Consider the following 214,748-nt stretch of genomic DNA (forward strand, 5'->3'; position numbering starts at 1 on the left):
TCTAAAGGTACACATATATGACACTTTAAACATTAACAACCTAACTGATACAGTAAATCTTGGTAAAAAGTGAGAGACATTAAACAAAAATATCCAGGACTACCTATATATCAAAATTCTGAAAGTAATAAAGGTGAACTTATCCAAAGGGGAAAAAAAAGAAAAAAAAGAAAAAAAAGAAAAAAAAATCCATGCAGGGGAACAAAGAATTGGCCCAGCTTCCTTTTACAACCGGGAGTGTCCGGGAAATAATAAAGATGAAACAAAGCTCCTAGTTTGGGTCCAGCCTTGTCACTCAGGTTCCTCATAAACCAAGGTACTGTTGGTGGATAAAGGGGGACCAAAGGATAGGCACCCTTTGTGGAGAAAATACGAGAACCCTCTGTTGACAAAGGGAGGAGGAAGGAAATACAAGGTCTGTTCTTGCGTGCTGGAAGTCATAAAGTCATTCAGAGCTAGTCAGAGAGCTGAGGGTGGCCTTGCCTTACACAGAGCGCTGCCTGACCCCACCAGGAAGGAGGAGGGCAGCATGCATGTCACCAGCTGGTGTTGCCCTGTAGCCAGCTTAGTGAGCAGTGACCAGGCATACTCAGAACTGGGAACACCACAGACTCCTGCGGGGGTAGGGGGGAACCATCACAGCCTTCTGTGGGGTTCGGGGGAGCGCTTTTTACCACAGGACGATTCTCTCTGGTCAGACCAGAGATTCCCTCATGCCAGCACAGGTCCGAGAAGTCTGACAGATGTTGGTTGGGAAAGCTGGGGACCCAGGTCGTCTCCTCGTGTTTTGGAGAAGGGCAGTTGGAGGCACTCTTGGGCAGCTATGTGGAGGACATACAGATCAGGAGAAAAGGAGGAGCCGGGTGTTCAGTGTGCTGTCTATACGGCATCTAAGTTCACTCCTTACAGCTACAGCCCTACAACCCAAGCAGCCACATAAAATTTACATTTGAATAAGTTCCACACTCTAACCTTTTAAACCAAGGAAATCGAAGTAAAATCAAATGTCATTTTGGTGGGATACATGTATGTCATCTTTGATGACCAGAAAGAAGTCTGATGCAGGGAGAATTCTGAACAAAGCAGTACTTTCAAAGGTTGGGTTCTTTTACTTTGGAAAATAAAAGTTTATTCATTTATTTAGTGTGCGGGGGTACAGGTATGTCCCCAAGTGCACACAGCCATAGTTCACATGTGGCCAGAGGACAACGTTCAGGACACAATTCCCGTCTTCCATGTGGGCCTTCAGGTTGTCGTGTGTGATGCGTCTTTTACCCTCCGAGCCATCTTCCTGGACCTCACACGTTACAGTCTAACGTAACGGGATGAAAATGAAGCAGAACTCAGCACGTGGCTTTGAATGTGGCTGTGATTTCAGTCTGGAGACAATGCAGCCAACAAATGTTTCCACTGACAGATACCTTTATCCACCAGGCAAGGCTGGGGGCTGTTCTGACCCTACCCCCACCCCAGGGCACTGACACCGAACTTCTCAATATAATCCATCAGTACTGAGAGCCATGCCAAGCGGAAGGCAAGAATTCCCGACCACGGTATGCAAATTGATTCTGACATTTAATTTTTCCTTTTAAGCCTATTTGGGGAATTTTTAAAAACAGAGCTGCACTGAGCAAGATTATTGAGTAAAACTTACCATGGTGTAACCTTTCCTTTGCCCTTTCTCTCCAGTCCTCCAGGGCTACCCAGGTGCTCGAGGGCTCTCCACCTTTCAGCTGTAATAGCCTGCTTATAAGGAGGATTAATGATCACAGCTTTCTTCATATGGATTTAAGTCGAGGACGTTTTTCTCTGAGGCTGTATGTTCGTGTCTTTATTCTGTCTTGTGCTATTATTAAAGAGGAAGAAGTGTATTTGGCATATGTTGGGCACCCCCAAATATTTATCTGGATAAATTTTTGTTGTTGTGGATGAAATAGGAACCCCACTCATTTAATGCCAAAGGCAAAGTCGTGTCTAGACTCCATTAGAGGGATGGCTCTTTCGTTCGCTAGCTCCAAGTAAACAGAGAGCAAAGGAAGGCGAAGGAACGCAGCATGAAATTAGCAGAAAAACTTCAGGGCGCCTTTGCCTGCCTGTACAAAAGCATGCAGGGAGGTTTGGCAAGCTGGCCGGAAGGTGGGCGGCATCTCATCCTCCACCCCTTACAGCCCCAGCTGGCACCAAGGAGTGCCAGGCCTGCTGGCAGAAGCATTTGAAAAGGCCAGCTTGGGGTGGGAGGGGCAAGTCTTTCCCACTTTCACTTCCAGAAACCCTATCAAGATATCTTGTCATACCTTAAAACACAAATTAGAAACCACAAATTATTCCCAAACCATGCTCCCTTGACATTCGTTATGTTGATCTTCTTGCTGATAAATGTTTAAAAAAGGAGTGAGGGGTTGATCCATTTGATGCACCTAGTCACTTATAAGGTGCTTCTTTATTTACGGTTTCAGGTGCCTCTTTTGATCAAGAGAGTGTAAGTCATTTCTCTAGCTAGTTACATCTTGTTTATAAAAGACCCTGACGATTCCTTTGGAAACCTGTGACCCGCCGCCTCTCCGCCCTCATCCACTGAGGAGAGACTTAGTCATCACTCGGTGTTGCAATGGGTGTGACTCACAGAGAAATAGAGAAGACTTCACACATGCAGGCCTCAGAGCTCCGGCAGAAGCCCAGGCACCTTGAGAGGATCAGCTTGCTCAGGGCGGCACTTCCTTCTCCTGGGCACGGCAGGAAGGTGGCAATCAGCTGAGTGAGCCTCCAGCAGCTTCTGCACCCCCAGTCATCTCCGGCGAGGTAACTGGTGACTGTTTGGTCATTTGTCTCTTCGCTTAACCATCTCAACCTGAACTGGCTTTAATGTTCCCCACTTTTACAGGATGAAACAAGTCGTCTTTCAGTTGTGGTCAACTGTTTTGTTTGTTGGCTTGTTTGTTTGCTTTAATTAGTGTGAGATTGATGGGTACAGAGTCCATCACCTAAAGAAATGATCTCAGTGTGACCCAGGAGCCTGACTGAAATTCTTCCAGGACTCGGGACTCTGTGACTATTCTGTAGCATCCTGTAGTCGCAACTACATACTCTGTCTGTCTCTCTCCCTCTCTCCCTTCCTTCTTATTGGACACCTTCTGTGACTCTTGGGAACCCTGAGATATTGAAGAGGGCAGAGATCCAAGAGTTGTGTGAGCATCTTAACAGAGGGCCTCAGGGGTGGCACAATTTCTTGCCAACCACGGCCTGCTATGTTTCTCTCCCTGCTTTCCCATGGACTGTCAGTGTTATTGGTTCCCATGAGCACATGTAGACGAACACCAAACTGGAAGAGAAAAAATATTGGGAATGAAGAAAGGATGTTTCTAAGGTGCTTGCAAACTGTAATCCTGGGGGTGGGGGGGACCTCTGCTCAGACAGCCGCTCCACATTTTGTGATAAAATGACTTAGTATTTCAAATGCTCCCTCCCCGCCACGCACAATTAATTTTTGGCAGGTGGGGCCAATAACTCTGCAAAGCCCCATGATACTCTCCGCCCAGAGCTGGGGTTGGCCTTTGCTTATTTTCCTGTCACTTGGCACATATTAGACACTCTGAAATATGCTTGGCCAGATGGGGATGACATGAGAAAGGAAAGCTCCTTCGTGGCCGTTGTACTGCAAACTTTCACATGTGAAAACGGTGCCCAATCTTTAGAATAAATCTCAGGGTTTAACTACAAGGAATATTTGTTGCTTCCTACATTTCAAGAGGTGAGACCCTAATCACAGATGTCACTTTCTCAAGAGACAGAATTTTAAGCCACTAACATTGTCACAGTTAGTAGCGCTAGCTGTGCCTGAAGGAAGTACCCTGAGGATTTGGAAGGGCTCGCTGTGTTGATCCACACATCCGCTCTCTTCTCAACTCTCATTGAAATTTTGTGACCAGAAATTATAATAACATACAGTGTACAATCCCTTCCAGCTAGCAGTTACTATCTTGTGGTCATAACTTAAAAAAAAACTATAGATTCATCAATGATTCGTAATGCTCTATTCCTGTAAGGAGGCACACAGACAAAAGAGTCAATGCAGGAGGGCCTGGGGTGACCAGTATTCATTAGCAAAGGTGCATAGGAAATTGCTTTAATTTAAGATGTTTTCCCAAGACCTGAGTCTGTACATCTGGGGAGGCAGGACAGCCTCTGTGTGAAGCTGCTGAGGACGCATGCGTGGCCTGCTCCCACCACACACTGGGTGTGGAGCTGCACCCTCCACCCTCCCACAGGGTTTCTAGTGGAGGAAGCTTTGCTTTCTCCCATTACGGGATGGAGCTCGCCAGTCCAGGATGCCGAGCACCACCTCATCTTGGCTGTGTCATCCTCGTGGTCAGTATGGTTTTCACCAGATTCCCAACAGAACAAGTGCATGTAGGGGCCATTGGCTTTATTTTTAAATTCGTTTCAGATTTTCAGGTGCCTGACTTTTATCCTCTTCCTGTATCATCAGTCTCTTGAGTTCCTTTTCCTTGGAGAAAAGCACATTAGATGTCCCTGGGGTTAAAGAAGAAGAATTTTTACTTCACTAAAAATGGCACAGAATAGAAATGAGTCCTGAGTAATGAGCCATGTATGCAATATCTAAATATGAGAAGCATGCGTGTTCCACGGTAGTCATTATTAAGCACGCCGCATAAGAAAACTCATAAAATCCTTCAGACAGCCATCTAGATCGATGCTTTCTATTTGATGCATTTTGGCACAGTAGCTCAGCTGCTGGTCCAGAGACTGCAACAAAATTAACATAAATGAAGATTTAATAAACTCCCAGTGCTTTCTGAAAGAAAATCTTCTGTGGAATTATGTGGGCATAAAATGAACTGGTCTGGGAGACACCCTCTAGAAAGAGTTTTCCTGTCTAAGCAGGACTTCGAACGCTAGTGTCGTTTTTTTCATCTTGCCACCCACTTCCTATCAGCAGAGGAAGGCAACTATTAGAAGTCAAATCAAAGGAGTTTATTTTAAGAATAAACTTACTTACTTCTTACTGAGAAACCCAGGAAGAGAAGCCAGAAAGCAGAAGTGGGAACCGCCGTGGAGCAGAGCGCTTCCTGACAGCTGCTGCCACGTGGTTCCTACGTTAACGCTCTACACGGCCAATGAAGACGGTAATCAATCTCCTCCCATGGCTCCCTCTGAATCTCTGCTGTATGACAGAGACTTTCTGACAGACATTTTCATTCTTCCTAGCGACTGACAATGTGTTCGTTCCCCGTCCCCACAGCTCTTCCCTCTCCTCTTACACAGTTTAAGATCCCAAGGAGAAAGGTATCTTTTAGCAAACATTCTAATTTGTGATATTCAGCCTAACTCCAAAATAGCATGAGGGTTAAATGAAATACATATGTTGAGATTTATGAGCTACGATCCTTAACCTTTTCATGTCTGAATTGGAAATGGGGACATTGCACGATCGCGCACAATCGCCCTGTCATTCTCTTCCTTTGTCCGGAGGTCACCAGTCTCAGAAGTCAGTCTAAGCACTATCAGCCAGGAGGCAGAGCGGATCACTTCCGTCTCTTCCTTCTGTTCTTCCTCTTGCTCCTCTGCCTAAGGTCATGCAGTGCACACAGCACAGAGGTGGGAAAGAGGGTACACAGTCTAGATGCCAGAGCCCAGCGGGAATGAATGCAGCCCAGGAGGGACCAGAGGGGTCTGTCCCAGCATCACCCCAGAATCGTGGCTTGCGCCTTGAACCAATTAGCCTGCATATCTGAATTCACCTCTTTTCTATAGAGATTTCTTTATTTAGCTTGAGGTTTTCTGAGCAGGCTCTCATTTATGTTGCCCAGTCTGGCCTCTCCCTCCTATCTTTACCCTCCAAATGCTGAGATTATAAACATGAGGTACCACATCTAGGACAAAAGGAAGTTTAAGATAAATATTTATAGGTATAGGCAACTGCCTAGAACAGGATATCTTAAACTTTCACCAATGTTGGCCCCTTTGTATCCAAGAAATATACATCTATATAATCTGAGATATATAGATCTGTAAAATGGGCATACAAATACATACTGACAGATCATAAAGAAATTTACTTTGAAACAATTCTCTTGGGTACACATAATTTTACCAATTATTGAAAATGAAAACAAATTTACATACTAATATAGACATGCTTGGTTGTTTAAAAAATAAAAAAATTAAGTCTTAACTAAATATTTGATACTTCAGGACTTAGCATCTTCAATGTTTTTCAGAGTTGACTAATATTTTGATTTTTGATTGTGAATGCAGAGACTGTCATTGGCATAAATATGTAGTGCAATAGTAGAAACTTGTTTAAGGCCATTTTAGAATTCTTGAAAATTCTGTCCTAATCCCAAGCCCAAATTCATTTAATATTTTTTTAATGAAATCAAGTCAGCAACTCAAACTCTTAAAAGGATTTTCTTATTTTATTTTTATGTATACAAATGTGTTCCTGAGTGTACACATGAATACCTGGTACTTTTGGAAGCCAAAAGAAGGTGCCAGATCATCTGGAAGCTGTGTAACACTATGTAGGTGCTGAGGCCAAACCTTCATCCTCTACGAGAGCAGCAAGTGCTCCTATTCACTGAGCCACGTCTCTGTCCCTCCAAATAGCAATTTTCATAGCCAAATAGTCTACTACAATACAATCCAAAGACATATAAATGAGATGTTTACACGAGGAAAATTGACTGTAAAAAAAAATATTAAGTTCGTACTTTAAAGAACAAAAAAAAAAAACCTACATAGACTGAAAATTCTGCACATCTTTACATTCAATCGTCTTGAATCCGAGCCGAGGTGTTTTAGGCAGCATTGGCTGGCATTACACACACCAGACAAAGTGTATGAGCTGTGTGTTTAGGTCCACCGCTGCAGTAAAGACATTCAGTGCAGCAGGGACAAGCGCTGCCCGAACAACCTTGGATCCATTGTGCTTGGTTTTGAAATACTTTTTAGCCATTGTACATTCAAAACCTTTTTATTGTTGTTAATTTTTTTTATCCCACATTTAGTTACATGGCCTACATCGGTTCTCTACCCACGGTTCAAAAAACCGCGGCATTCAGTCACCCATGGCTGTTCCTCACACTTGCTCCTGACTTTATGAGCCAGAAATCTGAGGACCATGGACTTCCTAGGAGCGTTTGTCAAACTGTATCTAGAGGATCAGTTTGCTGCCCAGAGCAAGCTGTCAGGGCCCCAACCTGAAAGGCGCAGTCAGAATCCAGGCCTTCCGAATGTGAGTGCTAGTGTGGTCACTTCTACATCTACACATAGTATTCTATATAATTTGCTTTTTGGTGCCTTCTATCCTTGTATTAAGAAAAGTAGATATTTTTTAAATCGCAAAGTTAGTGCTTGCCAAAGCAGGAGATGAGCAATTTTGTAAGCAACTAAACCTCTCTGTTGAAGTCACAAAATTATAAACACTCATCACGGAAACCTCAGTGGCCGGATTTCTAGAGAAGCCGTCCTGGGTCCAGTGACACTCAGAACCTCTATGTCAGCAGTTCTCAAGTATGAGCAACTTTGTCCCCTAAGGGACATCTCTTTATCACAAGTGTTACTGACAGTTAGTGGGTAGAAGCCAAGGATGTTGCTAAACATGCTAAAATATGCTAGCCAGACTTTACATTGTTAATTATGGAGTCCAAAATCTATAAAAAAGGACAGCAATTGGAGAGCCCGAGCAACAGACAGAGAGGCCCTTACAGGCAGGAAAGGTGGCTGGTTCTTCCCGTGTAACAGACTTTAAACTAGGTTAGTTCACCAGGTACTCTTGGACAAAAGTAGCCTATCTCTGCTCTACCCCCGGGAAAGACCCAGGGAGGATAAGTGAGTTGCTCCAAGTCCTCCGAGGTCTGAACTCCTGAACACTGCTCTAATGCTAGGGGCCAGGGGACCTGCACTCTTAGCAAACAGTTTGGCACCGGGGAACAGCAGAGAAATGAGCAGAGGGGCCGAGGCGGTCCTGTCAGCTGTGGTTACTCATTTACTTCTCGGGTGAACTGATTGGCTGACTGTCAGTCCCTCTCTCTACACAGGTCATGGTCCTGAAAGCCCTGACCTGGGACTCTTGTTCACAGATAGTTTCTTGGCTAAAGCGCTACTCGGGGTCAAAGATACGTACTGGGTTGTTACTGACCTGGTCCAATGACCTAGAAGAATGCAAAATGCAGAGACGAAAGAAGAACTAACATTTTTAGACAATAGTAACGACAGGCTGCACAAATCAACGTCTCTCGAGCAGTGTTAGGTGTCCCGAGGATTCAGGTTACTGACTGGAACACCAGCCTCCGTGATGACCATCGGCCTAGAGGGCGCACAATGACGGTCCGTTTTCATAGCGCGCATCCTTAATGACTAAAAAGCTCCCCTCTGCTTCTTGTCACCAAGGGAAACTGTGTTTGTTTAGGGAGGAGGTTAAGTGGGAGGTGGAGAGGATGAGGCCGAGAAAGACTGACTTAGGTTTGAGCTTTTCTTTTCCCCCAGCAACAGTGAAAACAGGCTTTCCAAAGGACAGAAGGCAGGCGACCTAGTATCCCAGGTCTCTCCAAAGTCCTGGCATTTTGATTTGTACCTAGAACCCCAAAGCAGTTCAATGAAGCCTTTAGGGGAGAGGGGCTTCATCTTTCTTTACCAGACTTTGACTGTTTTGTTTCAAAGTGCTGTCGTTCATGGTCATTCCTATAGGGGAGCTTGCCGCCAGGGTTCACTCACCCGTGGGCATCCAAATCTGGCTTCTCTAATCTCTTGTTGTTGGCATAGGAGCTGCACCCCTGTCTGTACACTTCACATCACCTAGAGACTGTTTGCAGTACCTAGTGTGAACGCTGTGTAAATAGTTACACTGTTGTTCAGGGGAGGAGACTAATGCAAAAGTCTATGTGTTCAGCAGAGATCCAGCCTATAAAACGACTCAGATCTGCCGTTGGTTGTGTCGTGGGTGTAATTTCACACTTACAGAAAAGCTAAAAGGGGATGGTACAATCTAGAGTCTCTAAACATTAGCATTTTACCATGTTTTTATTCTCACTGTCATATATACATATGAGGTTTTGTTCATTTATACTTACTATTCTCTGAACTGTGTGGGTTTTTATTGTGTTTTGTTGGTTCATTTTGTTTTTGAGACAAGGTCTTCCTATATAGCTCTGGCTGGCTTGGACCTCACCATGTCTATTAGGCTGGTCTTAAACTCATAGAAGACCATTCTGTGTTCACCCAGGCTGAACTTTTTGAAAGCAAGTTGAAGACATCCTGCCCTGTAATTTTTGGATAGTATTTTGATAATATAAATTATCAAAAAAGCGGGACATTTTCTACAATGTAATTTTCGAAGTAACATTTATCAACTTTACAGATTCTTTTTTCAAGTGTTCCTAGCTGGTGTAGTAAGGCCCTTTCTGAGAAAGGGAGAATGCTCACCAGTCTGCTGTCCCATGTGGCCTTTAACTGTCTTGTCTCTTTGGCAGCATTAGTCCCTTTCCCCCTTCGTGACTGGTGTTCTGAAAAGCATGGGGCACACATTCTTCAGAAAGATGCTTTTCCATGTATGATTTGCTGAACTGTGCAGAGAGCTCTGCTTCTCCTTTCTAGTGTCAACCAGGGGCAATGATGTTGGTTTGCTCCATGACAAAGAATATCCACTTATATCACTTTGCTAATGTGATCTCTCAGATTTCTTCGTTGTGAAATTGCTGCTGTTCTTTTTTACTTAGTAATTGTCTTTAGGGGACATCCTTTTAGATTTTATACTGTCATTCTAACAACCATTGAGAAGTCTTGCCTACAACAATTATTACTCTGTCAATAGCTAGTATTGACTTTCTAACTGCATCCTTTCTTTGACACTTCTCAGTTGGCATGACATCCTTGTCCTTATACAGTTGGTTATTGATGTTCATTAAAATGGTTAAGTTCATGTTATAGTCAATGACTTATGATCCATTATGACCATCATTTGCTTTGATGCCCAATTGTGTCACACTTAGCGAGTAAAGACCCTCCCAGTTGGCTCTTCTGTGTTCTTTGATATGTGCCCAAAACACTCTCTCTCTCTCTCTCTCTCTCTCTCTCTCTCTCTCTCTCTCTCTCTCTCTCCCTCTCCCTCTCCCTCTCCCTCTCCCTCTCCCTCTCCCTCTCTCTCTGGTGTAAGATACCCCAGGATCATTTTATAGTTTCCTAGACTAATTTAATCCTCATATCAGCCTTTCCAAAGATTATAATAGTGAGAATATAGGAACCCCAAGGTGCTTTCATTGATCTCCAAATCCTTCATCCTTCCTAATTGAAGCCTCTTGTGTCTGGCCACTCATTATCACAGTAATAGCCCCTACCTTCTGGTGCAGGAGAATTATCTGTATTCTGTCAATCATATTTTAATAAAACGCTGATTGGCCAGGCAGGCAGTATAGGTGGGAAAACCAGACAGGAAGTAGAGGTGATGCAATGAGAACAGGAGAATTCTGGGAAGCAGAGAGGTTCCTCTGCCTCTCCTGCGCAGATCACTGAAGAGGCAGCATGTAACTTGCCCAGCTGAGAAAGGTACGGAGCCATGTGCTAAAGTAGATAAGGATAATGGGGTAATATGTGTCATAAGAGCTAATAAGTAGCCTGACCTAATGAGCCAATCAGTTTATAATCTTACGGAGTCCTGTGTGTGATTTTTCTTTGTTGCTTGCCGGCTGTTGGGGTACTGGGAGGGACAGAAACCCCAACAAGCCAGCCCTCATACTACATATGGCGCCAACGTGTGGACAACTGTATCCACATAAAGCCTGAGACAGCTTGGGAAGTAATTCTAGAACAAAATAACAGCATTATTCATGGTTTCTTGGTAGCAGCAATTTCTCGGGTCTGCTCTGCTTGCTAGAGGCAAGCAAATGCTCTCATCTAAGAGAGGCTTCCTGACTCAGCTTTAGCTGCAAAACCTTGCAGCTCTTTTAAGAGGTCCTGCCACGAAGCACTTAAACGGTGTTGATGAAAAGCTGAATGCATGCTTTTTGGTTTTCAGCCGTAGCAGGAAAAAAGCTGCGCTGTTTTAAAATGCCGGCTTTCTGGGCTGTCCTGCCAGGACAAACTCGGACTCTTGCAGGCAGGCAGTCCGACTGAGTGTGGTCTGTGAGCAGAATGATGCAGCTTGCTTGCTAGCAAGGACCTTGAAACACGACAAGTTGTGGCAGTGAACACAGCTGTGGCTGGTATCTCAGCTATGAGTCTGGAAAGCTAAGGAATGAGCTGGATCTAGCTGTCAAAGCCACGGCTTCCCATATTGCTTTGTAAATTAAAGGCTCATGTGGTCAGAAAAAGAGAGATAAACAGTAAAGAGAGATTCAAAGAGGAAGAAAACCTCTAAATGGTTTACAGTGTGTATATGCAGGCTAAAAGTTAAAGTTCTTAAAGTTAAAAGGAAAGAAAGAGAGTAGTTGGGTGTGGTGGTACACACCTTTAATCCCAATGCCTGGGAGGCAGAGGCATATTGACCTCTGTGACTTCAAGGGGTAGAGGTAGATTGACCTCTGTGACCTCAAGGTGTGGTAGTACACGCCTTTAATCCCAATGCCTGGGAGGCAGAGACAGATCTCTGTGAGTTCAAGGTGTGGTAGCATACACCTTTAATCCCAGCACTGGGGAGGCAGAGACAGGAGGATCTCTGAGTTCAAAGACAGCCTGGTCTACAGTGTTATTCCAGGACAAAGATATACAAAGATCCTGTCTCAAAAAGTAAAAGTAAAAATAAAAGAAATAGAGGTTAAAATAAAGCCACATAAAGATGGAAAATGCACAGAGAATCTTCATACTGTATGCTTTTATGCTCTCTTTAAATTGTTTGATTGCTGAGGAAGGAGCAACAACTGCTAAAAGACTTTTGTTTATAAATGCTGCTGAACTAACCCAAGATAGGAATTTTGAAAATACCTTGGCTTCAAAACTGAAGTCAAAAGGTATGCTACTTTGGAGAAGAGATTTTGCTTTTGTTTCCACAGAAAACGAGAGACTCTGGATTTATTCAGAGTTAAGAATAATCACCTTTGACCAAGGGAGGCCACCTGAAAAATCTCCGATAGGAACAGATGGCCCAGATGTCTAAATTCTACATCCAAAACAGATTCAAGACTGTCTCCTGAGATGATCGAGACTCACAGGATACTCCAGTCAGGACTTGAATTATAACTCTAAATTTTCTTTAGGTCCCCATAAGATCATCAGCGCCCCCAACCAGCAGGAAGTAGCCTGAAATACTACGCCCACATTCCCAACAAATGGACTATGGGTATTTTTCTTTGTTTAAAAAAAAAAAGAGGGAAATGGTGCAGGAGAATTATCTGTATTCTGTCAATCATATTTTAATAAAACGCTGATTGGCCAGGCAGGCAGTATAGGTGGGAAAACCAGACAGGAAGTAGAGGTGATGCAATGAGAACAGGAGAATTCTGGGAAGCAGAGAGGTTCCTCTGCCTCTCCTGCGCAGATCACTGAAGAGGCAGCATGTAACTTGCCCAGCTGAGAAAGGTACGGAGCCATGTGCTAAAGTAGATAAGGATAATGGGGTAATATGTGTCATAAGAGCTAATAAGTAGCCTGACCTAATGAGCCAATCAGTTTATAATCTTACGGAGTCCTGTGTGTGATTTTTCTTTGTTGCTTGCCGGCTGTTGGGGTACTGGGAGGGACAGAAACCCCAACAAGCCAGCCCTCATACTACAACCTTCCTCATGGCCTCCGGGGCTCATGGTCCCCCCTGGGAACTCACCAGTCATTATATGTGAACAGAGGAGGGCACGAGGGGAGACAATGAAAGGTGCCGCACACCACGCCCCCATGTCTGCACTCTGTGCACTAGAACCCAGTTCGTGAGCTTCGGGCAAGGGAACTGGAGGTTGAAATACACACGCAGAGACAAACCGACATACGCAGAGACAGAACAACACACGGACCTCCAAACGCTAGTTCAGAAAGCCCCCTTTATTAACACCATGTAGGCTTAAATACACTGCAGTCAATGGCCAACAGGTGATAATCCATCCTCTGATCCTCTAAACTAGGCACAGTTTCTAGTAACTTTAATTAGAAGGTTCTAGGAGGGAAAAGCAGCTGAAGTCCCAACAGAAAGGAACACTACTTCGTGTGTCAGAGGTTGTTCTGGCCCAAGGACGTTTAGCCTAGCGTCTTAGCACCCATGCCGAGGTGCCTGTGTTGACTCTATCAGCTCAGCTTGGACACCGCTCAACCCCAGCTACCAGAGAATCCAGGGTTTCCTGTTCTCTCAAATGGGAAGGCATGGTGCTCCAGGCTGCAATAGCTTTTGCAAACACCTTGGATCTGTGAGCCTGTTTTATCTTCTATAAGTGAGCCAAATAATATGTTTTCCACGAGACTGGAGAGAAAACCAGCTGAGACTGTGTGCAACTCTCCAGCGGAGAGGCCTTTGCCAAGGTGGGGGCCAGTCTCACTTTTTACTCCTCTCTATCTGCCCCTGGCAAAGTCGACAGCAGAAGTCACATCCTCTATTAGAGGGACATTAAAACTCACAATTGTTTTGCTTTCTTCAAATAATTTCTCTGGCAATTTGATTTACAGTGAAATTAGACATTTCACTATTCAGTGACTATCAAGGGCAGGCTTAAACAAAACACTATAACTAATTGGATTTACGAATATGAAATGTCATTAAAATCTCTAAATATGTCATTTCATGAGTGCTTTCTGCTTCTCCCCATAATTATACATTTTAAATTATTATGTATTTGAGAAGCAAAAGCCCTGCTGCATGGACATTGGTATGCAACAAATCAGTTCCTACACAAAGGGGAAACTAAACCAGATTATGAAGTAATTTAAAAACCTGTTTTTAAACATCTGTAACTGTACCATGAGACAGCTACATCCCCATGGTTTCTGTATTTTGATATTTCTCATTGGTTTAATATCAGTCAGTAGATTTTTTTTATTTCTTTCTTTATAAGTCTTTTAGGGGGAAAAAAATGAAACCAGCTCATTTTTTTTCCTTAAGAAGTAAAGAAGATACACTGAATTAATTTTTATCTTAAATATGCTATTGCTTATACAGTGGTAGAAATTAAGTACATGTATTTGAAATCCTATCTATGCATTTTTTATAGACACATTTATTTATCAAAATACTGAGTCACATGTAATGACCATTACTTTAAAGGGGACATTAAAGAGAAAAAGAAAAGAAGAAATTTCTTAATATCCAAAAGAAGGCCTAATTCTGGAAGTGTCCACACAGTCTGCACTTCAGTCCGTGTCTATTGGTTTTCTTCTGTGAAATATTCCAGGCCCATGTGAGCCTAAGGAGAGAGAATCAAGGACAGAGACAGCCAGTTTGGGGCTGGAGAGATGGCTCAGCAGTTAAGAGCCTATACTGATCTGGCAGAGGGCCCAGGCTCTGTTTTCAGCACCCACATTAGGCTGCTGGCAACCACCTGTTACAACAGCTTCAGGGGATTCCATTATCTCTTCTGGCCTCTTCAGGCAACTGCACTCAGTGCACGTATCAGACAGACAGACAGACAGACAGACACACACACACACACACACACACACACGTGCGCGCGTGCGTGTGCACATGTACATAATTTAAAACAAAAATCTAGACGAATAAAACTAAACATACTGTGTTGACCTGGCAGGGAACTTTCCAGGCCTGCAGGCTATGGGGAAAGAGAGGGCTCTTTCCCAAGGTGATGTTCTCTCTGGCCGGCTGCCCTACCCTGACTTAGGAACTAACACAGTGTTCCTATGTGGAGAGGGAGCTGACCTTTTGCCCTGTTTCCCCTTGCCAGAAGTTAGAAGGGCAGGGTGTCCATGACTTCAGACCTGAAGCAGCCAGACTCTGACTCTTGCTAGCTTCCTTCTACTGGGTGGAGTCCCACTCCACAGGTCCATGGTAAGCATAGCGTACTGAGGGGAAGCAGAGGTACAAGTCCCTGCAGAAGGGTACAGGAAACCCATCTCTTGCTTGCACAGCAAAACTGATATTCCTGTTGGCTCTGTGCTATATAGTTTGGTCAGTTTCACAGGAAAAAAAGCTGTTTCATTTTGTCCTGTTTATACATGCCTTTATTTTTCTACAAGAACTTAGTGTTAAAGAGAGAATTTAAAGATTTGAGATACCAGGCCTTCATCTCCCACCCTGCTCTTACTTGCTGGAATCCCACGCTTCGGTCTCCCCTGGTAGAGTAGCAATATTCTCTGAGCCAGATGGGAGGCGGACTCGAACTTACTCACAACAGGAAAATAGAAACCACACCGGGAATGTTTTCTTAGTGACAGTTGCACTAATGCTCTCCTCTCCAGGATTCTGAAATTATCTGGGAGTCTGGCAGGACAAGAAGACCGAGCTAAAGTACAATGCTTCTCACTCTGTGGGTCACGACCCTTTTTCGGGGGCTTAAGTGGCCTTGTCACAGGGGTCACCTAAAGCCACCGGGAACACGGATCTTTACATTATGATTCATAACAGTAGCAAAATTACAGTTATGAAGTAACAGTGAAAGTAATCGTCGGGGGCCACCACAGTGTGAGGAGCTGTATTAAAGAGCCTCAGCCTGAGGAAGGCCAAGAACTGCTCCTTCAGGGGCCGTTGATCCTGGTTTGCTCTCCAGTGTCACTGAGTGATGAGAGCTAAGGTTTTACTGTGAGACTCTGTCTCTCAGACGGATGAGTTCACGTGGGAGATTAATGTCCCTCCTCTGTGCAACTCTGCTGGTTGCTTCTGCCCCGTGACTGTGCCGGCTTTGCTTCCACTCCATTCCTTTCCGTCTGGATTTTTCTAAATTCTGCCTGGTTGGCTTTGGCACGATCTTTAAAAAGCCGTATGTGACGCAAACGACTTGTCTTTTTCAGCAAGCCACCGGATAATCTTTGTAGTATCTATTTGTCTATTCAAGTTCTCGGAAATAGCTCACGTTCATCGACATGCGAGTATTCTGATTTGCATTTTTCTTTCTAATTTTGAACATCCAGGACGCCATCCTTTATTGCTCATGAGAGAAGGGTCCCGTCGCATATAGGAGAAAGAAAATGTTGATGCTGTTTTGGGTGTTGGCCCTCCTTGCCCTCTGCGCTTTTCTGTGGAATTGCAAAGGACAACTGAAGATAGCAGACATCGCTGACAAGTACATTTTCATCACTGGTTGTGACACAGGCTTTGGGAACTTAGCAGCCAGGACTTTTGATAAAAAGGGGTTCCGTGTCATTGCTGCCTGCCTGACTGAGTCAGGAGCGACTGCTTTGAAGGCAAAAACCTCAGATAGACTTCACACGGTGCTCCTGGATGTCACCAACCCTGAGAATGTCAAGAAGACCGCCCAGTGGGTGAAGAGCCATGTAGGGGAAAAAGGTAAGAGAAGAAATCTGTGGGATGGGGTGGTTGGGAGATGGGGAAGTAACTAAAGCTAAACAAAATGAGTCCGTGTCTTAAATGGCTTTTCAAGAAAATGTCCATGAAGGCCCTGCAGCAATTTCTTCGTCTCCACAGAGCTCCTAAGTAATCCCCTTGTGTGTGAGATGTGTCCCCAACAGACTGCCTAGATAGAGTCCCAGCAGGTGAATCTAGAACAGAAGTGAACGCCCTAACTGTTCCTGACCTTCTCCAGCAACATCTCAGCAAAGGGTGTTGAGGCTCAAGTCTTTAGGAGAATATGGAATCAGCCTCCAGATCACCACTTGGATTACCTGGGACCCACACCTCCACAGATGGGTTCCGGGGTGCAGACATCTTTAGTGGTTGGGAGAACAGGACCTAGGGCTGTGAGGACAAGGGTCTTAAGGAGTTCAGCTGACCCAATCAGCTGTAGACACTCCCTCTGCTTCAGATTCCGTTAGAAAACTGCACTCTGAGCTGGGAGAGTTTTGTCAGCTTTCAATAATAAAATATTCTCATAGATGAAGATATCAGGGCTCATAATAGAGAAAAGCAAATGTGTGTGCTTCAATAACCTCTTTAGCTCTAAGCCTCTGAACCTTAAATGCAATGATTTAGCAAAGCCTCCAGACAAGTTCCGGTGCCTGAATTCCAACACCTTTAGCAATACTGCATATTTCCAATCAAGAAACAGTCAAGTGGATGACTTATTTTTCTAGCAAATTTCAGCATAAAGTGGGTTCATATCACTTCTCTATCCACACAGAATATTTTATAAATATGCACTGACTGCACCATCTTGCTAGGCAGGGAAACAGACTAATTTTCTCTACGTCTGAGATGAGAAATCAGAAAGTCTGCCTCAAAAAGCATAAACAATATGACACTTGGAACCAGAAATAGAATAGTGAGACTGAATTCCAGTAGCTAAGCATGAACAATTTCAACTTAGTCTCTCACTCTGTCAGCTACCACTTCCCCGAAACACAAAAACATTTCAAAGCAGGAATGACTCCGAAAAGCAAATAACACCATTGTGTAAAGAAAGAACCGTATTTCCATCAGAGATGCCCATACAAACGACATCTTCCCACGGTGTCTCCTTCCCTCCCTCTCTGCTTCAGGTCTGTGGGGTCTGATTAATAACGCTGGTGTCCTGGGCGTGCTGGCTCCCACTGACTGGTTGACGGTGAACGACTATAGAGAACCCATTGAAGTTAACCTGTTCGGACTCATCGACGTGACGCTGAATATGCTTCCGCTGCTCAAAAAGGCGCGCGGGCGCGTTATCAACGTCTCCAGCGTCGGAGGCCGGCTTGCGTTTGGTGGCGGGGGCTACACTCCATCCAAATACGCGGTGGAAGGTTTCAATGACAGCTTGAGGTAAGGTGAATTAAATGATTTATACGATAATTGCTGCTAACGTATACCGGATATTTAGTATATATGAGGTATCCTTTTTTAACACTTTAAATATTTCCTCTTGTCCAGGGTTACACAGCTGGTAAGTGGTAGAACTGAGATTTGAACCCCGGTCTGCATTGACTCTCACTGCTTTCACTTCGTGTATTAGTGCATGATGCCCCCAGTGGGGTGCATTTACAGTCAACAGGTCAGTTTGTCTAGTAGAGAATTGTTTTTGGGTTGCTCGCTCCATTGTTATTTCTGGAAGGTGCTAACGGGACAGTACCAGCTTCCTTATGTCTTTGGCAGAAAAGCATTAGTTCTCAAAGGCTTCCCAATACACTCTACTTGGGTTCTGCAGCTGTATCCTGGGGGAGAGGCAGGGAGGGCATGCTTGATTCGTCTTACCTGAAACCAGAATTCGCGACTATCAGTTCAAAGTCCGTAAGCGCTTTTTCAGTCAAGGGTCTTAAAAGCAATGACCGCACTTTGAAATTGTGTTAAGAGAGCTCATTTACTGAAAGAACAATTTTCAGACATGTGGGAGATGTGGAGAGAAATCCCAAAGGATAGGAATGAGGGCTAAGACCAAAGAGCATTACTATCCAAGGACTAAGGGATGAAGAGACACGGAAGCCTCTAGAACCTGGAGACACAGAGACTGACCGCTCCAGCTAAAGATGAAATAACCAGTGTCCACACCACGTGAGGAATTATTAGTCCCACATCTTGTACTGGCACTCCTGATTTTGATAGTCTATGTGCATCAGATACTGGGGTACACTAATGCAGGTGAGCCTTCTAGGATATAGTACAAGCAAAAGAGACTGGAGAAGCAGATGGAAGTCGGTTGAGTCATGCTGAAACAAGCAAGAGAAAAGACAAAATTGCTTTTGGCTCGTCTTTAATTCCCCCATTTGCTTATTCAATTGGTATTTACTGAGGGCATATGTTAGAGTTACGCTGCATACCTCAGATCTAGGAGTAGCTGAGTAAGAAAGAGGATAGATGACCCCACTGAGGTTAATAGAGGCCGATAGTTCCATTCTTCCCCATGATCTAGTTGCCAAGTCAGGGTCTCCTAAGAAACAAACACAATACCATTTATTCAGAAAATTAATGTGGCGTAGTATAGCCTGGAGAACGTGTTAAAGATGCTTAAGGGTGGGTATGGGATGTGACCAGGGAGTTTTTCTACAGCGTTACCAGGTGTGGTCGTCGGCTCGGAGATCATCACACTTCGAGTAACACTGTCTGTCATGGCAACCTCGCTCAGCCTCATTGCATTCTACAAAATGCAGTATCATAATAAAATGCTAGTATTTAAAAAGATACTTCGACTAGAGTGTTTGTAGATTCTGTTGTGCAGCTATACAGTGTCTGAAAGTAACCAACAGGAAGTGTCTATGTCGTTATGAACCACAGAATTGGTATTTAACACGGAATGGCACATGCAGACTGATCCAGGGTGTCTGCATACATAGAGAAGGGCTGACGGACAACAAAGAGAGGCCTGGGACTCTGAAGCTGTATTTGCTCAGCAAGCGTGTTGGTTTCATGTTGTCATAGCAACATGTAGGTCTCTTTTTCTTAGCAGAGTGGCCTGTCTCCTGTCCGCATCATTTTCACAAGCACATAGGAAAGAGTCTTCTCAAACACCTCCTTGGAGCTGCCATCTCCCAGATTTCTCTTGCTTGTTTCAGCATTGCAGATGAATAAAATATAAATAGGTTGAAAAATAACCTTTAAGAATTTAATGTAATATACCTTTTAAAACCACTCAGGATTGAACTGATTTCTATCGTCAGTAAAATATATTTCAAATTGTGCAATAGTTTTGATGCTAAAATGCACAATCTGGAAAGAATTGAATTACATTTTAAGATTACAACTAGAGCTTACAAAAATGCCTTATGGTGAGGGATGGAGATGCAGCTGAGTGGCAGAGCTCTCACCTAACAATACAAGGTTCTGGGTTCAAGCGTCAGCATGGGTAAGATGTCTATAAAATGAGTAATTGCCTCTTTATACATTCCTAGTGGAAATATGCATTAAAATTAAGAAACAATTATTCATGCACTACATTGTTTGGCTGACAGGAAGGAGGCACCAACAGCATCTCTAAACTGTGACTCAGTAAATATGTAGACTTGAGGCTGTCTATAGTGTTGTGAAGGGACAGCTTGCTCAGCAGCCAGGGATCAAGGCAGCATGCCAGTCATCGTGATACTAGATCCTTCAGCATTTTCAGTCATGTTGCAGTCCACATTCCAAAACCCCAGGGAAACCTGTCCCTCCAAGCCAGTCCCTGGTTCATTTCCCCATCAGATACTTTGAGCATGGAGAAGAGATCATCCCAACCCAAATGCTTATCAGTTTAACCAGAACTGGATTAGTGTGGGGTTATTCAGAGGATTGTCCACCCACGTCCATTTCCTGTTCCGTCATTCAGTGTCACCTGACCGCCTTGAACTCCAGTTTCTTCAACTTCGAAGTGACAGGGTAGAAGAAGATGTTTGTTGCCAACACAGTCCTTGTTAATTCTGTACAAAGATTTATGAGAAATTAGTTAACAGGTAGTAAACATTCTCCCAACAAATTTGAATGAAACAGCAAGAACAACAAATGCCTAGGATGTGACTACACAATGCTTGCCTAGCCTGGGTGAAGCCCCTAGACTGGATCACAGCTCAATGAAAACATGTTTTTATAATCACTAATATTTTATATAACAATTATATTTTACATAGTAATTATGATCATTAATATTGGGAACACTACTTCACATAGCCTAAAATTAAGTGGCAGATGTGTGTGCAGGTCATTGTAGAAATTGTTAGAAACTCTATCTCAATCATGGGCCAAAATTTATTAAGATGGTTTTAGGAAATTCAAGTCAGATATTCAAAAATCAGTTATTGAAATCAAACTTCCTATCGTAATACAATAGGAAGATATACTAACATGACAATTACATGCTGAGTAATGACAATAGCAAATACCAAAAATTTTGGTTTTCAGTAATAAAAACATCATATTTCTTTAAGAACAGAAAACCTTGTTTGTACATAAAAACATCAGCATTGATAGCATACTGTACTCTCAAATCCTCTCTGAGGTGTTTCAAGCAGCTTGCATCGATTTTGCCTGGGATAACGGCCGGGGCAGAGCAAAGATCACAGGTTCTTGTTCAGAAATCAAAGGCACAGCGAGATTGATTGTCCCATGTAACGTGGGCACGCACTGCAAGGAACACCTCAGATTCATGACTCAAAGAATTTTGAACCCATTTTTCATTATGAAGCATTCAACAGTCTGTTACTGTTGCCAAATTCTTTACAACCCCGGCACTCAGTTACAGGATGCCATTTGGGTCCTGACCCATGGTTTGAGAAACTGAGCTGCTAGGTGAGGCGCAGGGAGTTTATTCACCTTCCTCCAGATCATGTATCAGTGCGTCCAGTGATAGACAGGAATGCCAAGTTCTTGCTTTGGAATGGGGTTTCCAAAAAAACATTTTTTTAATTAAAAAAGTTCTCTGATTGTTCTCACAGGCGGGACATGAAAGCTTTCGGTGTGCATGTCTCATGCATTGAACCAGGACTGTTCAAAACGGAGCTGGCAGATCCCAAGAAGACAACTGAAAAAAAGCTAGCCATTTGGGAACAGCTGTCTCCAGACATCAAACAGCAATATGGAGAAGACTACATCGAAAAAAGTGAGTTTGGGGGTGAATTCGGTGTCTTCTGGGATTCAGTGTCCTGGCCATCATGAAGAGTCATAGACACAATGATGGAAATATTTAATATGGGTTTTAAGCCACCTCTTGCTCATTTGAGTGATTATAAATGATTACTGAGAAACTAACATATGCCAGGCTTTTGCAAGGCATTTCTGAATTATGCCATTTATGCCTCAAAAGAAGTATTGGAGTAGTGAACAAAGGTTTTACAAGGTAAAGATTCCTTTCCAGGGGATTCAGTATCAGCTCAGTTCAGATATGAAGCCAGGCCATCTGGCTCTCAGAGTCTCATTTCTTTACCTATTTTATCTTGTTACTAAACACAAACCACTCATTCAGCATTGTTCAAGATTCTGTGGCAGTGACAATGATAGATAAGACTCAGACTATGGTCCTTACAGTCCCCTAGAGCAGACTGCAAAGAGTAACCAAGGAAACACTAGACTATACGGCAACAAGAAAACAGACTTTCTTTAGGGAGATCCAGAGAGTCAAAAGTGAAGCGGATGAGGCAGTCTCTAGTTGCCCTGGAATATGAGCTAAGAAAGGGCCCCAGCTGATGGAGAAGCCTTAGCAGGACAGGACAGGTTTGAATAAGGCTTTGGAATCCAGGAAAGAGTTACTCGGGTGGAGGAAGCTCTCGGGGGTCAGGTGCATATGAAAGGGGAAGAGGAAGAAGAGGTAAAGTGAGACAAAAGACTGAGTCACGGGGAGAGAATCATAATCGAGATTACACAATGATGATTTATGCTGTGAACATTTACAAAGCACTCGTCATTGCTCGAAGTGCCCCACACGCCCTCTTTCATTCATTCACAACGGCAGGCTCTATGGAGTAGATGCTACTATGTCCTTCATTGTATAGGAATGACATGCAAATGTCATAGACATAGAAATGGCATGCCTGAAACTGCACAGCTGAATGTGAACCCAGCGTAATTGTGCCGTGCATTCTTGGGCACCCGAATTAATACAAAGAAAGCAATAGAGTGAAGACTTCAGCCAAAGTTCCTCTTAGGCCCTTCCTCCCACCCTAGTTTCCTGAACCTGCAATGTTTGCTTGTTCTTCCTCAAACATTGAGCTCTTGCCTTCAGTGGAACAAGGCCCTGCCTTTCCTCCATGTCACACCATGCCTCCAAAATGTGACTCTGCCTCACCACTGGCCATGTAACACAATCAACTATAGTGAGGTTCAAGATCAGTTGAATGGAAACCCAAGACTAAAATCAGAAACACATACGGAAGTTTTCAAGATGCTAGGCATTCCCAGCCATCACCATCTCAACGTAATACACTCACACACACAAGAAAAAGCCTCCTGAGGATTCCAACTAAAATGCCTGATTGACAAACTTGCCCAAGAATGTCTCTCTGTAAGCTTAAAGCCATCACCATTAGAAGCTGTATTTCTTACATTCTGACTCTAAAGGTTTTATGTAGGTCAAAGGTAAGAGGTTGAATTTAATCCTGATAGACTTAATACTTCAGAGACAAAATCCTTTGTTTAAAAGAGTTTTCCATGTTAGCGTGACAGTGATAATTAGCTATGACTATATCACAAAATTCCTTCCAAAAATTTTCTGGCATATAACAGTTGTACGTATTTATGAGGCATAATGTGATGTGGATATCAATGTTAAAAACAGATCAAAGAGGTTGGTATATTGATTTTTTGAAACATTTATCATTTCTTTGAGTTGAAAACATTCACAATTTTCTTTACTAAGAAATATAAAAAAGCACTGAGCTCAATTTTATATTAATTTGTCATATTAATTATTTCTGAGTCAGAATTTAGAGGTGAGCCAGACTTATAGTTCCAACGCAGACCAGAAATTTAAGGTCAGCTTTCTTTACTTCCCAAGCTGATCAGCAAGGTAAACTAGTCATTAACACTTACTTCCTTCTTTGAACAACTTGTGACCACTTAACAAATGCCACTGTCACTTACTAGGTTCTTTGAACGATGGAGGGCCTGAGACCTAACATGGTAGGTTTTCTCCCTAAGAAGACATGGTCCGGGCATGCTTGAAAACACATGATTATCAAATGGTAGTTCAACTTTGAAGTTTTTTGTTTTGTTTTGCTTTGCTTTGTTTTTGAGAAAGCCCATACCGTGTTCCATAATTGCTGTTCTAGCTTACATTCTCAGCGACCACACACACAGGATCTCCTTCCTCCACACCCAGGTCAAACTTCTCTTTTGTCTCACTGCCACTCTGATGGTCCAATACGATGTCTTGCTGTGGGCTGAATTTGAGCACTAGAGCAATTCGTGTGCTGTGAACAACACATTCACACACACACACACACACACACATACACACATACACACACACACACACATACACACACACACATACACACACATACACACACACATACACACATACACACACACACATACACACACACACATACACACACACATACACACACACATACACACACACATACACACACACACATACACACACACATACACACACACATACACACACACACATACACACACACATACACACACACACATACACACACACATACACACACACACATACACACACACATACACACACACACATACACACACACATACACACACACATACACACACACACACACACACACACACACACACACACACACACCCTCACTGGCCCTGTTTATGGCCTCTTGAGAAATGTCCAATTGGATTCTTTCTGTGTTTTGAAAACCAGATTGGTTTTTTTTTTTCTATTGAGTTGTTGGAGGTCTCTTTGTATTTCTTCTTGGATATCCACCCTTTATCACTCTATGGTTTGCAAAGACTTTTTCCTGTTCCATGAGTTGTCTCTTTGTTCTTTTAGCTGCTTCCTTTGATGCACCAGAGATGGTTAGTCTGATACAGTCCTGTCCATTCGCCTTGGATTTTGTGGTCTGTGCTATAGGATCGTCTTCAAAACTTATTGCTTAGTCCATTTTCTAAAAGCTTTTTCTCTGTGCTTTATAGTTTTGGGTTCTACTTTAAAGTCCTTGATCATCCTGAATTGACTTTTACATTTGATATGAGATAAGGTTCCAATTTCATTCCCTTGCCTGTGAGAAGTTGTTTGTCCAATACTTTTTTTTTTTTAAATTATGAATCGAGGGCTTCAAATCATCCCCAATCCCTTGTAAATGTATTTGCCTTGGTGGGATCTTAGGTCATGACTCAAACACCTCATTTGCCCGACGGCTGGGATAATTTTCCCTTCTGATTCAGGACAACACTGTGGAAATGTTCAGTGGTGTGGGTACCCTCTCTGTCTTCCTATGCACCCTCATACACAAGAATGTGTACAGAATCATATATAACACAGTACTCTCCAGAAAGGATTAGGATTCAAAATTATGGCTTCCTAGGGACAAGGCACTCATGGACTCTGTACAGTATCCTTCCCTACTGCCTCTAAAGAAGCAGTCTTCAAGGTCCTCAGATCATCAGCATTACCTGAAAACTAGTAGAAAACGCAAATGCTAAGACTTCAGGTGTACTGGCTTAGGGATTCTGTATGTAGAAACCAGAAAGCTGGATTTTAAAAAGCCCTCTAGGAGATTCTATTGCCCACTCAAGTTTGAGATGAGACCAGCTGGCCTAAAAGAAGACCTTGCAGCATCCTTTTCTGGAGAATGGAAACTCATTCCAGTGAGCCTCAATTATCAATGGCAAATTCACAATAAAAGTCCCTGTCCTGTGTCTTCCTGTTTGCACCCTAGCCTCCCACTATGCTTCTCCTTTTCTGCCCAAGAGTAAGCATATTGTTATCTCTTCTTCCAGGTCTACACAAGCTGAAAAGCAATACGTCCTCTGTGAACTTGGACCTCTCTCTAGTGGTAGAGTGCATGGACCACGCTCTAACGAGTACCTTCCCCAAGACTCGCTATACCGCTGGAAAAGATGCCAAGACATTTTGGATACCTCTATCTCACATGCCATCAGTTTTACAAGACTTTTTATTGCTGAAACAGAAAGTAGAGCTGGCAAATCCCAAAGCGGTGTGACTCAATCGACCACAACTGCCTGCCCCAAGCTTTGAGGCCGGCTGAATTCAAAGACTAATCATTCCAATCTCGGTCTTCACCAAACCCAACTTGGACTCATTTAGAGCACGTTTCTGTCTATAAAAGAGGGAGTTCCAGGGTCCCTTAAGTCTCCTTTGAAAATAAGGACAGAGAAGGCTTATCACGTAGTCACTCTTGCCTGATACTGAAGCCTTGCCTGATTGGTAGGATGAAAGGGAACCGAAAAGACTTCTATCCAAAATATGTGTGCTGCTACCTGCCCCTTGCTGGCTCAGTAATCCCGAATGTTAAGCACCGTGTTTTATCAAAATGTTCAGAGATAAGAAGCCTTTCCTAAGTGAACCTGATGGCTCTGGTATCTCCCTGAGGAGGAGCCGCAGGCTGGAACTCACTAAGTTCTGATAAGCTTTGAGAGGAACAAGGAAGTGGTCAAGGTGCTGTTGTACAGAGCAGTCACTGGTACGAACTGAGAGGCCCTGAGAAACACAGGGAAGAAATGCAAACCGAAAGACAGAAAGAGACAGGGAAGGAAAGAAAAGGCAGGGAGACTCCAACCCAAGCTCCACACTCCAGAGGGACACAGAAGATGCACTACCACGGCTGCTGGGACGTCATCCCGTCTGGTCCCTGTCCCAGAGGCCCTTCACATCTGGCTTCACTGTTTCAGTCAACTCCATCACCGCTGGCCGCGGCCACTTCGTGTTTCCATGGTCAGGTTCTTGGCTCCATTTTGCAGCTTCAGACTCTGTGGCTTGCTGCCCTCCGACTGTCCAGATGTCCCAAGGCTGCCAAGATTGGCAGAATCCGAAGGAAGCTCCTTTGCTGACCTTCCCACCGTATTAGTCCGATTGTTCTATCTTCTGATTCTGTATTTGTTTTGCCTTTTTCTGAGACAGGTTTTTTTTTTATTCCTTTAAGTAGCTACAATTTGCTGTTTCTTCCAATCAAAAACTAAGTAACATGCAGCCTACTATTAAGACCAAGCCTGTCAACTGTGTTACCCATGTTAATGTGCCAGCTGCATTTTGTTACACCTTTGTAGCTCACTCATCAGCTTCCCCTCAGAGAAGATTCAGTGGACCACAGTGGTTACACTTCACCTCTTGGGTCATAGATACTGTAAAGGAGCCTGTGGCCATAATAAGATGTCTGAGCCCGGGGTCACCAAATAAGCTGAGTGTTCAGAACAAGTCACTAATTTCTGCAGCTGAAAGCAGGGCATGTCTAAACCATCCAGACTAAAAAGAATCTCCTCCATTTAATTCACTTTTTTTTTTGAGACAGGGTTTCTCTGTAGCTTTGAAGCCTGTCCTGGAACTAGCTCTTGTAGACCAGGCTGGCTTTTTAAAAAATTTATTTATTAATATCTTCAAAAACCCTGAAACATCTGTGGGGAGCTCAGCCTAGTATATAATAAGGAAAATCCCCAGGAAGTTTCTAAGAAAAATGCTCAAATGTTATCCTTCTGCACAGTATCAGTCCTAATAGTTCTTGGTAGAATAAAATATCTAGACTCATTTACTGATGTGGAGGAAGTAGCCACACATCCCCAAAATGAAAAAAAAAACCCTCTGGTATCTACAAGTGATTTATATCAATTTTAATATAAGTGATCACCTCCTGAATTCTTGCATGCCAAAAAAGACAATTATGCTTTGTTTCGTTTTTAACTTATTTATTTTTATTTACGTGCATTGTCATTTTTCTATGGGTGTTGGGTTCCCTGGAGTCAGAGTTACAGACAGTGGTCAGTTGCCATGTGGGGGCTGGGAATTGAATCCAGGTCCTCTGGAAGAGCAGCTGGTGCTCTTAACCACTGAGCCATCTCTCCAGTCTGACAATTCTGATAGTTTTTCATTAACTCTGTGGTGATTTTTGCCTTTCTTTTAGTTGCTGGGACTCAAATACTCAGGATCTCACGCAAGAACCCATGCTATACCACTGAGCTACACCACACCCCAGCCTGTGATTTATTTTTAAAAAGGAAAATGTTTATAGTTTCCGTCATAGTTTATGAAGCATTGTGCCAGCCAGAGCACTGTCTCCATCTGTCTAACAATTTCCAAGCTCTCTTGTTGGGCAACCTGCCAGAGAAAGATCCAGATTCACAGCCCTCCTTGATGCCTAGAAACAGGATATAACCTGAAATAGGTCAGGTCAAGACAACCCAACCCAGCTGTCTGTCATTTTCTGTAGTCAGTACCTGCCCTAACATGACCCACTTCACATCCGATAGAGAAACTGGAAACAGAAAGGACTCACTATGGATCTGTAGCCTACATGGTAGACAACAGTCATTGTGTCATCCATAGGCAAAAGATTACTCTTCATCCATAGGCAAAAGTTTACTCTCAGCCTTTGGTCTTGGCTTCCTCCTCCATGGCAGCTATAACTTGAGTATATATGAGCCAAAATGGCGGAATCTGGGTTACGAAACAGATAATGCAAGAAAGAGCCTTCCCATTAGTAGAATAATAGGAAACTTATCCATCTGGTGAATGAGTGGATGGTCTGTGTCTGCCAGAGTCTTAGTACGGCCGTTCTGTGTTCCAGGAATTGTTTCCTCTAAACCTCGCCACGTCTCAGTCAGCTGTGTGCTTTAGAGATGGAGAAATCAAATCACAGCCAAGTGGGTAATTTTTTGTACGTTAGAGCGCTGGTCATCTTGGGCCAGAACTCACCTAGGCAGTCTTATTCCAAAGGTCATGTGGTGTGGTATATGATAAAGAATCCAAGACTTGCAGAGTCTTCCTAAACAATGATTCTGATTGTACAAAAACAAAACCATCATTAGGTAGGCCAACATCAATCTTGCCTACTCATTAATGGTCATAGGTAAAAGTGGTATATAATCCTGAGAAACACAAAGATACACTCATTTCTGTTTTTATAAATTCTACTTTTATCTCTTCTACAATAAAATAATGTGGATATTTATACACAATGTCTCAGATCTCAGCTTTTAAACTATATTTCTGAATTTTTTGCTGTTTCTCTTTTGAACCCTTCTTTTTCCTCTGTTATTGTTGATTCTGTTCACTTGTGCCCTGCTCGGGGAATTCATTTGTGATTCCTTTTCATTAATCTCAATAATGGTCTCCGGCCACCTCTCCTCACCTCCTCAAAGGTCTTTTAGCTCTCAAAATAAGACAAAAAGAAAAACACTAAGATTAGCATATTAGCAAAAAAATAGAAACAGAAATACAAAGTTTATTGTTGCTGTTTTGTTTGGGTTTTGCTTTTGCCTTGAATAAAAATCTTGGCCAACTGTCCTGTGGCCAGGGATAACCTAGAAACTCTAAGGCTATGTCCAGGATGAGTTCGGAAGCCCCAGCACTACCACCCTGCAATCTAAGAACATGCTGGTCTGTTTCTGAACTTTATACCTTGACAAGAAGAGATCAAGTAACCAGTGTCTGTCCCAGGAGCGCTTTCTGGAGAGCATCCAACCTCGGTGTTGCACACTGGAGCCCCAACACTGCTGAAGAAGGTTACCGCTTGCTGATGCCTTGCCAACCAGCTCCAGTAACTATAACACTTTTTATTATTTTTGAGTCGAGTCTTTTGGGGGAGAGGGAAGAAAGGGCACCCACTCCTCCTTCCATCATTGACATAAGGGTTCTCATCCATTGAACTTTCCAGACCAAACCAAACTCCAGACCGGAGTGCCATCCATGTATTTTCTATGAAGTCTTTATACATTTTAATGCTCTCTTTTACAAATAAGAAACCTAATATCCAAAGTCTTCCATCTATAACCATCTGAGATTTCTAAATGCTCCATCCTTAAAGTGCTGTCTAAGAAAAAAGACAGGGGAGGGGGCAGAGAAGGAAAGAAAAGATATATATCACACCATGAATTTTAAACTCACAGTGCTTTCTTTGAATTCTTTTTGGCACACTAGAGCCACCATAGATTCTCAATTTGCTGACTCTGAGTACTGAAAATTATATAAGATAAGCCACTTGGCTAGAGACTCCAAATAGTTTCTCCATCCCTTGGAATTCTCCTTTTTTTTTTCATTTTGTGTGTGCCTGTATGCGTGTGTGTGTGTGTGTGTGTATGTGTGTGTGTGTGTGTGTGTGTGTGTGTGAAGAGGGGATTGAGTGTATCACAACACACATGTGGAGACCAGAAGACAACTTGTGGGAGTCAGTTTTTGCCTTTAACTACGTGAGTCCAAGAGTTCCACAGTGTGAAACTCAAGGAATGAGGCTTACCAGCCATCGCCACTACCCGCAGAGTCATCGGGCAGGCCCCAGGCCCTGGGACTCTAAGAGGATGGCATAGAAAAGCAAGCAAATGCTTCTCTTATTTTCTGCTCTCCAACCCCTACTGCAAACCTCCGGGAAAGAGCTTCTCTTCAAGCACCAATACAAACTGACATTCTCATGTTTCACAACAAAATAAGGAACAGTTTTCTGCTCAGATCCCTAACTGCCAAGCTCTCAATCCCTCCCCCTTCTCCCTCCAGGCACCTCTTTCGCCTCCAAACTGGGAAGGTCTGAGAGAGGTGTTCCACCCACAGCCTCCCTAGAGACCCAGAAACGGGTGTGTAGACACAGGAAGGAACAGGTGGAGACAGGACCTGGGTAAGAATACTTATGTGAGTTCAAACCGAGGAGGAACATGACAAAGGCCCAGGTTTGTCTGTGCTTCCAAGATTCAATTATAGGGCTTGGAGCTGCACTGCAGACACACTAAGGTACTTCGTACAAGAGGCAGCTCAAGATGAGTCAACAGAGTGATCTTACCATATAGTGTAACTATCCCTCTACTTCCGAAAGGAAGAAACATAAACAATGCCCTGATCTTGGGCTAGCTTTGCTTACAATTCCATCTTTATATAATTATTGTATGTGCTACTATTTGTAGAATAGCATTTTTATACAAGTATGTATTATACATTGAGCATAACCCCCTGTACCCTCTGCTCTGTCTTTCTTGTCCCCGCCCTGCCCACTCCTGTTGGTCCCCATTGTTTCCCTAGACAGTTTCAAGACCACTTTTCTGTCATTTATGCAGATATGATTTTAGGTACTTGTATAAAATTCAGGACTCAAATGAGGAAAACAATGAGATTTGTCTTTTTGAAACTGACTTAATTAGGTAAGTATAATTATCCTGCTTGCATTAACTTTTTTGAGAATAACATTCTTCTTCATGGCCGAAAAGCAATTCCTTTGTACAGTATTTTCTTTATCCACTCATCTCCATTGCCGGACATCTAGGTCGGTTCTGTAACGTAGCTACTGTGACTGGTGACCCAGGAAACAGTAGTATGCATGAATCTCTATGACATGTAGGCTTGAAGTTCTTTGTTAAAACACCCAGCAGTCACATAGTAGGGTCACATGGCAAATCTGTTTTCAATTTTTTAATCAAGATGACTGGCTACATCCCCACCAGCAGTGTCCATGACATGATTGCTTTGGTCCATGTTCTTGCCAACATTTGTTGTGTCCTTAATGACTGCCTGGCCTAGAATTCAAATAAACAATATACAGAAGGGGGCTGGTGATGGCTGTGGCTACTCTCACCTGCTCAGGGCACTATTGGGAGCCCCACTCATAAGTAACTGTATGTATTCTATGCAGGAGAGCAAGGGTAGCTGAAGTCTGGATTCGCAGCCGAGGAGATGAAGCAGCTGGGACAGCTACCTTGGGAGGAAAAACCAGGGGTGACAGAACAGCCCACTTGAAGGAGGACAGACACTAGAGCAAGGGCCATGCGTGGAAGTTCCATGGGGGTCAAGTACAAATCCTCTTGTATAAATCTGACAGAGGTCAGCTACTGTGGGTGGGCCAAAGGTTACCCTGAGCGACCACTCGGTGGCACAAGGATGCCGAAGAAGGAACTCAAGAAACGTGGGGTGGCGCTTGCTGTCTCAATTGAAATTACTGATTCTTAACCCCTCTGATGCCACAACTGAGGAAGGGGCTTTCCTCAGATGGCACATACCTGTACATAATGAGCCAGAATTTCTGTATTCTAAAGCTTGAGGAAACAACCGTCCAAATGTCTCTTATCCCATCTGTGACTAGATATGAAATTGTATTCCTCCAAGCCCTGAAAGCTTGCGTTAGTCCTCAGCAGGAGAAAAACAGGTAGTGTTTGTTAAAAGGGGAGAGAACATAAGCCTAGACAAGGCTAAGCTAATTTCTGACCTTGTTTAGAGGAAGCCTCACAGTACAAGAGAAGGACGCTGGATGTATTCTTGGAGCAGCTCACAACCTGAGGGGCATAGTAGTTTAGCTGTGTGTGCCTGTCCACGGTGGCTCCCTCTTTTATCCACAGGTTCTGCAGCAATGGGTTCAATCACCCATAGGCTGAGAATCACTTCTGGGAAACACACCTGTATTATATATGCACAGACTCTTCCTTCTTATTGCTAGTGGAATTATCCATCCATGAACCACAGGGAAGTTATACCTCTACGGGAATCCAAATAATTTTAGGCAGTCATTTAGAAAATGCCATGTTGCCCTGAAGGGCTATCTAGTTCCCAAAGTGATTCACTGAGAGACAGGCCCGTGATATAAGCAGTCATGGCTTCAAAATGTTAGACACTGGAGCTAGGGAGATGACTGATCGCGTGAATTTGACCACCAAGCCTGATCGCAGGAGTCTGTCACCAGAACTCACCGGTAGAAGGGGAGAACTGATTCTTAAGAGCTGTTCTCTGACCTGTGGACCTCCCTCCAAAAAACATAGGTGTTGGACATTTACTGACATTCACCTTGTATTTTGTCTTTAAACCTGTTGTTTCTGTCTTGTATACTGATTGGCAGAGATTAACTCACATGACTATTGGTTAAAAGTCCTAACAACAAAGTTGTTCTATTTGATTCTAAAGGCTCAACTTTTTAGCCTTTAGCCAACATCTTTAGCCAGATGTTGTAGCACACACACCTTTAGTCCTGGAACTCAGGAAGCAGAGGCTGGTGGATCTCTGAGTTGGAGGGCAGCCTGGTCTACAGAATGAGTTATAGGACAGCTAGGGCTACGGCGGAGTTTGGGGAAGCTCAACTTTTTATTCTTGATAGTTCTTGTTAACAAACCACTTCCCTGCTGTGACGAAATGGAGCCATCATGATGATTATTGCCTGGAAATGATGGGTGGAAGCTATCTAAACCCCTTGTATCTCAGAAGCTGACAGAGTCTTTGCAGAGATAGCCAAGTGAAAATGAAGGCTTAGAGCTGATCTTGGCAGTGCACAGCTTTAATCTCAGCAATGGGGAGGCAGAGGAAGACAGATCTCTGTGAGTATCTGGCCAAACTGGCCTACAGAGTGAGTCCCAGGACAACCAAGGCCATGTGGAGACCCTATCAAAACAAAACAAAAATCAAGGCTTAGAGTGGACTTTAATCCAATAGGATTGGTGTACTCAGAAGAAAGAGACATTTAGACATAAAGCGTAAAGATAGACATGCTTGGAGGGAGGAGGAGGACAATAAGCCAACAGACACAGGGTAAGGTGGTTATTACAGCACATGGAGAGAGGCCTGAGCAGGCCTTTCCACATAGCCTTTAAGGAGCCAACCTGACCACCATCTTGATTTCTGACTTTTAGTCTCCAGAAGTACGAAAGTAAATTTCTGTTGTTTAAGTCACTAGTGCAGTAAAAGCATCCTTGTCGCCTCACCTCTGAGCACCTTTCTCAAAAGTGTCTCTTCAAATCCTTGTGAGGGTCTGGAGAGACGGCACGGTGGTTAAAGCACACGCTACCCCCCTCAGTTCTTGCGCATACTGGGCCGCTCACAACCACCTATAACTCCAGTTCCCGGAAATCCAATGCCCTTTTCTAGCCCCCATGGGTGCCTACACATATGTGCACATACATGTACATACAACATAAACATAATAAAAACATTTTTTATTCTTCATGAGGAATCTGTGTGGGAGCCCTTCTCATCGAATCTTGAAGAAAGACTTGTGGGTGAAACCCCCTTAGCAAGAAACCAGCGCTGCCATTCCCATTTGCTTGAACACTATCTGACGAGTAGAGGCAAGGAAAACAGCTTGCTCAGTCTTAAAAACTGAGCAGCAGCATTTGTCAAATCTTAGCATACTGCCAAGGAACGCCAGGCTTTCTTCTTGCTGTAGGCACATTGTAAAACAAACTTAGGTTCGTGGCAGAACACATCTCAATCTGCTACTTGACCTGGCTGGCCAAAGACAAGAACAAGAGGTGCATTGCGACTTTTGTTCTTCTCAGTTTTGTACGTTTGACAGGAAGGGCCCGCAGAATGGTGAAAAGAAATGTCAAGGTGTGTGGGCTAAAACATTCCCAGTTTTCTGAATCTCTCCTGCAAAGTCCTGACTGTGAGACTGAGGATGGGGAAGGAGGATTAGAGGCTTGAGGACGGGCCTCAGAGGATGCTATGGCAGGGCTGCAGAGCCACAAGGCCCGTGAATCTCTCACTCACCTCGTAATTTCAAAGGAAAGAGAATAATGCACAGGCAAAGTGGGGACTGGAAACACGTTCTTTGCCAGATTCAGGACAGAGTCGGACTTGGGCAGAAAGAGATGTGTTTCTTATATCTGGGTGATGACAGAAGGGCTCTATTGCATAGTAAGAGAAGTGACCTCAAAGAGTGACAAGAACAGAGAAGTAAGCCCAGTGCCTCCTCCCGAAACACTTGAAGAGACAAGATGATGGTAGTGGCGATAGTGATGATGGCTGATACACAGTGTTGAACAACTGCTATGTAACAAAGCACTGTGCAGTATAATTGCTAATTATTAATTAAGTTGTGCTAATTGCATGCATAGTTGTCTAATTTCATCATTGTACAACAGCCTTGCAAAATTCCTACGAAGAAAAGCAGAGCCTGGGTGGTTTCCCAATTTGCCCTACATCCTAAAACCCGGGCGGCAGCTGGGACTACTGGTCTCTACTGTCAGCATTCTCCTAGCAGCAGTGCTAGTATTTCTTACAGGATTAAATGTTTTCATTGGTTAGGAGAGCATTTCCTAAATATTAACCTGGTAGCACAAACACTGAAAGCAACAATTAATAAATGGGACTTTCTGAAACTGAGAAGTCTCTGTAAAGCAAAGGACACAGTCAACAAGACAAATGACAACCTACAGAATGGGAAAAGATCTTCACCAACCCCACATCAGACAGAGGTCTGATCTCCAAAATATTCAAAGAACTCAAGAAACTTGACATCAACAGAACAAATAATTCAATTTAAAAAAAAATGGGGTACAGACCTAAACAGAGAACTCTCAACAGACCAATCTCAAATGACTGAAAGACACTTAAGGAAATGCTCAACATCCTTAGCAATCAGAGAAATGCAAATCAAAACAACTCTGAAATTCCATCTTACACCTATTGGAATGACCAAGATCAAAAACACTGGTGATAGCTTATGCTGGAGAAGATATGAGGTAAAGGGAACACTTCTGCATTGCTGGTGGGAGTGCAAACTTGTACAGTTGCTTTGGAAAACAGTATCGAGAGTTCTCTGGAAATTAGGAAACAACCTACCTCAAGACTCAGCAATACCACTTTTGGGTATATACCCAAAGGATGTTCAATCATACCACAAGGACATGTGCTCAACTATGTACATAGCAGCATTGTTTGTCATAGCCAGAACCTGGAAACAACCCAAATGCCCCTCAACTGAAGAATGGATAAAGAATGGTATATTTACACAATGGAGTACTACACAGTGATAAAAAAATATTATGATACTTTGAAATTTGCATGCAAATTGATGGATCTAGACAAAAACATATTGAGTGAGGTAATAACCCAGACCCAGAACGATGAATATAATATGTACTCACTTATAAATGGCTTCTAGACACAAAGCAAAGAAGATACCGAACTTTAGTCCACAACCCCAGACAACCTACACATCAAAGAGAACCCTAAGAGAGATGGACAAAGGGAACAGAAAAAGATAAGATCTCCTGAGTAAACTGGGAGCACGGGGGCTCATGGTAGAGGGTAAAAGGAGGGGAAGGGAAAGGAGCAGAGAAAAATATATAGCTCAATAAAAACAATAAAATGAGATGAGACAATTCATCTTCTACCATTGAAGTCAACCCATGTAGGGTTTGAACTCTAAATACTATCGTCATCAAAGACAATGGCCACATTCATCTCGTTGAAGGTTCTCATACAGTCTTCATTGGCTTTCTGTCTGATTGCCACTGTAGTCCTGTGAACCATGTCGCTTTCCCGGATAATGATACAGCAAAATTGTCCCCTTGACTTTGCTAACTTCATGTAATGAAAGTGGACACCACAGGAAACACTGTGGGCAGAGTAGCGGTTTTGAGTTCTGTTTTGTTTACTTTTTCTTTTCTTTTTATTTTTATACAAAGTTTTATTCCGTAGCCTAAGCCAGCCTCAAATTTCTAACAAGGCTTCTATCTTAGCCTCCTGATTGCTGGGGTCATAAATGTGCACCATCATGTCCAGCTGATGGACTTGAGCTTGAATTTCCTCACCGCCCCTCACCTGAACATTGTGACAAAGGCCCCATGATTTTTTTAAAAGAGGGAACAAACTAGGGAGACCCCATTTCTTCTTTAGGCAACAAAGTAGCCGAGTGACCGCAAGAGCACCTTCATGAAAATGGGCAAGTCCGATCTGGTAGCTCACACATACAATCTCAAGATTTGGGAAGCTGAAACAGGAGGGTAGCTGTAAGTGCAAGGTTGTAGTGCGTTCCAGAGCAGCTTGGGCTGCAGAGTGAAGCCCTGTCCCCCAAAATAGGGATGAGGGATAGAGAGATGGCCAGTGGGCAAGAGAGTTTGTTCCTTCTACAGAGAATACAGGATCAATTCCCAGCACCCTCCTCAGGCAGCTGACTGTTGCCCATAACTCCAGCTCCGGGGGGATGTGAAGCCTCTGACCTCCACAGACACAGGCCCACATGTGCACATGCTCCCCTACACACACACACACACACACACACACACACACACACACACACACACACAATTTAAAATAAAATAAATCTTTAAAACAGTTAGAGGGTGAAAGGAAGGAAAGACAAGCAGGAAAGCAAAAACGGCGGCAGACCCTGACTCAGGACTTTGGGTTGCAGCCGTCTCCATAGAAACCCAGATGAGGAGCAAGCAGAGATGACTCCTTTGCAGAACCAAGTAAGATCCCTGCAGCTCAGCCCCAGCTGGCTGAAGCCGCAGCTGCATATCTATTTCAGCAGGAAGTGAAGTAAGATTATCTGTACTTCTGAAAAATGTCCAGGAAACTTGCACAAGCAGCCGTATGAACCCAAAGTAAGTCAAAGTGTGCACAGGTGATAGAGAAAAGAGACCTTCATTAGATACTTTTTATGCCGATATGAGTGGTACACACGACCCGATACCCTCTCAATAATTTTATGAATTAAGTGACACCTTGAGGCCTCATTTTACTGGTAAGAAAACTAGATCTGGAGAAGACTGAGCGTTGTGCCGCAGGACACAAATAATTAATTAATAAAAATCATTTAAGCTTCAAAGTATGGTGGTGCATTTCTATCATCCTAGCATTTGGAGGGGTGAGGCAGGAGGATCCTAAGTTCAAAACCACGTGGGCTATGTACTAAGATGCTGTCCCAGACAGTAAAATCAAAAATTAATTAGAACAGAAAGCAACTGAAAGAAGTCTTTACTATATTTAGTGGATAGAAATAGCTTATTCATAAACACGATCCGCAGAGGGCATTTCACACTTGGAAGAGGAAAAGCAAGAGCCATAGGCGATCGCAACTGAGCAGAATGTTTCACGCGTCTCTCGTTCTCAAATACACTTACTCCAGTCACCGTTTTGAACACTGCCCTCAGAAAGATTAAATGTCTCTGCCTAGGAAACACAGTGTGTGCTGAACTCTGGTTTCTGATCGCAAATCTAACTTCATTTTGCTGTTGGGCCTGGTTGGTCTCCTGACAACCCATAAGGAAGTCCTGACTCTTGACTCTAGGGCATTGTGGTCTGAGTGCAAGACTGTAGTTCCCAAGACCCTGGCCAAGCCACTTGTGCCCCAGACCCTCCTTTGTCCCACAACTTCTCCCAAGTGCCTTTTCTCCCATGTCTTGATCAGACAGCACTATCAAGTGAACACTACAGGCAGTGCCTGATACTCATTTAAAAAAAGATTCCCAGCCAGAGCCCTTCAGCTTCTGCCTGAGCTTAAATGCTGGGAAGTAGCAGCTCCCTCCTCTTCCCCTACAAGAATCACCCATAAACACACGTGTCTGTGTGTGTGTGTGTGTGTGTGTGTGTCTGTGTGTGTCTGTGTGTGTGTGTGCGTGTCATGTTGTTCTGTTGTTTTGTTTTTATCAAGACAGGGTTTTTCGGTAGCTTTGGAACCTGTGCTGGAACTCACTCTGTAGAACAGGCTGGCCTCAAACTCACAGAGATCCACTGGCCTCTGCCTCCCAAGTGTTGGGATTAAAGGCGTGCGCCCCCACCGTCCGGCTAAGAAATTATAATTTTTAAATAAGGAGATTGACCTTTTCAGGGAAGGAACTTCAGGCTAACACTGGAGTCCTAGACTTCCCTCTGCCAGCCTGTGGCCTGCAGTTACCTGCTGATTGAAAGGGATGTGTGATTGCTTGTTAGCCTTGGTCTTCCTTCTCTTGGCCTTCCTCTCTGGCAGGTCGGTTAAGCCGCCCTGGTGCTCTCTCTGAGCCAGGGACACAAAGCTGCCATCTTCCGACAATTCTCCTGAACCAAGCGAAGGAGTCGGTTTCAGGGTTACCTCCTGTTCTCTTTTGTGCAATATTTTTCTCTCTGTTTTGCTAGTGGAGACAAATGAGACCAATGACTCTGAGAGAGGGAAGGAGGGAGGGAGAAGAGGGAGACTGAGAAAAGGACTGTGATAGCCTAGACAGACTACATTCCTTGGGGGTCAGAAGTTCTAGGTTTGGATAACCCCCCACACCTCTCCCTTCACCCCACGAGTCACTAATCATCTTCCTTCCTTTCTCTCCCCCCCCCAACATGTCTTTCTTTTTTTTTTCTGTCTTTCTTTTTCCTCCAGCCCTTTGACAATAACTCCCAGCATTCTCTCTGGAGGCAGGGAGAGGGGAGGGAGGCAATAGAGCGATGCTTTTAAACCTGTAGCAAACAAAGGGGAACAAGGAGCTCCCTAGAAACAGTTGTATTTTATGTAATCTGTTGGACAAGCCAGGAAGGTTACCTTCTGATAGAGTGGGCAGACCACTGTCCTATTGCCAGTGACAAGGTTGTGACCCCCAGCTGTCTGCCTCAGTCCCTCAACTCCTCCCCTGGTGACCAGGCCAGTTATTTAAGGGTAATCTGGGAATTTTTATGGCTCTCTGGGCCTGGCTTAACTGATCACTGTTCCCTGAGAGGTGAGAAGAGACCTCCCACCAGTATGGTAAATCTCTAATGTGCTTCTTGCTGTGATCTGGGTATGGTTTAATGATTCCTTCCCAAAGGCCACAGAGGCTTGGTCTCCATGGTGACACTGTTGGGAGGCAGGGGACGTTTTGAAAGGCAGTAGGGCCTATGGGAAGGTGTTTGAATCATTGGAGGGAGTGACCGGGTCTTCCCCATTACCCTTGCTAAAGTGGCTGCTCTTTGTAGGTTAGGCTCGAACTCCCAAGCCTCTGGACTAAATAAACCTTTTCCTTCGTCAGTAGCCTATATTAAGGATTTCATTATAGTAGCAAAATGTTCACTAGTACAAGCACATAAAAACGAATCCCTTGGGTTCCTCAATTTAAAATGAAACTACCATTTGATCTAGTTGTACCACTCCTGGGTAGACACACACGCAAAACAATCTAAGTCAGCACACAACAAAGATACTGGCACATCTGTGTTTATTGAGGTATTATTCACAGTAGCCAGATTAGAGGATTAGCCTAGATGTCCATCAAGAGATGAACGGATAGAGACAGAGAAGGATAGATACAGAGCAGTGTTCGTCAGGAGCCTCTGGCTGCCCCTGCGTGCTACTGCAAACCCCCATTCCATCTCTCTCTGTGTCTCTCTCTGTCGCTGTCTGTCTCTCTCTCTCTCCAAACCCCGCCCACTCAGAGAGTCTCCGAACAAACAAAAGGTGCCAAAAAGCCCAACTCCAAATTCTTGGTGGCTGTTGGAGTTTACCCCAAAGTTGCCAGCTGCCTAAGTCCCCGCCTAAACGCTCAGCTTTTGACCACACTGGGGCACAAGCCTGGCTTGTGGCAGATGCATCGTCGCTCCTCACCTACAACCTATAAAACTCCCCTGCCCTGGATCAGGTGTGAGTCTTCTCTGGCCCCAGAGCGGCTTTGCTCAACACACCTGTTGCTATTCTTTTTCACTTCAGCTTGATCTAGTTTACTGAGTCAATAGAGAAACTTATTGGGAGGGGCAGAAAAAAAATATATTAAGAGGAGTATTATTCAGCCATGAATAAGAATGAAATGCTTGGGGAGAAATAGAGAGGACTGGAAATGGTTATATAATATGTAATAAGCTGAATCCAGAAAAACATGCCATGTTTTCTCTCATACTTATAATATAGATTTTAAAAAATAAAGAGTTAATACAATCAAAGATGCCTATGAGTATGTCAGAATGAAACCCATTGTTTTATGTAATTAATATATGTTAAAATGATAAAGAAAAAAATTTTTCAAGATGGAGTTTCCTCTAGGTAGCTCTAGCTGTCCTGAAACTCACTCTGTAAACCAGGTTAAGCCTTTTAACTCAGTGATCCACCTGCCTTTGCCCACTGAGTGCTGGGATCAAAGGCCTGCGCCACCTTGCCTAGCTAACAAGGGAAATGCTTTTAAGAGTCCTTCCCTTCCTGGTGACTGTGTGTTCTTTTCCTCAGTTTCCTTTCCCCAGGAGGACTGTGGGGATGCAGCAGGGACAGCATTTAGGGCGCTATTTTCATGACATCTGCCGCTGAACTCAGCTAACTTCTGGAATGGGCTCTGGCCATTGGGAAAAGAAGAGGGATGAGGAAAGGAAGGGAAGGTGCAGTCCTCTTCCTGGACCAGAATCCTAGTGCTGAGCAGGGTACACATATAGCTGTGCTCCACATGGGAGCTGACGAGCAGTCTTCTGCGAATTCAGAATTTACCATGGAACTAGGGAGTGCTAGGATTTTTCAGATGCACAGGGCATTTCTATGACATCAGACATCGGTAGAGGAAGAGGTCGTATTCCTGCTTCTCTCTGAGCTCTTGAGTCTTTTAGGATCTCAAGACTTAGGCTTCTAGTGGAGTGTGAGAGGTGATGAGGAATGGGTCAAAACGTTCACTGGGATGAAGGTAAACAGGAAGTTACAACACTTAATACCTAAAGCTGACCGCGAACGCTGTCCAGAACAGAGCTGGTGAAAACCACATTTCAGACCAGGGCAGCTAGGAACCGAAGGGTCCAGCTGCTGGTATCTCTCTGAAACTTACCATATGCTACTCTGCCTCCACACAAAGGTCTCATTCACAAGGAGAAACAGAAACGATGTGGGGTAGGAACTAAAAGCAGAGTTCTCCCTAGGATATGACATTGTACCGGGCATGTCATGTTGTAATCTAAGGTCAACAAAGCTTCCTTCCGTGTGTTCTCTTAGTTCCCTGGTCTGTAATAAGATTAAAATAATACTTCCTTTGTTGAGTTTCCAGGGGATTAAATGTGAAGTTTTACCTGAGGTTCAGAGAACACAACCTCTTGCTGTTGGTTAGCTATTTACTCAGTATTAGAGACTGAGTAAACGCTCTTCTCCTGAGAGCCGTGGAGTGCGGTGTGTTTGTCTGTTTTGTGTGTGTGTGTGTGTGTGTGTGTGTGTGTGTGTTTCAGGTAGTGATGTGCTGTTGCTGCTAGGGACAGAACTCAGGACCTCACACGGAGTCTACTGTTCAGAAACATCTCCAACCTATCTCTATATTCTTTCTTTCTTTCTTTCGTCCTTCCTTTCCTTTTTCTTTTTTTGAGACTTTTTTTTTCTTTTTTTAACAGTTAGCTGAAAATCAGAAAAGTCCAGTAGCTTAACCAAAGTCAGTCAGTATGAGAGTCATGGTCTCTGACCTCTCACCTGGCCAATCCTGGGCTTGGCAGCCCCTCCTTTACTCACAAATATAGGTGATTTACACTCTGACCACTGTAGCCAAAGCCCATTCTAAGATGTAACTCACAGGATATCGTAGCTGACTTATGACTTTCTGCTGGGCCAGGCTAGGCTGAGTTTTCTTCCTGGCACCCTTTCATGAGCTCTAACTCAGTCTGAACTTTAGAATATCATGCCTCAGAGAAACCTTTATAGGCAACCTCCCAAAACCATCCTGAAAAACAAGAAAAATTGATATGGCTAAGGATTCAATTTTGGCTTGGCGATCTTAATCAGAACCATGAGTTTGAGGCTAGCCTGGGCTATGCGGCAGAGCCTCAAAAACAGATAAAAACAAGAAGCAGGGTTGGAAAGATAGCTCAGCAATAAATATGTTTGCTGTGTGAACCAGACAACCTGAGTTCTATGGCTGGGTTCGATGAAGGAAGGAGAGAACAGACTCCAACATTGCTCTCTGGCCCCCACATACACACCATGGCACATGAACATACCTCATACACAGAGATATACAAAACAGTTTAAATGTAAAATTCCATGGCATGAATTTTCCCATTACTAAAAGTTAAAAACAAAAATTTAACTCCTCAAAAATAAAACTGATTTTCCTTCTAAGCTTCTTTGTTCTTTACTCTGGAGCCCATTTGACAACTTTTCATCCCATCAGAAGCCATGAGGATGCCATTGGTTCTTCCAAACTTGCTCCCTATGTAGGGCCAACTTTGTACCCTAGAAACCTCAACCTGGGACCATGGACCCACATCATTTCCTTGAGGCTTTGGTTCCCCAAAGACATTTGCAGAGTTTCTTTGCAAAGAGTGCCAAATACTTAATGAAAAAGAATGTTTTCCCCTCAAGTACAGTATGTTGACAGCTCACCCAGAGAGAGACGACATTTGAAGAGAAAGTCAGGATATGAACTTTGTTTGAAGTTCTTGTAGCGAGCTTGGTGCTAACTGAAACAGCCTCGGTGAATCTAAGTGAACTAAATTCCCAATGAAGACCGGAGTAAAGATAAAGCATGGAGCCATTGGGAGAATTTAAAGAGAACACAGCCAACCCTCCCATCTCCCTGCTAAGCGGCAGGTCTGGGAGACTTTAGTCGCATGTACTGTTCAGTTGGCAAGAATTCACCAGCTCCAGGAAAGGAGACTGCCTCTATCACATTAAACAAAGGAGTCATGAATTTCCCTGCAGCTACCACCGCCATCAACACAACTGTGAGTAGTGTGCGTGCGTGCGTGCGTGCGTGCGTGCGTGCGTGCGTGCGGGGAGGGGGATGCGCATTTGCGTAGATGCATTTACAAATGAAGCCTCGTTGCCCTTAAGTCTGAATTCAGATCCCTTGAAATGTGTTTAAAGTGGTGAGACACTGTGCCAAGAGCAGCTCAAGACTCCTTGTCTCCCAAAATTGAGACGTCCCTTCCAAGGAAGTTTTCACAAGTTGACAAAGAAACAACCAAAAAATTTATTTTAGAAGCGATTAACCCAGTTGCTCTTAGAGACAAACAGTTCTGTTTTCTTTGTAGCAAATCCCTCCACATTGTCAGGGAATGGCACTTCCCATTGTCCTCCGTTAAATTCTTCCAGAAAAGTGATACAGGTGTAACGGGTTCCAGAGGGACTAAAAAGCCAACTAAGAGGCTCTGTGCCCCTATGTCTAGAAACTGGAAATAGAATAATTTCACATATCAATTCATTCTGGTGCTAGTTACTGGGAATTATGCAAGGGGGTGGGGCTCCCCATCTTTGACTGAAACAATGTTCTTAGAAGCATCTAGAGAAGGTGAAATTCACCTGTAGCTCTCCACATTATGACACCAAGACAATAAAACATAGCCAAACCCCTTTCTCATCTCCATTCCAGCTTCAGATGACATGAAGTCATCCTTTCAAGGGTTCAGCTAAAACCTGAAATCTGGGTCATCTCCATTCAAAAATGCATTGAGGGCTGGAAGAAGTGGCAAGGAATGGGTGTGACGGAGAGCAACCCACACAACTCAAAGTGATTCATCACCAAGGCTCGAGAAGGAAGGACGCAGAGACACAAAAGACCTCTGATAAAATACACATTTATTAGAAATTTTCAGCAGCATCATTTCCAGTTGCTTTTTTTTTCTAATCAAAGTAATTACAATCAGTACTCAAAATATGAGCAACGAAATATTTCGAGAACTGGAGAATAAAATAATCAGTAGTATGCTTCATTCATTCATTCATCCTGTCATCCTTCCATTCATTCATTGTTTAACACATGTGCAATATTAGCACAGAGAACCAGGGATGCTACTTGCTATGGGGGAAAAAATGTATATTCATGCCATGGTCCCTGTCGTAAAGAATATACCAACTACTCAAAAGAAGAGCTGGAATGGACAGTACATCCTGACACAAATGTACAGATTTAGGTAAAGCCCTGAAAAAGACTCAAGAAGAATGTTTTCCCTTTCTCGTCGTTGTCAACCGAGGAAATAAATAGTCTATAACAATATTTTGCACACAGAGGCATACACCCAGCTTAACAGATATCTGTTTGGCACACCCACTTAATGGAGACACGGGTTTGGTTTGGGTACGTCAGCTACCAAACTCGGTGACAAAGGTGGATGACCTGAGATGCCAGGCAAGGGCATCCATCAAGCAGAGGACTGAAATACAAACTCAGTGTGTGATGTAGGGTGACAGACACAAACGTCACCTTGGCAACTAGGGACAGCACATTCAAAGCATAGCTGGGGTTAGAAGCCAGAGTCACACAGAAGGGCCCAACCGAATCACTTTTTGTACCTTCCGTGTTGTCTGAAGCATCTACAGTCTATGTAGCCAACACTAGCCTCTCTCAGTACACCTACTAAACAAGTGGACATGGAACGCTGAACACCGATTATTAATCTAAGTGCTGATGTGTAAAAACGGATGCACAAATGAAGCTTGGACGCCTTTCCTAGATTGTTCTAAAGGAAGTTGTATCTCTTCTTTGACATAATCGAGGCCCTAAACCAACTCCTTTCCTGGCTAGATCATTTATTCTTCAGCTCGCCAACCCCCTCAATAGGTACTTTCATCAGCAAATGCAAAGACGTGATAACCCTTCTAAAACTTACAGCAGTACAACATAGTGACAGCATCACCCATGACAACATCACCCTCGGGACAACATCAGTGCAAGGTATACACAGTAGCTCGTGATGATGGCAAAAATATGAAATGGCTTGAGTAAAAAAGACACGCAACACACTGTCAACTATAGGCAAACAGAGAAAAATATATCTTTTAATAAAGTACTGAATGTTAACTTTTTCTTCATTTGTCTGTAAAAAATATATGTGCAAAAAGTGAGTGTCTACGGATTCCCTAGAGGGCTGGCGTGGCTATACATCAGAATCCTCTTTAACAAGGTTTGCGGTATCCTTGAAGGTGTCTTCTGTTGCACTGTAGCCTGGAGCTGAATGCCTTTTTGAAGCTTTAGCAGGGAGAGAAGGAGATGGAGGGGGGGCCACAGCCACACCTTCCTGCTGCTCGCTGTCCATCTACAACCACAACAAGACATGAATTAGTTACTTACATCCCCAGCATGACCAGAACCTTTGCCAGATTGCACCCCCCCCCCCCCGTAATCTCAGTGTATGGCAAACCAATGAGTGGCTGGGCTTAGAACGGGGATTAAAGTTACCTCTGCGTAGATTGGATTTTCAAAATTCGTGGTCTGTTTGGGTTTTCGTTTGAAGATGTTCCATTTTGCGCCCTAAATGAAAAGTGGAGATGGAAGGAGATGAAGTTTTCTATTTTGTCTTCTTTGTGCGTGTCTTTTCCTAGGTTTTTAATTTTTTTTTTTTTTGAAAAACAAAGCAACTTAGGGACGTGGCTTAAGTAGCATATTGTTCAATTTCTCTTCTGGTTCCTGGGCAGTAGACTCTCTCAGCTATTTTAATGTAGCAGTTTCAAAATCTTACTGTGAATGTGTGGTGTGTGAATCTGGACCCATGTCATCTAGAAGATTTGCTATGCCACTAGTCGGGTCCAGAGCATAGACACACAGGGTTCTAGAGTGGCCAAGAAGCTCAAGAAAAAGCTCTCTTATTCCAAAGCTGTCTTGGCCAGAATACCCACTCTCACTTCATCACCTCCATCATCATCGTTGTTGTCAGCACAACTGACAAACCGGCGCTTCCTGAGTGAAAAATCCCTTGATGCAGGTTTTTCTGTTCCTCCTGTATGACACACATTAAGTCACAGCAGCAGAGAGGTCTATGTACTGAATGACCCCAAAGACACCTACACACACACACACACCCCAGTGGGTTGCCCCCACCCTACTGAAAAGGTGGCTGTAGTGCCGGCCACCTCTTTGGCAGGCCCCCGCTAAGGCAGCTCAGTAGCCCCTGTGTTTTACACAATGACTGTGAAATGCAGAGCCCGTAGCCCATGACTATGGAAGAAAGGCAAGACCGTTCACCCAGCCCACACAACTATTCTGTATGTCACCAACAAGGAAAGATGGAGACATACACAGAGGTCAGAGCCCTTTGTTTATTTGATAAAGAAAAATTCATCAAGCGGTGGTCTCCCTCCACCCCCTGGCCCTTTTAGTCTCCAGCACTAAATAGTTTGCCTGGCACACTAAAGGCAATAATGTTTGTGGGTGATGTTTGTGGCTATACAATTAGGTGCATCTATCTAGACTTAGAGGAGGGGGAATAAGTAGTGCCACCTGGTGGTAGACATTGGTAATAGTAAGACTGGATGTGCAAGGGCTGTGTAAATGTCTCAGATTTGATGTCCTTTTTTCTGAAGATAAACTAGACCTGGATTCTGTTTTCCATTCTTTGTACATGGTCTCCCACGGATTAACATCAACCCATAAGTTTCAAAGTTCTTTGCAAACTTCTCTTCACATTACCTGACTTTCATCAGCACCCGGGGAGGCTGGCTTCGGCTCCGGAACTATCTCCGAAGGATCTATGGGACTTCCATAATTCTGGTTTTCCACATTTTCTGATACAGTCACCTGTGGGCATACTGATGGCCCCTGAGCAGTTTTGAAAGAACAAATGAATAAATTACTCTTAAATTCTGTTTGCCGCCTTGTTCTTCACACACACACACACACACACACACACACACACACACACACACACAGATGAGTGACCCTGGCAGCTGTAAATACCACTGCCACTTGCCCCAGATAAGAACAATAGCCATTAAGTCACCGGAAGTATCAACCCTGGCAGGCAAGTACAGTCCTCACTATCACGGTCTCTCATTTAAGGTAATTCCTGCTGAATTCTTAGGCCCTTCGTTCCCACTGTTGACTACAAAAGACACCGGCCACCAAGTGCTCGGTAACAGCATGGCCAGTTACGCAAACTCGGTGAGCCATATGGGCTGGTAGAGAAGCACGCACCATTAATCCCAGCAGAGACAGAGGCGGGCAAATCTCAGTGGGTCTGAGGCCAGCCAGGGCTACACGGAGACTATGTCTCAAGAGATGAATAGATAAAGAAATCAAATAAAAAACGGAGTAACCTGGGGGCTGCCTAAAAGAGGATGGATTTTAAAAGATAGGCAAATGGGTATAATACTTGATGCTATTTTATTTTTTAATTTCCACATAATTTTCTTTCTTAACCCCAAATCACCCTGACAATATATTACAGGGAAGATAATATACTCGTTTTCTTGCATTTTACATCTCCCATTTTAAACTGATGTGTGTTTGTATATACTCATTTTATTTCATATGAGAATACCAGATTAAATGTCTTCTCTATTCCGCAATGCGCTATCGAAGGGCAGGTAAAATTCTTTCAAGATTCAAAGCCATATTTGACCAGGCCATGGCTGCGCATGCCCAGTACTGGGAAAGCAGAGGCAGGCAGATCTGAGTTCGAGGCCAGCCTCATTCCAAGACATCCACACCCTGTCTTGCCAAACCACCCCCCCCAAAAAAAAGCTATTCCTGAAAGAAACATTTCCTTCACCCACATTAAAATATACCATATGCAGAATCTGAAAGAAATCTGGTCACTGCAAACACTGCAGGCTATTTCCCGTAGCTACTTAAACCAAAGAGGCATGGGCCTAAAGCTGGCAGACCTAATGGTGGCACTGGGCCGGTAGTCCAGACTAAACACCTGTCTCTTCTCAAGTTCAGAGTAATAGTACAGAGTAATGACAAGCCTTCACCAAGTAAAAAATTTCAGACCTCTGTACTCTTCAGAACAGGAGGCCCTCCCACTTCAGCCTCCTCAGATAGGGTCCCCCTAACACCCATCTCCTACTTGTTCGTTTCTGACATACTTCCCTGTTTCTGTCATACGGCCCTGTGCCTCTAAAAGACTCATACTCCTTGCTCAGACTGAGCACAGTGAACACCACCCCACCCATTCCGCCAAGGCCGTGAAGCCTCAGTCTCTACCCCCGGGCTCTGGCTATTTGCAGAGCTGAAAACGGGGGCAGCTTCGGGGGCAGTTTCATGACCGTGGACAGGGAAGCTGAGATGCAGGTCCCTGTGCCTCCACCCATTAGCAGGGCAGGTTAGAGGCCCTGAGCAACATTCTACAACACAAGATTCAGCGGCAATGATGGCTGAGATCATGTGACATCTCACCTGAGCTGCTGAGACCACTTTGGAAGTGTTGTCCTTGGCTGCGTATGTTGGGTTTTCAAATACCACAGGCTGCTTCCCCACCTCCATGATGAAGTTTTCATTCTGGTGGGAAGAAGAGGGAGAGACGTCACACCCACCGATCTGCCTTCAGACAGAAAGGTGTCTCCCTCATACCGCCACACTCTCACAAGGCCACCCAGCATATGAGGTCTTAGAGAGAGTGGGGGTGGGGGAGAGAACACAGCAGCGAGACCCACGGTTTCTAGGTAGCAAACTGTTATTCCAACTAAGAAAAATGAACTAAGCCATCTGCCCCAGAAAGCGCAAATGCTCTTTCCATGGCTGAATTCTCTATGGCCCTTTAATGTATGCAACTCACTGTGGTTGGGACAGTGGAGAAAGGGGTGGGTGGTATTGTTCTTTCCGGCCAGGGTGGGGATAGAAGATTGAGGTGGAGGCAGAGCACTAGACCAGGAAAGCCCCTGCTGGGCTAAGGCTGTGCTAGGTTCATCACTGAGAGTGCCACCTGCTCCTCACTATTCTACACGCAGGGTCAGTAAGACTAGAAAAGGCCAACCCTTGCCTACAAATGAATTCTTAGAAGATGATGGAGCCACCGTTTCCACCAACTCTATGGCCTACAAAGGACAGACTGTGTTCTTCATTTTAATATCCCCAGGATTAGTTTTCCTTACAAGAAGGGTCTCTTCCATCAGTTAATGTAAAAGGAAACCTCAGATAATCCCGCGAGAGCCCCCACTCACCATTGCCATGGATCTATCAATAACTGTCTCCGGGCCAAAAGGAGACACACCGATGTCCATGTTAACATCAGTGCCCGATCTGAAGGTCACCCCGTTGCCATTTTCAGAGGGTTTGGCGAGGCTGCTTAAGCTGCAGTGTATGCAAACAATGTGTTGCATTGTTATGATTAACTTTTAATCTTTGTAATGATGACCTCCCTTCCATAGTACTGAATCTTAATTGTGCAGTTCTCTCCCCGGGGGCACATGTCAAACACAGTAGCAAGCCCCCACCCCTCCATCTACATGAACACCTGAAAGCATGTTCCCAAATCTAAGATCAGAGTAGGAACTAACAGGGGTCCCTTGTAGAAACACAGAAACTGACCTTGGCAGCTTGGGCAGAGTGGGTAAAAGAGAACCAGTTTTCCTGTAGTGTAAAAATCCAACAAGTACCAGCGCTCCAACGATGACGACCATCAGGAATGTCAACAGCAAAGCCATTGCTGCATGGGGGGCAGAAACAGAGAGTCAAGGAAGGGTTAGAGAAGCTAGGGCCTTTGAGCCTGGGTCAAAAGAAAGCTGGGGCGACTGCAGATCACTCGCATTCCTGACACTTACTTGTCCCGGGAGGGATGCCTCTTGAGAGCCCAACTTCACAGTGTTCCCCATTGTAGCCACTAGAACACCTGCAAGCCAACAAAAGGAGAGTCGGTTGCCTTCTTAGGTTTGGCTGCCTGCACAGAGGCAGAGAGGGCTCTGATCCAGTGAAGTGCATGGGGGACAGGCAAGGCAGCCTGTGCCACATCTGCTTCTCCTGCCAACCTAAGAGTACTGGCGTGTCTGATTCCAGAAATTCACTTATGGCGGAGCAGCACCTATCAGGGTGATGAGCCTCGTGAAATGAGCCTGTGGGCTTCTACTCTGCTCCACAGAGACAAAGGATGGACAGGCGGCAGCGTTCTGTCCTCCAGCAGCTGTGACGAAGGTTTCCAACAGGCTTCTTCACTCCACTCTGCTTGGCATAATCCTTGTATCAAGATTATGTATCTATCCTATCAGATGCTCTCACGCACTCCTAAGCCATCATCCCGGGTGATGGTGGGAGGCGGCGTGGGAGATGCGCTGCGACCCTTTAACTCCTCACTCTTGCATATGACTGTGCCACTCCCAAGAGGTGCCCACAATGCAGCATCCCTGAGAAATGCACATAGGCATTGGAGCCAGATCCTCAGCTGAGAGGGTTCGAGCCAGATATGGCTTGGGAAGTGCTACAGACTCCCCCAAAGGAAAACAAGCTGGTTAGACATGGAAAATGGTGAATTGGGCAGGCATCTTGCATCTGGTTTTCCAGCTACACAAAGAGCTTGGGTTCCCTACAGGAGCCAGGGCCTACAGCTGGGACCTCAAGAGTCAGACTTACTTGCATTTGGGGAGGTCATTCTCATCAAAATAGCAACTTCCTCCGTGCATGCACCTGCATGGGGGAGGCATGTTGATGGGAAGTTCGCTGGCTGCAGAAAGGAAAAGCCATGCATGGGTTAGTCAGCCACAGGCAGCAGAGCACTGCACCATGCAGAACCTGTCCAGGATGGAGGCAGGAGTGAGGGGGGGGGGGGTGGAGTCAGGCCAACCAAGTCTCCCAAAACCAGGCTATCGCCTGCTCCCTACATCAAAGGAAACTTCCTAAACAGTGATGAGCCCCTGGGGAGTGAAAGGAACTTCAGAGTACTTTCCTAGCTCTAAGCAGTGAGAGATGTTAAATCCAGAGCTTGTGTTTGTCGCCTGAAATCCCCCAGATTCTCTTCTGGGAACCATTAACACCAAGAGTTTATTAGACATCACTGGAAACTGCAGCCTAGGACTCCAGAGCGGCGGCAGAGAAACAAGGAGGCAGACGCACAGACACAGATGCACAAGCACCCGAGGGACAGCTTTCGTGGGATCTCTATAAGGACCCTGCCACTGGATCCTCCGCGCCCCCCCAAGCATGCTCCTATTTGAGGGGTTTGTCTACTCTCTGGGTTCTGAGGGTCTCTTCTCAAAGTCCCCTTATCAGAGAGGTCAGCCACGCCAATCCTGCCACCCCAGCGCTCCTACTGTCCCCGCCCACTTTTCCATTGTACTCTAACCACCTGTCCTTCTACATAGGTTTCCTGCTTTTTTGTTTTTGTTGTTTGTTTTGTTTGTCCTAAGAGTATGTAAGCTCGATAGGAGATGGAATTTGTCTGTTTTACTCACTTCTATTATCTCTGGTACTTTCAGTCATACCTAGTAGTGGGTAGGCATTCAGTAAATACCACGGAACTAACTGATACATTCATTAACAATATACCTGCATATTATAACCAGGCCCTGCATATTATCGTTAAAAGGCTTACTTTGGATAAAGTTCTTTTAAATGGGAATCTTACAGAGTGTTTGTGTGTGCCAGCATGTATATCTGTGTGCCACATGGTTGTGGTACCCTCGGAGGCCAGAAGAAATGATCAGATCCCCTGGGACAGTTGTCACAGGCCGTTGTGAGTCATCATGTGGGTGCTGGGAATTGAACTTGGATCCTCTGAACAAGCAGCCAGTACTCTTAACCACTAAGCCCTCTCTCCAGCCTCAAAATAGCAGGATCTTATATCCCAAGTCCCCCAGGGCACACTGGGCAGGAGAACAAAAGGACCTTTCCTCCCTGAGCGCTTTCTCCAAATGAGAACGGAGTGCTTGCGCCCCCTAGTGGTAGAAACTTTTTATGCCTCTTCATTTTCCCACCAGCTTCATCCAGGAAGTGCCAACTCCCCCAACTCCCACCCTGGGATGTTAGCCACAAAATAGGCTGCAGGGTCAACTCCCTGACTGCTTAGGACACAGAGGACCTTGGTTAGAGACGGTAGTCGTCACCATTACTTATTAACTATTTAGATGAGCCACTGAAAAATGGGTCCTGCCAAGAAAGCGATCGACGACCCTGAGAACCAAACCATCCCTGCCTTATTCTGGACTTCGTTCCTCAGTAACACAGCCGGCTTTCAAAACACGGTCCTTGGATAGTTAAAATTCTCAAATGGGCACATGAGAAAGGCAGGAGGATCCTCCCAACCCCCCCCCAATACCCTCCCCACCCTGCTCCATGCTAGCTCCTTCCCCCTCAGGAAATGGTTCTCTACCTTGAGCAAATTCTGGGACAAAGGGAGAAGGAAGAAAGAGCCCTGCCAGACAACCACTCTTCAAAATGTCTTTCTAACGTAAATGGTCATATGGTTGCCCACCCCACCCCCACACAGCGTCACACCCAGCACTTCTTCTGTCTCCCTTATCCCCTTTCCCAGCTACTCCTATTTGAAACTGCCAAGGTAGCAAACCTAGGATCCTCTGGGCTACTGAAGGCCCCAAGGTTTCCCAGGCAGCGAGTATCCTCACCTGCATCACAAGCCACAGCGCTGCCACTTAAGAAGCCAGAGCCTTGGGGGCAGGCGCAGGTGTACCCTCCTGGTCTCAGCAGGCACAGGTGGCTACAGACCTGCTTACAAGGGTTGGGCACTGGAAAATAGATGAGAACATAGTTAGGTCCTGACGGGAGACAGAGTACCCCAACATTGTATGCCTGGTGTGGCTCTGTCTGGCACTGGCAGAGCCCAAACACCATCCCGATTATTTAAAATTTAAAATTTAATTTAAATTAAATTAATTCAAATTTTAAATGGCTCAAAAGACCAATGGGTTCCAAGTCTTATAGCAAGATTTGTCGTTACTCAAAGGCCACCCTGGATAAGCTTTCTACAAAACTTGCCCCGTTTAAAAAACAAAGGGAACAAAGCTGTTTTGATAGAATGAGCTGGGAGCCACTCAAAATGTTGGGATGGGGCCCAACTAGTACCATTTCAAAACTCTATCTATTATAGAATTATCGGAAATATACTTCTAGATGAAATTTAAAGGATCCAAGGGTTAAATTAGATCCATGCTTCCTGGATCTGTTCTCAGACTAACATTCTCCTCATTCTCCACCATCCAAAATACAATCACAGTCGAGAATAACTATAAAATACATAAGACGTTTTACAAAAGATTCATTCAAAAATCTTCCTCATTCACTATTTTGCCAGTTTTCTGCAGTATCAAATTGTAATGTGATACAAAATATGTGTAAATTCAGATCCTACTTCAAAAGTGGGGTGTGGGGACTCTAGGCATCCCATTGCTAATGAATCCCATCTGATGTCACCAGTCTACACTGAGTTGCAGGAAAGGACTGGGGAGCTGGTTTCACATTTCCCTAAACCACCAAAACCCATAAGACTGAGAATACCCACACATGGGGTACAGTGAGCCACGTAAACAGACAGTTAATCAGTCTGAAACATGCGGAAATTTGAAGGCTCTTGGTCCAGAGCGAATGCCAATATAGCACATTTGGGATGGAGTAGAAATCCCAAGCCTTCATCAAGCCAACATTTCCCCAACTGGGACCCAGAGTTACAGCTGACTGAAAGACAGCGCCCAGACTTTTATTTTTCTTTGAGCCAGGTCACCAGGTCTCTTAAGACACAGATTATTATACTGAGCGTTCAGGTGACAAGCTGAGAAAAACCCCAACAAGGACTGACTGAAACATTTCTAACGGGTTTTCTCTGTTCGTGGTTTATATAATCTTATTCAACCTACGATGTTCTCTCTCTGCATTCGAAATGTTTGACGTGCCCACGCATACCCACTCTCCCATCAGCACCACCAGCGTGCACAATGCTACAGCCATCCTTCCAAGACTGGATGTCCAGTTCATTGCATCCCAAGACTGTGTATTACCTGACTGATTGTATCTCAGTTGATGGAAGACTCGAACTTGCGTGAGCCACGGGTTCACCACCAGCACCTTCGCTTTGTTTCCTTTCCCAAATTTATTCTGTCTCCACACTTCACCCTTCTCCTTGGCTACCCAGTATAGCTGGTCCTCAAAGATGTCCAGGCTGAACGGCCTCATTGCTGCTCATCAATAGTGAAAACAATTATATATTAGTGAATGAAACCAATCCCCAGCACAGCTGTGACTGTTGTCCTTTGGCTTGAAGTAATAGCTCGCTAGCTGGACAGACTCTCTGGAAGGGTTACATGGAGCTCAAGATAAACTGATTATAAATGGTCTCACTTTAAAGCTGTTGAGTTTATTCCATTTTTTAAAATGGGAGGAATTGAGGCCCTTCCTGCTTACCAGATAAGACAATTCTGGCCAGTTAGGGGAAATGTGTTATGCACTGGATTGCTACAGCTCTGTTTTAGATTTTCAACAATAAAACAAAATACTCCTTTCCTTCTTCATGTTTCTAGTTGGACACAAGAACAGGCTAGCACATGGAAAACGAATGTGTCTAGAAGCAGTTTGGTGGAGATTAGGAAGGACACACATTTAGCATATGGAAGACACAATCTCAGGGGGACCTAACAGAAATCTTATCCGATACTGGTACTTAAAATTACAAAAAGGATTGTTGTTATGAATTCATTTGCATTTAATATAGCAATTGGGAATTGATGGGAACAAATCTGAGGAATCACATCAACCACATCCTAAGACACACTGAAAATATGTTAGACAATTATTAATATGTAAACGGTGACTCATTCCCTACCTTCATTTATGATGACTCTCCTGTCGGTCCCGTCATATTTTATTGTTTCAATCACGTCTTCTTTGGAGTCGCTCCAATAGATCCGGTCGTCGTTCAGATAATCTATGGAAAGGCCATTTGGCCAGCCAAGGTCCTGAGAAACCAGAACAGTGCGATGCTCCCCATTCATCCAGGCAGACTCGATTTTAGGCTGTTTTCCCTGGTCGGTCCAGAACATGAGCCTGTAACAGAAAATCCCAGGTTGCAGCACTTTGTCTAGTGGTGCTTCCCTAGTAGTGTGGCACAGGGGACGTCAACGGTGCAACCAACAGTTTCCCTGAGGGTGCGTACATTATCTCTACAAAGATAGATGACTCTTGCCTTCCAACACATGTTATACTTAAGAAGCAAAGTTCGGTGCTGAGGTCAAGTCCACATTAGGAGTTAGAACTTCTCGGGGAAACATATCACTGCTGAATGTCTAGGGGTCATGATTTCACACGTGGAAAGGGAATAAAAGTAATAACTACTCATATGTTTCATATACAGGCATAGGACACACTGGTCCTGTCCAAATAGAAAAAGTATCTACTCAAAATAAGGAAGAATTTAGGTGCCACTACACAAATGCTAAATGTCTACTTAAATGTCAAAAATCAAGAAGAGAAGACCAAACTAGTTCTCGTTTTGTGATCAATTGCCATTTGAAGTATTTCAATGCATATGTGTGAACGTGTCTTCTGTGTATTTTCATATACAAAATTTTTATGGCCAATGTAATATAACCAAATTGTTATCTGAATTTCAATCAGCAAGATACCTTTTAATGCATCCAAATGAAAGGGAGTCATATAAGCAGACAGCTTCTCACATATATCCCAAAGTGGAATTTCACCATTAGAAACTGTATGTGGGCTAAAGCATCCCTTCAAACGCTTACCCTAGCCTAGGATTCACAACAATGGCAGCTGGCTGATCCAGATCGGTAGTAATCAGCCACTTCCGGTACCTTCCATCAAGCATGGCCACCTCAATCCGCTGGCTCTTGGCATCTGTCCAGTAGATATGCCTGGATGTAGAGAGACAGAGTTAAACAATAGAAAAGCCTGGACCAATCACTGAAAAGAAATGTGGACACGAGAAAATTGAGTTTATAAGCTCTGGCCAGTGCATAAAAACTCAGATGCCTGGAAGTTACTCAGATAATATATCTGTGCCTGTAGTGGATACAGCAGATCACATGCCTCCATGGGCAGATTAAGGAGTGTGATTTAATTCTTACTGCCCATGAGTCTGTGTCCCTTTGGCAAAGAGCCCAACTGTAATCAAGAAGAATTGAGCACCAGCCCCAAAGAGGAATGGAAAGAACATTTCAAAATAACGAACTCGGTAAAGCTAGCCTGCTCTCTTTCCATGTCTAAGGCTGCAAGCTTTCCCTAATAAGCAAGGAGAAGGCCTGTAGCTTAATTTCCTCATTCTCTGAGGCTCTATAGTTTTGGTACCAGTTGGTACCAGCTAGCTTAGATATTAAAAACTGTGCCTTGTTTCTTTTTCCAAATAATTACCAGTGGGAGATATCTTTAAATAAGATACTCTTGGAGAATTCTACCACTGAATTAGTCAGTGCTGCCAAACTCAAACTTAGTCTTGAAACACAGAATTTTGACCTGGGCGCTTTTCCCAAACCCTTCTGAGGCCCACACTGAATATAGAAAAGGGCAATGTTTGTATTGCACGCAGAGGTAAGCAGGGGTGATTGCTATGGCCAGAGCAGGCCCAGGCACAGTTGCGCTGTGCTTGTTACTGAGTTCATGCACCTTGGTGCACTGAAACCAGCACTCCCCCGTGAAAACGAAACAGAGAGATGAGGGACATATTTACCTTCCAACCCAGTCCACAGCTAATCCATCTGGCTGCATTAAGTATTTCAGGCCCAGGTCAACTTCACGAACGGGATTATTGCTACCAGATTCAAAGTCAGGAATGTAGGCTCGTTTGATGGCGCCAAATTCCGAGCCCTGCCCCAGCACAGTGTAATAGACAACACCTAGAGAAGAAGCACAGCAAGCGAGGGTCTTGGAGTGGAGTCGTTTACTGATCTCTCTGCCTCGTTTCCATCCTTAATTCCCTTACATCAAACCGCAATAAACACATTATACCTACACTACTAACAAGAAAGGCTCAGCTTCTCTCTTGGCAATATTTTCTTAATAATCTCTATTGGAAGATAACTCATTAAGATAATTTAGCTAAGGGGCTAGTTTTCAAAACAGATTATATAGAAATCGCACTCCTTTCACATAGGTGAAAGCCCTGTATGACAGGATACAAAAAGTGTTTCATACTCGGTCTTAACCAAAAGGCTGAGAAGTTATTTAACAGATATTTATATGACCTGTTTATACGACAGGATACTGCTATGGATTGGTTGCTATGACTTGTAATTCTCCTGCCACCCACCTTTAAGCACTGAGGTTAATCTAATTATACACAGATTAAGCCTGAATCCTAGAGCATATTGGCTTATACCTCTTCTCTATCACTCTTGAAATAAACATATTCGGAAAGAAAAAAAAATATTACATTGCACAAACAAATGTGAAAACACAGAAAATACGGTTCAGTCTTCAAAGGGCACACAATTAGAAGGTAAGAGAAAATCATGCAGACAATTAGCTGCAAAAGGCATCATCTAAAAAACCAGAAATTCGACGCGACGTGTGCAGGTCTTATACTCACTGACGCCCACGCCCTCGGGGTCCCAGTCATAGTCGATGGTTTGGATATGTTCCTCCTCTTCCAAATACTCGGAGAACTTCTCAGATGAGACATTGTACTTCCGGATTCGAACATTCTCGGGCAGGAGCAGCAGAGGAGGGTTACCTGTAATAAGCAAAAAAGGGCTGCTTTGTCTAACCGATTCCACTTGAAGTCAAGGAGGTATTAACACACTGTAGATATTTCTTTGGGGGGCAGGGAGGAAAGGGAGGAAAAGAGGAAGTAGAGGGAAAAGTTTTAGAGAAATATGACCATCAAAGCTGACTACTCTGCAAGTCTAAATCCTCAGGCACCAACTCTTTCCTTTCTTTACTATTTATTTATTTATTGTTTTATTTATTTATTTATTTATTTTTTGCCACCAGAGGCAGTTTAGACAAGATCGAGACCCCTACAAAGCGTTCTCATTTTTTACTTCAAGTTCTTTCCCTCATCCACTGGCAACACTGTAGACATCCAATCTCACAGAATAAATACGGAATTCACAACCCTCACTCTTGACTGACAGGTTTTGTGATTGTCTTAACAGGTAATCATCCCCATAGCCCAATTTAACTGCCAGCTAATGAGAAACAAGCCAGCTTGTTCTGGAATTTGCAGGGTTTTTCCTAAAGCCTAAAGTAGCTTTTTCAACGGTGACTCGTCCCAAAATACTTCTCTAGAATTTTAAAATTTTAATTTACTTGCAAAATGTCAATCAAATGTGATTTAAGTGACTTTTAAAAGTTCACTTTATACATTTCCTCAGACTTGACATTATGTTTCATATGAATATTCTAATTTAGTTCAGCTATCCCTTTAGTTAAAAGATTTCAAAATTTTTTAAATTTTTGCTACTTAATTGCGGGACCGGCCAGCTGTTTCTTCACTCTAGGTTCTATTCATTCTCACACTGGAGGACAGAATACTGATCAAATGTACACCTCGAGCACTCGCCTTACACCATGTATTAGTATAGAGGTTGGGGCCACTTGTTATTTTGCTCACTGTAGGTTTCTTAAATTCTGAATGTTCCTGCCTTTCTCTTTGTGACCAGCAGTTCATGAACAACAAAGAAATATGTCAGTGTCCCAGACTGGTTCACCTCAGGTTTTGTGGCTTCAAATCTTCAGTCACACTGGACTGGGAACTACCATTTCATCAATTTGTTATATTTTGCTACAATCTGTTATTTGTGTCTCCTATTTTAGAAATTTTTATTCAGGTATAGAAGAGGCTAAATTCAGAATAATAGCTAAAATCTGTCTTTTAATTAATTGTACACTTTGTTAGGGGGCAATAGTTTAGAGTCTAAAGCTAACAGAAGAAGAGAGAGAGAAGACGTGGGTATTAAAAAGTAGCGGAGACTATTAAAAGTGGAAGTTCATTTCCTGCTACATCACAGTCTTCAGGATTTATGTCCCTCGGAAGTGAGCCCATCATACCGTCAGCTGCACACCGCTCTCCATAATGGCTGCTCATAGACTTGAAGCCATCCAAACAGAAACATTCATAACTTCCTTTGCTATTTCGGCAGCTCTGGGGGCAGATGCCAAATTCCTCACATTCATTGATGTCTGCAGCAAAGAGAAAGAAAGTATGCAACACCTTTTCCGACCCATTCAGAACTGGAGTTCACAAGCAAAGTGGACTAAGAGTGCATGCAAAAACAAGCAATGAAACCAAAATATGTGGATGACATGGTTCACAATAAAAAAAAAATCCACAGCAGACTACTATTGACCCTAAAGTCCCTATGCTGCTCAACAATGGACAGAGGATTATTTTAACTAACACAGCATAACTTCATACAATGGTAAGGCAAATGTTTCCTTGCCAAAAACACCTATGTGGCTGGTATTTGATATTGCTTCTGTTCTGATAACTAAACGGCTACAGGAAGACTCGTTTATTTGGTATAACAACTGAGCTGCTTTAGTAACCAAAAGAATTCTTTAAATCACCACTGAAGGGCTGTAGCTATATCTTTGTGGCAGCTTGCTTATCCAGTACACATGATGCCCTAGGTTCAATCTCTAGTTTGAATGAAGCACAGTAGTATACATGACAAAAGATCCCTAAAATCATATTCGCTGACAACCTTGATGAGCTACCTACTGAGCCCATGTCACAGAACTCATTGATACCTAAGTAGGTATGTGACAACGACGTGGGTTGTGACTTGGGGTGAAATGCTGTGATTTCTGGTGCTTTTACTTCATGGACTGGTATAACGGACAGCCGTCACCGTCAAGACCTCATTAAGGAACTTATGCAGTGGTTTAGAATAAGGCAATAAACGGAGACCGTAAAAATGTAAAGTTCTCTAAATAACAACAGAAGGAAAATATTCTACCTTGGCAGGAATTTCTGTCCAGAGTACTAGATTTGAACCCGGGACTACAGGAGCAGATAAATCCTCCGTTGCTTAACTGGGTACAGTTCTGTTCACAGATGTTTTCAGCACACGTTCTGTTTGCTCCTAGATCTGAAAACAGAATCCTAAGTCAGATCAGCCACAAACACGCAGACATACAGCCAACTATACACGAACTGCAGATGACCCTTTTCCAGAAGCAGAATGGATCTAGGTTATGTAAATGGTCTGGATGCCATCTACACAAATGTGTAATCATCCTTAAGGCCATTTCCCCTCACAGCTGTAGTACCACCAGGCTCGGCCTCAGAACATCCAACCAACTCCGGGGATTCCACAACTACCATCAAATGTAAACAGGTAGATAGGGGTTAAGTAGATTGCGCATGCACACACACACGCATGTACACACATGCACACAGATACAGGCTAGAAAATAATTACTCCAATTATTGACTGGTTAATTGGAAGAATATTTATCAGGATGTGCTATAATACACAGTCGTGTCACACAATTTTCATACACAAAACGCTTATGATAACGACTGAATCTAAGCTTTTGACAACCATATCCAGGTTTCCTTTTCTATTTTTTTTTAAATGTGCTGGAAACTTGCTTAGTTCATATGTAGAGCCTTAAACAGCATAAGAGAAATTTATAAAAGAAATTTTATTATTATTTTATTATTATTATTATAAATTTCTCTTATATAAATGATAATAAAATAATAATTTTATAATATATGTGGATCTTAAACTACTTTAACAATATTCCTGTTTGACTGCCATTATAGCTGAGCTTTTACCTAGCAGGCACAAACTCTGGACTTTATTACCAGCAACACAGAAAAATAAATATATTCATATGTAAAACAATATTGACCATAATTAACTTTTCAACACTTAGGAAGAGATAAGATGCACTGTATTGTACATAAAGTTACCACTGTTATGGAAAATAATAGCTTGTAGTGTAGTGTGTTATAATTTGTAAGATATAGTTCATTTTGAGACATTAAAATGTAAAGAAACCAAGTTATATGATGGGTTGTTAAGATTCAAGGCTTCAGATGATACTTTGTCATGGGAAATATCTAAACTTAAAGTGAAGAAAAGATTGTAACATTGTTTAAAATATTTTACTAAATGTATAAATTAATTAATTAAAGGCTAACCTTTCTTGGTTATGATATTCAGATCATTTCTTTGCTTCTGAAGCTGAGGATTGAACCTGGAGCCTCAAACCTGGGACCCTTGCACATGGTAAATATGCAAAAAAGACAGAGCTACATCCCAGTTCTACTTATTAGCATGTCCCTGAATTTTATAATTTCATAAATAAGCAAAAGAGACCAATAATCTGTTTGTGCTGGGTCTGCTAAATGGCTATTTTTATCCCCAATTTTCCAGGGTCTCCAGGTTTCACAACTTGAATTCTGTTCAAATACTTCTCTGCAAGTCACCTGGCTTTCAGTCATTGGCTTTTGATCACTCTTGTCAGTGTGCTCCTTTTAGGCTCCACCTACTCCCACACCAAGTGGGAGTGGTGAGCAGCATTCATCTCCATAAAGGAGTCATGCCTCATCTTCTGTTTCAGCTCAAAGTAGATTCATTTCTGTCTTCCTAACCACATCTTGGGGTCTCTTACAGCCTAGTAAGGTATTCATTTGTATACTTTGGATGGATTAAAAACATTGAGTTTCAAGAGTAGAAGAATGCCCTTTCGCTGCTAATAACTACATATTCCTAAACAAATAAACCTTCCCAGGCTTCCTTTCTAGCTTTTCAGAGTTTTGAGTGGGTCTATGAATTGTCTATTTGGCACACATTGGTAAGATCGTCGTAATTTTCTCATCTTCCCAGTGCCATAGTCTCTCTGAAGTGAGATAGTCTCACGATTGTGTCAGTGGGCTTTGTGGCCCTCTCTCAGCTCCAAAGCCCAGCTCTAAGGTCAAGAACGCAGAAAGTTCTCCCCTGGCTGAATCATATTCTTCCAAAGCAAGCGACCTTAACGGGAGCATCGCAGCATTTGGAGTGGAAGATTTTCATCTTTCATTTGAAGACCAGAAACATCAAAAGGAACATCTAGCCATCACCCTAATCCATGGAACAGTGGCATTAGGGCTGGGTATCCAGCTCAGTGCCAGCAGTTGCCTAGCAACCAGCCTCTACGAACAGAAGCATATGGCTATCTGTTTATATGATGGTCTGTCTCACCGGTTTCCAATTTGTGAAAAGGGAGTAAGAGAGCAAGTCACTCTACCTTTATGATCACAGAAATTCAGCTTATTTCCTTTCTAATTGGATGGCACTAGGAAAATGTCCATGTCTTTCTGTGCCTGGAAATGTAGTGACTGGGTAAAGCTTGGGTACTCTAAGCACACTCAACACGTAAGTGAGACATGTTTCATTCTAAGTAAAACTTCAATGAAAATCCACTTGAAAAAAGTACACAATAGATACACACAGACAGGCACAGGCAACAGGAGAAAGCCAGAAATCAAACTCGGAAATTGGCTAGCCTCCTGAAGCTGTTTCTATATTGGTCTCTCCATGTCAAAACCCAAATATGCCACCCAGATTCACAAATTCTATCAAAAGTTTAATCAGGTCACTTCATCTTCCCAAGCCCTCCATGTCCCACTGAGGGAGTATGAGATATGTGGTAAACCAACACAGTGTAGCGTGGTCATTTAGTAATTGTCAAAAAGTCTTCTGCAGGCCTCGGGATGGGGGTGGTGTATGGAGGGGAGACCATATCATGAATCTGAAACCAAGAAGCTGAAAGCACTTGGAGCTAACATGGCCAATCTCAGATTGTCACTATTTAAGAACTCCTTCAGGGACCACTGTGGTGGCCCAGAGGGTAAAATCTTGCTATGCAAGACTGGAGGCCTGAACTCCATCCCTGGAATCTAGAGGAGAAAAGAACCAATCACCCCAAAATTGTACTCTGACCTAAACACAGAGGAGAGAAAAGGAGACAGAGAGAGAGAGATAGACAGACAGAAATGGACTATGGCATGCATGGGTACACAAGAGCTAATTAACTGATTAATTAGTTAAAGACATCAAGGCTTAAATTAAAGATCAGACTGTGACAGAGGGAAACAGAGGCCACGCCCCTTGCAATACATCTGAAACATATAGAAAGAGATCATATATAGAGAACAAGCATATACAGAGAGAACACATATAGAGACAGAATATGTAGAAGGTATAGAGAGGGTATGTATATTAGATAATATATTATTACATATTATATATGGAATATAAACTATGGAGGGAAATCAAAGATATGGATTAATAATATGTCCTCAACAGTGTCAAATAAACCCAATCTTTTCCTTGATTATGTTATCTCTTCCAGCCCAAAGTCTACTTTAAAATAAAAGGAACCACTCTATAATCTTAGCACTTGGAGGCAGAGAATCAGGATTTGTAGGTGATCCTCGACTACACCATGTGAGACCCGGGGTCGAGCCATTTCAGAGTGTATCTGGTTAATTTACTACAATGAAACACAAAGCTAAGTGTTTACTTACTGCAACCATTTTCGTCAGAAAGGTCACCACAGTCATCGACATTGTCGCACACATAGTGCTGCGAAATGCAGTTTCCGTTGCTGCACTTATATTCGGTTTGAGTGCAAGGTCTCTGGGTTGGTTTTCTACCTGCAATTAAAGAACAAACTTCACTGAAACAAACTGCTTCACTTCCCCCACTCACAAAGACACGCGTGCTTCCCTTCTTTCGCCAGGCTCCCTTGCAGCTAGACTGAGATCAAATGACTCGTTCTATCCAATGGTCTGTGAATTGGAGGTGGCCTATGTCACCCTTGGACTGGAGCCGTTAAAAGCCCCAGGAGCCTTCACCCTGTCTCATATGCTGGGGCTGTAACCTTGGCAGTCAGGTAAGTCAGGTGATGAGCTCCAAGCTGGAGGATGCTATGCAAGCCTTGCTGCCCTTTATACAAAGGAGAAAGAAACCTTTGTTGTATTAAGACTTGGAGATTTGCTGGTTGCAGCAGCACCAATTACTCCGAGTAACACAGAGTGATGAGAGAAGTAGACTCTCCCAGATCAGAAACTGAAGCACTTGTCATTAGTTTAACCATCAGGAAGTCCAGGTTAGACAACTGGGAAGACAGAACACGTGCTTATGGGGAAGAGGTTCGAAAGAAAGAAGGTCAGTGAGAAACTGGTTGGTGCCTTACTCACCATGGTCTTTTCAGCGGGGCATGGGAAGGAATATACACTCACGCACCAGATTAGCAATTAGCAACGACTATCAGGGGTAGAGTAACCAAGCCTCATCTTGAACGGTGACTCAACCAGTATTATAGTCTTCTCTCCTTGGAAGTAGCTTATTAAATGTTTAAACAAAGGCTGACTTTTAAGGGGCATGTGAACATCTCACTCAGGTGAGATAGGAAGGAGGTGGCAGGAGCCACATATGTGTTCGTGTTCTCTGAGATACACTACCACAGACACAAGGCAAGCCTCCTCGGCAGGACAGAAGGAGACCCCAGAAGAGCATCTAAAAACACCTAAAGACCCTGGTTTCTGCCTCCTCCTTTTCCCATTTTGCTTACAGTGTTCTTCTTTCTCGTCGGTCCCGTCTCCGCAGTCATCCACACCGTTGCACAGCTGGTGACCATAAATACAGCGACCGTTGTCACACCGGAAGCGATGCGGCGACTCACATGGAACATTGACTAAAACATGAAGAAACAAAAGTAGACAGACAGAAATGGACTATGGCATGCATGGGTACACATACTCACAAGAGCTAATTAACTGATTAATTAGTTAAAGACTGTGACAGAGGGAACCAGAGGCCACTCCCCTTGCAATATATCTGAGATATGTAGAGAGAGATCACATACAGAGAACAGCATATATAGAGAGAACACATATAGAGGCTATCCCGGCACCGGGCCCACTTCATCCATCCATCCACTTGCTTATCTGATTAATCTCAGATACGCAACACTGCTGCAGGTGCTAGGTATATTCTAGCTATAGAGAGGAGTAAGAGAGACTTTATTCTCAAGGCACTTCATTCAAGCAGGAATAGACTTTACATACAGGAGGGGCAATTACACAAGGAACCCCCTCCTAGGGAACATGTATATGAAATATAGCACAGGGAGGCGGGTCAGAAAAGAACCCAAAAGGGAAGAAGATGAACCAGGAAAGAACATGGTAGGCTTGAAATCTGTATAAAGATCTCTATGGCCAGGGCACAAATGAGGGGGACAGGTGTGGGTCATGGAGCTGGTACTCTTAGTGGAATGACTACTTGTGTTATTTGCTGTGGGTGGCTGGTAGAACATTAGAAAAGAATGCTAACATTTGCTTGAATCTCTGCCACTCTTTGTGTGTGTCCGTCTGTTTATGTGTGTGTGAGCGTGTGTGTGTGTGAGTGTGAGCGTGTGTGTGTGTGTGAGTGCACGTGTGAGCGCGCGTGTGTGTGAGCCCATGTGTGAGAGCGCACGTGTGAGAGAGTGCGTGTGTGAGCACACTCTTGTGCACATGTATCCTCACCTCTCCAAGACTATGTCAATTTTGCCTTACAAAGAGAAGTATCTCCCTAAGGGCTTCTCTAAAATGTCAAGCCATGAAGATAAAAAAAAAAGAAAAGAAAAGAAAAGAAAAAGACCACAGAACTGATTAGTTAAGACAACATCGGGCAGTGCTGGAAGGCTACTGTGAAAATACAGTCGTTGGATGTTCTCTAGGAAAGAAGAAAACAGATCCTGGGAATCAAATCTTGGACCTAGCCAAGCCCATAAATGTGCATTTCTCACATTTTCCCAGGCAATGCCACCATTCCCAGTAGGAGAAGACACTGTGAGAATTATTGCACTAGCTTTGCACTAGTGGCCCCGGACAAGAGCAATTTCACGCAATCTGTAACTCCATTCCCAGGGGCTCTGACACCCTCTTCTGGCCTCAGGTAATGTGTTGCACAGACATACACGTACCTATGCACATTTGATCTGAAAAAAGGTCCCCATTCTTACAGATTCTGCCTCAGTAAAATGAAGCCAGAACATGCGGTTTGATTTTGGCCTGTCCACTCATTAAAATACAAATAAATATATTTAAGATGGTCTTGAATTATTATGTAGATAGAAGTGGTTAGCAGGATCGGGTCATGGGATGGTCTATAAATGCTCCAGAGGATAAGGAGAAGGTGCGCGTCAAGGAGGGAGCAGAGGAGACCACAACCTCTGTTAGTACGTGTGCGCTTCTGGCTTCCACCCTTGCCACAGTCTTAACACTCAAAATCCTGAACTTGGAGAACGAAAGCCAGAAGACTAAGCAAAATCACCAATACTGCTTGTGCATCCATCAGACCTCAAAATGGTACAACTGCCAGTTCACACACTTGAGGAACACCAAGAAGGTTGCCTAACAGGGCGGTGCCCGCTCCACCCACCCTCTCCCTCTTACAGCACAGGTGGAGTTCCTCATCAGAGCCATCGACACAGTCATTTTCTCCGTCGCAGACCCAAAAGGACTGGATGCACACGTGGTTTTTACACTCAAACATGGCAGCTGGGCAGTAGGTGCCGTTGGGAAAGCGAGTGGCTGTTGGGGAGGAAGGGAGCCACGTGATGCATGAGATGAACATACCCTACCCATTAGGTCTCCCTCCACTCTTGCGGTTGTGGTTCCCTGCTTTCATTACCCTGTGTCTCTGCTCTATTTGGATACTGAAAGGGGTGTGTCTTGGCTGAACACGGTAGCACACGCCTTCAATCCCAGCACTCGGGAGGCAGAGGTGGGTGGATCTGCTCTGGTTCAGGCCGTCCTAGTTCCAGGGCAGCCCCCGTCTCTGAGCCCAGTTTTCAGTGACACAAATAATCCCATAGGCACTAGCTGCCTGCATTGGAACTGTCTTTTCCCCATCAATTTTTAATGTGTCTTTGAGCATTAGAAGGTGGCAAATCCATCTGTTAAATATTTATTTAGTGATTCAAAATACTAAGATGTGAGGGATTTTATTTGTTTTGCATTTTTAAAATGGTCTTTAAACATTATCGTGCGAACCTGATAATACTGTAATGCTGTAGGCTCTCATTCATGGCTATTGCTTTCCTCGTCTGAAATGCTTTTGTCCAGTTAGTGATTTGTATAATAGCCAATAATACAACTTGTTAGCACATTCTACTTAAAATGTTGCTAATAATTTGCATTTGAATGGCCCCTGCAAACATCTGGGATCCTAAAGGCTGAATAGAACACACTTATGCTTCTAAGCTAAGAGGTGAATTGTGTCTAAATTGCCATTCCCGTGCCCTCGGACACACAGAAGCTCGAGCAAGCGGGCACTTACGACAGCTGGATTCATCGGACGCGTCCAGACAGTCTGCTCTCCCATCACACGCCAATGCACTGGGCACACAGTGTCCGCTCGCACACTGAAAATGTTCGGGATGGCAGGTCTTCATCTCTGAGGAGGAAAGATGGTCTCATGGTAGGAGAGTGTGAGGAGGCCCCTCATTGCCTCCCGCCCACACCCTGTGGTTGACTCACAGCTCCCTCAAGGACCAGTAAAACAGATCAATTCTCTATTCAGCATATGGAGATGGGCACACCTATCACCTGTTAGCAGATCTCACCGCAAAAAAATAATAACAATTCCCTAGGTTTCAAGGTTATATCATTTTCCCCAAAGCCAGCATAAAATTTATTCAGATTTTCGTCCCAATTCTCTGGCCGCTTACGTCATGGTCACGTGACCTTCTGTGTGTGTGTGTGTGTGTGTGTGTGTGTGTGTGTGTGTGTGTGTGTGTTTGGAAGCACAATGGAAATGAATGTCTGCTTCTGGGTTACATCTAAATTAAAATGAGGTACTCTTTCTGGCCAGGCAGGGATGGCATGTGCCTTTAATCCCAGGACTCGGGAGGCAGAGGCAGGAGGATATCTGTGAGCTTGAGTGTATAGAGTGAGTTACAGGACAGCCAGGGCTACACAGAGAAACTCTGTTTCAACAGGAAAAAGAAAGATATCCCTTACTATTTTCCCATCAATAAGATCAGAATACTGTAAGTTAAAGTACAGAAAATGCAGACTAGAGTCCCTACACTGTCATAGTGTAAGATTCTGTAAGCCCCTGATAGTTACCACAATCCCGTTCATCTGAGTTGTCTCCACAGTCATTTTCTTGGTCACAGACCCATCGAGAAGGAATGCATTGCTCATCTGCACATCGAAACTCACTCTCTGTGCACTCCCGAGGAACTGGAAAGAAAAGCCACCTGGCCATGAGTGTGCACTGGGAATCGCACTGAGGAGAGATGTTGGGGAGAGAGCCTAGGCCCACGGGTACCCAATTTTGTCCTGTGATCCGTTCCCATTCTAAAACCTTTTCTTCTGACTCACTGGGAATGGTAACACAGCTTTTAATCCCAGCACTTGGGAGACAGGGGCCAGCCTGGTCTACATACTGAGTCCCAGGACACCCAGAGCTGTATAGTGAGGCCCTGTCTTTAAAAGCAAATCCTTTCCTCTAAGTGTGCTTTAACTGCAAAACTTTTGCTGACCAATTACAGTATTTAGTATGAACTTTCTCAATTACCTTTCTGTTCACAGAATAGTGGAAACAGAACCTAGGGTATCATCTCTGGCTCATGCCCATATTTTCACAGTCTCCCTAGGTTTCCCAAGTTGTCCTTGATTTCACACTTTGACCCAAGCATAGTGGGGTTTCTTACTTCAGACTCTCACATGACTGGGACTACCCTTTCATATTAACAAGTATCAGCAGGTTGATACTTGCCAGTGTGATCAATACCCTAATTCTCCCGATTGCCTCTGGTCATGAGCCAGTGTGATATGTGCTCAGATGGAGCTTATTTTCCAGACACAGACTGGATGCTTAGTGTATGGCGATCTAGACATACAGCTTCCTTCCTCCAGGCTCATATCCCATCCCTAGGAATTATTAGACCTTCTACTAAAAGGGTTCCTATTCCAGGCATTGATAACCAGAAACACTCCTTCCCCTGCTATTAGGTCCACGTTGGGGAAAAAGCTTTCGGTTCAGGTCCAATGCTTTTCCTTACTTTGGTTCTTTTTTCCTTGTCATTGGTCAGAAATCATCTCATTTGTGTGAGGAAAAAACAAGTTGAGGAAATAAAGGCAAAAGACAAAAAGTAGACTTGATCAAATAACCCCCTTCACAAATACTCACAAATCTCCCAAAGCTTAATGCATTAGCGTTTTAGAAGCCAAAAGAACGGACTGGCATCGCAGCCCTGGTGGCTCCTAGGATTGCGAAGTCCCCAGCACTCACCGCAGCTCTCCTCATCCGAGTTATCACCGCAGTCATCGTAGGCATCACACTGCCAGCGGAGAGGGATGCACTGGTGGTTTCTACATCGGAAATCCCCGGGACCGCATGGCACAGACTCTGCAGAGCACACGCAATTAAGACTGCATAAGCCAAGGTCCCGGCTTCCCTAGGATACAGTCTGAGAATTATGTTTCCATCTGCTTGAAGCTCCCCGATGTAGGGACACAGAGATGGCCACTGTCTACAATTCTACACTGGGGAGAAATTAAAGATGTCCCTAACATTTTAATGCTATCGTCTTCAAATTACTGCAAGCTTTTGGGCCAGATGTCATTTAAGATGACATGAATTAAGTTTCTTTTCAGAGGTATAAAGACACCCTTAGGAGAGAGCAGCAATGACACTGACGGTCTCTTGCCCCTCCCCCACGCCTGGAGCCCCTCCTACCACAGCCTTGCTCGTCGCTGTTGTCTCTGCAGTCATCGGCGCCATTGCACACGGCCCACTTTGGGATGCAGCGGTAGTTAGTCTTGCAGCTGAATTCCGTGTGGTTGTCACAGTTATAAGCAGCTGTCACTGAAAAGGAAGAAAGCAAGAAACGAGACTGCGAGTGGGTGCCAGTCCTGCTGTCTCCTCACGTGGTGCCGGCGTCAGCAGCTACCATGTAACCGAACAAACTCCGGGCATCTCTGTAGGTGTTGTCTGTTCAAGATGAGCGTGATGACATCTTGCTATCTCATTCCCGTTCATTAGTGTGGTGATGTAGTTTGGAGTGGAAAGGGGGTGTGGTGGTTTGAATGAAATGGCCCCCCACAGGACCTGAACTAGAAGCACAATTAGTAGGTGTGTCCTTGTTGAAGTAGGTGTGGTCTTGTCAGAGGAAATACATCATTGGGATGGGCTCTGAAGTTTTCAAAAGTCAAGCCAGGCCCAGTATCTATCCCTCTGCCTGCTGCCTGAGGATCCAGATATAGAGCTCTAAGCTACTTCTCCAGCACCACGTCTGTCTGCATGCTGTTGTGCTTTTCTCCATGGTGATAAGGAACTAAACCTCTGAACTAGAAGCCAGCCCCAATTGAATGTCCTCCTTTATAAGAACTGCTGTGGTCATAGCATCTCTTCACAGCAATAAAACCACAACTAATACAGAGCAGGTACTTGGTTTGAATAAATTCCCTGAGCTGAAATGCTGGTTCTGTGGTCACGGCCATTCACTAAAGTGAGCCTCACTTTATTCACTTATAAAATGATGAAGCCTCAGGTTTCTGACCTGTGTGTTTCTCCGATGAGAAAGTGCTCTCGCATACCTTGCTACTATTGTGTTCCGCATGACACTTAGTGCCGTGCTGGGGATGTATGGGCCAGGGTCTGGTTACAAATAAAAACCACTCTAGTACGCTTTCTTGCAGAAGACAAGCAAGGGTATCCCCTTCCCCCCGGGCTGAGGTGGAGGCCCGCCCCGGGGAACTCACTGCATTCGTGGATAGGCTCGTCGGAATAGTCTCCACAGTCATTGTCCACATCGCACTTCCAGCTTTGAGGGATGCAGCGGCCGTTGTTACACCTGAACTGGCCGGGCTTGCAGGTCCTGCTGCCACAGTGCGAACTCTCCTCATCCGAGTTGTCCTGGCAATCGTTCACCGAGTCACACTGCCAGGCCTCGGGGATGCAGCGCTTGTTGGCACACTGCCACTCGTTGGCTTCACACCGGTGATGCTCTGTAAGCCGGGCATTCAGTTACCAGGTGAGAAGCTGTCAATTCACGCCGGTGGGATCTAGAGAATCCTACCTTAACTTCCTTTCTCTGGTGTTTGCATGCTAGGCTCTTATTAGACTCTGACACTGGGATTGTTGCTACTCTCTTCTTTCTTTGTTGTTGTTGTTGTTTGAGACAGGGTTTCTCTGTGTAGCCCTGGCTGACCTGGAGCTCACTCTACTCTATAGACCAGACTGGCCTCAGATTCACAAAGATCCTCCTGCCTCTGTCTCCCAGGTGCTGGGATTAAAGATCTGTGCCTGGCATATTGCTACTCTTGATGCGTTGCGTTACCTTTTCAGTAAAAATACAGTCCTTGCTCATTTTAAATGGACAGGGATTTATCTTTCTCAATGTCAGCTCAAGGAGGAGTCTATCCTAGCACCACCCCATCTACGACTATTGACCCTAGAAGTTCAAAACCTCTATTACATACAGGATGGGCCCTAGCTTTTCTCCAAAAATTTTTTTGAGCCGGGTTTTGGGTTGATGCTACGGAATCAAGTAAAGGGATGGGCAAAGAGGGCCAAAACGTACCACAGAGAGCACGATCTTCATCAGAGCCATCGGCACAATCCTGCTGAGCATTACACAAGGCCTGGGGGCTTGTACAGTTACCATCCTGGCATTGGAACTGGCCCAGACGGCAGAAGCGGTGTGGGCACGTGTCTGGTTCGTCGGAACCGTCGGCGCAGTCTTTCTGTCCATCACATTTCCACCATATGGGGATGCACCTGCACAAAGGGAGAAAGCCTGTAGAAACTCACCGAGGTCCATTGACGTAGGCAATGTCCACAGGGAGAAATGAATTGGACCCTAGTCCCAAGTAGTGGGGGGAAGGAAAGGGATAGAGTTTGGAGCGATGCTTTTAGAAGCTAGTAGTTAAAAATTGTCTACCTAAATGAAAAAAGACATTTGAGTATTTGGGGGGGGGGGATCTCTAATTGGTCACATCATGGAGCACAAACAAAGCTTTAGTAAACAGGGAAAAACTGTTTATCTCTCCAGATAGTCCAAGGACTTGGGGGCGGGGGGTCGTCAAAAATCTGCTCTAAAACAGATTTTGGGCTAATACACAGAATTTACAATGAACTGCAATGAACCCAAAAAGCAAAATGACCATCAACACGTGGCCTAAAGAAATGAACAGACGGTTCTCTAAAGAAAATAACACAACCAGCTAATAAGCAACATCTCTGGGATTTGCATATGCAAATGCAAATTAAAACTACTTTGAGATACCACCAAACCTAAGTCAGACTATAAATATCGGCAAGTATTTGGAAGAGAAGAGCCCTAATTTACTACTTATGGGACTGTAATCTAGTATAGTAAGGATGGTCGTTTCTGAAATTAAAAATAGAATTCAGCTAGACCACTGCTCTCCTATACCCAAAGATCTCCATATCCAATCAAACCTGTATTTATTACTTCTCTATTCATTTACAATGCCAAGGAAAAGGAACCAGTTATGAAGAACTAACTATGACACAGGCACAAACAGGATCAGGGTTTGTCCAGTTATAAAGAAAAACAAAATTTGTAGGAAACAGATGCATCTAAAAGCTTTACCCCTGCCTGACACAAATGGACAACAAACGGAACCCCTGGCAATGGTAGCCCTCTGACCTCAAACCTCAGGACAGTTTATTAGAAATCAGAAACAGTACTCAGAAGGCTGAAACAGGAGGATTGCTGTGGGTTTCAGGCCTGCCTGGACTAGGCCAAGGGGCTACAAGCAAAAATTCATCTCAAAGAATATCAGGAAAGTCCCTGCCAGTAGCCTCACGGGTCAGTGTTCGCCCAGGGGGAGGCAAGCTATGTGCCAGGGGAACGGGAGCCTCACTTTTCATTGTTTCCGCACAGGAACTGTGTGCTGGAGCACATGGGCATACAGAGCGTTCGGCCTCGCAGCTGAACAGTCTGGAAGTCGTCTGGACACTCGCAGGTGAAGCCTCTCCCTCCGGCTTTGATGAGGCACAGATGAGAACAGCCACCGTTGTTGGTACCACAGGGGTTACTCACTTGAAAGGGAAGACAAGCATGCGTACACGGTCATATAAGATGGTGGTTCTGCATTCATATACCAGATTTTAAATGTGAGTTGTAATTCTCGGCAGACACTATCAATTCCCGCCTCGTCCTAACGATTTAGACAAAAGAAGCTTGGACACCAGAGGCATGCAGACAGCCTGTGCAGTGTCTTAACTTTCTCAGTCATTGCTTCAAGACAAAGATTAACTTAACTTCCACAAAGCCCGTATGAAAATTAACATCAGAAAGAAATACTGAATATCATTACAGATAATTCATCCCTTCCAAGATGTCATGCTCAGAAAGCAGGCCCAAAAAAAGCCTACTAACTAAACAGTCTACTAAAATTGTTTTCCAAATCTCTTCATCTTTAAGGATGAAATTATTTAACTCACCTTCAAATACAGCAGTCCTCCCACCAAAGCACTAACTATGGGAATGCCTAGAATTAGGAGGCATGATCTGATGAACTGTCATGTCAGTTCAAGGCCAGTCTGAGCTACATAACCTAGTCTAAAAAAGGGCCAAGAGCTGAGCTATAGCTCAATGGTAGCAACTACCCCCAAGCCCATTATCAATGACTCACCAATCGGCTGCCTGTACGGATGGTACACGTGGATGTCGAAGGGCCTGTGCGTGGTGTTCGCCAGCACTGCCCGATTTGACCCATCGTACTTGTTCCCCTTTTCGATTGTCCTCGTGTTCCAGTCTGTCCAGAAAATGGTATCTTCAAAGATGGTGAGAGCGAAGGGGTGAGGCAGAGTTCCATCATACACTGTGTGTCGGTGGTGGCCGTCCAAATCAGAGAACCTGGTGGCAGGAAGAGCAAGGATGTAAGGAACCCTCTGGTCATCCAGGACCAGTGAGAGAACAGGATTCCCCCTGGAGATGGAGATACAGGGGGATTGTGAGCTGGTAGGCAGTGTGAATACAGCTCAAATGGTAGAAGTTCAAAATCATCCTAGCTGCATAGAAAACTCGGGCAACCTGGTATACGTGGCTCTGAGTGTGAATACACAGTTGTTGAATCCCCAGAAAGCACTGCCGTGCTATTTTATAATTACTTAGCTTTTCCTCAAGATACATACTCAATGTAGCCCAGGTGAGCATCTGCCCAGTATAAGAGATCGTTGGTGTAGTCGATGGTGATGGCATTGGGCCATGTTATCTTGGTAGAGATAATCACGGATTTATTGTTCCCATCCATGCCAGATCTCGCGATGTATGCTCGAGTACCCCAGTCAGCCCAGTAGACATGCCTGTGGGAGCAAACACAGAGGTACAAAAGCTGAAGCCAAAAGTTGTTCTCCATTTAGAGAAATGAAGTTCCCAACCATCCCACAGAATCTGTCAGGAAGGAAAGAGATCTGGCAAAAAGTATCCACACTGGTGAACAGGTGGTCCTCAAAAATGGACGACTGTGGATTTCAATGGCTTTACTATAGGGAGTCCACAATTTTCTATGCATGCAACTCAAAATATGAACAGTTGCGTCATTGCAAAGACAAGAGTTCAGCTGATGAACATCATTTGAATGAGCCACACTACTCAATGCAATAACCCATTCAAGCTGGAAAAACAGAATAAGATCCCAGCAAGATATTGGCTCATAAGAAGCTACATCAACAGGTGGTACAGATGGCAGAAGATGGCAGAGGGGCGATACCCATTTTGAGGATGAAGGACAATTCCCCTGGGATTTTCAAAGCAGAAGGTGTTGTTGGCATCCACACAGTGCTGGACTAGCAGTCTGCGGTGTCGGCCTTCAAGGTCGGAGACAAACAGGCAATCCAGGGCGGCATCCAACCAATAGAGTTTTCTGCAGTGGAAAGACAGACCTTACCATGAGAGTATCTCTATTTATACACAACCAGTTCCTATCTGAACTCCCTGAGGTTCACCCATACAGTGGTTACAAGGCACTTTTCACCAACAAAAGAGGGCACAGGGAAACAGGAAAGGTTATTACATGCTTCTACATACCCCAGTTGAAAGGACCAATTAACATTTTGACAAATTGCACGGTTGGAGAGATGGCTCGTTGGGTAAGGAGGACCTGAATGCTCAGAACCCACAGCAGTATGCTGTCCCTACATGGACAGCCAGCCTGGCATGTGCAGTGTTCTAGAGGTTCTTACCTGCTGACCCAATCTACAGCCAGACTTTCAGCGCGTAGTAATCTGTGGCTTATGATCGTCTCCCGGTTCGTCTTATTCAAAAACATCCGCTCAATAATTTTCTTCTCAGCATCAATCCAGTACAGCCTCTTTTCTACTCTATCAAAATCCAGGGCCACCACGTTGCCCAGGCCTTGCAAAATCAGGGAGTAAAATGCACCGTCTGTAGTTAAGTTTCTCAGATAGTAACGGTTGCTGAAGATGAGATAGGGCTCGATGTTACTATTCTGCCGACAGGTCCTCCCATCTGGCTCGCGGATGTAGCCCGGGGCGCACTTGCAGATGTAGGATCCTACTACATTCTCACACTTCTGGCTGCAGAGTTGGGGCGACTCCTTGCATTCATCGATATCCACACAAGTGCGTTTGTCGGGCATGAGCTTGTACCCAGGGAGACAGGAACAGTAGAAACTGGTTATGGTGTCTGTACAGTTGTGGTCACAGCGACTGATTGACGAATCCTGGCACTCATTAATGCCTGCAGGCAAAAGACAGTTACTAGAGATCCATAGGCCCACAGCTACACTCCTGCTAGGCAGTACACCCGCTAGATAGTGCCAATTCTTAGCAAATCATAATGAAAGAAAAGAAGAGGCAGCCCAGTGCGCTCACTGTGATATTCACACTCTGATGAATCACAAGATTCAACTACGATGTGTACATTGCCTTAGAAATAGGTACCTATCACAGGTGGTCTAGCCCACCCTATAACCCTAAGAAATTCATTTTCGTAGTCATATGCTAGTTTAATTGTTTGGAGAAAGAATAATGTATACACAATTAGAAGGAATACTGCTGGATGTTTAGTGGGCTTTTAAGAGCTCATTTCCTTTTCAAACCGAACATTTAAAATTGAGATGTTTGGATCCTACTGAGAACTGTGTATGGCAGCGCAAGCCTATAATCCCAGCACATTGAAGACTAGGAAGAGGATTGCCTGAGCTACATAACAGAGCCAGTCTCAAATAGACAGGCATGCTGATGCCTCTCTCAAATCCCACAGCACTAGGACAGCCTGGTCTATGCAGTGAGTTCCAGGCCAGGCAAGGCTGCAAAGGGAGGCCATGTCTCAAAATACAAGTCATCCAAATAAAACATTTCTCAAGTTTTAACCAATAAAATAATGAGAACTCGACAAGGAAATGGAAGGTGGAAGACAGTAGATTCTCAAGCTTTTAAAATGTCACGGGAACACACCACCATGCAAGACCAACCAGGAATAAACTCCACAGAGAGGATGAACCAGTGGTGGTATGAAGTTCAAGCAGGCAGAATTCATGATAAACTTTTAGCTGACTTCCTTACATTTGGTTGTGAGTATGAAGGGAAGACTGAAATGTTCCAGTCTCCTAAGAATTAAAATGAAGAGCCTTCTGGATGTCTTATTGAGCAAGCCTCTTCTTAAAGAACACCTTGAATATTGTTCTATGCTGTATACCAAGTATGGAAGCCACAGTAAGCTGTTTTGAAAATTTTCTACATAGAAAACATACTGGAAAGTCCTAAGCAACCCGAAAGGGTGGAGAATATACACAGTTCCATCCCCCGCCCTGGACTCACCGCATCCTTTCTCGTCACTGTTGTCCGAGCAGTCGTCCAGGTGGTTACAGACCTTCACCATGTCGATGCAGTTCCCGTTGTCACAGCGGAACTGATGAGGGGGGCACGTGGGTTCTGGGGTGTGGCACAGGTGCTCCTGCTCGTCCGACCCGTCTCCACAGTCGTTGTCCTCGTCACAGACAAAGAACTTTGAGATGCATCGCCCGTTCTGGCAGGTGAACTGATTGTCGTGGCAGGGCGGGTAGGAGCAGCCCCTCTCGTCGCTGTAGTCGCCACAGTCATTACGCCGATCGCACCTGGGTGAGGAGAGGCAGGACCGTGTAAGAGCATCTTTAACCAGATCACAGCACCCTCTACCCCACCAATCTCCAGTCCGAGAACAATCCATGATTTGGCATTCGACACAACCTTCCCTGATGCCAAAAACTGCAAAAGAAATATGACTACAGCTTTGTTCACTCACTATTTCTTATTAACATGATTCAGACTTTGTAGCTCATGAGATGAGCTAAGGACACTGGGACTTTCTCAGAGAGATGCGTTGTATAGAAGTCCTTAGCATAAAATCTGTGCCCTATAAAATTGTTCTTGGATGTGTCTTTTCAGAACATCTATCTTCCCACTTGGGTAATGTTTGCATTGGCAGATCCCTTCATGGATAGTTCTACCGGCATCTGATATGACATGTGAGTTAGATCTGGTAATGGGGAGGAGATTAAAGCCCGGAGTTTAACAAGAGTGGATGTAGTTGTCCTGATTCTGATACCTAACATCCCCAGGTTGCTAAGGGTGACACTGACTCCTCAGATGCCATGAGCCACACAGGTCTGTGTTCTCTAGATTATTCTAAGAGTCCACATAAAAAGTCATGCTTACTGAACCATGTCATGGTGACAGTTGGTCAACAAATTTAGGATAGACAATGCTAATAAGGATGACAATTCAAACCATAGAATGAGGGCAAGGGTTAGTGGCAGGGTGTCACGAGATATTAAGGCACCACTGAACCTAGGCCCTGTGACAATTGTGCCTAATGTGTGAGTCAGCCCTGCCCCGATGGACATTTGGGGTATAGAGGGAAATGCTTAAATTCCAATTCACCTGAACGATTGCCTGATACAGCGCCCATTTGCACAGGTGAATTCTGTTCCAGAGCAGCTTCTCCTGCTGCAGTTCTGCAGCTCGTCAAGGGCGTCGCCGCAGTCTGCATCGCCGTCGCAGACCCAGGACTGCGGGATGCACCTCCTCCTCGGAGGCCTGTCGTTTCTGCAGGTAAACTGGAAAGCGGAGCAGTTCCTGAGCGCTGAAACCAAAGCAGACAAGACTCTCTCAGCTTCTCGTCACCCTTTTTCACCCTCTGAAGGATGAAGAGAAATGAGAATGAAGGGGATAGATATCATAAGAATCTGCATTTTTCAGAAGCAAAACATCTACATTAAAAACTTAGTTCTCCATAAGATCAGAAATCACTCCTATTTTGAAAATTTGAACAAATAAAATAATTAATATAATTCATTAAATGTTTCATATTCCATTAGTGGTTTGGTGCCAATCTGCTGGGTGAGAAGATGGTTTATTGGACATCTCAAAGTCAGACAAAAACCAGAAAGAGGGGTCAGACTTGCAGTGTGGCACAAGGAGCTGAGCAAGAGATAAGATACTCAGAACCACTCGTGCCTTATCCAATCCCACGACAAACAAGACATAAAAACAAGAGAAATGGTTCCAGTAAGGCAGTGATGGGGGGGGGAGGGGAATGTAAAGCTGTGACCACAGGTTGGTTCTCAAAGGTCAAGCCTCAGAAAACTCTGTCCTTGCTGCTAAATTCCCTCAGGCAGCATAGCATTGATGCCAGCAAATAAAAATGCTGGGCAGTGGTGGCACACACTTATAATCTCAGCACATGGCAGGCAGAGGCAGGAGCATATTTTCATCCAGTATATCTAATTTCCCCTCCCCCAACTGTTCTTAGATCCCTGCCCACACCCCTACTCACAATGTTCTCTTTCTCTCAAACAGAACAAAAGACATGAAAAAGCAAGAGTCAAAACACCAAAAAAGACCAAAAAAAAATTCCAACAAAGGAAAATGAAACAAAAAAAAGTTCATTTGTATTAGCCAACTACTACCACTGGGCATGGAGCCCATATGGAGTGTTGATATACCTACTCACACTCCATTATCCGTTGCGATAGTATCTCACTTAAGAGTAGTAGAAACTGGGAAGATCTGGAGGAATTGGAGGGGAAAGAATAGGATCTAAATCTATTATTTGAAAGAAACAATGGTACTAAGTGGCCAACAAAAGACAGAATTTCCCTAGCCCGGTGTGGGTGAAAGTGAGCACCAAGTCATTTTGCACATGTGAGCGATGATGTCAAACAGCAGAAAATAGCGTGCAGTTGGATGCTCCAGCCACGAAAATCAAGCCTGACTTTTCTGGGACTGCGAGACTTTCCTGGGACCGCGAGACTTTCCTGGGACCGCGAGACTTTCCTGGGACCGCGAAGGAGCCTGCCTTCACTTACCACACTGATGCCGCTGGTCCTCATCGCTCATGTCCCCACAGTCGTTGTCATCATCGCAGATCCAGCTACTTGAGATGCACCTGCCATTGTCACACTGGAACTGGTTAGCCGAGCAGGTGTTCACAGTCCGAACTGAAAGGAGAGACGCTCAGTGAAGAGACTGGCATGTCTGCTTGGAGTCTCTATGTGAAGGACATTCAAATCTGGTTTATGGCATGGAGGAGCTTGCTCACAATATACGTCAGGAATACACACAAAGTGTCACAGCTGCCAGACCTTTGAATTGATTTTACGTTTGTTTTTACAATGTTGTGGGAAGACCCAGGAGTGGCTGATAGCGCAGCCATGTAAGGTGGAGTAAGGCTGCCAGTGAGCTGCATACCACAACTGAGAGACTCGGGGAAAGAATAATGCACAGTATAAGATGTATGGATACCATTACTGTGAAGATGCGCAGTACATAACTTCCAGACTTAGCTTAAATAAGAAGCATGCTCACCTAACAGTTGTATTATTATTATTATTTCTTTTCCCTCCATATACTTCATGAAAGTCAATGAAAACTAAGATGGATTTAACTCTAAAATTATGCTAATGTCACCCCAGAAAAATGTATATAGTGTAACAATAAGGAAAAAATAAATCTAAATGCTTCTACTCTGAGGAATACTATATGTCGTTATACTATACATGAGGAAAAGGGGACTTTTTCCAACTCAGTGGTGGCTTCAGGACTCCATGGTCTGCCACGCCTACTTGGTACTGTCATTACAGCACAAGCAAGTAACCATGGAAGAGATGCGGCAACATTCACCTATAAAGACAAATCCCTGGTTCACAGTCATACATCCCTAAATCCTACACCCAAAATATGATTAACAATGCTTATAATTACTTATAGTAAATATGCATAGAATGTGCAATAGAATATTTAGCAAGAATATTTGAATACAAATAACATACAACTGCCCCGAGATGAGGGCCAGGGCACCTCACTCCACAAAAAGGTGTAGTGTGCCTGCTAAGTGCCCTTCGCAGTGTATGTGAAAAATCCTACAATTTTACAAGGCCCAGACAAAAATTCAAACCGTGGGTCAGCTGAAGTTGAATTCTGCAAGCCAGACAGAGTTACTGGATGCCTCACGGCCCCACTGGACGCCTCAGGGCCCCAATCATCAGCGAACACCTTCCATGGTCTCATTGGCTCCCCGTAGACCCTGCACTAGCCGCTCTTTGATGAACACCCACAGAATGGTTTTAGAATCCCTTCTGGGAATAGGAGACGGGAGAGTGAGCCCCTAGCCGTGTGGTTCCAGCATTTGAAGTGAAGAGCCCCGGTTGCTCTAACTGCACCCTTTGCTTCGCGTGGTTGCTGACTCTTACCACAAGTGTCGGGTTCATCGGAGCTGTCGGGACAGTCGGCTTCACCATCACAGTGCCAAAAGTTTGGAATACAGCGATGAGTGGATACGCACCGGAACTCGCTGCTGCTGCATGTTTGCGCGGCTGGAGGATGGGCACAGATTAGAACACAAGTGGGCGCCTCTCTGTTGACCATCTGTATCTTTAAACTACTCAACTGCGGCCAGAAAAGGTTGGGGTTTGGGAAATGGCCTTTTTTCTAAGCTTCTATGTGAATGAAGGAATTTATTGTTTATTTATTTATTATTTAGGTTTTGGTTGCTTTGTGTAGCCCTACCTGTCCTGGCCTTGAACTCAGAGATCCTCCTACCTCTATCTCTCATGTCCTGTGTATAAGGGTTATGTGCCAACATGTACAGCTTGCATATGTTATATTATATTTTATTATATTATATTAATAAAATAATATAATAGGTGATAAAATAATAAAATAGGTGAATTATATAAAATGATAAAAGTAATAATACCAAATCTGTCCCTCACCACAACCTTTTAATCATAATTAGTTAGCAGAATTCTCGCCTATTCATTGGAACTCGGAATTGTTAGGGTGGAGCCTTACACAGCCATGGTCACATTATCTTCTAATGCGTGGGTACAATATTAGAATGAATATTTGTCACATATGAAGTTCGGACCTTCTGCTCTACAAGGCTCCCCCTGCCTGGTCAATAATAGCTGACAGCTTTGCCCATGAGCACTCACTGGGAAGGCGGACACTGAATTCTGGTTATTTGTGCGGCTACTACTGTTGTACCAGATTACTTCTCTGGCAGATGCTTTTATAGTCCTTGGACACTGTACCAGGTTTCCAAGAATATACGAAGCATGAGACTTTCCAGATTCCTCCACTCATGTCTTAAAGCAACTTCCAAACTCAGTTTCTACGGTTATTAGCACATTCTGGGAATGTATGGCCACGCCTCTGGTTCTGATCCTACTCACCGCAGTAAATGGGGTTTTCATCACTCATATCTCTACAGTCATTGTCTCCGTCACACAGGAATGCCCGGGAAACGCAAATATTTGTAGTTGCGCACTTTGTGTGTGTGGGCGGGCAAGTACGGGGAGCTTAGGGAAAAAAAAAAAAAACACAAGCAGACATATCACAAATATATATCACAGACAGTGTCCACATTACCAGACCCAGGCAATGGTTCAAACCCCAGGACGGCACAGCTCATGTGAGTCCCAAGCTGGCTCTGGAGTGGCAGAGATGATACTTACGGAAATAAGATGTACTTACGGCAGTTTTTCTCGTCTGTGGTGCCATTGTCGAAGCAGTTGTCGATGCCGTTGCACACGAGGCTGAGAGGGATGCACCGTCCATTGCCGCAGGTGAACTCGGTGGTGCTGTTGCAGTTCCTGAACAGGCACCCGGCCTCGTCGCTATTGTCCCCACAATCGTCATAGTAATCACAGCGATAGCTGTACGGGACGCAGCGCCCATTGCCGCAAGTGAAGGCTGTTGATCGGCACGTGTGAAAGGCTTGGGGAAGGAAAGACATTGAAAGGAGATGTCGATTGATCTAATCCATCTAGTGACTCTACGCATGTGCACACAGAGGTGGCCACACAGGAACACGTCCTATATCATTATAGTCAAGGTTTGGCATCCCGTACACGGCAGAATTTCACGCCAAACAGTTGCACCATGACTGAGTCCAGCTTACCACAGACGGTTTCCACCTCGTCACTGCCGTCACCGCAGTCATTGTCATTATCACATTTCCAATCCGGTGGGATGCAGCGCCCGTTGAGGCAGGTGAACTGGGATTGGCTACACCGGGTGCCTGTGTCCGCGATGCAGTGTTTACCATCGTTGGCCAGATACCAGCTGCCTTCATGTGGGCACTGACATTCGGCTCCGTTTGGTCCTGGGGCAGAGAGAAGTGAAGCATAAGTCTAGTAATCGGTCTTAGTCTTTTCCAGAACAGCATTTACAACATCTTAGAAATGAAACACCATCTACCTTTCAGCTATATTCTGCGTTGTTCTTTAAAAATAGCTACTGCCCCACACACAGTGGCTCTTATTTTTGCAAAAACACAATATCAGAAAGTACATCTCCTATGAAACTGTTCTCATATTCAAGACAAAAATATTTCCTAACGGGATAATTTGCATTATAGAATTCCTATTGAAATTAGGAAGTCAAAACCTTCTCCTTACTCTTTCCCTCATGGCTTCCACTTAAACCGCCTTTATAGAACCAATTCATGTAGAACAGAACAAAACCCTGTAACATAACCCTCTCAAAATATAACCCTTGATCCGTTTGATAAATAACCTGCAATTAAGAATTTCCACGTTTTCTGCTTAGAACTAGTATCCAAGGGTCAGTGTCATTGTTGTTGCTATACCGTGTTCCTGCCCAACCCTTTACCTGGTGCACAGATATGGCTGCATCCTCCATTAAACTGGTCGCAAGGATTGCTACACTGCTGCGGTTGGGTTTTGATAGCTCTGGCAATCCCCCTGGGCTGCACGGGCAAAGGAGTGGTCATCGCAATCAATGCTGACCCATCATATTTGTTCGCCCGGTAGATCTTCTTGGTGGAGATGTCTGTCCAGTAAACGTGCTGGCCGTAGACAGTCAAGCCAAAGGCGAGGAAGGTGGTGCTGACGATGACTTCGCGGTTGGTGCCCCTCAGAGTACTGCGCTCTATCTTCTGCCTGGAACAAAGAGAAAGAAAAGCAACTGCTGAGATGGAGAGAGATGGTTAGGCGCCTGGCAATTGCTTATGCTGCCTCCAATGACTGTGCAAATGGGGTGGACATATATGGTGCCTGACGTGTTTCCTCCTTGGTGTTAAGAGTCCTGTCTGCTTATCACACTCCGGCATTCATATGTTTGTTTAGGACAAGCCAGGCTAGCCTTAGAAGCAGGAGCAGCCTGTGAACGGATTCCCATAATGCGTGGGGCCTGGCGTGAAATGATATTATTTCGGAAATTTACTTAGAACGACACAAAACATCCCTGCTGTGATTCAAATGAGAGAATCAAGAAAAAATGAGAATATTTCATCACAGGACCAAAATATTCAAGAGAAGAAGTAACTGTAACGAGCAAAATCATTTCATCCCTTAGACTCTTCCATGGGGATGACGGCTATGTGGTTACTTGGAAAAGGGATTGATTTGAAAAGAGATCCCAAACCAACAGATATGTTATTCAAATCTGATGCCTACAGTCAGAAATTGAGTACTGCAATTATATTTATAGGTACACTTAGTGATGCAGGTATAAATCATAGTTTTTCAAATTTTAACATATTAAGCAAGTCCCTCTATGTCTGAACCTCCACACAATAAAGAGACACCTACAGACTAGCATCTGCCCAGTAAAGTAGGTCAGTCTCAAGGTCCAAAGTGAGTCCATTGGGCCAAACCAGGCTGGTGTTCACAATGGGGACGCGGAAGTTTCCTCCCAGTGTGGCTCTCTCGATCTTGGCATTAGTGCCCCAGTCAGTCCAATACATGTACCTAGTCAAACAGAAGACAAGATTAATTCACAAAAAGGAATCTTTTAAAGACCTTTCCAAATTCATTCATTGTAAATATCCATCAACTTGTAAGGGACTAAAGAGTATGCCATTCCTTTCCACACATTAAAAAAATGCATGTCCTGAGTCAGGCAAATGTGAAAGAAAGAAAGAAAGAAAGAAAGAAAGAAAGAAAGAAAGAAAGGAAGGAAGGAAGGAAGGAAGGAAGGAAGGAAGGAAGGAAGGAAGGAAGGAAGGAAGGAAGGAAGAAAGAAAGAGAGAAAGAAAGAAAGAAAATCACTGAGCTCTCTGTTTGTGTGCAAGTTCAAAGATACTATTACTTCTGTGCATAAAGTAACTTCTGGTACCCACTCCCCCTCAATCAAACAGATAAATGAAGAAGACCACATCATACCCTCGGCAAGGATCTAATACGATCGCTCTCGGTTTGGAAACACGGGCTATCACCGCACGCTTAGATCCATCTTCAGCCACGGAATTGATAGTCTGATTTGTATAGTCACTGTAATAAATTCTTCTGTTTATCCAGTCAAAAGCAATCCCATCAGAAATACCTATATCTGTACACAGACAAGTAGAGATACATGTATATAATCACATAAAGATGCTAGACTCTCAAAGAACATTAAAATACTCAGTATACTGACCTCCTTATATCTACTGCCAAGGTAAACTCCACCTTGTGTGCACTTACCTGAAAGTAGGACCATTGGAGAGCTGGTCCCTGAATACAGGCTGACATAGGAAATCTGGCCACGGACAGAGCTTAGCTTTTGTGTGAAGAAGATTCTATTATTTCTGTGGTCATAGTCCAGAGCAATGGCGGTTCTTCCCACATTTATTTCTTGGAAAGGTGGGCTATGGTCTTCGGGGTCAAAGTGTAAGCTCCTCAGGGAATTGTTCAAGGTGTAGATGAGGAAATCTTCTCTTGAGGTGGCACAGCTCCTGCCATCATCTCCTAAAGCACCAAAGGCACACCCACATTTGGGGGTGGACAACTCGGGTAGGGCGAAGCAGAAGTGGGAACAGCCGCCATTACTCTGCAAGCAAGGGTTGTTGTTAAGATCTGCTGGTGCCAGGGGCTGGGCACGCCCATCAAAGACGGTCACGTCCCGTAGCAGGTTGATGTTATCTCTTATCACGACAGGTGGATCTGTATTCCCTGGCTCCTTGCTAGCTTGGAAGACTTTTTTCAAATTTCTATCAACCCATATGATATAGTCTCCAAAAACGGTGATGCCATACGGCGTTGGGTAACGGCTGCCGTAACGAATCACCTGAGATTCTCCTCCGTCAAGATGGATCCTGGCAACTATGTCTAAGGAATCATCAACCCAATAAATATAGCCAGTGCTGTGGTCCATTGCCAAGCCCCGAGGGGTGACGATGCCTTCAGAAACAAGGACAGTTCGATTGGTACAGTCAAGAAAGGCACGCTCAATCTTCGGTTTCTGCCCATAGTCAGCCCAGAAGAGATATCTACTCTTGGGGTCAACAACAATATGCCTAGGCATGTCCACTGAGACCTTGAGGAGAACACGGCGGTAGGTGGTATTGATCCGCAACACTTCTATAAGGGTTTCATATACAAAGGCGTTGGTGAAGTAAAGATTTCCTACGGGAAAAATTAAAAAAGATGTTGACAAATGGAAAATCAAGAAGAAAAAAATTAGGGTGAACCATTCTGAATAAAATAATGTAAGGTTGAGGTTTGATCAGTAAAAATTTCACTTGTAAACTACAAAAATAAACATTTATTCTTGAATTAAAAATCTTCAGCTTCCTTCTAACTGAAAGGAGTTCACTATGTAACTGAGGATGAACTCAGCGCTTGATGGTTTATAAGCATGTTCAACTCTGCCATTGTGCATTGACAACAGCCACTGACCACACCAAATGAATGAGCCAAAACTGGGCTACATCTGTCCTGTTGCCCACACTGTGCTGACACTACTCGCTCCCACCACCAGAAACAACAGGGATAGTAATTGGACTTATCTAATTAAGCTACTATATTTGCTATTACAAGGCAACTTTATGTTTGAGCCATATCTACTCATCAAGATCAACAATATATAATAGTCTCTGTAATATAAACAACATAACTAAATTGATATAATACTGTGAGTTGGGCACACCAACAACTAAGAGAAATACCTGTAATGATTATTTTATACATTATCAAGGAAGCAATTAAGAGTCTGCAACTCCCCTCAGCAGCTCTGGAAAGTGAGCCCTGTTCCTCACAGGGGCAGCTGACCCTGTTAAGTGGGAATCCAGCCATGGGTGTGTGAACAGGAATTTAGTCCTCTCCGCACCCACCCCTTGCCATCTGGCCTCAGAGGCATGAAAGCAGGAGAGTTAGTCCAGCCCCTCACACTCAAAGGAAGGGTCCCACACCTCACTGGGGTTAAATGGTAGAACTGGCACTGGTGGTGGGTGTGTCGAGTAGGAGAACTGCCACCACCCGCTACCACCTCCCCCGTTACTACCTGTATCAGAAGACTTGAACCCAACCAACTCATTACAAATGAAGATAACATACTTTTGTTTGTTTCCTTGTTTGTTTTTATTTATTTTTTTTCTTTTCCCCTTTCTTTTGTGGGGAAGGTTGCAAGCGCAGAGGGCAGAGGGCAGAAACAAAAAGACAGGGATATGAATGGGATCCAGTGTATATATAAGCAAGGATATGCAGGCAATTATGACAAAAGAGGTCATGCATTTGAAGGAGAGTAGCGAGGTAGGAGGAGAAGGGGAAATTATGTAATTATAATGTCAAAAAATAAACACAACAAGTGAATATGCAGCTAAAGCTTCTTGACTTTAAAGTAAGCAAATGCCTTTCCTCTTCATAATTCTAGATAATTCTATTCTCAATTTAATATTTTCCTGCTCAATTGCATAAAATAGAACAAAAATGAAAAGATTCATCCCCAATTAATCTGTCAACTAAAATACCTTATCCTTCATTTAGTCTTAATGATCTTATGCCTGACCTAGAAAAACCAATTCCGACGCAGAGATGAAAACGAAAGCTGTAGATCACGTACCTGCTACCCAGTCCACAGCAATGCCCCGGATTCCATTTGAGCCTATGCCGTAGGTAACGATGTTGGTAAAATTGGATCCGTCGGGTTTGATTCTACGGATTCCATTAGAGGCTCTCACAGAGCTGCTAAAATCACACCAGTAAATAAAGCCAGAGGCAACATGCACATCCACATGGAGAACGTTTCGCCCTACAACATTTAAGACAAATCAGCAAACTGAACCGGCACTTTTCAAATTCCCCCCCTCCTTTATTAGCATTTGTGTGCTATACGAACTACTGTGTTTTATTAAAGCCTTTTAGCATGTCCTGCTGCCCGCTACTGCTCCCTCTCCTCTACTTCTTAACCTCGTCTACTTTCATGTATTCTTTTTCTTTATTATTTTCCTTATTATTATTACATGTATTCTACAAACTGCACTAACAACTTTTTTGTTTGAATGAAACCGACTGAGGGGGGAGTGCATCCCTGGGAAAGACTCGCTCTCCTCTCAGCAAGTCTTCATCTAGAAGGGGCCTTGTGAGACCACTGTTCACTCTGATGTGCCAACTCCTGCTGCTATTGTCTTGTCAAGACTGCAGAATTGTTAGTGGGTGCAGAAGTTTCTTCTGAGTGTGTTTCCTTCCTGTTGTTGGTTTGACTTGGTTTTTGCAATGCTGGGGAGCAAGTCCACGACCCTTCATTTTAGCGGTGAGCAAGCAAGTTTCATCACCACCCCTTGGTGTTCTGAAATAGATATCCTGGCAAGAATATTCTCACATGTTTCTTCTGGTGCTAGAAAACTCTGCTACATACTTTGGCTTATATCCAAGAGGCAAGTTATTGCTTACATATTCACAAATATGATTATTAAGTCAGGCAGGGTGGCACGTGCCTTTAATCCCAGCAATCAGGAGGCATAAACAGGTGGATCTCTGGTCTATATAAAGTGGGTTTCAGGTAAACAGGAATACATAGACTTTCTCAAAAAATAAATTAATTGATTAAATAAATAAGAAAGAAAGAAAAATATAATTAAATTATTGGGGACTAATACATCACTTCACCAAATATATACTAATAAATTTGTGTACACCTCATTAACAGAGAAGGAAGGAAGGAATTCAGTGATACCTCCCGAAAATCCATGCTATTCTTTACAACCCTCTAAGCCTGTGAATCTCATGAAACAGTAAACTCTGGCCCCATTAGATTCTCCACCACAATCCAGAGAACAGGACTTGGCTCAGCTCTGGGTTTGACAGCCCTTCCGCCTCCAGAAGATTCTGTTTATAAACCACATTGGGGCTGGCACCCGCTGGAAGCAAGCGTGACTTTATTAGGAGTGCCCTTACCTTGGCCAGCCACTGGCACCATGGCCTCTGCATGATCCGATAACTCCAGGCTAAAGCCTCTAATTGCAGACAACTTGGAAACAACAATGAAAGAGTTATATGGGGAACAGGAGCGCTGATCAGGACCGAGCTTAAACCCACTGGCGCAGGCGCAGGAGAACATTCCACCTGGTGTGGGCAGGCAGATCTGCTGGCAAGCATTTGGGTTGTTGCTACAGCCATTGGAAGAGTCAGCAGCACCTAATAAAAGAATTCAAAAATCAGTCTGTAACCTTTGGACTTGGCAGTCCAAGTATAAAAATAAACACATAATAACTAGATTAGCAGATTAATATCAATACTGAAAGACAGGAATTTGTTTTTTGCCTCCTTGCATTTCAATCTATGAGATAAGAATATTTAAAAGAAATTTTAATCACACACAATAAAAATTGCATATATGATGCAGAATAGTTGGTACTCTTGGTGGTTAAAGTGAAAAAGAAACTCATTATAAATCTAATATAAAAGCTTGGTAGTCAGAGGCAGATATTACTTTCATGGTAAGATCCTATCTTGGTAAAATAAAAGGAATAAAGTTAATTTGTTGTTGGGGGGGTACTTTAGTTAAGGCTAAAAATTCTGTCCCGAAATTTACATTGAGCAGTAAACAAGAGAGAGAGAGAGAGAGAGAGAGAGAGAGAGAGAGAGAGAGAGAAAATATGGCTGCCCTTCATGGAGGTCCTATTACAAAAGGAAACATGCAGAAGAAAAAAGTAGCAAGCTAATTCTGGCCTTCGAGATGTCAGATAAGTCACTAACACTTAGCTGTCAAATATTCACCAGTAATTTTGCTTACATGTGTATACACCAGGAAGTATAATACATGTGGACAGGGTGTGAGTGAAAGGATGTCGTGTACTCACTGCGTCGGTGATAAACCTGAAGGCCTCTCAAATTCGGAACATTATCTCTCAGGACTACTTTGTTGCTCCCAGAGGACTTGTCGACTCTTTCAATAACCTCATACTGCTCGTCAGAGTAGTAAAGGAAGGGGCCATGGACCGCAAGACCCCACGGGTGGGCCAGGTGGTGCACCAGGATCATCCGCTCTGTGCCGTCCACGTTCCCTCTTTCAATCTAAAGGATCAGAAGTCTTGTTACTCACTGATTCATATTGAATCATATTGAATGATCATGTTCAAGTTCCCATTCTCTTGCATCTCTATGGTGCTCTGTCCTTTCTACCTATATGGAATTGGTCCAAGACAAATATGCAGAACAGGCAAACATCCTCATCTTTGAGTGACTCACAGCATGCTTAAGAAGAAATGTCTGAGCATGCACCATTATGCATGCAGCTGATAGACATTGGCTGTGACATCTCCAGAGACATGTTCCCCAGAACTTCAGGCCAGTCCTACTGCGTGGGAGCCAAGCGTGGTGCTATGGTGTGGATAAACAGTTTTTGTCCGCAGAGAAAGAATCAAGTAGACGGCTTCTAGGAAGTGTGGGGGAGTAACACTGCCTTAACTTGGGTTCAAAAGCCTGTACTGAGTTATCTGAGTTATTCGCTACTTTACAGACAGGAGAAACCAGAGGTTATGTGCCAGAAATGACAGAAATCCTGAAAGCCTAGAGGCAAGGAATCACGGAGCCATCTCACTGTAAATAAGTATTGGGACAGCAGAGGCTGTATATTGATGAAAGACCGAGTACGTGGTAGGCAAGTGTCCTAGGTTCAATACCCAGAATTGTAGTTGGTGATACAAATAACAATGCCATCCCAGAAACGATGGCTGGTATCTGGGGAACAGAAAAGGGAAAGAGCAAGGACTACACTTCATGGCATCGTGGCTAACATCAGTGTCATTGATCTCAAATTACTACTGTCCAGAATATATCCGAACATACAATCTGATTCATCAATCATTACTGAGCACTTCCTTTGTCAAGCTCAGCTACACAAGAGCAGCAAGGGTCAAGTGTCAATGGAATCTCGCCGAGCATGAGGGGCTCCATCTTGGAGTTTAAAACTATCAGAGGAAATTCCACATGTGTACTAACCGGGTCTTTAGCTGCTAAGCTGAGAAACTTGCTTAGTCTCTGGTGTGTGTGTGTGTGTGTGTGTGTGTGTGTGTGTGTGTGTGTGTCTACTCTGCAATGAGGGAACCTAGAGTCTTTCCAGTGAGAAGACTGACATCACTTAACATGTTAAATCGATGTCTCCAAAGGCCAAGTAGTGATTACTTATCCTGAATGAAAGGGGGATAAATAATAACCATCGTTCTGGAGAGAATGTTGCCATGCACTGAAGCAAGCCGAGCACTGTCGAGAGAACGTGCAGGAATACCCTGATCTTAGGTTGCCAAGTAACCCAGCATATTTGGAATCACAGTGGTGTAAGCAGGCAGTGAAAGGCGGCTCATACCACGCCTCTGCTGGAGACCGCCCAATAGAGCTTCTGCTCCTGGATGTCCAGGGTCACAACCTCCAGGTGACTCAGGTCCCCAGTGAAGAGAATTTTTAAAGCTGTCCCGTCCATGTTAGCACTTGCAATCTTGGCAGGAACCCCACTGTTCGTCCCCTGGTCTGACCAATACAGTTTCCTAAAACCAAAAAAAGCATGAGGCTTTCATGAAACTGAAAATAAAAAGGAGTGATCCAATGTAGAGGGGCACTTAACCAGCGTCCCCATCAGCATCTCTAGAGGTCTGTTACATGACGTCATTTTGAATAGTACTGAAGACTGGATGGTGGAATTTTCCATCTGCTCAGCCTTCAAGGTCTGTTAAGTCAGAATGTATTGTCCAGGCTTGTATCATATTTAGTTCCTAAAATTCCTGCAAATGGAGCACCTAATATTCACTTGAATTTAAAGGAAGAAACATCCACCTTCATATTCAACATAATTCCGAGTTACTGCTCTTCCTCACTGGGGTTTACATTATTAAAACGTCACATACCCTACAGTTTAAATGTCAACAGGACACTTCATCAGACCGGGGCATGGATGAGGAACATACGGGCCACTTGGTACCACTCACCCACGGGCTGGGTCAACTGTTATGCCAACTGGGAGGCCAACGCCAAGAGAGGTGCCATCGTTGGTAATCAGCGTTTTTCCGTACCTTGTGTCTCCCTGGAGTGTCACCACCTACAGTCCAAATTCGTGTGTTAGAACTGAATTTCTTTCACGGAAACAAAGATGGATGGGATGTAAAGCTAAAAGCTAAAGCATAACCAGTAATGGCTAAAGATGCCATTGTGTTTCCCTCAGTCCCCACCACCTCTTTCCTCTCCGGGGCTGGGAAGAATAATCTCAGCACAAAGTACAATCAGGGCTGGAGAGGTGGCTCAGAGAGGCTTGGACTATGCTCCCAACATCCACATTTTGGCTCACTGGAGTGCCTATAACTCCAGTTCCAGGGGATCCAGCATATTCTTAAGGTCCCCATGGGCACTGACATATATGGAGACAAACACTTCCCAGCGATGATGCTATACAGAAGGTTTTCCGTAAAATCGCTACTGGATGCAAATACACTTATCTGTGTTAGCATCCCCCCACCACCGCCACCTCTCTCCCTTCCTCTCTCAACCACACGCACGCACGCATACATGCACGCTACCTTTTCCCCCCCTCAATCTATGCCTTGTCTGGCATTTCTAATTACTGCTTGAACTACAATAATTTTTCTGATTTCAGATTGCCCCTTTCTATTACAATCTCCTACGTTGTCTGAGTCTTAGAATCTTCTTGGGTCACATTAAATCCCTTCTAGTCTACCTCAAGCTTTCTCATCAGCCACCTGCAGGCTTCATTTATAAACTGCACCTGTTTTCAAGGAACAGGCTCACAGCGACCCCTAGTGGACAGCAGGTTCCTCAGCACCACCTCTCCTATCTTCAACATGGAATGTTCCCTTCTGGAACAGTATAGACCAGGAAGAACATACAAACCGTTGGATGATTCATCTCCTATGTTGAATACATGGGATAATTTGTGCCCTGTTTGATAAGATAACTCAGTACCATGAAGACATCTGTCCAAGGTCAAAAGTTCATGGGTTCAGGGTTTTTATCTCTCTGCCTTTTCCATACTTTTTTCTAGAAGCAGGTGCTGGTCATCCTCCGAGGCTCAGTAAAAAAAAAAAAAAAAAAAAACCACTGACAAGATTTCTACCACCCCTCCCCTACATAGCTTTGCCTCACGGGAGCTTGTGTTCAAGGAGAAAAAAATGCCTTGCTATCTTTGAATATAAGATAATTTGTAGGAAACAAATGAAAAGCCTTACCCCAATGGATCGACTTGCAGAAGTGGTATAATAAAGGTTTCTCGATACCCAATCTAAGGCCAGGCTATAGGAGAACCCGGCCAGAGATAGAGGAGCAAACACTGCCCTCTGGCTGCCGTCAGTCTTCACTCTGTGAATTTCACCCTGGGAAGAAAGACAAGGGAGGTGAGCTGACCTGAGGCAGGGGCATGGCCCCTACACAGAAGCCCCCTTCTCAGTACAGCTATTGCCGGTACCACCAGTGCTTCCTTGCTGCTCCTCACTTGTTGGAAAAAGCAAAACAAAGTTGAGCACCTGAACTTTCAGAAGGAAAGAAAACTCCCCAAAAATTGAAAGTACATTTCAAAGTGGCAACCATCAACCACAGAGATCTCTTCAGCCCCCTTTTTCCTCATTGGCTCTTTCCCCATTCTGGCAGATGAAATGAAGCTTCCATGAAGGAAACATTTGCCCCATGAAACCCAAGGCCCCCAAAAGCCGCATCAAATGTCTTCCTGGAGATCCCTGAGGGAACTTTGTCCTAAAATAATGGCCATATACATGGAGCGCATACAACTTACCGGGTTCTCGGCCCAGTAGATGAACTGCTCTGTGTCATCAAACTCAACATTATAACCATTCTGTATCCCTGCTATGGGGACCATAGCGTCGTTGCCCTTCACCGCGGGGTCAAGGGAGATTCCAAATATTATATCATTTCTTACAGACATCAAGAAAGGTTGATCACCTGTGGAAACGGCAAGCAGTACATCAGGCATTGCAGCACTAACGTAGAAGTGTCGTGACGAACCATAGTCCTCCCACAGAAGCCCTCCAGCCCCGCAGGAGACACGGCCTGAGGATGGACTGCGACATGGTCCTCGTTATCTCCTTACTCAGACAATCTATCAGGATTTGGTCAGAAAGTTCTCCCTTGTCAATAAAGGATGCAGGGAAGGTGGGGAAGTGGAACCAACTTAGTAAAGAGTAACTTGTCTCGTGCCTCTCAGGTACCGTTTTGAGGCACAATTACTATTGTGTGTAATTTTCTCACTATTGTATATTTAGACCTTGATTGAAAATCTGAGGGCTGTAGCTAAATTAGAGATTACTTGCCTTGCTTTCAGGAGACCATGGATTCTGTGTGTGTGTGTGTGTGTGTGTGTGTGTGTCTTTGTGCCTTTTTTCCATGTGTCTATGTGTGTATGTGTCTGCGTGTGTCTATTTGTTCAAGTGTGTGTGTGTGTGTGTGTGTGTGTGTGTGTGTGTGTGTGTATCTGTCGGGGGGTGTTGGGGTGTGGTCAATAATAACTGCATAACTGAAATGGGTAGAATTCACACGAGGAAATATATAATCTAGTGATTATATATGGAAACGCCCAGGTTGCGTTTTCCATTCCGACCCTGAGTCAGAAACCTATTTGGATGGACAGCTAGAGTTTGTCTACCTGCTTTGGTCATTATGGGAAGTGTATTTCCTAAATAAGTGTAAGAAAGTCCTCATCCTCTAATTTGACACTATAAAAAAGGAAAAGTGAGTCAAATGAGATGGCTCAGTGGACAAAGCATTTGTCACACAAGCTGGAACCCACAGGGGAAGCTAACAGTGGGCAATGGTCCTTTGATATCCACACACACACACAGACATACTCCCGTGTGCACAGGCACACAAGCCACCTATAGTAATGTAAAACGAGATAAAAATGAAGAAAGAAGAAAACAACCAGGCAACCCTATCCACCATTAACCACTATTGGTTTACTGATGCTTACTTAGTTTGGTTTTTGGTTTTGCAGGACTGAGATTAAAACCCACACAGGCAAACACCACCCCCACCATGCAACCCTAGCCCATCTTCAGAAACCAACAGGAGACACTAGCGACCACTTCCAAAGCCAAACCACGGGAAAACCACAAGTGAAATTATTTGTGAAATGACAAGTGTCACCATTAGATGTCCCTACAATGAGGAGCTGTCTGGTGAAGGAATGCTCTGTGTCTAAAATATTTATGTCCAGATTAATCTTCTCTGAAAGATTCAAGGACACACTAAATTTCACCAAGGATTAGTAATGTAATAAATCTCAGAGAAAAGTAGCAAATGCCAGTCAGTCCCAGATCATTAAAACCTTTCATCAGGAGAGTATCAGTGCATGGTGCCACAGAACCGGATGGGGCACCACCCTCAGGACCTCAGCTGTAAGCACTGTAACCTGAAAACTCTATAAATGCCCTAAAACCCATCGCGTATTTATTTTCCATTTCAAAGCCCGGTTTCCCTAAGGATTTGGAAACATGTTGCAACTAACTATTTTGTTTCAGCTTCTCTAGCAATTTCTATCAGTTTCAAAATACTTCCACTCCTCGGTGAGGGGTGAACAGATTAAGAGTAACTTTTTAAAGGTCTGAGCAATAGAGGATGATTTTCATGAGTTCTATGCATATACACCCTTGAAGAAATCGTTTCTTTCCTTTTGTACTCTCCAGACCACTTGACACAACACTCCACACACCCTTCAATCAACCCACTAATATAACTAAGATTAAATGGCTCAAATGGCCACTTGTAATATTTCTTACAGAGACAGCACTTATTTCTGGGGTATCAGATAATAACATTAACGATTGTGAAGTTGAAGACCCAGGACGGATCACTCACCATTGAATATTTGGTATAAGAATAAATGAAACAAAGGACTTGGAAATGTGAGGGCTGAGCACAAACATCAAAAAAAAATCTACTTTAAATGCAGAATTTGAAAACTCCCTTATCAGAAAAGTTAGGTGTTAAGAAAACATGAAGTTAAAGGTTAAAGGTTGACCTATATGCACAAGTACACAGAACCTGTATAGCAATAGAGATGCGTAACCCTATCGTCCCACTGAACGGAACTGGGTGCAGTCTAGCCGCAACTATGACAGGCTTCATCATCAGAGCACACTTACCTCTCACGCAGTTGACAGAATCGTCAGAGAGGTTCCATCCTGAAGGACAAGCACAAGAATAAGATCTAGGGTCCTGGGCAGAAAGCAGGCAAAGGTGACTGCAGGGAGCCAAGGCACATGGGTTGTGAGCTGTGGAAGAAAAGAGGAGAATGCACGTGTGTGCATGCGTGAATGGAAACCACATGCACCGCAGTCCAGTACGGGGTCACAAGAATGGCTTTCACAAGGTCCTAGCTTCAGGATATAACTGGTCACTGAACTACAAAGAACCTATAATATAAATACAATGTCGACTTGCCAGACCTAAAAGCTACCTTGCCGTATGAAGAATGAAGATGAAGGCTGCTACTATGTCTGCTTTGCATGAGTCCTGTTTCTTCTACATATAACATGCTAGATAATCTATTCTTTTCTCCACCAAAATACTAGGCATCTGTAGATTCCCAAACACAGTTTATCTAAACATGGAGTGGGCATTCTAGAAAGGAAACAGAGCAGGTAACTCATGTTGTGGGTGGTAATTTCAGAATGGGAGGATAAGATGTCAGAGCACTGTGAGAGGTGGCTAAGAAAAGCTTCTCCCATAGATGATGCAAGGCAGCAATGTTGAGAGAGACAGATGTTCAAGATATAACAGAAAAGTATAAAGGATCAAAGCTGAGATTTGCCTGCTGTGCCACTAGACCATGATATAGTCTAACATGGTGAAAGCAAACCACAGAAGAAACACACCACTGGCGAGATTTGAGAAAAGAAGATTATGGAAAGATTTGTCCCTCCCAATCATATATGCACCCACACCCTATGCATGAAGGTGACATGTGATGGCCACAGCAGAACACCTACAGAAAGACGGTATCATAATGAATCCCAACGAATAGCAGCTTAAGTAGGTCACCGAGGTAGTAGCTAATTGCTACATTACGCATACAGTATATACAGTACATACATATACCGTATACATAATGTCACCTACAAAGTCAGCTACCAAGGACTGTTCTTCCAGTAGTAAATAAAAGCAAGAATGACGCAGAAGCCCAGGCAAAGCACGGAGTTACTGCGGGGAGTGGGAAGAAAGTGCTATTCCCAGGCAGGCTGCCATCACTTACAAGACGGTTGCCTTGCGGGATGAATGGCGACGATCCCAAGAGGCTGCTGAACGCTGTACATTTCAACAGACTGGTTGCCCCCGTGCCACTTGTTGGCTTTCATCACCTGCCGAGTCCCGCGGTTGGTCCAGTACACAGAGTCCTCGAACAGAGTCAGAGCGTGAGGGTGGCGGAGAACCTGGAAGAGAAGCGGACAGTGAGACCTCACGCAGAAATGGGAAGGAATGTCTGGCGCTTAAATACTGAAGATGCTAGTTCCTAGAGTAGGCAACTAGGAATGATACTGGGCATTCATTTTTGAAATGGAAATTGTTCCAGGGCTATTTCTGTTATATTGTAGGTATATATCACCCAATATGCACGAAGGCTCGCTCCTCGTGGCATTGACCAACTTGTCAAACTTAAACAGAATTCATTGAATAAAAAAATTAAACACATAACATGCTCTGTCTTCATTGAGAAATATAAATCTAGTTACATCATTTTTAAAGATATATAAGCACAACACTAGCATCCATTGACTATTAATCATTTCCTGGACATGGTACAAGCTATGGCTAAAATAAATGTATTTTCTTGCTAGGAACAGAAGGTTGGTTAACCACTGTTACTCCCTAGTCTGGTTTTCTTTTGTTTATTCTCATTGTGCGCATCTGTTCTCAGTTCTCTTTTACTGATTTCTACTGGGGTTTGAACTTATCGAAAACTCACCAAATCGCCTGCAATGACCTGCTTCCGATTGCGCCCATCATAATCGCAATAGTCGATGTAATCGAGATAGGCGTCCATGAAATAGATGAGTCGGTTGGGGTAGTCAATGGTTAAGCCGCAGGGCCAGTAGATCTTTTCCTGGACAATGACCGTGCGCATGGTGCCGTCCATGCTGGCTCGCTCAATCCGTGGGTGACGGCCCCAGTCAGACCAGAACATTAGACGGTTACTGTGAAAAGAGGAAACATGTGTGAGTCATGCCTCTGGGGTCACAAGACAACCGCAGACCATCTAGCTATTTTTTTTAATAATGTGCATAAAATATGCAGTGCCTTATGACAAGGGAATGGTCTGATGGCAACAAATAGTTTTTTGGTTTTACCTTATCTTCAGAGATTCATTAAACTTCACTAATGTGGAATAACGTACACTATCTGGGAAGTAAGCATCACATTAAGCATAAACTCTGACTCAGCATCCTGTAGAAATGGTCTAATTTCATAAAACCTAGGAAATATTTCTTTCTTTCGTTTCCAATCAAGGCAATGTCTCTTCCTTAACCAGCTTAAAAGGCCTCTCAAGAAAATCACATGAACACGAAGCAGAAACAGCCCTATTGCTGTTTCCAAATCTCAGCCAAGAGACCCATCAGCAGGCCATTACTGCAAGCCTGAGAAACCTAACATCCATTCGATAAAGACTTGCAGGGCTAAATCAGTGTCTTTCTTACCCCATTCTGGGATCTAACGCTAGTCCCCTGGGGTTTGAGACATTTGTGTTAATCAGTACAGTCCTATGGCTTCCATCAATTTTAGAGACTTCAATCGTTTCCAGAGCATAGTCTGTCCAGTAAAGATTGCGACCTATCCAATCAACTGCAACCGTTTCTGTCACAGAGGTGCCGCTGTCGTGGACCTACAGACAAAAGAAGAAGAGGTGAATATTAGAATAAATGGAGGCAACAACAGAAATTATGTGAATGTCAAGCCGGGCGGTAGTGGTGCACTCCTTCAATCCCAGTATTCAGGCAGCTAGATCCACAGAACAAGTTTCAGGACAGACTCCAAACCTATAGAGAAACTCTGTATCAAAGAATAAGGAAAAGGAGGAGGAGGAGAGAAGGAGGAGGAAGAGGAGGAGGAGAAAAGAAATTGTATGGAAATCTAGAATAAGGAATATTATGTAGCTAGCCAGTAAGCCAATAGTATTTTCAGGGATAAGTATAAGACATTCGTAGCCTTAAATAATTCAAGACAGATGTATTAGTGAGTGGTCTCATTTTGATTTTAAAAGCTTCTGTATTTGCTAAGATCTCTACCAATGTGTAAAGACATACAGTGTTCACTAAAGAAATTGTGACTGTCAGGGGTCAAGAAACAAACTCAAAGATAAATGGTTCAATCACTAAATCTTACAGAGGACTTTAGTTTTGTTCCCAACACCCACAAGAACGCTCACAACTAGGGATCAGTCATCTGATCCTGTCCTCTTTTGGCAACCACACACATGACTCAGATAAACTCAGAAAAAAAAATTAACCAATCACACTGAGGGAGATGGGTTAAAAAGTTTATGCTCTTGTGTTTCCTCCACTCATAGGAAAGATTCGCGAAGAATCTGCATCACATGGTAGAGAAATCAAAATGGCGGCGAGGCCTGGAGAGCAGCCCCGCAGCACTGAAGTTAGGAACATCCAGACCTCTTGCATAGAATGTGTTGCTCAGGATAAGGAAGGGTAGGACCTTCTCTTGGTGAGGAACAGTCAACACTTACTACTCTCTGGTCCGTTCCGTTTTGAAAGGCACTCCAGGTTTTGCCCTGCTGTAGGTCGGACCAGAAGACACGGCCTGTGACTGAATCAAAATCAATAGCAACCACGAAAGAGACATTCTGGACCAGTGAGTAGATGTTGTGCGTGTGGGCCGTGATGTTGTCCACAATGATTTTGTCACGACTTGCCACAACTAACAACAGACTTTCAGGAGCTGTTCGGGGGAAAAGAAAAAACAAACTGTTAATGAACTAAAGGGAAAAAACAACTAAATCAAAGGGTCTCTTCAGCATCCGATGGGCGATACCAAACTAAAGAAATGGGAGAGTAAGACACTCATTCTTAACCTATAAGCTGTCTGCAGCTGTCATACAGCCATACATGCCATCCTAGAAACTTAATTGTTCGTTGGTATTCATTAGTATGTAACATAGTAGTATTCCGAAATAGCTTGCTTTCTTGAATTATAGCAGGGGGTATCTGAATATCAGGCTAGTGTAAGCTGTACTTATGGTTCTCCTTGTTCTTTGCTATCTACCCTAGCACACGGAGGGATTGATTCTTGGCAGGAATCATGTATTGAGCATTTTTTTATTTGATTTTCCCCAAAGCGTTTAGTCTACTAATATTCCTTGTATTTTTAGTAATACATCATACCACATTAGGTTGGCCTAAGGCTATTCAAGGTCTAGAAGGCCACCATAGCTGCAGTAACCAAATGACCAACAGCACCATGACTTAAAGGAAGATTTTTTCCTAGTCTGCTTTCGAAGGATCATGAATGGTAACTTCATGATGTTAAGAGTCAGTCTGTCCCTTGGACCCCTCTCATCCAGCCTACTTTAAAAGATTCCCTCCTTTTTCACATTGGTATTGTTGAAGCAGAGCCTCATGTAGTTCAGGTTGGCCTTAAACTCACTATGAAGCCCAGGCTGACCTGATCCTACCTCCCAAGGGCTGGGATAACAGACATGCCACTGTGACTGGCAATAAAGGAACTTTTAAATCCTCCTCTGCTGAATCACTTTGAAAGCAGTTGGATCGATAATTTAATGCCTAGAATATTCACTTTCACATTGGTCACAAGGCATTAAATAAACTGACTAGGAGACTAGTCAGGCTGACTGCTAGTCAACCTTGACAAATATGTATACTCAGAGAGGCTCTGAAACTTCCTGGAGGTGGTTCACCTGTAGGCTTCATGATTACCTGTGACTTTGCAAGTCCGCCCATCACTTTCCAGTGTATATTCTGCATCACACGAGCACCGGAAGGAACCTCGCATGTTGACACAGTGCTGGCTGCAAAAGCCTAGACTATCACATTCATTCACGTCTTCACAGGTCTTAGAATCGTTGGCAAGTTGGTATCCTGATGGACATATGCATGTGGCTCCGAAGGGCCCTTGCATACACTGATGAGTGCAGCCACCATTGGAGTGTATGCAGCTGTCTTGATCTAGAATAAAGAGTCACGGGAAAGAGGGGGGGTCAAACATTCTTACTTTTTTGACTCACTCTGAGGCAGTCTCATGCCAGATTCTCTTGGATAATCTGTACAGTGTCTCCTCTTAACTGTCTGAGGATCTATTATCCATTGGAACTAAACTCTACGACCACCCTCCGGTATTTAGTGCTATGAGAAAATACAGCTGACATCAAGAAACCCAATCGTCCTTGATGAAGCATACACAGAAATCTAAAACGCGTTTCTGGGGTTCGCCAACCTAACTAGAAATGGAAAAATAGGTCTTAAAGGTGTCACAGAAAAAGTGGAGAAGACATAAACCATCATCCTTACTCCCAGGGCCAACATGACAACGGTTGAGCCTGCCCAAAGCCAGGTCATATGCCTGGGTATAAGCAACACACCGGACAGGTAGAATCATAACACAGGACATGCACTAGCAGGGAGAGGCACAGTAATTAGTTACACGGCACATGTCTGAAGTGTTTCAGTCATACCTGCTGTGGTTCATCTGAGAGTGAGCGTTAATCAAAGAGGAAAGAGAAGGGACAGTAATTAAAATCACATGCCAAACAGAACATTTTAATCACATAAACACAATCCGACCCCCTCCCTCCCGCAGATTTTGGTTGTTATATGATTAAAATTAGACAATCATCAAGTTAGAGAAGTTCATGAGCACATTACTAAGAGAGTTAATTTGATGTGATGTCCTCATTTAGTTAAACAATGACATAGAAAGGGGGGAGAACCACAGACACAAGAGCAAAGGACTTAATGAGAAATACGATGCAGTCGTGGATTTATTGGAACTAAATCATCAGGGATATAAGATCACAGAGGAACTAAAATCTCTTCCCAAACTGCTACGTGGGGACTACGACAGTGCTGGGTTACAGCAGACTGCTGTTCAGAATTCATTTCCGGCAGTCAACTGTGGTCAGGAAACTTACTACAAAGTGGGGACTCGTCGGTCCCATTCGGGCAGTCCGAGACACCGTTACAGAGGAGATTCAGGTTGACACAGGTATTGTGGCCCGGGCACTGCCATTGCCAAAAGGGACAGCGGAAAGCCTCGGGAGGGCAGTCCTTCTCGTCGCTCATATCCCTGCAGTCATTGTCCCCGTCACAGGTCCAGGGTCGGAAGATGCAGTTTCCGTTGTCGCAGAGGAAATGAGTTGGGGGGCAGGTCTTTGGGACACAGCCATTGTGCTCATCAGAGCCGTCGACGCAGTCGGGATGTTTATCACACTCCCAGGTGTTGGGGATGCAGGTGCCGTCGCCTTGGCACTGAAACTCGTCTGGGTGGCACATACCGGGAGGCCTGGTTGCTAGGAGAAGCAAAGGCATACAGATGATGCACTTGGATTTGCAATTTATGATCCCTTTTGTCATATAGATACAGAAGAAATTACTCTGGACAAATGGGGACTTTATAATAATGATTAAGACAGAACCAATATTAAGGCTGAAATGATATCAAATGATTTTTCTTGCACGTTATGATACATAAAAATATTTATGTGTGGACTTCTTTTCCTTCTATCACTAAGTTTACATACGTGCTTCTGATTTTTTGGGATTGTCTAAATACCACAGGGCAAATGTTCCAAGACCTCTGTGCTCTGGGGGTTGCTTTTTTTGGTTTTTGTTTTGGTTTTGAGACAGGGTTTCTCTGTGTTACCTTAACTAGAATGTTTTACAAATAAAATCTATTTCATATCTGTGAAAATAGAAAGAACAGGGTCCACCAGGTGGTGGTGGTGCACACTCTTAATCCCAGCACTCAGGAGGAGGAGCGGGTGAATCCCTCAAGGGCAGCCTGGTCTACAGAGTGAGTTCCAGGAAGACCAGGGCTGTTACACAGAGAAATCCTACCAGTTGTGGTAGCACATGACTTTAGTCCCAAAGCTCTGATCAACAGCGCCCATCAGACTTGCTTCTATGCTGGGATTGGAAGGACTTTGCTTTTGAACCCTCCATAGAAGGGTGACTGAGTCATTATTAAGGCTATCTGCCTGGCTTTAATTACCTTGAGTTAATTCCACAATTCCATACCATTTATATTTCATAATTTGCCTTTCCAATTGAGATTTGAACGAAGCTGCATTCAGATGGGGCTGGCAAAACAGCTAAGATCTAAGGACTTTACATGGTGGAAAACGAGAACTCTCTTCCACCTGTGTATCATGGCATGTACAGCCATGTACACACAAACAAATAAACATTTTTTAAAACCACATTGGTAAATATCCTAGGATTGTAAAGAATGTAAAAAATCTAAGGAATTAATAAAATTCAGTATACATTTGTATAACATTGACTGCCTACCTACAAATCATTATAGGGTACTATTACCCCATTGACTCGTGAACACTTTTGTGTTTTGTGTTCCCCCAGCTTGTCAGAATGAAAAAGAACTAAACAGCAATATCCAATACTAAATAAAATAAAGCATTTCCTTGTATAAGCACACCGTGCGGGTGGTACTTACGACAGCCTGCCTCGTCAGAGTTGTCCTTGCAATCAACAACCCCATCACACCGAAATCGGCTGCCAATGCACGCGCTCCCGTCAGCACATCTGAATTGCGAGCTCGTGCAGTTTAACACTAGAAAGGAGAGAGGAAAAGTTGTTTGAAAGTAGTAACTCCAAGGTAAAGTGAGCACACGCTAAGGAAAGACTGAAGTCATCCACTCACCACAGCCCGCCTCATCCGAGCCGTCAACACAGTCCTTATCTCCATCACAGACGTACGTCGGGCTGATGCATCGATGGTCAGGGCAGCGGAACTGTGTAGGCTGGCACGTCGCTGAAGCATCTAATGACATACAAAAGCAAAGCCAAGTTCTGTTAACTTCTCAGTTCTCTGTGCTCAGCTCCCTCATGTCAGCCATAATGTCAAAGCCAGCACAATAAACTCAAAATGAGGATGTGGAATAAGAAGACCAATCTTGGGAAACAGAAGACGCTGATCACGGAAGCACCAGGTGTCTAGCCGTATCTCATGTGTCTGTGAATCTACCAAATCTGAGCAGCCTGATCCATCCACCACATGCTAAGCATGCAACAATGCTGGCGACAGGTGTGCAGGCTGCCCAACCCACTGCACAAAATGCATGAAAATCACGGGTTCCTAGAGGGCAAGATTTCAAAGGGCCAAGCTCCTCCAAGAGGAAAGTGAATCACCTACAATCCTGCAACTAATTCAAGAATTTAGTTGAAGAACTCTGCTCCATCTTGAACTTGAAATGAAAAGGGTGACTATGTCTATATTCTGTATTAAATGTGATGTGTGTGTGTATGTATGTATGTATGTATGTATGTATGTATGTATGTGCAATCATATAGACATGCATATATAATCGTATATGCATGTTAGACAGTACATGATAGCCAAAGGTTGATGTCATCTTCTGTGGAGCGAAATCCTTCTCTCTCTACCCTTTATACATGGCACCATTTCTCTTGCCTCCCCCATAGTCTACAGATGTAGACCACCACATCTGGTTCAGGCTTGTTTGTGTATCTGGATGTCAGACATATGTGTTATGCTTTGATAAGATCCAGTACCTATCGAAGAAGCATCCAGCCTGTATCAGATACAGATAGGGTCTTAGAGGAAACAATGCAAAGCCTGTAGGTTATTCCAACCATTCGAGGCTCAGCGACCCAGAGAATACAGTTCAAAACTCACCACAGTTCTTTTCGTCGGAGCCGTCAGAGCAGTCGTTGTCCGTATCACAGACCCAGTCTCTGGGGATACACATGTGATTGTCACAGGTGAAGGAGGTGGATGGGCAGGTAGATGTGGGCCTCGTAGGGCAGTTCTGCTCATCACTGCCATCTAAACAGTCGTTGTGTTGGTCACAGCGCCACTGGCTAGGAATGCACTGTCCACCACGGGCGCAGGTGAAGGCCAAAGGGGAACAAGAATTATCTGCAAACAGCCACAAAGGGGTCAAGGGTCAAGACAACGTTGGGTTTGACACATTTGTGAGACCAATTTTGTTCCTGCAGAAACCAAGCCCTCATCTTTACACAAAGTAAGAAGAAATAGGCAAAAGGTTCTGGTTTGTTGAGTACCAAGCATAGAATATCATGATGTAAATAGAGTTATCTTAAATTAGACTTTGAGTTGGTATAATCTTGTGTTTGCCTTCTGCAACAAGCTCAGGAAAATGCACAGCTTTTCAAAGAACCCTTCTTTGCCCCTAAAAGATCTCACTCAGTTGCCTTCTTGGGTGTTTGTGGAACAATACTTTCGAAGAAGTGTCACTCTGATTGCTTTTATAAAAAAGCTGAATGGCCAATAGCTAGGCACAGAGGATGCTGGGAAGAGGACAGAGAGGAGCAGGGACCCTGGGAGGAAGAGATGAGAAAGAAGCAGGAAAGCAGGCTACATAGATGAGGTAAATGGGTTGACTTAAGCTATCCTGAGAGCTAGCTAATGACAAGCCTAATAATTAACAATTGATAATTAATCATTAGTTAGTTATTATTTGGTTAATTAATTTATAATTAATTCGTAATTAGTACTAAGTACCCATTATTTGGGGTCTTGTTGTTGGGGACGTCTGCAACGATATTAGGACTGAAACATCATGGACTAGAATACAACCAAGAGACTCATTCTACTCCAATTCATTTCACTCCAAAAAGGGGGATAAAATACACGGGACATAATGTTTTCTAAGGCTACAGTTCCAAGTATCTATGATACTGTGATACTATTCTCTCCAGTACCGGTGAGCAAACCCGAGGCCCTGTTTGTGCTTAAAGAAAAAATTTCACTACATTTGAGCCCTATCCTCAGCTCTGATTTGACTTTGAAGAACTAACTACATTGGTCCAAAGAACTAACGTTAATGGACAATAATCTAATCCGCCTGTAACATTACCTATAAACCATGCATATTCTAAAATGCCACCGTGGTATTTTCCCATGAACACCACAGCCCACGTTTTATTATTGCTTATACGACCGCGCCCCTGCCCTATCCCAGCATGCCGCTACTTACTAAAGGCAGCACACTGATGCTCATCGCTGCCGTCGTGGCAGTCATCCACGCCGTCACAGCGGAAGAAATCGGGCACACACTTGCCATTGTCGCAGGCAAAAGAGAAGCTGCCACACTGCTCTGTGGGTGGCTCACCAATGGGATCGCCTTCACATGTCCTTTGATCGCTCTGAAGCTTCATCCCATAGGGGCAGCCGCACACCCTCTGGAAGTTGGGTGCTGGGTAGCAGAAGTGGCTGCAGTCCCCGTTGGGATGGGTGGGCTGGTTGCAGTGGTTAGACCCTGAAAATACAAAACCACTATAGATTTGTCCAGGCAAAGCCATTCCAGACCCCACAGGACAAAGTTGGAAATCGGCCTGCCAGAGACAGCGTTTCATTTAAATACTGGGATGTGCATTTCCAAGAAACTAAACTATGTGGCTGACGGGAATACAACACTATGTTGACAAAATAAAGGAGCATCGAGTCAGATAACTGGGCCCGCGTTGGAGTCAGATAACAGTGCCCTCACCAGTCTGCAGGTCCGCATCATATGCTTTCACTTGCATCAAGCTGCTGATGCCACTTCGAATAACTGCCATATCGCCACCATCCGATTTCCTGACTCGGATAATAGCACCCAGTCTCCAGTCTGTTAAATACAAATTATCTGAGAAAGAGAAAAAGAATGATTAGGGCAGGTGTAGTTTGAGGAAGAAGCGGTGTGCTTATAAGAATGCAGTGGTCCAAGAACCCATCGGTCGTCCTTTGTTCTTGATGTCATTGCTCAGATTGAGGTAGATGCATAATGGCATTGGTAGTAATTAATATTAAACCTTCATAGATAAAAATGAACATAAAAGAGAATCTTAAGAGTGAGTATATATATTCGACTGTGGAAAGAAAGCAGAGCACAGCATCTCCTGTAGCCCGAGTCTGCAGAATAGAGTACAGATCTCATCCCCCAAAGGGGTGTGTGCTTGAGTAAAATATCACCTGTGCAAATGCCTACACGATCCTAATAGTTTAGATGGGAGCGATGCATCCCATGTAGTACAATGTCACCCCTATTAAATCAAGCTTCTTTATCTGTGAGCCACACTAGTGGGTCATTGAAGCCACCAAATCTTATCTCCCTTTATTGCAAACTTCAGTCCTGCCATTCAGCAAAGTATCTCATTGTATTTAAAAAGATAAGTTCTGTGTGGTGTACCGCTAGTCTTTCACTAAAAGATTAATGATCTGCATAGTGTTGTGAAATAAAAGAACTTTCTGTACCAAATTCCTATTGACACTTGGCGTGGTGACATTCATGTATTTCTGAGACTGAGGGAAAAAGATCAAGGGTTTTTGGAGTAGGTCTGGGCTATATAGAAAGACCGTATCTTCCAAGAAAATGGAAAAATAACATGTTAAAATGTTCCTATGTACTAGCCAATACCATGTGTCTGATGATACGTGAAAGTCAGAGTCAATAATTTCAGAGCATTTTTTAAATGCCACACACTGCACAGACAGACAGCAGGACAGAACAATAAGTATGACTAGCCCTAGTCGGATGCTAAGTATTTGAGTAGGAGTCTCCACAGGGACACAAGTGGCTCACACACAGTAGCTCTGTACCAAATGTCACCTCTCAACCTCGACAACTGACAGTTGGTCATGTACAGTCAGGACAGATTTCAATCTCTTCTTCTCTTGGTCTAGGACTTTGGGTCCTTGGTTCGTACAGGGTCTCACTGTTCAGTTGATGTTGGTTTTAAACTTGTTCTGTACCAAGCTGACCTCATGATTCCCCTGCCTCCACAAGGTCGGTGCTAGCATTTGTGCTCAATGCACACGTACACAGATCCTGTGTTGCAGGAATAAACAGGCATGGTCTTGCTATGAAGGCTAGCGATGGTTTAAATATGTGGCTTCAGCCTACCAAGCAACCAAGCCTGGCTCACCAGATTAAATTCTTATTCCTAGCAACTCCAGCCACAGAAGGATGTCTCCACTGAGACATGCATGGTGGCTATTGTTTCCCCCAATTCCATGCCTCTTTACAAGCAAAGTGATAACTGTAATTGAATGAAAAACAAGCATGTCTTTGTATTATTCATGAGTCATATTTTGACAATGGGATAGAGTTTTCTGGCAAACATAATCCTGGCATGCATAAGAGATCCATAGAGCCGTGTGAGGGAAAAAGCTGTGGTCTATTGTTTTTGTGAAAGAAAGAAGACACTAACCTAACTTCCAGACAGAAGCTTCCAACACATTCAATGAATATATATAATCATCCTTCTGCAAAGATCTGGATGAGGGTATTGCCAGAACACTGTGAAGTTCCACGGTGATTAATATTTTGCAAGAAATGAAAATTTCTAACAAACCAAATGTTTTTGTTCTACATTTAGTAGCCTAATTTTAAATTCCAAGTAAAAGCATGGCGTACCTTTCATTGTTTCAAAACATACCTTTAAAAACAGTGAGTCCAAATGGATATGTCATCTGAGCTACAGAGTCCAGTCTTTTTCTGTCTAAACCATCGAAATTACTGTGCTCGATTTTATCAAAAAAGGCGTCTACCCAATACAGTCTTGAAGCACTAAAAGAAGAAAAATGTTATCTAATACAGAGACATGAGCAGAGTGCCCTGAATACCGAGGACATTGGCAGTTAACTTTCAAATATGTCTCCTAAAAGATTAAGTTGTCTGCTTCCCACAAATACAGTAAACTTGAAATCTGTCTTATTCCTTGAGAACCCCCAAAGCGTGTGTAAGCAAATAGGTACTAGTTGATTAACAGTATTCGTTAATTCCCTTGTTGATTAACTCCTATCCTTAAGGTGTCTCTACAAGAAGTTAAACACAAGCTAGCTACATTTCATCAGCTCTAATACAGTTTGGAGATTAATCCATCTTCAATCTATCCTGCTGTTTGTAGAAATTTCAGAATATTTATCCCAGCAGCAGCTAACCAATTGCGTTTGGAGTCTGCATCATTCAGCCTCCATCACCGATTAGTATCAGGCATTCAGGGCGCATATCCTTGTGTGCCTACTGGAACTGTTGTCCATGTTATCCTCTATGCTCTTCAGTGATGAAAATTCCTATTGTCATTTTCACTATTCAAACTCACCTCCAATCGATGGCCAAACCATTGGGCAACCCCAGAGTAGTGTTGACGATAGGCATTAGACGAGATCCATCACTCCACGCTCTCATGATTTTGGCAGGACGTTGCCAAGTACTAATGAATATAAACCTAGAAAGTGGGAACAAACCCAGGAGGCCACCATTGGAGTTACAATTGATTTTACTCTCCATTCTTGCTGTCAGATTTCGCATACTTGTAAATATGTAGTTGTAAATACATAGTCACAGTCACAATGATAAATGATATTAAAATGGGCGTAAAATTTCTGTCACCCAAGAGTTTGTTGGTTTGTGCCAAGCATGATGCAACATGGAAGGCACCCTGGTCTACATAGTGAGTTCCAAGAGAGGGACCCTATCTCAAAAAACAAAATACCATTTGTAGGGTATTTTAAACCATCTACATAACCTCGATGGTATCAAACTTGTGCTCCTCTTGCCCCTTCCACTACCACCACACCATCAATAGATGCCATTTTTCTTATGGAACCCCTGCTTCAGGATACAGAGTAAACGCTACATGAATAAGAAAACAAATTTTATTTTATCTGGAATTAAACAACCAGAACCCGCCTGATCATTCAATGTTAATTCTTCTATAGAGAATTTATAGTTACCAAAAAAATATTAATTCAAAGTTAGAGAAATGGTTTAGGGATTAAGAGCCCTGGAGTTCAGATCCCAGACAGCCTCTTTCGGCCTCTAGACCATTAAGAAGCTTCTCACCTGCGCAGACACATACAATATAAACAGAAACCAACTTTTTTTCAAAGCAGGGTTTCTCTGTAGACCTGTTATCTTGAAACCCTTTGTAGACCAGACTGGCCTCGAACTCAGAGATCTGCCTGCCTCTACATCTTAAGTGCTGGGGTTGAAGGTGTGTGCCGCTATTCCCAACTTCTCTTTAATACAACTCCTAGAAATCGAAACCAAATGTAGCTTCCTAAAATGTCTTGGCTTTATATCATTTTAAAGAAAAATGAAATGATGTAGGCGCTATACAGTAGTTGTACCCATCTGTGGAACATGTAAGTAAGAAAAGAACAGAGAAAGAACACTGTTCTGTTGCCTCCTGTCTGACTCAGGGCTAACAGTACCACACAAAACAGGGATTTGAAAGTTCTTCAACTATAAGTTCTTATACTAAAAACTACCAAGATGATTAGCCTGCAAAGCTTTGTGATCAATACATTAATTGGATCCTTTCAGGATAATTTTGCCACATATTTTCCTGCCTACTTTAGAGAAACCAAACTTCAGAGACTGGTATGTTTTTGACATCCCACATTTTTGAAGGAGATAAGGTGATCACTTAAATGTATGCCAAAGGGATGAAGTTGAAGGTGAGGTATGCGGTCTGATCCCCAGGGCAGCACACTGTGAAAGCATCTAGCAATCCCGAGCTCTCACGTACCCAGCAGTAGGATGCACCACAATGGACCTCGGGGTGTTTAAATCGCTGATGATCTGTCGTCGGGACTTATCAGCCAGCCTCATGACGCTGACACTCTTTAGCCCTCCATCTGTCCAGTAGAGATTCCTTGAAATCCAGTCAAAGGACAAACACTCAACATTTCCCAACCTGTTTGCTGTGAGCACTTCTTTTCCTAGGAGTAGGAATACAGTCGTGTTAATTAAGACAAACTTCCCCCAACTGCTGCACACTTCAATGACAGATGAAAGGGCATAGTTTAAAAACACGTGTGGAATTCTTTACAGGAAAAAAAAAATCTGCAAATTGCTGAGCAACAATGAGATAAACCTAGACTCTACCCCTTGCCCACGGTTTGGATCTCAGAGAGGAGATAGGGTAGTGATAAACAGACCTGGGTCTGGATTCACTCCCTTGTTCAACCTTCCAGAACTTGTGAGAAAGAGATACCTGAACTCACCTATTACCACTCAGAGACGGCTCTGGGCTGATACTGCCAGGTACAGTCAGGGGGTAGCCCACAGGCACTGCCGTCCAACCCTCCCGAGACTCTCAGCAGGCTTACACGGCCACAGGTGGTCATGGGAGCCAAGGAACCAGAAGACCCGGTTACATGAGAAAAAGATCCCTCTTTCTCTTTGAAAACCTTATGAAACTCATTCAGAATAAGCATTACATTTCTCTGTTTTTTCAGATAATGAAAAGGAAAGGCCCTGGTTCTTTACCCATAGATCAGAATACTAGGTCTTCTGTGTTAACAATGCAAAAGCATGTTACTTGAGTACTTACTGGGAGCCAGGTACTTGGCAGGGATTCCTTCATCCTCATGGGCACTATATCGAGTGGTGATTACAATCGTGTGTGTTGTAATTCTAATTTTTATTAATGATATTTATTCTATATGGTTTTGTATTAGGCTTAGAACTCTTATTTAAACGAAAGGCTATGTGAACTCCTTCAGCCAGTAGCTTTAAAATACCAGCCCACTTGGGCATGGCCTTTTATACTATAAGCATAAAGCATGCACACTCTCTCACTCCCAGCTTCTGGACTTGGTCGCTGTTCCCCACTCATGCAGAGGACTGTGATCTGTGAGTCTACCAAATAAACAGCCCTTTATTGGACTCAATTCTGAGCGAGTGTGGGATTATTTTTTAGCATCCAGCATCCCTGCTTGATGGTGCATGGCAAACTAGAGATTCCCAATGGAAGCAGAGAGAAGGAGTGAATTCTGCTTGCTATTGCAGTTCAGCTGGGGGCTTGTGTGTTAGTGACTGAAGGATGGAGAAGTCAAAGGACCACCAGGTGTCTCAGTCTAAGTTTGGGTGGTAGCATGAGCCCATAATTCCAGCACTTGTGAAGTTGAGGCAGGAGGATGGCTGTGAGTTCTGGGTCAACCTAGGTTAATAGCATGGATCAAGGCTTGCAAATAAATATAATAATCTCATTTATAATTTGTTTTGAAAATAGAGATATCAGGGTTGTTCATACCCATCAGCGCAGAACTGAAGGAGGCTGAAGCAGGGGGATTCCTGCAAGTTCCAAGCCAGCATGGGCTACACAGCAAACAGAATGAATGGTAGTATGGGGGGGGGGGAAGAAATCAATTATGTCAACACACACATACACCCTCCTCACCTGTGCCGTCGATTTTTTGTTTATAAATGATGTCTTTTGCTAAATCAGAGTAAAAGATGGTGTTGTACTGGGCATCAAAATCAATTCCAACAAAGAAGGAAGGACTCCCAGTGATGGGAACCATAACGTCTTCCTGAGTGGAGAGGGTAAATGGGATCCCTCGCACAGCCGTTTGCGATGAGAAGAGCAGGAAGTTCCTAACCGCTGTAGGAAGAGAAAGAAAACAGCCGCGTCAGCAGCCATGCAGCCCAGGCCTGCGCCAGAGACAGAGCTTTTTCTGCTCATCATATAACGGGGAACCATGGTCTAGAAGAAGAGATTGCTGTGGTAACGCCTTCAGCCAATAGCCTTTAAGATACCGCCCACTGGGCGTGGTCTTATACTATAAATGCAGCCATTCAGCTTGTGCATCCTCTCCACCAGGTGCTGGATTCAGTTCCTGTCTCCTGTTCGTTCGTGGTCTGTGAGTCTACCCCTAAATACCCCTCATTTCTTGAGCCAATGTGGAATTACTTTATAGTGTCCATCTTTAAGAGATGAGCAAATATAATGGTCATGTATTGTAGTCTTCCCGTTTCGTTGTTGCACATTTATGCACAAATATGTATGTTCTCACTCCTGCTACCCTTTCTGTGTTTGAGGTGGGGTGGGCATACTACTGAGAAATCAAAAGTCAGAAGAGGGTGCTCTAACCCCGCTTCACGAGACTGTGTCTCTCGCTGAACCTGGAGGTCACCATTGTTAGGTAGGCTGGCAGCTGGCACCCTGTCCCTGACCCTCTCACACTCTCAGTACTGGATTGCAGTATTAAAGGCGACTGGAGTTTTCATGTGGCTGCTGCAGGAAAAAAACTCAGATCTCTCTCATCTACTAAGCCATCACCCCAGTCCCCTCATCATAATCTCATTTCCTTTTATATTTATATATATATATTTTATATTTCTCCTTAGGACAGTGCAGACACCAAGAAAAGCAGCAGCCTCCAAGACAGCCAGGAGGAAGAAAGGAATAAAAGAAACAAAAACTTTGAATGAAGGTACAAGGCCAGGTGATCCGGAAATTATTCCCAAGAATGGGCCAGTTTTGCACCGAGTCAATATCAAGGCTAAGTGGGAAGATGGTGGGCAGCGCACAAATGCTGGGGTTCCAAACACAGCACTGGGGGGAAATGTGGGAGAACCAAAAATGGGGGTACACACCAGTGATCCTAACACTTGGGGTACTGGGGCAGAAAGACCATGAGTGCCAGCCTAGCCGGAACTACATGGGAAAAACTGCCTAAAAAGGAAAGAAGTAGAAATAGAAATATAACTCAAATCTAGTCATATAGAATCTAAAGGCCATAGCTAATAACTCGTGAGAATAAAGGGGGACAGAAATTTCAGGGAAAAGATCAAGAAAGTCATGAACGAGGAACCAAAGGAAAATATCAATCTTACTTTGAATGGTTCTCTACACAGAGAACGTTGCAGTTCTTGGGGAGTTGGCCAAGAGCCTATCTGGGTAGAAGCATGCACACACAATCCGTGGGATGCCTACAGTCCAGGCAGATTTCTTACCAACACAGTGGCGCTCATCAGCATGCAGTTCAAAGCCGAATTCACACTTGCAGCGGAAGCCCAGCCCGCCGTTGTCTGTCCTGTGACTCAGAACACAGACCTGCTCACAGCCCCCGTTGTTACTCCCACACGGATTGCTGGCTGGGGGGAGCACACGTATTACGACACTTGAAGTGACACAAGACATACACAACCATCTGGGGCACCCATGGTGGCTACAATTTCAGAGTCATGACTCTGATCTCCATAGCCCTCCACTCTTAAACGAGGAGTGGCCAAGCTGACTCCTGCAGCGTCTATGCGATAATTATGAGATAATTATGTTAGTGTGGCGGCCACCAGTATATAACTGCTACGTCTCCAATTTCAGAATATCTATTACTTAGTGAGTATATATTTTGCAAGTAAGTCAGTGTGCCCATCATAACTCTGAAATATTTATCCCAGCTGGGGATAAATATTAAGTTAAAATTGAGTGCTTGGCTAAAGCCCAGATCAGGTTCCAAATCCTGCATGTCACACAAACTCGGTTTTGCCTTCTGATAGCTCATTGTAGCCTATGCAGAGATGCCAACAGTAAACTACTTTATCTGCTTTATAAATGATTTTGTTTATTTTATGTGTATGAGTGTTTGCCTGCATTTATGTCTGTGCACCATGTGTGTGCAGTGTCCAAGCACCAGAACGGGGTTCCAGATCCCCTAGACCTTGAATCGTAGACAATGAGTCTTCTTTCTGAACCTTATAAAACTTTCCCGCTCAGTTGTGTTGATTTGAGGAAATAGTCAGACAAATAACAAAAACAGTATGGAAGGCTGAACAGATTATGGAAGCTTTGAACCCAGAGATTCCCAGAATGTTTTCAGACCAAGTGTACATTTTATTTAAATTTACTGTATTAATTGCTATCCTTCTAAATATATCTAGTGTGTGATATTTTGTTCTCATCTGGTTTTCTGTCTTTAATATTGAATTACTTTATAGTTTTTCTTCATTCTAAACAGATTCCTCCCTTAGTTAACATGGCAGTCAAAATTCTAAAACAACTTTTTCTTTTTGTAATTTATCAAGTCTTTCTGCAGTATCACATTGGTTTCACATACAACGGAGAGAGGCATGCCAAAGCTCAATTTCAAATCCCAGACAACACAAACCCTGCTCTAAAATAACAGTATCTGAATCCAAAGATTCCCTTGTGCATGTACCCTTCCGCTTGTTACTATGGCTCTATGAGACCTATGTATCCATAGGCTCTGGACTAGACTACACAATCCAAAACATCAGTTTTCAGGACTATCCTTCATCTGTGATTGTAAGTCTAAAATTGATGTTATTGATTTCTTGAAATATGCATGAGCTTTAGAGAGTTTAGTTAGCAGCACCCAGACCTCATGAGGGGTCTCGTCATTAGTTTCCATGACCACAGAAACCCTCTCATGGGAGAGACTTACCATTGGGCTGCCTGAGGGCGTGGTAAACAGTCACCCCATAAGGCCTCAGGGAAGACTGATAGTACACTTGAGGGCTGGTCTCGGTGAACTTGTTTGCCTTCATCACAGCCAGCTTTGTCCAATCGGTAAAGAAAATGTGTCCCTCAAACAAGCTTATTCCAAACGGATGAGGGACGACGGAGCCGCCACGAGCTACTGTCTTCCTGTTAGAAAAAGATGCACGTGTGTATACCATTGTTGCCTGCTTTTATTTTAGTGAAGGGGTGATTTGTTCAGCTGAGTGTCTAAAAACCTAAATTGATTGTTACGATTTAGAACGTGACGAAAAATATTTTAGGGTGCTTTTGAATCCTCCATACAGGCTGGGGTTACAGTTCAGAGGTTGGAATGCTTTCTGTCATGTTAAGGTCCACAACCAAGCAAAGGAAAGGAGGAGGGAGAGGGTGACGAGGGGAAAGGAGTGGTGGTGGGGGTTATCCTCCAGCTTGTTCCCTCAGCAGTAATTTCCCACTGCACCGGGGACCATTCCTCAGCAACTCGAAGACAAGACAGTGGAATGCAGAGGTGGATGCCTGGCAAACACCCAGGGCTACCTCTCTCAGCTGCTGGGTGAAACTGTCCACAGGTCATAATTACGGCAGGAGCACAACTGACGTTTGATTAAGTACAGGAAAGAAGTGAGGTATCGGGGCTGGAGAGATGGCTCAGCAGTTAAGAACACTGACTGCTCTTCCAGGGGACCTGGGTTCAATTCTCAGCACCCACATGGCAGCTTACAACTGTGTAAAAATGCAGTTCTACAAGATCTGACACCTTCACACCAATGCACATAAAATAAAGTTAAATAAATCACTAATTTTTTTTTTAATAAAAGAAGTGAGGTATAGAGTGGTTCTGAAGGAAAAAACTATTATCTGAAAGAAAAATGTTATCAGGCCCTGAAAAACAGTACAATGGGGCTCTGGAAAATAAACACAATAATGATAATAATTGCAATAATAAATGTAATTTTTTTTAAAGAGCAGGTCACTGCAGGCACAAGTCAACATACAAAAAAAAAAAAATGAAGCTCTTATTTTAATTCTGCTCCTTCAGATTTATACTGTTTCCCCCAAAGTTTATAAAGCTTTTTTTTTTTTTAAAGGCTCACCTTTGAACGCCGTCGTAGGTCACAGTTTCAATGTAGTCGTACCGAGAGTCCACCCAGTAAATTCTCTTGGACACCAGATCCAGAGTGATCCCAGCAGGCCACCCCACTTTTGTTTTCACCAGATCCTTCCGGTTGCTGCCGTCCATGAAGGCTCTTTCCAACTTGGGTTGCCCAGAAAGGCTTGCCCAATCTGAGAAAAATAAGTAGCTACAAGAGAGGAGCAGAAGATGAAAAGTCTGCTTTGTAAGTTCACCTTAGCCTCGTAAAACTCAACTATGGGGGTCTAGAGCCTAAAGGGAAACCTAAGGGGAAGGAGCCAGGATCGGTGTGTGGTGTGGGTTCGCACTGCTGATCAGCATGAGACAGTGCCCAGAGATCGAGGACAAACCAGAATACTGACAACGGCCTTCCCCCTTTAAAACCCTGTCCGCGAGTTCACACTTGAGGCATCCCCTTAATATGGTATGGGTGAGCATACTCACATTGTATTGTAATAATCAGACTGAACCAGAACCTACAGCTAGGAAGACAGTTCACACCACATCAAGTATCAAGGACACCAGAAGGTGTGCTTGGATTACATATCCTCATATGGACTCTAAAGTATCTATGCCTAGGAAACTTGAGTTCTAGAGAACTGAGCCCAAAAGAACTCAGAATTGACCCCCAACCAATCAAATGGGGGTTAGATGTTTAGGCCAAGGAATCGGTACACTCTGACATCACTTACCCCACAGTGGGGTCTAGGGCGATTCCTCTAGGACGCCCCAAGTTCTCGGTTATGAGGGTAATGCGCTGACTTCCGTCTAAGTTGACCACATCAATGCGGTTAACATTTGTCTCTACCAGATAAAGTTTATTGTTAATCCAGTCCACGGCTAGGTTCTCGGGAGTGTCAACGGAAACATTAAGAATTTCTTGGGTATCTAAGCCATTTATGTCAGTGGAAAAAACCTGGAAGAAAAAGCCACAATCAATATACTTAGTATATGATATATTGTATGACTCAGATACTTCAATCTTACAAACAGCTAGCTATTATATTTTTACATTTTGGGTTATCAGGATAAAATGGATTTTGTTCAGAGTGCATGTAGGGTAAATACATGGTTGAATTCTGTAGAATTCATTGTGTTTTGTTTTAAGCCTGCTTTTTTTCATCCTTGTTGTAAAGATTTGTTTTTGTTGTCATTGTTGTTTTGTGGAAATGGTGGCCTGCTTTCAGTTTTATTCAAATCAGAATTGCTAATAATCAATATTCAACATTGTGTTATCCCTTAATTAGAACCATAAGCATATTTCCTATTAGGCATGGTTTCCTATTAAAAGAAATATAACAAGAACAAATATAATTCCATGATTCTTTATGTTTTAAGAATCAGAATTTTGAATATAATAGATTCAAAAAATCAATCCTATATTTTAAGTAAAACAATGAAATGAAGAATTGACCATCATGTAAAGAGTTCCAGTATTTTTTGCCCAACCCTCAGTTGTACAGTTATATACAAGCTGAAGGTTAAAAAAATCTGATTTTTATCATGCAAGTAAGCAAGAGCTCTATGATTGAGTTTCAAAAATGACTACTAAATATCTATCTAGCATAGGAAGGTCTATGATTTCTTTTAATTATGCTTTTGGACTCCTTTATGAATAAAATTAAAAGTTGCTCAAGGCTGATCCAAATAAGAGCTGCCTTTGTCTCGCCGGTTATGTGTAATAGTATAGCATGGAGAGGGTGCTGATTAACATAAAATATCTCAAGGGCCTTTTTGTCAGAAAACAAAAGAGCTTCCCCTCCGCTCCCCCCAAATGAAAAGCTATCAACACTTTGTGCTTTAGGTTCCATTCGGCTCGCAAGCTATGCCCTTGAATTTTCTCCTTACCTTATCCTGCCTGGGGTCTGTCCAAAAGACTCTCTGCTTTTGATAGTGAAAATCCACGCCCGTAGCCTGTCCACGGTTTTTAGACTCTACCAGAATCCGAAAGTTTCTTCCATGTAGATCTCCAATCAGCAAATCCCGACCATTGGAGAAGATGATGGAGGCTGCGCTGACTGCAAGGGAAGCCAATGAAGGACAACTGTTGTCAGCGTCTACGCAGACAGCAGGTGAGTTAGAGCAGTATCCTCATCACTGGTCCAACGCGGTTAACAATACAAAAAGTTCCCTGATAAACATTGGGACACTTTATACTTAGGGAATGTATGGCTCTGGTGAATCCAAATCTGTATTACATACTCCAGAGTATACAAAATAACACTAAGAAGCCATATTGGTAACTTAAAATAAGGTTGGCTGCAAGACTGGAGGGATAGCTCGGTGGGTAGAAGAAGCAAGACCTGGGTTTGATTTCCAGCACCTGCATGGCAGCTCAGAACCTTCTGTAATTGCACTTCCTGGTTTTCTGACTCCCTCTTCTCAGTTCCTCAGGTACCAGACATGCACCCATACACAGAAAAGTGTGCATTCAAAGCTGGCATACTATCCATAATGAAAAGAAACAGATGCATGGAGTGGTGGTGCATGCCTGCCATTGCTGCTGAGGCAGGACTGTCCAGAGCTAGAAGCCAGCATACCCTACACAGTGAGGCCTGGGCCAGCATGAGCTACACTGTGAGGCTCTGGCTTATGAGTAAAAATAATAAATAAACAATGATGATAAAACAAAGAGTTAAGACGGGCATTACTGACATTATCAAAAGCAGAACTGCATGCATAGTTTACTAGTACAGGTTAAAGTGGTATTAAATATCTGTAATTGTACTTTTTTGCCTTTTTAAAAAATTTTCTAAAATTGAAATGAGACAGTTTCCTTTGTGGGAAAGGAAATATACTTGGAAGAAAGAATTAAGGATGGGAGGTTATATTTATATATATTTATATTATGTATTAAACATGAATATGCTTTTTTAACATGAATATATTTTTATTTTGCTGTCTGAAGACATCATCCCGGGTTGGGTTAGGCTAAAGAACTCCCACCTCCCAACTGCTAGGATCACAGGTGTGGCAACACACCAGACTTTTGTGCACACTACCTATTCAAACGGTAACAGATGGAGTTGTTAAAATTATCAGTATCTAAAGTGATGTGTAAAAAAGAAGAAGAAAAAAAAAGGTCATTCACATGGGTCACATGCACAGTAGAATTTCAGAATTTAAATGCCAAGTGCGACGTGATAATTGAGACCCAAAAGGGACTAAGGACTCACAGCCTTAGTGACAACAGACTGATTTCCACAAAATAGGTAAAATTCAACATGTTGAGATTTTCTACTATTTCTAGAGATTTTAGCACATTTGTGATAGGTAAGTTAAAGATTAGATACCTGTGTCCGTCAAATGCAGCCATAACTGTTATTCTACCCTCTAAATGGACAGTACAATGGCCTGGGTCAATAAAGAAGCCATGAAAATGGCTGGGCTGGGGTGGTGCACTTGGGGTAGAAGCAGACAGATAGTTCATGGTCAGGCTGGTCTACAGAGTGAGTTCCAGGATAGCCATGGCTATAGGCATAGAGCTTGTGAAAGAAAGAAAGAAAGAAAGAAAGAAAGAAAGAAAGAAAGAAAGAAAGAAAGAAAGAGAGAGAGAGAAAGAAAGAGAAAAAAAAGAAAAAAAAAGCAACCCCCCCCCAAAATAAAGATGGAAACTTAAAAATGGAATTAGATTCGATACTTAGTACTGAAAAGGGGTAGGGGGAGAAGAATAAGAATGTTAGAAACATCCACCATTAACACACAAGTTGAACCTTAGTACTAATATACAATTAAGGCGTATCTTTTCTTCCAGGCTGCAAGGCCACCTCCACTCTGGGAAGATAAAGCCTTGCTGCTGACAGAGATTCTGTTATTTCTCCTGCCAGCAGCTAAGGAAAGGGAGCGCCAGAAGGTGACTGTAAGATTCAAGTACTCACAGGAGCTATTGGCTTTGCAGTGCTGACCACGCTCCAAGACGTACCCTTCTTCACAGAGACACTGATGACGGCCTTGCCGATTTTCACACTTCTGGTCACAAGTTCCCCATATCTGGCAGTCATCAAAATCTGTCACGTGGTGAGAAAAACATTCATAATCATGTTCATCGGAATTTCTTGGGGACTCCCAGAAAGAAATAATGAATGCTATATCCTTGTCCGGGGAAGTATACAAAAAAAAAAGAAAAATAGGAAACCTAAGACATGCATTTTCACCAGAGAAAAATCAAAAAACGTTATAGAAGACTGTACCCACACACTCTTTTCACTATATCTCATTATTAATACTAATTAATTTGGCTTACAGGATTCATGTATTTTGCCGAAAATGCTCCCCCTTGAAAACCTATACTTTTCCAATAATAAATATTTTTCCCCCAGTTTCTCGGTCTTGTCTGTTACACAAAGTCTTCACTGGCTACATATGATTTACAAAAAAAGTGAAGATACAGGAATACAAATGTGTGAGAGACCCCTCATGAAGATGGTCTGTGGTCTTGGGGATTTTTGTTCATTCAAGTGTCTTGGCTTTGACCTCAAAGTCATAAGCAACACTGAAATTATCTTCTATTGATTCCTTAATCAATCATGCAAAAGTATTTGTTGAATGTTCCTTACATAAAAGGGATGCGAAGTCACACACAAAGCCATCTCAGTTCTATTGACAAAGAATTTTAATATGAAAGACATATATAACAATATTGTAAGAAAGTTTCTTCAAATTGAGAGGTGCACAATTTGAGAGATGCACAAATTGTCCTATCGTTGGTAGGCCGGTACATTTAAATACCCTTCCTATCCGTGATCCCTCCCCTACCTAACAATGAACTGCCTCCTCGTGCCCCCTGGCATTAGGAAAGCATAATGATAATTATTTATTTTGTTTTGGTTTTGCTTTGTTGCGACAAAGTCGCTCTGCTGGCATTAAAGGGTATCACTGTACCCAGCTACCAATTTCATGTGTATGAGTGTGTGTGCTTGCGTGCTTGTGTGAGCATGTGTGTGTATGTGAGTGTATGTGTGTGAGCATGTGCATTCCACAGTATGTGTGTGAAAGACATTGGGACTGAACTCAGGTTGTCTGTCTTAGAGACAATCACCTTTACCCACCATTTCACAGGCACACTGTCTAATTTTGATTATAAAACTGAGCTCAGACAGAAGCAGGAGGAGTATAAATGGGAAACAGGAGACTAGAGCTAGGCATCTGACGCACAAATGCCCTTTCCATCCGTTCCCCTTGCTTTGAATGCATTTCACATTTGGCTATCTGTGTGACCATTTCCAATAACTGTCCCTGAGACAGTCAAGACAGGACTACATACATAGTAAGACCGTCGTGACAGCCAAAAAGATTGGACTGTTTAGATCCCTACTGCGGAGAATGAAGGCTAATTAAACGTCTATCAGCAGCTGAATAAGATAAGAAAATGAAAGTAGAATGGGGAACTTTTATGAAACTAGGAACGATGTAGACACGACCTGAAGCACAGTCTATGCCCAGACCCATTCACATTTATCTGTTTCTCTTCCTTTCGTAGTCTTTGCCCCCCACTCCTACAGACAAGCCCTGCTTTGACAAAATTCAAAAACCTTTTTGGCTTACGATGCCTGAGTGAAACCCTGCTTGCTGAATGACCTCCATGCCCCGACCCTGCGGCACAATGTCATTCTGTCAACAAACAGCATGTCCCGTCAGTCAGGAACAATGAGCCCAGTAAACTGCTCCCGCATGCGCACGCCACAGAAACTCCACTGCCAGGTCGAGACTACCAGAGGCCAGTGAATGTTGGAAAGACACCAGATTTCATGTCAAGATTACTCCTTTTTATTCTTGATTACCACCGAGGCATTCCATGGAGAGACAGGTCAAAGAAGGCACCCAACACCTGAAGTCTCTGTAATGAGGCAGCCATGCAGAGAGCAAAAACCACGCATGCTTGAGAGAACAAACTAAAACAATTCCCCTGAAATCTCAACCCAGCTTAAACAAATGTATATCTGGTTTCATAATGTCCTGTATTTAGACAAGAGTTCACAAAGAGAAAAACAGTCATCTTTGAAACCAATATGAAAGAGTTTAGCCAGTCTTAGAACTCAGGGGTAAATCATGCATTCTTGAATCGTTGACAGGGAAGAGGTCACAGAAAAGGCCTCTGCAGGTGGCAGGGGGCCTTCCAGTCACAAAGGCCCTCCAATGTAGACTTTTGAGCTTATCTCTAAATGAGGTTGTCTGTAAGAATGTTCCAAAAAGAGACTGGGGGGGGGGGGGGGACACTGAAGGATGTCCGCTGGAATTTAAAGCGAGTCCCTCACTGTTCGACCCTGCCACTTCTATTGTGCCTCAGACTGAATGTGTTTGGTAAACCCTAAACACAAATGCCAGCACAATGAGGACGGTTCTCTGCATCACGTCATTAGCTGGCTATGCTTAAAACTGAATAACTCAAAAAAAAAAAAAAAGAAAAAGAAAAAACCACCTTGCGATGACAGTTTTCACTTCTCAACACACAATAAAAATGGAAGCGAGCTGAGCCTCTGACATTTAAGAAGTAGATATAGCCTCAATTCAGTTACATATTGAAAAGATAGGAAATATGCCACACGGAAAAGCCAAGGATAGGTTGTGGGCGGCACGGGACAGGGCACACTGTTTCCACAGCAAGAGAGCTGACACCCAACCCCCAGCCCACCCCCTTACACCCCACTTCCTACCCCCATTCTCCCCCACTCCTCCCTCCCCTCACCCCATCTCATCCACTGGCTTTGGGAATTGTGAAAGGAGCAATGGAGAGATGACGTCATCCTGAGAATGTGGCTTCTGGTATTTCTCTTTGAATTCCTCTTCTACTGAGAGAAAAGGGAAAGCCTGGAAATGGGCTTGGCAGCATGCTGGCAGCCAAGGGAGCAGAGCCGCCTGCCACTTGCCAAAGGAAAGGGGCGGTCTCAGCCCACTAATGAGCTCCGCCCTAGGAAGTGGAACGCCACTCAGAGGAATGCCAGGGCGAGCTGATGGAGAAGTCTACCTGCCAGATGAGGGTGGGCCTGCGTGCGCAGTTTAATCCTGACCGAATCCCAGGGCCATGAGAATATACGTAAGAAACCATCTTAGTTTCAGAAATTATTAGAAACCTGGATGGACTTCTCAGTCTCAGGATGACAGGCACGAACCACAGGTTCCCCATGTAGCTCAGGCTGGCCTCAAACTCAAGGAACCTTCATCTCCTGATCTTTCTGCTTCAATTTCCCAAGTGCTAGGATAACAAGTCTGAGATATGGCACCAGGAGACCCACATTTATGCTTAAGACTATATATAATTAAGGGGAACAGTTAGGTCATAGGCATACCTTGGGATTATATAGTCCTGATACTTAAAAACCTGAAGTTGGCCCATGCCAATAATCTCAGAACTCAGTAGGCAGAGGCAAGAGGATAAATAAAGAAATAATGATTTCACAGATCCACGACATTACTTCAGCTATCACAGGGATAATTTCCTAGGCTTACTCAGCTGAATATTAAAAACGTAGCATTTGACAACGTGTAAACCCTACTATTATAGTTCTCACTGACACTAAGTAACTTTCTCAAGAATTCCAAATTAGGGGGCTGGAGAGATGGCTCAGTGGTTAAGAGCATTGCCTGCTCTTCCAAATGTCCTGAGTTCAATTCCCGGCAACCACATGGTGGCTCACAACTATCTGTAATGAGGTGCCTTCTTCTGGCATTCAGAATATTGTATACACAATAATAAAATAAATATTTAAAAAAAAACGAATTCCAAATTAGTGCAAGCAAGACGATTAAAGCAAGATGATTTTGCTTTCATACTGTCTTCTCTTGAAATCATTTAATTAAAAAATTGAATTTGCAAATGTACCCAAATGACCATCTGACTATGGATAGTTACTAAGATCAACTATATTCAATAATTGCATATATGTTCTAGCCCAATGAGGATAGTAAAAACTGAATGGAACTTCATTTGGCTTGTCCAAATTCAACAGTTTTTTTAATACATTGGAATAAAACTTTTAGAAATTTTTCTGAAAAAAATATTTTTTCTCAAGCAAAGTCTATTTATTCCCGCACTGATGAACCACTGAAACTTTAAAAGGTTTCCCTGTGTTTGTTTGCAGTGTTTGAAAGCCAGCGCAGCTCTTTGCCCTTGCTTATGTTCACATGCATGTACAGGAATAGATTTGGAAGGTCATGTAACGGAGACCATGAGTGGGGGAGGGGGTATGTGGAATGGTAAAGAAGGGTGCAGAATACAATAAGCGGTCGGGAAGATGTGTGGAAAGAGAAGGAGAAGGAGAATCATGAAGGACAAACTTTGTCTGAAAACAACCCCCATAGTCTTCACACGAACTTAAAAATAAAAATCAGGTGGTGAGCCGGTACATGTCACTAGTCACGCTGAACTTGTCGCCTCAGGACTGAAACTGCCCAGGTCTCAGAGTTTGTAGTCCCACTGGTACACTCTGAGGGAACACTTGGAGCTCCTCGCTGCCACTTACCGGTGCAGGTACGGCTGTCATTGATGTTGATGATGTGACTCGGGGGACAAAAACATTCTCCTCCGAATGGCGTCTGGTGGCACTGGTACTCACAGTTTAAGAACGAGCAGAGACTCGTGCCTAATCAGAGAAGGAAAGAACTGGCTAAGACTGTACAAAACGAAGTTTTCCTAATAGCCTTCATGCCATAGAGCAAGGAAACCAGACACCTTACTACAATGTGATACAGCAAAACCTTCATTTGTGTTGGCTACATACATACATAAAAAAAAAATCAGGTCATGAGCTTTGGTATAGTGCTTCAAATAGCAGGGTTTCAGAAGATTTGGGTTTTTTCCTCTGTTATTTTCTAAACTTTGAACAATAATTGTACAACATTTATTTAGTCTTGAGCTTTTATAAAAAAGCTTCCAAATTAAATGGAGGAACATTTAGGTATGACAGCCGTAGGGGGATAGGAGATCCTTGGGATTGGAATTTTACATGTGTTCATCTCTGAAACCATCAATTGATTTAGCGTCCAAACTATATTCTCCTTTTAAGATGTGAGATGCTCTCAGACATGATGGGCTAATTGGAATAAGGAGATGAACAGGGTGTGATTGTGCACTGCTTAGCCAGTTCAGTTTTACCACTGGAAAACTATCCTAAGAACCAATGGAAGACAACTGAATATACACAACCTAGGAAGCAGAAGCTTCTCTTTTTCTTAGTAGATCTTAATATAAGGCAAAATATCACATGTATGAAACAGGACAGAGAGCAGAGATCGGTGGGTAGGGCATTTGCATTACACTTATGAGTCATACGGGTCACACAAAACAGGAATCTCCTATGTTAAAGTCATAATTGTTTTTCCATGATTTTCCATGCTGGCATGCACGTTCATTTCATTTCTAGCTTCCGCCAAACAGCACGCTAGGGTCAATACATTAGCGGGCACAACACTTGCAGAGACTTTAAAATGTTTAAATGCTAGGGCCTACTCTGCCCACCATCGTCAACCCAAGTGTGGGCTTGTATAGGCAAGAACCACTGTGGGAAATAGTAAACGTTTGTCCCTGTGCAAATGCCACCCGGTATCGCCTGAAATAGAAAGCAGCCCTCGTAGGTCCCCGCACTCACCACACTGCCTTCCGCTTGTGGTGTTGTTTTCGTCTTCTCCGTCTGGGCAGTCGGGAACTCCATCGCAAACTTTATCGATCGAGATGCACCGTCCAGACCCTGGGCAGGACCATTCTCTCGGGTAACATGAGTGATGACGCTGGTTGCTTTCTGGAAGGGAAGAGAAGAGTGCTGGACCACCCTCGAGACTGTGTCACTCTGCGGGACCCGTATGGGCAGGCGAGAAACAAAAGTCCAGGCAACCCTATCTGTCGCGGGGAGGGTCTATCACCAGCCTTTTACTGAGATCCTGTGTCATCAAGTGGAATCATTTAAGTTCCACATAACTTTTTCTGAAAGAGGCAGCAAACAGTGGTAATCCAAGGGAAATGCCAGCTAAAAAAATGGGAAGCCGCCTTCCGGACCACTAGAACATAAAATCGAGAGATGCTTCAGATTAAGATTGACTCTTCTTTCTGAAACTTCAACATTGAAAGGAACCTGCTGTATGGAATGACATTCAAAAACAGACCTGGGGGAGGAACCGCTGGTGGCAGTAGCACAGTGGATACCAAGGGCAATTTCCTTCTCAAATGACAGCGTGCAGGATGTTCCCTGTACCTGCCCATCCTAAATTCCCTTCCGATGTTCCGGAGATTCAAAGTTCTCAGGTTACTACAGGCCTAAGGTGTTTTTAAAGGCTCTAAAGCCTAAGACAAATCACGTTCTCCCTCCTCCCCTGCCTTATTACTTGAAGGGTCTTGAAGGGGAAAAAAGTGGAGCGATGGATGGCTCTTGAAGGGGAAAAAAGTGGAGCGATGGATGGCTCAGTGGTTAAGAGCGCTCACTGGTTGCTCTTCCAGAGGTCCTCAGTTCAATTGCCAGAATGCCCTCATATGCATAAATAGAAATAAGAAAGGCATAAAGAAGGGCAAGAAACTGTCCTGCCTGCTCTTTAAGATGGGAAGGGGGGGATTAATTAATTGATGTTGCGTCTGAGATCTAGGGGGGTCACCCCGATGGTGGGAACCTTGGCTGGTCCTTACCACACTCGTCTTCGTCACCGGAATCTTGGCAGTCGTCATCTCCGTCGCAGACCCAGTTCTGATTGATGCACTGGCCATTGGAGCAAGTGAACTGATGGCCTCCGCAGGTGTTATAGGCTGGAAGAGAGCAACATTGGAGTGCTGGAAAGGAGCGGTCACTGGGGGAGATGGCTACCTGTGTTCAGCTCCTAGACACTCATCAGTTTGAGCCTTTGGAGCTTAACAAGGAAAAGAAGGAAAGGAGGAAGGGAGGGAGGAAGGAAGGGAGGGAAGGAAAGAGGGAGGAAGGAACAAAGGAATGAAGGAAGGAGAAAAAACAGCAACTTTGACTCGAGGGGATGAGCAGAGATATGCAATGATCAAGAGGCTAGATGTCAACACTCAGTAATCGTGGACTTTACTATAAGCATTGTAACTGTCACCTACACCAAAACATTGAGTCACCCACTCTCACAGGGCCTCGTTCTCTCAGAAATAAGGCCCAAGTTCCAAAAAGGAAATCGTGCCTAACTCCCGGAAAAACAGGAAGATGGGGCACCAGCCAATCAAAGCAGGTGAGAGATCATTGTAGTTGGGAAATGACCCCAGGAAACTGGTGACTTGTGGGAGCTGGTAAAACAATTATCATAATGTCTTCTAACTTTATAATATTCCAAGAAAGGAATACACTGAAGACATGGAAATATTGATCAAGTCAGGAGGAAAGACACAGAGACAGTGAGAGTCATCTACACCAACCTTAGAAACTTCCCTGGCCTTCTAACTACAAGGCAGTAGAGCTTTTAGGATTGGCGTTCGAGGCATTGTTAGCTGGACACTCCCTTCCCTTCCCTCTCAAGATCAGAGTTGTGTGACATACTGTGACTGGCAACTCTGTCTCAAAGAATGTAGGAAAGAATGTACGCTATCGGCAACTCTTCGCCTCTGCTATGATCTCTATAAGATCAAGGGACCCAGGGCAAGCAATACTAATAAAGTGGGAGCAATGGCCCTTCCATTATCTTTTGGCCTCTTCTGCCATCAGAGACTCCTTTGAGGGAAGAGGGTTAGCCTTTGGGGGAAGAAGAAGCACCCCTTATCACATGACCCAGCGTAAGGAAGTCACCGTACTGCAATTGTGTTCATCGCTGTTGTCTTCACAGTCATTGTCATGGTCACAGACGTAGGTGCGGAGGATGCACTCCCCACTGCCACATTCAAATTCCTTGTGTGAACACTGTGCAGCTGGGACACGAGGTTAAAAAGAGGAAGAAGAGAGGTCATTTCACATTAACCGTCACCACCTGATCTCTTTGGGAAGATTCTACCTCTATTTTAGAAGTAACTTATGAAGAGGTGGGCCCAGTCCTTGGGGAATAGAACGGGCCCAGTTTGTGGCTTCTGCCAAAATTGCTGTGTAAATACTCCCACTGGCGGATGATTTCAAACAACTAATGGATGTGGATGGATCCAATGGACCCAGGCTTGGGAAGAACGGTATTTGTCCCTCCAGTCAGTGTACACTGGCTTCAATTCACCGCACCGCTACACCGCTAAGGCGCATGACTTACTGCAGTTAGCCTCGTCGGAGGAGTCTCGACAGTCCACCTTCTGATCACACCTCTGGCTCGTGTTGTAACAGGCCCCGTTGGCACACGTAAGCTGATCACATGTTGGATAGCCTGTTACAGGAAAAACGAAGCTTCATTGAAGGGATCCTGAGTGACTCCGCTGTGCAAGGACTGAATTTAGGTGGTCCCTGACCTCCTGAAACAGACAAGTCTGGGAAAGGAACATCAATCAAACATAGACACACACAGCAAACGATATGCAAATGAGGAAGCCAAGAGATATCTAAAGAAGTGTAACTTGAGATGGAGAATTGGTAAATATAAAATGATTTAAAATGGAGCCTCCTCCTACATAATATGAATTACATCCCAGGGAACTCATGTACTGCTATACTTGTTCTGGGAAGTGATGGACCATTTCTCTCATGGAAGGGGAAGAGAGAGAAAGCCTAGAAACTAGGAGACCTTGACCAAGGGCAGAGAAAATAAATAAATAGCAGTGGCTATTTAATCAACTTACTCTGTCAACATAAATAAATAACTACCACACAGGGTAGATGGTCCTAAGAAACCAATGTCTAGTAAACAGCTTTAAAAAGCATGATTGCTCACTGGGCGGTGGTGGCTCACGCCTATAATCCCACCACTTGGGAGGCAGAGGCAGATGGATCTGTGAGTTTTAGGCCAGCCTAGTCTACACGAGCTACTTCCAGGACAGTTACCAAAGCTACAGAGAAACCCTATCTCCAAAAACAAAAAAGCATGATTGCTCCCCAAGCACACATTACTATTATACTCCAGTATCCATGGAAACTGGCTCCTGGACCACATTGTGGGTATCAAAACCCAGAGTCCTGAGTACCTCATATAAAATAGTACACATTTGTGCACATCCTGTACCCATCCTCCTGTATACCACATTTATCTTTAAATAGCTTATCATTCCTCATCTACTCCAAATGCTTGCCCACTGTAGTATTTAGAGTATTAACAGCAGGAAAGTCTGTCTTAGTACAGATGTCTTAGACCTTCAAACTGACTGAAAACACAAATGTGACTGTTGAGTTGCTAAAATACACAGACACACAGAGATACATACATAAACCTTATCTACACAATCACATCAATATTAACTAGATGCTTAAAATCAATGTCCAATACAGGATTGGCATGCCATCTGCCAAGAGAATGAGAGGCAGTGGGGTTAGGTTGTCAGCGGGCAGCATCTGTTTCCTCTCTGTGGCCTTCTACTTCTGAAAACTAAACTCCTAAGATCCAACATCAAAAACAAAACAGGCAGTTTTGTATCTCACTAGAATCTTACATTTGTTCTGAACTTTACGACAGCCCCAAACTGAATTCATACCTACACTGCTGCTTAACTTTCATTATAGAGATGCTTCGGTTCGTGAAACGGCTTTTAATGGGCCACACAACTCTGTTTATTAATTCTGCCTCCCAGAGATGCAAATGGTCAGGTGAGGGCCTCACTCAAATCCCTCCCCCTCTACCCCCCACTGCTGTGTGCCAGATAGTTCCAGGAGTCAACCCGTTATCTAGCCTTTCCAAGAGCAGCATCAAGCCGAAAACCAGCCCTCTGCCAGCCTTCTGGCCAGATAAGCCTCCTGTCAGGGGGAAAATTTATTTGGGTTTGGCCTGTGGCTACCACATTTAAGGTGATTGTTATGGCTAGGAAGGGTCTGGGATCAATGTGCTGGGCAGAGCTCTTGTTTTCTCCAACCATAAAACTGGAAGGAGATTTAAATCAGTGTCCCCTGACAAGGCTCTTTCCCTACAGCTCCCAGAGCCAGCTTGATGTCATCAGGGTGGTATCAGAATGGCTGGAGGTCAGCGCTCTGAATGAATAGCAAACAGCTATTTATCTCCATCCAAGATGATAGGGAATCTCTCGAACAATGGAGGACAACTCCCAACTGTAAACCCTGTACACCTCTGGTCTTTTCTGTGTACATAACTTGAGGTGTATATATCCCCATTTGGATAGTTACCCTTAGGAAACAGGTCCTAATTCTCCTTGCTAAAATTGACAAGGAGTTTCAAGCTAAGCCATGGAACAAGAAGTTATAATTAGATGAGTTTCCCACTGGGCAATCCCTAACACCCTTCTTTTCTGAGTTTATACATTTGGCAAGCCTGCACCTAACCTAACACTTTTTTTAACCACAGTCAAAGCCATCCAGTGACCACAGCGTCTCCTCAAGCAGAGAAAGTGCAAAGCAAGGAAACAGCACCTAAGAGCTCCGGCTTCTTTTTGAGCCTTGAAGGGAAAGACTTGAAGGCCGCTTGGCCGAGACGAAAATGTCACACTTCCTCACCCCACACCCTGCTCCTTTCTCTTCTTCCCTCACAGATTGACATCTGCCACAAAATCTGCATACGACATTGTTCTTCCCTTAAATGATTTAGTTTTGTGCAAGAAGCTTCCATGCTATAGCTACATAATCAAGGAGGTCCAGGCACAATGGCGCCCGGAGGGATAGGCAGATCTTGATCTACTTAGTGAGATGCAGGACAACCAGGCTCAAATGAAACCAGAACCAAGGAGAAAGTCTTGGTGGAGGATCTGTACCTCTAAGATTGGAATTATTTGCCCCAGAAGACACAGCTCGAAGGTACTTTTGAATACTGTAAGAACATAGACAAGAAGGCATAGGTAGTTGGGGGAAGGCAAAGATCGAGACCCTGTGGAAAAGAAAGGAAGGAAGGAAGGAAGGAAGGAAGGAAGGAAGGAAGGAAGGAAGGAAGGAAGGAAGGAAAGGAGAAAGGAAGGAAGGAAACTTCAAGCTCAGAAATCAAGTTGTCTCTGATCTCCAAGAACAACCAATACCCAGACACTTTCAAGATCCTGGAGTCTCCAAGAGGCTAAACCAGAAAGAGATCTGGCCAGAAAAAAGTTCACTAGTTTGACCAACACTCGAACAGGAAAGTAAAGTAAGCATATACCAACAACAACATAGGCCCCAGAAACATGCCAAGTATTCAATACACATGAATTTTTCCATCCGCAAGATGAACACTAATTATTTTCCATTTTATAGATGAGAAGCCTGAAGCACCCAAGGACTGTCAGCTGGAGAATCAGAATTCAGATTCAAGCAATCAGGCTCCACAACAGTCAGGGCTTCAGATTAATTAACAGGGGGGAAATTACAGAATGATCATGAACGGAAAAGCAATAGAAAAAACGTCAAGCCCCAGTATTCAGCAGGCTGCAAATCTGAGGCCAGAAATAGTGAAGAAATGAAATGAATTCCAGACTAATTCATTCTACAGAGTGAGACAGGCAAATGGAAAGAAAGGAAAGGATGGACATACAAGTGGAAAGAAAGAAGAAGGAAGTGGGGAGATACTGGGAGAAAGGAGAAGATGGAAAGAGAGTGAAGTGGGTTTCTTTCTCTACTTTCTTTCCAATCTACTTTAGAAAGCCTGGTAAGTTGAGAGCAATTCCACATTCTTTAACCTCTCCAAAGGTGCCAATTTGATATGCTAAGCAGAATTAGCCCTCAGGTCCCTTCTAGTGTGCAGTGTCCTGGGATTAGACGCGTGGACCTGAGTGACTCCAGCTCTCCTCCCACCCCCCCCCACACACACACACACTTGCGACCTAAGCTGGAAGACAAGAGTAAACGGTACAAAGACTGGGAAAGTACAAAATGCCCACATGGTACACACATTTATAGCATACACCGCACTCTGCCAATATAGAAGGAGGTGTGGAGCTACATATTGTCAGAGTCAAACACCTTGGTCCCATCCCTATCTCATTCTCAGACTTATTCCCAGAGGTCGTGAAAAGAATGAGCTCCAGCTGCTAGGAGCCCAAGTCAGTATGCAGACCAGGCACCCGGCAAAGCGCTGCCTTCTGTCGGGATTGTATTCTATGTCTTTCCGTTCCATCTATTCTATGCTATCCTATTCAGCATCTGAATAATGAAATCTGCCTTCTCGTCTAAGATTAGACAGAAAATTTCACAAATGCAGGGGCAGAAGGACCTTGAGCTGAAGTTAGAGGACAGCGTAGACGACATTGCGAGGCCCTGCTGAGAGAGGGAGAGAGGGGATGAGAATGGTAAGCTAAATCAAAACTCTTACAGCCTTTAAATTGCTTCAGTCTGTCTTGGACGATTACTATATATAATGTCTTAAGAGAGCTGCCCATGGTGGCACACATCCATAACCCCAGCACTCTGGAATCTATACGACGTGTTCTAAGCTAGCTTGGGCTACACAGAAAACTGATGCCTCAAAAATAGAAATGATCATTATTATTCCATATCCCAAATACCAAGGCTATGCAGTAAAATCCCATCTCTTGTGGAACTCTCATTCTGTTTGAGGGGGTGCAATAACCCATCAGCATAAAGGCTATCCAGAATACTACAAAATTAAGCAATGTATACACAAAAAGTAGAACAGGGTAAATGACTCAAGAACTGTTCTATGTCAACAAAAATGTTGGTGACTGGGGACCTGAACAAGAATGCTTCTGGAAATTGGATCGGTTGCAGGCCAGTAGATCTACATGGAGTGATAGTATATCTCAAGAGACAGAGAGAGAGAAAGCAAATGGATTCCTCTAAGGCCAGGGCTGAGTGGCTTTCCTGTGACTGGGATAGAGGAACTGGGCGACAGCTAACTGTGATCTTAAAATTGTTATAAAGTTCTTGTTTGATGGACACCAAACGGAAAAGATTTGTATCCCTCTTTTTCCTCAAATTTCAGGGCCCGGAATCCTGGCTCAGTGTGAGAATGCTAAGCAGAGCCAACTGTACTGTGATGTGTGCCCGGGTCACTTGAACAAGGCTCACTGGGCAGCCTGAAGAACTGGGTGTTCTTCGCGAGAGCCTGTCACAACCCAGAGTGACTTTAACGGTCTTCATTACTCCCTTCCAACTGCGGCCCCAGCTGGCGTTTCCGCAGTTAGACATAGAAAGAAAATGTTTAAATTCTGAAGTCAATAGAAAAAGAGCCACTGGGGACAAAGCAGTCCCGGTCGCAGGCAGACCAAATACCTCCGCTTACCAGCAAGAAAGCCTCCATTGTAACAGGGATTTTACCCTTTCTTTAGCATTCCTAAGTAACAAAAGAGAGGGCTGCAAATTCACGATAATTAGCGATAGTTTTACTTGCACCAAAATCGCTCCTATCTGGTGCTCAATAAAACGAAATAATCTTTTTTACTTCTCTGAAAATGGCTACTATTTTTGAGCAACCGAAAGTCACTTCGGTATATTAAATGAATGACCCATAATTGGTGCATTGTTCTGATGTTTATCTAAGACTCCGCATGAGTGGTTTTCCTTGATGCTAATCCCATTACGAGTAAAATGGACTGCAGTTTTGAATCTTTCTGTTCCTTTAAGGAAAAAAAAAATGGACAAGTTGTTTAATATCGGGTGCCATTTTACAGATGACCAGATTGAGTAGTAAAATAACTGGAGGGGGGGGGTGAGCTCATACCTGTTTCAAAGCTTTTAATATAGGCAGAAATATTCCTCAAGGTGTAGAATAACCAACAGTACCTAATGCATATGAAAACATAGCAGGCAAAAGGCCAGAAGCATTAAGCATCTCTTGTGTCATAGAAAATTTATGTTGGGCGGGCAGAAGGCCTGGCCTCAAATTCAAAGTCCACCTGCCTCCCTCAGCCTCCCTAGTGGTGGGATCAAACGCCAATGCCTATCTCATATTGAGGTCACGGACGATCATTTATTGGGACCTTAATCCTTTTGCCTTTCTCCAACCATTCCCTACCTTCCCCCCTCTCCACCTCCCTAAGAAGACTCCAGCACATCATTCTTTGTCCTGGAAAGGAATTCCTGGAATGGACACAAGGTGTTCTGCCTTGGAGGGCAATGCCTTGGCTTTAGAAACTTGAAAGAGTAGGGATCATAACAGTGAGGTCTGGTCTCACTGGCAGAGCTACAAATAACAGAGCTAAGCTTCTTGGTCTTCAAATATTGGGAAAACAAATTATCTGGAGTTTCTGCATCCATTATTTTCTGCGAATTATTTATAAGCATTTATACGGATCTGACAGATCAAGATCCATTTCTGACATAACCTTATTTCTAAGAAAAGGAAAAGAAAAGTCATCATAATCATAAGCTTGTTTTGGGTTTGTCCACAGCAATGACTCCCAGGCAGAATAATTGCAAAAGAAAATATGCCTGGCTGCTGGTTAAGTCTTATTTACCACTTGATCACATAGGAACACTAAAGCAGCTATAGCTGCTACATGTCCAAGCTGATGTCTAAAACAGCTAAGCATCAGCGATTAGCACTAGCCACTGACATCACAACCATAAAGACAGCTAGGCACGGCACACTATACAGAGGATTGCTGCTTTTGATGGAGCAGCCCCTTCTCGGAGGTCCGTGCATCTGTTTGTTCTGCCTATTAGTCATTTTCAACCGAAGCAGCAAGGCTCCAGAAGACATTTGGCAATGTTTGAAGGCATTTCGGACTATCACAATGAGAACATGCTATAGACATATCCTGAAATACACAGAACATCACAGAATTCCCAGAAGTAAAAGTCTGTTTAGATCCAACTAATTTCCAGAAGATCCAGGAGGGGCGGATGAAAAACAACAAACAAAATCCAGACTCAAATATTCTAGGACAACTGATATGACTTTTTCCTTCTCACCCCTCCTTTCTCCCCTACTCCCCTGCCACACATACACACAAACACACACACACACAAACACACACACACACACACTTTCTAAATATTTATGTCTGTGAGCATTTGCCTGGACTTTCAAAGAAGTCATCCACAGGAAAAGCCATAAAAAACAACTATTTAGAACACAAGCTTTCAACTAGGTGTGGTGGCCTTTAATCCCAGTACTCAGGAGGCAGAGGCAGGTGGATCTCTCTGACTTCAGAACAGCCAAGCTGTACAGTCAGTACAGTAATGGTAGCTGGTGAAAAACAATTCAATCTCAATTGAAAAACAATTGAGAGCCAAACAATGCTGTGGTTCCCATACACACACAACACATACTGGCATTTTTTTTTTTTTGGTCTTTTGGGTTTTTTTTTTCCTTTTAAGATCTTTTTTCTCTTTCTTTTTTTTTTTTTGTTTTGTTTTGTTTTGTTTTTCGAGATGGTATTTGTCTATGTAACAGCCTGCTCTGTCCTGAAACTCACTCTGTAGACCAAGCTCAGTCCCTTACCTCTCTCACCATGGTGATATCCCATCCAGTTTTCCCCAAAAAATCCAAAGCAGCTGTACTAGCAACATGACCCTTGGCCAGAGGGTCCTCATTAGAATCGCTCCAAAAGACTGGCTTTTACACCCTCAAAGTAACATTCCTTTAGCCCCAGTATATTTGGAGTAAAGCTTCATTTTTACACATTTGTAAATAAGGGATAGACACATAAACACAGCCTGTGGGCTGGTGGCATAGTTCCTGGGGCCCCTGAAGGATGTTCCTTGCTCCTTAGTGAGCCCTAGCATGGTAGTCTTTATTTGCAAGAGGGTATGATGCCTACCCTGCTGTCCTAATAACCGGGATTTATAATGCCCCGAATTCACAAAGCGCCGTAATATACCATCTATCACCATTATGTGGTGAGGGACCTCGTGTTTGTTTCACAAAACAGCAAGTCCTTGATTCATGTTGTGGCATTCCAGGCAGGCAGGCGTGAACTTGTGCGCACACGCACACGTGTGTACACACAAATGCACACACACAAACACACACACATACACACACACACTCATCCTCTCAACTCTTAAATTGCCAGTGGTCAGTCAGTTATCACCACAATATCCAAAATGAAAGGAAACAGAATGGCGTTCCTGGTCCTCCTGCCTCCAGGATAGCATCACAGGGGTGTACCACCACACCTGGTTTATGCAGGGGTGGGGATCCAATCCAGGTCATGATCCTTGCCAGGCAAACATGCAACCATCCCCGGCCCAAATTTCCATGTTGTTATCCAGACTCTCACTGTGTAACCCTGGCCAGCCTAGAACTTGCAATAACGACTTCGTGGCTGGCCTGGAATCCCTAAACGCATGCTTGCCTCTACCCCCCATCTCACCCAGCACTGGAGAGTTTTATATAAACCTCAAAGGAAACAGATTCCTCTTTGCTTATTTCATAGTATACAATATAACAGTTTTCTATTTTGATTGCTACTACTTATCCATTATGCGGAGAATACTGTGATTTATATGTCTTACTTTGTGGCAATCAGTTACAAACCAATTTAGTTAGCAACTTCAAAACCTAACAAAATAGTCAACAAAAGGAGAAAAACGAAGAAATTTTACCTAGGAACTTAACCAAAGCAATGTAATAAAACTATAGATTTTGGTGCAAAATGGATTTTGTACTCATTATTCAGTGATCTTTGGGAATTCTGCTGATGTCTGATGTTTAAAGTTTCTTATTTCAAAACTTGATGTGCTAAGTAAGGCCAGACAAACAGAACGTCTTAAAAATAGACTGCTATCGGACCATCACCCCTAATCCACAAAAGAATCTGCCAAGAGATTTCAACAACAAGAGGCGTATTGTAGGCATTTCTGTCCATCAACAAATCTAACAAGTTGATTAAAATGCCAAAGGCGAAACTGAAGACGGTGCAAAGACCGAGGCGACTCACGGCAGTTCCTCTCATCAGATCCGTCGGGGCAGTCGTTGACGTGGTCACACCTGTACTCGCTGGGAATACACTGACCGTTGGAGCACGTCATCTGCTGACTTGAACACGTGGTCCCAGCTGCGAAGAAGAATTATTTATTTTATTTCTGTGTATAGTGTTTTTGCCTGTATGCCAGAAAAGGGCACCAGATTTCATTATAGAGGGTTTGTGAGCCACCCTGTGGTTGCTGGGAATTGAGCTCAGGACCTCTGGAAGTTGTCATTGCTCTTAACCTCTGAGCCTTCTCTCCGGACTCTATAAATACACATTTAAAAGTCGAGCTATGGCACCTTCAATCCCAGCACCTGGAGATCGAGGCCAACCTGGTCTACAGAGTGAGTTCCAGGACAGGCACCAAAGTTACACAGAGAGAAACTCGTCTCGAAAACAAAAAAGGATAAAAAGAAAACAACAAACACACACGCATATTTAAAAGGTATATGACAGAGGGTGACTAGGATATGGGCAAAGACTGGTAAGTACGGGGTAGAAGGATGATTCAGTGGTTGAGAGCACTTGCTGCTTTTGTGGAAGACCCAGGGACCAATTCTCAGCACCCACATGGTGGCTCACAACCATTCATGACACCTGTTCCGCAAGATCCATCACCCTCTTCTTTAGCTTCTCCATGCACATGGCACACATAGATTCATTCAGGTAAACACACATACATGTTAAACTCACGAATAAATAAATAAATCTTTAAAAAAGAAAATGACAGGAATGGCTCGCAGACACACAGAAATTGCAGCATTAGTGTCCCAGGAAGGAGTGATGGCACACGCCTACACTGCCAGGACTAGGGAAGGCAAGGTAGAGGTGAGAAGAGCAGCGCTCCTGGGCAGTCTCAGTCACTTTCCAGGGAGAGGGAGACAGCTGGGGGTGGTGGTCCACAGATCAAAGAATGGCAGGGGCTTGCTTGCTGCTCCTATTTTAATTTCGACTCTACTTCAAATTAAAGCTTGGCATAACAACCAACCACACTTGGTATGACCTAGCCCCGCCCAGCGCTAATGAAGAATCTACTCACTGTGTGTCGCCTCTAATCGGCTAGACTTCAGGTGTCAAAGAGCCAGAAGAAAATCCCGCTCTCAACACTTACGGCAATTTTGTTGCTCATCGGCGCCGTCTGAACAGTCCTGGTCCTGGTCACACACCCAGGAGAAGGGGATGCAGGTCCCCTCGGCAGGACACCGGAAATAGCCTGATCCGCAGGAACGGGGAGCTGAAACAAAGGAAAGAAGGCTTATGCTGGCGGACACCTGCCCTGTAGCAGCAGCAGCACTTGGAGAGCACCTGTGCTAGCTCTTGCCCGACACAGCTGACAGTAATTAGTCACCTCATCAATGACATCCAAACAGGTGATCCCAAATAATATATAAACAGAGAAGAAAGCAGACATAGGCACACACAAACCTAAGGCAAACTATCAAACATACATACACACAAATCTAAGGCAAAGTTATCAAAATCCAATTTATATAAAAAGTTAACATGTTTTTGCGACATTTCTAACATCCAATCGTGAAAGTGTCACGTGACGCGTTACCAAGAATGAAGTTAGTTCTGCATTTACTTGTTTTAGAAATGTTGGTGTGTTCTGAGCCTTAATATATGCGTGTTAAAAGTGAAGTAAATACTGTGTGTGTGTGAAAGAGCCATGTAATGCTAGCTGGTCATTATCACAGGGTCCCGAAATGTCTGCAGACCTGAAGACTATCCATGGATGCTTACATCCTAGAATAACTGTTCATGCATTCGGCCTGTTACTTAAAAACAGGCAGAGCCCGGAGGTCAAAGCGTATTATTCCAGATCATGTGAGCCTGTTCCACAACCCCAGCTCTGCTCCTTCAAGGGATGACTCAGAAAATAAAAGCATCAACTAGGGACTAATAAGAATGCAAAAATATCAGGGTCTACCCACAACGCGGAATCAAAACTTGCAGCGTTATAAGCTCCCAGGTGACCTATTTGTGCACGAAAGCGTGAGAGGCCCCAGACGCTTGCTCTTCTTTTCTTCTGTTCTCAAATGCACCGCTGGAGCCTGGCTGCTCAGCTGTGCCATGGAGTGGCCAATTCAAAACAACACTAACGCCATCACCTGCCTTCCTGCCTAGGGTTGATAACTCCTGTCTGTGGTTCTGTCAGAAGAGGGACTTCGAAACCCAGGGGCTCATCGCCTATGACAGGTCAGGGAGAGCAAAGGACTCGAAGGGCAGGTGACACTTGTGGCACCTGTTCTAAGTGGCTCAGCTCATCCAAAATCTACTCAGAATAGTGTTGAGTGATACATTCATAAAGCTATATGAAGGAATGTGTCAAAATGGTTTAAATAACTAAAATAAATTTCAGATTTAAAATATTATGGTGCTTCACTTAGATTTTTTTTTAATAACATAAAACCAGCAATAACATTAACACCAGTTTTAATAACATAAAAACTAGCAACTACTGTAGGTTCTTTGTAATAACTCACAAGTTTCTGTGCACACACAAACACACACACACACACACACACACACACACACACATAAAGTTCTCCCTGAATTACGAACCACAGTAATTCACATAGCATCGTTTGATTTACAGAATTGCCCAGGTGAATAACCAACAAACTATAATTTTCAAGCTTCAAAAAACCAAGTATAAATTCACTCTGAGTAAATGTCGAAGTCACAGGCTCACAGCAAGGACCCGATGTAAACTCAGACCCTCCCTCCAACGCGGAGGCTAATAGCTGCTCACACGCCTTAACCCAGACCTGGGTCTACCACCTAAACACACCCGCAGTATGTCACTCAAAACAGAGCCAGGTCTGGCTCCTCCTCACTTACGACAGCCAATTTCGTCTGTGTCATCCAAACAGTCTTTGGTCCCGTCACACCTCCAGGCTTCAGGGATACAGTATCCGTTGTCACAGCGGAAATTCCCACTGCCACATCCTGCAACAGCCAAGAAACAGACATTGTTTTAAGACTTAAGATGTTGAGAGACCATGTCTCAAACAATAACAACAACAACCTTTATGATATTTCTTGATGGGAGGCGAGGTAGGGAGGAACTAAGAGGAACAGAGGGAGGGGGAGGGGAACCTGTAATCAGAATGTGAGAAAAAATATTTTCAATAAAAGAAAAATTAAGATGTTCGTGAAAGAAATACAAGTTAGAGATGAAATGAAAAATATTCAACTATTTAGTAGCAAAAGAATGCAAATTATGTGTCAAGTTAGGAAAGCAATTTCACACTGATAACATGAAAGACATTTGTTTGGATGTCTGCAAGAAGGATATTTTCAGGCACAGTTGGTTAGCATACACCTTGACATGACCTGTCCAGGAAGCTGTTTGACAGGGTGCACCTCGCTGTTTAAAATGTTTACTCTGCCAGGCAGACTGTACATGCTTTAACCAACTCTCTTGGAATTTCCACATCTACATCTCCTTTTCCCAAGGAATTGATCAAATAACAAAATACTTATCGAGATTCTAAATATTTTCATCACGACATAAACACTCCTATCCAATAAGAAGGTCAAACCTTCTTATGCCTATGTCTTGGTATATTAGGAATCTGTGAAAATGGTTAGGAAGCATTTATCTAAGAAACGGAGCAAATGTTAACCAGATGGTTAGCACGGCCATATCATGGTTTATTTAGCTATGGTGTTTTAATCCCCTTCCTATTAACTGGATTTTCATTGCTAAACTATATATAGGGAGTTTAAATTCAGATCAACTGACTACTTTTTTTTCCAAAACTAATGTCAATGTTGTCAAGTCTACAAAGCAAATTTTCTGCAACCAAAGTGCACAAACCTCGCCCTGAAGTGGTAGTGAAGTGAAAAGGGGTGACAAGCTCATTGTGCTTAGCAAATATATTTTTCATGGCTCTTGGGGACTAAGCTAAGAATTGGAAATAGTGCAAGCTATCCCAAATATCTGGCCAATGATCTTCCCAAGAATCTTGTGCCAAACAGAAAATTTTCTTCAAAGAGGGCAACCAACACAAGCCCAATTTGGAGACTATTCAAGTTTATTTCACAAACCCAAAGTTGGAAAAATACTTGTATTTTCTTTCTGTATTTAAAAGCAATCATGCTAAATGAGAAAAATTCAGGTTCCTGGCTATAATTAACCCCACCTTAGCTAAATATACAGATCAATTACCTACTCCTAGAATAAATAAACAGGATGTTCTCCTGACTCGTGGAAAGGCAGGCATATCAACAGTGAGACATAAACAGAGCTAAGTGATCTATTCCTAGGGAATATGGGCTACTTTGTTCACGGAATGTTCAAATCTGATTGTCTGCTAGTGACACCCTGATTTATAATGTATGCCGCAAATGGTCAGAAACTTCCCTTGGCTAGATGGTGGTACCGCGTGGTACAGGAGTACGTACACCCAAATACCTTCTATAGACTAATGCATGGCGGTGGTTGGCGGTGCGGGCCTGGGGTTGGTGGGGCAGGTCTCTTATCAACTACCTTTAAAACACAACAACCTCCCTTGCGAAAATGCCCCTAAGGAATGTACAAATTCACTCTGGAATCCCAGAACTTCTCATTGGATTTTGTTCTACAGAGCAATATTTCCCTGGGAGATTAGGGGCTTTGGAGGTTCAGCTGTTAACACAGCATATATTAAATCACTTTTATCAATCAGGTCTATTGTTAGTAATCCAACATAATATATTTATGAGCTTAATGTGTTTGTGTCTCTTAATAACAAATCACTCCTGATTGAAAACATCATAGCCACTGTAAAGACAACCTGGTCAGGCTTTTATATTGTTGCAGAAAGGTTAGGATAGTGCCTGTTTTGAAAATACACATAATTGATATTTCTTAAGTAATTTTTAATGACAAGTCAATAGAAGTTTGTTTTTGTTTATTTTAATCTTGTTAAAATGCCAAGGTAAAATACCATAAATTACAAAATAGACATAAAAATTTGAAACATTTCAAAGCCAATTATTTAAAATTAAAAATCTAAACTGATAGGAAATGTTGCATTTAAACTATAGGCCATGATTTCCAGTTAGTCTTCCAATTGCTAAATTTATCTAAAGTACAGCCCAATTTGCTCACTCTATCAGTATTTCCATGATAATTCATTTGTCAAATTCATCTTTTCAATCGGAACTTCATGCCTGCTGGAACTCTCAAATGACCATTGTTTGAAAATATCTGCCCAGAAAAAAAAGACACTCATAGCTGTGTGGTCTCAGAAGCCAGCCAAAATCCTGATTTTTGTCAGTGTGTCCTTCATTCTACCACAAAGAGAATGTGTGCTGTTTAAAAACCAACTGTTCATGGAAAGGTCTAGTGGTGGGTGTCCCCAATTTCAATTGGTTCAGAAGTACTTCTATGTGCCCTGTGTTAATGAAGCAGCCTTAACTCGCAAGCCCTGCAAAGGTGTCTGTCAATCCTTATAGCGACTGGGCGATCCACACCTCGTTGCAGAATGCTGCATTAATGAGCTTTGCTGTCATTCAGCAGCAAACAAACTTGAACGACTTGAACCGTGCGATCCCACACCAGTAAACAAGCCCTGCTGACCGCTGTTCTATGTTCCCTTTCATGCACGCCAAATAGCCCATACTCAAAAATGAACGTGGGCTTTTCACTTCTTTTTAACGTGCTGTCATTGAGTTCACGAACCACAGAACTCATGTGTTGTTGGGAAGGAAGTGTACTAAGGTTTGGGAATTTTGCAACACTCAGAAACAAAGGGAAATTCAAAAGGAAGGGTGATACAGTCTGGAAGCTTTAATCAAACATGGAGATGGATTTCACCACACTAGAGCCCAAAGGCATTGGTGTAAGAAACGACACGTTTTCTTAAGAAGTAGTTGACTCCAAAGCTTCAAGACCAAAGTGTTGGGCTAAGAAAATGTTAAGATAAGAACTGGCCTAGCAGATAGTGTCCAGGAGGTAAGAAGTTCGTTGTTTTCAGGGCAAAGGACAGCCACTAGATTGAGAAAGTATTCGTCTATCATTTACAGTCTCCAGTGGGGCTCTGAGCACTGGATAACAGATGTACACATGTCAGGAAATCAGTAACAGAACAAACTAGGAATGAGAAACCATGATCTTGAATTTAGAAAAACGAAGCCAGATATGGTGTCCCATGCCTGCAATCCCAGCACTCACGAGGCTGAGGCAAGGGAGGGTTCTTGGGTGAAAAAGCAAAACCACGACTCCTGAAATATGTCCTATGCTTTCAAGGCTGACCTTGGCCTGGTCACTTAGCAAAACTCCAAAGAAAGAGAAAAGAAGAAAATGAATGAATCAACTTGAAATAAAGACCACAAAGAAGCTGAGTTTTTTTTATTCCAAGATTATTTACATGTATGTATTTTCTTACATGAAATTATGTACAGCATGTGCGTGTAGGAATATGCAAATATGTAGGTTTCCAGAGTTGGAGTAACAGGTAATTGTGAGCCACCTTATGTTGCTGATGGGAACCACAGTCCCGTGCAAGCGCGGTGTGTATACTACTAAACCATGGCTTCCGCCCCATGAAGAAGTCTTTAAAGAAGAAACAACGCATCATGATAACCTTTTCTCTTTTTTCTAATTTTGTGGTGTGTGTGTATACGTGTGCACGCGTAGGCGAGAGACATTGGCCAGGTGGTTACATGATGCTCATCACAGGTGTCAAGAAGCAAAACACAGCTGCGTCACCTGTCCAAGACCTAATCCTAATAATTTAGGTTGCATTAAAATTACTCTTGCACGTGATAATGCATTAACTGGTTTTGTGGACTTCATTCCTAAGTATTTGACATCTACAAATAGGATGTCCAATAGTTTATGACCTAGATTAAGGGCACAAGAAACCTTCAGGTCCCGTTTAGGGTTCTGTTATGAAAACCAAGCAACTAAAATGCTCCATGGAAAGCAAGAGTGTGGTCTTGCTCCACTTACAGTGAGTGCATTGGCTGTCCAGTCACCATCAAGCTGGGCAGGATCACCCATATGATTTGTTACCTCAGCTGTCATTGAAATAGCCCTCAATCTCCAGGAGACTGACCTTTTATGTAGGTCAGAGGTGGAAATTATCCTGAGCCATTACTCATTAGAAAGATCAGAGTGAAGTCAAGGGATTTGAGATGCAGGACAGAGAACATAGGTGAATTAAAGTATTGCTCTGCATTTGTTTTGAGTTCCAGCAAAGTAAGAACAGTCACCATGATTTCCTTGGTTGCCACACTTTGAGAACAGACCCACGAACTTTCTTCCCCAGGGGGACCCAGAGTTTCGGAGGAAAAGCATGCGTGAAGATTTGGGTGGGAGCGGGGGTGTTTTAGGACAGAAACGACAGTGTTGGACTTCAGACAATGTTCCTCTGACTGCCATTTGCCTCTTTTCTAAGAAAATGTGTGAAAGGGTTAAGAATAGGGGCAGGGCTGGGGGTTGTGATGAGATGATTGATAGTTCAGGCGGATAAAAGAATCTGACCTAAATCCGATCCCCAGAACCCGTGGCAGGAGAAAACAGATTCCAGGAAGTTGTCTTCTGACTTTTACACCTACACTATGCACTTGGACACCTACACACACACACACAAAAACACACACATACACACATGCACACATGCACGCACACACACACATGCGGTGGAAATTCATACATAAAGGTAAATAAATCTTAACAAAATTTTAGACCAAATAGTGTAATTTCAAAATTACTAAAGCCACAAAAATAGACTCGCTGATTCCTATGTGCAAACATTATTTTAGTGTTTATGGAAGAAATCAAAGAACAGGACTTATCTATAGAGCTCAAACCATTGGGAACGTGTTATCCAATACTACTATTTATTGGATACATAGACATATCAATTGGATCCTCTGGCTGCATGAGTCACAACGGGAAAAATGTCTGTCCTGTTCAGACTCTCGGCCTGTATTCACTTCGTCACCTCATTGCCCACAACACAAAGTCACCAAAACGTGCCTGCAGTATTTCTTCTGATTGCCAGTGAGAGCTTCCTGACCAGCACAACCCTGTGGGAGAGTATTAATAGCCCTATTTCATAGATGAGTTACTCAGCCCTTACATTCACACCGAAGCAGGCTGACTCCAAGATTAGAATGTAGTAGTAGATAATTTAAGTCTCAATAAATAGATAATAAAATGACAACCAAAAGCTGGATGTGATGGTGCACACTTGTAATCTATTTCTTATACTGGATTGCCATGCCCAGCTCAAATACAAAGGCCACCCGCTATGGCCACCAACTCCCAGAATCTCTCAGCAGTTTGAACACTCAAAGTTCAAAATGTCTTAACATGAAGGATCACCTAAGAAAGCCCCTAGAATAAATTCTTCCCTTTGAGAAGATAATAAAATTTCTTAAACAGCCAATTGCACTCCTTCTCACCCATCAATGAGATCTGAGATTGGGAAATAATCACACTGCAGCTGCTGGTACCAGTAACGTGAAATGAACTCCCCTGGGAGTGTGATAAAGAATCTTAAGTTGCAGGGAGGCCTGTTTCATCCTGGAATGTTCCAGAGCATCCACGGGCTCCCCCGTTCTAGGGGAGGGAGAGGTCAGGCCAGGCCAGATATCAAAAATCCTAAAGGACTTCTTCAGTAACATAAAGGATCATTGCTGCGAAAGCCAGGGCCGTAAGCACACATTCCTCAGGGTCTTCAGAATCAGATAATTTCCTCACTCTCAACCAGATACAGTCGCAAAAATATATCTGAGCTGGAAATCCATTATGGCTATAAAATATTACTCGCAGCCATAACCAAAGAAGTGGAACTGGGTCTCCTGGTTTTTCTGTTAGTTTGAATTTTCTGCAATGCTTCCCCTAAGCTGCTAAGTCACAGGGTTTATAAAGAGAGGGACTTCCCCTTACATTGAACAGCTAGCCCCAACCTTCCTTTCCCCTGTAGGAGAAGGACCCTCATAGGATGTTGAAAAGAACACTCTAAAAGAGGAAAATTTAAGATGGTCTGCTGGCCCCCATAAATAAGGACCCAATGAATCAAACTGCTTCAGAAAAGGGCAAGATGCCCTTCAACACTTAGTGATTTAAAATACCTTGCAAAAGAAAATACTATAAATCACCCCCTCACATAGACTCAATCTCTTTCCTAACCCGGATCAGTCAATGGATATCTATCAGCTTCCTAAAAAATGTCAATATTAGAAAATAGTTGAATAAGCTCAAACAGTAAAAGCAAAAGTTACTCATGAGAAACCAAAAGCACCCATCTCTAGGCAGGCACTTTCCTGGTTTTAAATGGTACAACAGAGAAGCCCAACACAACACAGTGTCAAACCAGGTATTCTGGTTCATGGTGCCAAGTATTGAATCGAAGAAAATGATGTGTATTAAAGTTGCTGGTGAGATTTTGGTCATCCTAACAGGCAGGTAAAAATCAGGAGGCCTTGACCATCAAAAAAGAAATGGTTTGATGTTACCCTCAATTGCAACAATAAGAAAAGCTTATGCACTGTTGGAACTGGGGAGCTGGCTCGATGGATAAAGGGGCTAACCATGCAAGCCTGAAGGAGGTCGGCCTCCAGAACCCACACAAAAAGCCAGCGCTGTGACACACGTCTGCAGAGCCAGGCTTGGTAAGGCATGATGGGAAGTGGACACAGGAGAACTCGATGGAAGCTGAGGGCTCGCAGAAAGGAGAAAGACTCTACCCTGGCACGTGTGCCTGCACACAGACATACAAATACTCACACTAAAGAAACTGTTGTATTTCTTCCTCCTGCCTCCATCTTAACTCTTCACAATTACAATATTACAATACTCTAAAGAGAATGAAAAGGAAGAGGAAATACGAAAAAAGGAGAAGAAAGAGTTCAAAAAGGAGGACTATCACTCCTAGACACAGAATTCAATGACACTGGGCCTCCCAAGCACTTAGCCTCTGTTTAAGTTACATCTGGTACCATGTACCTTCTTCCAGCAGGTACAAATAGCAATTCAACCTTATTATGGCCCAAATCCATGTTTCACCAACATGTCATTGCTATGTGCCTTTATAAGTCACAAATTACATGGGAGGAACTCAGAATGTATTTTCAGAAAATACATATCAGGTTAAAAAAAAAAAAAACTTTAGGTTTTTCTGTTGCAGTCCAGAGTCATTTAGCCCCGGCTTGCTATGCCTGGGTTCATTCAAAAAGCAATAAAAGCCTACGAATCACTTTCAGGCAGTATAAATGTCATCACATCATGTTATGTGATCATGATGACACATACAAAGGCTTGTTGACACAAAGTCACAGCGTTGTGTTTCACCAGCTGATAATCAAGCTACTCCGATAAAAATGCTACTCCGGTTTGTGCCCGTATATAGGGATCTCTGCGGTCACAACACTATTAACGAAGTTAAGCTTACCTGGCCTGGCTGCCAGAAACAGCAAGAAGAAAAACTACATAGCATTTACAAGTCGTAATATTTGACCTAATGTGTTTTAAGTATCATTAGTAGTTAATGAATGGACTGCCATTATTACAAATAAAACTTGCAAATTTTTGTTAGTATGTCTGTCTATTCCCAAGAGGGGAGAAGCACACCTATGCCATACTGTGCTTGTAGGAGTCAGCTCTCCTTCCACCGTGTGGATATTCAGTATCAAATTCAGGTATCAGGGTGAGCAGCAGCACGGAGCCCACACACACATACACACACTCAAGTTTTTAAAAGTCACTAATTAGATACATGAGTTGCGTTATCAGAGTCCTCAACCTTATGTGGCAGAGAAACACAAAATATTCTAACTTAACGAATGTTCACTGCTGTCTTTTCAATGAAGCAGACTGGAGAGAAACAGGCTATCTGAGAAGGCTGGGCGGTGGTGGCACAGGCCTTTAATCTCTGTACTCGGGAGGCAGAGTTTGATGCTAACCTGGTCTACAGAGCAAGTTCCAGGACAGGCTCCAAAGCTACAGAGAGAAATTGTCTCCAAAAAAAAAAAAAAAAAAAAAAAAAGTACGTGGTGTCTGCACTGTAACAAAGCTTTTGCCGAAGCCAAAATTTCATCAGGTTTAGCGTTTTTAGCACAAAGGACCTCCCGGGGTGTAATAAATCTTGGATTAAACTTAACTAAAAGAAAAGGCTATGGGGAAGATCGCACAGACCACAGAAGCAAACAAATAGATGGCGTTTATAGAAACACTGATTCGGAAACCTTGCTGCACTGGTTCTGAGTCAAGTAACCCCTTTCAAGGGCAACACAGGATTCATTTGACTCAAGTATACATGCGCGCATCCACACACAGCAGCCCCACCGGCACAGGCTTCCAAACTGAGGGAGGGACTCACACTGTTCTCAGCACAGGGTGAATTCAGTATGTGTAGGTGATTGTAGGTGATTTCAGCTCCCTATTGGTCCACCTATTGCTGCATATGGAATCATTATTCCTTCACAATGGGAGTTCACATTTTCCTTCTTCCACCCAGCCTCTCACATACATAAGCCACTGACAGAAGGTTCAGATGCTTAGTGTGAGCTGCCAGATGGCTGCACACTACTGATAAAGTCCTGCAGAATTATAGTAGGGTGAGGAAGCGGCAGAGAGGACTACTGGGCAACCAAGAACTGCCCAGGGTTAAGTCCCTGACACCATACACCCCAGACTCAGACCCCAGCCCCACCCCTCACTCATGTTACTGTCAGCATCTGGTTCTTCTCAGAGGATAGTGATACTAAAAGTTCTTGTCTAGACCCAAGCAGTGGGGGCGCACTCTTTTAATCCCAGCTATTTGAAGGCAGAGGCAGGTGGGAGTCTTTGAATTCGAGGTCAGTCTAGTCTACATAGTAAGTTCTAGGACAACCAGGATTATATAGTGAGACTGTCTTGAAAACCCAAATCACCGCAACAAAAATCCAGTTTATTAATGGTATCACCGCCCTAGCCACTCCTGAGCTGGGGCGTCTAATATTTCAAAACCAGAGAACGAACCATTTTTTAAAAGACAATGTAGATATTGATAAAATAATGGAGAAATGGCCAAGTTGCTGAAGTCCTTGCCACTCAATCCCCTGCACCTACATAAAAAGGTCGAGCACAGAGGCAGGAGCCTAAAATTCCAGAGCAGGAGAGATGGGAAAAGAGGATCTTGGGAGCTCGTCGACCAATCAGTCCAACTCAACCAGTAAACCCCAGGTTCAACAAGAGACCCTGCTTTCAGAGATAAGATGGACATCAATTGAGGAAGACACTGACATCACATTAGCCTTCATATGTGCGTGCACACACGTGCACACACACACACACACACACACACAAGCAACAAATAAAATCTGATCACTATACTTCCCAGTTGACATTTCTTCAAGCCCCCCACAACCACCCAGCTGGTCGGAAGAAACCTTGCCCAGTGTGGCTTTGCCAGCTCCATCCCCTGGGACACCCTCCTCTGAGACTCTGTTCAAATAGTCAACATGTGGGGTCTTCCTTGCCACCTCACGCGGACTGAGTTACATCATCCCCTTGCTGTGCTCCCAGACCTCTAGAACAGTACAACATGGTCTCCACATCAGACCATCTGTGTTCAACTGGTCCCTGACACAACATGCAAATTCTTGCGTAATAAGCACGCCAGTGGTCATTCTAATGTGAATGATGAGCCAGATGTACCCTCCACTCACAACTTCTCCGGATATAACCCATGCTGGTCGCAAAGTCACAATCCTCCTGCCTCAGCTTCCCAAATCCTGGAATGACAGACTTGGGTCAGCATGTGGTTGCATGAGCAAACCTTACATATGGGAACAAGTGCTGATGGAAGGCTGTGATTGATGTGTCCTGCCTGGAGGCCCCTCAAAGTGAGTCTAATCCTTTCAGCAAATCCTTGACCAGAGGGCAGAACAACCTGTTCCAACGAGTCCCGTCCTCAGGGTTAGAGAGGCACAATAAACTACCGACAAGCCAAATGGACGGGTGCACGTCCTGAACACACAAGATATTTGAACCTTTTCATAATTTGACATTGAGCTTTCACCTTTAAAAATCAGAATTTGAAGGACCAAAATGTTCTTGGAGGGTGGGGGTGGACAGGCAGGTAACAAGGCCTTCTGCTAATGTGGCTTTGTCTGGCGGTCTCACTCCTTTAAGAAGCTGCACTTTTTCCCCTCATTGGTTTCTCTGGACAAGGAATTTGACAGGTGGCTTCTGCATTTCAAAAGCCCACAGAATGGCAGCTCCTCAGCAGCACTGACCCAACCAGGAACTGGTCAAATGTGAATAATTTGGCACCAGGTTCCCTGTGGGGCCACATGTTCACCCAACACTCACCAAGCCCTAGTACCTGGCAAGTTCACAATGACCTGTAAATATTCCCGAGGGGCAGAAATTAAAAATCGACATTGTAGAGTTGAGAAACCCGGGGTTCAGAGCTAAAGTGGCTCACAAGAATGCCTCTGGAAAACAACTAAACCTCCAAGTCACGGCCTATGTCCCAACATGAGAAATAGTTTGGCCCCATGTTCACTCAGTCCATAGTAACCTCTGAGACTAGGAACCTTTGAACAGCCGGGGGCGCTGGGAGTAGCATGGCCAGGGAGCTTCTAAAATCATAGAAAAGCCAAAAGTTTGGCTTGGTAGCAAGAACTTTAAAATTAGATCACAAGCTTCCATCCACTCCCACAAGGCAGGCCATGTATGTACGTACATCATATGTACAGACTCCAGTTTGTGATGGACATCCTGTCTCTGTCTCAGTGACTGAGTTGTGTCCCCAAACCCAAGGCAATCTACCAAAAAAGGTGATTCTCTTTTTATAAATGAAAGTGGTTTTAGCATAGAATTGCTACAAATGTACAAATATTTACAACTCAAATATTTCTTCCTGGCATGGCCCTAAACTATTCATATCAGTTGTCCTAAGAAGCAAATCACCCACATGATCAAGTCAAATCTTTCAGAAAATGCAATGATATTCTCAAAAACACAGGATATACTTTTCTCATTTTCTGGCTCACAGCTAATTGAAGACTAGAATGTTTGTCTGGCTCGGTGGTATATCCCCAGATCCCCAGTGATGAGGTGGTATATCCTCATCACTGTTGGGGCTAAAACAAGAATTTAGTTGTGTTGTTCCTATGATCTTTTCTAAACATCATCGAATTTTACAAATGAATGTGGTCAATATAGACCAGTTGGCAGAGGGTGTCCTTTCAGTGGTAAGGCAACTTGCCTAGCAATCTGCTGGCAGTTGACAATGGAAACAGAACTTTAAAAGACTGGGCAACAGAAGTTCTTCTTTACGACATTTGCTGCCTGGCGTCTCCCTAGTGTCCCCCCAGAGGAGGAGCCTTAAGTTCCTGATAAGTCAGTCTTCTGCAACGTGCTAAGATGACAGAGCAAGGTCCCTCAAGCCTGACTTCTTAAAACCACATAGTAAGTTACCCAGGTGTGTCCTTCTCAAAGTAAAACCGGCTGGAGCATTCACGTTATCAATGTAAGGCTAGCAGAGAGTGGATGAGACAAGGAAGGGACCATCTCTAATCTGCCATCAATAAGATAACTCAGGAGAGCCTTTCATCTTTGATGTGCAGCGTACTGATTCGGTAACTTATTTACGAAATTTATGGAAATTGTTAACAGGGAGTTAATTGATATAAGTCACCTGATGACCACAGTTAATTAACCACACTAGCTTAATCTTCTTTGCAAATATCAACTAATCATTTCCCAGGTGTCAGGGAATAACTCCTTGACTAAAAATTACCCCTCTCTCCTCTTCAAGGGAGATCCTTGAGTGGTTTCTCTTCAGATCCCAACCAAACAACAAGCAAGATTTTTTTTTTAAATGGCTATATTGAAAGGGCTTCCATCTTTCTCTGGCTTCCCTCCCCCCACCCTCCTTTATAATAAAGGAAATCCAGCCGTGCGACTTTACCGACCATGTCATTTTGAATTACTTCAAAAACCAACAGAGAACACTTCTTGAATAAAAATGAACAAATGAAAGGCAATCGAGACTTTCGTCTAGGAAAGTGAATTTCAAGAAAAAAAAAAAGACTTTATTTGCTGGGACTGGTTATAAAGCGACAGCTCAAGGAATAGGGCAAGGGTTGAACTCTCCTCATCCTGACTGTGGCTGTTACATTAATATATATACACAGATTAATATTTATAGAAATAGGAGTTGGGGTGTAGCTCAATGGTAGAGTGCAAGCTTAGCATGAAAGGCTCTGTATAGCATATTCAACAGGTTACAGTAATGTACACACAACTACTTAGTCTGTTAAAATAAGATACAACAGCTCACAAACATTCAAATCCTGTTGCTATAAAAACCTGTAAAAAATGTATTAATTTTTACATATATAAAAACTAAGGTTAGTGGCGTGTGATGGTGCCCAGCTTTAAGTCTACCACAGAGGCAGGGGGATCTCTGTGAGTCTAAGGCCAGCCTGGTTGCCATAGTGAGCTCCAGCCATGGCTACACGGTGAGACCCTGTCTCAAATGAACAACAGCAACATCTCACCCCTGCCACAGGAAGTGGCGAGCTAAGGAAGCAAGCAATGTTACTGAGGTGGTCAGAAATGGCCTAGGCAGTCAGTTCCCCCATCTCTTCAGTTCACAATTAGTGTCTTTATCATTTTTCTTCTGAATAAAGGGAGTCAACTGTCTTTGATCTACCCATGCAGGGAACCTCTGGAGGAGGTCAGCATAGTGCGTCACACTTAGATTCCCTGAAGAGTACAGAAGGAAACGCCATCTCTCTTTACTTCTCTTTCTCGTTCCTTCAACCACATCAAAATGTCTGAAAAATCATTGTAAAATAAGAGGATTTTATTACAACTGTGAGCATCCCTTTGCTTTGGGTTCCCTTGCAGGGAAATGGCGGACGCTCTGCACTCTTAACAGCACAAGTCCCTCACAGTGGGCCGCACTCTCTTGTCCGCACTGTTGGGTTTAATCATTTACAGTGGGAAGCATCAAACCTTCAATTTTTAAGCCACCCGTTTTGTTTTTCCCAGAACCTCAGCTTCCATTGATTGCTTAGCAAATTCCTTCTACACTTCACTGCACCAAATATTAGGGGAGAAGTAAATTTTTATGTCAGAAGTACACTTAGAAAAAAAGAATTCTGGTACATAAAAATCAACTTTAGCAACTACCTTAGAGCCAGGTTTAGTAGCACACAATGTTCAGGAGGCTGAAACAGGAATTCATGGCCAGCTTGTGTAGTAAGACCATACCAAAATCAACATAAATACAGCAACCAACTAGGCAAGAGTGTATACTAACTTGCAGTGTTTTTTTTATTATAAGCTAACTTAAAAGAAAAAGGTTTCTTTTATTTTATTGCATTTATTGAGTGGGCGGGTGGGTAGGGGTGCCAGTGTGACATAGTAGGCACAGAGGTCAAGGACATCTTAGTCTGTCCCATTACTATGTCTATAGGTCCCTAGGGATCAAACTCAAGGGGTCAAGCTTACAAGTTGTCTTTACTCTGTGAGCAGTCTTGCCTGACCAGATGAATAGTTTATTAGCAGTAATTATTATGGCCTACATTCCTAACTCAAGAACCTCTTCTCAAACTGACCACTCCTCATGGGTCTTAACAATTGCATTGTTCTGTTGGTTTGACAGGTAGGTTTTGTCTTTCTTTTTTTAGCTTTCTTTCTGAAACCCAAGCAGAGTTGAGACTCACAATGTAGCCCAGAGAGTCCTCAAACTCACAGCAGATCAACGACATCTAGCTACAACCTTTTCTAGAATCCTTTTCCAGGTGAGTTTAGTACGAGCTGTGCTTAACTTTTCAAAGAGGAAATCCCTTTAATGGGATCTTAAGAACAAGTAATCACACATACCACACACACACCACACATACACCACACACACACCACACACACCACACACACACACCACACACACACATACCACACACACACACAGAGTTGGCTTCCTTGTGAGACTCCCTCTCACTGTCTGGGACCTTCTACCCTTCTTTATCTCTATAAAAACATGCCAACTTGGGACTCTTAGTCCACAGGGAAACACCGTCCCACTCCGAAGAACTGACATTTTCAGACATAGCAAAAAATGCTTCGGGACACAGATCATAGGATGTATCTCCCCCACCTCACCAGAGCAGCCTCTTCCTTTATTTAGAGGGACCCAACCCTCATTCGCTCATCCTCTCTTCTAGAACTTCAAATAACAGAATTTGAAGATTCCCCATCAGTATTTTGTCGTCCCTCCATCCCTAACATGAAGTTGGAACAGAGCTCCCTACGCTAAAGCACTTAGAATTGAGAAGCATATAGTGATGGGGGAAACAGCTCTCCTAGGTAACAAAATGGGAGCTAGAAGAAGTTCAGTGGACAGAAAGACAGCATAGCATGGGAGGAGGCGGGTAAGAGAAGAAATATTTTTCAACACCAAGGATATGTCAAGGGAATCGAAGTATTACAGCTCCTGGTTTCATCGCCCCTGAGTAAGATGAACATCGATACATGGAATATGCATGAGGGAACTGCCAAAAGCAGAACAAACAGATCCAAAGGTCTAGCCGCTCTGTAGTGAGGTCACCTAATCACAATACAAGGGAGGGTTTGTTTGACGACGCACGGGGGAATTGTCTTCTACTTTCTTCTACTTTCTCTGACTTATCCGCGGTGTGAGCATGTGAGAGAGTCGGCATTCTGGGCTCCGATTTTAGTTCCGCCACTTAATACCAGACAAGCCCACCTGTCTTGCCTTAGTCCTTTACTCATAACATTTCAGGCTGGGTGGTGGTGGTGCACACCTTAATCCCAGCACTCTGAAGTCAGAGGCAGGTGGATCTCAAGGAGTTCGAGGGCAACCTGGCCTATACTGGGAATTCCAGGGCAGCCAGGGCTACACAGAGAAGCCCTACCTCATAAAAACAAATGAAGGAATTTTGTTACTAATAAAGCAGGTGAACTTAAATCTGAAAAATAGTTAGGAACAAATACTTAAAAATTTAGTCACTTGAGAAAAACCTGTCTCAGAAATAAAATTCAGTCATGATTACTGAGCTCATTTTCCCAGCTTTTTACCTATGTTACTCAGTCATTCCTTGTCTCCAACCTAATTTGGGGCGGGGGGGGGGGGGGTGAGCCTTGACTTTAATGGCTGAACCATTTCTCTAGCTTTCCAGTCTATTTTTATGTAGAGGAGGTCAGAAGTCCACCTGGGGAGCTATTCACCCATTTAAAAAAAAAAAAAAAAAAAAAAAAGGCCTGGGGCGAGACCCACTAATCTAGGTTTGCAGGTCTCCCTGTTTCTCCCGTGCTGAAATAACAAGCCCACCTTTTTCCGTGGGTGTGGGAGACTGAACTTATGCTTGCAAGACAAACACTTTTACCAACTGAACCATTTTCAATGCTGCCAAGAAGAAAGTCTGTGGCCACAGGGCAAGTAGCTTTGGCCTTTATCGGCAGCCTGGGCCCCTTTCTTCAGGCCTATTTTTCCTTCATCCATCAGAAACAGGGCTCTGCCTGGGCACCCGGGGCTCGTCCCGCCTCAGTCAGCTGCCCCCTAGAGTGGGGAAGCCACTCCCCTCTTCAGCCAGAGCCTTTTGTCTAGTAGCTGTTTTCACTGTACCAGGGTCCCAGGCAGCTTTCTTTTGTGCTCTGTTTAAATACAGAATGACAGTCCGCTAACAGGACGAGGAAAAACTTGGGCTTATCTTTTTGTAAGCGCTACTGTATCAAATGTGGAGCAAAAATGGCAGAATGACCCATTGTGTGTGTCCAGGGGAATTCTCACAGGATAACCAGGGATCTGGAGGGAAGCTTCAGAAGGAATGAAGACGCAGCGACTCTCAAAGGCACTGGGGGGTCACCCGTGGGGTGGAGTGGGTGTGGGGGTTCACATGGAGAGAAAGTGTTGCTAAGCCACTTGTTTTGATAGGGACAACAATTTTCTTTTTCCTCCCTCAGAATCTAAAAGGGGCCTCTCTAAGATATTAAGGGGTGGAAAATTCAGGGTAGGAGGCTCTGCCCCTTTTCAGTACTGGGGGTTGAATTCAAAGTTTTTGTATATGTGCTCTTCCACTGAGCACATTTTTAAAAGTCCTAGCTTTGTACAGTGTGTTTGCTCATGTAAGTACAGAGATAGACAGGCAGACAGACTGACAGATAGATAATAGAATAGATAGATGATAGACAGACAGACAGACAGACAGACAGATAGATAGATACCCACAAGGATGACCTTGAATGTCTGACTTTTCTGCATCTAGCAAGTTCTTGAATTACAGGAGTACCACCACATAGTTTGTGGTGCTGGGGGTGCCTGCCAGGAAAGCACCCTAAAAACTAAGTTATACCAACAACCCTACTTTTTCAAACTTTTAAACAGAATCTCACTATAGTATATAGAGTGGCCTGGAACAGGCCAATTCTTCCTGCCTCAGGCTCCCAAATGCTGTGGTTACAGGCATGAGTTATGCCTGGTTAAAATGATTGAGAAAAGTTCATTCTAGATTGCCCAGGCTGACTTCAAATTTGCAATCCTCCTGCCTCAGACGCCAGTGTAACTGGGATCACTGATATAATAACACTCAGCTGTTGAGGATTCCAACTCTTAATGTTCACGGGACGTCAGTGCACACATCCATTGGACTTGCCTGTTGTGGAGCCCTATGGATAAAACAATGATTAAAAGAAATGAAAATCCCTGCCTCGAGAATTTACCTCTTAGAGAAGACAAAAAGTGAACAAGTATAAGTTCTGTTATATACCTCAGATGGTGAGTGATGTAATGGAGAACGTGAAGTGAACCAATCAGAAAAGACTCAGCGGACATTCAGTGAGCTGACTGTCATCTCAGGATACAGGTGGCCTGCACGCACGTGCACACACACACACACACACACACACACACAATCTTGTACTTGTAACCTTGAGGTTCATGTCTTTAGTTTAACACTGTGCATGCTATTCTCCTGCAAATTTAGACAGAGATGCAACTGTGAAGAACTGGTTTTCACCGTGATCAGGGCTTTGCAGAGCGAGGTGCAGGAGGCCCAGCTGCTGAGCGTGTAAGGAGGAAGTGACTTGAACAACGATTCTGAAATACCTGCTGAGGATGTGAATGAGAGGCCTGAAGGACCAGGAGGAGGCGGTGCGATCCAAATTCTAAGGCTACAAATGGGCTGCCATGGCAACCGCAGAGCAGAAAGTTGTCCTGGAAGCCAATGGGCTGCACTAGGGATGCAAGTTCATCTCTAAGTCTCAGTTTGCAAAATTAAAAAATAAGAGAGACTCCCAATAATGTTGTTCTTAAACTGTCTGGGCCCAGTTCTACCTGGAAACTCTTCAAAATACAGATTCCATGTCTCTGATTTAGCGGCTCCGCCCTATGAGTTTATTAAAGGCTTTATTAAGCTTCTCGGTAGATTTGACTATGTGAGGCTTGGAGAGCTGGCTGACATCTACCAGAAGTCTTTAGAAATTATAGCATTCTAAGTTATTGAAGTTAGTAAAGTAGTTAGACTTTTAGGAAGATATCTGACGCCTGACATGGTGGCTCACGTCTACTACTCCAGACTTGGGAGGAAGAGGCAGAAATGCCAGCAGTGCCAGGCCATCCCAGGGCAAATGAAGGCCTAACTGAAGTCAAACATTGGCGGTTCACAGTTGTGAAGCTGGCCACACCGAGGATCAAGTAAGTGGCCCAAGACCAGCCTGGGATACACGGCAAGAGCTAAGAGCAAAGAGAAGAACGAGCAGGGTAGAGACAGGGTAGGTAGGGAAGAAGCCTTCCAGGTTTCATTTCCCCAGACAAGCCCGAGAATACATGTAAGCCATTTGTTCTGGCATTACAACCGTAGGAAAGCTGACTGAAGACAAACCTGACACCTGAGAGGAAGAGAGGGTAGAAAAACACAAATGAAAAGAAAGGAAGGCTTGCTGAACCTCACCTAAACTCTACTTCAGCTCGGGACTTTTCATATCCAGGAGCCAGGAAATACTCTATTGTTTTATCCAGTGTGGGCTGGGTTTTCTACTTGTTTCTTTCAACAAAAAGTATTCTCCACACCCTGCCCCACATCAGAATTAAAAGAATGCCAAAGCCCATGCCAGCTACTTTTCTTCTTCCCTTTAGTAAGGTTAAATAAAATATAGCCACTGTTGGCATATCCCAGATCAAATATACCCAGTCTTAAATTCAATGCATCATCAGGCCCTGTAATTTCTGTACCCACGACACGGGAGGTTAAGAGTGCCCGAGAGTTCAAGGCTAGCCTGAGTTAGCTACATAATGGTTCCAGGCTAGCCTGGGCTACAAGACAAAACCTCAAAAAGACCAAAAACGTAGTTGTGTATGGTAGTAACACCTACCATTCCAGCACTTGGCAGGTAAGTGCCGGAGGATCGGGAGTTCAAGGTTAGCCTGGGTTAACAAGAATTAAGCTGTCAGCCAGGCTGTGGTGCACGCCTTTAGTCCCAGCACTTTAATCCCAGAGGCAGAGGCAGGTGGATCTCTGTGAGCTCGTGGCCAGCCTGGTCTACAAGAGCTAGTTCCAGGGCAGGCTCCAAAGCTACAGAAAAACCTTGTCTCGAAAAAAAAAAAAAATTAAGCTGTCAATCATGGTGGTACATGCCCTGAACCTCAGAAGGCAGAGGCAAACACTAGCCTAGTCTAAATAGAAAGACCCTGTCTCAAAATTTTTTTAATAACTTATTTAGATTTACTTTATGTGCATTGGAGTGAAGGTGACAGATGGTGTCAGATCCCCTGGAACTGGAGTTACAATTTTCAGCTGCCATGTGGGTACTGGGAATTAAACCCGGGTCCACTGGAAAGAGCAGCCAGTGTTCTTAACCACTGAGTCATCTCTCCATACTGTCAGCTGTATTTAAGGACATGAAAATTTTTTCAGCTTTATCAGAAAACTGTCCTTGTTAAAAAAAAAAAAGTCACAGAATTGCTCCCAAATTACATGCACATGTTTGCTACTTAATAGACAATTATCCTTATGAGGATTCAAGAAATTCTAGCCTAACAGAATAGTAGGCACATCTTTTTCAGGTTTCAGCATCCTTTGGACCCTCAGAAGTATTCGCATTGCCACATCGTGGGCCTCAGCATTAGGTGATAAATAAAGTCTCATTTTCAAAGTTAGGAGGAATCCCTGGCTGTCCATACATCCACTTGAAAGAGCCCTTTGGTTATTGCTTACAAACTGGGATCCCAAGATCCACAGACAAGTCATTGTATCCATAGTAACAGTGGCTTAACTTTTCAATGCAACAGACTGCATTGAAGACCTTTTCTTCTTACATTCATTTCTTACTGTTTCTTATAATCTTGGGGTCCAGCCTGATCTGAGGGCTATTGGTGAGACACATTGAGATTTCAGAGTTTAAAAAAAACTGCATACTGTCAGCTGGGCAGTGGTGGTGCACACCTTTAATCCCAGCAGAGGCCAGCAGATCTCTTGAGTTCAAGGCCAGCCTGGTCTGCAGAGTGAGCTCCAGGACACCTAGATTACTGTCATTTTCTGGGAGAGACGTTTTTTATTGCTGTCCTCGTAAATCACAGGCGACCGCTGCACTTTAGGAAAGAGAATGTCTCCATTTTCTTAGCATCTATCACAGATTTTGATTAAGGACTGACAAAGTAACAAATCAACAAAGTAAATTTATCTGGCAAGAAAAATATTTTCTACCATTTACAGAACAAGCCTCTGACTTTGCTAGGAACTATAGGTATCAAGATGTATTCTGTCTCCACAGATCTTAACCCATCTCCAGATGCTTCTGTTTCCTTCTAGCTCATCCCCCATAGTACTGATCAAGAGCTTGGAACAAGGACTAAGTCCAGAAACCAAACAAATAAATGATAAACTAGAAACGAAACCACAGCAAGTGAAGCTGTACAATGGACTGAAGAATTCCACGCTCTGACCTTGCCACTCATTTTCCCAAACTTTCCTTTTCTCTTCGCGTTCTCCAAATGGGACCCGACGCTAGCGATACATGCCCTTAATCCCAGCACTCAAGAGATGGAGAGGCAGGTAGATCTGTGATGTGAATTCAAGGCCAGCCTGGTCTACAGAGCAAGTTCTAGGACAGCAAGACTACAGAGAAATTTTGTCTCCTGAAACCAAAAGAGAAGAGAAAAACTTTAGTTGGCAAATAAACTCTCTAGCAGCTCTTCTAAACTTGAAATGCGGGGTTGGTTGGAGTTGTGGCTCTATGGTAGAGGAACTGCCTGGCACGCAGGAACCTATAGAATTAATCTTTAGTATGGCCACAGCAGTAGTAAAGTTGCGACACGGTTCCAGGAACACAGAATGTCCTGTCTTTTACTTTACTGTTCCTAATACTTTCCTCCTCCTTTCAACTCATGTTAGCTTGGGAGTGCCAGCTCTAGGAAAAATTCCACACGCCTCTCAGGTCTGCCTGCACATTCAAAATGAAAATAGCGTCATTAACCAATTTCATCGAATAAGGTTTTGTATCTGATCTACAGTTCGGCCTGTGTTCACTGTTCTCTTCCCAACCTTACCCTATTTTCTTCCTGAGGTCCACACTTTGTCTGCAAGGTCACAACCAATAGGAACACCTCATCCCCTGAGTAAGGTGATCAATTGTCCAATAAACTTACAATTAAGAAAAGCCATTGAAATGTAATCAAATGAATGATACTAGACACTGTCTATTAGCTATTTCCCGAATTTACTCTGTGCAACCACTCTGTGAAATGGATGTGAAGCCCATTTTATAGACAAGAGTTCCTCAAGCAGAACACTGATTTTCTTGGGTAATAAGGAAAAAAAAAATAAGTAGGATTCAAACCAAGAGTTTCAATCCAAAATTCCAAGCACCGCCCACTTCTTCATGAACCTCTACAGAACACTAAAGCAAACTTGGCATTTCAAAACAAACCACTACTAATCATTTTCAAATAGAAACCCAAAGCTGACACAGAGGCATGTCAAATCTTCCTTAAACCAGCGAGGTCCTGGGAGGGCTAATCCGAAACCAGAGAATGACGATGTCAGAGCCTTACAGTGGAGTTTAATTATGAAATTTTAATTATGAAATCCCAACTCCTTCCCTGGCTACCAGCTCACCTACACACTATGGATTTGCAAGGCATAGCACAGTAGTGGCGATTCCTTTTATCTCTTCAGATTTAAAGTTACTATGAAAACCATTCCAGTTGTGCCAGTCAACGAGTGCTTCTTCCATCTCGTTTTCTCCATTCTAGAGCAGAGGTGAACAACTGGTGTGTTTGTAGGTGTTCCACACTCACACTCAGAATCCGTGTGTGTGAGTGTGTGTGTGTGTGTGTGTGTGTGTGTGTGTGTGTGTGTAGAGTAAGAATGTACAGTTGGAGGAGAGGTCTCAAGTAGCCCAGGCTGACTTGGAATTTCCCATTTAACTGAAGCTAGGCATGAGCTTCTGATCCTACTGCCTCTACCTCCCCTAATTCTAGAATTAAAACACATGCTCCAACATCTGCCTTCAAACACAGCCCAGAGGTAGGTGTGCATGCCAGGCCAGCCAAGACTGCATACATTGTCTCAAAAAATAACAAGGGCGGAAAGTGGTGGTGATTGCCTTTAACCCAGCCCTCAGGAAGCAGAGGCAGGATATCTGAGTTCGGGGTCAGCCTAGTCTACAGAGTCAGTTCCAGGACAGTCAGGATTGTTACATAGAGAAACCCTGTCTTGAAAGTTTTTTTTAAAAAAGGGGGGGGACACCCTACCACACCTGACTCCCTTGGCTCCCTTGTTTTGGATTCAGTTATTTGTGGCCTGGGGGCTCTTGTAGCCAGAGGCAAGGCAATGCTTAGCATGCCCAAGCCCCAGCCTTTGATCCCTAGGGTCAGAATGAAGAAATGAGCGTTTCCTAAGTACCCTATAATTGCTTCTTACCCTGTTTTAGCTGATAAGACTTAATAGCCAAAGTCAATGACAATGTTTTTAAAATACTGTAAAGTAGGTTCTAGATGTCAGTATTTTTAAATATAATAAAATTGCATTCAAAATTTTTTAAAGGAGCATTTGTTGTTGTTGTTTGTTTTTCTTGTTTTTTGGTTTTACTACTTAGCTCTGCTGGGATTAAAGATGTGTGCAACCACCAGGCCAGTGTTTGTTTGTTTTTGTTTTTTTAAGAGACAGGGTTTTTCTGTGTAGCTTTGGAGCCTGTCCTGGAACTAGCTCTTGTAGACAGGATTGTCCCGAACTAAAGATTCAACTAAAGGCACGTGCCACTACCACCCAGCTAGGCCAGTGTTCTCAAAGGGCTTGTCTAGAGCCAGTGATTAACCAGGGCCTAATAATTCCCCAGACTTCAGTTCTGCAGCACTGATGCCCCAATTATTTACAAAAAGGATCTGAAGATGTTGGGGCACTGATGTGGCGTAAGTTCTAGACCAAGCTGGAAGCTGAGGTCCTGAGCCTACCTTAACCTATAAATGGATTCCTCTTTGGCCTGGTGGACCTCCTGCTCAGGCCTCTTTGGCACAGTCAGTCTCATTAAAGACTGCCAAGGTCATCTACTTGTCTTTCTCTGCTCCATCTGATAAGCGTGGTTCACCAGAAAGGAATCTAAAAGTCTCAACCAAGGAGGGTGGGGACATCTAAAAAAACGGAGATAAACAAAGAGAAACTGACTCCATCTGGGCTCTATCACAGATCACATTGCCCTTAGGCCAGGAACTTAACCCCATTCTTTCCACTCTTTCCTCGCTCCTCCCTGCTGGGTTAACCACCCATCAGCAGAAAACAACACACAGACTTAGATCCCTAAGATTCCCTCCAGCTACAGATGCTTCCATTCCAAGAAGATTGAAGAGTTGGGGCAGAAGCCTATAATAACCTAAAAGCAATGCAAGCAGAAGTAGAAACCACCCACAGCAAATAAGGTGAGGCAGGTGAGGGACCAAAAATATGCAGCCTTAATTATTACAGGGCCCACTAAATGGGTAATTTAAGCCAATTAGCAAACTGTATCAGATTAAAGAATATCAATTTAAGATGGATAGCAGATTCTTAAAAAATAAAAGGGGAAGGAAGGAATCATTTCAAAATACATCCTAAGGTCTAGGGAATCCTGAAAAAACTGAGAATGAGAATGCTCAAGATCGAGAGCAGCAGGTAAAGGTGCTCACCACCACGCCTGGCCACTTGAGTTGGATCTCGGGATCCACATTACCTTCCACAGGCATGGACATTCCCACATACATGAATACATGTTTTTTTTAAAAAAAAAAAATCCTTTTCTGTGTCTTTGAAAACATGCTGACAAATAAAAGACAAGCCACTAGTTTATTTTCATCGTCTAGTTTCTTTTCACTGGGCTAAGTATTTTACATAATTTACCTCCCCATGGTCATCCATACCAAGACATTCTCACTCTGTCAATGGAGTAGAATCTGAGCGTCTGCCAGGTATGGCAGCGTCCTCTTTAAACCTGATTCAAGAAGCTGAGACAGGAGGATCACAGCCAGCAGTGACTGCAGATCAATCTGGACTACACAGAGACACACTGGTTTATAAAAAAAAAACATTAAAATAACCAAATACCAAGATGAAGAATGATGAGACTTGGGTTCTAAGTCTTCTTCAAAGCCTGAGGAACTCCCGGCATTGCACACCTAATCCCAGCGCTCAGGACGCAGAGGCAGGCCGAACTGAGTTCCAAGCCAATATGATCTACAAAGTTCGAGGTCAGTCAGGGCTTTCTGTGTGGGGAGTGGGGGAAGCCTGAAGAACTTAACCGTGTTAGGTGAACATTACACTACCATATCTGCTTAAAGACCTGCAGAATCCTTCCCAGATTTTTGGATATTACACTTTGGATAGAAACTTTCCAGACAGAGACAAAAAAGTACACTAAACACTGCGGCTATATTTAGTGCATGATATATAACCCTAAACACTTGTGAACTCTCCCTACCTCCCCCACACACAATAACAGTAAATCCCTTTTCCATGTTTCCAATACTTCAGAAAGATGACCAAAGCAAGAATTGTTAGTCCTCTTCTCCTGCCACCCACCCCTCCCTTTCGAAAGATTTTTGCAAGCCTGGCGCTTCCAAACTTCCCAGGAAGTCTGAGATGGGTGCTGCTCAGAGTTGCTGTATAATTACTTGATTCCCTCTAAGGAGCTTATGCTAAGAATTGAGGGGGAAAAAAAGCAGATTAACCATTTGAATACATGCCACGGCCCATCCACAAGCCCTCCCCTCTCTCCTCTATAAATGGGGGCTTCCACAGTCCTCACCCATCAACCCCCAATATGTGATCTAGGGAAATCAATTTATTGCTTTGACTAATCCTGCAACAATAGGGGTTTCATTTTTATTGTGGGGCAATTAAGTTGTCGGTTGGGGGAAGAAGAGGGAGGGGAAAGGGGGGGACTGGCCCATCCCCACAGACAGATTAGTCCCTGCGGTGGCAGCAGCGTCCACTCTGTCTGTCTGGTGGTCGGTCACACGCAGCTCCAGGCTGCTACCTAGCAACGAAAGCCAGGGAAAGAACTCGAGGGTTTCTCTCTCTCTCTCTCTCTCTCTCTCTCTCTCTCTCTCTCTCTCTCTCTTCATTCGCTCTCCTGTCCTCTTCATTTCTTTTCTTTTAGCTTGTCTTTCATTTTCTTCTCTTATACTTTCCTATTCTGAACTCACCCCTCCTTCTCTTTCTCTTTACTCTGTTTCACTGGGGGCTCTAACTCCCGGACAACTTGAAAAAGTTTGTAGGCACCTTAGAAACTCTCCGCATTCCAGCCCCAAAACTCGGCGCAGCAAACCAGCTCCATTCATCAACACAAAAGCACCCGCTCCGGGTAGGAAAGGGAAAGCCTTCAAGAAAGTACTTAAGTGTATCAGTCGCTCTCTCCCTCTCTGCCAATCCCACCTCGCGGCCTTATCTGGCTTCGTAAGTGATCGGTATCAAAAGCTGCGGTCTCAAGGGGGTCACCGCGGGACGGAGTTTCGTCACTGATGGAAGGAGTCTCTGGCCAACAGCCCCGGGCGCGCAACGGGATCGGATCTCCCGCGCCGGTCGGAAGCTGCAGGTGGAAAATTGCGCTGGGAGCTGCGTGTCGGACTGGCCCCGTCCCAGCTAGAAGATAGCTGCAGACCCCACGCGGGAGACCCTCATTCTCCAAGTTCCAGCCTGAAAAGCGTTGAGGGCCAGGACTAATTCCCGTGGGAACAAAGGCGCAATCGCCGCGGGGAAAGCTGTCACAGAAGTCTATGAGAACGCGTTCCCCAGTCAGCAGAGGAACCGCGCTGCGTTTATCACGCCTAGGGTCACCCGAGCGCTCAGCCCGGCGGATCTCGCCACCGCTCAACCTCGCCCCGCTCCCCTCTGAAAAGCCTAGGGTGGACCGCGCAGCACGCCTGGCTCCTGCAGGTGGCCGCTTACCTTGGCCACTGACTGGCGCCAGGTAGGCAACTATCGCCAGCAGCAGCATCCACGCTGTCGCCGCGGCCGGGCGCTCCATTTCGGAGAGCGCCCCTGACCTCGCCGTTCCTTCCCCGGGAGGTGGGCGCGCGTCGCAGGAGGTACCGGAGGAAGCAACTCCGCAGCGGATCGCGGGTCTCGCTCAGCAACTCCGCTGGCTGCGAGAGGCAGAAAGCCAGCCCGGATCCCTGAGGCATCCAGTTTTCTACCCGCGCCAGTCCCCACCCTCCAGACAGTGCATAAAGCGCTTTAGGCCAGACCGCCCCGGAACTAGCATGCGGGAATCCAATGGGCCAGGCCCCCTGCCGCCCGGCCCGCCCCCTGCACTTTGCGACTCGGGGAGGAGTGGGCACTCGAACACTTGCGCGATAGCACATGCACACTCCACACGCGCGCACCCTTGAGCACGTTCTCATCCAGGAGCTCACGCACCGGGCACACACACACACACACACACACACACACACACACTGCCTCACAAGTTAGGGAGCTCGTACCCCTCAGTCGCGCACGCATGCACATTCCACAGTCATACTCAATCACTGACAATCACCGCTACTCACACACGAGTAAGCGCTGCCCTCGCCATTCAGAGAGATTTGCTCAGGGACGCAGGCAGGCTAGACGGCCAATGAAGAAATTTGCCACCGACACAAACTCTAGAACTTTTAACTAGAGTTGGAGAACGGAGATAGAAAGGAAATTGGGGGGGGGGGGTGAGTCAAGAGAAGCGACAAAAAGAAAAGAAAAGATGAAAAAGGAAAGAAAAGCAATGAAAAGGGAAGGGAATAGAAAAAAAAGCTGGGAGTGTGGTGGGGCATGCTTTTCATCCCAGCCCTAGTTAGATGCACCTAGGCGGGTGTATCTCTGTGAGATCAAGGCTAGCCTGGTCTGCAGAGAACTCCAGGACAGCCGGGGCAAAGTAAAGAGAACCTTTCTGGAGAAGGAGGACGAGGAGGAAGAGGACGAGAAAGGAGGGAGGGAGGCAGGGAGGGAGGGGGAGACAGAAAGAGGAGAGGAGAGGAGAGGAGAGGAGAGGAGAGGAGAGGAGAGGAGAGGAGAGGAGAGGAGAGGAGAGGAGAGGAGAGGAGAGGAGAGGAGAGGAGAGGAGAGGAGAGGAGAGGAGAGGAGAGGAGAGGAGAAAAAAAAAAAGAAGAGAGCGACCCAGGGAAAGGCACAGAAGAGCTGGAGATTCCCATGAATTTCAAACCCTGGCCTGAACTCGCTAAGCTCTTTCGGGCCCCTGCTTTCCCCTGACATGATGCAGGCTGCTTTCATGGTTTTGCTTGTGTTGTGTTGGGGCGGGGGGGTGAATTCTGTCGTTGCTGTGGAGGCGATATCTATGTAGCCTCTTGAGCGCTACATCTACAGGTGTCACAGCCAGATAGCTTCTCACAGTTCCGTTCATCTTGAACAAAACTTGGGAGGAGGGGCTGTCTTCTCCGTGATGCCAGTAGTGAAACATCAGGGGTTTGGGGATCCCGCGGTTCCCTGGGGGCCACACTGAACCTGTTTGTTAACTGAGGGTGGACCTTAATCGAGCCCTTCAGGCCATGGTCCCCAGCTGTGCGAGACGCAACGGCGCTGAAACTAGCCAGCTGGTGCAATTGATTGAGATGGCTGGGAGTCCCGCGGGAGTATGGACTGTTTCCCGGGCTCAGACCATTCCGAAATCTTTTGCCCCGGCAGCTACAGCGGGTCGGTAGAGCCCTGATCCAAGGAGTCATTTCCTTCAGGCAAAGGGCTGTGACGTAGGGAGGCGGCTATCCACGTGGTGCCCGAGTAGGGTCTTCCCCCCCTCCCCCCCCCCCCCCCCCCCCCGCCTCCCCTCCCTGGAGTGACAGCCTGTCAGTCACTGCGGGCTTCTTCTGCCCTTGCATGCATAGTCTGGGCCTCTGCTGACCACAGCAGCGTGGCTTGAGTTGGCGAAGTTTGGAGATGGGAGACAAATTGTTACTTTGGGAAGGTAAATCCAGACACACACACACACACAAAACAAAAACAAAAACAAAAAAACAAAAACACTTAATACTTAAAACAAACAGCATTGTGATAATAGTGATGTCCCGGACTGGGAAATGTAAGTTTGATGCCTTGGTCAAAGTCTCCTGCTGTGCGGCGCTCAAGAGGAGGGAGAATTGAAGATCCTAGAGGAGAGTAGACTTGCAAAGGGGACAAAGGGTGGGGACTGGTGAGGGGGCACGGTGCTGCACTCCAGTCTCAGCGGATAATTTATGCCTGATCCAGAGCGATGGTACAAGACCGCGCTGGGCTTATGCAGGCTCGAAGCCTTCCAGAGGCTGCATGATCATCCAGAGTCCTTCCGTCCTTGCCCCTCAACCGGTTGCAGGGAGCCTCAGCCCGGCCCCGGGAGGCGAATGATGTGTGTGTGTGTGTGTGTGTGTGTGTGTGTGTGTGTGTGTGGTGTGCCCCCTTTCACTGTGGCGGTCCAGGGATCCAAACATTCCTTTCTGCGCTGAAGGGTTTTCCTCATTGTTGCTGCCTTTGTGCATTAGTGTTGCCAATTTACCGGAATTCCAGACGTGGTTGCACAGCGGGGCTCAGACTGACCGTACCAGCCCGGCCGCGTTTGTGTAGGGGACCACGCAGCGTTAATCCCAGAATAACGCAGAATGAGGAGGGGGGACATAAAAACGGTGGGGATGGGGGGGGTGAGTAAGACAGCGTGATCCATCCTCCCTCACACTTTTCCAGTAGAGAAAAAAAAAAAAAAAAAAACAACATTGTCTCAAGGCAGTTCCAGATCTACAGCCCTAGACTCAGGTCTGCACCGCACAGTGTCTATCTTGGGTATTTGTTTATACCTAAGATGCTTGTGGCTAGATTTGGAGAATTAAGCCTGTGAACCAGTTCTTTGGGAAGGCCCAAAGTGATTTGGGTTGTAAGCCAGCATCGCATCACTTCTATCTGGTTCAAAAGTATGATTTGTTTCACATTTCTCTCTCCATATGTTTTCATGGGCTCCACAGACACTCGCTGGAAGGGGACGGGGAAAGCACTCAAAGAGAACTTTACTGAGTAAGTACATTTATGCCAAGTAGCTTCCTTGATAGACATTTTTGTTATCTATATTAACCTACTCCCCTCATCTCAATATCAAATTATTAGAAATATATCCAGGTATTTGCTTCTATCGTGAGCCAATTTCATGCCCCCTCCCCGCTCTGATCATGAGGTTATACCATCCCCTTGAGTAAAATCAAGTTTCCATTAATAATAATCTGACCCTGGATTTCCTCCCGAGTACCACTGCCCCAGCTGCCAACTGGACAGCTCCAATATAAACATTACAGGATTCGGCCTGAGTCGTAAGCTCCAGGACTTGAGGAAGTAACATCGCCATCCACTCGCACCTCAGATGTTCTTGATCCTCCTGCTTCTTACATCCAAATGCAGCGGATCATGAATTCCGCAAAAATCCAGTTCCGTTCACTTCCTTAATATCATTGTCATAGTCACCAGCCTCTCTCATCTGCATCACAGCAAGAACCTTATCAATGGTTCCTTGCTCTTGACGCTGCTCTTCCCACCTGTTTTCCGTCCAGGAAAGAACTACTTGTTTTAACAACAACAAATGTCCTTATATGTATTCATTTTTTATTGGGGGAGGGATGCTGGCACGTGTCCCAGGCCACGTGTGTAAGTCAGAGCACAATTTCTGTAGTGGGGTTCTCTCCTTCCACCATGTGGGTTCTGTGGACCAAATTCGGGTTGTCAAGCTTTGTGGCAGGCACCTTTACCTATGGATCCATCTGTCTAGTCCTTATTTTTTTTTTAATTACTTCGTTTTGTTTTTAAGACAATGCCTCAAGTAGCCATGCTGTCCTGTGTAACACATAACAGTCAGGCCATAGGGACTCTGAGAGAGGAGGTGGGAAGATTGGGAGAGTCAGAGGACCAGGAGGAAATCTGCTGTGAAATCTTGTCTTCTAGAAATGACAGGGAAAGGACACCCACGACTTCTCAACAATGTGCAGGCCTGAGCAGGAGCTGAAGGGTGGCAATACCAATAAAGATGCCATCACGGAAGGGAGCAGTGTCACGGGCCCCCACCCCTAGACTGCAGGCAACTGAAGACTTCTGAAAGAGGAAGAATTAGTCATCCCCGAGAAGGAGCCTCCCCAACTGGTTATCCAATTCCAAATTGTCAGCCCTGAAATTACATTTGTAATAGCAACATTAAAGAAACTCAGCAGGTTGTATTTATGCAGTTATGCATTGACAGATATATGTAATGAGACTGTGCAAAGAAAAAGAAGCCATGAATTTGAAAGGGAACCAGGGAGGGATATATGGGAGGGGTTGGAAGTAGGAAATGGAAGGGAGAAATTATTATATTTTAATTTTTAAATGTAAATATATGTGTTTTTGAAAGCACTACCTGAGTTCCTAAGCATGGAGGCAAAAGTAAGAAATCTTGCACAGAGCCAAAGGTTTTCAGAGTTCACTAACTTCCTGGCAGGTCTCCTGATTGTAGTTCCTAACCTGGTATCCCCTTACAACAGAGTGAGAAGCTGAGACGCTCCTGCAAAACAAAGCCAGATAAACCTCATCAAAAGTGACAATAGGGATGGAAATGTGGCTCACTCATTGGTAAGCAGAACACTCAGCAGACCCAAAGCCCTGGGTTCCATCCCTAACACCAGAATATGTGTGTGTGTGTGTGTGTGTGTGTGTGTGTGTGTGTGTGTAGTACCAAAAGATATCAGAGAAGATCAAATATGGTCCAATAGGCCTGTGATCCCAACTCTTGGGAAAGAGATAAAAAAAGCTAACTGGAAGTGTGAGCCGAGCCTAGTCTACATACTAAGTGCTAGGTCAGCATTGCATGTCAAGCTCTTGTCTTAAAAAATAGAAGAAGAAGAAGAAGAAGAGGAGGAGGAGGAGGAGGAGGAGGAGGAGGAGGAGGAGGAGGAAGAAGAGGAGGAGGAGGAGGAGAAGGAGGAAGAAGAAGAAGAAAAGAAGGAGAATCAGAGATATTTTACCACTGAGGCCCAGAAATTTATGGCACTTTTGTTTTTAGAAGTTTGGAGATTTTGTTTTGTTTTGTTTTCCTAATAACTTCAGACTTGTCACGTCTAAGCTATAAGTTAGTTAGTTGCCCACTGGGAAGTGGGTAGTCAGGGTCGATGAACCCCCAGCAAGACCTTATGGACAATCTGCACAGGAGTCATATTTTCTGTACCAAAACCACAACAACCTTAGGTATAATATAACAAACAGCAGGGTCCTTGATTTCAGAACAAAGTCATGTAGAAATCTGTGCATGGTAGTGCACACCTTTACTCCCAACACCGAGGAAGTAGAGGTAGGCGGGATCTCTGAGTTGGAGGCTAGCCTGGTCTACAGAGCGAGTTCTAGGACAGCCAGGGTTACACAGAGAAAAGAAACCCTGTCTCAAACACACAAGAGCAAAGCAACAATAACAATTAAAAAAAAAAAAAAGTCTTGGCAAAGATGAAGAAAATCAGCGCTTTGCTGGGGAAACGGCTCAGAGGTGAAGAGCCCAGGCTGTTCCTCCAGGGGTCCTACATTCAATTCCCAGCAACTTTCTAGGATGAGATCTGGTGTCCTCTTCTGGATTGTAGGCATACACGCAGGCAGAACACTCTATACATAATAAATAAATAAATCTTGAAAGAAAGAGAGGGAAGAAGGGAGGGAGAGAGAGAGAGAGAGAGAGAGAGAGAATATCAGTGCTCTAACAAGTCTCAGTGACGGGGAAAAAGTTAAGTAAAATTAGAAAGCTCCCAAAAGTACAATTTAATATTTAATAAGGTCACAGGAACTCCTGGGAGTCTCCAGGGCCGAGGCAAGAAAATACACTCTGACCCAGCCAGAGGCACAAGCACCTGTTAAGGAAGATTTCACAATGCAGAGTGATGGAAAGAAACACAGCAGCAGGGTCAGAACGTTCAACGTCCTAGCTTTCAAATTCCTCTCTGGGGAGCAACCTGCAGGTAAAAGTCAGTGAAAAGCTAGTTAAAGAGTCCTGAGGGACTGAAGGCCAACAAGATTCTAGTCGTCCAGTCTTTCTTGTATCTCAGAAACTGTGGTTATATCAAGCTCTGTAATAAAGACTATCTAGACAAAGAAAAAAAACCTACATAGGGACAACTACCTCATAGTCACAGTCACACGCAAATGTAGCCTTCCGTGTTCAAAGATCTCAGGCATGCAACAGAATTCAGCCAAGACCTTCAAAAAAAAAGCTTGTCTCTCTTCTTCACTTCTTCACCATCAGGCCCCAGAACTTAGTATAAGACTTGATACATAGCAGTCCTTCAGTAAGTACTGGGAGACTAAATGAATGAAATTAAGCAGGAAATACTCTTCATTTGGCTTCTGGCATTTCACCCAAGTCAGAGCCTAAATACTGAGCTTGCTGGCTACCCCTTATGCTGAGATGATCTTGAGATCTTGAGTACCGGAAGTGCCAGACATCATCCGAGTGTTGCAGAGTGCAACCTCTTCAGGCCCGCAGTTAACTTCTCAGTGTGCACTAAAGCTCAATTGTTTTTCTCCACTGTCCCTGGGGACAATTGGTAGAGACAGTTTTGGTTGTCACTGCCGTCTAGATGCCAAGGGTTCTGATAAACATTTGCAATAGACAGGACAGTGTATCACAGTCAGTTAATAATCATGCAAGACCAAGAAACTCCGAAATAGAAGATCAACCCTTTAAGAACCTGAAAACATGGGAGTTTTGACCTGCTCCGTTTCCGACCTGGGCCGGTTCACCCCTCCTTAGGCAACCTGGTGGTCCCCTGCTCCCGGGAGGTCACCATATTGATGCCGAACTTAGTGCCGGACACCCGATCGGCATAGTGCACTACAGCCCAGAGCTCCTGGACCCAAGTGATGCTCCTGTCTCAGCCTCCGGAGTAGCTGGGACTACAGGCGTGCGCTACCACTTCCAGACACTAAGAGTAACTTACATAGATCTCCTGAGTAAATTGGGAGCATGAGGACCTTGGGGGAGGACTGAAGCGGGGGAGGGGAAAGGCAGGGAGGGGAGCAGAGAAAAATGTAGAGCTCAATAAATATCAATTAAAAAAAAAGAACTTGACAACAGGTTAGAACTGATTTGCAGGCCTATAATCCCAGCGCCTTAGGGGTTAAGGGGGAAGAATTGCTATGAGTTTGGAGTGAGCTTGGGCAACACAGTGAGACTTAAAAACAAACAAAGTCTTTGATAGCAAAACAATTGAGCTGCATTTCAGATATCAAGAATAAAACCACAGGGGCCAGAGAGGTGGCTATGCAGTCAAGAGACTGGCTGCTCTCCCAGAGGACCAAGGTTTGATCTCCAGCACCCATGTGGCAGCTCACATGTAACAGTGGATCGAGATGATAGGAACCCCTTTTCTGACCCAGTGGATCCCTGGCCTGTATGTGATGCACAGACCAACATTCAAGCAAAATACTCACTTTTTTAATTTATTTTTTGTTTGTTTATTTTGTTTTGTTTTGTTTTTCAAGACAGGGTTTCTCTGTGTAGCTTTGCAGCCTGTCATGGAACTTCCTCTGTAGACCAGGCTGACCCAAACTCACAAAAGTCCACCTGCCTCACCCTCCTGAGTGCAGGAATTAAAGGTGTGCACCACATAAAACAGTCAAGTATGGTCCAGGAAAGAAGGTGGAGGGGAAAGGAATAAAATAACAGGTTTGAGGTTTTGGGGGTTCTTTTTCTTTCTTTCTTTCTTTCTTTCTTTCTTTCTTTCTTTCTTTTTTTCAAGACAAGGTTTCTCTGTAGCTTTTGGAACCTGTCTTGGAATTAGCTCTTGTAGACCAGACTGGCCTTGAACTCACAGAGATCCGCCAGTCTCTGCCTCCCAAGGACTGGGATTAAAGGCGTGCACCACCACTGCCGGGCTAAAATAACAGTTTTGAGTTCAGTGAGAGACCCTCACTTAGGGAAACAAACAGGATACTTGACATTCTTCTCTGGTCCAGTTGGGAAATTAAAGAATTACACACACACACACACACACACACAATTTTTAAAAAAAACACTCAAAACACACACTCACACATTTGATAGAGCATGCAAACACACACACAAAAAAAGCAAAAATGTAGCAAAAGAAAATTATCAAAATCATAGACTGCATTTTAAGACCCTTTCTGCTACCACCCTTGCATGTTGTTTTCCTTTTTAACAGGGCTGACTTTGAACCTAGGGTCTCCCCCATACTAGACAAGCACTATATTGCTGAGTCAGCCTAGCGTTCGTCCTTCTAATAACTAGAAAAATCACTGGGCAAAGGACTGTAATTCAGTAGGCCAAAGACAAGTTAGTCATGGCGTCATGTGCATGTAACCCCAGCACTTACCGCGGCTAAGGCAGTACCATCGTTACTAATGGACCAGCTTGGGCTAGACAGTGAGATCCAGAAGTAAAGCAAAACAAACACAACCCTGAAAAAAAAAATCAAAATCCACACAAAAGAAACAGATAAGCCAGGCTTGATGGCATGACTTCTAGTCCCCACGGCTGAAGAGTCTAATGTTTCCAAGAACTCATGAGTTCCAGACCAGCAAGACAGGCAGAATCATGGAGTAATGCAAGATGGCTACTTTGGCGTTTGTTGATGAGGTCAAGGAAGAACCAGGCACCCAAGTGGATAGGTTGGAGCTGGGGCTTACTGTCAAACGGGGAAACAGATTTCAATAGCACCATGAGTAGGCAAACGGTTCAAGAATCTATCGGCCTTACCCAAAACAGGTAGGAGGCTTAGGCAATGGTCAACAGAGCGACAGGACATCGCCTACCAAGAAATGAAAAAGTTCTTTCCCTTCAATCCACTTAATTTGAGAGTTTGGCCTGAAGAGCACTGATTGCACACACCCCTCCCCTCGAACGAAGTGCTTCTCAAGTGCTTCTGCAATGCCCCAGAGAAGACTTGAGAGGCTGTTACACTTGCCCCGCTCTACCTAGGAAGAAACCACTTGCTCCATGGGAATCAGATTTGCTGCCGTCTCCTGTCTCCTTCCAGCATTCTCTAGACTGGTGTGGTGACACGGGCCTGGGTCAACTCAGCACAAGGAAATCAACAACAACAACCACAGTGGATGGGCCATGCCGAAAAGAGTTTCAGAATGGAGACAACCAATCTGACCTCACACATTAGTATTATTTAGACAAAAGCTAAACAAGAAAACACTTCTCTCTCTTCTCCTCCCCAGGCAGCTAGCTGCTGTTTGTCCCCCTCAAACCCCAGGGGAAATGTTTCCTTCATAGTCATGGGAACTCCGTCTGTTCTCGGACAGTCTCTTCTCTACGCCCTACCACAACAAACACCACCAGGATTCTCCTTCACAACAGACATCCTTTGGATATAAACAGTATGCTCCTCGGGTCTTTATTCACTTAAGATAGGGTCTTGGACAGCCCAGAGGGGCATTGAACTCCTTCTATAACCAAAGACAACTGAGCTTCTAGTCTTCTTTCTCCACATCGCAGGGGCTGGAATCACAAGTGTGCACCATTATATGGCTTGTTTTATTTTTTTGATCTTTTGTTGTTTTTGTTGTTTTGTGAGGGGGTGTTTGTTTTTTTGTTTGTTTTTTGTTTGTTTTTTTTGTTTGTTTTTCGAGACAGGGTTTCTCTGTAGCTTTGGAGACTGTCCTGGACTTCCCTTTGTAGACCAGGCTGGTCTCGAACTCACAGAGATCTGCCTGCCTCTGCCACCCGAGTACTATGATTGAAGGCATATGCCACCGCCACCCAGCTTCCATTATGTGGGTTAACTAAACTTTTAAAATACGGAATCGATTTATTACAAACCAAATGCAGACAACATCCTTGTATCTTACAGCTAGTTTAGCCCAGTATTGATATCTTATATGACTATGGTTCATTCATCAAAATTAATATTAAGGGTTTTTTTTTTTTTTTGGTTTTTTGAGACAAGGTTTCTCTGTAGCTTTTGGAGCCTGTCCTGCAACTGGTTCTATAGGCCTTGAACCCTCCTGTCTCTGCCCCCGGAGTGCTGGACTTAAAGGCATGCACCACGACCACCAGGTTAATATTAAGTATTATTAACTACAGTCCACCCTCTGAGCAACTTTGCTTGTTTCTTTTTTCGTTTCCAAAACCCCACCAAGAAGAGGCCACAACATGTCTAGTCACGTTTGCTTAAGTTCTGTTTGTTTTAACAGTTTCTCAGACACTGTTTTTGATGACCGGGGCAGTTTTGAGGTGGACAGGTCAAGTGTTTTGTATGATGTCCCTGAAGTGGGATTAGGTTGTTTTTCTCATGACTACCCGGGGGTCCTGTGGAGGGCAAGGCCCCCAGGTAAAATGCGTTTCTTTTCCCGTTGAATCAAGAATATACTGCATCAGCATGACCTATGATCAGCCAAGCTACTGCTGACCTTGGTCACTTGGCCAAAGCAAAGTTTGTCTGGCTTCTCGGCAAAACTTAATCCTTCCCCTCCCTTTACATTTTCCACATTTTTTTTGTTTGGTTGGTTTTGGTTTGGTTTGTTTCTTCTTTCCTTACTTTTTCTGAAATAGGGTTTCCCTGTGTAGCCCTGGCTGTCCTGGAACTCTACAGTCCAAGCTGGCCTGTAACTCAGAGGTCCATTTGCCTCTGCTTCTCTGCGCTGGGATTAAAGGCGTGTGCCACCATGCCAGGCTTTGTTTTTTGAGACAGTTTTACTTGACCTAGGCTGGCCTCAAACCTGCTACTAAGGCAAAGACAAGCTTGAACTCCCAACCCTCCATTTCTTCACTTGCCAAGTGCTAGAATTACAGGGATGTGCCACCATGCCCAATACATTCTACACTCTTTAGAAAGAAGTTCGAATGCAGACCAAGATGCGCCATATCCTTAAAAGAGAGAGCCATTAGTTCGTTCCTATTTGTTTATTTATTCAATCATTTATTTATTTTAAACTAGGTTCTTGGCTGTTTAGTTTGTATTATGGTCTATAATCGATTATGACTTTTTTATTTTATTCTTTTTTTCTTTTGTCTTTATTTTTTTCTTTTTCTTTTTTTTTAATTTTCTTTTTTTTAATACATTTCTTATTACTCTAAACGTTCTAGGTTTAGGGCTCATTTGGAAGGATCCGAGTTGAGTTCCCAGAGCCCACATTTAAAAAGCCAGTCATGGTAGTACACATTTACATTCCCAGTACCAGGGAAAATGCTCCCCAGGCCTTAATGCTGACAGATCAGAGAGACCAGTGAAAAGTCTTGCCTCAAAAAGACAAAATGGTCAGCACCAGATAAATGACACCTCAGGTCAGCTTCTAGCCTTCCCAGACACATGCACACAGATGCACATGCATAGATACACACCACACACACACACACACACACACACACACACACACACCTGTTTGGTCATTGAGAACTTGCTGAGTTGACTCTTTGGTCTCTTTAACACACTCCATCCTCGTGGGATTTGGGGTAGGTTGTGTTTGTTTTATGTTGTTCTTTAGTTTAAGTTTTGAGTCCTTCCTTACTTGCCGTCACTATGAGATGGTCTGAGGGCTGGAGATAAAAAGATGTTTCAAGTACATCTTCTATATTCGCTCACTTAGCATAACATCAATCAAGGTCTTGATCTGTCTTTTTGCAAGGTTAAGGACTGACCCAAAGTTCCAAATATGCTAGACAAGCATTCTACCAGCCTTCCACCAAGTTATACCCTAAATCTTCTCTCTCTCTTTCTCTCTCTCTCTCTCTCTCTCTCTCTCTCTCTCTCTCTCTCTCTCTCCGTGTGTGTGTGTGTGTGTGTGTGTGTGTGTGTGTGTGTGTGTGTGTGTAAATGCCATGGTTCATATGCACTTGTGGAGGTCAGAGAACAGCTTTCATGAGTTGGTTCTCTCCCTCCATCTTGTGAGTTCCATGGGTCAAATTCCAGTCCCGACAGTTGACAGCAAATGCTTAGCCACCCTACCGTCCTTAATTTTTTTTTTTCAAGACAGGGTCGACGTCAGTTGTCCAGGTTTGCTCTGAACTCACTCAGTAGTCCAATCAAGCCTTGGAACCGGGGCTGCCTTTTTCTGGACTTGCTGAGAGCCTAGAATTACAGACCTGCACCACCAGGCCCAACTTCACACCTTCTTGTTCTTCATTTCGAAGCTGAACATTTGCTGAACATGCACTATGGTGCCAGGTATAAACTAAAACATTTTCTTTTTAAATGTCATGTATCATCATCATGTGTGTGAATCATGTCAGGAGGCTTGAGGTCCATCCAGGGAACACAGGCCATGCCGTGTGTACTGTGGAGCTGGCTCTCCCCTTTCATCTTTACATGGGTTCCACAGAGCTAATTCAAGCCTCCAGGCTTATGTTACCAGATGAGCCATCTCACTATCCCTGAGCTAAAACTTTTAGAAGACATCACTCAAAATTTCAGCTAACCAGTGTTCAATCAATAATCTTGTTGGTAACATATTGCCCAAGGGAACACTTTATGATCTTAAACTAAGAGAGCCTGCCCGGTGAAAGTATGAGCTTCTCATTATATAAAAACTCAGTTGGGAAGTGTGGCCGTAGCATTTGGGAGGTAGAGGCAGAAGAATCAAAAATTCAAGGTCATCCTGGCTACAAAAACAATTTCAAAGACACTCCAGATTGTATGAGACCCTTTCTAAATTCGAAGACAAAGAAAAAGGAGGAGGAGGAGGAGGAAGAAGCAGCAGCAGTCAGATGTTAACAATGCGCAAACATAGCTCCAACTGCTTTAAAAACAAGATACGAAGCTCACTTGAGCCTAGGGGTTTGAGGCCAGCCTGGACAACACAGCAAAGCTTCATCTTAAAATAAAACAGAACCAACAAAAACTATAAGGTGATTAATAACACTAAGTGATAAGACTAGAAAATACTTGTAAATACACCTGACATAAAAAGGCTAATACGTACTCTTTTTTTTTCCCCATTGGTACTAGATGTGGGAGGATGACCCCGTGACCCCAGCACTTGAAAGACGGCGGTGGTGGCACAGCCAGAAAGTGGTGGCACACACCTTTAAACCCAGTGCTCTGGAGAGGCAGAGGCGGGTGGATCCTTGAGTTGGTAGCCAGTTTGTTCTACATGGCCAATTCCAAGACAGCCAGGGTGACACAGAGAAATCCTGTTTTGAAAAAAAAGATAAAGATTATGCATAAAGATAAGGACTTTAGAGTTATCCTCACCCACACAGCAAATCTGAGGCCATCCTGGAACACATAAGATAAGATGCTTTTACTTGGAAGGAAGGGAGGGAGGGAAAAAGAGAAAGAAAGGAAGGAAGGAAAGAAGGGAGGGAAGGAGGGAGGGAAGGAGGGAGGGAAGGAAAGAAAGGAAGGAAGGAAGAAAGAGCGAGCCTGCAAACACAGCGCTAGCTCCCATTTACGGAGGGCCTACCACTAGGCACAGCAGTATACCAACCTTATAGGTATCATGATTACTCCTATTTTACAGATAAGGAAACTAAGCTCAGAGAGTTTAGGTGATTTTCTCCAAGATTACGCATTTAGATCATTGCATACCTGGAATTTAAGCCCACTAAGCACAGTTACAGAGTATAAGCTCAGCCTTTCTCTGAAAACAGATCTGTGATCAAAAGACAGGGGTATGTAATTAATAACAAGAATAATTCCCAGGTTTGAGAGGTAAGATCAAGGAGATAGGAAGGGGAAGGCAGCCCCCCTCATTCTAAGGGAGACGGAGAATGCCTTAAGATTTATCCATCCACAAGCACTTACCCAAATGTTCCCATCCTGGATTAGCTGAGAGCTATTCCCAGGGCATTAGCTTGGTGTAAGCCGCTGTCTAGATTCGTGCTTGCTGAACTCACCCTGTCTTCAGCCATGGAGATGCTCTAGTGTAGAGGGTCCTGTGGGCTCAATGCTTTCAGTAAGGGAAATGGAAGATCCTATAAGAAACCAAACAAGCAGGCAAGCTCCCCTACCCCAGTGTTACTCAGTTCTTTAAAATGTTAATATATTTCATAATAGGATTTTTTAAAAGTGTTTTTCATTTTATGTGCATTGGTGTTTTGCCTGCATGTATGTCTATAAGCATTAGATCTTGGAATTACAGACCGTTGTGAACTGCCATGTGGGTGCTAGTAATCGAATCCAAGTCCTCTAAAAGAGCAATCAGTGTTCTTAGCCACTGAGCCATCTCTCCAGCCCCAGATAATCATCAAAATAAACATTTCAGTATTATGTGGTTGTCAGAAAACAAGTGGCAGGTACGAGTTTTTTGAAATCTTAATTTTTCCACTGAAAACATAAAATCTCCACCTACTATTTATAATGTACCCTATTACTATTGAAAATCTTTAGTAACACATACATCTTTACATGCTCTACTGTGTCTGACTGTATTGCAAGACATTTATATGGCAGATCATAAAAGGTATAAGATTTTGCTTATAGTCTTTGGAAATTATATCTCCTATGAACATGAAACTAGCACTACAAATTAACATTTAACCCTAAAAATAGTTCATTTCCAAAGGTAAGTTTGTCTAAACAGGAAAGTTCTTTTTCAATTACTGTAAAATTAAAATATCCTGCACTATTAGCACTAAAAACGATCCAGGCATGATGGTACACACTCGTAATCCCAACATCAAGTTGGCTGAGACAGGAGGATTGCCATGAGTTTGAGGTCACTTTGGGTAACATTGCAGGTACACCCAAAGATCCAGAATTACATAGTGAGACCCTATCTCTCTTCTCTTTTTGTTTGTTTGTTTTTTCAAGACAGGGGTTCTCTGTGTAGCCTTAGAGCCTGTCCTGGAACTCACTCTGTAGACCAGGCTGGCTTCAAACTCACAGAGATCTACCTGCCTCTGCCTCCTGAGTGCTGGGATTAAAGGCATGCACCACTACCACTTGGTAATAGTATCCTATCACAAAGAAAGTGCTTGGGAAGCTGGGTAGCAGAGAAACAGGGGCCTGCCACTAGACCTCACCTGAAGAGAAGATGGCAAATACAAAATGACAGAAAACTTTCTCATTTAACTAAGTAGTTTTAGAAATGCTTTGTTACAACTATACTTAGGATAGACTGACTATAACGCTCAGCAGAGTGCTTGCCGTGCATGCGTGAGCTACTGAGCTTGGTTGCTATCACCAGTATATAAATGAATACATAAATATATGCTCCTTTTTAGCTTACATAACCGTAGTCAACGTCCTTATAGTTTTTCAGATGGGAAAGCGGAGGGGGCTTTCGGACACAGGCTGGAGAAACAAGCCGGGCAAATTCTTTGCCTCCAGCAAGTCCCTTTGAGAAGGGAGATAAAGACAAGCTAACTTCCCACCTACATGCCTTTCCCTCTCTGCCTGAGAGCTGGCTGGTTTTCGTCTGCACTCTCTCTTCCATCCCTGCACGAAAGCTTGCTTTCTGTCGGCCTTTCTTGCTCATATCATTCTTTTAATTAGTAGCCAGACCACTGCCCCCGATACCGAAGAGATGAAAGGGTGCTAAAACAAAGACATTGCAAACTCAACTTCAAAACTAGTACCTATTTGCATTGTTAATTAGTATGCAAAGTAGTAGGTGTCCTGGTAGTCTTCTCCGATGTCTCAATTTTGATTGTCACTACCACCACTGCTCATTCGTTCTTTTTCTTAAAGTTTTTACTACATTTATTTGTTTGTATGTGCGGGTGGGGAGAGCATGGGCCATGGCATCCATGTGGATGGAGGTCAGAGGACAACCTGTGGGGGGTGGGTTCTTTCCCTCCACCATGTGAGTTCTAGGAATCAAACTCAGCTCATCATTCTTGGTGTCCTTACCCACTAAACCATCTCACCAGCCCTCTTCCTCCTCTTTTCTCTTCTTCCTCCTTGTCCTTCCTTTCTCTTTTTAGAACAGGGTCATACTAAATAGCTCAGCTTTCTCTTGGAACTAACACCTAAGTCATTTTGAAACAACCTGGTTTGGTCGTGTGTGTGTGTGTGTGTGTGTGTGTATTGGCAAGAGAAAGGTGCATGAAATCAAAGCCTGGCCAGGCTCCATTCTCAAGGAATGCTCCTTGAAGCAGTTAAGAGTTTCGCTAGAGCCGGGCGGTGGTGGCGCACGCCTTTAATCCCAGCACTCCGGAGGCAGAGGCAGGCGGATCTCTGTGAGTTCGAGGCCAGCCTGGTCTACAAGAGCTAGTTCCAGGACAGGCTCCAAAGCCACAGAGAAACCCTGCCTCAAAAAACCAAAAACCAAAAAACCAACCCCCCCCCCAAAAAAAAAGAGTTTAGCTATAAATTGAGGCTAGGAATGCAGGTTAATGGTAGGAGGCTTTGTGCACAAGGTCCTGGGTTCAATATCCAGCACTTAAACAGCAGCAGTAGATAGTCTCACATTGACTAATAGCAACAGATTGGTGCTAACTTCAGAGACAGAAGCATTGTCATCAATTAAAAACTTTTTTAAAAGGTCAAAATTAAATCAAAAGAACAGGCAAGATGACTCAGCAGGTAAAGGCACTTGACACCTTAGCCTGATATCCTGGGTTCAATCCTCAGAACCAACATAAAGGTAGAAGGGGAGAATCAACTCTACAAAATTATCCTCTAACCTCTACCTGCGTTCCCCAACAAGCATCCTGATCACACACACACTGATGATAATAAGTTGAAGGCTAACCTAGACTACAGAGCAAGTCCCAGGACACCCAGGACTGATGGACAGAGAAACCCTGTCTCGAAAAACCAATTTAAAAATAATAAATAAATAGCCTTATACCTGCAGAAAAGTGTGGTCCTCGTCCTTGAAGAAAAAAAAAAACAGACAAACAAGAAACATCTTTTCGTAATAAATGGAAATTATTAAACAAAATCACAACCAGTCAAAATGCAGAGTTGTGAAGCCCGGTCCCAAGGGACACAGCAACAAAACAATTCCCTAGCCTAAGGCTCAGGGACCTTAGAAAAGAGGGGGCTGAAAGGAACACTGCAAGAGTCAGAGGATAGGGTGTTTGCTCTGAGACCGTGTGTCTCTGAGTAACGTCAGAAGCGACACCCGTAAAATCTCGCCCATATGACTGTCCACACATGAGCTGAACAAGGGCAACAATGGACACTCTGTGAGGGACAGCCTATGAGAACTCAGCCCTACACAAGGAATTACAGAAAGCAAAGGGACGCCGAGAGTAGGAGAAATAGTCTTCTCCAGGGAAAAGCATAGCAACTGATTATTCAGTATCCAGTGGGCAGCCCTGAAAATGTATATACAAGGAACATTGTGCGGACTGAGCAGGCTATATTTAGGAATACACATTGTGTATATATGTATGTAACTGTATCTATACATGCACGTAGAAACAATCAATGAAAACAGAGGCCATGCATTTGAAAGATAACAAGGGCGTGTGGGAGAGTTTGGAGGGAGGAATGGGAAGAAGAAAATGAGGCAATTATATTACACTCTGAATTTTTTAAAATAATTCTTGTAAAAAGCTGGGCAAGGTGGCTCACTTCTATAATCCCAACACCCAGGAGTATGCGAGAGGTGGATTGCCACATGTTCAAAGCTAGCATGGGCTGTAAGTTCCAATGATAGTCTCTCTCACAACCAAATCAAAACAAAACAATTAAAAAAAACAAACCTTACAGGACATATAAACAATGATTCACGGAATACACAAATCCTGAAGGGCTTTGTAGATGGTTGACGTCATTAGACTCTGCATTTAGCCTCTCTAGGCCCACTGAATATCAGGTGCCCTCTCTCCCTCCTTTCGTGTGTACAGAGCGGGGCGGGGGTGGGGTATAGCCTACTAAAGCCTTATAGGTTGATAAATCTTACACTCACGGTGTTCACACCAATTGCTCTAGAAGCGTCAAGAAGAAACATAATATCCTTTAGGGGGAAAAATCTTGGAGACGAATGTTGTCAGTTGAATATAAGTAATTCATATGGCTGTCAAGAGAGGGGTATAATAATCATTTATGTAGTATATTTAGCTCTTAATAGCCTGTGTAACGAAGTGTTTTGAGGAAGTGGGAATGGTTTGGTTGTTTTTTTGAGACAGTCTCAGGTAGCTTAGGTTGTCCTCCAACTCTCGGTGTAGATGAGGAGACCCTGAATTCCTAAAACTTCCATTTCTGTGGCCCCAGCGCGGGACTGCAGACGCGCACAATCACACCCAGCTGGAACAGGTATTTTTTTATCTACTCAGAATCTCCTAGTCACGCGTTATCCATACCCAAGTTCTTATCTTGAAGATGTTTTTGAAAACTACTGTCATAAAATGCCTCAAAAATATTTCATTGATAAAACTACTTCAGACACAGCTGGGAGTGGTGTTACATTCCTATAATTCCACCACCCTAGAGGCTGAAGCAGGAGGATTAAAAGTTTGAGGCCATTCAGGCATTGGGGTTCCGGATGTTAAGCAGGGCGATGAAGGAAGGGACGATCAGGCGGTCCCTCAACGGAGCAGCGAAAGTTTTAATGAGTGATGATTCAGCAGAGATGCTGAGCCAAGGGGAAAGTCTGCACAGGAAAGGAAGTGTAAGCCAGAGAGGCTGTTAGACACAAGATACCCCTCCACCACAGTTAAAAGGAATTATTGAGCCAACCTAGGTACATAGCTCCTGCTGGGCTGGGCTAATCAGAGCTATTTAGCAAGATCTTGGCTGAAAATGAAGAAGAAAAACAAAAGAATCACTAGGGAGCTAGGGTTGGAGGTAAAAATACCCAAGACCCTGGACTTGGTGCCCACCACTATCACCACCAAAAAAGGAATCACTGGGAGCAAAGATGTGAATGCCCTACTTTTTGTCTCTCTTTGGTATAAGCTACAAATCACGAATATCGTAGACACTGCATTTTAATAGTAACACGTTCTCATTCAACACCATCTCCTGCAATTTGGCGAGTTCTATGAACCAGTAAACCAAAGTACATTAAAAGTTATACATTCAACCGGGTGGTGGATGTGCACGCTTTTAATCCCAGCACTTGGGAGGCAGAGGCAGGCTGATTTTTGTGAGTTCGAAGCCAGCCTGGTCTACAAGAGCTAATTCCAGGATGGGCTCCAAAGCTACAGAGAAACCCTGTCTCAAAAAACCAAAAAAAAAAAAAAAAAGTTATACATTCTAGCCAGGCATGGTGACACAAGCCTACAATCTCAGCTAGTTGGGAAAGTCACAAATACAAGGCCTGTCACAGTTACAGAGTGAGTTTAAAGCCAGCCAGGACAACTCGGTGAGACTCTATCTCAGAATGAAAAGTACAACAATGGCTGAGGACATGAGTCAGTAGTAGGACCCTGGCCGACAAGGCCTTGGGTCCAAATCCCAGTACTCTCTTCCCTTCTCCCTACCCCAAGAGAAAGAGAGAGAAAGAAATGGACTCGGGTATGACTCAGAGATAGAGCACATGTTATATGTAAGGCCTTGGTTTACTACTCAGAACCCCAAGAACAAAATGGCCAAAACTTCAGCAGGGCATGGTGGCATACGCCTACAATCTGAACTCTTGGACAGCCAAGAAGAACTACCGAGCTGGAAGCCAGCCTGGGCTACAGAGTGAGACTCTGTACTGAAAAGAAAACACAATTTTTCAAGAGGATATATCTGAGTTGGACTGATCGATAGTCACACTATTGGTGGTTTAAATAAAATGCTTAGAAATGTCTATAGTTGCCAGGCAGAGGTGGCGCACATCTTTAATCCCAGCACTCGGAAGGCAGAGACAGGTGTATTTCAGTGAGTTCGAGGCCAGCCTGGTCTACAAGAGCTAGTTCCAGGACAGTCAGGGCTACACAGAGAAACCCTGTCTTGAAAACCAAAGAAAAGAAAGAAAGAAAGAAAGGTTCCAGTCTCTGAACTTCCTGTATTTGTTCCATATGCCAGCAAATCACACACACAAAAAAGAAAAAAACCTCTATAGTTTTACTAAGACATGCCTCTCTACCCACCTCTAACCTACTTTATGACTAAATTTTAGTATTTTCTGATAATAAGAATGTGCTGGTCCCCAGAAGTCCTATATGACAGCCAAAGTAGGTGACCTGTGTCTGTGGTCCAAAGGTTGTGAGCCTCCCAGTCTGATGGTCACTGAATAGTCAATTTTTTACCCCTTTGCCAAGGTGTTTTCTTAGAAATCTTTCCAGAAAACCATCTCTTGAAAAGGAGTAAAGCCTCAACCCTTGGACCCTGAGATGATTAAGGTAACTGTTTTACTCGGTGATAAACCATGGAGGAAGTTAGAGAAGGAAATGTTTAGCTCCTAGAGCTGCCTTTGTACACATTGCAAGTTTGAAGGGCTGTGAGATTTGGTGGACAACCATGGCTGCAGGGCTCCACTGTCAAGCTGGGCAGCACTCACGAGGGGGCCTTGTAAAGATGATAATCTCCAACCAGTGCCTCAGGACCTTCCCACTATTAGAACCAAAGCAATCTTGTCAAGCAACTCTCTCTCTCTCTGTCTCTGTGTCTCTGTCTCTCTCTCTCCCTCCCTCCCTCTCTCCCCCTCTTCCTCCCTCTCTCTCTCTCTGGAAAGCTCAGCACAGCCAAAAAACAATTTATGCAAAGGCTTCTATTCTTCCAATGAAAGGATTCACCTAGAATTGCAGACATCAGGGAGGACCATGGTGAGGGACACCTCTGTCATCTACCTGGAGCTAAACAATGAAGACCCGTGTGTGACCGGGGCACGTGTGTGCACACAGACACATGCAGGCAAATCCATTACATACATAAAATAAAAAATAAATATTTTTAGAGAAATGTCTGTGGATATATCTCAATGGGAGAGCACTGGCCTAGCATGTGTGTAAAGGGCCTGGGTTCCGCTCTCAGCAGCAAGTTAAAGACCAGAAAACAGAAACTCAAACAACACCCGGGCTCTGCATGAGACCAGTTCAGTCACGATCTCTGAACGTGGGGCAGAGAACACAGGTGGTTCTACTGGGCAGCCAGATGGAGAAGCTGAGACTGGAGAAGACATAGTAATAACTCCATAGGACCACACGGACCAGATGACTAAAGGAAGGGTTTGGAGCCGGTTGTATCTGTAGCCGATTAGTATAAGCTTCCTGGCGGCTTTAGTAACAGCTTCACTCGTAAAATGTGCTCTCCTAGGTCAAGTCGATTTCCCTATGACTGAAAAATTGGTTTCACTCTGTTCTTGCCCACACATTTATAAAAAGGTATTCTTAATTTTCCCGTGTGGTTTAGTTTGGGCTTGATTTTTTGAAAATATTTTTTTTTATTGCTTTAAGCCTAGATGCAGTGAAGACAGAAATATATTCAAGCGTCAGAAGAAGCTTCATTTGGCCAGAAAGCCATCACTACAACTCTCTCAGAAGAACTCTATTGAGGAAGAAATGATTTGAAGTTCAAAAGAACTAAGAACATAGCTTACTGGTAAAGCACCAGTCTGAGGGGTGCACAGCTAGGGACTAAGAGAACAATCTTTTTTTTTTTTCAAGACAGAGTTTCTCTCTGTAGCTTTGGAGACTGACCCGGAACTCGCTCTGTAGACCAAACTGGCCTCAAACTCATGGAGATCCACCTGCCTCTGCCTCCCCAGTGTAGGGGTTAAAGGCATGCGCCACCACCGGTCAGGCGAATAATCTCGAGCTACTTAGTTGATTATAGCAGTTGATAATAATAGCTAACATCCTAGAATTTCAGTAACTGCCCCACGAACAATTTACTAAAAGCAGCTCGGGTGCAATGGAATAGCTAGGGGATTTCTTAACCAGAGAAACTTCATTTTGAAGCCAATCCCTCTGTTACTCACCTCGTCACCCCCAAGGGAACCCAGAGTAGCCTCATTACCCAAGAGGAAGGAGCTCAAGGCCATTTACGCAATGCCCCCTACACTCTGAGACAGGGCAAATGGCAAAACAAGGATTGCAGCCAGACCTGGGTGATCCAAAGTCTAGGTTCCTCCCCATGAAGGTCGAGGGTCATTCCTACCTCTGAAAACCAAACATCTTGGCTGCCTTCACAGTTCTACCTCACTCAACCAAATCTCATCCCCAGACAGGACTCTCCAACGCTAAAGCCGCAGTTGGCAGCATGAATTAGTTAGCATGGGGCATGCTTAAGAAAGAACATTGCTCCTCTGTAAGATTTAGCTACTACTCAGCGGCAGCCCGTCTTTGTCCAGGAAACAGTAACCCCAAAGTTACCAATTCCTCTAATGGCTTTTGACTTTGCTCCTTTGGAGGGGATGTTTGTCCACTTTGGAGACGATCTTCACGTAGTCCAGGCTAATCTAAAACTATGTAACTGAGCTGGGGAAATAGCTCAGAAAGAAGAGCGCTGGCCGCTCTTCCAGAGGATCCGGGTTCAATTCCCAGCACCCACATGGCAGCTCACAACCATCTAGTTTGGGTGGCTCTGACACCCTCACACACGCATCCACGCAGGCAAAACACCAATGCACAAAAATATTTTTAACCAAGGCCAGCTGGACAGGGACTGACGGAGCATGAGATCAAACCGGACACTCTGAACGTGGCTGACAATGAGGGCTGACTGAGAAGCCAAGGACAGTGGCACTGGGTTTTGATTCTACTGCATGGACTGGCTTTGTCGGAGCCTAGTCTGTTTGGATGCTCACCTTCCTAGACCTGGATGGAGCGGGGAAGGACCTTGGACTTCCCACAGGGCAGGGAACCCTGACTGCTCTTTGGACTGGGGAGGGAAGGGGAAGGGGGTGGGGGGAGGGGAAGGAAAATGGGAGGAGGTGGAAATTTTTAAAAATAAAATAAAATAAAATTATGTAACTGAGATGACATTTAACCCCTGAGTCTCCTGCATTTACTTCCTAAGCATTGATTGGGATTACAGTCGTGCACTCCCCACACAATAGGTTTCTGTTCTGAGATCTAACCAGGGCTTCCTGTGTGCTAGACACGCACTTAACCAACTGTTTAACACCCTGGCTATGGTTTCCTAGCTGTGTATAAAAAGAAAGAAATCTTTATCTTGGACAGAAACGACCACATTTTCAAATGTTGATGATAAGTTTACTTGTCTTTAAGACCATTACATGAGACAACATTGAGCAGCTAAACTATATCATGTATGTGTTAGAAGAGAAGGGGTGGCCTTGCAATATTCTTATCTTTTGGTTTCTGATAGACATCATTTGGCTTAGGTCTGGGTAAATGAACTTCTAGATAACACCGGAGGGAAGGACAATGGCCACCAAGTCCCCGATAGAAAAGGAGTCAGTCATTTATTACTCAGTATCATTTCAAATACCGCGAAAGACAGCCTTTAATACGCTAAGATGTTATAGACACGAGAAACTTACACATCTCTCTCCTCTAACAACACATCGATCATCACCTTAAAAATAAATAGAAAATCCCAACAGAATAAGGCAGAAAGATCAAGAGTTTGAAACCATCCTGGCCCTCAAACCCAGGCTGACTCTGAACAAAAAGCAATTAGAAATAACAAGAGAAAAAAGAAAAACAGCCCTGTAATGGTAGCACACGCCTTTAATCACAGCCAGCGCTCAGGAGGCAGAGGCAGGTGGATCTCTGAGTTTGAGGCCAGCTTGGTCTACAGAGTGAGTTCCAGGACAGCCAGGGACACGCAGAGAAACCCTGTCTCAGAAACAAACACATTATCAAAAGCAAAGTTAAACTGAAACCAACTTATTGCTGCCATTGGGGTAGCTCAGCTGATAACGGCGCCTGCCACCCAGGCTGAGGACCTAGGTTTGATTCCTCCAATCCACAAGGAAGAAGGGAAGTGACTCCTTCTGATTGTCCTCTAACCTAATAAATGGTTTCTTTTTCTCTTCTTTTTTTTCCTTTTATTTTCTTTTCCTTTTTTTAGAAAAGGTCTCACTGTGTAATCCTGACTGGCCTTAAACTCACAGAGATCCACCTGCCACTGTTTCCAAGATGTTAGGATTAAAAGCGTGCCTGGTTCAAAAATTTTACTAAAATAAATATTTTTTTTTAAAAAAAAATCAACTCAGGGACTGAACAGTGGTGGCACATGCCTTTAATCCCAGCACTTGGGAGGCAGAGGCAGGTGGATAGGCCGATCTCTGTGAGTTCGGGACCAGCCTGTTCTACAGAGCAAGTTCCAGGACAGGCTCCAAAACTACAGAGAAACCCTGTCTCAAAAAACAAAACAAAAAAAAAAAAAATCAACTTGGCCACGTGGTGGTAATGCACACCTTTAATCCCAGCATTTAGGAGGAAGAGGCACGCAGGTCTCTGTGAGTTCAAGGCCAGAGTGAGTTCCAGGACAGGCACCAAAGAACGGGGAGAAAACCCTCCCCCGATTAAAAATAAATAAATAAATAAATAAATAAATAAATAAATCAACACGATGCTTTAAGGCAAATTTCTCTTATCTATAGCAAACCGAGGAAGTACCATCAGGATTGAAGAAAGCTTTCTGTTTGCTCCCCCCAAAATGACAATTTAAACAAAAAGCCCTCAGGTTGAATTACACCAAAAAGAAACAAATTCCTGTTTTCTAAGCTTCTCCCTTAGCTCTGGCTCTCAGAAGTCTGCCTTGGAGATAGGGTTGGAATGTGGTTACAGGCTAGGAATCAACTCAGTGGCTGTGCAGCTAAATTCAGGTTTGGTCAAAGAGCCCCCAAGGTCAGTTAGTGGAAACGGTTTTGTCAGTTACCCTCTGGGCCTCAGTCAGTCCTGAACAGCCTCGTGTCTTGGTTTGATGGGCAGCATCTAATTCCCCTTAGAAACTACAGCATTCCCCATAGAATTGTCTGCTTTCTCCTCCCAGCTCTATATTGCTTTGTGAAGTGTTGCACCTTAAACATTTGGAGGTGCCTCATCGGATCTGCAAAGACGCGGGTCTCAAATCCGTGCCCTGAAAGACCAAACTAGTAAAAAACAAAGAAAAAAAACATTTGAGATGTCAGTTTCTCGTTGAATTGATGTTTAAGACAGTAACTTCTCAGCCGAAGGGAGAACCACGCTCCGCCTGGGGCCGCTTTATGAGTCATTATTCTGTGTACGGCCTACGTTGAAGCCAGATCTGCTGTGAACAGGTCACTGACTGAAAGGGGCTGAGCTACACATAAGGCAAAGATCCTGTAAAACCTGTCTTTAAACAGAGTTAAGTCCAAATGTGTATTCTCTAAGCAACTGTCCGGTTTCAGGTCTCCTAAGTGGCCGGTCTGTCTTGAGACGCAAAGACGGGAGACCTCAGAGTCTTTCCATGCCTTGCACAAGGGAGCAAAGGACAGAAACTGATCGATCACACGCACCAAATCTTGATGGCCAGAAATTCCAAACTCAGTGCGGACTCCTGCTCTCGCTCCGGTTTCTTATTACGTCCTTTTCCTTCACACAGCCATGGAAGCCATATATGAGGGTGTGATGGGCACCACGTCAGTCGTATGCCTGGGATGGAGAGGCATATGGACATCTCATGAGTGGGTCAACTGGATTCCCGGATTCCCGGCTCGGCTCCCACGCCCCAGCCAGGTTTCTGCTATCCATCTTACCCCCCCCCCCCCCCCCCGCAAACCAGAAGTTGAATGGCGCCCCTCCCTGGGCCCTGCTCCGACCACACAGGAGTGAGCTCTGCTCACTTTCTCTTGAGCTCACACCTATGGACCTGCTCTAAATTATTTTTAAAAGAACTCATCCTCTCTGGGGCCTGAGAAATCATTCTTGCAGTTCACCAGATAAGAATTGAGAGCCACCAACTGAGTGGAAGTTTCCTGTGGGTGTGGGCTCTGGTGCCTCAGCGCTTGAGCTAAACCTGTCTAACCTAGAACAGTCCCCATCATATCAAGGACTTCACTTTCCCCTGTTTCAGTATTTTCTGGGAGTCCCAAAAAAATTAGACTGAAATTTCACAGTAAAAACTTCTTAACTTCGTCTGAAACCCTGTCAAGGTCAGAGGACAACTTTCAGGAGTTAGGCCTCTCCTTCCGCCACGTGGGTTCTGAACAGGGCGCTCAGGTTGTCAGGCCCAACAACAGCACTTTTAGCTGCCAAGCCGTCTGGTCAGATCACTGTAAAAGGCACTTAACAGAAAGTCTATTTTCAGACTTGCTTTGGTGTGCTTCCCTGAGCGCACCCCTTCTGTCTGTGTGTGTGTGTGTGTGTGTGTGTGTGTGTGTGTGTGTGTGTGTTTATACAGACATCTGTGAGAGACCAGAGGTCAATGTTTAGCATGCTCGTATTCAGGCATCTGTACTGGCCGCCCTTGGGGTCCTCACAGGATCCTCAGCTGTAGCAACTAAGAGCACTTTCTGGCCACGTTCGATGTTCCCTTTTAAAAGGTAGCCCTTGTCCACCCCCTTCTCTCCCCCCCCCCCCTTGTCCCCAGGGACTGGTCTCTGCCCCGCCCCCGTGCCCCCTTCTCTGGCCCTTCTCTCTCCTCTTCCACTAAACCTCCCACGTGGGCCTTGTTGCGAGGCGTGACGTCTCTGCGCACTATTTTTAAATAAATCACAACGGAAAATCCTTTTCTAATGTTCTCCACTCTATTTCGTTGTTGTTGCTGCTGTTGGCATTCTGTCTTTCACTGAACCTAAAGTTCATCAATTTATCTAGACTGGCTGGCCAGCGAGCTCAGGGGATCCGTCCAACTCTGGTCCTCCCAGCTCTGAAGCTAAAGATGTGCGTGCCACTGTACGAGGCTTCCACGTGGGTGTCAGGGACCCGAACTCAGGGCCTCACGCTTGTGCAGCGGACACTTTACTGCTGAGGTACTTCCCCAGGCCCCCAACCCTGTTTCATACTGACTCATCCTGAGGTTCTTTTCCGAGTTGAAGCCAAAGATCTAACTTTATCTGGGGGAGAACTCCTTGGGCTACTGTAAGCAACAGCATGGAGCTGCGCTTTTGGCCCTGCCGCACGCACGGAAACCTATGAGCCCAATACATGCTTCCTCGGTACGCTGTTTTCTTTTTTACAGGGATATTGTTGCTGTTTAATGCACTTATTTTACTTTTAATTATATGTATGTGTGTAAGCCGGGTGGTGGTGGCTCACGCCTTTAACCCCAGCACTTGGGAGGCAGGGGCAGGTGGATCTCTGTGAGTTCAAGGCCAGACTGGTCTACAGAGCAAGTTCCAGACCAGCCAGGGCTGTTACAATAAGAAACTCTGTCTCAAAAACAAAACAAAAAGTGTATGTGTGTGTGTATGTGTGTGTGTGTGTGTGTGTGTGTGTGTGTGGAGACAGTGTATGTGTGACAAAACTTTATATAATAATTTATCATGTTTCATAAAAGTGTATATACATGCATTTTAAATATATCCACGTATAATATATAAAATGTATTATACATGTATTTGCATGTGAGTACCTATGCTCATGGAGTCTACAAGAAGGCATCAGATCCCCTGGAGCTGGAGTTACAGGCAGTTATGAGCCACCTCCTATGGATGCTGGGATCAAAGTTTGGGTTCTCTGCAAGAGCAGCACCATGCTCTTACCCAATGAGCATCTCTCCAGTCCTGTTACTTTGAGGCAGGGTCTCACAGATATCCTTCTGACCTTTGGAACAACACGCTGTAGGGATAAAGACAACTCTGAGTTTTTTTCTTTTGTGTTTAGTAATTCTAGTGTGTGTGTGTGTGTGTGTGTGTGTGTGTGTGTGTGTGTGTGTGTAGAGGAGAAAGAGAGAGAACACTTTATATAATAACTTGTCATGTTTTATAAAAATAATTCATCAGGGTTTGTGTGGTTGTTGTTATTTTGTTTTGGATTATTTTTCTTTTGGTTCCTGCATGCAGGTGCTACACATAAACGCATGCAGGCACACACATGTGCATATCAGTAGGTAAGTAATTTAAAAAAAAAAAACAGGAAAAGGAAGAAGAAAAAGAAAAGAGGGAGGGGTGGAGGAAGGCAAGGGCCAGTAACAGGAGCGTCAATCTCTGAGTCATCTCAAAGGATATTTCTAGAAAGTTATAATGTTTTGTTATTCTAATTTTTAAATCGCATTGTATGTGCATGCGTGTGCGTGGGTACCAGTTTGGAGGTCAGGACAACTTGAGGGAGTCAGATCTCTCTTCCATCACATGGTTTCCCAGGGTCCCTCTCCAGTCACCAGGTTTGGTAGCAAACACCTTTTCCCACCGAGCCTTCTCGCCAGCCCCACAGCTATTTAAAATGTAAAATAAGTCAGATTTTCTACAGTTAATTTAGATTTTATAAAATCTACTTGCCTTTAAGGAAGGCGTATTTCCCATGTCATTCATAGGTTTAATCAAAATTTTAAAAGGTGGAGATCGTGGCAGAAGATCAAAGAAGGAGAAATAGGTGGTAAGCTGTGGTCAGTTTTACATCAATAGCATGCAGCCGCCAACTCCTCCTATTTCTTGATAAAAACCCATTAATTCCAACTCCCTCCTGTGCTAACATCCACTTCAAGAAAAATATGCTTGGACCTGCCTCGCGCCTGCATGCCTTTCACACTGCGAGGAGCAGAGGTGCAGAAACAGGCTGAGGGGCTGCAACCTTTCTGCTGAGTTCAGCGCGTCTCTGGCACCTCTGCCCCTCCTCCACCCACCTATGCAGTCCTCTCAAGGCCCCTCCACCGCCTGGGGTGGAAGAGAGATCAGATAAGGGCACAGAAAAGGTTGCACGGTGACCAAACAGAGTACACGCATCTACTGTGGGATGGGTGGCAAGAAACAGAACCCCGTGAGCCTGTTTTTCCACACGTCCTGAGAGGAGTCCAGAAGGTTACGTTTTTATCTGTTTTGTATCTTAAGTAAATTCACTAATTTAGAGAACCTGGACTTCCAAGCTGAGTGCAAAGACGGAGCTGCAGGATTCGTGCGGCCGTTCCAAACTGTGAGCCTCTGTCGCACCGCTGCTCCTTCCGTCCTTCCTTCAGTAGGGGTAAAACCGGCTTTACATACAGCCTTTCTCAACAGCCCAGGTAACTGAACCCAGACACTTCTGCATGCTAGACAAGAAGCATTCCACCACTGAGTTCCATCCTCGGCCCTCCAATTTATGTGCTCTTTTGTGGAGACTGGGGGGCTCAAGAAGGTTTCTCTGTGTAACCCTGGAACTTGTTTTGTAGAACAGACTGGCCTCGAACTCAGAGATCTTCCTGCCTCAGCCTTCAGAGTGCTGGGATTGAAGGTGTGCACATACCTTTTATTTTATTTTTTTGAAACAGGGTCTCACTCTAGTTCAACTAACCTTTTGCCTCAGTTTCCCCAGTGCTGGGACTGCAAATGTGAGCCACCACACCCAGACAGACAATAGACATAATTTTAAGCAAACAAAGCAAAGGTTTGTTCCTATTTTGTGTGTATGAGTGTTCTGCTTTCTTGTATGTACGTGCGCTATATGTGTGTTTAGTGCCCTTGGAAGCCGAAGAGGGTATCAGATCCCCTGGAGCGGGAGGTATATATGGTTATGAACAGCCATTCTGAACACCAGGAACCAAATTCAGGGCCTCTACAAGAGCAGTCAGTGCTCTTAACCGCTGAGCCATCTGTCCAGCTCAGCAAACATTTAAGCAAACTTTTTTGTTGTTTTATTTTGTTTTGCTTTTTGTTTTGTTTTGTTGTTGTTGTTGTTTTTCAATTTTTTGAGACAGGGTTTCTCTGTGTAGCTTTGGAGCTGGTCCTCCAACTCGCTCTGTAGTCCAGACTGGCCTCGAACTCACAGAGATCTCTGCCTACTTCTGCCTCCTGAGTGCTGGGATTAAAGGCATGCGCCACCACCACACGGCACAAACTTTTTTGTAGTCTAAGGAAAAAAATATAGTCGATCATAATAAGTAAAGGTGATCGATCACATATCTGATTTCTTTGTCAGTAGGAGTACTCTCTAAAATAATGGCAAAGCATAGCGCACTAAATACACAAACCAATAGCATCCTCACTGATTCTCACTACCAAGTATCAAGAGCTATGCTGTAGCTGTGTGGACCATTCTTTTCATTGATTGATTGATTGATTGATTGATTGATTGCAAATGGAGTCTCACTAAATAGCCCTAAATGGCCTAGAATTTGTTGGGAACACCAGACTGGTCTCAAATTCACAGAGATCCGCCTACCTCTGCTAGGATTAAAGGCACCACACCTGGCCTTCTTTCTGCCTTCTAGGACATTGTCTTAAGGAGCCCAAACTGGCTATGGAACCAAGCAGTATCTTGAACCTCTGACCATTCCTACCTCCTGAGTGCCAGGATTGCAAACGTACAGCACCACACCGTCTAGATGGTGAAGAGGACGGAATCCAGGACTTCAAACGCTCTCCCTAAGGAGCCGCAGCTACAGCCCCTAAGCAGACACTTAATCAAAGCATCATTAAGAGCTCTCCCCTGCAAGCTCTCCTGTGTAAACTGGGAGGGTTGAAGGGGCAGGGAGAGGCAGGGAGGGGAGCAGAGAAAAATGTAGAGATCAATAAAAAAAAGCTTTGTCCCGCTTCTGCCCCCTATAGTGTCCAACTTATTCTATCTGATTTAAGCAAAGAATTAATGACAGTCAGGTTCCAAAACCTGCAGCAGTTCAGGTCTTCCAAGGCTCTCCTCAACTCCCTTTCTTTGTGGAAACGTGGCCTCAGGGGTGGGCTTTCTCTGATAGTATCACCAAGGTATTTAGTGACTTGAAGGTGCTCAAGTCCTTAAATTCCCAGAGGAAATGAAGGACACAAAAAGGCAGTGTTCTGCCTGAGGACAAGGAGAGGCCATGCTGGAGGAGAGCATGGAGATCCCAGGAGGTGATACAGGGCAAACTGTGGTTGACCAGACACTCACTGCCTTTGTCAAGATGCTACCAGACAAGGACTGTCTCTGTGCTCTCTAGGATGCAACCTACAAGATCAAGGAGAACAAAGAGGACCTGATGTTCCTCTTCTGGACCCCTGAGAGTGCATCCCTTCAAGGTAAAATGACCTATGCCAGCTCCAAGAATGCCATCAGAAACTAACAGGCATCGGGCATGAATTATGAACAACTTGCTAAGAGGAGGTCAAGGATCGCTGCATCCTGGGAGAAAAATTATGCAGCAGGCAGCACCATCATCTCCGTGGGGGGCAGGCCTGTGAGCGGCCTCTAAACCCTTCCCGAGAGCACCTAGCAGCCTTAGATCTGCTCTTGGGTGCTGCAGGCTGCCCCTTTCCTGTGATACCCCAGCAGGCAGAGGACAATGCTTTCACCCCAATTGCCAAACATCTCCCCTGGACCACCCTTCCCCATCCACCCCTGATGGTTCTGGCCCTCACAAACAACTTTTGTGAATCCTGTTGGGTTGAAATAGGCCAAGTTCCCCCTTCAGGCACCCAGTTTTGGGGAGCCTGTATTTCTTAAAGATGGCTTCTGCTCCTCATTCCATGCTGCTTTCTAACTGCAATAGTGATGTTGCGCTTGCCTGCTCAGTTCTATGTGTAAATGGAAGGTTATAGAAATGATCCTCTGCACCAACTTTTCCCCTGACCTTGGCCACTCAAGGAAGCAAGACAACAAGGGACCTTCCTTCCGTACATCATGTTAAGGCTAGCAAAGAAACAATAATGAACTAACAGTGGGGTGGGAGACTAAATAGGTATGGGTCATTAGAATTACAAAACCAACATGGCAGTGCACACCTTTAATCCCAGCACTGGGGAGCCAGAAGCAGGCAGATCTCTGCATTTGCATTCAGCCTGGTCTACAGAGAGTGTTCCAGGACAGCCTGGGCTACACAAAGAACCCTTGCTTTAAAACCCAAAGAGGTCCAAGGAAATATTGGCATTCGCTGATCCCTGCCTTAACACAGCAACCTGCCTGGGCAGAAAGACCAAAGTAAAGAAAGTTTGTCCCAGTTCTTCACAAACTCACTGGGACCTTATCGTGCCCAAATCAAAATCTGTTACTAAGTATGCCCATTCTCATTAATATGCAAAAGGCCACGAAGCCCAAATGTTCTGGAAATGCTTGCACTTGCCAGGACATTTTGGTTTGATGGGGTCAATCTCCAGGTACAGGATGTCACATATGAGAGTCAGGACAGCGGATCCTCTAGATCCTCTTCTAGACAAGGAGCAATAGAATCCATCCCATCAGGGAACCGTGACGCCACCGCTCTCTCACACTATATGTGGCTCCATTTGCTGAGCACTTACTACAGGCCAAGGTCATGCCAAGCCCTGCAGAAACATCTCATCTTCATTTCACAGCAGAAAAGATGGCATCCAACCTCCACTGTGGCCTTCTGACTAGCCAGCCTCATCGTGGCCATCATAGAAGTTCCTAGTCAGAACCGGAGTCCATGGCACCCCAGAGCAACCCCACTATTATCCAAGAGGATCCATTATTCTGCATCACCAGTAGGAGCGGTCTAGAGACAAGGCCACCCACCTCCATCCCTCCTCTCCTCTACTGGACCCTGCCAGATGCCACGCTAGTATTCTCAAGACCTGGGGAAGTTCAACAACAGCCAGCTCAAAATGCAATGAAAGAAAACTCCGGAAGTTCTACAGACTGGCCCACGGTCACTCCTGACTGTGATGTTACTGAAGTTTCCGAGGCCAAGGATAACCTCAAAACGTGCCATCCAGACGGGCTGGAGAGATGGCTCAGAGGTTAAGAGCATTGCCTGCTCCTCCAAAGGTCCTGGATTCAATTCCCAGCAACCACATGGTGGCTCACAACCATCTGTAATGAGGTCTGGTACCCTCTTCTGGCCTGCAGGCATACACACAGACAGAATATTGTATACATGATAAATAAAATATTTTTTTAAAAAGTGCCATCCAGTATAAGGTACAATATTGTCCTCACAGGCAAAGTTCCAAAATCAGTGTTTCAGCTGCTCAACAAAGAGATGTTTATATCATGGTGTGTGTGTGTGTGTGTGTGTGTGTGTGTGTGTGTGTGTGTGTTCGCGCATGCACGGACATGGTCAACTTGGAATCCACTATTCAGTCAGGCTAGCCTCAAACTTACAGGGATCCTCCTGCCTCTTCTCCGAAGTGCTGGAATTACAGGATTACAGGCATGCACATTCACACATTTCTAGATTCTGAAACTGGTCAAAACCAAATGAATTCTGAACCGAGGTATCACCTCCTATAGTGCTTGAGTCAGGAGAGACTGTTTAAAGGCCACAGAATGGATGCTGCAGAGATGGCTCACTGGTTAAGAGCATTTGCTGCTCTTGCAGAGGTCCTGGGTTCGATTGCAACAGAGTGACTTGCAACAGCCTGTACCTCCAGCTTCAGGGCATTCAATACCCTCTTTTGACTTCTGAGGACATTGTATGCATGACACACGTGTACTCATACACATAAATAAAATAACAAATATTTGCTGGGTGATGGAGCACACCTTTAATCCCAGCACTCAGGAGGCAGCGGCAGGCAGATCTCTGTGAGTTCTAGGCCAGTCTGGTCTGTGGAGCTAGTTCTAGGCCAGCCAGGGATACACAAAGAAACCCTATCTCCACCCTCCAAAAAAAAGGGGGGGGGATCTTTTATGAGAGGGAGGAAGGGAAGGAAGGCTACAGCAAACCAGACACAGTAATGCACAGCTATAATTCCAGCACTCCAGACGCTGAGGCAGGAGGATTGCTGGGAGTTCAAGGCCAATCTGGGCTATATAGTGACATGCCAGGCAATGTTACACAGCAGACCTTATCTCAAAACACATAGGCCTATCGACCAAGAACTCCGGAGGCAGATAGAGAAAAGAAGAAAGAAGTCTAGGAAAACAGCTCAGTAACCCCACAAACTGGGACTCCTCAGCTGCCTGTTGAAGTTGCATCTCAGCACATGGTGATCACACGGGCTTTGGAAAGATTACTGACATTCTGTCTAGAACAGTTTCCATATCAGTCAACTTCGTGGAAGGGTGAAATGGGGACCATGGCAACCATGGTGGATATATAGCCTTTCACTTAAGGTCTCTCTGTGAGAGGAGAGGTACCTTTTCAGATTTGCCCGGAACATCCAGCCTTATCTAATTTTGCGGGCTATTTCCTTCTGGGCCTGTAACAATTCCACAGTGTGTCTCAGGAGGCACAGTGTAACCGTGGCCTGGCGTGAGACTTATCAGCACGTTTTAGATAAACAGAAGTCAGAAGCCTATCCAGATTTGGGGTGGGGTGGTGTGGAAAGAGGAGAAGAGCATCTAAGATTCACAGAGTGCCAGAGGTGGGGGGCACCGAACTCCGCTGACTTCCCTCTCCTCTGATCTGGATGGGCATATCTGGCCACATTCCTGCCTCTGGTGCCGCTTCGAAAATCCTGAGAGATGAGCACATCCCACATTCAAGCGCTGTTTGATCTCTTCTGAAAGAAATGGTCTCCATTCATACCGAGGCAGATCTGTACTACAGACAGAAAGGAGTGCCCAAGCCAGGGCTGATGGCGCAACGGCAAATACCTAGTGTGCACAATACTTACTTAGTGTGTGTGCATGTGCGTGTGTGTACAGAGGGGGACCAGATACAGATAAAGCGGTACACCCCTGCAATCCCAGCACTCAGAACCTGAGGCCGTGTGAGGATTGTAAAATGGGGACTTAACCTAAACTATACAGCCAGACCTTGTCTCTAAAAGAGAGAGAAAGAGACAGGGGGAGTGAACCTATATTCTCAACTACAATGGAGACTGAGGCAGGAGAATTTCTTGAGTCAGTAGTTTGGAAAGCTGCCTTGGCAACATAGACCTCCACGCCTAAACAAGAGACACCAATGGGCAAAGCCCCAAGCTAGAGACTGCCGGTTTACACATCAACACTGGTGCCCGCAGGAGTTTGTTTACAAGCTAGAGGGGAATGCTCAGAAGAAACAATGATGAGGAACTAAGAGACTCTGAAGCCCCCTGTGTTACATTACACAGCATTTTATGGTTTTATCTTTTCTCCCAGGTTGAAAGGGTAATCAGAAACTACAAGGCACCATAGCACTCCAAGAGCTAAACTTTCAACGCTAACATCTGACCTATGGGACTTTGAAATGTTATATAGCAGAATGACCACACACAGGGAAAGTGATCCGCTGGTATCTTACATGGTTGACAGAGCTTCATCCAGGAAGATTTTTGTTTTTGAGACAGGATCTCATTTTGTAGCCTAGGTTAACCCCCAAAACACACCATGTACACTGCTCTCAAACTTACAACAACACTCCTGCCTCATCCTCCGAAGCCTGCGATTATAGACGTGAGCCACCATGTCTGGATTCTGCCTAGGGAGAAATGATTTGATTTGATTTTTGAGATGGGGTTTCAGGCGACACAGGCTAGCCTTGAACTCACTATGTAGGGGGAAATGACCGTGAATTTCTGATCCTACCATTTCCACTTCTAAGTGCTAGGATTACAGGTGTGCACTACCCGACTGTTTGGTGCTGGAGAGGGAGCCCAGGGCTCTGCTCACTTTGTCAACTGAGTCACATTCCCAGTCCTGTTTGGTTTTGTATTGCTGTTGATATTTTGTGTCTTTTTTTTTTTTCTATTACAATCTTACGTAGCCCATACTGGTTTCAAACTCATTATGCAGCTGGGGATGACTTTAAATTCACAGTCTCCAGCTCCCAGGTGGTGAGACGACAGGATCCTAGCACCAGGCCTAGCTTCCTCCTCCTAATTCTGATGAGTAAAATTTCCACAGCGGCAAAAGAAAAATGGCAAAGACTGTGAAAGAGAAGGGCCTATTCACGATTAGTAAACCCCTCCCCAAGCCTCTAGAGTGACGGTTAGGGGGAGAGCCAGAAAGCGGCCCCTAAGCACCGGGACTGTAGATCAAGATTGACACCCAGTGGCCGAGTTCAGTCTTTTTCATTGAAATTTCTTTTCTGTGTAATATGTCTTTTGATTTCTTTCCCCCTTTGAGTTTTCGAGACACGATCTCAGTCAGTAGCCCAGGCTGGTCTAGAACTCACCCCGTAGCCAAGGCTAGTTTCAGATTTTCCATCTACTTGGCTCTACCTCCATCCTAACTTCTGGAATTACAGGCATGAGCCGCCACACCCATATAATTATCCATTCTTTAGCATATACTTAAATCTGTTCTTGCTTTTGTTCTCATTTTTTTAAACGAAGTATTTATTTTTAGCCAAGTGTAGTGGCACATGCCTTTAGTCCCAGTACTCAGGAAGCAGAGGCAACTCGATCTCTGGGAGTTTGAGGCCAGCCTGGTCTACACATAGTGAGTTCTAGGATAGCCTGAGCTACTTAATGAGACCCTGTCTCAGGGGAGGGGAATATTTATTCATTTTTAAGTGTATAGCTGTTTTGGCTGTATGTATACCTGTGCATCATTTTTGTGTGCCTAGTACCCAGAAGAGGGTGTCGGATCCCCTGGAACTCTAACTACAGACAATTGTGAGTCTCCATGTGGGTGCTGAGAATGAGCTCAGTGTCCCCCAACAACAGTGAACACACACACACACTTGAGAAGTCGCTTTCCTCCCGGCACAAAAAGACCTGACTCCTGCGGAGAAGAGACAAAAGACCTCTTTTCTTAGCCACCAGGTAATGTCAACAACTTGACATTTTCCATCTTCTCTGACCCTAACAGGGACTGGCCCTAGGCCTGGTCACAGAACTATTCCTTATCAGCAGCCCCGGGGCTCCTGGCCTGCACCAGGGTGGAAGGGCTGCTTAAAACAGCCCTGGAATTCCAGGTAGCCAGTCACAACACCTCCTATTCACCCCTCCCTGAGGGAGTCACATTAGTCCTTAAGGAAGCCACCACGCCGAGCTGAAAATAAACCTAAGCACAGAAAAAGAAAACAAAAGTAAAAATAGATTTGGGAGTATTCTTTAAAATAGATAACTGGGTGCGGCGGTGTGCACCAGCACCCTAGCGCTAGGGAAGCTTAGACAGAACCTCTGAATGTTCAAGGCCAGCCTGAGTTACAACATTTAGACCCTTCTCCAAAGGAAGTGGGGCTGAGGAGGTGGCTTACTCGGCAAAGTAGTAAAATGTGTACCATGCAAGCATGAATATCTGGATTCAGATGCCCAGTGCCCACAATGACCATGTGTGGTCATTGGCCACACATGCCAATGACCCAGTGCTCTGGAAGGGTGAAAGCAATGACCCAGTGCTCGCTGGCCAGGCAGTCTAGCTGAATCAGTGAGCTTGATTCAGTAAGAGACTATATCAAAAATAAGGTAGAGAAGCAACCGAGGAACAACACGCACAAACAGAAGCACGCACATACAGAAGCACGTACACACACCCTGAAGGAGGGCAGGGGAAGGGAAGATAGGAGGGATGAGAGGGGGAGGGGACAAGAGTCCAATTTGGCCCAACTATTTGGGGCTCTGGTCCTTTACATGTAGGGACTCGTCATCCCTAAGAACAGAGCCCGTGCAATGGGCTATTGCTGTATTAGGTGTCCTATTAGGATGTTTCCCTACTCCCTACCACAGTGACTGTCATTCAGCTTTCCAGGAGTGGAGACTGAAAGTCAGTGACTCCGAAACACAGACTCTTTCCAAAGCCTTTGCCTCCTGATTCTTTACCTTGTTCCTGCCTAACCTCCCTAAGGGTCGGGGATCGGCGGTCGACTAGGCATCTGTCACCCTCTCCCATTTCCATGTGTCCCTACTAAACCTGCTGACCCACGGTTGTCTTGGAGACAAGCTCCCGCTGTTTCAGGCTTTAGGTCTGGGCATCATGTGACATGGCCTCCCTGCCTGCACACATTCTCTCCATTTGATCCCAGCCTTTCCTGCGTCTGGCTTGCCATTGCGCCAGGGTCCAACACACTTCATATTTGAGCTGGCCTCAGTTCCCTTACATAGCATCGTAAGCCCCCTTAGCGCAGGAACTTAATGAACTGTCAGATTGGTTGCTGCTTTGGAGAATGCTGTATTTCATTAGGACAGGTGACTGGGATTCACCATTAAGAAAGAGAAAGAAGATTTGTCCTTTTTTTGGTCCTTCTTAGGGGCTGAGAATACAGTTCAGCAACAGAGCTATTACCTAGCATGCGTGAGGCCCTAGATTTAACCCCCAGCACCTGAGGTTGTGGGGCAACACAACCTTTAAAAAACTAAATTAGGCCATGTAGTGGTGGTGCATGCCTTTAATCCCAGCACTTGGGAGGCAGACGCAGGCAGATCGCTGTGAGTTCAAGGCCAGCCTGGTCTACAGAGTGAGTTTCAGGACAGCCAGGGCTTGTTACACAAAGAAGCCATGTCTCAGAAAACCAAAGAATATCTAATTAAGTGAATGAGTAAGTAATCTAGCAAAACACAGACCAATGCCAGGAGATAGACACAGGCCTTAGCAAAGTGGCTTCAGCAACGAGACTGAAAGCTGAATGTGACCATGTCTTATAACACAAGTGTGAATAGTTAGGGACTCCATTCCCAGCATCATGAGAATGTGCAGGCTGGGAGTGCAGCTCAGCATGGCTGGGAAGCAAAGGACATTGTGATACCAAGTATACTCTACGCAAGGAACAACAGCCAAGTCCCCTGGCTGCTGTGGGCAGCAGACAAACTGCTAAGGAAATCTTCAATGGTGGAGACCCGGACGAAGTGTGTAGGGAAACATCTGACTAAGATCACTCAGAACCTCAGACTAAAGAGCACAAGGTTGCTTCCCTCACCAATGAGTTCCCATTAACGGGATCACAGCCATCTTGATCCTCCTGCCTCCTGCCTCAGCCTCCTAAGGAGTTAGGCTCGCAGGCTTGGCCAGAGGCCCAGCTTGAATTATTTCTTGGATGATCAATTTTGCTTTCATTTAATCTCGCTCCCCTTCCTGGAACTCACTCACCACATGTCCCATACCCAGAATTAATCTTCATATTTTCTCATATTTTCCTTTCCAGCCTCCCCCACTCATTCCCCTCTCCCCTTTCTGGGAAGACCCTGTGACCCTTGCCCTTCTATTTAACCTTTTTAAACAGTACACCTTGATCTTGTTTATTTGTTTTCGTGTTTATGTTTTGAGAATCTGAATCTTGGTAAGTCTGGTATGTCACCCAGGCTGGGATCAACTCCTAGACTCATCACACACACACACACACACACACACACACACACACCTCACCTCACCTCAGCTTCCTGAGTGCGACTGTGTGTACCTGTGGCACCTCACCTGGCTGGAAGCACAGATTCTAATTTTCTTGCTCATAGAATATCGGTTCCAAGGCACCTATTCTTTCTGTCTGGTTCTTCTCTTTCTTGCCCTTCAACATTTCTCCAGATCCCTCCTTCCCTTATTTCTTTTCCTAATGTTTGGTGGCTGGGCTCTGTCTCGCCGCATTTTTGTAATCTGGAAGCACCTGATAAATCTTGAGATTGAGGACCAGGGACGAGTTGGCTCAGTGGGTGGTGGTGCTTGCTGCCCACACCTGGAAACCTGAGTTCCACCCCCAGAGGCCCTGTAAAGGTGGATGGAGAGACCCAACCTCATAAACATATCCTCTGATCTCCATGTGTGTTCCGTGACAAATAAACCCGCACTCACACACAATACAAAACCCTAAGGTCCGTTTCTGTTTAAGGATGCAATCCTAGACAAACAACTGGTTTTAAGTCTGTGTGTAGCCACTACTGGGGGAATCTTTCAAACTGTCTTTAGACTATGGACCATAGCCTTTAATTTAACTAATGAATTTTGCTTTATTTTATTTTTAAATTGAAAATAGACTGTTTTCTCATACAGTATATCCTGATTATAGTTTCCCCTATATTCCTCCCAGGTCCTGCCCACCTCCCCTCCCATTGAACCCACCCCCTTTCTGTCTCTCCTTAGAAAAGAACAGGCTTCTGAGAGATAACAACAAAACGTAACAAAATAAAATATAATAAATGCAGAAAAAACCATCATGCCGAAGTTAGACATGGCAACCCAAAAGGAGGAAAAGAGTCCTAAGTGCTGGAACAAGAGTCGGAGACCCACTGGCTCTCATAGTCAAGAGTGCCCTAAAAATTCCAAGCTAGCAGCTATAAAATATCTACGGAGGACCTAGTGCAGACCCACGTAGGACCTGTGCCTGCTGCTTCCGTCTCTGAGTTCATATGCACCCTGCGAAGAAAAATAAATTATTTTATTTTATGGATATGAGTGTTTTGCTTGCATGTATGACTGCATACATGCATGCCTGGTACCTGTGGAGGTCAGAAGAGTGTCAGATGCCCTGGAAATGAAGTTACAGGCATCCGTGAGCTGCCCTCATTGGGTGCTAGGAATTGAACCAAGGTCCTGTGGAAGAGCAGCGAGTGCTTTTAAACACTGAACCATCTCTCCAGTCCCCCTCCGAAAATTATTTATGTTTCCATGTATAAGGGCTCTGTCTGAATGTACACCAAAGGAGGGCATCTGATCCAATTACAGATGGTGGTGAGCCACCATGAGCTTGCTGGGAATTGCATTCAGGACCTCTGGAAGAGCAGCCAGTGCTCTTAACGGCTGAGCCATCTCACCAGCCTCTGCTTAATTGTTTTTGAGACAGGGTTTTACTAGATAACCCTGGCTGGCCTCAGATTTCCCATATAGACCAAGCTGACCTCAAACTCAGAGACCTACTTGCTTCTGATTCTCAGATTTTGAGATTAAAGGTGTATTTATGACTTTATGACATGAATATGGCATATTTATGACTGGCACTATTTTTTGTTTTTTTGTGGGCTTTTGAGACAGTTCTCATGTAGCTCGGGATGCCCTGAACTCCTGAATTTCCACACTCCACCTTAACAACCCTGGAGCGGTCTAGGATCTTTCTTCTCCCTACCAGCCAGCACCACACAAGTTCTTGTTAATTAGAAGCATGGTTGAAATTCCTGCTCTATCCTTGCAAGATCTGCTAAAAACACACAGAATAACAAATAAACACTTTGTTGTGTTTACTAAATAAGAGCTAGAAATGTCTTCTTTGGCCTTTCTCCTTGGCTCTGTGGGCAGGTCACTTACTCCAGGGTGTCCATGTCCTTCCCCTGTGACCAAAAGAGAAGACTCTGCACTTGCTTGTAACTCCAGTACTCTAGAGGCAGAGGACTGGGTTCAAGGCCGGCCTGAGTTGCTTAGTAAATCCCTTGTTAGCCAGAGTTACTTGGGACCCTGGAGAGTCTATGAAGTGTGGTGGTACACGCCTATCACCCTCCCCCCCGCCAAATATGGGAGGTTGTACAAGTAGGATTGGGAGTTTGAAGCCAGCCCAGACTACATGGGAAGAGCCTATCTGAGGAAGAGACAAAAGAAAAAGGAGAGAGAGGAGGAAGGAAGGAGAGAGAGAGGAGCGAGAGAGGAATCTTGGCCTTCTCTTTTGACCTCAGCTGGCTTCTTAGTCAATCTGCAATAAAAAGTAGCAGCAGAAGCATTGCTGCTGGCTTCTGAATCTAAGTCAGGAAGGGGATGCAGCTGCCCTGTGTGCTCCTGTGCTGTGAGGAAACCCCAGCCACAGAAGGGGCCGTGGTTAGATTCTCAGTCCCAGCTAAGGTCTTGGCTGGCAGCAAGCGGCACCAGTGAGCACAGAGTGAAGACGCCTCCTGGGGATTCAGCTGCCTTCCAGCTATTGTGGCTCCCATCAGAGGCCTCAGATGTTGGCAGTGGGGGGGGGGGGAGTGCAGTGCAGAGACAAGTCTGTCTTACTATGGATGCTGACATTCACACATCCATAAACACAATAAAATGGTTTTTTGAAATTACTGTGTTTTGGATTGATTTGCTACATGTCAGTGGTAACTAAAAATAGAAGAAATTGCGGGAGGAGATGCATCAGGTTCCCAGGGAGAGAATGTTAACCTGGAAGAGTAACTATGTGGAGTAGAAATAAAGTTTCCAAGTCTTCAAGCAGAACAGAAGCAAACTTCAGTGTGACTATCCTGAAGTGCCCTGAGGCTCCCCTGAACATTCCTCTCATGGGTATTGCTCTAACAAACCACCAAAAAAGACTAAGAATATATATATATATATATATATATATATATTCATATAATATGAATAATGTATATATATATACATATATATGTGTGTGTGTATATATATATATATATGGGTTTTTTGGGTTTTGTGGGGGTTTTTTGGGGTTTGGTTTTTTTTTGTTTGTTTGTTTTTTGGGTTTTTTTTCTGTTTTTTGTTTTTGTTTTTGTCTTTTTGAGACAGGATTTCTCTATAGCTTTGGGGCCTGTCCTAGAAGCTAGCTCTTGTAGACCAGGCTGGCCTCGGACGAGCAAAGCAAAAGAACATCTTGCAGCTGTTCATGAGTCCCTCCACTCCTGGTGGCATCACATGGAGTCGGTAAAACTAACATACACCTGTGATGGAAAGGTTAATAGGCAGAACCATAGCACACAGTCCCCAGTAAGCTTCATGCAGGACTTGTATGTTCTAAACTGTGCCGCCTGCTTAGCTTGTCCAGGAGCACCTGGTCCAGTGTGTCTCCCGAGATGCCAGCAAGTAGCACATCTGCTAAGTCAGAATTTTATTTCGGGTTCATTATTTCTCCTAATAATGTTCCTTCCCTCCTTCCTTCTTTTCTTTCTTTTTGTGAAATTTTTATTTTATGTGTATGAGTGTATCTGTGCAGTTGCTGGGAATTGAACCAGGTCCTCTAGTGAGTGCTCTTAACCACTGAGCCATCTTGCCAATTCTCACCACCCTTTGTCTATTGCCGCAAATAAGTCTGCCTCTTACTTTCACTGAAAAGCAACCTACCAGTGGCCATCAAATGACCAGATTACTCTCTGTCCATCTTAGATGGCAGACATACAGCTACACAGTTTCTGATGTTGACCAAGGAAAGGAAGGACCTCCCTTGCCTTTTATTTGTTTTATTTATTTTGTTTATTTGTTTGTTTGTTTTTTGAGACAGGAAAGAATTTCTCTGTGTAGCCCTGATTGTCCTGAAACTCACTCTGTAGACCAGGCTGACCTCGAACTCACAGAGATCTGCCTGCCTCTGGGTCCCGAGTGCTGGGATTAGAGGTGTGCACCACCACATCTGACTAAGAACAGACTTGACTTTTGATTCTGTGAACGGGAGTCCAAATTGTGGCGGGGGCTCACTAATACTCTACTACACTGAGGAGGAGCTCTCTTTCCTTCTCCCAACTTGATTTCAGAGGTGTAACCAGCATATGGCTAGCCAGACAGCGAGGTAGAAGAGACTGGAGAGCCTGTAGGTGTGGCAACGAGAGAAGCACATTCCCTTCTTCGGTTATTCTTGTGCAAACACCCCTGCAGAAACACAGAAGCTGTCATAGCAGAGTCCACACTATTTATCTGTTAACTTACTGAGACAGACTCTGAAGCTGTCCAAATTGGCTGGAAATTCACGATGCAGCCACAAATGACTTTGCGTTGATCCTCCTGCCTTCATCTCTGGAGTACTGAGGTTACAGACATACATCAGCCACGACACCCAATGTATGTGGTCTATGCGGTGCTGGGAACCAAATCCACGGTTTCATGCGTGCTATGCAAGCACACTACCAATTGAGCATAAACACACACATACAGCCATGCACTTACATGAACTCACACAGCACCTCATGTGTCATTTGTTGTTGTTGTTGGTTGTTGTTTGTTTGTTTTTGTTTTTTGAGACAGAGTTTCTCTGTAGCTTTAGAGCCTGTCCTGGAACTAGCTTTTGTAGACCAGTCTGGCCTCGAACTCACAGAGATCGGCCTGCCTCTGTCTCCCGAGTGCTGGGATTAAAGGCCTGAACCACCACCACCGGTTTTTTGTTTTTGTTTTTGTTTTTGTTTTTTAAGACAGGGTCTCCTGCATAGTTCTGGTTCTCCTGCAACTCACTATGGAAATGAGGCTGGCCTCAAACTCACCTGCCTCTGCCTCCCGAGTGCTGGTATTAAAGGCATGCACCGCTATGCCTGGCCCTTCAAGATGTCTCTTTTCATTAAGGAATGTCTATATTACACCCCCTCCCAGAACTCATAATGAGTTGAGGTGACAATTTAAAAAAAAAAAAAATCCATGTGCCCATGTGGGAAAGACAGTGGGAAAATACAGGCTTAGAGCTGACCGTTCTGGCTTCTGCTTTGACGTGATCTCCAGTAGCCTATTCTGAGGCAACACATGACCATGGGTTTCCATTGTCGGGGTAAACACGACCTTTCTTCTGCCAGGGGATTGTGGTTTTGATCCATTGAAAGCCCTCCATGGACAGCAAGGGATCAGCATACAGGGTGAGGGGTGAAGCTGTAAATACGCCAGCGCCTGAGCACCAGCCGGCTCACAAGAAAAGCACCGAAGCCAAGCGGACATGGGGCTTCACAAAAGCAGCTAACGTGCCCTGTGTTCTAGAGATGGATTTATGGCTAATTAACCGTCCAGGACCATTCTAACTCCTGTACCTAGGAAAACACGAGCTGAGACAAAAGCGTGATTGATTTTAGTGGGAAAGTCCGGCATTGTGAAACGAGAGAAGGGAGGTTGGCCCGGGCAATCGCTCGAACGTTCGACGCTTGCGCAGCTTTGCCGTGGAATCGGGGGTTTTGCAAGACTGGCTTTGGTTACTGCGGCTATTGTTCTGATGGCTATTATTTGTGTTGTTTCAAACTATTTTGGAGTAAGGTGATAGTTAAATCTGTCGTGGGAGGATAGCCGGACCACAAGATTTACTGGAAGCTTTTGAAGTTGCTATCACTGGAATCCAGAGGGAGAAGATATCAATCAGTTCTCATTGTGTAGAAGGAGATTATCATCACACCGTTACTAGGAGATGTGGGGGGGGGGCGCTTTGCCCTGTAACTGTAATTACCTGTTCTGCACACCCAGCCTTTGCACGATTTCAAGACTGAAAGGAGTCCACGAGAGGATAGTTAAAAAATCTAATTCCCCTTCGATTTTTTTTTCTGTCCTAAAATAAATCAGCTCTACCAGTACCTGCAAACGCGTCCACTTTCATTGATTTGAAACCCAGGAACAGCTGCAAACAAACACTTGAGAGGCTGTCGCAGACGTACTGGAGTCAAGCTTCAGTCTGCCTGGTGGATACGGTGAGATGCAGACCAGCCAGGGTTACATAGCAAGAGCCTATCTCCAAAATAGAACAAAACAATGGCTTAGGAGCTAAGAGTGCAGGTTGCTCGTAGAGAACCTGGATACAGTTCCTACCACCCACATAGTGTGAAATTCCAATTCCAGAGGATCTGCGTCCTTCTGGCCTCTGTCAGCAAGCACTACATGTATGTGTTCCACATCCTTGCGCGCAGGCAAAACACCCACACACATAAAAATGAGATAACCAAAATCTTTTTTGTTTGTTTATTTGTTTTTCGAGACAGGGTTTCTCTGTGTAACAGTCCTACCTGTCCTGGGACAAGTTCTTGTCGACCAGGCTGGCCTTGAACTCACAGAGATCCACCTGCCTCTGCCTCCCAAGTGCTGGGATTAAAGGCACGTACCAACACTGCCTGGCTGATAAAATAAATCTTAAAAAAAGAAAGAAACACGATCAAACCAAGAACTTGCTAGACATGGCAGCACGTAAGTACAATCCAGTCCTGTGGAGGTAGAGGCAAGAGGATCAGAAGTTCAAGGCCAGTCTGATACACACACACACACACACACACACACACACAGAGAGAGAGAGAGAGAGAGAGAGAGACAGAGAGAGAGAAGGATTCTCCCTCTTCCCTATTTCTTCTTTTATTTTGTTTATCTTTTCTTGTCTTTCTCTACTCTTTCTCTGCCTCTCTCTATTCTCTCTTAAGGTCAATTGCTATAACTGCGGGTAACACTGCCTCCCTCTAGAGCAGTGGTTCTCAACCTGTGGGACGAGATCCTTTGGGGGGGGGGGGTCGAATATCAGATATTCTGCATATCAGATATTTCCACCATGATTCAAAACAGTAGCAGAATTACAGTTACAAAGTAACAACAAAAACAATTTTATGGTTGGGGCCACCACAGCAGGAGGGGCTGCACTGAAGGGTGGCGGCATCGGGGAGGTTGAGAACCACTGAGCTAGAGGTTCTCTGCAGAGGGGTGAAGGAGAAGGCAACTCAAGGAAAGGGAAGGCTCAAGTCTAAGAAACCGTGAGGATCAGGGCAATAGAAGAGAGAGGCTCTGTGAACAGGTGAAACCGGTTGGATGGAGTTTAAGTTGGTAGTGAGGAAAGATTAACAGGTAAGCAAACAGCTTGAGTTTCTGGAAGTGGAAAAACTGGATTCTAGATTCTGTCAACTAGTGGACGCTAAGCCCCGAAACCACGGAGACCACCGGCACAGACGTGGTGGCTCATACCCACGATTCCAGCACTGGGGAAGCAGAGACAGAAGGATTTCCAAAAGTTCGAGGCCTGCCTGGTCTACATTGAGAGTTCCAGGCCACCCAGGATCACACCTATGGCAGTTTGAGTAAGAATGACCCCCATAGACTCAAATGTTTGATTACCTGGTCCTCAGTTGGTAGAAATGTTTGGGACAGATTAGAGGGTGTGGCCTTGTTGGAGGAGGTGTGTCACTGGTGGCAGGATTTGAGGTTTCAAAAGACTTGTGCCATTCCTAGGGTCCTCTCTGCCTGCTTGGAGATCAAGACGTAAGCGCTCAGCTGTTCCTGCCACCATGGACTCTCACCCTCTGAAATTGTAAGCCAGATTAAAATCTTTCGTTTATAAGTTGCTTTAGTCATGGTGTTTTGTCACAGTGATAAAAACATAACTGAAAGAAAGAAAGAAAGAAAGAAAGAAAGAAAGAGAGAGAGAGAGAGAAAGAGAGAAAGAGAGAAAGAAAGAAAGAAAGACAAAAGAAAGAAAACAAAAAATCCTATCTCAAAACTATAAACTTCTTTGAATAGTTCATAAATTTTGTGGGTTTGGTTTGCTTTTTTTCTTTAAGATTAATTTATTTTCATTCTGTGTATATGGATGTTTTGCAAGTACATATGTTTTGGCATATAGTACCCTTGGAGGCCAGAAAAGGGCTTTGGAACCCCTAGAACTGTAGGTACAGATAGCTGTGAGCTGCCATGTGGGTGCTGAACCCAGGTCCTCTGGAAGAGTAGCCAGTGCTCTTAACCACTGAGCCATCTCTAAAAGTTGATGTATTTGTATATTACAAGTCATTGGTGTTCAGGGTTAGAAAACCATGTGTCAAACTCTTTCATGATACCCTGGTCAGCAAACGGAGCCATGTGGACTGTAACAGCACTGGCAAAGTCACGAGGACAGATCGTACCCAATGTGCTCATTGAGACAGTTGATGTATATCGTGGTTAGAGTAAAGTTACATGAGCAGATGATGCCTGAAGAGCAAGGCCCAAGCACATTATGGTTTCGTTTCCTGAGATCGAGCTTTGTTATGTAACCCAGGCTGACCTCAGGCTCACAGGAGTCTTCTTCCCCCATTCCCCAAGTAGCCACATTATTTTCCCGGTCTGTGGCAGGAGATTTGACTTCACTTACACTCAGATCTCCATGGCATACTAGACATTTAATAAAACTTAATGAGTGAAGAAATGGAATAGGTCTTGTACAACAATCGGGAGTGGGGTGGGGTTCAAGACAGGGTTTCTCCATGTAGCCCTGGCTGTCCTGGAACTCACTGTATAGACTAGGCTGGCCTCGAACTCAGAGATTCTCTTGCCTCTGCCTCTTGAGTGCTGGGATTAAAGTCATGTGCCACCACCACCCAGCTTACATATGTATCTCAATATTCTTATGATTGTACATTTAAAAACGTCAGTTAACTGGCTATGATGGTACATGTCCTTAGTTCCCGCACTCTAGAAGTGGAGAAAGAAAGTTCTAGTTGCAAGTTCTAGGCCAACATGAGCTATATATGTGAGCCTGATTTACATTGTGAGATCCTACCTCAATATAAAAAAGATAGTCATATTTACTGTATGTCAATTCTTAAAAGATGAATACATGAAAGGCCGGGTGGGGGTGGTGCACGCCTTTAATCTCAGCACTCAGGAGACAGAGGCAGGCAGATTTCTGTGAGTTTGAGGTCAGCCTGGTCTACAGAGTGAGTTTCAGGACAGGCTCCATAGCTACTGAGAAACCCGTCTCGAAAAAAACAAAACAAAACAAAGATGAATACATGGAAGAAGAGCTATGACTTGAACAGCATTAATTGGAATCTAAAATCTACGCAAAGTTACAAGTTCTCCATACTCTACAGTAATGAGATGGTATCAAGGGCAGAGGATAGAGCTCAGCTGGGAGAATATGCTTGCCCAGCTTCCATAAAACCCTGACTTGTACATGCACCACAGATGTAGGACATTGGACCCAGCACTTGGTTGGTGGGGGAGGAATGATCCGAATTTCAAGGTGCTCTTCAGCGCAGGAGACTAGATCAAGAAAAGCCACAATGGAAGCCATGACAAAGACTTCATCTGTACTTGTTGTTGCTGTTTCTCACTCTTTTGCTTTTTTTGGGTCTTTGCGGGGGCACCACCAGCTCCCCCATCACACACTGAGGCTTTTTCTTACTTATGAAGGCCCTGGCCTTAGCTTGGCTTGTTGCTAGCCAGCTTTTCTTAAATTATCCTACCTACCTTTAGCCTCTGGGTTTTTTCCTTTTCTTACTTCTGTAATCTTATTTCATTCTTTCTCCATGGCTGACTGTGTAGATGGGTGGCTGCCGCCCTCCCTGTCCTCCTCTCCTTCTCTTGCTCCTTGATCTTGTTCCAGATTTCTCCTTCTATTTATTCTCTCCGCCTGTCAGTCCCACCTATCCTTTCTCCTATCTTGCTATTGGCTCTTCAGCTCTTTATTAGACCAATCAGGTGGTTTAGACAGGCAAAGTATCACAGCTTCACACAGTTAAACAAATGCAACATAAAAGAATGCAACACATCTTCACATCATTAAATAAATGTTCCACAGCATAAACAAATGTAGCACATCTTAAAATAATAATCCACAGCAGGGTGGTGGTAGTGCACTCCTTTAATCCCAGTACTCTGGAGGCAGAGGCAGGTGGATCTCTGTGAGTTTGAGGCCAGCCTGGTTTACAAAGTGAGTTCCAGTACAGACTCCAAAGCTACAAATAAATCCTCCCCCTCTCTCTATATATAGATATAGATAGATAGATAGATAGATAGATAGATAGATAGATATAGGTATATAGTTATATATATAGCTATGAAATTATATATATATATATATATATATATATATATATATATATATATATATATATATATATATATATATATATTTCACAACATTTGTCCATCCTATTTGTTCTATTGGGGACACTGATAGTATGAGAAGTATCTAAGAAGGTGACCAAAATGGTTACGGTGATGCCAAAAAACACTGAGTATGTTTAGCCTGGAGTGGAAGAGAAATTCACTTAGTAACCCATCTACTAAATAAGAAAAGTTACCCAGTGGTTTACTGAGGCAACCTGAGTAGAACTCCTAGCTACAAGAAGACAGACCCCAAATCACTAAAGAAAGACTTTGAAACAATTCGTGCTGGGAATGATATGCCCAGAGAATCAGGGATCTTTTCTCTCTGGGAACCCCTGAGAATGTTCTAGTAGATGTTAAATAGCCACATGTCCAGATTACTGTTGGTGGAATTATGTCCCTCTAC

At 44.1% G+C, this 214,748-nt stretch overlaps 2 protein-coding genes, 1 long non-coding RNA gene, 1 other non-coding gene and 1 pseudogene across 5 annotated transcripts; 2 read left to right on the forward strand and 3 right to left on the reverse strand.

The window, feature by feature from the left end:
* Positions 1–1,210: 1,210 nt before the first annotated feature.
* Positions 1,211–5,091, reverse strand: LOC125394985 (uncharacterized). Of its 2 annotated transcripts, none has more exons than XR_015735864.1 (3): positions 5,018–5,091; positions 1,655–4,530; positions 1,211–1,312 (listed from the first exon to the last, which is right to left on the reverse strand). It is a non-coding gene; the product is annotated as an uncharacterized LOC125394985 (long non-coding RNA). The 2 variants fall into 2 exon arrangements; XR_015735863.1 differs by having other exon boundaries at positions 1,655–4,764.
* Dhrs9 (dehydrogenase/reductase 9) lies at positions 2,665–28,546 on the forward strand. Its single transcript, XM_048426162.3, has 5 exons — positions 2,665–2,799; positions 16,012–16,387; positions 17,536–17,794; positions 21,370–21,533; positions 25,358–28,546. Exons 2-5 carry the CDS (start codon positions 16,069–16,071, stop codon positions 25,579–25,581), a joined length of 966 nt encoding a protein of 321 aa, XP_048282119.3. The 5' UTR covers positions 2,665–2,799; positions 16,012–16,068; the 3' UTR covers positions 25,582–28,546.
* A 15,177-nt stretch (positions 28,547–43,723) lies between these two features.
* On the reverse strand, positions 43,724–165,460 carry Lrp2 (LDL receptor related protein 2). The gene is made up of 79 exons (XM_048426082.3): positions 165,316–165,460; positions 139,783–139,890; positions 138,050–138,172; positions 136,909–137,025; positions 128,262–128,372; positions 127,822–127,935; positions 126,712–126,828; positions 125,687–125,836; positions 124,562–124,681; positions 119,981–120,109; positions 117,951–118,120; positions 116,795–117,018; positions 116,065–116,271; positions 114,915–115,117; positions 113,464–113,604; positions 111,905–112,108; positions 110,249–110,441; positions 108,818–108,943; positions 108,152–108,282; positions 106,222–106,359; positions 105,709–105,990; positions 104,385–104,627; positions 103,389–103,508; positions 103,182–103,298; positions 101,641–102,018; positions 100,430–100,678; positions 99,223–99,434; positions 98,180–98,364; positions 97,450–97,678; positions 96,739–96,916; positions 95,630–95,758; positions 93,265–93,431; positions 92,705–92,848; positions 91,454–91,563; positions 90,838–91,015; positions 89,333–89,546; positions 88,428–88,667; positions 87,094–87,282; positions 84,738–85,658; positions 84,438–84,603; positions 83,865–84,023; positions 82,924–83,213; positions 82,211–82,414; positions 81,784–82,026; positions 81,483–81,608; positions 80,499–80,621; positions 79,116–79,247; positions 77,689–77,890; positions 76,588–76,883; positions 74,989–75,505; positions 74,517–74,669; positions 73,939–74,109; positions 73,437–73,660; positions 72,663–72,840; positions 71,354–71,550; positions 70,533–70,778; positions 69,508–69,636; positions 69,061–69,177; positions 67,890–68,006; positions 67,099–67,215; positions 66,213–66,350; positions 64,346–64,468; positions 63,297–63,425; positions 59,731–59,862; positions 58,820–58,951; positions 57,357–57,500; positions 56,499–56,664; positions 55,558–55,686; positions 54,639–54,859; positions 53,818–53,994; positions 52,432–52,551; positions 50,444–50,534; positions 49,642–49,709; positions 49,409–49,526; positions 49,042–49,171; positions 48,278–48,379; positions 46,568–46,696; positions 45,341–45,412; positions 43,724–45,197 (listed from the first exon to the last, which is right to left on the reverse strand). The coding sequence occupies exons 1-79, from the start codon at positions 165,392–165,394 to the stop codon at positions 45,039–45,041; spliced, it is 13,977 nt and encodes a 4,658-aa protein (XP_048282039.3). The 5' UTR covers positions 165,395–165,460; the 3' UTR covers positions 43,724–45,038.
* A 1,447-nt stretch (positions 165,461–166,907) lies between these two features.
* On the forward strand, positions 166,908–196,343 carry LOC125394891 (cofilin-1 pseudogene; annotated as a pseudogene).
* LOC146890416 (signal recognition particle RNA) lies at positions 171,986–172,296 on the reverse strand. The gene has a single exon (XR_014998928.1).
* Positions 196,344–214,748: the final 18,405 nt, after the last annotated feature.

Source organism: Myodes glareolus, chromosome 21, assembly GCF_982192425.1.
Source record: "Myodes glareolus chromosome 21, mMyoGla1.1, whole genome shotgun sequence".
Taxonomy (NCBI): Eukaryota; Metazoa; Chordata; class Mammalia; order Rodentia; family Cricetidae; genus Myodes; species Myodes glareolus.

Bases quoted from the DNA above. Each gene is read 5' to 3' on its own strand.
- Lrp2 (XM_048426082.3), bottom strand. From the start codon at position 165,394: ATGGAGCGCCCGGCCGCGGCGACAGCGTGGATGCTGCTGCTGGCGATA. The intron at 127,936-128,261 runs GTAAGTCATGCG...CTCGTGTCCCAG, and splicing joins CTCCGACGAGGCTAACTGCA to CTGCACAGTGTTCACACAAG. The intron at 120,110-124,561 runs GTAAGTGGCAGC...ACCACGTGACAG, and splicing joins TGACAGCCGTACCTGCACCG to ATTTTGATGACTGCCAGATA.
- Dhrs9 (XM_048426162.3), top strand. From the start codon at position 16,069: ATGTTGATGCTGTTTTGGGTGTTGGCCCTCCTTGCCCTCTGCGCTTTT. The intron at 16,388-17,535 runs GTAAGAGAAGAA...TCTCTGCTTCAG, and splicing joins GAGCCATGTAGGGGAAAAAG to GTCTGTGGGGTCTGATTAAT. The intron at 21,534-25,357 runs GTGAGTTTGGGG...CTCTTCTTCCAG, and splicing joins AGAAGACTACATCGAAAAAA to GTCTACACAAGCTGAAAAGC.